At 51.0% G+C, this 248,519-nt stretch overlaps 10 protein-coding genes, 3 long non-coding RNA genes and 1 pseudogene across 33 annotated transcripts in view; 10 read left to right on the top strand and 4 right to left on the bottom strand.

The window, feature by feature from the left end:
- Window positions 1–9,136, bottom strand: part of STK35 (serine/threonine kinase 35) — a 38,509-nt gene extending 29,373 nt beyond the window's left edge. Inside the window, exon 1 of the mRNA XM_073308864.2 lies at window positions 8,550–9,136. Within this exon, the coding sequence (XP_073164965.1) occupies window positions 8,550–8,982 (433 nt within the window). The 5' untranslated portion in view covers window positions 8,983–9,136. The remainder of the gene's footprint in view (window positions 1–8,549) is intronic.
- Window positions 9,137–14,944: 5,808 nt separating this feature from the next.
- LOC144929241 (uncharacterized) lies at window positions 14,945–28,198 on the top strand. The gene is made up of 3 exons (XR_013634525.1): window positions 14,945–17,073; window positions 17,461–17,481; window positions 27,204–28,198. It is a non-coding gene; the product is annotated as an uncharacterized LOC144929241 (long non-coding RNA).
- Window positions 28,199–31,023: 2,825 nt separating this feature from the next.
- Window positions 31,024–42,946, top strand: PDYN (prodynorphin). 2 transcript variants are annotated; one of them, XM_073308944.2, is made up of 3 exons: window positions 31,024–32,238; window positions 39,683–39,830; window positions 40,711–42,946. In XM_073308944.2, exons 2-3 carry the CDS (start codon window positions 39,702–39,704, stop codon window positions 41,368–41,370), a joined length of 789 nt encoding a protein of 262 aa, XP_073165045.1. In that variant the 5' UTR covers window positions 31,024–32,238; window positions 39,683–39,701; the 3' UTR covers window positions 41,371–42,946. The 2 variants fall into 2 exon arrangements, with proteins under 2 accessions (XP_073165045.1, XP_078704445.1); XM_078848319.1 differs by lacking the exon at window positions 31,024–32,238 and having other exon boundaries at window positions 39,054–39,830.
- Window positions 42,947–44,887: 1,941 nt separating this feature from the next.
- Window positions 44,888–132,734, top strand: LOC140896845 (uncharacterized). Its single transcript, XR_012154620.2, has 3 exons — window positions 44,888–45,265; window positions 123,976–124,138; window positions 132,433–132,734. It is a non-coding gene; the product is annotated as an uncharacterized LOC140896845 (long non-coding RNA).
- Window positions 50,203–77,946, bottom strand: LOC140896843 (tyrosine-protein phosphatase non-receptor type substrate 1). Of its 4 annotated transcripts, XR_012154618.2 has the most exons (10): window positions 77,374–77,946; window positions 77,126–77,216; window positions 62,364–62,717; window positions 59,512–59,826; window positions 58,575–58,922; window positions 56,825–56,935; window positions 55,055–55,076; window positions 54,726–54,890; window positions 53,988–54,027; window positions 52,578–52,621 (listed from the first exon to the last, which is right to left on the bottom strand). XR_012154618.2 is itself a non-coding variant. In XM_073308857.2 (9 exons), the coding sequence occupies exons 2-9, from the start codon at window positions 77,205–77,207 to the stop codon at window positions 52,361–52,363; spliced, it is 1,533 nt and encodes a 510-aa protein (XP_073164958.1). In that variant the 5' UTR covers window positions 77,208–77,216; window positions 77,374–77,943; the 3' UTR covers window positions 50,203–52,360. The 4 variants fall into 4 exon arrangements, 2 of the variants coding, with proteins under 2 accessions (XP_073164958.1, XP_073164959.1); XM_073308857.2 differs by lacking the exon at window positions 54,726–54,890 and having other exon boundaries at window positions 50,203–52,621; window positions 77,374–77,943; XR_012154617.2 differs by having other exon boundaries at window positions 52,563–52,621; window positions 53,988–54,890.
- Window positions 120,644–132,172, bottom strand: LOC140896844 (tyrosine-protein phosphatase non-receptor type substrate 1). 4 transcript variants are annotated; one of them, XM_073308861.2, is made up of 6 exons: window positions 132,010–132,172; window positions 127,749–128,129; window positions 123,956–124,057; window positions 123,831–123,852; window positions 123,309–123,351; window positions 120,644–121,115 (listed from the first exon to the last, which is right to left on the bottom strand). In XM_073308861.2, the coding sequence occupies exons 1-6, from the start codon at window positions 132,080–132,082 to the stop codon at window positions 120,978–120,980; spliced, it is 759 nt and encodes a 252-aa protein (XP_073164962.1). In that variant the 5' UTR covers window positions 132,083–132,172; the 3' UTR covers window positions 120,644–120,977. The 4 variants fall into 4 exon arrangements, with proteins under 4 accessions (XP_073164962.1, XP_073164963.1, XP_078704444.1 ...); XM_073308862.2 differs by having other exon boundaries at window positions 127,755–128,129; XM_078848318.1 differs by having other exon boundaries at window positions 127,749–127,913.
- A 668-nt stretch (window positions 132,735–133,402) lies between the features above and the next one.
- Window positions 133,403–139,576, top strand: LOC140897147 (signal-regulatory protein beta-1-like; annotated as a pseudogene). The gene is made up of 5 exons (XR_013634522.1): window positions 133,403–133,478; window positions 134,748–135,002; window positions 135,291–135,604; window positions 136,213–136,812; window positions 138,383–139,576. The product of XR_013634522.1 is annotated as a signal-regulatory protein beta-1-like (transcript).
- Window positions 139,577–141,630: 2,054 nt separating this feature from the next.
- On the top strand, window positions 141,631–149,742 carry LOC140896883 (signal-regulatory protein beta-1). Of its 2 annotated transcripts, XM_073308957.2 has the most exons (6): window positions 141,631–141,800; window positions 142,648–142,992; window positions 143,878–144,192; window positions 144,782–145,129; window positions 145,798–145,905; window positions 147,277–149,742. In XM_073308957.2, exons 1-5 carry the CDS (start codon window positions 141,728–141,730, stop codon window positions 145,899–145,901), a joined length of 1,185 nt encoding a protein of 394 aa, XP_073165058.1. In that variant the 5' UTR covers window positions 141,631–141,727; the 3' UTR covers window positions 145,902–145,905; window positions 147,277–149,742. The 2 variants fall into 2 exon arrangements, with proteins under 2 accessions (XP_073165058.1, XP_073165056.2); XM_073308955.2 differs by lacking the exon at window positions 141,631–141,800 and having other exon boundaries at window positions 142,126–142,992.
- LOC140896884 (uncharacterized) lies at window positions 148,621–158,165 on the top strand. The gene is made up of 5 exons (XM_073308960.2): window positions 148,621–148,861; window positions 152,970–153,143; window positions 153,991–154,335; window positions 155,810–155,917; window positions 157,289–158,165. The coding sequence occupies exons 1-4, from the start codon at window positions 148,621–148,623 to the stop codon at window positions 155,911–155,913; spliced, it is 864 nt and encodes a 287-aa protein (XP_073165061.2). The 3' UTR covers window positions 155,914–155,917; window positions 157,289–158,165.
- Window positions 158,166–164,305: 6,140 nt separating this feature from the next.
- LOC144929225 (signal-regulatory protein beta-1-like) lies at window positions 164,306–172,323 on the top strand. Its single transcript, XM_078848282.1, has 4 exons — window positions 164,306–164,472; window positions 169,472–169,813; window positions 170,459–170,564; window positions 171,328–172,323. Exons 1-4 carry the CDS (start codon window positions 164,400–164,402, stop codon window positions 171,470–171,472), a joined length of 666 nt encoding a protein of 221 aa, XP_078704408.1. The 5' UTR covers window positions 164,306–164,399; the 3' UTR covers window positions 171,473–172,323.
- Window positions 172,324–175,191: 2,868 nt separating this feature from the next.
- NSFL1C (NSFL1 cofactor) lies at window positions 175,192–190,201 on the top strand. 2 transcript variants are annotated; one of them, XM_073308852.1, is made up of 9 exons: window positions 175,193–175,347; window positions 178,411–178,508; window positions 180,370–180,444; window positions 183,695–183,860; window positions 184,238–184,330; window positions 185,062–185,171; window positions 185,895–186,032; window positions 186,840–187,004; window positions 188,223–190,201. In XM_073308852.1, exons 1-9 carry the CDS (start codon window positions 175,246–175,248, stop codon window positions 188,383–188,385), a joined length of 1,110 nt encoding a protein of 369 aa, XP_073164953.1. In that variant the 5' UTR covers window positions 175,193–175,245; the 3' UTR covers window positions 188,386–190,201. The 2 variants fall into 2 exon arrangements, with proteins under 2 accessions (XP_073164955.1, XP_073164953.1); XM_073308854.1 differs by lacking the exon at window positions 184,238–184,330 and having other exon boundaries at window positions 175,192–175,347.
- A 7,377-nt stretch (window positions 190,202–197,578) lies between these two features.
- Window positions 197,579–220,609, top strand: LOC140896837 (sodium-dependent lysophosphatidylcholine symporter 1). Of its 10 annotated transcripts, none has more exons than XM_073308845.1 (14): window positions 197,579–197,813; window positions 202,671–202,793; window positions 203,191–203,315; window positions 204,497–204,629; window positions 205,328–205,406; window positions 206,112–206,269; window positions 206,389–206,479; window positions 207,005–207,126; window positions 208,282–208,365; window positions 208,684–208,767; window positions 212,449–212,561; window positions 213,213–213,356; window positions 213,752–213,928; window positions 215,037–216,069. In XM_073308845.1, the coding sequence occupies exons 1-14, from the start codon at window positions 197,751–197,753 to the stop codon at window positions 215,146–215,148; spliced, it is 1,608 nt and encodes a 535-aa protein (XP_073164946.1). In that variant the 5' UTR covers window positions 197,579–197,750; the 3' UTR covers window positions 215,149–216,069. The 10 variants fall into 10 exon arrangements, 8 of the variants coding, with proteins under 8 accessions (XP_073164946.1, XP_073164947.1, XP_073164944.1 ...); XR_012154613.2 differs by lacking the exons at window positions 197,579–197,813; window positions 215,037–216,069 and adding exons at window positions 218,160–218,314; window positions 219,337–219,417 and having other exon boundaries at window positions 197,971–202,793; XR_012154614.2 differs by lacking the exons at window positions 197,579–197,813; window positions 215,037–216,069 and adding exons at window positions 218,160–218,314; window positions 219,334–219,414 and having other exon boundaries at window positions 197,971–202,793.
- On the bottom strand, window positions 213,629–216,787 carry LOC140896840 (uncharacterized). The gene is made up of 2 exons (XR_012154616.1): window positions 216,712–216,787; window positions 213,629–215,739 (listed from the first exon to the last, which is right to left on the bottom strand). It is a non-coding gene; the product is annotated as an uncharacterized LOC140896840 (long non-coding RNA).
- Window positions 220,610–221,359: 750 nt separating the features above from the next.
- Window positions 221,360–237,673, top strand: FKBP1A (FKBP prolyl isomerase 1A). 2 transcript variants are annotated; one of them, XM_073308850.2, is made up of 5 exons: window positions 221,360–221,490; window positions 221,617–221,664; window positions 233,308–233,420; window positions 236,058–236,219; window positions 236,640–237,673. In XM_073308850.2, the coding sequence occupies exons 1-4, from the start codon at window positions 221,382–221,384 to the stop codon at window positions 236,184–236,186; spliced, it is 399 nt and encodes a 132-aa protein (XP_073164951.1). In that variant the 5' UTR covers window positions 221,360–221,381; the 3' UTR covers window positions 236,187–236,219; window positions 236,640–237,673. The 2 variants fall into 2 exon arrangements, with proteins under 2 accessions (XP_073164951.1, XP_073164952.2); XM_073308851.2 differs by lacking the exons at window positions 221,360–221,490; window positions 221,617–221,664 and adding an exon at window positions 228,568–228,794.
- The last annotated feature ends 10,846 nt before the right edge of the window (window positions 237,674–248,519 follow it).

The following is a 248,519-nucleotide window of genomic DNA, read 5'->3' as shown; positions in this document are numbered from 1 at the left end:
ACGCGCTATCTCAGAGTAGTTTTTAAGAGCAAAGAGAGGATTGTTGAGTTTTGAAGCACATCCTCGGCCACTGGACTTCCACAAGCCAAGCCCTCTCGTGTCCAGATAGCTGCATCCACAGTAGTAGGCCAAGTACAGTGCTAGTAACTGGGAGTGGGACACTGACCTACCAGGTCTATTCCAGGAGCAATATTTATTCACTTTTTCTATAACCCAGAAAATTATTTTAAATTTGTTAAATCACCTTTCTGTCGTCGAAATAAAGAGCCTCCAGTTAAAGATCTGACAAAGTAGTAGCTAAAATGGAATTTCCGAAAGTGAAATTAAGTGACCAAGAATAATGAAAAGTTTAGACAATAGGCATGATGAGAGCTGGGAAAAGGCTGCTCCAAGCCACCTTTCTGCTCCCCTGATCCTGGGCCAGATGGGGACCAAAATGGCCTTCAGCGTAATTTAGGAGAGTCCTTAGGATGCTTTGGATTATGCTGGTTGCAGTGAACGCGCTATCTCAGAGTAGCCCTCCCCTCTGGCATGTCCCCTTACCCACACACCAGGGAGTGAGTGGCATAGAACTGGCAATGGGAACTACCTCTCCTACATCAGGGCCAATCCTCTACTGATCCTTCAGGGCTGCTTTCAAGCAGTTTTGTGCTATTGAGTCAGTGCAAGTCAGCTGGAACCAAAACAGAGAATCTGGCCCCATAGACACAAAGGTACAACTAATGTTACACTCAGGTTGCACGTGCACATTCACACCACTGTGACAGTGAGTCTGAAGACTGCAGGTAGCTGAGTTTTGAAGAGGGTGCTGATTGTTACATGGGGGGTGGGGTGGGGTATTAGCCCTCATGTGGTGAGGACCAGGTTAGGGTTTGTGTGGCAGAGCTACACAATTGGGACCATAAACTACACCGAGACTATTAATAGGAATCCTATACACACAGGATAGAACATGGCTTTTGGGTAGGAATTTGGCATTTTAAATTCTGCTAATGATCTAGCCTCCTACTCTGACTTATGCGGGAATGCTACACACAAACAGCAGAAAGAGCAGGCACCTTGCAGTAGGTGTAGTGGGAAAAGCAACATGGGACACTAGTCTCCCTTCTATTCCTGCATTTGCCTTCTTCCTCCTCTAGCCTTGATCCTCCCCTTTATTTGCACTCTATGGCTTTTTTTGGGTGATTTGTTGGCCACTCCCCTCTCCCCCCCTCAATTGTTGGGGTCCTTCCCTGATTTTTGTCTCTGAAGGGTGCATGGAAGGACTGAGTTCTAGTTAGTTTTCCTCAGCAGGTTTTGAACTTTGCATAGAGAAAATTACTGGGAACAGTCTTCTTCTGTCTCTAGGTTTTTACACACAGAGCAGGCAGCAGAGGGAGACTAAGAGAAAAGACAATTGATAGACAAGTTCTGATGTAAGAGTGTTGACAAAGTCCCACTGAATTCAGTGACATTGCACTCCATTCTAGGTGGTGTAGGATGGATAAGGTACACTAACCCCTCCATTACCGCAGTGACATTTCCCTGAAACACCTTTTGGAACCTCAACATTTCAAAGTGACTTCATTCAGTCAAATCACTGAGCAAATTTAACAGCTAATCGAACTGGTGTCCCTTTCTCCATTGTTGCAATTAGATGTAATCTTAAAAGACACTCATTAGCTCACGATACCAGCTGTTAAGAGTCACATGGCAAACAGAAGATATGGCCAGCACACTGCACTGAAGAGAGATGGCCACAGACACTGTGTGAGCTGGTGGTATTTGCACTGCTGTGTTGTAACTAGGGTGCAGGCTGTATATCATGGACACCGTAGAAGTGTCTAGAGAACTACAGCACGGAGGCCAGGCAGCTGCGCAGCCAGTTTGTAGCATCTTAGCCGACATGCTAGCGAGCACTGCCCTATCTAGGTTCAGTCACTCTCTAATAAGAGAGTTATGTACATTGACACCATTGGCTAGAACAGCCGACAGGGCACGTGGTCAAACATGAGCCCTGAACATGTGTATGTATGAAGGCTGTGGCTTTGCACATTGCCGACATGCGTACTTCCCTCTCAATGGTCCTTCAATTGAGACTAATGGAACTCCAAGCCCGGTGCTCAGCTTCAGCTGTATTTTGCTTTAACCGGAGATGCCGAATAATGAATTTCAGATCATAAATGACATTCACTCTGCTAAAGAATTTGAACCCTACAGTCTAGTGGTCTGTTACTTGAGACTCATCCAAAATGAGACGCACGAGTTAATCCCCACATCCTGAACCTCCGCACGTTGGCACAACATCTGTGCATGCCTGTAAATAGCCCAGCTGAGGTCATGCAGAATGGCACAGCAGGGATTCTAAGTGCTGGGCTCAGAGGCCAGAACACTGTTGGTGGCGGGGAACAAGAGGGGCACAATCAAGCTTGGGTGACTGGGGAAGGGGAAACTGAGATACAGTAGCTTTTGGTGAGGTCTCCCCCCACCTGTTTACCTACTTCAAAGCACCTGTCAGTACAATATCATTGTAGAAGTTACAATAGCTTTGGAGGTAACTGAGCTGCAAGCTATTGAAGTTTTTTGGGGGTGAACCAATGCGTTTTGGAGCCTACAGGGGTCTTCACCTAGCAAATAGCAGAACTCACAGGTCTGTGATGACAGGATAGGTATGAGGACGATGAGGGGGTGCAGTAGCTTTGAGGGAGAAATTCACCAAATGCAGGTTCATGCTGGCTTTGATTGTTGCAATGCAGTGCACGTCTCCCCCTCAGGGTAGGAAGGGGATGGGGGTCCCAGGGTGGTCTCCCCAATTTACAGCTTCCTTCAGCAGAATCTTTTACTTTCATATACAATTGGCTCCACTTGTTGCCATGAGGGAAGGTCTGAGGGAGAGGGGATGGCTTCTGCCTGAGGCAGTTTCTAGGGTAGAGGAGAACATACAGGAATCTTTCAGGGGAGAATATTGCCCAGGGGAACCTCTTTCCTCAGTTTCCAGGGAAGGACTCCACTACAGGGACTGTACAACGAGGGGCCCGAGGGGCGCCCCCACTACCTTTCTGCCAGGTCTCCAGACTCAGATAAGGTTGGCCCTGCTTATTATAAATGAGGTGGGTCTCACTGGAGGAGGAGCAGGGCCCTCAAGGGTGGTACCCATGCCTAGGGTTCTAATTATCTTTCAGAAAGTTCTTCCTGAGGAACATGCATAGTTGACTCTGCCTGTTGCTGGGTTTATGAGGAGGAATCCCTGAGAGAGCTATGGGAGCCTCCCTCCTTCCTTGGGGGTGGGGGTATATAGTGCCACACCTCTGGGTCCCACAAGTAGAACAGGTCTTCCTTACAGTTGAGTGGAAATACAGGGGTTATGGAAGGCCCCTGGTTGAAGTTGTATGGGGAAAGGGGCTGGGGGAGGAGTTGTGTGGCAGGGGTAGAGGGATCTTATACCAGATACAGGTAAAGTGGTCTCTGCTTTCTGCTGTGTGAGGGGTTTATGGAGGATCCCCCTGAGGATATATTCAAGGTAGCAGGCCGGGGGTGGGGGGCTGGGGAGATAGCTTGATGCTGTATGGGTGGTATTATGAAGGGTTCGGGGGGGGGGAGGGCTGGGGGGAGGGGAAGGGGTGTACAAGGGTTCCAGGATTGTGTACAGGTCCTGTGGGTGGGTCCCAGTAACTTTCAGGGAGGTCTCCACCAGGCTCAAGTAGAGCTAGCTCTGCTTGTTGCAAAGGGGGTGATTCGGGGTCACTGTGTGGGGTGTATATGAGCTCCCAGGGCTTTAGGAGATGCAGATGTTGCTGTGGGGGTGTATGGAGATCTGATAGGGCTGTGGGGGCATACAAAGTTTCAGGACTATAAGGTCACCGTGTGGGGTTGGTGTGGGGGCCCTGGTATCTTTTAGGGAGATCTCCACCAGGCATAGGTACAGCAGGCAGTGGCTGTTGCTGAGAGGGATACTGTACAGAGGGGTCGCAGTCCCAGGGCTGAGGGGTCTCTGGGGAGCCAGGTATCTTTCGGGGAGGTCTCCCCCAGGCGTAGGCAGAGTTGGTTGTGGCGATCGCTGAGCAGGTGTTGCACAGGGTGTGTGTGTCGCTGAAGGGGGTTTGGGAGTCCCAGGGCTGGGGGGGGGGGGGGGGGGGGCTGGTACCTTTCAGGGAGGTCTCCGCCAGGCACAGGTAGAGCAGGCTGTGGCTATAGGAGGGGGTTACAGTGGGGTCGTTGAGGGGAGGTCCCGGTACCTTTCAGGGAGGTCTCCACCAGGCGCAGGTACAGCGGGCTGTGGCTATGGGGGGGGGGGGGGGGAGTTTACAGGGGGGTCGCTGAGGAGGAGTGTGTACGGGGGGGGGTCCCGGTACCTTTCAGGGAGGTCTCCCCCAGGTGCAGGTACAGCGGGCTGTGGTTATGGGGGGGGGGGGGGATTTACAGGGGGGGTGTCGCTGAGCGGGGGTGTTTACGGGGGGGGGTCCCGGTACCTTTCAGGGAGGTCTCCCCCAGGCGCAGGTACAGCGGGCTGTGGCTATGGGGGGGGGGTTTACAGGGGGGTCGCTGAGGGGGGGTCCCAGGGCGGGGGGGGGGTCCCGGTACCTTTCAGGGAGGTCTCCACCAGGCGCAGGTACAGCGGGCTGTGGCTATGGGAGGGGGTTACAGGGGGGTCACTGAGGGGGGGGGTCCCAGGGCGGGGGGGGTCCCGGTACCTTTCAGGGAGGTCTCCCCCAGGCGCAGGTACAGTGGGCTGTGGCTATGGGAGGGGGTTACAGGGGGGTCGTTGAGGGGGGGGTCCCGGTACCTTTCAGGGAGGTCTCCCCCAGACGCAGGTACAGCGGGCTGTGGTTATGGGGGGGGGTTTACAGGGGGTCGCTGAGGAGGAGTGTGTACGGGGGGGGTCCCAGTACCTTTCAGGGAGGTCTCCCCCAGGCGCAGGTACAGCAGGCTGTGGCTATGGGGGTGGTTTACAGGGGGGTCGCTGAGCGGGGGTGTTTACGGGGGGGGGGGGTCCCGGTACCTTTCAGGGAGGTCTCCCCCAGGCGCAGGTACAGCGGGCTGTGGCTATGGGGGGGGTGGGGTTTACAGGGGGGTCGCTGAGCGGGGGTGTTTACGGGGGGGGGTCCCGGTACCTTTCAGGGAGGTCTCCCCCAGGCGCAGGTACAGCGGGCTGTGGCTATGGGGCGGGGTTTACAGGGGGGTCGCTGAGGGGGGGGTCCCGGTACCTTTCAGGGAGGTCTCCCCCAGGCGCAGGTACAGCGGGCTGTGGTTATGGGGGGGGTTACAGGGGGGTCGTTGAGGGGGGGTCCCAGGGCGGGGGGGGGGGTCCCGGTACCTTTCAGGGAGGTCTCCACCAGGCGCAGGTACAGCGGGCTGTGGCTATGGGGGGGGTTTACAGGGGGGTCGCTGAGGAGGAGTGTGTACGGGGGGGGGGTCCCGGTACCTTTCAGGGAGGTCTCCCCCAGGCGCAGGTACAGCTGGCTGTGGCTATGGGGGGGGGTGTTTACAGGGGGGTCGCTGAGGGGGGGGTCCCGGTACCTTTCAGGGAGGTCTCCCCCAGGCGCAGGTACAGCTGGCTGTGGCTATGGGGGGGGGTTACAGGGGGGTCGCTGAGGGGGGGTGTGTACTGGGGGGGGTCCCGGTACCTTTCAGGGAGGTCTCCCCCAGGCGCAGGTACAGCGGGCTGTGGTTATGGGGGGGGTTACAGGGGGGTCGCTGAGGGGGGGTGTGTACGGGGGGGGGTCCCGGTACCTTTCAGGGAGGTCTCCACCAGGCGCAGGTACAGCGGGCTGTGGCTATGGGGGGGGGTTTACAGGGGGGGGTCGCTGAGGGGGGTGTTTACGGGGGGGGTCCCGGTACCTTTCAGGGAGGTCTCCCCCAGGCGCAGTTACAGCGGGCTGTGGCTATGGGGGGGGTTACAGGGGGGTCGCTGAGGGGGGTCCCGGTACCTTTCAGGGAGGCCTCCCCCAGGCGCAGGTACAGCGGGCTGTGGCTATGGGGGGGATTTACAGGGGGGGGTCGCTGAGGGGGGTGTTTACGGGGGGGGGGTCCCGGTACCTTTCAGGGAGGTCTCCACCAGGCGCAGGTACAGCGGGCTGTGGCTATGGGGGGAGGTTTACAGGGGGGGGTCGCTGAGGGGGGTGTTTACGGGGGGGGGGGTCCCGGTACCTTTCAGGGAGGTCTCCACCAGGCGCAGGTACAGCGGGCTGTGGCTATGGGGGGGGGTTTACAGGGGGGGGTCGCTGAGGGGGGTTTTTACGGGGGGGGTCCCGGTACCTTTCAGGGAGGTCTCCCCCAGGCGCAGTTACAGCGGGCTGTGGCTATGGGGGGGGTTACAGGGGGGTCGTTGAGGGGGGGTCCCAGGGCGGGGGGGGGTCCCGGTACCTTTCAGGGAGGTCTCCCCCAGGCGCAGGTACAGCGGGCTGTGGCTATGGGGGGGGGTTACGGGGGGGGTCGCTGAGGGGGGTGTTTACGGGGGGGGTCCCGGTACCTTTCAGGGAGGTCTCCCCCAGGCGCAGGTACAGCGGGCTGTGGTTATGGGGGGGGGTTACAGGGGGGTTGCTGAGGGGGTGTGTGTACGGGGGGGGGGGGTCCCGGTACCTTTCAGGGAGGTCTCCCCCAGGCGCAGGTACAGCGGGCTGTGGTTATGGGGGGAGGCTACAGGGGGGTCGTTGAGGGGGGGTCCCAGGGCGGGGGGGGGGTCCCGGTACCTTTCAGGGAGGTCTCCCCCAGGCGCAGGTACAGCGGGCTGTGGCTATGGGGGGGGGGGTTACAGGGGGGTCGTTGAGGGGGGGTCCCAGGGCGGGGGGGGGTCCCAGTACCTTTCAGGGAGGTCTCCCCCAGGCGCAGGTACAGCGGGCTGTGGTTATGGGGGGAGGTTACAGGGGGGGGTCGCTGAGGGGGGGTCCCGGTACCTTTCAGGGAGGTCTCCCCCAGGCGCAGGTACAGCGGGCTGTGGCTATGGGGGGGGTTACAGGGGGGTCGCTGAGGGGGTGTGTGTACGGGGGGGGGTCCCGGTACCTTTCAGGGAGGTCTCCACCAGGCGCAGGTACAGCGGGCTGTGGCTATGGGGGGGGTTACAGGGGGGTCGTTGAGGGGGGGTCCCAGGGCGGGGGGGGGGTCCCGGTACCTTTCAGGGAGGTCTCCCCCAGGCGCAGGTACAGCGGGCTGTGGCTATGGGGGGGGGTTACAGGGGGGTCGCTGAGGGGGTGTGTGTACGGGGGGGGGGTCCCGGTACCTTTCAGGGAGGTCTCCCCCAGGCGCAGGTACAGCGGGCTGTGGCTATGGGGGGGGGTTACAGGGGGGTCGCTGAGGGGGTGTGTGTACGGGGGGGGGGGTCCCGGTACCTTTCAGGGAGGTCTCCCCCAGGCGCAGGTACAGCGGGCTGTGGCTATGGGGGGGGTTACAGGGGGGTCGCTGAGGGGGTGTGTGTACGGGGGGGGGTCCCGGTACCTTTCAGGGAGGTCTCCCCCAGGCGCAGGTACAGCGGGCTGTGGCTATGGGGGGAGGTTACAGGGGGGGGTCGCTGAGGGGGGGTCCCGGTACCTTTCAGGGAGGTCTCCACCAGGCGCAGGTACAGCGGGCTGTGGCTATGGGGGGGGTTACAGGGGGGTCGCTGAGGGGGTGTGTGTACGGGGGGGGGGTCCCGGTACCTTTCAGGGAGGTCTCCCCCAGGCGCAGGTACAGCGGGCTGTGGCTATGGGGGGAGGTTACAGGGGGGGGGTCGCTGAGGGGGGGGTCCCGGTACCTTTCAGGGAGGTCTCCACCAGGCGCAGGTACAGCGGGCTGTGGCTATGGGGGGGGTTACAGGGGGGTCGTTGAGGGGGGGTCCCAGGGCGGGGGGGGGGTCCCGGTACCTTTCAGGGAGGTCTCCCCCAGGCGCAGGTACAGCGGGCTGTGGCTATGGGGGGGGGTTACAGGGGGGTCGCTGAGGGGGTGTGTGTACGGGGGGGGGGTCCCGGTACCTTTCAGGGAGGTCTCCCCCAGGCGCAGGTACAGCGGGCTGTGGCTATGGGGGGGGTTACAGGGGGGTCGCTGAGGGGGTGTGTGTACGGGGGGGGGTCCCGGTACCTTTCAGGGAGGTCTCCCCCAGGCGCAGGTACAGCGGGCTGTGGCTATGGGGGGGGGTTACAGGGGGGTCGCTGAGGGGGTGTGTGTACGGGGGGGGGGTCCCGGTACCTTTCAGGGAGGTCTCCCCCAGGCGCAGGTACAGCGGGCTGTGGCTATGGGGGGGGTTACAGGGGGGTCGCTGAGGGGGTGTGTGTACGGGGGGGGGTCCCGGTACCTTTCAGGGAGGTCTCCCCCAGGCGCAGGTACAGCGGGCTGTGGCTATGGGGGGAGGTTACAGGGGGGGGTCGCTGAGGGGGGGTCCCGGTACCTTTCAGGGAGGTCTCCACCAGGCGCAGGTACAGCGGGCTGTGGCTATGGGGGGGGTTACAGGGGGGTCGTTGAGGGGGGGTCCCAGGGCGGGGGGGGTCCCGGTACCTTTCAGGGAGGTCTCCCCCAGGCGCAGGTACAGCGGGCTGTGGCTATGGGGGGGGGTTACAGGGGGGTCGCTGAGGGGGTGTGTGTACGGGGGGGCGTCCCGGTACCTTTCAGGGAGGTCTCCACCAGGCGCAGGTACAGCTGGCTCTGCTTGTTGCCGTGGCTCATGCGCTGGCCCAGCCCGTCGCGCTGCAGCACGCACTCCTCGAAGCGCACCACGTTGGGGTGGCGGCGCCGCAGACTGGTCAGGGCCCAGAACTCGGCCAGCGCCAGCTCCACGTTCTCGGGCGCGTCGCAGCGGATCCGCTTGACGGCCAGGCGGGCGCCGCTGCGGCCCGACACGGCCTCGTACACCACCCCGTAGGAGCCGCGCCCGATCTCCGCTACCAGGCTGTAGCGCGGCGCCCCGGCCCCGCCGCCCGCCGCCGGCTCCATGGGGCCCCTCAGCGCCGGGCCCCGCTCCCGCTCCGGCCGCCGCCTCCGCTCGGCCGCGGGCCTTTGTGTCCCTCTGCGGCCGCCGTCCGCCGCGGCCGTTTCCATGGCTGCTCCGCCGCGTGGGGCCCTGGCTGCTGCCGCCCGGGGCCCCCACTCCTCATCCCTGCGCCCGGGGCGCGGGGAGCATAGGCCGCCTCCGGGAACCGGAGCCTGCGAACGACACAAGCCCGACAGGCAGGGATTGAGACGGCGGGGGGCGTGGGACTGAGTCGGAGGACAGAAAAGCGCGCCCTGCCTGCCCCTTTAAGGGTTGAGCCAATAGCGGCTGCCGAGGAGGGTGAGGCCGAACCATTCTGGGGGGAGAGGGAGGAAAGCAAGGGGTCGCCCACCCCAAACGCCTCCAGGAAAAACAGGAGCTGCTGGTTCCACGGGCAGCTCGACAAACGCCGATTAAAAATCTTACTGGGGCATTACGATCCTTGCCAAGCGTTACCATTGGCTCAGTTCCCAAGCCATTGTCTGGGTTCCCCCCCCGTTTAGATTGGTTTGTCCCCCGGAGTGTAAACACTCCATAGCTGGCTGCCGGGAGTTGGGAGAGTCCATTATGCACCAAGGGGGAGGGGGGGAAAGGAATCACTCATTTACCTGTCTCTCTCCCTGCCCGTGCAAAGCCCGCGCGGCTGGGTCCGGGGCCGCTGCGGGGCACGGGGCGGAGCTGCTGCTGCGGCGGGGCTGACACCGGGCGGCGCAGGGGCGCTGAGAGGCTACTGATGCTGCCGCGCCTCCCCCCCGCCGGCCGCCGTGCTGGGGTCTGGGCGCTGCGCGCGGACAATGCGGTTGAGCGGTGGCGGCGGCGGCTGCTGGGCTAAGAGCTGGGCCGCAGCAGCCGCTTACGTAACGCTTATGTAACCGCGGCCGGCTCCGGGCTGGGGGAGGGGAGCCCTTCGTCCTCCCTCCCTCCCTCCCTCCAGCGCGCGGGGGCGCGGCTGGCAGGGGCTGCAGTGGCGGCACGGGGCTGTGAAGGGGGGCAGTGGTAGGATGGGGGGGGTGAACGGGGGGTGCAGTGGGGTGAATGGGGAGGGCTGGGAGAGTGCAGTGTCGGGATGGGGGGTGAATGGGGGAGGGGTGGGCAGTGGTAGGATGGGGGGGTGGACGGGGGGTGCAGTGGGGTGAATGGGGAGGGCTGGGAGAGTGCAGTGTCGGGATGGGGGGTGAATGGGGGAGGGGTGGGCAGTGGTAGGATGGGGGGGTGGACGGGGGGTGCAGTGGGGTGAATGGGGAGGGCTGGGAGAGTGCAGTGTCGGGATGGGGGGTGAATGGGGGAGGGGTGGGCAGTGGTAGGATGGGGGGGTGGACGGGGGGTGCAGTGGGGTGAATGGGGAGGGCTGGGAGAGTGCAGTGTCGGGATGGGGGGTGAATGGGGGAGGGGTGGGCAGTGGTGGGATGGGGGGTAAAGGGGAGAGCTGGGTAGTGGGGGAGGGGTAGGCAGTGGTGGGATGGGGGGAATGGGGAGGGCTGGGTAGTGGGGGCTATAAATGGGGGAGGGGTGGGCAGTGGTGGGATGGGGGGTAAAGGGGAGAGCTGGGTAGTGGGGGAGGGGTAGGCAGTGGTGGGATGGGGGAGGGGTGGACAGTGTCGGGATGGGGGTGAAGGGGAGGGGTGTTAAAGGGAGGGCTGGGTAGTGGGGGCTGTAAATGATGGAGGGGTGGGCAGTGGTGGGATGGGGGTGAAGGGGAGGGGTGTTAAAGGGAGGGCTGGGTAGTGGGGGCTGTAAATGAGGGAGGGGTGGGCAGCGGAGGGATGGGGGAATGGGGAGGGATGGGTAGTGGGGGGTGCAGCGTCGGGATGGGGGGTGATTGGGGGAGGGGTGGGCAGCAGCGGGATGGGGATGTGAAGGGGGAATTTGAGGCTGGGCAGTGACTGGGGCCCGACTGTGCAGTCACAGCAGGGGAAGCAGGGAGCTGTGCAGCTGCAGCAGGAAGGGGTGTTTTGTCTTGCGGGTGGCTATGCTGCAGCTGCACGGTGGGGGTAATAAACCGAAAGGTGGGGGCTATGCATCAGTCTGCAGGGTGTGAATTAGGCAGGTGCTGGGATGAAGCAGCATGGGGGTAGGATCTTGGGGGCTTTGCGCGGTAGCATTGGGGAAGGGTTAGTTGGGACAGGGCTGTATGCCCAGCCGTTAGCTCTGTATTGTTAGGTGAAGTGTACCAAAGAGAGAGTTTCTCTGCCCTGAATAGCTCAATGTTGAAGAGCTCCATGTGTCCGGTACAGAATGGTACAGGAAGAAACACACACACACAGTGCCACGCTCTTTGAGAGAGGAGAGGAAAGGAAAGAGCTTGATTTATATGAATTGGGAGGCTGTATCCATATTTCCATATACCATAGGGAGTTTTCTGTGGCTTTTAATCTCTGCTGGGCCTTTTTAGGGTGAAATGACAAAAACCAAACCATACTGAAAGGGAGGGAGTCCCATCGTCATTATGTATAGTATAAAATACCCAATATTTGAATTTGTTTAGCTGCACCGTCTCAAAATCTTCCTTAGTGTGCACGAGTCTAAATAGCTTTGTCTCATCAACAGCTTGCTAGTTACTGTTTTCTCGCAGCCATTAATAAATAGTTCTGGACACAACACCACTTCCAGGGATATCCCACTGAGAGCGTCTCAGTCTACGCTGGAGGGAAGCTGTTGGTTAAATGATGAACTGTGGAGGTCATATTTTGGTTTTGATTTTGTAATCCCCAAAGCCAGAGGTGATTCAGATCAGGTCCAATTTTATCTAAATCACCACAGTTCTTTGAAGAGGATGGTTAACTGGTTAAAAGATAGGAAACAAAGGATAGGAATAAATGGTCAGTTTTTAGAATGGAGAGCGGTAAATAGTGGTGTCCCCCAGGGCAGCCGCGTAGCCAGGTGGAGGGAACAGGGGGAGCGATCCAGAAAATGGCGCCACCCGCTGTGACGCTTTTACTCACCCGGCAGCGCTCTGGCGGTGGGCCCTCGCTCGCTCCGGGTGTCTTCGGCGACACTGAAGGTCCCGCCGCCAAGGTGCTGCCGAAGACCCGGAGCGAGTGAAGGTTCCGCCGCCGAGGTGCCGCCGAAGACCCGGAGCGAGTGAAGGTCCCGCCGCCGAGGTGCTGCCAAAGACCCGGAGCGCCGCCGGGGGAGTAAAAGCGCCGCAGTGGGTGGGCGCCGTTTTTTTTGATCTCTCCCCCTGTTCCCTCAAGGGGAAAATTTAAAAGGCGCCAAGACATTGACAAGGCGCCACTTATGCTCAGCGGGGGAGCGGCTGCTGCCTGGCTCCCCCCTAGCTACGCCACTGCCCCAGGGGTCTGTACTGGGCCCAGTCCTATTTAACATATTCATAAATGATCTGGAAAAGGGTGAACAGTGAGGTGGCAAAATTTGCAGATGATACAAAACTACTCAAGATAGTTAAGTCCCAGGCAGACTGTGAAGAGCTACAAAGGATCCCTCAAAACTGGGTGACCGGGCAACAAAATGGCAGATTAAATTCAATGTTGATAAATGCAATGTAATGCACATTGGAAAACATAAACTCAACTATACATATAAAATGATGGGGTCTAAATTAGCTGTTATCCCTCAAGAAAGAGATCTTGGAGTCATTGTGGATAGTTCTCTGAAAACATCCACTCAGTGTGCAGTGGCAGTCAAAAAAGCAGACAGAATGTTGGGATCATCAAGAAAGGGATAGATAATAAGACAGAAAATATCATATTGCCTCTCTATAAATCCATGGTACGCCCACATCTTGAATATTCCGTGCAGATGTGGTCGCCCCATCTCAAAAAAGATAAATTGGAATTGGAAAAGTTTCAGAAAGGGGCAATAAAAATTATTTGAAGTATAGAACAGCTTCCGTATGAGGAGAAATTAATAAGGCTGGGACTTTTCAGCTTGGAAAAGAGGCGACTAAGGGGGATATGACAGAGGTCCATAAAATCATGAATAGTATAGAGAAAGTAAATAAGGAAGTGTTACTTACTCCTTCTCATAATACAAGAACAAGGGGCCACCAAATGAAATTAATAGGTAGCAGGTTTAAAACAAACACAAGAAAGTATTTTTTCACGCAGTGCATTGTCAACCTCTGGAACGCCTTGACAGAGGCTGTCATGAAGGCCAATCCTATAACGGGGTTCAAAAGGGAGCTAGACAGATTCATGGAGAATAGGTCCATCAATGGCTATTAGCCAGGATGGGCAGGAATGGTATCCCTAGCCTCTGTTTGCCAGAAGCTGGGATTGGGTGACAGGGCATGGATCACTGGATGATAACCTGTCCATTCCCTTTGGGGCACCCGCCATTGGCCACTGTCAGAAGACAGGATACTAGGCTTGGTAGACCTTTGGTCTGACTCAGTATGGCCGCTCTTATGGTGGCAGAGTTTGACTGAAAAAAATCAGTTTTGGTCCATCTCTATTATTTGTATTTATGCAATGCCGTAAATGCACGTGGTGCTTTATCAAACAGTGAAAGACTGAGGCTGCACTCTGTTAGGACACACAGGATTTGGAGGCATAACTCACACTCATTCCAATGGGAACTGTGTCTAAACTCCTAGGTGGCTTTGAAAATCTCACCTTGGGTCCATGACTTGAAATGCTTGTGGTTTAAAGGTAAGAACAGGAGGAGAGGAGAGACCCAGACGCTTAAGAAGTTAAGGATGATAGCAGTGCAGATGAGTGATGTACGGATTTTAAGGTTTACATAGTCGTTCATTCCTTGACAAGTGTTTTTCACCCACACCAGGAATTAGCCTCTGAGACTGGTATCATCAAACATTTCCTAAAGCCTACAGACATTGGGCCAAATCCTGCTGTAGCTCCACTGAAGTATATGGGGGACTTTAAAGTCTGCAGCAGTTTTTGGCTGTTAGATGTATTCTGGAGCATAGATATTGTAGCACTGGACTGACTTTTTGGACCCGCTAATTTTTACTACTATATAGTCTGTTTCTAGAGGCTGAGAGAAAAAATGTCCTGGCCATCAGATAAACTTCTGAATATGTTTGCTACGCAATACATTGCTGCAGCAGTTCCCAGCACCCAACAAATGCAGTTTGCAAAGGCCTGCATTGTCCCAGTGAATCCTGATTGTAGTTTAGTGACACTTGATCAGCCATTTGAATGTGTGTTGCTGCGAAGTCTGTCCCATAACTAACTTCATCCAATCACTTACTAGTTTCAAATGCCATAGTTTCATCTGACAAAGTTAAACAAATCCCTGTTCCCCATGCCCAGCTTGTCTGGGATTTAATAACCGTGTTTTCAAACAGAAAATTCCTTGCGAATGTCACTGGTCATGAACGTGAAGCTGTAATTCTGTCCAGTGTTATTTTGCTCAGCTTTGGGACAGCTCATTCTGGTGCTTTGGGTTTCCAGGCTTGCGATAAAGAGAGATTTGTAGCTGGAGCTTCTTAAAGCAAAATAAACGTTTTGAGATGGCTGCTCCTTGCCAGCAATACAGGATTTAAAGCAGCACCCATCCCTATTACACCTCGCATCACAGGGCATGGCCTGGGGTCAGTGATCTGCCTGAATCAGTCGAGTTCATGATATTAAGCAGTGAAACCCAAGAGTTAATTGGTTTGGCACCTCTGTTGAGCGATAGCTCGGCAGTAAATAAATCCAGTACTTAATACACTTGGAGGTACTGCAGAGGCTCAAGAGCTCTGATAGCTATTTGGGTTATATTAAAAAAACAAACCCAAAGACAATTACTAAAGACTCCAAGAAACAGCTGTGAGTCTCCATCTGTAATTACTTCCAAGTCTGTATTCTGCCTTGTAAAGCTCTCCTTGATACAAAGAAAATTGACAGGTTTCAGAGTAGCAGCCGTGTTAGTCTGTATTTGCAAAAAGCAAAGGAGTACTTGTGGCACCTTAGAGACTAACAAATTTATTTGAGCATAAGCTTTCGTGAGTTACAGCTCACTTCATCGGATGCATTCTCCACTGAATGCATCCGATGAAGTGAGCTGTAGCTCACGAAAGCTCATGCTCAAATATATTTGTTAGTCTCTAAGGTGCCACAAGTACTCCTTTTCTTTTTTTAAAGAAAATTGAGACTCTCCCAGTGACTCATCAGTGCATGGGGGTTTGGGTATGCTGTACTCGTTAACCCTCCACTCCCAGTTACTGGCCATGAGATTATGGCCAATTTCCCTAATTTCAGTCCCTCTAAATCACTTTTTTTTTAAAGAAAATTGAGTCTCTCCCAGTGACTCATCAGTGCATGAGGGTTTGGGTATGCTGTACTCGTTAACCCTCCACTCCCAGTTACTGGCTATGAGATTATGGCCAATTTCCCTAATTTCAGTCCCTCTAAATCACTTTTAGCCTGGGGCGATAGTGACAAAGCTGGAATCTGTCCTGGCACCATTGTTACTAGTGGGTGGGACTGAATTTGACTGGGACTGAAGTAGTCATTAAACTGCACTTCCTTAATGCCTGTCTTGTGCGGGTCTCAGAGTGCTTGACAAGTATTCATGCAACTTGTCTACACCACAGGGGTGCAGGTAAGTATTAAGGGCCCAGTCCTGTAACCACTGCACTTCGCATAGTGCTTCCTACTGTGAATAATCTCATTGAAGTCAGTACAGCTGCTCACGTGACTAAGGGCTTCAGGATCTGCGTAACCAGAAAAACAAAGGGCAAGACTTTAAAAAATGTAGGTGTGCAGAACGCACCCTTCAAGGCCCATTTGAGGTCCCTCTATTTCCATTGTGGGAGGTGAAAGGCAACAGGATCAGGCTCTAACTTGGCGTCTTTGCAATGCAGTGTTGCTTCCCCACTCCCGACCAACCTAAGTATAATGAGGTCGTTGGGGGGAAATCAAACAATTATTTTTTCATAAAGTGTTGCAAGCAGATATTTTCAGTTTATTTTTGGACCATTACGTAACCGCAACTATAACCCTTTCCAGGATTTTTTGTATGTGTAAGATTGGCGGTTTTGGTACCAAAACATACAGCTTGGCATAACGTTTGATATGATTCTTTGGGACTGAAATTTATGAATTAAATAAACTGTGGGGTTTGCCCCCAAATTCACAGCATCTAAAGTGACCACTAGGCTGATGTTTAGCTCCCAAGTGATCACAGTTGAGTGGGAAACCTGGAGTTCCATAGGCGGCTTTTGCAGAACTGGGTTGACATTGTGAGGCTGGAAAAAATGTGAAATATATTGGGGCTGATCCAAAGCTCATCAGTCAAATTCTCTGGGTGTCTTTCCATTGACTTCAATGGGCTTCAGTGGGTCAAGCGCATTTCTGAGAGTCCAGATTCCATTGTGAGTATCCCAGCACCCACAGTAGCTATCTCTGTGAAGTGTATCTCTAGCCACCTGCTGTGCAACCTCCCCCTGGGAGATTCAGGCCATGTCTTCCAGAAAAGCTTGTGCCAATTACCCTCTGGGGAAGGTGGGAGATCTGCAGATCATGGCACACACTCCCTCTCTAAGGCAAAGCACTTACTGTCAAAATTCAGTGCAAGATCCACTCCACCCATTCACTTCCTGGGATACTGGCGGCCCTGCCAAACCCAGAGCACATCACTTAGAGCAGCCAGCATGCCAACCAGCTGTTGGGAAACGGTGGTTTTGTGTTCAGATGGGCAAGTAAAATTAACCCTTGGTTCATTCCCAAGCTGGTCTGTGGGCCATAGGTGGTTGATGGAGGCATGGGAGGGCTTACAGGGTCCCCTGGTGCTGCCTCCCCTAGTTTCCAGCTGCTTTTATAGATGTCCATTTCTTGGTGTAAAGATGGCTAAAAATGTACAAGTGCTCTGAAAGGGAGGGAGAGGCTGAAAGAGGACAGTGTAGATGGGTGCTGGGGCAGGGGCCATTCCAAGTGGAGCATTCCTGCCAGAGGGTGTCAGTTGAGCCTTTAAAGCAGGGCAGAGATGGCAGCACATTTCAAGAGAGAGTCAAAAGCGGAGCAGACCCTGAGGGTTCCAGTCACGGGGGGCGAGGAGAAGTAGCGGTGTTTGGCAAGGGGAAAGGCAGAAGTGAGGGACAGCAGAACAAACTCCTCGCGAAGGAAGTCTCCTAAGAGTGGGATTTCCTTTTGCGCTTCCACAGAGTGTCCAAGGTGACCTAGAGGGGTTTATACCCATGCTCCGTACGCAGCTGATGCAAGCAGCATGGAACACAATCCTCCTCCTTCCAGGTACACACGTGGACCACAGAAACATACATTTACCAGGTCGGCAGATTGCCAAAGAGGGAGGTGTGTCCTGTGCTCCTTTTGTCAGAGCTCCCCTTCTGTTTTTACGCAAAGCCCGCCCACAGGCAGCCACTTAACCTAGGATGCTTTAATAATAAGTACTTATAATTATTGCTGGTATGTTGTCCTTCTCTCTTATTTTCTGTTCCTGTGTTGCTTTCTATGAAGCCTGCTAGCATGTTGTCCCTTAGATTCCTTCCTGCAAGTTTACAAATCCTACCACAAAAAAAGCTTCTTATTAAATAAGAAAAGAGAAATGCTTCTTTCTCTGCTTTTTTCATTCCTCTTTCTTTTTTCTCCCCTGATGACACTGAAAATGGGCACATAAAGCTGGAGATGATGACCTTAAAAGTGAGTTTTAGCATTATTATTTTGTTGACACGTCTCTTTTTTTAGTTGTTGAAATGATCCCCTCCTGAATAGGATCTGGGGCAAGGATGCTCTGTCTGCAGCAGCATTAGAGAGCTCCCCTACAAATGGTGTGAGGCCCTCGCTGTGTGGTGCAAAACAATACTGGTGATCAGTACATTGGGAAAACCAGGTGCCCTTGGAAGATGGTACCTTTGTGAGTGTTGTGTTGTCTGATGGATTTCCGTTTGTGCAAGGCGAAGTACAGAATGGCCAGAGATGGTGGGGACTGGGATGGGGGATTTGTTTCTTAGCCTTTCTGACGGGAACTTGAGAAGATGTGGGAAGATGCATTTGATCTTCACACGCTGCTCAAGGTTGAAAAGTCACTGCCTTAGACTCTTCAGTCCTCCTCTTGCTGCTGGACTGAGTTTAATTTGCCCGCACAATTCATCCAAATGCATCTAATTACCCACTTGCATGCACAGTTACCTGATTTGTATGCACAATCTTAGTAATTGTGTGTTTAGATTAAGCATACAATTCCATGTATATTTTGCATGCCCAGCTTTTTTTTTCCTTTATAAGATCTAGCCAGTAATGTCCATATAGAGCAGGTAGGACCTCTGTTTTTACATTGTCATCCAAAAGACACTTACACTGTAAACTGCATCATTCTCAGTTTATCTACTACACCTTGGAAGGACAAAGGTTTGTGTAGATCCAGCCAAGATTTGAATCTGTGGTTTCAGGGAATCTGGTACCTAACTCACTAAGAAATCCCACCGCTAAGTAGTGAAGCCTTAAAAGCAAAAATTATTCTATTATCATATTATGGGCCTAATCCTGCCTCATGGTGAATCCTTGTGTCAGCAAAACTCCCGCTGGCTTCAGTGACACCTTGTCTATGTTAGAGAAGTTTGCTATGCTAAGAGATTCGCTTTTACAATGCCCACCTGCTGAAGTGAAGAAACAGATTGACAGAGCCAGAAGAATACCCAGAAGTTACCTACTCCAGGACAGGCCCAACAAAGAAAGTAACAGAGCGCCACTAGCCGTCACCTTCAGCCCCCAACTAAAACCTCTCCAACGCATCATCAAGGATCTACAACCTATCCTGAAGGACAATCCCCCACTCTCACAGGTCTTGGGAGACAGGCCAGTCCTTGCTTACAGACAGACCCCCAACCTGAAGCAAATACTCACCAGCAACCACACAACAAAGACTAACCCAGGAACCTATCCTTGCAACAAAATCCGTTGCCAACTCTGTCCACATATCTAATCAAGGAACACCATCATAGGACCTAATCATATCAGCCATACCATAAGAGGCTCATTCACCTGCACATCTACCAATGTGATACGTGCCATCATGTGCCAACAATGCCCCTCTGCCATGTACATTGGACAATCTCTACACAAAAGAATAAATGGACACAAATCAGACATCAAGAATTATAACATTCAAAAACCAGTCGGAGAACACTTCAACCTCCCTGGTCATTCAATTTCAGACCTAAAAGTCGCAATTCTCCAATAAAAAAACTTCAAAAACAGACTCCAACGAGAAACTGCAGAATTGGAATTAATTTGCAAACTGGACACCATTAAATTAGGCTTGAATAAAGACTGGGAGTAGATGGGTCATTACACAAAGTAAAAACTATTTCCCCGTGCTAATTTTTCCCCCTACTGTTACTCACACCTTCTTGTCAACTGTTTGAAATGGGCCATCCTAATTATCACTACAAAAGTTTTTTTTCTCCTGCTGATAACAGCCCACCTTAATTAGTAGGTCTCATTACACTTGGTAAGGCAACACCCATTTTTCATGTTCTCTGTGTACATATATCTTCCCGCTGTATTTTCCACTGCATGCATCTGATGAAGTGGGTTTTAGCCACGAAAGCTTGTGCCCAAATACATTTGTAAGTCTCTAAGGTGCCACAAGTACTCCTTGGGTTTTTTTGCTGCTACAGACTAACACGGCTACCACTCTGAAAACTGTCACCTTGCCTTTCTTCGAACAGCCAGCTTCCCAAGGAATTGCCCTCTCTCTCACATGGCTGTGATGCTGGGGGTGAATTCTGCACTGTCAAACATTTTGCTTCTCACTCAATGTGGCTGAGCAGAAATGATGTTATGTTTTGAAGGCCCGCATGATCGTTACCCAACTCCCCCTTCAAAAAATACCAGGACAGGCTCCAGATGCTGCTGTGACACAAGAGCAGGGTTCAGTGGCTGTGACCATTACGGCAGACTATGATAGCTTTTTTAGAAGGGGCTTGGGAAGGAATAGCAAAGGGGAGCTGACGGGCCGGCAGAGAACCTGTGGACCACACTTAAAGTTTTTTTGTGTTTCATTATAACCCACTTCTTCACTCAAGTCTCCACATATGGGAAGGTGGAGGTTAAACAAAGAGACCTTTAATTCCTCTTTAAGTGGAGGTGTTAATAGGGGAAACATGCTACCTTAGATCTCTTGATACGTGCCTGCAGGCTCAGTTTGCCTTGGCTGTTGCTGAGGAGGGGGCTTTGCAGAGCTAGTCGTGTGTCTTTGCACCAGTGCAGCCTTGTAACAGATGATGGATGCCTGCCCCTCCTGCCAACAGGAGGGCAGTTTATCAGGGCCAGGGATGCTAATTACAAGGTTGGAAGGGCTTGGTGGTGCAGTGGGCAGCTTCTTCACTAGTTAATATTGTATGAAGGAGTGGGCTGATGGATGGAGATTGCAGTTTGGTGTCAGATCACTTGGCACATGCTGTGATGGAAGATCTGATTAAGCGCAGACTCAGCTGAAGTTACAAAGTGAGAGTAGGTGGCTGCCGAGATCATCTTTTTTAAACTCAATTCACTTCTAAATAGAGTCACTTTGTCTCCTCCTTCTGAATGATAGGGGCCATTAACATAACTAACAGCCCAGCCCTTGTGGAGTAGAGTTCTGCGTTCAGGGCAGCAGAGGCCAGCATGTTGGTTTGAAGAGGCTCACAATATTCTCAGTGACATGTCAGGCATAATGGAAGTTGTGTGATTCCTTTGTTTATTCGGGCTCATCGTTTCATAATGGCATCACGTAGCTGCTAGTGTTTGATTGCACAGGCAAATTACGTACTTTTGAGTGCAGAAGAACTATGTATGCAAATGGCTAATTAGTACAAGTAGACACGCTCATTGTCTTTGAACATTTATGGTGGGTTTTCTGAAGAATTGGGTCGTGGGTTTTTTTTTTAACCTAGACACAGGAACCAGTTGAGGATGCACTTTGAATTTACAGCTGACTGGGCTGTTTTCATGTGATGTTCACAGTGTCACTACTAGGGTGACCAGACAGCAAGTGTGAAAAATCAGGACAGGGGTGCGGGGTAATAGGTGCCTATATAAGAAAAAGCCCCCAAAATCGGGATTGTCCCAATAAAATCGGGACATCCGGTCACCCTTGTCACCACCCTGCACCATCCCCTCGTCCCTCTCCTTAAGGAACGCTGCCATTTCCCTACCTAGGTGAGGCTCTGTGGATAGCCTATGGGACTACAAAGCAGGGAATTGCTTCTACTACTGCTGAGATGCTGAAGACCCTCAGGTCTTATTGCCTATGCCGTGTGGAGGGCATTTGATATATTGTAAGATTAGGCCCTTATTCAGTATCCCCAGCTGTAAAAGGAGATGATACTCTTACCTCACAGTGTTGCACCTACATACGCAATGATGAGCTGGTAGTCTTGAAGATACACACTTCACATCTCCCCGTGGCCCTTGAAACATAAAGGGTGTTCCTCTTGGGGAAGTACCATACCCATTAAGAAGAGGTAAGGATCAGGTGCCTGTGACAAGGAGAAATTTAGGAGAAATCTAACACATTTCCGCCAGCCTTTCATGGCTCTTCCAGCATTTGCTTTGGTTTTCCAATAAGATTATTCAAGACCTTTTGAGCAAACACTTGTCAAGGCTGGTCTAGGTTTACCTGGTCCCGTCTCCGTGCAGGGGGCTGGCCTAGATGACCTCTTGAGGTCCCTTCCAGCCCTACAGTTCTACGATTCTATGGCTAGAGTTGCCACTGGCAGAAAGGGGTGATGTTGCTGGCAGTGCCTGGGCAGGGGCTGGAAGTGGTTTGGCCTGGAGGATGAGCTAGCCCAGTGGTCTCTGCGAAGCAGGGTAAAGGCATGCAGATGTAGTGGTGTGGGGAAGCTTATGTTTCCACTACAGCTGCTCTGTGGATAAGCAGTGGGCTTTGTGCCAAATTCATCCTGTTCCACTGAAGACAGTGGACTTGCACCAGGGTTTAATTTGGCCCTTCTCTAGGGCCATCAGTCTGGCACCTTTCCCAGCACCAACTTCAAGTGGAAAGGAGACCCAGGCTGCTATTCTCCCCAAGAACATTAAAAGCACAGTGGCTTGTTTTAGTGGGGTGCATCCTTGCAGAGTTGTGTGCAGTTGTGATAACTAAGGAACTGGTCACTTTTGAGCCTCTTGTGAGGCATTCACTTCCTTTATTAGCGAAAGCCGCTCATTTGCTCCCACATCACTTCATCTCAGGCAGCAGCATCTGAGTTCCGCTGAATGGCGTTCTTAATGACGGCACCAAGCAAGGTGTCACGAAGAGCCTCAATTCCCAAGGCTGAAATGAATCAGAATATATTCACAGTTAGATGCAGATACAGCAGCGTGTATAAGAGCTTCATGGTGTCGTCAGGGCAGGAGGCTGACAGCTTGACTCATCCCAGGGGTCTAACCCCTTTGTTTGTGCCATTGTTTCTTTAGGAATCCTACATCTTGCGCACGTAGAGGAATAACCCACGTGATCGGAGACAGGCTATTTTAGCAGTTGCTTCTAAATCTTTCAGCTCCACCTACGAAAGCTGCCCAGTTTTCTGGCTGGATTCCTCACTGTGGTCTGAACCAACTCCCATCAAAGTAAACGGGAGTCTTTCTACTGACTTCAGTGGGCTCTGGATTAGGTTCTTGGGTGGCAAGAGAGATGCAGCGCATTCCTTCAGTTGGTTAGCTACCAAAAGAAGAGATGGCTGTATATGTCAGAAAGAACTTGGGCCCAGATCCTCAAACATATTTAGGTGCCTAGCTCCCATTGATTTCAATGAAAAATATGTACCTAAATACCTTTGAGGATCTGGGCCTGGGAGCTGGATTGATGTGGCTACAGGACAATTACCCCATGGGCAGCAAGAAGGCAAGTGGATACGAACCAGTAATCATACGTTAGCCATGACCTGGAGAGGAGAGATGCTAGTTGTCTCCATTGGTTTATTCAGTCTCTGGCTTCTCTGCAGGACAGGGTGATGCTGGTGCTGGTTTTTAGCTGTCTTTGTGATGCAGGTGTCTGTCCATCAGCACTGGATTGAGACTCCCAATCTCACTGCATGTGGGCCACCAAACAGCTGTCAAATGATGACAAATTCCAGTCACTGCCAATGACCTAGAAAAGCTCCATGTCCCTCTATCATCCCCTGAGCTACCTGTTCTCCCAGGAACTAAACATGTATGTTGTGCTGATGCTTAGCTCAATACTCGCCAGGTGGGAGTTATGTATCTTGTCACGGGATGAGCCCCATCCAGTGATGAGCAATGGCCATGGGCAGTATGTTGAGAAGGGACCCTGACACATGGTCATTGCAGCCCTCTAACAATCTCCTCACCCCCTTGGGACAATAATACACTGTGTGCATAGCCTTACGTCACACCTGTGCTGCAATGCTCACAAATGCCAGTGGGTAGGCAGTTGGTGTTGGGTAGTACCAAATGCATTAATTGCCCTTCATTCCCTTTCTTGGGTTTTCTCCACCTGTTGCCTCTCATCGTGTGCTGATATTGCAAGCTCTCTGGGGGCGGGGACTGTCTTTATTCTGCCAGGTACAATGAGTGCTGAACCCTGGTTGTGGCCATTAAATATTACCACAATAAAAACAGATGGGACAGTAATTCATCTGAAGATCTCAAAGCACATTGCAACTGTCAGTGCAGCTGACACCAGGCCTGTGAGGTAGTAGTCTGGCCCTTTCCCATCCCACTGCCCCAATCTGGTGGTCGTGAGGGTAAGATTTGTGCACCCCGTGACTCACTGCCATCGCGGATGTGGTGAATTAAGAGGTGCCTACCCGTAGAGCATTGGGAATCACTGGCATCTGAATCCAAGGGAGTAAGGTTCTCTTTGAAGTGAGTTGGCCTCACACCCAGATGTTTCACGCCATTGGATTTTATTCTGGTTTGTAAACAACAAACAATCATTTCCAAATGGCCAATGCAGTGAGGCTTCCGGGCTGGGTGGAATCCTGCAACCTTCCGTTCATAACAACAAGGGATGCTGCTGCAAATGGATATTTGGTCCAGGTCCCTGTACTAAGAAGACTGCCAAGGACTTCCCTTTGTACCCTATCCATTACCTCTGTCCCCCTCTTCCTCCACTTGCTGACTAAATCCTGCTTCACACCTAGCGTAGCCCTAATAGGGCAGCAGGTTGCATCTGCTCAGGGAGAATGAGGGGTGTACAAGCTACTTAGCACAGGCCCTTTTCTGGGAAAATTGTAGACTGTAATAGGGTTGAAACCAACAGAGTTCTTTAGAAATTGCTTTTAAAACCAGAGTGCTCTCTCATTCTTGCTCACCAATGCAACAGAATTTCACTGCAGCCACGTAGCGATTAATAGAGAATTTATATCGAATGCCCTCAAACCTCAGTAGGAAAGTTCTCCTTTTCTATTCAATCCCATAAGCCCAGGCCAGTGGGACTTCTGAAGAGTTGTGGTTGCCTGCTGGTAACTTGTAGCTCCTACAATGATCAGATAAGCAGACTTTAATTAACAGTTGTAGCAGTAGTGATTAACCAGGGATTTCTTTGTCTATAAAGCTTCTATTCAGATTGTGTAACTTTGTGGCTTTGGGAACATTATGGCTGGGAGGCTCACAGTCCAAGCTCAGCATGACCCAAGGGATGCTGATGGTCCCTGCAGTGGGGAAGGTGGAGGTACCACTGAAGATGCTTGATGTCTCCATTCTCCCAGGGCCATTAGAAAAACCTCAGCATGCAGCTCCCCCTGCTGGCTCAATCCCCATTCTACAATGCAATGATTTTCTTCTCTAACCCTAACACCCCGGGTTGGCTGAGGGGTTCACAGAATACTAAGAACTGCCCTGACCCTGTAGTCACTGTACGTTTATAGGCCTGGAATGTTCTGAACCAGCAGAGTCCAAAAAGCTAGAATTAGTGTTGGGGTGGAGGCTTCGTGGCGGCTTATAAAGTAAGAGCCTTTCACTGTGCTAGCTTGTTTCATTTTTCTTGCTATTGTTCTGGCCCAGTTAGTCACCGTATATAATTGTAAAAAGGCAGCTTTGGCTGCTGGGATCTCGGGTGACAAAACGGCCCAATATCTCCAGACCCTCACTGCTCCCCCTCACCCACCGCCTTCCTGCCAGATGGAGAAGTTTCATTCTTCCAATAGAAGAGTGTTGCCTGCTTTCTCCTGAAAGGAGCCTCAAGAAGCAGGGCAGCTGGCCTGCTGAGAAACGAGCTAGTTGGACAGTAGCTGCTGGAATCTGGGACTGGCTGGTGGGAGGTGAACAGTGGGAATGATGGACAGACAGCATTGTAGGAGCTGTATGAATTCTTTTCTCATGTTTAGGACTGAAGCACTTGGTTGCTAGCAGGCCTCTCTGCCATTGTCTGACCCAAGACATTATCCCCATCTGATCCCCACTGTCAGAAGCTCTGGCTCTTCTCTGGTATGTGAGAATGGCATTGCGCCCACTTGAATATTGATCCAGAGGTGGTCTTTATGTGCTCCCCGTGGTACAGGCCTTATTTCTCTTCTGTCATATGATTGTCTGCCCCTGGTGTAGGATGGGAGGTAGCTGGCCACAGGACTGATGCCAGTCAATGGGTACCCACATGCTGGGTGGCTGTCACTCTCCTTTCCTACACCTCTGCGCAGTGTGCCTGGTCTCTGCCAGTCCCCTGGAGAAAATCCTCAGTCTCCTTCCAAACCTGGATGTGGGCTTCTCCTACTGACCCCTGGGTGATTTCTTTAACCTCCCCTTCCCTGCCCTCTGCCCACTCCTGTTCCTTCCCAGCTCCAGGCTCTCTGCTCTCCTCAGGATCATTTTGCTGTCCATGGTGCTTAAAGATTGAGTGGAAGTAGGGAGTGAATCCTTGACCTGCTGCACTGCAGGTCTAAGTTGTGAAGCTACGTACAAAGGCCAGGGGCTTTGGTGACATGAAAGAGGAAGGAGCTTGGTGCATGGCCTTCCTGAGCCAATATTTAAAGATCTTCTGAAGGGCTGTTTATTTCCATGACCCCTGGGTCTCATGCATGTTGAGCGGAGCTCACTGGTCATAACCAACTTTGCCCTTCTATCTATCTGCTGAGACTGCCAATAAAGCACCTATTTAGGGCCAGTTGACTTTTTAGGATTTTTTTTTATGATGTAGGAACAAGACTGAGACCAATAAAACTCATTTCCCATTCAGCACCCACATGTGGTCAGATGGTGGTAACTCTCGGTCACGTTCAGTGTGGACTGGAAGAAAACTGGCACTCCAGAGATGTCGTATCTCCATGACCAAGCCTGTGAGCCATCCAGTCTCCAAGGGCTGCAGCTTTATGTACCTATTGTGGTTCCATCAGGACTGTCCAACAGCCTTTGGGAAATAGCTGGTCTCTCAAAGACACCACGGTCTATGATCCAGCGAGCAGCAGCGCCGCTTCGCTTGCCTGCAAATTGCAGCAGTACCCCCATTCTGATGGCCACTTCCAGGAATTGCTTCCCAGTTGGGCATGGTGGTGGCTATTGCACGGGGACTTGCAGCTAGGCGTGGCTCCTGGGCAGTGAGTTACCTGCTCCGGTCTGGGAGCCCGTGCTGGTTCTGGGGTTTTCATCTGCCTGGGGAAATGTCCATTCCCAACAGCCTGTGGTCATGCACACAACAAACCCATGAGATGCAGTAGCGGGAGAGGCCCAGAGCAGGCTAGAAGCACCTCGCTGAATGTAACAGTTTTCTATCTAGATGCCATTCATACTTTGTCTAGGGGACAGCCCCATAAATACCAATGCACTGTGATCTACCTTGGTAGACCTGAGAAGCTGGTAGTCGGATTTTGCTGGATTTTAAGTGAACTCATTACAATGTGACACCATGTTCTTCCCAGACTTGCTCCCTCTACTGTTTCCCAGTAGGTATTGCACCTGCTCACTCCTCTGCTAGACGGGTGCTGCCACAGATGCAACACGCTTCTTCCAGTATAAAGCAGCAGCCCCTTAATGCTCTGCTGCTCCTAGCATTTTGCAGTCCTCGGTGTCCACCTCCTCCGGCTTGTCTGGTGGAGTTGGTGCTGGTTGGAGCATGTTGTCTGAACGGTTACGTGGTGTTCCCGGGAGATTTACCGAAGGTGACGCTTACTTTTCCGGGAGGATCATCCTGGCCATCAAAAGGAGGGACTCAGGACGAAGCTGATTTCATTCAAGAAAATGTGGAAAGTTCTGCAAGCTGCTACAAAAATTCAGCGGTTTTCAAGCAGCTGCCCGTTGGCCCTGGTGAAGAGGGGCTAGAACTGTAAAGAGAAGAGCTGTGTGACATTAGCTGAAATTAACTCCCACTTATTTTTCCACTAGCCTGAGACTCATGCTAATCCCTCCTCCCTCCTAACCAGCTTTTAACTACTCTAGTTAAGAAAACTTAACTTTTCTATTACTGCACATTTGTCTCTTTTACCCAGGTGCTTAATTACCATTGTCCCAGCGAAATGTCAGCATGAGTCAGAGACAGTCTCCCATTAGGAAGAGACAGATGAATATTAATTATACTTACTGGTGAGTGGGTTTTCTTTTTTGTCATTTCCCTGACTGCGCTGAGGACCCTGTAGCTACATGTTCCCTGGCCTGAGCAGCTGAGCTGGCGCCAGATGGTCAGTGAACTGACAGAGTTAGTGGAAGTCAGGCTGTGGGAGATGGAAGGGAACCCAGCAACGTGAGGCAAGAGGACTCTCAACACTAGCTACAGCAGAGGCTGAAGATGAGAGAGAGAGAATGTGTAACAGAAATTGAGAGTAATAATACATTCCATCTGCTCTAGGAACAGAAGCAATTTAACTTTTCCCTCTAGCCAAAGGAAACAAACTCTTATTAAGAAATCTTATTACCAAGTACTTTAATCTTTGGGTGAATAACCCAAGCCTGGTGCTTGGTCTCCCAAAGCACGTTTGTCTATGGTGCAATTGAACTTGTTCAAAGCAAAGCAGCTGCGAGGACTTTCAGGTGCCCTTTGGGGGCTGAATTCCCTCTGACGTCCAGGACGCTCTCTGTGAATTCTGAGCTACACCATCAGTCACAGCACTGGAGTCTCTAAAGATAAGCGGGGTTAATGGGGAGCAGGCAGCTCTTCTCTCCCTCTCATCCTTGTTTGTGAATTGCACACAGCATGCGTGCATTCCATATGGCGTACGTTCGGGGACAGATTTTGGTGTTTTTTTTTAAAACCCTGGCTTCTAGTTTTCCACTTGCAGTTGTGTGGGCACAACAGATGTCAGATCAATGTTTGATTAAGTGGTGCGTTACCGTCAGGTAATGATGTCTCTGACAGCCATTTCAGCTCTCACAATAGCTGGTGCAGCATGGAAGGCTGAAGTAGGTTCCGTTTCCAATCAGGCCTTACAGTTCTGCATTTCACATCCCTGGCTGTACAGGCACTGTTATGGGAATGTGGCTGATGGCATCTGGAGATGATCAGACACTAACATGACATCTAATGGGTCCATATAATTACAGGTTAAAAAAAGAGAGGCCAGGTTTTAAACATCTGGGGTCTTAACCTGGGAGAATTAGTTGCTAGAAATGGAGAATGCTTTCCAGTATTAAGCATTATGCCGACATAGAGCCTTATCCAAAGCCCATTGAGGTTAATGGGAGACTTTGGCTTACCCTCAGTGGCCTTTGAATCATACCCATTGTGCTTAACAGCCAGGGTTAAATCTCTCTGAGGATAACTATGATCTTAACCAGCCAGACCAGGGGTGTTTGTGGTTTGCAGCTGCTTTTTACTACACCGGAGTCTGAGTCCGTCTGTGCAAAGCCAAGCAGAAGAACGGGATGAGGTAACATGGTGGCTCCAGCTCCTTGGTAGCATGCCCTCCCATGACAAGTCTCTTCTTTATTAATGCCAGTACACGTTAGTCAGTCAGAGGTGAGCAGCAAGCTGGAATCTCTACTCCTTCAGGTAAGTTGGGGAGCTTCTCTTTCAAACTCCGTGGCCAGAGCTGTCAAACGGAGAGCGGTTGTTGTCTTTCCAGTGGGTAAATGAAACCTTGTCATCGGTCCCTGAGGACCGGTTTTGGAAAGGCACAATGCTTTGTAATAACTCTTTGCAGAGCACTGATGTGAGGGCACCAGTCTTCTGTGACTGGAAGCATCTTATGGAAAGGCAGAAATTGCTGCTGCCCCTCTATTTCCACTCTTGGTCTGGTGAGCAAAGGTCCTGAACACAAAAGTCCTGTCTCAAAGTGCAGCGTCCCGTGGCCTTCCTCTTTCTCATGCCGCCTTTAGAATAACAATAGTCACATTGAATTCTCTTGGCATTCAGTGGCTAGTAACATAGGGTGAAATTTACCCCTGTGCAAAGCGTCAGCAGAAGATCCCATGCTCCAACTCAAGCAGAACTTAGGTGCCACATGGGCCTTGTGCTGATCCTCTGGACAGGAGTAATTTTCACCCCCATGTGATTACACTGGTGTTCCATGTAACCTGCTCTGAATTGGGGCTGGATTTTCAGAGGGCCTGCAAGCCGTGCATCTGCAAAATTAGCATGACCAAAGATCCCATGTAAACAACAGTTGGGTTATTGTGCACCTAACCTAATCTGTGCACAAATACCCATCTTTATGAGCAAATATGGAGTTTGCGTATGCAGTTAGGTATAAAATCACCTTAGTTTTGTGCACGTCCAGGAAGAAGCTCTTTGAAAGGATTGGCATTTAAAGTCTTTTTTATTAAAAGCTGAATGATTCTCATATCTCATGGGCAACTTTCCATCCCTACCATGTGGCCTCCTGAGGCTTTTGTAGAGAACTAAGATTTACCTGCTAATTCAATCCAACTCTTTATTCACAGGAAGGAACTTCAAGTATCCAGCAAGCCAATTTTCAAGCTAAAGGGAAGGGAGGGTTGCTGGGAAACATCCCTCTGGAGAGAGGGATGGTAAAAATAGTATGTTCTTCAGATCCCGGATTATCACTAATATTTGAAAGGCATCACATGCAGTAACCATGTCAGAGCCTCTCTCATTTTTAAGGCATAAACTTTACTGGGGGGTGGTGGGAGGAGCTTTTTCTGTTTGTGCCCAGGCATCCATGCTGATACAAAGGAGATGCAGATTCGTAACCTCTGGAGCATTACCCCAGCTGGGTGTCTCCTGCTCTCTGGTTTCTTTCATCTGAGACTTACTGGGAAGAAAGAGAGGAAAAGATGGTGAGTAAATTTCTGGGAGTTTTTTCACACTTGTCTGAAAGAGGAAGAGGTAAAGGAAGACCCCCCAGGCACATTGATAAGCACTATAACCTCTGCTCAGCCTGTTTTTGTGGCTACATTTTCTGCTTGGGATGAAGCATGGCAATAAGGAGATCTAATCATAAAGAAATGCCCCTTGTAGCTTCTTTCACCTAATGCTTTTACATGATGAATGATCCCTCTCAGATAAATTGAATCCCCATTTTACAGATGGGAAAACTGAAGCACAGAGGGTTCAGGTGACAGGCCCAGATTTTCCACAATGTGCTTTAGTCCATGCCCAATTTTTCTCAAGCTTAACCCCCGATGCATGTGTGCAATTCAAGGCTTGTACACTCAAATCTTAGCTTGTGCACCTGCATCGAGGGTTGGCAGATGTTTAAAAATGCCCTGATGCCAGTCTGGGCCCGAGTGAATCAGAATCAGGGCTGGGAATAGAATCTGGACACACTTCTGTCTCTCCCATGTCCGGCTGCCCCCCGCCCCCATCCTCTACGTTAATGGTATTCCCATCCCTTTGTCTGTTTCCCAAGGTAATTATCAATAGCTCAATGTGCAGGGAAAGAGGAGGTGGAGTGTGTGGCAGGGGGAAGTACAGCCTACCCGGGCTGTGAATAAAACCCTGCATTTCAATAGCAAGCGCAGGTGGAAGCTTTCGAACAAGTGAAGAGGCTTGTTCCGTATACAGCGCCGGAAGGTCAAGGTAAGGGACCACTGACTATACAAAACAGAGGGAGGAGAGAATTGAAGCAATTGAGGAGAGCCCCTGTGGCTGCTGAGTCCCTTTGCCTTCAGACACACTAGTCCCCGGCTGGCTACTTTCCGGCTCTTTTTTGAGAAGAAGCAGCTGGAGAACATCGGTGTCTTGGCATAATCGCCAGGAGAGGTAAATTCTGGAGAGGGCCTGTGAGGCCTCCTGGCCTTGTGACAGATGTCTCAGCAGCATGAGGGTGGCTGGGTGGTGGTAGTGGGGGGAGTGAGAGTGGGGACATGGGGGTGGGCAGGAATCTGAACACTAAAGGCCCTGTGTCCCAGGGTTTAATATTTGGAAATACACATCCAGTTCGTTGGGCCAGGCCTTTCCCCGGAGTCCAGGAGACTGTGAGTTCTCTCTCTGTCTTTTCCATTGCTCTGGGAGCTTGACTCCATCTCAAAGGCGTTACCGAGCTGATGAAGGCTTTCTGACTGTTGGAAAACAGGTGAGGGCAGGTGGCAGCTTCACTCGTTTTGATTCTTTACGGGTGATGGTTGAATTTAGTGCTGGTGAGAGATCGACAGGCCTGGAGTTCTGGCAGTTCAGTTCCCAGGGTACATTCAGTCCTGGGCCTCTTTGCCAGCTACTGTGTGTTCATAGTGAGTTTCATCTATTCTCTGGGAGCTGGTTGAGACCCACCAATCTCATCTCACACAGGCTGCCAGGTAGCCAGCAGGTGGGTGACTTTAAGGTGATTACCAGTCTAGGCTGGATTTGAATCAGCTACCAGAGGTGAGAAGCACCTCGCTCCATTGCCAGCCTAAGAGCGTAGTCTGTCCATTTGTGTTGCAGCTAGAGACTTTCATGGGTAAGTTCCAGGCTGCTTGGGAAGGGCTCGTCTCTGGGTCTGGTGTGTCCTCTGTCTTATCGCGACACAGCCGGCAATCCCACAGCCCAGCAGTGTCACTAGGAGAGCCACTTGGCAGGGCAGGCGCCCAGCAGGCTGGAGTGGGTTAGACTTGGAGATTTGCAAATGTAAATGACATTCAGTAGCCTGTGTGTGTGTGTTTACCCTCCTCCTTCATACTCCCTTTTGCACACTCTTGCTTTGAGCAGATGCGGGCCTGGGGATCATTGGAGGCCCAACTTAGGGCGGTGGAGAGGAGTCTGTGACTGATTATTCACAGCTTCAGTCTCCACCTATTGGCTCTGCAGAGCCTATGCTGAGCTGGGGCTCAGTGACAGGAGGAGGCTCCGTGTCAATAAAAAGAGGGGATAGAAAGAGTAGGGCTGTAATTCCAAAGGGAAACAAGCAGAGCTCTGCAGTCCTCGGTGCTGTCTGGGGGCTACAAAGCCAAAAGCTACAGCTGCAAAAAGGGAGCAGTTTCCTCCACCCCCCTTCACTGATGACCAGATTAACCTAAAGCTGAGGAAAGGAGATGGACAGAATCTGCTGAGACTCTCAACTTTCCAAGGGAGCCTGCAGCTACCAGAATCAACTTTCCACCCAAACTCTGCCCCAGGCGGGGAGCTCTCCAGGGACTGGGAGGAACACACAGGTAAGACACCAGCTGTGTGTGTGTGTGTATGTGTGTGTGTGTCCCAGTCGGTCTGTGCAGGTGTGTGTGTGACGCTCATCCCTGAATCCAACACTTTTTGGAGTTTAATTCTTTGCTTTCAGGTTTGCTTTTCCTTTCCTTGCATTTCAACTTCTAATAATGATTCACAGGCTGCAGCTTAGATAGTGACTCTATGATTAAAAAGGGACTTGATTTGGTTTCTCATGCCAAGTACCTCTTATCAATTGCTAAATTATTTAAAGACACGCAGATGAGCTACTTGGCCCCAGATATTTTTTTTATCCCTATAGCTGTGTGTTACCTACCCAGTCTATCTGTGTAAATGTCTTTCCTGTGATTCATTTCAGTTCAGGTACCACATCGTTCTATCTTTCAAGAAGGGAGAGAATTACTTACGCTGAAACAAATCATATTTCAAAATAAACTAGAAAATGCACATGGAGGTTAAGGACAACACCTATTTCCTTTTTTTTTTTTTTTTTTTATAAATTCCCCTAAAAAAGGACTAGTATTCTACAGCAATAGTATCAAACTCTGAAGCAGCGGTACTGGAAATTGCAAAGGAATGGATCATTACTGTAGAATTTTGCAGCGTTTTTGTTTTAAGGGTTGGCGTTTTGTTTTTGTTTTATGTGGTAAAAGCAACATGCACAAAAGACATTTTTCAGGTAAGTTTTAAGGACAAAATGGGTGTAAATGAGAGGGGAGGGGAAATGATGTTAGAAATGTTGAATGTCCTAAAAGCCATCCAGAATGATAGATCTTTTAGAGAGGAAAAACTGGTGTAACCGGGCTGAATAAAGAAGAGTTGAGGTAAGTGTACTCTGTCTGTGTTGTATACAGTGCCAGGTATGTTAACATTATATTGGCAATAATAATTATTAATAAAAATAATTATCTTCATATCTTTCACACCTTTCATCTGAGGACCTTGCAGCCCTTCTTAAACACTAATTATGCTGCATCACACCGCTTATCAAGCCAGTAGGTGTGTATATATAGAAAATTTGATTCTGAAATGACCGCCTACAGGAACAGTCTTCACTTCCCATTTTTCATTCTGTTCATTAGTTAAATACTCTGTACATTTGTTGCTTTATTTATAATGTGGCACACGATGTTCTCAGAAATGGCTGAAGGGATTTTGCATGAACTTAAAAAAAAAATCCACTTTTGATCAGAGACCAAGCAGGGAAGAATTCAGCCCCAAAGGTGCATATTTAACTTAATTATAGGCAGCTGCAAGCAGGAGGTTAAGTTGTATTACATCTATTAAAATTCCATTAATGCAAGGATCTATCTCTCCAGGATGTGTGTAACATGGTGTGTACTGGTGGGTGTGTTTGAGTATATACCCACATTATAGTCTGGGTATTGCGTACTTATATAAAATATGGTATATATTTATAACTCTGATTTTCCTCCTCCTTTCTTTACCTCTTCCCTTCCTTGTGTTTCCTCCTTGGCTTTTATCCTTCGTTGTTTCTCTCCCTCCTTTTCTTCTGTTCTATTTTTATTGGTCACTTCTTCGTTTCTGAGCAGAGCGCAGCTAAGCTCTGTGTGGAGTACTTCTTACAGTGCTGAGTGAGTTATGTTCATGGGAGAGGTCTCTGGCTGCCTGATGACTGGTGACCGTAGCCTGCAGTTTGCCCAGAGGAGTTACAGATGCATGGGGTGTCATGAAATCCCCTGTCCTCTGGCTGTGGAGGGTGTAGGGATTATGCTTGGTGGATTATGCCTGATCCAATAACTTAACTATCAGGCAAATGCTCGGATTTCATAGTCTGTTAATCACTTCTGGAATTTGTCACATCAGGTTTGAAACGCCTGTGTGATAAATATTATCAGATGTGTAAGGTGGTGCCCGGCTTCTCCAAATGGCACAGAGGGCTCCTTTTCTGATCTCCTCTCTGAAATCCAATACCAGATAGCCAGGGATTTAATTCACTGCTCTTGCATTTTACAAGGCATTTTAAATCATCTTGGTAGAAATCAATACATAGGAGCTGACGTTATGGAATGCCGTAGCAAACGTAGGAACAAATCGGTACCAGTGCCCCCGTGCCAGACATTTGTTTCAGTTATAGAGATCAATGACGTTTTCAGCGCTGGATCAGACAGAGAAAAGCTATTAATGCAGAAAACTCTGGATCGATAGTGAACAGGGAAAAGACGAGTCTCCAGGGTGTAGCTACACCTGGTTTAAGCAGGTGAAGTGCCACTGAAGTCAAAAGGTATCTGGAAACACCAGGTGTGAATTTGACCCTTCTGACTTGACTTACCTGGTAAAGGGAGGAGACAGAATTGAGTCCCATTAATCCAAGCAGAATGAAGGACGTGGGGCTAGCTAGGCTAAATCGGGATTTGGATAAAGCAGGGGGACTCTTCACTAGAATGGCTGTATGTGTGGGGCCAGTCTGAGACTGGGAGTTGTTCAGATCAGAGGCTCGCCCGCACGCCCCAGCGAGAGGCTGTGCCACGCCCCTGTTGAATGCAAACCTGATTGAAGGCCCCACACTGCTTACAGAATGCGCTGCGTGGTGCTGGGCTTCTGGGCAAGAAAAAAGTCCGTCATCCTGCTTCAAGCAGCACTTTCACAAGCCCCAAATATGTGCCTCCCTCCCCTCGTCCCCAGGCCTTGCCTTGGGCACGGGGATTTTCATAGCTAGAAAATAAGGCATGTTGCTGTCTTCTTTCCTTGTGCTGTTGGAAACCTTCCTCAGGCTTTTGCGTGATGCCAAGCGTCTGGTCCCACTAGGCACCCAGGATAGAAGCTGAGGGGCCTTGTGTTACTAACGGCCCTGGGGTGAGGAGCTGAACATATTGCTGTTATTGACAAGTGGCATATTTGTCTTTTTTTCCATCTTCCTTTTAACTGTTTCCATACCAGGCCCTCCTCTTTGTTGCTTCCCTTCCCTTCTTCGCTTTCCATGCAGAGCCAAGACCTTCAGCATTTCAGTCTTTCAGACCGGGAGCACTTTAAATTGGGCTGTTAAAAATCGGTTTTGTTTTCATGCTATATTGAGCTTTCTCTTCCTGTTGTATTACAGTTTTGCACCAAGACTGGCATTCGCTGAGTTTTCTCTGACCAGTTCTATTTGCATGACTAGCAGAGATGCTAATAAAGCAATACTGTATCTCATATTCCTGTTTCTAATGACACATCATGAGAGGTTAACGGGGAGGGAGAGTGACTTAGTGGTTTGAGTAGGAGGCTGGGGATAGGGACTGCTGGGTTCCTTTCTGTTGATTTGCTGTATGACCTTAAGCAAATCACTTACCCCATTTGCCTTTTATTACCCACCTTTAAAACTGTGATGACACCTATCACAGTCATGGTGTGAGGTTTCCTGGGTTTTCAAGTGCTTTGAGATCCACAAATGAAAGGCACTACATTAGTGCAAAGTATTATCATTATTCATCCATTCATTTACTGAGTGTCTTGATAACAGCTTTGAGCCTGGTGAATTTGATGTTCTATTAATGGAGATAGTTCAGCATACGATAATACAGATAACTCAAATTACATTAAAGCATAGCCTGCATTAATAATCAGAACATTAACATATTTCTTCATTAGTGCCAATTATGGTACATTAACAGATACTGACTGAAAATGCAAAAGACTGCAGTACACATCAGTAATCCCAAATGGACTGCTTCTGGGTTATGCCATTGTCCTGGAGGCAAAAGGGACCAAGAAGGTAACAGGACACTTATCACATGCTCACAATAAAGCAAGAGCACAACGGGTGGCTAATTTTCTGCTTATGCATGTGTTGGAGACAACTAAACTTCTTACACGTGGTACAATGGGCAAGATTTTCCAAAGTGCCTACATCTCATTGAAAGTCAATGGAACGTAGGCTCCTAATTCACAATGATACTTCTGAAATTGTACTGAACATAAACAAATAATGACCTAGGGATACCAGGAATGAAGGTTTGGGAGTTGACAGTCGAGATGTTCTGGGTATCTTGGGCTCATGTGACCTGCTGTACTTCTAAGCTCTGAAAAAGATGGCTTAGTCCAGGATGTTCAGGTGCCATGCAGTGGAGGGGCGCGGGGGCAGTGGCCAGCGCATGTAATCTCATGGCAAGTGTGAGGGTTGGCCTGTGTTGCAGGCAATGTGGGTTAAATGGCATATTTCTGTGTAAGGCTGCGTTCTTGCACTATCTCTGCTTCACGGCTGGTTGGAAAATAAAAGCACCTCTTACCTTATTTTCCTCCTTGTTGAGGGGTGTAGGGAGCAGGTACCTTCACTCCACGGGCCAACGACATTTTGCTTCATCTTAAACCACCCATTTCTCTATCAGCAGAGGAATCTTGGTGGGAACAAGGCTTCACACCAAATTCCCTGCTTCTCGGGTGCAACGCCAGTGAACGCATGGGAAGTCAATGAGTCACAGCAAGACTCACTTTGGTCCAGTCTAGGTACCACTTACTCTGTCCCTAGTGGAACAGTGGGTGTAAGTGTTTTGAATGCATGTCCTGGGAAAGGCGAGTTTGGGTATTTGGGAGGCCTGGGGTTTGTGTGTGTATGTGTGGTACAGAACACATGGGTGGATTTTGGGAAGGAAGGTGTGTGTGTATGGGGGGGGCAGAATTTTGTGAGAGAGGAAACTTGTGTGAGGACAGGGTGCGCTAGCAGGCAGTTAGGGAATCTTTCTAGGGTGTCTCTGGGGTGGAAATCTCCAACTAATATGGCTGCTGCTGTTAGCCAGTTTCATGAGTCACGGCCCAGCTGCACCATCTATTCACTCATGATTGTGACTCAATTGGACGTAGATCCAAAAGGGAGAGGAGTGCTTCATGTGGCCTCATTTGATGGATGAAGAATCCAAAATGTGACATGGAGGTAGGTTAGATTCAGAGTCTAGTTTCCTGAACTCCACCCCTTCCCATCTCTTCCTTCTGAAGGATCAAGGCCCATAGGGAAGAAGACCAGAGTGTGAAGTGTTCATTGCAGCTGGGAATTGGGGAGGTGTGTATTGGAAAGGTACTGCCATCCATCACTGGATAATGCAAAGACCTTGAATTCCTTCCCTCCCCCTGCTCTCCTTTGGTGAATAGCTGCTATGGATTTCATTGCCTTTATTCTTCAAGGCCACGTGAGAGAAGCAGTGATTCACCTTCTCTAAGCCCCTCGGTAGCGCAGGGATAACAATACCGCAGAGAAATTCATGCTGCTGTTGATTAAAAAAGAATCTCTTTAAAATGATAAATAAAAGGCTTTAGAATAAATGTGTTTGAATGGCTCTCACTCATGCACCAGGAGGAACAGGTTACGGAACAGCATCTACAAGAGCGAGACGCACAGCTTCCGTGAGCTGATGAGGCTAGAAAGGTCCTGTTGATGAGAGACATGCTGTACGCAGGCACCTTTGAAACAGTCACCAAGACAGTAGGAACATTTAGAGACAGGTCAGAAACGTACACAGTCATGCCAGGGGCTCCCTTAAATACAGTAAAAGCTTTGTTATCCGGCATGGTGGGGGGGATGGGGGTGCCGGTTAATCAAATATTCCGGTTAACTAAGAGAGATACTTACCGACGGAATACCAATTTCCAAAGAATTAGAATACGATAAAATGAATGAAGTATAAAATAGCACACAGGTACTCCTCAATCCAGTAGTAGTCCTGCACTGCAGAGTGGTTGGTTTCTTGAAGCACTTAGGTGTATACAGGTAAAGTGTTCTATACGGTAGGTTATGTGATGACACTATATATCACTCTGGGCAGCGCATGGCGTACCCCCAGATCACTAAAAATACACTGAACACTAAAACTATACGCAACACAACGTGATCTTTCTTTGATGATTCAGAAGGCACTTTGGGATCTTGCAGGGTCATCATCATCAACCTCAATTATCATTGTAGAGGTAGAAGGTGCAGGAGATCGGGCTGAATCTGTAATGACCCTGACACACCCTGGAAGCTGCTTTTCTGAATAAATCCCTGATATCAGCTTGCTTACATGTCTTCTGCGTCTTTTGCATGAAAGTAGAGTGCAGAACGTGAAACTGCATAACCTCCTGGGCAGTATACTAGTCCCGGTTACTAGGCTGAAGATTTGTATTGGGAGATATCAGAAATGCCGGCTAACAGAGCTTTCCGGTTGATACCGTGCCGGATAACACAGCTTTTACTGTATGTTGGAGGCAAAGAGCCAGATCCTCAGCTTGTGTAGATCAGTGTTAGCACCATTGACTTCCAGGGAATCATGCTCATTTATATAAGCTGGAGTTCCGGGCTAAATTGTGCATTAGGCACACGTGCAAAAGTTACCAGCTGGGTGAAAGTGAAGGGTTTCTGAGACATCTAGGTGGAACATGTGTTTGTGTATGTGTGCGTGTGTGTCTCTGTGTGTTTGTCTGCACATGGGTGGCAGGGTGTGTTTATGCCTGTATGTTTCGCGCTGTAGTCGTATCTTGCAATTCTGAATCATCATTCATGCTGCACCAGAGATCAGCTAACGCCCCCTTTTTGCCATTCAGAGCAACTCTAAACGGTGGTGCTGCTCGCTGACGCACCTGCACCCTGTAAGCAACTCAGCAGTCTCTAGAGGAAATTCCTCCAGGATGCTGCTGATGCCCAGTGGCAGCCATTTCCTGTGCATGTCAGTGTGACTAATTTCAGAGTAGCAGCCGTGTTAGTCTGTATTCGCAAAAAGAAAAGGAGGACTTGTGGCACCTTAGAGACTAACCAATTTATTTGAGAATAAGCTTTCGTGAGCTAGTGAGCTGTAGCTCACGAAAGCTTATGCTCAAATAAATTTGTTATTCGCTAAGGTGCCACAAGTACTCCCTTTCTTTTTGTGTGTCTAATGTGAACGTGCTATGCTGAGCACAAGCTGCAGGGCCACAGCTAACCCCACCCTCCCACTGGCAGCCTGAGGGTGTTCTCTGGGACAGGCTGCGTGGAAGTAAAGCCTCACAGACAAGGCCCGGGACAGGGATTCAGGAGATCTGGGTTCAGATCCCAGCTCTGCTCCAGACTGCCTTTGTGACCTTGGGCAAGTCACTTAACCTCACTGAGTGAGGAACTTCAGACCTGTGCCCCATGTGCCATTGCTTTGGAATCACCTGCACGTATGTACTGTTAAGGTTAAGGGCAAGTGTGAGATCGGTGCAATGCCCTCTCTCAGGGGACTATCACCTGCCTTGGCAGGGGCATTTTTCTTTCTAACTTCTATTGGTCCAATAGGTTTTGCTGTGATCTCTGGCTCATGGGGGATGTGGGTGTGGCACTCCCAGGCCCAATACTGAGTTTTCTCCACAGTGGGCTCGCCCATGTCCAAGTGCTGTGGGTGCCCCTGGCTATGGGAGGGTAGCGCTGGGGACCCATTGCCTGGGGTTTGCATCTGATAGTGAAAGATCATTGGTCTCTTGTGGTTTTTCTCTCTCCCCTTGCCGCAGGAAGTGCCCACTGCGCAGAATGGAGTGGCAGGTTCTGGTGTTGACTCTTTGCATGGGTTTGGCTCATTCGGCCTTTGCAGATTGTGCAGCCCAGTGCTCCGTGTGTGCCGTGCAGACCCAGGATTTGGAGAAGCCCATCAGTCCCCTGGTAAGTGCTGGGTCCTACGCCTGGTGCAGTCTGGAGCAAACTCAACTTTGGAGCTCAGATCAAATGAGCTCTGTATTCAAACCGGCCCCTGTTTTAGCCCATTTCCAGGTCTGGTAACACTTGCTCTACAAAGACCCAGATTTTCCAGACTTGCGCATCTGTGTTTGCATGCCTAATTTGGGGGTGCCGTTGCCACGGCTGTGTGTGTGCAACCGCAGTAATTGTGCACAGTAATGGGCTTTTGTGCACACAGTTCTGAAATCTAGCTGAACATGAGCATTTCTTCTTGCCTTGTATGGGCCAGTGGCAGGGCTGCTGAAGTGGCTGGTCCTGCTTGCTGGGGAAAGGTTGGACTGAGAGCATGACGACCCTCAGGACTCTGCATGCTCTAGCAGAGATCAGAGAACAACAACACGGGCCCAGTTCTCCACTGCCCTGTACTTTGTACAGTTATTTACACTAGTGCAAAGTCTGTGTCAAAGCTACCAGTCTGATCTGACAGCATCTCGCACCCACTTTGCACTGGTGTCTACGATAATCCCCAGTGCTGCGCAACGCAGAATCAGGGCCATGGGGCTGGGGCTCCTTTTAATCTCTGACAACCTTTCCCTCTCTGTATCTGGCCCTGGCCCTGGATGTTAGAAGAATGGAAGCATCTGCTTCCCACTGTGGGACCAGATTATTCAGCCACCCACTGCAGCAGGGTGGGATGCAGGCCCTTAAAAGGTAGGATGTTATGGGACCCCAAGAAGTAGAGCTAGAGCCCCTTCCAGGCCTGGAAAGGGGAATCCCAAGACGTCATTCCTCCCTCTGGAGAGAGCCTTGGTGGTTGGGAACTGCCGGCGGGTGTCATGGGTTTGCTCTCATTGGTGTGTTGCAGATCTGTTCGCTGGAGTGTCACGGTTCCTTGCTGTCCAGCGTGGAGTGGGAGAGGTGCCAGACCATTCTGGCTCTCCTCGCCCCACTGATGGTGGATGTGGGGGGCCAGGGCCTGTCCCCTCTGGAGGCTGAGGCCAAGGCAGAGCCAGAGGGGAGCCCCATCCCTGGCGAGCTCCCCAGCGGCCTGGTCAAACGCTATGGTGGCTTCATGAAGAAACTGGACAAGAACAAGATTTTCTCCCTCTTGCGTGAGAACGCCCACAGCAAAGGTGGCATGGCTAAGAAGTACGGTGGCTTCTTCCGCAAGCCGGGGGAGAGGGCGGCCTCTGAGGTGGCGGAGGACTACCCGGAGTTGGAAGCCAGGGAGACAGGCGACCACGGGGAGGAGCCCGAGGAAGGAAACCTCAAGGATGAGATGAAGCGCTACGGGGGCTTCCTTCGCAAGTACCCCAAGCGGAGCTCGGAGCTGGCCCCCGAGGGGGAAGGGCAGGAGCTGGAGAACCTGCACAAGCGCTATGGGGGCTTCATGCGCAGGATCCGCCCCAAGCTCAGATGGGACAATCAGAAGCGCTACGGGGGCTTCCTGCGGCGCCAGTTCAAGGTGACGACGCGGTCGGACGAGGACCCCAACGCCTACTCGGGGGAGGTCTTGGACCTATAGAACCCCCCCGCCAGCCGAGATACTTCCAGTAGAGACTGCATCGCTCCTCCCAACCCACATCACCCTCCCGTGCTCAGCTGCGTGTCCCCGGCATCACACACCAATCCGTCCTTTGAGTGATACCCAGGTGCACCACCCTGCTGCCGCTTCCCTGAAGAGCCAGATGTTTAGAAACCAGGCAGGGATTGCAGCCGGCCACGTTTCTCCCCAGTTTCTCTCTCTCTCAGCTCTGGGACTTGGACCAGTACCAAAGCGATCGGCCCGGCTATGGGTTTAGTTCAGCTGTATGGAAAGCAGGTTACTTTAATTAAGTCTCAGACAACTGACTATTGATCCTCCTTGTGACCCGTAGCGATGAGCCCAACTCAAGCTCCCACCCTCCAGTCGGAATACCCCAAACACTGGGAAAGTTCAGCTCTGGATCCAAACTTGGTGGCTGGCCCCTTTGGTCCTTCGTGGACCAAACCAGAGCTCCAGGTCCAAAGGCCTCCCAGCTTTGGGGGAGTTTGGCTCTAGCTCCAAATTGGAACCATACAGCTTTGCGGTGGAACCCCATTTCCAAGGTCCCCAGCGCTGGCCCCAGGTGCTGCTGGGCATTTCAAATATAAATATTCTAATGGAAACAGAGGCATCTGCTACTTGCCTTCTAGTCTATCCATTCAGATGCCTCTGCTCAGAACATCCCGATTGTTCTCTAATTGAACAGTGTCTCCCAGAGGGACCTGTGTTTGTATGGGAGGGCATCTAGCCTGGAGAGCAAGGTAGGCTTGCCCTATAGAACCCTGACTTGCTTCATTATATTCCAGCTAAATCACAGCTGTGACCCTTTATAATACACATGAGAGAGGCACACTTCTAATGAAGCGATGAAATCTCAATAGTGTTGCACTTCTGAAGGCACCCGAGTCAACCGCTCGTTTGTCACCTGGGGATTTATGCACACAGTCATGAAGGGAGCAGAGTGAATGTCGGTATTGTGCTGCCAGATTTGGGGGCACAGTCTGATTCTTTGTGCCTTGGAGTGATTGTGTGCACAGAATTGCAGGTGCAAATAAGTTGGAGCACAAACCGACACTAGCTGGCCCCATTCTGTCCCTGCCCACAGGGGATCGCCCTCACACACAATGACAGAAATCAAGTAGGAGCCATTTCTGAAAGTTTGGCTCATCATGTAGTTCTCATTGCAACCATCCGTGTTCTCCCCCATCCCCCAGCGAATGCTGAATTGCAACAGGCCAACAAAAAGACCATGAGACAGAGGCAGGAAAGGGCAGGGCTTGGCACATTGTTTCCTTTTCTAACATCGACCATGGGCAAAATTGGGAAATTAAAATAGATGAAACTTACGAAAAGGAATGTAGATGAGGTTGGACTCTGCCTGAGACGCACTGTTTGGCTGAGCACAGCCCTCCATCGGCTGCCACCTGCTCCCTTGTGCTGTTCTGAGATATACAGATCGTTTCGGAGTCTGGTTACTTTTCATTATTACATTTGCAAGAAGAAATAAAGTTTGGTCTGTCTTGAGATGGGTCACGTTCACCCCCTTCCTTTTCTGTATGGTAAATAAAAAGATGTTAATGAGTCTGCGTCTGGTGATGCATCTGTCCACAGTGTGGGGGCCAGCCAGGATGGGGGCCCATCACAGTGTTCACATATATCTTTGGGGAGGAAGCACTGGAAATCAGGGATGGGCTAGGTGTACTTGGTCCTGCCTCAGCGCAGGGGCTGGACTAGATGGCCTCTCACTATAGCTCCTTCGGGAGAGCAGCGAGCACCTCACAAGAGTGAGCCCTAAATGTGCTTGATGTGCATGAAGCAAATGTGGGTGCTTTTAGATTCCCTGCTGAGTGCTCGGATTATTCAGCTGAGGGAGGGGAGCAGCAGGTGCCAGGACAAGGACACAGAAAAGAAAACGATGAATGCCCAGTACCCCTGCTTCGGCTGGGCATGAAGCACTGGCCTACAAAGGGACACAAAGCATAGAGAACCGGTGGAGTTATGACCCTCGTCCAAGATAAGGGAGGAAGAAGCCCCTGTCCAGAGAGTTCTGCTACTCCCATCTGAAAATGTGTCCCATGGTAGAAATAGAACAATTCCAGCCTCTCACCCACACATCAAGGCATAGGAAATATCCGCCGGTCCTCGCCCCCTTCACGGTCCAAATGGGTGAGAAGATATTGATCTGGGAGCTGGTAATTGTTCCTGACAGTTTTGCAAATTTGATCTGTACAGCAGCGCCCACCCTCTGTGGGTCCACCTCGCCTAGTCGCACCCACCTTCTCGGCCCACTCAGCCATTCCACTCCCTCTCTGTTGAGAACACACCTCTTCCTGGTGCTTTCTGTGCTTTGAAACACGCCATCCCCAAAACTTTCCAGCTGCAGCTCCCAGACTGCAGGTGAGCAGAGCTCTGCCCAGCAGAGACAATCCCCCAGTCTCCTGCCATTCTCCTTGGGAAGGAACGGAGTCATTGTTACAACAAAGCTGGCAATTTGCTGGAGATGTCAGGTGGGAAGGAGCTTCAGTAGACGAAGGGAGACCATGTGGACAGGGCAACAGTCTGGGAGGCAAGAGACCTGGCTTCAATTCCTGGCTCTGCCACTGTTTGAAATTCAGCCCCGTGCAGCCAGCCAGCACCCGACCTTAGGCACTGCATGCATCTCTCTAAAGTCCTTTCTCCAGGGCTGAATTTCACCTTATGTGGCCCTGAGCAAAACCCTTAACCCCCTCCCCCCCCGCCCATGTACAACAGCTCTAGACTGTTCTCAATGGTAGCAGATGACAGAACGAGGAGTAATGGTCTCAAGTTGCAGTGGGGGAGGTTTAGGTTGGATATTAGGAAAAACTTTTTCACTAAGAGGGTGGTGAAACACTGGAATGCGTTACCTAGGGAGGTGGTAGAATCTCCTTCCTTAGAGGTTTTTAAGGTCAGGCTTGACAAAGCCCTGGCTGGGATGATTTAACTGGGAATTGGTCCTGCTTCGAGCAGGGGGTTGGACTAGATGACCTTCTGGGGTCCCTTCCAAACCTGATATTCTATGATTCTATGAACAGAGGGCTAAGGAGACTGCTCCAGATACACTGAGCTATGGATGAAACGTGCAGCGTAAGTGCAAATTATTAAATATAATGAGCACGAGACAAGTAAGGGGGGATTCTTCTATTTCCCCCAGCACTAGGCAGGTCCCCGTGTCAGATGTCTGCTCCCAGCTGGTCCGCCATTCCCACAGGATGGAGGCTCAGAGAGCTTGATTCTGATTTTTCGACCGTTTGTGATTCCAGGGGAGCTAGTCCCCATTTACCCCAGCTAAGCGGGATCAGAACCAGGCCCTGCTCCTGCTGAGGAATGGCCCTTCACTGAGAAACCACCTCCTCTCCTTCCCCAGAACAACAACATAATAAAGCTGGCAAACAGTTCCCATGGCAACAGCTGCCCATGGACCATCAGCAGGTGTGACTCAGTGCTAGCAGGGGCTGCCATGACCTTCAGTGGAGCAGGAGCCATCCACCACCAACTTCATCACAAGAAGGGCTGTGGAGCAGCCAAGGACACCCCCTCTCAGCAGGAATGGCTGGTGGATGTATGTGCAAATGCCCCAATGGCTCCCAGAGGCAAAGAATAGCTGCACCCTGGAGAACCTGTCTGGGCTGTCAATTGGGACGGGTGTGCGGATGTCCTCCAGCTGGCTCATTAGGAGGGGGGAGGGGGCTATAAAGAGAAGGCAGCGGCCACCCTGCCCAGGGTGGGGCTAACAGAAAATTGGGGCCTGCTCAAACATGCAGGGGCAGAAGCAGTCAGCTGGTCTCCTTAGTGCCCATGCCCAAGAAGAGCAAGCCTGGGCTGGCTGGTGAAGACCCTGCCTTCTCCTGGAGCTCAGCAGAAGGGCTGATCACAGGTACTTTGGGCCGGGCTGAGGGAGGCTGGCAGGAAGCGCGGGGGTTCATGTTTGTGCTGAAGGATCCAGGGCAGGCTGTGTGCACGCCTGGGAACTGTCATGAGGCTTAGATGGGCATGGCTTTTGCCATGTATGACACCATTGTGTCAAGTGCCCATGTGACCTTGGTTGGATGCAGTTTGAAGCAGTCTGAGCCTTCCTGCAGCTGGGGATGAATGCTGTGTGCTGGCCCTGAGAGCTGTGGCTTTCCTGCCTCTCTTCACCCCCTGTAACTCCTTTGGCGGGGCATCCCAATTAGCCACCAAAGGGGGAGGCTGCCCACGGGTGCTAATGCTGCTGGACGCTGCTTGGGGAGGGCGCTCTGAGATGCTGCCTGTCTCTGGAGATGGTTTGCATGGCAGCCCTTTGGGGAACGTTTTTGTCTCTGCTTTGCAAACGCTGGGCTCGGGACTCTATCTGCTGGGGCCGTGCCTGGAGTCTAGTAACCACTGACCTGCAGCACCTGCAGTATGAAGGGTGGCTGCCGACTCGCAGACAGGCTGGGGTACACGCTGCAGGGCGGTGGTAGTGGGGAGCTGGTCGGTAACCTGCAGCTGTACTGATTAGCAGTAGCAATGAGAGCAATGGCTGCAGATTGGGTTGTATATTTCATGGGGGCAGAAGACTTTGGCCTGCCAGGGAATGAGTTTCTGTGACGAGCTCAGGCCCATGGGAAGGAGGGCCTTGCTCACAGGACACCCCAGTGCCACCCTCTTTCCTAGGAGCCTGGTTGATGGGGCATCACCTTGGTGGGGAAGGCCCCCTGCCTCTGTGCTCTGTGGCTGTAGCAAGTATTGTTGGCAGCTGCCAGGTAACTTATCCTGTAGCCTCCCCTTGTGGCCTGGAGATGAGCCTTTGAAGCTGCTTTGTAACATGCAAAGGAGGCAGAGGGGTGTGTGTATTTGGAAATCTAGAGCTGTGTAACAGGAGGAAAAATGAAGGTGGGTCTTGTGAGCCTTCCCCACATCCAGTGAGTGAACTGTCCTCTCCAACGGTTAATGATACACCCTCCTCCCCAGCAATTATTGCTCCTTGGGCCACCAGGGCTCTTCCTGTACAGCTGGTGTGTCAGTTTATCCGGGGACTGATTGAGGTACAGACCCTGCTCCATGGAAGTACATTACCGGCTTTCGGCATACGCTTAGGTATGGGCCAGACCTGCAAGTAGGCCGCCTATTACCCCTCATCCTCTGTCCTGATTTTTCACATTTGCTATCTGGTCACCCTACCTGCAAGTAAAAACAGCAGCACATGGTGGCACCATCTACCCAGTGAGAACAAGCTTTGATCTCTCCAACAGCTGATACCTGAGCTCCCCTTAATGGTGAGTCTGGGATAGAGAAAAATCAACAGGCTGCTAGTCCCGGGGTCAAAAGCTGAAAGGCAGGAGGGTCCTGATAGAAGCTAGAGTGAGAGGGAAAGTCTGGCAGAAACAGTTCAAGTCAAGGGGTGGTGGGGGAGGCTCAGCAGCTGCTTCTGAGCTGGGGGATTGTAAACTAGGAGCCTGGGGCTCCTAGTGCCCCACTGACCACAGGAACAGGAAATCTCCCCCTCCGTGTTCTCCGTCTTGTTTGTTTTGTGGTCTGAATGGCTGCTCGATCAGCTATTGGGAAATCGAAGGTAAGGAAGTGAGTTTGCTGCTTGGACTTCTCCTCTGCGGTCTGCTCTGGCTTCAGTCAGCCACAGCTGTACTGAAACACCTTACTGCTGCACTCCCCAGCTCCCTGGGGGGCTGTGGACCCCCCTGCACCTAGGCAGGCAGGCAGGCGTGCTCCCCAGATGGCTACCAGAATGACGCTGCCCAGGGGTCCTGCTGGGAGAGGGGCTATGGAGGACACAGCCCCGCCTTGCTCAGTGGGACTTGAAGGATCATCTGCGTGGCCAGCAGTTGTGTGCCAGGGGACCTGTTCACTGTTTTAGGCTGATGTTGGTTAATGGTGGCTCAGTTTGGGAGAATAGCAAGGAGGGAGCAGGGCTCTGTTACTGCTCAGACAGGGTTAATTCACTGATGGGGGACAAGTCGGTGCTGCAAGATGGACTGGAGGGGGCTGCCCTGCTTAGGGGCTCTTGCCACCCCCAGACCTAGCCGTGCTTATCACTGTAAATGGGCTTTACAGGGGATCCTGACTGTGCTGGAGTGCCATAGCGGGAGCAGTCATGGTGGAAGGGGCCCATCTCCGGAAGAGGGCTCCTCTTCTGAAACGCCTGTTGTTACTGACTTCCACATATCTGCATACAGGGCTAAGCCTGGGGGGAGCTCCACCAACAAAGCTGGGATTTGATAATTCACAGCCCCTGTGGCCAGACCCTACCCCTTCACTACCCCACTTCCACTCACCTGAGTCGCCCACCACGACAACTTGCTCCCGGGGGAGGGGTGGAATGGCAAGGGTGGAAGATAGAGACGTGTGGGCACACAGGTGGGTTGTAAATACACAAGGGGCCCCTGGGCAGGGTATGTAACTCCTGAAGCTTGGAAAGGATCATGGCTGGTCTGAAAACGTTTTGGGCTTCATGACAGTTGGGAATCACTGAATCATTATTTTGAGATCTCTTGTTCTTAAGAAGTATCGCAGTATTTCTCCCCCCTCCTGCTCCTAAACACAGCAGACAGCCGTGGTGGCTTGGATCATTCTTGGTGCAGGCCTTCGTGTTTTTCCATCATTATTCCCAGCACACTTTCTTCTTTCTGGAAAGCTCAGGCCCACCTCGCAGAACCATCCAATGATTACTACCCTACACTTATGCTCTTGAGCCCTTCTGTAGTCTGCTTGCTACTGCCTGCAGGACCTGGTCTCTGCAGTTCTCGCATCCCCCTCGCAAGCTGTAGGAGCCCTGAAGGACAGCTACAGACTCATGGAAATCGCTTGGAAAGTTTCCACACAGACTGTGTCTGCATCATGTTGTTTCCCTCTCAGCTGTATGGAAATGGAATCTATGGATGTCTGGTTGAATTGCTTCACAACAACTGATTAGCCTGGCACGAGAAGTGGGGAAACACACCACATGCCAGGGGCTTATGTTACCAGGTTCTACTGCTTCCTCCCTCTCCAGTTCAGTGCAATCTCCTGACAAAACCCCTCCCACATAGACCCCCCTCCTTCTCCACCTGATGCTGCTCAGGGTCCTTGCCTTGTTTTTTGATTCTTCTGCTGCAAGGGATGGACCTTTCTCACCTCCAAACAATAAGCTTTATCTCCAACAGAAGTAGGCTTCAGCTAATGGTAGTTGTAATGAGGAATGGAAAACTTGTCTTATGAAAGGAGACTCAAGGAGGTTGGCTTGTTTAGCATAACTAAAAGAAGGTTGAGGGGAGATATGATTGCTCTCTATAAATATATCAGAGGGATAAATACCAGAGAGGGAGAGGAATTATTTAAGCTCAGTACCAATGTGGACACAAGAACAAATGGATATAAACTGGCCACCAGGAAGTTTAGACTTGAAATTAGACGAAGGTTTCTAACCATCAGAGGAGTGAAGTTTTGGAATAGCCTTCCAAGGGAAGCAGTGGGGGCAAAAGATCTGTCTGGCTTTAAGATTAAACTCGATAAGTTTATGGAGGAGATGGTATGATGGGATAACATGATTTTGGTAATTAATTGATCTTTAAATATTCATGGTAAATAGGCCTAATGGCCTGTGATGGGGTGGGATCTGAGTTACTACAGAAAATTCTTTCCTGGGTATCTGGCTGGTGAATCTTGCCCATATGCTCAGGGTTCAGCTGATCGCCATATTTGGGGTCAGGAAGGAATTTTTCTTCAGGGCGGATTGGAAGAGGCCCTGGAGGTTTTTTGCCTTCCTCTGTAGCATGGGGCACGGGTCACTTGCTGGAGGATTCTCTGCTCCTTGAAATCTTTAAACCATGATTTGAGGACTTCAATAGCTCAGACATAGGTGAGAGGTTCTTCGCAGGAGTGGGTGGGTGAGATTCGGTGGCCTGCGTTGTGCAGGAGGTTGGACTAGATGATCATAATGGTCCCTTCTGACCTTAGTATCTATTAAACTAGTTTTGAGGTTCAGCAATGAGCTGCCATCAGCACAAGCTATGGAGTCTTTTACGAGTGGCCCAGCAAGTCTAACCATGGGCAGATGGCGGTGATTGCTGGCCCATGCCTGAGATCCAGACATCTAAGCCACAGAAAGCTAAACTAAGAAGGAGGAACAAAGACTTACTGAATTCAGCAGGGTGGCTTTCAAAACAGGTTTTAACTGCCTCTGTTACCATTATTTGCTGCTCTGCTGCGGACTGAGCAGGCAGCAAAGCCAGATGATGGGTAGAAAGCTTTGGGGCGGGGAGGCTGGGGGAAGAGATGTGTGGGAATAGGCGCGTGGGTCGGTGTTTAGAAAAGCACAAGACTAAACTAGCTCCTGAGTTGTAGTCCTGCGGCCAACTGGCTGTGACCGCTGAGGCGAGGTAGGCGCGCATCTAAATCCCATCGGGTACCGCAGTTGTACACGCAAATGGTCCCGCTTGCCTGCAATGCGCATGCATCTGTGCTCGGTTACCATGACGACACTTGCACCTTTGAGCGCCAGACTTGTTTAAAAACCGCACAGTGGCTTAGTTTGCCTGTCTGCGCCATGGGGATCACATTGTCCTGCCTTGCAGCGGGGCCGCGAGGCTGCACTGGGAAGCCCCTGGAGCTTCTTGGCGAGAAGATGCTTTAGACGTACAAAGCAGCTGCGCTCACCCCTGCATGTTCTTCTCCCCGACACCACCCAGCGAGTAAAACTGGGCCGTACATAGAGATGGGGAAAAGGGTCTGAGAACCTGAACGACTCAGATTTGCCTCCCCGCTCCCCCAGGGTATCTAACCCAGGAAGGGTATTCTGGCTTCCCTATGGCAGGGGGCCCTGAGCACAGCACCTGGCACCGACCCACGAGCAAGACAGAACTTTGAACTTTTTATTACAAAAATATCCTGCAAGCAAAAAAAAAAAAAAAAATGTTGCAATCTGTACAAGTGGTCATTCAGTTGATTTTGAAACATCCTGTCGAGATCTCCTGGCTTCCCCTTCCTCCTCCCCAGCTCCCTGCAGGATCAAACAGCTAGAATACAATCTAGTTTCCAACATGTCTTAGTGCTAGATTATTTCTCCCTCTTCTGCCCTCCTTCCAAGGAATGGTACCACAAGTCCCACCTCTTCTCTTTAATACTGCTGAGGAAAGGAGGGCAGGGAAAGGGCTTTCGGCCATCACAATAACCAGGCAAGGGGGCCATATTCAGGCCTGGCGTAAACAGGTATAATCCCCTGCCTGGAGTGCCAGCTGCCTAGCCCAGCTCTTCCTGACCCTGGAAATCTTGAAACCTGAATCCTAGGGATAAGGTGAAAATTGAAACGGTGCGTTATCTGCAACCTCCCATGTAGAAAATCAGGAAGACGGCTGCTTCTGAAATGCCACTTGTGGTTGCATTTCAGCTTTGTTTGTCACTTTTCTTCGCTAGGCCAGTCAGTCTGCCCGGCCGTGGGGAAGGCCGAGAAGTCAGAAATCTGCACCCCTCCCCCCCAGCGCTGATGGAGGGTTACTTGCTTACCAGACCTTCACTTGACAGGGTTGGGGATTATCACGCTGACTCTGACACTTAGTTTTGCACGTCTCATCCTAGTGATGAACACACAGCACTCCACCCATGGACGACACACAAGCATTGGCTTTTAGCTCTAAAGATGAACAGTTACATGTCAAACAGTCATGGTGACATTGTTCTCCGGGGGATGCCCTCCACCCGTGCATAAAGGCTTTCTTCTTGCTTCCAGGCACTGAGGCCGGGCGTGCTGGATGAACTGGCCAGCAGTAAGGGCTGAAAGGCAGCATAGCCCTGGAATTAGCCTGTGCTCTGGCAGTAGAGGTTGGCTAGCCTCTTCCCCCACCCCGGCTAGCACAAGCTTCTGTAGGAAGCCCATCAGTCCCAATCTCATGAGGATAAGCTCTGTGGTTGGCAATGAGGATGCTCTGTACCAGGGGAACACAGGCCTGGGAGCGGTGGTGCCTAGGAGCTCATGACTAGTGCATGACTTGTGCATGGCTCCTGGGTCAGATCAAGACTCTCCACTCTGCCCAGGGAGCTCCGCAGGCTGCGTTCCCCAGCCCAAGGTGCTCTGGGGCTGAGAAACGTCCTCACTTTGTTGATCTGATTGCAGAGCCTGGCGCTCAACCCGCAAGGGCACGAGTGGGTCACTGGTCTTAACATACTGCCCCAAGGATGGGATGATTGGGAAGGGGGAACCTCAGGTGGAAACTTAAGGAATTACTTACGACACACTTAGTTTGGCGGGAAATCTGAGCCTAAAAATGAGCAGTCTCGTTCAGACACAGGTTCTGAAGCAGGAGGAAGGAGGAGTAGTCACTCTGGATCAAAGAGTGTCTGCTCTTCACAGAGGGACTCCAACAGGCAAGCTAGCTGGCCTATGTTGCCTTGAGAACAGCAGTCCAGAGCCTGCTGCCAGACAGCTCTCTGCCACTACGTTATCTCCCAAAACAGCCTCCTCTCCTTCAGGTGGCTGATCTGCGGCAGCTTGGCTGCTTCTTCCTTGCACACAACGTACTAAATTGGCTGCAGAGAAACTCAGGTGTTCACTAGACGAGGACAGCCCTTGTCTGGAAAGGTTACAAGATGGAGTAGGCCACTGCATCAGCGAAGCACTGAAAACTGTCTGTCTGCTTGACACATGCGAAAGGAAACTCAGTGCACCAAGCGAAGGACCTCTCCAGTCTTGTGACAAATCACCAGGGGGGGGGGGGGATACAGAGATCCTGGTCCAGAAATAAAGCTGCACGGTGTGAGGGTCTTAGTTCAGTCTGGCCTCTCCGGAAGGAAGTTGGTATTAACTCAAGTGAGGACACAGCAGCATGGGGAAGCTTCCGTACGCTGTGTGAAGCATTCCAGGCCCCAGGAATGCAGCTCCCATAGCTTGGCACCCACTTCCACTGGGCTCCTGATGCCTCCATTGAGATCCAGTGTTGGAGGACCAGGGCTCCATGTCCAGCTAGGGGCCTGCCAGACTTCACCAAAACTCCAGTGAGCCCCGGACTGCTTTTAGCCCTGATCATTTCTTTTGGATTTGGACGCTGGCGTACTCCGAGATGGCTTCCTCGGGCCGGGGGGCAGGTCTCTTGGGTGCCTTGCTGAGGTGGACCATGTCCAGGTCAGCGTAGGTGAGATTGTCTTCAGCGACTGCCGGCTGGCCGGTCTGGATGCAGGCGTACTCCAACTGCGGGCTCATCTCCATGAACCGGCGCATGCTCTTCTTCTTCTGCTGCTTGTCAAAGTTCAGGTCTGCATAGGTCAGGGTGTTGGGATCAGAATCCTGAGTTGGGGGAGGGAGAAAACATGGAGTCAGTAGGGAGCTGTGTCCCCTGCAGCTGGCATACAGATGGGATATGAGCTGTTCATCCTGAGCTAAGAGTCTGGTCTAGTGATTATAGCAGAAGATTGTGGCAAGAGCTAGAATCTACTCCCAGCTCTGCTGCTGACTGACCCTGGGCAACTCACTTAGTAGCCCAGTGCCTCAGTTTCCCCATCAGTAAACTGGGAATACAACTACTTCATTCATGACTAACGTGCTCTGAGGTCCTTGGATGGACCCTGCTAGGGCAGCACAAGTATGATGTGCTACAATGTAAAGTCCTACCGCCTGAGACCTGGGGTCTGTGTTGATGAATTAGTGGTGCTGGATCCCCGAGACAGGTGTCCCCATTCCAAACCAACCCCTCAACTATGCGCATCAACTGCCAACTGGCTGGCTTGTTCAGCAGAGAACAAAGATGGAAATGGCTCTGGAGACGTATCTACCATCCCGGGCAGGATTAAGGCATGCTGGTGGGACATCTAGCCAGCAGCAGTGCAAGCTGTACTTGCTGGATAACTTGGCTCTAGAACGGTCACTCAGGCTCCTGGGGACACTCGATAATGTTTCAAGAGGGGCGGAGAAGCATGCTAGTCCACAGGGCCCGAGACTAACCAAGACACTCGCTTGCTACCTTCAGGCTTCTCCAGGCAACTGAGATGCACCATTACCATCCACTGCAAGAATTCTCCCTTAAGTCTGCTGGCGAACGATGCTCCGAGGGAAGAACCAGGGGCAATACCGAGCCAGAGTCTGCAATCCCTTGCACCCCTGTAGACCTGGAGATGCTCCACTGGGGTCAACAGAATTACTCTAGACTTGCAGCAGTGTCAGTGAGATCATGGTCTGGGCGGCTATGTCCAGAATGGATGAGGTCTTTCCAGTGTGAGGCCAGCTGCGTGCGTACGTGAGCATGTGGACGAGCTGGGGCGGGGGGACAGAGCTCAGTTCTGATCGGTAAATTACTCATAGCTGCATCACAGAATGCAAAATAACTCTAGAAATAGCTTCCCTGGCTTATTGTACAGCTGGCTCTAGTCACAATAGAGCCAGACTTGTTCTTTGGGGAGGGGTGGGGGCACCGGGGAGGAGGAGAAGAGAAATTCAGTGCGATGGAGGCAGCTTCCCTATGCAATTTAGAGAGGGAGCGTTTGTCCTGAACTGTGTGTCTCTCTCCCTCCCCCCAGCCACAGAAGTAGGCTCGCATAGCTGAGATTCTGAGCACTTAATAAACTGCCATGATTTTAGCCTGACGCTTGGTATTTTCATGGCGTCTTCCGTCGTTCTCCCCTCTCCGGTTCCCCAAAGGAAGCTAGCTGTAACATACCTGGAGAGCTGTGCTGGGGCTCTTCTTGGGCTCATGTAGCCTACAGAAAAAGCAACAGAACAGAGTCAAACACTCATATTTTAAAATGGTAGCGCTGCTGGGTGACTAAGTTTTGCAGAGGATTCTTTCAGGTTAGGATGGCCGAGGGCTGACTGACGGTTGATTTCAGGACAGAGGGGAGAACCACTGGATACCAGTGTGTGATAACGGAGAACTAACTGCACCATGAAGAGTTTATCCTCACACAACACATAGACTTAAGTAGCCAGCTGGCCATAGGATGAAGATTTGGATTTCCCCAGGCTGCCTGTGTGTGGCATGGACAATAAAGAACAAGTGAATCATAGAATATCAGGGTTGGAAGGGACCTCAGGAGGTCATCTAGTCTAACCCCCTGCTCAAAGCAGGACCAACACCAACTAAATCATCCCAGCCAGGGCTTTGTCAAGCCTGACCTTAAAAACTTGTAAGGAAAGAGATTCCACAACCTCCCTAGGTAATGCAGGTTTACAGCTGTTTAGTGGCTGGTTTACAGCTCAGTTAATGAATGTGTGGGTGTACGCTCGGCCAGGAACCTCCGTTCAGCAATGCTATGGGAGAACCATCTCCAGTGATGTCTGCTTGCTGGCTCGTAACTGTTTGTACAGAGAGCGACTTCACTGAGCAGTCTCTGGGTGGTAATTCTCGAACGGTCGTGTGCTGTAACAGGCTGAGTCATGGCTCATGAGGTACTCTTGCCTTTACAATGGCTGAGATATTCAACCCCTCCAGATCACTAGAGCCCAACGTCTCCATAGCATGGATCTCCTCTTCCATCCACTAGTGACTGAGCATCACATCAACCGCCATGTACAGGCGAAGAGCTTTCAAAGTGAAGCGTAGACCATGCTAAACCATGTTCGCCTGCATATGACATAGGAATTAAAGTTACAAATTTGGAACCTAGCTAAAACTTGACCCCAGTTCAGCCCTGGTGTCAACACTTTGACTTCATTAGCTCCTGTGGCTTTAAATTCCCTCACTGATTACCCAACAGTTCAATGAGGAAAGTGGAGATCGGTGCTTACCTTACAGAAGGGGAGCTTTTTCCTGTTTAAAAAGAGAAACACAACTTAAAAAACCTTACTGTAATAATCCCTCCTCCCCACATCATTTCACGTTACTTTATATTTTTTTTAGCTCCTTTGCACACTATTTATTTCCTTTTTTTCTAACTTTTTTGTAGAAGTTGCTAGATCAGCTTTTCCAGAAACCCAATAACAGCATCTTCCTGCAAACTCTGCTGAACATATTGCAAAGCTCCTTTCCTTTCATTGCAGGACAAATCTTTGTGGGTGGAGTCTAAACCTTTCCTATTTTAGGAGTGTCTTTTGCAAGACAGAAATTGCATCAAATACAATATTATGGGCAGCCTGGGGGTTTTCAGAATGGACCTGCTTTATGAAGTTAAACATGGCGGCATGCTAGAGGAGTGATGGGAAATGAGTCAGAAGGCTGTAAGGGTATCAGAGTTCTGAGAAGGTCTTATTGCTCTTGCTGTTTAAAATGTTATTGGATCCCTTGATGAGATTATCCTCTGGTAATTCCCCTCCCCTCCCCTCTTATTTTTGGGATGAATCTTCCAATGCCTTCCAGGCACAGTACTGGGAGCTGTGATTCCTCCAGCAATTGGCAGAAACTAGAGGGGGGATGATAGCAGTGAGATTTTTTCCCATTTAGCCTTCCATCAGACAAGAGGGATAACCCTACTGAGATCACAACCACTGCTGATGTTTCAGTGATGTATTAATGGAGTGCTGCATTGTTAGGCAAGAAGATACTGCAACAAACCAGTGCCTGAAACACCCTGAGCTTACAACAGATGTACAAACACACCTGCATCCCCACATGGGCTGATCTGGACCCTGCACAATCCCTTGTTGGACTGGCTGGTTGCAGCACCTGGAATGAGGTCTTTAGTTCATGAGCTGGCAGAGCCAGTGATGTTTGTAGGGGTGGTATTCCCTCCATGCTGGGAGTGGAACAAGTGGTGCAGATGCACTGGTCCTTGCCACAGTGCAATGCTGAAGTTATCCAAGCACCTGCTCCTAGCAGCTGTGGGGGGCTCGATGGGATAGGTGCTAGGCTCTTTGGGGTAGTGTTAGAATCTTATGTTCTAACGCATGGGGGTGAGAGTGTCTCCATCCAAAATGGTGTGGCCCCATGGACATGCTAAGCCCATTGCAAGGACACACACTGCAGCCCATCTTTCATACAGTCAATGCTTTCCTTACTTGGTGTCCATACAGCAGTGCCCTCTAGAGGGGGCGTTAAACCAAGGGTCCTTTTACTCCTCATCTGTCCAGGAGGAAGTCAAATATCCCCCGGGCATTTTTTGAGAGCACTAGGAGAGAACCCTGGTGTCCTGGCCAGGATTCTCCCTCAACTACAGCTTTTAAATTCCCATAACTGCCCTTAGAATCTACTATAGTCATTGCCCCTACATCTGTCTAGCCCGCACCTTCGTAGCGGGTTTTCGGGGTCCCTAGATGCTATATAGAACTAAAAGAGCAATGTAAAGAGAAGAATACGAAGTGTGACACATACATATGATTTCCATGATGCATAACTTAAAACTATTCCAGTGGCTGTTACCCTTAAGCTATAACTGACATTTCCCTATAACTGCGAGTGAAATTCTCTTCCCCAGGTGAACGCTAACCAGTTCCGTTCATTTCATCCCCCCCCCCCAATGCTGGTGTGTTTGTAAAGCACTGCCTGCGTGTATGGGAAGAGAGTGATCTAGCCAACGCACCCCCCACCCCCGGCAGGCACCCCTGGAAATAATTCATTTTTACCTTTGCTCTGTCGTACTCTGATGAGGTAGATGAGAGCAATTACCAATACACCCAGCACTGCACAAACCACTGCTACGGCTATGTAGATCTTTAGGTTAGGTAAGTTATTCTCTGTAACAAGAGAGAAACTCAGGGATCATAGGAGGCCAGTATCAGAATAGTCAAACAGAAAAACTCCTCGCCAAACTGAGTTAGTTAAATGCAGAACATCTGGGCTTATGCCAAGGGGAGTTAGGAGCTCAACTCATGAAAATTCAGACTCCCTTTGGCCTCTTTGAGAATCTCAACCAAAGCTCAGGTCTGAAGTTTGGTACAAAGGGGAACTTCCCCGGAGTTTGATTGTACAGACCTGGGATTCCTGCTCATAGCTGCTGTAGAGATGACAGGCCCATTCTGAAGGAGAGCGCTGTGCACCTTGAAAGCTTGCCCATTTCACCCAACAGAAGTTTGGTCCAATAAAAGAGATTCCCTCCCGCACCTTGTCTCCCTCAGACCTAGTCTGTGGTGTTTCGGGGAGGATTTGGAATCCAGTTCGCTAGGTGCTCTAAGGGGTGTGGATACAGTTACTGCAGTTGGCTGAAGTTTTTCTGGCAAACAGTGAAGTCACCAGAAAGTGTGTGCGGTTGGGTTCTTTATACCAAAAGCCTTGTGAATTCAGGCCAAATTCAGCAAATCTTTCAGCTGAAACAACTAAAACGGCTTGTTTTGGCCATTTCAAAATCCAGACTTGGCTCTTGTTTTATTTTGAAATGGTGTTTTGTTTAGATGTTTAGCTACAGTTTCGTTTAACGTAGAAAAAAGGGTGAGACGTCCAAAACAAACTTCCATTTGGGGTCAAAATAAACAGTGTTTTGAGGGGTTGTTTTTGTTTTGTTTTAAATTTTTGCCCCTGCAGCAGAAAATCCATTATTCGCTCAGCTCTAATAATAACCAGTCTCAGCCCATCTGCTGAGCATATCTAGTGAAGACCAGCAACTCCAAGTTACCGTGTTCCCATTAGACTGTTCCATAGCTACAGAAAAGGGGCGGGGGAAGCCTTTGGGTCTCCGTATAACTTCTGGCAGCACCAGACAGCAAACCCCCCCCCCCCCCCCCGAGTGGCACAGCAGGCCCTATACCTGTTCCTCTCAACCAACAGTGGGCTGGAGAGGAATATGGGAGAGACCCTTCACCCACAGACACACACCGTGTGGAGGGGTTAAGTTATGTCTTGGGATACAGAGGAAAGAGGAAGACTCAAGAGGCAAGTAGTCAGCAGTGCAGAATGTTCCTAGAGAAACCTCCAACAGGCCGAACTCTGAACGCAAGCCCCCAGGCAACACACACGGGCTGGTTCATCCTCAAACCAAACACACGGGTTCAGTCAGGCAACTGAACCCTGCTGCGTTTGCCCAGCTCCGCCGGCAGCTGTTTGCATAAGATACTAGCTGGCCACATGGAACCTCATCCTCAGCTCTGCAGGAGTGACCATGCCTGAGCCCCTCTCCAAGGGATATTCATGCCCCTGCAGGGCTGCTGAGATGATTTGCCCTGGGCACAGAGTGCGGCCAAAGTGACGTTTCCTGCCCTCAACCTTCCCCTTCTGCATCCGGGCCCCAGGAGAGCAGAGCTGAGCAATAATCCTGGAATAAAAGAGTCACTATAACACTGAGGCGCTCACTGCCGGAGATGGGCTGAAATGACCCCTGGGTTCAGCAGAACAGACCTGGCATTTCCCAGCAGTGCAGGGAGGGTTCAGCTGCACATTTACCTGCATCAGGTGAAGGAACATCTTTGCTTGGCTTAGGAGGTGGCTGGGAGATTCTCAGCATCTGGCTGGCACTGACGGGGGGCTGGGAATCGTGCACAACCCGACAGGTGAACATGGACCGATTCCTCTGTTCAGTTGCTTTGACCTCCAGGGAGCTCTGCAGCGTGTACGTCCCATCTGGATTCTCGGCCAGGGGGGAGGATTTTCCAAGGTTCGTCTCATTTCCATTCTCCAGCCAGGTGAGACTCGCGTCCTTCGGGTAAAACCCCTCCGCGTGGCAGGTGAACGTCACAGACTCGTTCAGTGCGACGGGCGCTGCTGGGTCACCCACTCGCATCCTGGGTGGAACTGAGAACACAAATATCCTGTGCTCGGCAGCTACAGAAATTCTCCTTTTCCTGCTGAGTCAGAGGGAAATTTCTTGGGCTGGACAGACTGACCTTCCCCCTGAGCCCACGTCCCACTTGCCATGTGATATTTTTTCAAGGGCAAAGAACTTTGGTTATCTCTAAGTTGCCTTCCCACGTGTGAGAGCCTTGGCCCCCTCACAGGAATAAACCCAGGGGAAGGCAAATGTTTTAAAATGAGCAGGCTGCAAAAACCCAAGTCTACCCAGTGTCCCCAATTTCCCTCCCCTTCCCCCTAGAAAAACCCCTGACAGACCCAGCTTGGGTACATTAAAATGGAGAGTGGTGTCTTACCAGGGTTTAAACAAAGTCAAACACCTTCTTCCTAACCCTGCCCTCCACTGGGCTGGAGTAGGGGATGTACCAGCCCAGGGCAAAGAGTTTCAAAGTTTTAAGGGCACAAGGCAGAGTCCAGAACTGAATCTGGATTTCAGTGACTCCCCTCTTACCCCCCACTACCCAGCCCAAAGGAACCAAAGGCTGAAGGATCCATCTCTGCCCCTCCGCAGTAGCCCCAGCTGGGCTCCTACCTCGCAGGGCCTCTCTGAGGTTGTAGGACCCACGCAAGGGAGCCGGTAAGGTGCTGTGCTCTATCTGACAGGTGAGCTGGGAGCGGACGTCTCCTCGGGTCAGGCTCAGTCCCACGGTGCTGGACATGTTGTAGGAGACGCTTTTGTGTTCGGGGAGAACCTGGGGCTGGGGGGCTGGGAGTTTGGTCCCATTTTTGAGCCAGGTCACAGTGATATCTCTGGGGGAGAATCCTCCTGACGTGCAGGTGAAAGTCACTGAGGGACCCGGCTCCGCCCTGCTGGAGGGGCCGGACACGGACGGGGCCGAGGGGCTGGCTGCAGGGAGAAGCATTTATCAGTCAGATCCCTGCGACTGAGAGCCCATCTCCCCACCCCATGGGGCCCGCTTCCCCACAGGGACAGCCTGAGATCGGGGGAGCCACAGCCCCTGTCCCTGAGCAAATGCAGGGCTGGGGTGTAGGGAGGCTAGAGTCATGGGCAGGGGTGCTGAACAATGTGTATGGTGGGGATGGCGAGAGCTATTGAACCAAACTGTAAACCGTGGATAAAATGGAAACCCCTTCAAGCCGGGGTGTGTGTGTGATATCACCCCTAGTTCCAGCACCTATGGTTATGGGTGAGAAATAGTCCCCATTTCTCCCCCCAAAAGCGGGGCTAGATACGCGCCTTAGACTGCGATCCACAAGAGCCCCACGTGAGGCAGGGAGCTACCTAAGCTCATGGGAGAGGACCAGGACAGGCATGTGTGCTAGGCCCCTGCCCTCTCGTGGTGATCGGTGCCTAAGTCCAGCTTTCAGGGGGTGCCCAGCTCCACGAATAGGAATCCCCGGCCTGGTGTCAGGCAGCTTAAGCATCCTAGGTGGTTGTGGTGTGAATAGGCAGGCGGGTAACTCCACGCACAACAGCTGGAGGTGGTGATGAGGGTGTGTGTCCCCCCTTAGCCTGGGGTTAGAGCACTCATCTGGGGTGGGGTGACCCCGGTTCAATTCCTCTCTGCCTGAGGGGGAGAGGAGTTGAACAGGGGTCTCCAGGTGAAGCTGTTCCACTCTGGATAACTAGTCCCAGACCCAGAGAGAGGGGAGGAGGCTGGAGTCTGCTGGTTTGGGCACCCAGGTTGGAGGTGAGAGCCCAGGGCCCCGTCCCCCTGCTCCAGTGACTCTCTCTATGCGCAATGGGACAGCTTCAACAGGGGACTGAGGGAGCCCCCCAGGTCCCATGGGTGCGGGTTTAGAGCACTCTCCTGAGAGGGGGGAGACCCCTGTTTAACTCCCCTAACAAAGGGGGGAATTGAACTCGGGGCACTCGCACCCAGGTGAGTGCTCGAATCAACAAGTTTAAGGGAACGGGAGCTGCCTCCACCTCCTTCTCCTCAGTTTTGAATGGGACCCAATACACTAGGTGGTCTCTGAGCACAGCGTCCAGCGGAGGGCAACAGAAATGATTCGGGGGCTGGAACACACGACTTATGAGGAGAGGCTGAGGGAACTGGGATTGTTTAGTCTGCGGAAGAGAAGAATGAGGGGGGATTTGATAGCTGCTTTCAACTACCTGAAGGGGGGTTCCAGAGAGGATGGAGCTCGGCTGTTCTCAGTGGTGGCAGATGACAGAACGAGGAGTAATGGTCTCAAGTTGCAGTGGAGGAGGTTTAGGTTGGATATTAGGAGAAACTTTTTCACTAGGAGGGTGGTGAAACACTGGAATGTGTTACCTAGGGAGGTGGTGGAATCTCCTTCCTTCGAAGTTTTTAAGGTCAGGCTTGACAAAGCCCTGGCTGGGATGAGTTAGTTGGGGATTGGTCCTGCTTTGAGCAGGGGGTTGGACTAGATGAGCTCCTGAGGTCCCTTCCAACCCTGATATTCTATGATTCTACCAGCTTGGGCCCTGCACGTGAGAGAGGCAGGTGGGTGCCCATCTCCCCCGGTTTGTGAATTGCTCTGGGGCTGAGGCAGCTGAATGGCCAAGGGAAAAACCAGAGGCCTAGGGAAGATTTACCCTGAGTTCAGACGCCTCCAGGGCGTGGGTGTTCTGTGGGTCACAGTGGACCCTACATCTGGATTGCGGTGCCTAAACCCAGCCTAAGGCCCCCCAAGTCATTTAGGTGCCTCAGCATAGGTGCTAGAACTGAAGTGGTTTCCATCATATGCAGGGTGTTTACAGTTTGGTTCAATGGCTCCCAGCACCCCCACGATACATATTGTTCCAGCCCCCCTGTGCCTCAGTACCCTTGTGAAGCTAGCCCCAAATGCCTCATTCACGTACCCGAGCTCAGGCCGGGGGACTGAGCTACAGGAGAAGGAATTAAATGAGTGGGGGAGGGCGAAGTCACCCCAGGATTGCGTCTGGCTTCAGTTCCAGTTGTGCACACAAGGAGCGAACTGGGGCTGGATGCTCCAGCCGCCCAGCTCCTGTGGGGCCTCCCCCCAGCTCTGTAGGAGGTGGGGGAAATGGTGAGTCCCAGCCTGGTACACCGGCACCGCTGGGGTGATGGCAGAATCAGCCTGCCAGTGCCGGCAGCACCTGCATTTTGGTGGGGGGAGGAGAAGGGAGGCACTAACCTGACACCTGCCTCCTCCCACCAGACCCGCCCCCCCCGGTGCTCATCGCAGTGTGAAGCCATCTTCAGAGGGTCCAGGTAGGAACAGAAATGGAGATTTTTGCCTGGTGCCCAGATTCCACCAGGCCCATCAGTCACGGGGCAAATCTCCACCAGGCCTGCTTCAGCGCCGGTCTAGGGGCGTCCCATGGGAATCCCAGCTCCCCGGGAGGGTCCGGGCGGAGCAAGGTTGGTCCCCGCCCTGGTCCCAGCCCCCGGCGGGCAGGGGCGTGTGGCTGGGAGGGGAGCTCGCCCTCACCGCTCACAGTCACGGCCGTGCCCGCGCCGGATCTGAACTCCTCATCGCCTCCCGACACCTTCTTAAACTTCACACAGCGATAGGTCCCGGCGTCCGCGGGGCGGGTGTCACTGATGCGGATGGTGAAGTCTGTGTCAGAGCCATTCACAGCCCGCGTCACCCGGGGGAATGATCCCGTGTCTGCATAAACGAGCTGCCGGTCCCCGCCCGAGCCCTTGAACCACTTCACGGGTCCTACTGGAGCGAGGCTGGTCACAGAGCAGGTCAGAGTGAGAGTCTCTCCCGCGGACACCCGCACGGCGTCCTGGGGCTGCAGCAGCTGGAACTCCTCGGCCTCCTCAGCCCCCCCGGCCCCTGTAACAAAAACAACCTTCGTAATCCGGCTCTTTTACTTGACACACCCCCTGCCCCTGGGGCCGGGACACAGCCAGTGACACTGTTACGGGGGAGGCCTTTAGAGTAATAGGCAGCACCATTCCTCCCGTGGCCAAGGGCCGAGCCCATCACTTCTCCTTTCAGCGGGAGCTTACAGGATTGTCCTGCATTACGGCAATGCCCGGAGCCATCGCTCTGGGGCTGAGCCGCTGCTGGCAGAAGACGGGTATGGTCCAGCTTAAAAATACCTGCCAGGTTTATCAGCGTTGACTGAAAATAGCTGGGCTGGGCCAAATCCACTGGCCAATGCCCCAACCAGGGGACTCTGGACCTGTTGGTATCACACAAACCGTTCCCATCTTCAGTACCCTTAGAACCCTCAGGCACCTTATACTTACCCTGGCTAGTTACACACCTTCAGATTCTGTACCCCTTTAAATTGCACACGCAATGAGGTGGAAATGTCAGTCTAGACAAACCATAATTTGTGGTTGTGCTGGATTATTGCCCTGGAGAAACTAACATTTAGTCATAAATTTTATATGCATGATTTGTCTTTGGGTATCTACAAGTGCCTTATCCCTTACCATACAAGCCCAGGTGGGGATGGCTTTATCTCTTACTACCTGTCAGGTCACGGTGGTTTCTTTTACGAGAAAATATTGTAGGAGAAACAGGGACCCCCAAAACCATGGAAGTTACAGCAGTGCTCAGCGTCACAAATTCTTCTGTATATTACAGAGAGTAATTTAATTCAAGTGATCCACCTGGGCTGAGATGTGGTGGACATTCCTGGTCTTGACCAAAGAAGGGATCTACAGCACTGAATACACCTCCAACCCAAAACCTGGCTGAGCAATTGGGCTGGGCCATCTTGAAAAGTTTCAGTGGTCCCTCGCAAGGCAAGAGGCCTGTCAGCAATAATCCCAGCCTGATATCCGTGGGGCTGGTTTGGGCTTTGTCCTAGTTGTTAGGTAGGTGTAGCTTCCATCCAATGCCCATTGCCCAGTTATTTACACTTTTCTGAAACTATTCCATTTAAAATCCTCCAGCCCCCAGTTGTACAGGTTTGAGCTCAGCACCGGAGGGTACCTTCTGTGGAGAGTAGTTATGTCACTTGAGTTACACCTGATGTAGCAGGTCTCATCCCCACACATTCTACCCAGAGGCCTGAATGGTGAAACGGTGGGAGGAGGTTCTTCCAGCCACCACTTCCCTCACCCCAGCTCCTGTTGCCCCCAGTCTCCGTACAGGGTTCCCAGGAAGAGAGGTCCTCCTGGCTCCAAACTCAGCAACAGCGGTAGCAGTGCTGGTGAGTTACTGGTAAACTCCCCCCTGCAGGACTGGGGAGGAGCAGGAGTGCGGGGCCCAGCTGGAGAGCGACGTCATCCTGCTAACCAAAGAGACAGAGCCCAAGTGATCATCAACAGAGCAGCCAAACTGACGCCATACAAAGTGCTGCCAAACGCAAACTGAAGAAAATATTTGTCTCCTAATCAGCCAGTTAGTCACCTTATGGTTTTTTTTGTAACGATATTAGGAAAATAAACTCCAGACAAGTGTGACTTTCCTGGTGACTGTTTAAAGCGATCAGTAGAAATGGCTGGGGTTACAATTAGAGGGGATGAAAGATTCACTTTTCTACTGACCTTTTTTATAAATGGGTGACTGTGTTGTTTCAGCTATATTCTCCTGCCAATCCCAACCTGGCGCTGATGCTGCAAAGAAACTAGTTTAACACAGGGGAGGTCTCTTCCTTTCAGTGGATATCGTTAAACTTCTTAATTATGTAATGAATGCCCAGGGTGGGCACCTTAGAAATGGATCTTGTAACAACAGATGCGGGTTTTACTTGTGAACCGCGTGACATTTCCTTGATGGACCTGACCGTCCTCTTCCTCCCGAGAACTCCGTTGCAGCGGCTCTTCAATGATACCGGCACAAGAGAGAGGCAACTCAGGCCCCTGATGTCTATGGTGTAATTGCTCTAATGATTCTGTGCTCTGTACGTAGCTTCTTTACTCTTAAGTTAATACAGGAGAGTATAAAATACTCCTGCTCACTGGAAACTAAGCCCGTCTCTGCAGCATGTTGGGGTTACAAAACTTTCACGGGGACCCCCTGATTAGACACTTGGTCCTGCAACCAGTTGTGGTAGCATGGAGGCCTGGGCCTGGGCCACGTACCTTTGTGGTAGTACATGGGCATGGAAGTCCCTGCTAGAGGAACTGGCAGCAGGATCAGAGCCTTTGTGAATAATAATAATCATTAGCACTTACAGCGAGCTTTACAATTCCAACGCACTGTACAAAGATGAATGTATTGATCCCTACGTTAGCCCGTGGGGCAGGTTGGTGTTACCTCTTCTCTATCAGCAAAAAGAGCCATTTAAAAAAACACCACACAAACTTAACATAAGAATGGCCATGCTGGCTCAGACCAGTGGTCCATCTAGCCCAGTATCATGTCTCTGACAGTGGCCAGTGCCAGATACTTCAGAGGGAATGAACAGAATGGGGGAATGAGTAAGTGATCCAACCCTATCATCCAATCTCAGCTTCTGGCAGTTGGAGGCTTAGGGACACCTCAAGTATGGGGTTGTATGCCTGACCATCTTGGCTAACAGCCATTGATGGTCCTATCGTCTATGAACTTATCTAATTCTTTTCTGAACCCAGTTACACTTGTGGCCTTCACAACATCCCCTGGCAACAAATTCCACAGGTTGACTGTGTGTTGTGTGAAGTACTTTCTTTTGTTTATTTTAAACCTGCTGCCTCTTAATTTCCTCAGGTGACCCTTAGTACTTGTGTTCTGTGAAGGGATGAATAACACTTTTTCTCCACACCAGGCATGATTTTATAGACCTCTATCCTATCCCCGCTCAGTCGTCTCTTTTCTAAGATGAACAGTCCCAGTCTTATTAATCTCTCCTCTATGGAAGTTGTTCCACACCCTTCATCATTTTTGTTCCCCTTCTCTGCATCTTTTCCAATTTTAACGCAAGAGACAAACTATTGTAATTAATACAAATACAAGAATAGGTCTTATTTCCTGCATTTAAATCTTTATCTTTATTTGGCTTCTATTGAATTCAAATACTGAATCTTAGAATAGCAGACCAGGGTAGCACCACTTGGCACTAAGCAGATGTGATATTTATGCCAATTATTCCCAATTAACCAGAAGTTACTACCATTCCCTGCCAATAGGCTAAGTCACTTCCCTAGGAGACATCCCAATAAAACAGCTTCCCAATTAATCAGAGTATGCTGTATTAGTTAATGCAAGTGGGCACTTCTGCACAGAATTCTCCATCTTGTGAGCCCGAGTGCTCATTTGCACTGCATATCAAGGCTGTGTGTCCACATGCATGTGCAGAAACAAGTATTTGCGCTGGTCAGCTACGTGGGAACTTTGTCTGAGGTCTCTGAAAATGTCCTGAACATTCCAGTTTACCTTCAAAAGGTAATAATAATAATGATGATGATAAAGCAGCGTCAGATGAAACTTCATTGTTACCCTGACTTGCCGTGCTCAGCTGACTGAAACGCTGTCTGGTTATCTAAAGCAAATTAAGTGTTGCAATACCCGGGCACAATGGAGCAGGCAAGGTGAGAGCTCAAGACCACCAGAAATAATGAAAAGTGCTGTAGTCAAGACCTGTAGAAGCAGCAGCAAGAGGAGCAATATAGGTAGAGATGCTCTGTAGCCCACACAGATATTTGACGGATTAATTTTGGCAACACTTGTCATCCTGGTCATGCCAATGCAGTTACTGAAACTGAATTGAACAAGATTTCTATCCATGCCATTGCTTAAGGTTACATTTTTAAACGCTGCACGGAGGGAAGTGTAATATCGTTGCAGAGCTTCTGTGGCTGTTAATGGCACTCGCAGCTAAGAGTAAATCACTGCATACTATATTATGATTGGGAGTCAATAGATGGCACTGAAACAAATGCTGTTAAGTTTAACCAAACATGTAAGTAGTTAGCTCTTGAGGAAATGCTTAGTATTCGCTGTGATGCGCTTTTTTAAAAATACCGAGCATTTCACCAGTAAGGTCTGTTCTCTTTGCCTGAATCCAATACTAGTCTTTAGTGCAGCAGCTGCACACAGGTTATATCCCCACCATAAAACTGAAGACTTGGACTCAGTATTGCCCTGTGAAGAGTTCCCTTTGCATTGCTCCATTGGTACAAAAGGGTCTTACAACTGCTGTAGAGACCAGATGATTTTCTCAGATAGCAGTTGGGATTTAGGCTCTCTCACCATGGTGGCCAATATCAAAATGCTTCAGAGGATGGTGCAAGACACCCCTACTGGACAACTATGGAATTACTTGCCATAGGGAAGTTTCTCCCTAGACCATTTTAATTAGTGGCTGGTTGATGCCCCACCACAAGAGATTTTTTTTATTGCTTATAATTTCTTATCCCCTATAATGTAACCCATTAATGTTCTCTTCATCCATATAGATTCTCAATCCTTTGACACCTGAGAAATTCTTGGCATCAATTATTTCTTGTGGCAGTGAGTTCCACAGGTTAATTGTGCATTGTGTAAAAATATCAGTTTTAAGTTTGTTGCTTTCTGGATACTGTTCCTTTCACAGGTAAGTCCTGGGTTTTGATGTGACTAAGAGCACCAGGACACTGAAATTTCCCCCAAAATAGAATGGAGCTGATACAGCATCAGCACTTTGATACTGAGACACAAGTGTGTCCAAAAGGACATTTTAAAGGTGGAAACCCCATTTCAGCAGAAGCTCAGTGGCATTTCAGAATGTGCAAACTCAGTCTAGTCTCCATTTCATCCATCCGTGAGTGGTGGCAGTCTAATAACTCTGGGCTCATACAACGTTAAATTTTACGTTGTCCCTGAGTTTCTCAGATACCCATTTACAGCAGTGTCCCTCTCTGGAGCATGTGCCTGGCATGTGAGAGAAGTTCTTTAAAGGGCAGGGAGCAGAGAGACTGGGGCATGGGCATGGGGATTTTTCTCAGTCCCTGGAAAAATCATGGAGCAGGTCCTCAAAGAATCAATCCTGAAGCACTTGCATGAGAGGAAAGTGATCAGGAACAGCCAGCATGGATTCACCAAGGGAAGGTCATGCCTGACTAATCTAATCGCCTTTTATGATGAGATTACTGGTTCTGTGGATGAAGGGAAAGCAGTGGATGTATTGTTTCTTGACTTTAGCAAAGCTTTTGACACGGTCTCCCATAGTATTCTTGTCAGCAAGTTAAGGAAGTATGGGCTGGATGAATGCACTATAAGGTGGGTAGAAAGCTGGCTAGATTGTCGGGATCAACGGGTAGTGATCAATGGCTCCATGTCTAGTTGGCAGCCGGTATCAAGTGGAGTGCCCCAAGGGTCGGTCCTGGGGCCGGTTTTATTCAATATCTTCATAAATGATCTGGAGGATGGTGTGGATTGCACTCTCAGCAAATTTGCGGATGATACTAAACTGGGAGGAGTGGTAGATACGCTGGAGGGGAGGGATAGGATACAGAAGGACCTAGACCAATTGGAAGATTGGGCCAAAAGGAATCTGATGAGGTTCAATAAGGATAAGTGCAGGGTCCTGCACTTAGGACGGAAGAACCCAATGCACAGCTACAGACTAGGGACCGAATGGCTAGGCAGCAGTTCTGCGGAAAAGGACCTAGGGGTGACAGTGGACGAGAAGCTGGATATGAGTCAGCAGTGTGCCCTTGTTGCCAAGAAGGCCAATGGCATTTTGGGATGTATAAGTAGGGGCATAGCGAGCAGATCGAGGGACGTGATCGTTCCCCTCTATTCGACATTGGTGAGGCCTCATCTGGAGTACTGTGTCCAGTTTTGGGCCCCACACTTCAAGAAGGATGTGGATAAATTGGAGAGAGTCCAGCGAAGGGCAACAAAAATGATTAGGGGACTGGAACACATGAGTTATGAGGAGAGGCTGAGGGAGCTGGGATTGTTTAGCCTGCAGAAGAGAAGAATGAGGGGGGATTTGATAGCTGCTTTCAACTACCTGAAAGGGGGTTCCAAAGAGGATGGCTCTAGACTGTTCTCAATGGTAGCAGATGACAGAACGAGGAGTAATGGTCTCAAGTTGCAGTGGGGGAGGTTTAGATTGGATATTAGGAAAAACTTTTTCACTAAGAGGGTGGTGAAACACTGGAATGCGTTACCTAGGGAGGTGGTAGAATCTCCTTCCTTAGAGGTTTTTAAGGTCAGGCTTGACAAAGCCCTGGCTGGGATGATTTAACTGGGAATTGGTCCTGCTTTGAGCAGGGGGTTGGACTAGATGACCTTCTGGGGTCCCTTCCAACCCTGATATTCTATGATTCTATGTGTGAGCAGTGAGAAGAGAACATTAATCTCCGCTGTGCACGACTGTGAAACAAGGCATTGCACTCAACTTCTAGACTCAGATGTGCCTCCACTGAGCATTGAACTATTCCTGCACCAAAGCAGCCGAGCATTCACAGACATTTGAATGTGCGAATGTGAGTGAGCCGTACTTGTACCAAGGGTCAGAGCGCCAGGTTTAAGCTGCGTGTTTGAGAATTCTCTCCAGAAGCGACTCTGTTTGGCTCAGCACAGAACGAGTGTTCCTCAAACCAATCAGCAGAACCTGGCACAAGGCTGTGAAGAGCTGACGCAGATTAGCTATGCCTACTGGCATCTTATCTCTGAATGTAACAGATACAGATCGACCATTCCTGTAACAGAGCCCACTTAGCAGCCCAGATAAGGATCTGACCACATTGGTCATAGCTAAGACTGCACTCAGTTACTTGTGTTCAAAGGAGAAGGGAAAGTTAAACTTCTGCTCTGCACCTAGCCAGTATATCTGATTGCCTAATTTTTCTGGGTGCCTCAAGCAAGGTCTGTGCAACCCAGGAAGTAAGAGATCTAAAAGCTTTCTGCAATATCGGCTCTCGCCCCCTAACCTGCTGCTGCTTCCCGAGATTTAGAGCTCCAGCAGCTTCTCCAACCCCTCCTACACTCTCCCAGGAAATAGAACCAATTGCGTGTGACTTCTGATCATCTGACCAAACACAACAGCTCAAATTTTGTCTATAGAATCCTTGCAGCAAACCAATCAATACAAAGAGTATAAAAAGATGAAATTCGTACAACCACCACATTGGAGAAAATCACAATCATTTCGGTAAGCATGAAGAGGCCAAGCTCATCAAGTCAACTGTTTACCACAAACAATTCACTCAGCTCTGTTCCACACACAAGTCTTGTTAGCTCCGGATTTAATTTTTGTAAATTACTGCAACCAACCAATAGCCTTGAAACACAAGGGACATGATAAGGAAAAAAAAAACCCCACATCTCTCCCAGCTAATTTGCGGTTGTGTTCCTCATTTGGGTCTTTATCTTACCTTTGTCAAAGAAGACCTCCTTTCCCTATGCATCTCCATAATGGGTGACATCAGCTGAGTTTCCCCTGTTGACAGTCACTAGATTTAAGTGTCACCTGTTGGTGAGTGTATGTTACAGATCCCTCTCTCTGGCCTATCCACAGAGGATATAAATCTCTAGAGAGCATTGGCTTTTAGCTCTGGAGGTCTCTGGTTCCCATTTGTGGACCTAGCTGGTGGCCGTCACATGAGTTCTTGAGGCATGGAGATAGGTTATCCTTGGTAGATGGCTCCTTGCCATGGAATTGGCACCAGAGTCATTGTGTTGGCATTAAAGGAATTGTGCCAGGGTTGTCGTCTTGACTACTCGTTTGCTGGACTCTGGGCTCAACTCTGGAAGTAATTTCCACCAGGCGGGCTGGGACAGAGGACTGGGGTGAATGGCTTGTACTGCCGCCTAATGCATACAAGGCTGGCTGATGGGTTTAGATACATACTCCGGTCCCAGAAGCCATGGCCACGAGTGCACAATTATTACATAGAAGTAATATTAAATATGGGCCTTGGCACACTGAGCACTAATTGCTTTGAAAATGGACCTAATTGACTAGCAGAGCTGTTCTCTTCCATGATCACTTGGAAATAACAGGAAAGCAGCTTCTGCTGCAAAAATAAGGGCTTCTATCGTGTTGCCAATATATTGGCTTCATCTTTGGTCATAGAACTGCTTCGTGAAAGAATTCTAGGACATTCTTGTCCATCTGCCCACTGCAATCCTCATTAGAACTGCCCAGTCCAGCAAGTCTCACTCAGGTACGACTCGCAATGTTTTCAGTGGGAGTTTGCCTTGGAGATCCTTCAGTCCTACCTAAGTTCCTGTACCGACACTCATCACTGTAACATCTCCACTTCCTGAGGATTGGACCCTAAAGGGAACGTGGTGGAGTGGAACTGAATGCTCGCTACTGCGGGTGCTTTATTTCTCCAACAAAAATGCACTGGGAAGATAATTTTCCTTTTGCATTATGCTCACAACAGCAATGTTTGATTAAATTACATCTACTAAAGAGGGAGCTGTTTCCAACATTAACGGTCTAAGAGCAAAACAAAATTCTGCTGTGTCTAGAGGAAGATCCTGGATAAAGTTTCCCAGTAGGAATGAACCTGTCAATATCAGTAGCCCTAGGCAGAGGGAGTGTATAGGCTAGTAGAATGCACAGTGTGTAATGGACGTGAGAGAGCTCTCTCCTTCCTCCTCCCTCTCACCATCTGTCGATCTCTCTATCTGAAAGGCAAGCACTGTACCCAGAGAGGAGGAAGATGGGGGAAATGTCTGCTCTGGAATTCTGGGGGGTCTGAGGAGCCTTAGGAACAGATATCAATGGGTCGGGATGTGGTTCAGCCAAGTTGTGTGTATTATGCAGGCTTTCAGAGGGACAGAATCTGATCTCAGTTACACCAATATAAATCTGGAGTAACTCCATGGACGTGAGTGGAATTACTTTGCATTTACACCAGTATAACTAGGAGAGGAACTTGGGCCATGAACTGTAACTGTTGGTCACTGTTGTTGAAACCCACTATCCATAGTCTCCAGTTAGGATGGCGTTTCCCCTCCCTGGCACCCCGCATCCTCAAGCTACTCAGCATGTATAGGAAGTGGCAGAGTTTTAGAGACTTTCTTTCGCGCTCCTGGAGCTCAAGCCCATCTGTGTTTTGAAGTGAGGATCTGCAGGCAGCTCATCCGTATCATGCACTGGCTCGTCCAACCCTATTCTTGCAACGTGTGCACATCCGAATGGCTGTCAGCTTCTAACTGAAGAGGAGTTTGTGGTTAATGAGCCTGTTCGTTGTTGTCGAGTCCATTTGGTGACCCACATTCTGCCACAGGTCGGCCAGTTGCGTTGCTGCAGCTGGTGAGGTCAGCGCACCAGATGTGGCTGTTTGTTTCAGATGGAGCTGGCACTTTGAGAAGGACCATCAGTGTAACTGTGAGACAAACAGCCAACAGCCGTGATGGTGTGAAGCTGCCATCTGGCGGCTTTGGGGTCTCCTTGTCGCCTCTGTCAACATTGCCCAGCTGTACGCTCTTTGGGAATATATTTCAAATGTTGCTTTTGCCCAGCTTGTATCAGCCCTTCTCCCCCATCCTCCCAACTCAGCCACTTCTCCATAACCTATGATCTATTGGTCCGTAGATCAGACATAAGCTACTGCTGATATTAGGATTTACTGTAATGTCTCAGAAGCATCTGCAGGATGGGCACAGCATGCCAGCGTCGGACACGAGCTGCCATGCTAGCATTTCCTAGCTTCCACTAGGCGTATTTACATCGCACAGCTTACAAGTACACAACTGTCACTGGAGTCGCCATACAAAACGGGCCTACCTCTCCGCATGCCTATTGCCATAGTGGGCTAATTAATTCCTGGTACAATTCTAGCGATGTCAGCGGAGTAACTCCAGGGAGGCATCTGGCCCAGTATGAGTTCAGAAAAGGCTTGGAATGCCGAGATCCATCAGTGGTGCGAGTCCCTTCCCCCTCATCATTATGAAAAAAGAGGAAACTGAGCTGAAAAACCCTGAATAGACATGCTGACTGCAGCATACAAGCAAGAAAATGCAAAGTTTAGGCTGAAACTCCATTCCCTGCTGCAATTCAGCGTGACAAAGTTCCTCCTCTACCTTGGTGGGTCTTGCGCTTATTGGCGGATTTGCTCGCCTTGGAGCTTCACGGTAGCCTTCAGTTTGGCTGTTTTCGTGAACCCACAGTCCAGGTCGACTCCTCCTGTGTCTGACCAGGAGTTGGGAGGTTTGGGGGGAACCCGGGCCCGCCCTCTACTCTGGGTTCCAGCCCAGGGCCCTGTGGAATACAGCTGTCTAGAGTGTCTCCTGGAACAGCTGTGCGACAGCTACAACTCCCTGGGCTACTTCCCCATGGCCTCCTCCAAACACCTTCTTTATCCTCACCACAGGACCTTCCTCCTGGTGTCTGATAATGCTTGTACTCCACAGTCCGCATTCTCACTCTCAGCTCCTAGCACCTCTTGTTCCCAGCTCCTTACACGCGCACCACAAACTGAAGTGAGCTCCTTTTTAAAACCCAGGTGCCCTGATTAGCCTGCCTTAATTGATTCTAACAGCTTCTTGATTGGCTGCAGGTGTTCTAATCAGCCTGTCTTAATTGTCTCCAGAAGGTTCCTGTTTGTTCTGGAACCTTCCCTGTTACCTTACCCAGGGAAAAGGGACCTACTTAACCTGGGGCTAATATATCTGCCTTCTATTACTCTCCTTTAGCCATCTGGCCTGACCCTGTCACATCAGTTACTGGATATTTTCTCTTCCTTAAGTATTTTCCCCACAATTAAACCCCATCATCTCTCCCCGTCCCCATTGTCTCCCCAAAGCAAAACACAAGCACTGTTATAGGTGAGCTTCTGAATCCACCAGTATTTCAATGGGTTTAAAATCAGGCAAGAATTCACCCATCGCCTTCCATGAAGGCTCCTATTACACAGCACGGAAGCACTGAGTGGGAGGGTGTTCAGAAAGTTTCTTCTAATAGTCTGTGCAATACAGCTACTGACTCAGACACTGATCATGTGACACACATACTGTACAGTGGTCAAGATCATGAGTTCCTTCTGCCGCATCACACGCATGGAAAAGACATCATTTGCACAGCCAGCTTCCATAAATGAAAGACAAGTTGTTCCTCCCAAGCGAACACGCATTCGGCAACAAATCCCTTCTCAGGCACAGCATTGAACAGTGTCTTAGAAAACCCATTTTCTTAGGAAACTGGCAACTCGTGTTTTAGGACCCAACCTGCAAGGTGCTGAGCACCCTTAACGCCTTTAAAAGTTAGAATTAAGAATGAGTTAAGGAGGGTTAAGCATGTGCTGATCCCCACAGAATTGGGGACCTTAATGCTCATCTGCTGCAATCTACTTTACCATGATGTTAAATTTCAGGGATAGTGAGATGTTGTTTTTAAAAGCACTGTACGTGTGGAAATCCTCATACCGCAGGCCCAGAACTTGTACAGTATAGAATTCATAATGGTGGGGAAGTGGCGAAGGCTAGAGTGAATTACGATGCTCCAGGCCCAGCAAGGAGGCAGATTCCTGCATGGTGTCCCGCAGCACGGGCTCAGCATCGTATATCCTTACCTTGATTTTTTGCTTGGCTTAGGAGAGCAGTAAGTTTGTTATTTGTGGTTTAAAATTTCTGGTTTGGTGAGTCATTAATTTTTCCCTTCTCCCCATTTTCAAGTCACTTGATGCAAGACGGGTTGGAATGGGTTAAAGTTTAATTGCAGGAGAGCTGCAGCTCTTGCCTAAATTCTTGCCCACAAAAATAGCTTTTCTTCAAAAGCAATCTAAAGTAATGCTGGAAGGAGCATAAGAGTGTTACTGAGCGAGGACTTCACATTCGTAAAGAAATATGCAGCTGGTTTGAATATTTGCAGTCAGTGTCATTGTCACTTGTAGGAATGAGACAATTTCAACTGGAGAAGGAGCCCAACAATAATTCACTAGGTACAATGCTTCAAATTCTCCCCAGTGGGGATACCCAGTTAAGGAAATTAACAGGTGCTTGCTATAAATGAGCATGGAATTTGCAACTCAGAAAAAGGAGAAGAAAGCCAGAGATCAATTTACACAGCGGTATAGGGAGCCCCAGACAGCGTCTGGGGGTTACAGGAAGGGTGTATTTCACACGGGTGACAGCAGCAGAAAGTGCGTGTAGTTCACCAGGGTAACGTCATCTGCTTCAGCGACCTCCCCTCCCCTGCCGCCTCCCCAGCACGGACAGAACCCCAGCACCATTTAGCTGAATCCCTTACACAGGGAGAACTTAGAGAAATGGGACCCAGAGCTGAATCAGCCCAGTTGTTCAGGAAAATCGGTGTCAAGGAGGTGGGGGGAAGTCATGGCTTTGATTTGGCAAAGCTCTAGTTCAAAGGCAGCTTTACCAGGGATCAGCCAGTGCCCCTTTTTTGTAGGAAAGAAATATTCTGGTTGTTTTGCCTTTTCCCTACCCCCTCAGAAATTTCTTTGTGGCAACCATCCCTGGAACCCGTCAGCCTTAGACAGCAGTGGTCACAGTCAGCATGGAAAGAACCCCACATACATTTTCACCTGAAAATTTTGCCCTTATGATTGGGACACAGAACCCCTCTTGGTAACGGACAGACTGGAGAGGTTCTCTCCCTCCCCCCCAGTCGATAGTCAGGGGCATGTTCTGGCTCATGGACTAGCATTAGAGGTGGTTGGACATTAGCAGGAGCTGGCTACTCCAACATCTTTCCTGTGAGGGCTTCCAATGAAACGCAGACCTTGACTTTGGTCACACCTGTGGCCTTATGTGAATTAGAGAAGGAAGGTTCACCAATTACTTAATCCAGGCAGAAATAAAATTACTGGCAGCATTTCAGCTGCAAGCGAAGCACCCTTGAAAGCAGCCGCCGCAGGGCTCATTTCCTGGTGGGAGAGGGAGGTTTACTGACACTGATAGAGGGAAGGGAGTGAAAAGAGGGACGTGCAAATGGCAGGAAGAATAAATAAATACTTTAGATGCACCACAATCGCCTCTTTCATCATCGATCTCAGAGCCTTTTGCAAGCCTTAAAGGAATCATCTGGCAGAGCCAAGAATGTGAGCCAGGAGCCCTGATTGGTGCTCAGATACCATGGGGCGAACACAGTATAAATCCCTAGATTAGGCTCTGTCTACACTAGCACTTTTGTCGGTAAAACTTTTGCCAGTCAGGGATGTGGAAAAAACCACACTCCTGACCGACGTAAATTTCACCAACAAAAGCGGACAGCACTATGTCAGCAGGAGAGCTGCTCCCACCAACAGAGCTACCGCCCCTCGTTGAAGGTGGTTTAATTAAGTTCTCTCCTGCCGGCATAGAGCGGCTACACAGGAGCCCTTACAGCGGCGCAGCTGTGCCACTGTACGGTCCGGAGTGTAGACATAACCTACACAGGGTCAAACGGAGCTTGGAGTCAGTGTGTGCAACTTCCCTTGTGATGCAGACTTCATGTTGGGCGTAATTTGGCCAGAAAACTGATGCACAGTCCGGGAAGTTATACTGATTTGGTGTTCGGTGATTGTGCAAAGCGAGTGAGATGTGCACACCATGCAGTGCAGAAAGGAGGTTAAGGAACAAGAAAAGCAACTACCCGGAGCGGGTAAGAAAACAGCTATTTTACACCTGTGCCCATTTTACAGCCTCCTACACGACCTCATGAAAATTAATCTGGAATAAGATAGGGTGTGAATTTAAAACAGATCAACTATTCCTGATTAACTCCCTGTGTGGATACTCTTCTTCTGGACTAAGAGCGTCCACACAGGGTGTTAATCAGGAATAACTTCCTGTGCTGACATGCCCTTAGTTGCCCTTCTATTACGCCGACTGTTTGTATGTAAATTACACCAATTCCGTGCACCGCCTGAATGGCAGATTTATGCAATTTTGACAAATTCACCATCTACACCCATCTGCTGATGAGCTCACATCAGCCATAGGAGTTCAGACCCCTGCTGAATTCAGCCCCTGGTGCCCCTTTTTCACCAGGGCAAGGACAAGGTGTTTACCTTGTAGCAGAATCCGTGGATTAGAGGAAATCAAACAAACCACAGCCATGAGCCAAGTTACTCAGTGGGATCCTGGGGTTCCCATAACCCCTGCGGAACGAGGGGGCCAGAGCCCAGGTTCCTACCGTCCATAGACAATCCCCCGTCCCTTTAATTCACATCTCTGGCCCCCTCCCCTGCAGTGGTGCGGCGGTAGTTAAAGGTCAATACGCATCTATATTGTGCACCAGACACTCCTGGATGGAAAGGGTTTCTATAGGGGAAGGTTGAGGGGAACCAGAGACCAGGGAAAGGAAGAGATGGGGGCGGAGGGGGGGGGGCGGCAGGATCAAGACAGGACCCAACAATGCTTGTGCCAGGAGTATCCAGCTCTGCCAGCAGCAGGTGCGAGGCAGCGTCACTTACCCGGCCGGCCCAGCAGGGCGAGGAGCAGCAGGCAGGGCAGCCAGCAGGCAGGGTAGCAGGAACGGCTGGCGACAGGCTCCATCGCGGGCGCCTGGCAGGGACAGAAAGGAGAAGAGCTGCGTGAAGAGCAGGGTCCGGGGCAGGGCAGCGGCAGAAGGAAATTACGCCGGCGCCCCAGCCCGAAGGGAGGAGGAGGAAGAAGAGGAATCGGACCGATCCCGATCCTGCCCCGGGGAGCTGCCACCCACCGGCGGCGGCCGCTTGGTGCTGCCCAGGCGGGATCCAAAATCCCCGGCGCGGTGACCCCTGCGAACCAGCCGCCTTCTTCAGTCACATGCCGCCCCGCGGCGGGGAGCAGAAAGGAGCCCGGGGTGCACCTGGCCGGCCGGCCGCAGGGGGAGCGCTCCGCCCCCGGTCGCTGCAGCGGGCAGCCGCGCGCCGTCTGCGTCCCCGGGAGAGGCAGCGCGCGGACCCGGCCGCCCGGCTCCCGCGGCTGGGCTGGCTCCGGCTCCCGCTCCCGCTCCCGCTCCAGTTCTCCGCGGTGGCGGCGGCGGCTGCTGGCGCTCGGCCCCCCCCGCCCGTTGCCTAGCAGTCAGCACTTGATGAGACGCTGCTTCCACAATGTACCAGCGCAGAGAGCCCCCCCGCAGCTTTCAGGCCAGCCCCGATTTAAGGTAGCTTGCCCGGGCGGTGCAGCGGAACCAGCCCCAGAAGGGGCCCTGCCTGGCCCCGCACAAACTTGTTTTTCTAAGGTCATTCCTGCCTGCTTGAATCAACCATACGCTGCTGGCTTAAGGTGGGCTGGGCGAGTTCCCTGCCCTCCCCCCTGGGCTCCCGGCCTCCCGGCCTCCCCAGCTCACTTCGGCTGCTGCTGGGGCGGTCCCTGCGTCGCTCATTGCCTTCGCCAATCGCTTCCCCAGCCAGGGGTGGGAGTGGAGCCAGGAGCCCGCCTTGGTCTGCACCAATCCTCTCCCAGGTGCTCCCCATGGAGCTCAGGGAAAGGCTGAGGAAGAACTGGAGGGCAGGGAAAGCAGGAAGCAGAGGGGTTGAGAGGACGGCTGCCCAGTAGTTTGAGCACTAGTCTATGACTTGGAAGACGGGGGTTCGAGTCTCTGTTCTACCACAGCCTTCCTATGTGACCAAGGGCAAGTCCCTTGTGCCTCAGTTCCCCTTCTGTGCAATCACAGAATCATAGAACTGGAAAGGACCTCCAGGTCATCTAGTCCAGTCCCCTGCACTGAAGGCAGGGCTAATTATTATCTAGACCATCCCTGACAGGTGTTTGTCCAACCTGTTCTTAAAAATCCTCAATGATGGAGATTCCACAACCCCCCTAGGCGATTTATTCCAGTGCTTAACCACCCTGATAGTTAGGAAGTTTTTCCTAACATCCAACCTAAACCGCCCTTGCTGCAATTTAAGCCCATTGCTTCTTGTCCTATCCTCAGAGGTTAAGAAGAACAATTTTTCTCCCTTCTCCTTGTGACAACCTTTTATGTACTTGAAAACTGTTATCATGTCCCCTCTCAGTCTTCTCTTCTCCAGACTAAACAAACCCAGTTTTTTTCAATCTTCCCTTATAGGTCATGTTTTCTAGACCTTGAATCATTTTTGTTGTTCTTCTCTGGACTTTCTCCAAATCTTTCCTGAAATGTGGCACCCAGAACTCGACACAATACTCCAGTTGAGGCCTAATCAGTGCGGAGTAGAGTGGAAGAATTACTTCTCGTGTCTTGCTTACCACACTGCTGCTAATACATCCCAGAATCATGTTTGGTTTTTTTATAACAGTGTTACACTGTTGACTCATATTTAGCTTGTGATTCACTATGACCCCGAGATCCCTTTCCGCAGTACTCCTTCCTAGGCAGTCATTTCCCATTTTGTATGTGTGCAACTGATTATTCCTTCCTAAGTGGAGTCCTTTGCATGTATCCTTATTGAATTTCATTCTGTTTACTTCAGACCATTTCTCCAGTTTGTCCAGATCATTTTGAATTTTAATCCTGTCCTCCAAAGCACTTGCAACCCTTCCCACCTTGGTATCATCCACAAACTTTATAAGTGTACTCTCTATGCCATTATCTAAATCATTGATGAAGATATTGAACAGAACTGGACCCAGAACCGATCCCTGCGGGACCCCAGTCATTATATCCTTCCAGCATGACTGTGAACCACCGATAACTGCTCTCTGGGAACAATTTTCCAACCAGTTTTGCACCCACCTTATAGTAGCTCCATCTAGGTTGTATTTCCCTAGTTTGTTTATGAGAAGGTCATTCGAGACAGTAGCAAAAGCCTTACTAAAGTCAAGATATACCACGTCTACGGCTTCCCCCCTATCCACAAGGCTTGTTACCCTGTCAAAGAAAACTATCAGGTTGGTTTGACAAGTCCAGGCTGACTGTTATTTATCATATTATCTTCTAGGTGTTTGCAAATTGATTGCTTACTTATTTGTTCCATTGGGGGTGACAGCCCCACCCTGCCCCGCAGGAGGGCGGTGAGGCAAAACACATTCCCAACTGTGAAGGGCTCAGAGACATTGGTAATGGGGGTAGGGTGACCAGATGTCCCGATTTTATAGGGACAGTCCTGATATTTGGGGCTTTTTCTTATATAGGCGCCTATTACCTCCCACCCCCATCCCGATTTTTCACTCCTTCTATCTGGTCTCCCTAAAGGGAAGCTCTGTGGGGCAGGGACTGTCTTGTTCCATGTCTGTACAGCACCAAGCGCAATGGGGTCCTGGCCCAGGACTGGGGCTCACAGGTGCTACCGTAATACACATTAATAATAGTAAGCACCTTAGATGGAAGGGTAGGAAGATGTGGGGGCTGGGAACAAACAGGGGAGAGAGGGGGAGAATAGAACTAGGGGAAGGGAGGAGTCTCTCTGCAACCTACTGGAGAGAGCCCCTGGGAACCCCTTGTTAAATTCTGATAGCTAACTGAAGGGAGGGGAGAGGTGGCATCCCTGCCCCCGACAGCACTGACCCCACTCTCATGCACAACCATCCATGCCAGACAAAACCCCTACTCCCCTGCCCCCCCCCCAAAACCTGGTGTCCATCTCCCCTACAAACATGCCCCAGCCACGGTACCCACTGCCCAGCCCTCCAACTCCTCAGGAGCTAACAGGAATCCTTCCAGCAAGTGCACTTAATAGGAGTTTGGTTGCCAAGTGGTACCGACTCCCTCCCTGGTATGATGATGAGGAGAGCTTTGTTCGAGAGGGGAAATGGATGAATGGATTCCCCAGCCGAGCGCCCCGCGCGACGTGCCGTTTGTCACAGGCTGACAAGGAATGCTTTCCATCAATGGAACAAAAGCCCAGGGTGGCGAGGGAGGAAAGAGGGGAAGTGGGAGGATGAGAAGATGGAGGTGATGGGAGGGTGAAAAGTGGAGGAAGAGCAGGGCAGAGAAAGAGAATGAAGGGAGAAGGCAGAGTTTGGTTTGCCCTCTCACACTGCAGCGTATTCACGGGTACGTCTACACTGCAATAAAAACTCCGTGGTGCCAAGTTGCAGCGCCCAGGTCAGCTGACTCTGGCTCATGGGGCTTGGGGCTAAGCATAGCAGTGTAGGTGCATGGGCTGGTGCCTGGCTCTAAGACCCACCCACTTTGCGGCGTGTCCGAATGTCCACACTGCAGTTTTATAGCCCAGCCCCCAAGTCAGCTGACCCAGGCCAGTCGCAGCCATGCCACAGGTGTTTGATTGCAGCGGAGCCATATTCCAAGTGATGTGCGTGTTCCTGCAAGACACCAGACCCACTACGCCGGGGACTGCAGGCATGGCATTGCCACCCTACTGCGCTTCTCCTCACACATGGAGAGACCCTCTGTAGGACACACAGGCAAGCACAGTCTCCACTACTCATTCAGACCTTGGTTTTTCTCTTGGCACCTGTGAACAAGGGGCCAGTTGTGGCCTGGGCACTTCTATCTGGAAATGAAGTTGGTCAACTCATTTAACAATGGTCAGCTGGTAACAATTTTCATTCGCTACCAACTTGGGTCAGAACAGGTGGAATGACCTACTGTGTAAGGCTGTGGCTGCCCATCAGGCTCTGAAGGATTTCACCACTGTCCCTGAGCCTACCCTACGAGCAATATGAATGCACAGCACAAAGGTCTTAGGGAATCAAAGCAGCCTTTACAGAGTGGGCTGGGGAGTGGCAGATATTTGGGGGAGTCTTTACTGCTGTTTTAGCTTCTTATCAGAAAGAAAAATCCTTGACTGGGGCCAGATAGACCAAATATTCTTATATATGCTTGCACTGCATAAGACAGTTATCCATACACAGGAGCAGGAAGAGTGCACTAGACTTCAGTCAGAGGGTGGCTGCAGACCTTGCTCTGTGACTGCTGTCTAGAACAAGAATAATTCCAGTGTTCTGGAGAACTTTGCTGTAATTCTTCCAGCAGCCTGGCTTGCAGCCTCCTTCCGCCCCCATTAACTGTAACGCTCCACCCTTGGGAGGATGAGAGAGTGCCATAGCTATTTTCTTGATTTATATTGTGCTGTAAACAAAAGGCAAAGCTACCTCAAGTGATTTGGAAATGGAACCCCCAAGCTGGGTGCATTGTCAGCCCATCTAACTTCATGTTCTTACCACTACAACCCCTCTCTGTCCTGTAGTTTGCTACACCCACGTGTTGCATCTGGTCTTAATTTAATTTGCATGCTCTTGAAAGCAGGGAATGTGTTTTCCTGTGAGCCTGTGCTGTGCCTTGCTCAGTCAAGCCTGACACCTGATTAAGGGCTTCCGGGTACTACCCTAATGTAAATAGAATCTTTGTGGTCAATATTATTCCAGTGGAAACAGTGGGTGTCCTATGTAAAAAGAAACTTGCTACCACCATTTTTACCTCCCCTGTCTGTCTGACAAGCCTGTAAGTGAGCAGCAGGGAATGGGGTTTGTGAGCACATTGGAACAATTTTGTCCCATACTCATGCTTCATCTGGGGCTTTTTGTAAGGCAAGAGGAGCTTCATCTGGGCTTAAAACAATTCCTTGCGCAGGGGTGGGCATGCAGAATCCAAATGGAAAGCAGGGTGGGCAGGGCAGAGGGTTATTAAAATCCTATAGTTGATCCTCTTATAGAAGTATAAGACATCCCCCCCCCTAGATTTCAATTCATTGGCACCCCCCAGAACTGAATTCTGGAGCAGTTGGTGCTGGGCGGACCAAAAGGAAGGGGGAAGATATATGGGTGAGATGCATACAGCTGTCTGCGGCATTTCTCCGCCCTGATGGTTATTTTTAAATGGAGCCAGAATTCCTGGAGGCCTATTTGACTTCAGCATGTCTGGGCTGTTCTCCTGCGCTGTGCTGAAGGTTCAGACAACCTGTTTTGAGGCAATTACAAAGTGGAGACAGCCCGTGTGCAAGCAGCAGCTACCGAACGGCTAGGAAGGAAAGTTACAGAGCTAAAAAAAAAAAAAAAATTACAAGGAGGAATGTGCTGAAGCAAAGCAGATGGCTGTGGCATGAGTGCTGCATGGAGCTAGGCTGGTGGTGCTCCCCTATAGAAAGCACATGGGCAGGCCAGTGGAACCAGCCGTCTGCCCCCTGCCCCTGTCCCGCCTGCCCAAGGCTGTTTGGTTTGGTGACACAAGCTCCCCATCAAAGCGAGTGGCGCTTTCTGGGGCCCGTGCACTCAGGAGGCCTTCGTGCCGTAGCAGGGGCTGAAGGTTAATAATCTGTTTGCGATGAAAGCGCCATTTCCCCTGGCTGCTGAGTGCCTGCGACGGAGCGAGAGAGCTCAGAGCCTTTCAGGAGACAGAATGCCGTAATTAGTAGTTTCCTTCGGAATTCAACACCCCCCGTTAGCAGGCAGCTTGCGACGCTATTCATCAGGGGTGGGTTAGTGCTGCCAGACGCTAAACACTATTATTGGGCAGCCAGGCTCCGCTCGGCAAGTTAGTTTTCGCTTCTTAATTTAATCTGAAACTACCACTTGATCTTGGCCACTTGAGCTTGGCCATTTTAAAGGCCATCTTTCCCTTAGTTAGCCCTGCGGGCCTTTCCTGTCTGCTGCAGCAGCCATAGAACCAGGTGGCTCGGTCACCCTTTTGGTGTTAAGTTGCTCCTAAGCAATCCAGACCAGGTGCTGGGAGAACTCTGTGCATTCAGAGCTGCTCTGACAGGTTGCAATAATAAATAACTTGCTGCTTGCAGGGGTTGCTTGGCCGGCAGAACTGAAAAAGAGGAAGCGCTGGGGTTTCAGTCTTTCAGGAGAGCTTTTCAGGAATAGGTTTGCTTTCACAGCTTCAAGGGCTGGACCTAAGAGCTCCCCATGCTTTCAACACCATTCTTGGGAAAGCATTACAAGGCCAGTGATAACAGTGCTGGATATTTGAGCCCTCTAAGTCTGTGGCTGGATCAGTCACCATGTCGGCTTCAGGCCTTAGACTTTTTTTTTCAGTGACCCCCAACAAACTGACAGTCCCGATTCTCTTTCTAAGCGGTTGGTTGGCGTTTCAGTTCATCCCCTGCGCCGCAGGAGCATGAATGAAATCTGGGAAATATCTGAGATTATTTCTGGACTCAGAATGCCTCCCTATTTTATATAAAATAGCACCTACCATCCAAGGATACCAGAGTGTTTATTCATAACGCCAAAATAAAGGCACGTGCTAGTGTCACCAATTAGGAGGGGCATCGGAAAATGCAGTTCTGTCAAAATCGAAATGGTTTGCAATCACGTTGATTTTGTCTAAATTTCATTTTGTGGGGAGAGGAATTCTGGCAATGGAAAACATCCCTTTTTGACATTTTTGAAATGAACGTTTCATCCTGTTACGTATAATATAAAAGTTGAGATTGAAACAAAGTTTCACTTTTGTTGAAACAAAATATTTTAATGCAAATTTTCCTTCGGAGAATTTTGAAACTTTGGGGTTTTGTTCTAATTCAAAACGAAGCCAATTTTCAAAACCTCAGAATCCTTCACAAAATAGAATTATCATCCCTGCAGCCAGCTCTTGTGTGTGCAGCTGTCCACTACTAGAGGGAACTACATAGATGTGTACCATGGCCCCTCTACTGCTAGTTGGGACAGGAGATTTCCCTCAAGCTTAAGTAGAAAGGGCTTGTGATTTTGTACTGGAAGATCTGAGTTCTATTCCTGCAACTGCTATCCAATTCTGGGTGGCACCATACTAACAAGGGACCTCGGGGCTGTCCACAGATTCTTGACAATACTTGAGTATTTATCCAGCACTCTTACATTTCTAAGAACTGTGCCAACATCAACACAATATCCTCCAGAAGTGAGTAAGTGGCACAGCCCCTAACCTACAGATTGGGACACATGGAAAGGTGGAGGGCAGCATTTTCAAAAGTGGGCACTGATTTTGGGTGCCCAGCGTGAGACACCTCAGGTCCGATTTTTCAGGGATGCAGAGCTCCCTTCTCTGCCATCAACTTCAGTTGGAGTTGTGCCCGCTCTGTGCCATTGAAAATCCAGGCCCAAGGTGCCGCAGGCCAGGAACTCTAAAAGCCAGTGGTGAGTTTTGAAAGCTGAAGCTATTTGAAATGCCTCCTCCCCGTTCCCCTCCCCAGTGGTGCCTGGATCAGAGCAGGACTCTTGGCTTCTGAGCACCATGTCCAGGCCAGCATAACAGTGATTTTCAGCCTTTGCTCCATCATGCCCCACTTTCTCAAAGGCACGGAGTCTGGAGCCCACCTTCCCATGCACTAGAGACAATGTTAATAACCAATCCAGATGCTGGCGTCTTTATGGCTACAGCGGCCTGTGCTCCGATGCATCTCGGGGACAGGCAGCAGCAGGTTTGTAAGCAGAGAGTTTATCCAGCTGGGGACAGACTGACCCACTAGGCAACCAGACAGTGACTTGTGAATCCCTCCTGTGGAAGGGGGACAGCATGGGCAGAACCCTGTGCCCGCTGCCTCTTCCGCATGGAGTCCCTGTCCTCCCAGCCTACAGTCCTTTGCCAGCAGGGCCCTCGGGCAGCCGACAGCAGATACCTCCACCCGCATGCCCCCCTGCAGGCTGAGCAGTAGCGGGGCAGCACAGAGCGGAAAAGGAGAGCGTCTCCCTGCATGCAGTCCCAGCAGCAGACTCTCTGTAGGGCCAGCCCGGTTCAGTCTGGGTGCATGAGAAGGGCTTGCCCTGGAGCTGGCATGAGCGCACTGGGGGATTTACCCCAGGCTGCCATGGGGATTTATCTACTACTATAACGGCAGATACTAAAGGCAGGCAGACAGGCATTTGAGGCCAGAGCCACCAGCAGCATGGCCAGGCCCCACGATTTGTGAGCCAAGCCAGTCACAGGGCTGGGTGGGCGACGGGCACTGCTATATAGATTATTGGCTCTATTGGCTACGACATTGCATCCCCCTTGGATTCCTCATGTAAGGGGGGCAAGCTTGGGTTCCTAGCATAGGCTGCCCCTCATTCATCACCAGCTTTGCTCCCCTGTTTTCTCAGCGTCAGAATAGACCGTCGAGTGTCTATTGCCTAACAGAGAAGCACAAGTGTGTTCAGAAAAGGAAAGAATTTTGTCTGGTGGGATTCAAATGTTAAAGTCTTTAAACATCGACCCCAGTCAGGTTTTCTCATCCCCTTTTCATCACGCTCCCCACCCGGCTTGGTTTCAAACGGCCAGGAGAACGCTGGCAGCTGCTCTTTCTACACCGAGAGAGCGATTTAAAATTACACACAGATGTGGAGAGGTTTTCAGTTCTTGCGCAGTGGGACCACACACTGACAATTTCTAGTTCTGTCAAAGTAGCACCGTTTTATCACTAATGGAAATATTCCATTCACTCTCTTGCTAGGGCTTTTTCCTTTAGAGATGAAAATTTTACAATCCCATTAGACAAAGCAGTTTATATTATGGTGTAACAGGGACCTTCCTTAGAGGTTAATAGCAGTCAGTCTTCAGCCATATGAGGCCATACCACCCAGCCCGTTGGGTCTTACAGCTTCATTAAGTCTCTTAAATCCCAGGTGGGAAAGTCTCTTAAAATTATAATCAGAAAAGAGGAAAGATACCACAGGCTAAGGTGCAGGAACTGAAATCGATGGGGAGTTCTCCTTTAAAATCAATGCCACAAGAAGACCTCAGTCTAGGGTCTGATCCAAAGCCAGACGAAGTCAAATCAAAGATGCTCATTGACTTCAGTGGGTTTTGGATCAGACCCATAAAGTTCCTGGACCTCCACAACACACTAGCCAGCATGCACAGGAATCCCTCCATGCTTTAACAATGAGCTCAGATTATTTTAAATCAAATTTTATACATCAGGCTCTTTTTTTTTATTCCCTGCAACCCAAACTCTCATACTCCCAGAGGAGGTTCACATTTCAATGACAGCTACAATTGCTGATCTTGTTGATAGTTGGCCGAGCTTGCAAAGCCCTTACACTCAACTCCGGGGCATTGCTCTGTCTGTATGTAAAGAGAACTTTTGAATGCTGCATCCAATCAACTCCAGCATTCAGGGGATGTTCTAGCCATCGATGGCCAGAACCCTGTTGAGTTTTGGGGAAAAGGGGAAACTGGGGGACAAACGGAGCCCTTGCCAGCTCTTTAGCAGAGCAACACCCCCGACCTCTAGCGCTTCTGCAACAGTCTGTAGATCGAAGAACTGGTTGATGGCTCTTGTTAATCAATACCCCTGCTCATCTCCGCTTATCCAATAAAAGCTGTCCCCTCACCCAGCTTGTCTCTCTAATATCCTGGGATCAACCAGGATACAACAACCCTGCAAACATCCTCTCAGTCCTTTCACATGCTGAATGACTTCTCTCCCAGTTAGAAAGAAGAAAGGGAGTAGGGGGAAGTGCACCCAGCTTGTGGAACATGAAGGGAGAATGGGGGACCCTCTGATAGGAGGAATGGGGGGCAAACAGAGGCCCTAGCAGGGAAGCGACTAGGGGGAATTGCAGGGAGTCCCTGAAGAAGAGGGGGCTGGCAGGATAGCAGACAGGGAGCTTGTGGGTGGAATGAAGGGCTGCCAGGAGCCCCGGTGTGTGCAGTGAGCTCTGCCTCCATAAACTACCGAGTGTGCTACCTTCTAATAGCCCTCATTTTCAGCACCAGACACTGCGCAGATCATCAGATCTCTGAGCCAGTCCTCAAATTAAATTACGTTTGTGTTTTCCCACAACAAAACCAGGCTGTGAGTTTATAATAGAAGCGATGCATTGCACTGCTCAGTTTCCTGCCCTAACCCGGAGAAGCCCTCTCTGACTCGAGAGGCAGGAGCCTGGGGCAGTTTTTGTTATGAGCCCTTTAAAAACTAGGTATTGCTATTGCACCACTGATATTTAGCATCTCCAGGGAGCCAAATGTAGCTTCAGCCTAGCTGGGTAGCCTGCCAAATTAATCCAAGACACCCAGTACAGAAGGAGCTTAAATTAGTTTTATCTGATGTTAGCTTGTACTAAACAATATGTTAACTTGACGATGGAAAAATACCCTTGTGCCAGTTTATAAGGAGTGATGCATAGAGCCTGCTGAGCCTCAGATGAGGGAGAACATGATTTGGGGGGGAAAAGGGAGCAGGTGTTCGTATCTGTGTGAGGTTCAGACTCATGGGTTGCCTAAAGAGACCTTCTGACAGTCACCCATTTTAACAGCCGCAGACCATGTCCTCCTGGCTTTCTCATTGCACACTTATTGAGCACAGCTGGCTTGTTTCGCTCCACTGCAATAGGTCTGTGCTCTCATGGGTGTTTCACAGTCAGAGACAAGACTAACCGCAACCAGATTCTTATGTAGCCTAGGGAAACAAAGGGTTAACAAGCGACAGGTGCTGCATTAAGAATCTATTTGCTATCCTCCTACCCTCAGCTACTCATCAAAGAAGCAAAGGCCGTTAGGGTGGCATGGGTTAAAGCTGCCTTGTGAAGCAGAACGGTTGTTTGATGGTGGCTTTCTTCTGCGGGGTTCCTTCTCATGCTTTTCTGATGGGCCTTTCCTTGGTTGTGATATGTGTCACTGCTCTCACTCTATTTAAAGATGAACGGCAAAGTCAAGAAACTTGTGTACTGTGCTCTTTACTGTGCCTTTAGGAGGGGGCCTCCAAGGAATTGTCTTTATTATGTCTTCAGCAAGGGTTTTGATCACTTGATTTGCTTCTCATAGCAGAAATCTCAGGTCCTCTGTGCTGGAGGACTCTGGCAGTCCTAGGAAGCTGTGGATGGTGACTACAGCTCGAGGCTGAAACCTGATCTGTAGCCCTACCAGTCCCAAAGTGAAGGGGGGGCAGGACCCAAACTACCGTGTCTATTTGTTTGCATCTACAGGAACAGTAAAACTGGGACACAACAATACAGCTTCTTTACAGCTCACTGTGAAGAGTCACCAGTTATTATTGAAGTCTAATTGGGGAGCAGTATTTCTAATCACACTCAACTTAATTTTAGTAACACTCGTGCTCCACTGGGAGTGTGTGCTGTTAGGCCCTTGGTCAATGACTTCTGGAGAACTACTTAAGTCTGGTTGCTTAATGTTAAAACCTGACTCCCAAAGCACTGTCTACTGCCCCAACAAACACAGCCGAAATCCACCTCTGCTATTGAGCACATGAAGGCGGCCTTTACTCTGTGTAAATAACAATTCAAACCCATTAAAAAATTATTGATTGTCTGTATTGCGGCAGTGCCCAGAGACCCCAATTAGGATCCGGCCCCATTGCCCTGGGTGTTGTGCTCCCCGAAGCTGTTACTTGGATCTGAGATGGTTCTGTGTCTCTCAGTGAGCTATGCAGTGACCCATCAGCTGCTTTCTGGCTCTGCTTTTGCTGGTGTATGGCACCTGCAGCCATGGAAAGAGAGTAATTCATCCAGGCTTCCTTAACATATTCATGCAAGTTTCCTGCTGGGGAATTCCTATTGGCCTGCGTCACAGCAGGAAAGGTGGATATATCCTGGAAGCATGTCCTATTTTGACCTGTATGGACTGGAAGTGGGACCAATGTACACTGCGTAGAGGTACCATGGGGCTCAGGGCTGTGGTCTGAAAAACTGCTCTGGAACATTCAGAGTCAGGAAGGGGCAAGAAGCTGAAGGATCTCTGGAATTACGTCTGGTTAGTTACAGCAAGGAGTTAAACATCCCGGCTGGGCTCACGCCAGCAGCATCCCATTCCAATCTCTTCCCTTGCTTCCTGGGCCCTGTGCGCCTTTCTGCTGTGCAGAGCACTGGGACACACCCCGAAACCCTCAAGCAGGGAGCAGGAAGGGGAACAGACCCTGGGCAGCCGACTCCCCAGCTGGAGTCCTTCTGCATGAACCCAGCATGGTTAAGGCTTCCAGGGCATTAGAAGGATGTGGCTGGCGAAGGGTGAGGATCAGAGGAGCTGCGCTTCTGTACAGCAAACTCCCTGGTAAAGTGGTGTATTTTCAGAGCCACATCCGCTTCGAACATGCACCTTCTGCCCCAATTCGGTCCACGTCTGGAGCAGGGACCAGTGACCCAACAGCCCCTGAGCTGCCCATGCTGCTAGATGGGAAGGGGACCCAGGGGTTTTCATGGAGAGGCATCATCCATTCTGACTGTGTAGGGTTGGGGTTTTGAATTCTCAAGGGCCTGGTGCCAGGGGAGGGCTCTGTGTTCTTGTCAGCATGGGGATGGTGTGGTCCTAAATGAAGACCCATATCTTATGACTTGTGCTCCAGTTTAGGGGCCAGCGTAAACATAGTGGAGCCTCGCTGGCTTCAGTGGCATCACGTCTAGCGTTCGCTGGTGAACATAAGCCAGATTCTGATCTTCGTTGCACAGGTGTAACACATTGAGGGGCTCTGGGATTACACTGGGGTAACTGTGATCAGAATCTTGAACGAGCTGGTATTCTCAGGCCTGGTTCCGTGTCACCCCATTGTATCTGCACTCAGTTCTGTGACGTTACTTCTGCCTCAGACTGCTGAGACCAGAACTGGGCCCCTAGTCCTATATGGAGAGCAGGTGTTTCCACATTAATGGCCCAGGACTTCAGGAAATGTTGGTCCCTGAGGAGTTTTTAGTGAAACATAAAATACTACACAGATCTGGCGGTAAAGCTCGTTTGTTCCCCTCTAGAAGGAACAGCTTCTGCTCATGCTCTCAGCAGCGTGCTGGAGAGTTAACTGGCTGTCTTGCAGTAAGTCTGACCTACTGTCCGTTATCTCTTCATCTAATTGTGCTGCTTGTATGCAAGCTCATCCTGGTGATCTCTGCAGGGCGTGCGTTACTATGAACACTGGCTGCAAAGCAGGGACTTCCCAGCTTCCTTTTCTGTTTCTTGTTACCAGAGACAAGAAATACATAATCCACCCTTAGCCCTGGGACACTTAGTTCTGACGCCAGCTCAGAAACTCTGAGAAGCAGCAAGTGCGGGAGGACAGGAGTGCCACGGAGGTACGAGCTGCCAAACCTTCAGAGAGTTCCCTCCCCTCCCATCTCAACTCGGGGCTCCGAAGAGCATGGACAACTAATTACCAGTCCCTAGTTCCCAGCTCCCCTCCCACACATCAGGGCCGAGGTAGTGTTCTTGGCAAGCACTAGAAAGTGAAGCCTGCCTATGCCAGCAGCAATGCGCTCCGTGCATGAACAGACAGAGACAAATATACTTGCCAGTGGTGTAAAGACCTTCACTCCTCACAAGTCCTATGACCCACAAACAGCACTTGATTGTTCCTGATGTCTAGCTAGGCTCAGCCTGTGCTCCGGGGAAGGGGCTTTGCTGACGGCTGTCACATGGGGAGCGGGGCTATTAAAATGAAAGAGGGCGAGCAGGAGGAATATACAAATCGGAACCTAAGATTGCTGTGTTTAGGGCTGAGGATTATTTCTTTCATGGTCATTGTAAAATAAGCCGTGCCTTCTTAGCTGAAAGAGAGAATGCAGCAGGAAATCGGGACTGGTTCGGGAGCGTTCATGTCTGCCAGAGGGCAAATGCAAGCTCGTAGGGCATGTTCTGTGACTCCCATCTCCCTGTGGAACAAACACACCTGCCTGTGCCATGGGACGAGGGACAGAATAGCTGCTGGGCTTCAGTTTAGCAGGCAGGTGTCCTAATCCCCAGGGGAAGGCTCCAGGCCGCAAGCTGGATGCAAATAGACCTGAGGTTCTTGGCGTAGTCTGGGCGAGGTGTGAGCTGTCACCTCCGTTCCAGGGTGTCTAGGCACCAGCAGCCCAGAGCTGCATGCCCTTCCTCCTGAGAGTAGTCCTGGTGCCTTTGATTTGGTGAGGAGGAGTAAAGAGCACGGTTGGAGCCTTTGATCTTGCTGAGCAGAGTCCTTTTAACTTTCCCTGGCTGTCTGCAGTCTCTCTGTGGCCAGCGTTATTTTATCCCGGTGTCTAGCTTAGTTTCCCAGCACTGTTGCTCGGCTGCTGTCTGCACCTGATCAGACCTAGTGTCCCAGTCCCCCAGGAGCCTTCTTTGGGGATGTTCCCAGGCCCTGTGCCCTTCTCTATCTGGGCACTATCCTTAGGGCAAAACCAGAACCTCAACCACGAGTCACCCTGCGTTTTATAAGAGGAAGGAGTCAGATCTGAGTGTCTGGAGCCAAACCTTCCCCTAGGATTTGATTCCAGGTCAAGCCTGATTTCAGACAGGGGCCTGATTTCAGGTTCCTGTTCAGAGGCAGCTAAAATCTTTCAGGAAGAGGAATTGAATAGGATTCTTTCCATCCTGGGCCAAAAGCTCCAGAATTCCTGCGCTTAGAGAATTCTCCCACGCTGGGGCCTGTCTCTTACCAGAGGAGACATGATGGGGGCTAACCCATCCTGGCCTCCGGTTCAGCCTTGACATCCCAACCTCACCCTCATCTGCATCCAGATGCTGCTTCCTGCATCTATTTATGTTCCAGGGGCTAATAAGGGAACTGGGGTCGTGCTGACGTCTGATGGATTTATTTTGCCCTTTCCAGCCGCTGCTGCTGAGCCCATCTCTGATTTGTGTTGTGTCCACTGGCGTGACCGCTGTGCTGAAAAGAGCTGCTGTTCCTCAGAAAGTAAACACGTGTGTGTGGGTTGTTTTTACGCAGCACTTCTCCTCCTCTGGGTATCCCAAAGCTCTTAAATAAGATGCTGATGGTGCAGCATCTGGGTCGGCTGACGTGGCAGTCATGACGTGCCTTGGAATAGCTCCTTTGTTCATCACACCTAGTGAATGGGAAACCCCAGCATCCAGACCCACAAAGGGCCAGGGGATCCTTAACTCCCCCCTAGGCAGAGGAGAGCAGGAGTGACCGCGGCTGGCAACTCCTAGAGTGACAGGCGATGAAAGAGAGAACCAGAAATTTTGCAAAGGGACTTTTGTGACTGGCTAAAACTTGCCCCTGATCCCCCCCCCCAAAAAGAACCCCTTTTCTTCTCCCCAGCCCAAACTGCTGCTAACTTAGACCCTTGAAAGCCTGGACCTGCAGCTGCCCAAGGGGTTTAATGGGAGTTCTCTGGGGCTCAGTGGCGATCTGAATTGGGGGTGCTATTGGCTCCTGATGCCCTGGGCCAAGTAGTACATCTTCAAGCAACTCTTTCGGAGCAGGGTCTCCCCAGGGGGCTGCTTTACCGTGGAAATCTCCCGATGCAGCGTGTCTGAGGTGAGGGAGAGATTGTCTGGATCCCGAGAGAGAAATTAACAGCACCAGTTTGAGGAAATGGGCCGATGGTAGTACGCTCCCCCCTGCAAATGTGCTCACCTCCCACTAGCCGCTCCAGTCCTTGGCCTTGCCTGAGCTGAGACGACCCAGCCTGTGACAGACTGACATGGGGACTAGGATGAAACTGCCACCTTCATTTTCACTTGTGACCAACCAAAGGATTTGAGCCCCATGTCTAGAGATGCCATGCAAGGCCACCAGCCCCCTCTCGCGCTTCGTTAGCTGAAGGAAATCGACTCTTGTGTCTAAGGCACAGGGCTGGGTTCTGTTCTCCGCTTGGCTACAGACTGCTCTGTGACCAGCCACCGAAACAGCTCTGTGCCTTCCATTTTCCCCGTCCATAATAAAATTCAACTAGCACTCGGCAGCGTCTGTGCAGTGCTTGGAGATCCTCGGAGGCAGGGTGCGGTAGAAGTTCTTCAATCCATCCATCCCCTTTTGATGCCTCCAGGGTCTGCAGTGGGTTAAATCGCTCAGCCCTAAACTGGATGATACCGTCTTGATTCTTTTCACTCCTGCAGAACTCTTCCTCGATTGCAATGTGTTATCGCGAGAGAACACCCAATGCTGAAACGGCAGATAATGCTCTTCTGCCTTCCAGGCCTAGGTGATTGTAGCTCATTGCTGGCTGGGTGGCCGGATAAGATCTCGCAGCAGTGTAGATAATTCAAAACGCTGCTGCTGAGGCATTTATCACATTAGTTTATCGCAGCCCATTGCTTCCTGCTTGCCATGGCTTTCTGCTAAAGGAGGCTGCGGGACTTTGAAGTCCTGGCTTTGAGACGTCTGTTCTCTTTGGCATTTTTTAAAAAGAGCCAGGGCCAGACAAGCCACTGGAATGGGTGGTGCGACACCCGCTGAGGATGTGGCCCTATGTCCTATATGTGTTGTGCTATGCTGCTGATTGTGTCCCAGTGCAGTGCTAAAGCACTTGGGTGGAGTGGAGGTAGGTAGGAGGTGTGATCACATCCTAGGGGACAAGGTCAACAGTGATGTGAGAGGCTGTGATAACAGTTCTAGAGGTTATTTGTGCACAACCCATATCTTACCCACGCTGCAGTGAAGATGCGAATACACAATAGTTAGGGCGGATCGCAGATGCTAAAGTGACAGCTAAGCTTGTGTGAAACATGGAAACCTTGTTTCCGCTGATTCCTTCTAGGATCTAAACAGGGATTTTCTCCTGTTGGGTCCCGCCTCCAAGTTGGGGCTGACGGGGCAGGGACAGGACCCCCCATAGGAGTGTGGCTTTAACCCCAAACGTCTCCTGCTTAGATCTTCCTGTCCTGACACCAGCCGAGGTGCTGGCCAGTTCAGGCCAAAGAGAGACTCCCCGAGGCAGAGTGGTTGGTAGGTAGCAGCTCTGCAGATGTGGGGCTCCTGTGGCTTGTGAGCAATAGCATAGAACTGTTTATTTCAGACCATGAGAGGCTGTTCATACTAAGTGATGTTCATGCCTTCAGCTGTCCGCTGTAGGGGAGGCTGCTACTGGCCTGCTGCGGGAAATCCTTGCTGGAAATGCGTGGGAGAGGGTTCCTCAAATCCGTGAATGCAGCAAAAATGCGGTGATTATTTCCGGCTCTGTGATGTTGACACACATACAAGCCCTTGGCTGATGCACTGGTCCCAAAGCCAACCATTTTCAGGGGCCTGGCACGGCCTAAGTGATATGTCACAGCTGACAAGCGAGAATGTGACACACCGTTCACTTCGCTGACATACGTGCCTCAAAATGCTGCAGCCCCTTCTCCTGGAACCCAGCCTCCTAGTGCCAGTGAGGATAACTAGGCAGAGGGTCTGTGCCCGAGGAAGTGGGGGGTTACTGGTTTCAGGGTTAGGGATCAGGGATTCATACTGCCTCTGGGCTGTGTACTGTGTAATCTAGGAAATATTGACCAGGATTAGCCATTAACTGTTGTGACCCAAGTCATTCCAGCACAAACATACACTTGCATCAGCCAGCGATAGCTCCCAGCTGGGAGGATGGTCTGTGTACATTCAAAAGAGGGCCCATTCTGTGCACCTGGCAGCTGCAACAAGGGTCCTGAACCGGCAACATGCTCTTACATCTGGCCCCCCAGCTACAGGGTTCAGCTCTTGGTTCAGTGCTGACCCTGTGTCTGAGCACTGTGGAGCACAGACCCTCGACCCCCAGAGACATCGGCCGGGCAGAGGGGCATCTGAAAGTATAGTCACTGCCCTGCAGGTGTGCAGAGATGTGGAGACAAAGATCTAGTCATGGAGGAGGAGGGGTCCTCCCTAAGCTGCGCTGTGGGGGGTTGTCTATATACACCCGCTATTTTAATGGGGAATGAGCCTTTCCTTCACCCACCATCATTCCTAAATGACTGACACGTCCCTGCCTCCTGTGTGTAGATAAACAGCACCTTACCTGTTGGCATCTGCATCTGATCTATTATTTGGCCAGACATATTTGTTTGTATTTATATGCATCAAAAACGAATGGAAAGATTAAAGAAACACCGCATGCTGGCCTAGCGAATAGAAGTTCTGCACATTCTCATCTCGTTCAACCATCAACGTTCTTCCCCACCATGCAGTTCTGTAACTAACCCTGGTTTAGGGAAGTGCCTGTTGCAGATGTTGGTTCCCCACTGAGATCAGACTTGCGGAAGAAAACTCAGGACTTGTATCGGGGTTATTAAAGTGTGTGTTGAGCGACACCAAACTGGAGGAGTTCAGCGAAATATGATTCGGTGGGGAATTTTAAACAACGGCTAACCAGTCCTTTCCCAAGAGTGAGGGACCCTGGGATAAAAAGCCCCATATAAATGCAAAATGTGATTAGTGACAGCCTTTGTGTGGCCATGCTCTCCAAAGAGACAGGAGAACGACAGCCCCTGCGGCAAAACAGAAGGTCAGTAATGTGAGAGGAAAAGAAATTCAATCATTCGAGTCTTGCCAATAAAATGCTACAGCGATCACCACAGCTACTAACCCTGTGCATAAATATCTGCCCAATTAGCTACATGTGAACTCTCTATAGCCTAAAGGATTAACAAATGAAATCATCATCATCTTAATGTGAGTGACCATCACCAAGCATAAGCAGTTAACTCCTTTAATTAGTCACTGCATGAATTCTAACCTGAACACCAGACCTTTCAAAACACTTGGCGACTGGGGAACTATCTGACTGGGAAATGATTTTACATGCCAGTGTCGCAATTCACAACCCGAGACAAACCCTCCGATCCTCAACTCTGGGAGCCAGCCTGACCCTGCTCTTCTGTGAGAACCCCCACTCCCAGGCTGTTCACACACAGCCTCTGGCACATAAGCTGCTCCCAGAGACGTGAGTGAGCACTTTTGGCTAGCCGCTGCTTGGATAGCGCAACCGAATGACACTAGCCAATATCTTCGGTCCCAGACACAACCCTAGGAACCTCCGTCTTGCAGTGTCAACTTATGCCCGCTGGACGCTGCAAGCTTATATGGGTTTGTCAATTTAACAAAGAAATTGATATATACCAGGCTTGTTATCCCAAGGGGAGTCTCTGATATGCTTCAAACCAAATGCACTGCTTCAGGTAGAATAAACAAACAAATGTATTAACTACAAAAGATGGATTTTAAGTTATTATAAGTCAAAGCACAACAAGTCAGATTTGGTCTAATGAAATAAATGCAAAACACATTCTAAGCTGATTTCAACACTTTCAGTGCCCTGACAAACTTAGATGCTTCTCACCACAGGCTGGCTGGTTGCTCTTCAGTCAGGCTCTCCCCTTCAGTTGCTTGGTGGTGGTGTTTGTAGATGGGGGTGGAAGAGAGAGGAAGAGCATGGCAAATGTCTCTCCCTTTTATCATGTTCTTTCTTCCCTATTGACTTTGCCCTCCCCCCTACAGGGTCAGGTGAGCATTACCTCATCGTAGTCCCAAACTGACCAAGGGAAGGGGGGTGACTCACTCGAGAGTCTAACAGATCCTTTGTTGCTGCCTAGGCCAGTGTCCTTTGTTCCTGTGAGGCTGGGCTGGGTTTGTCCCATTCATGCCCTGACGAGGTGTGAACTGCCCCTCTGCTCCTGGAGAGTTTTGCCTGGGCTTGTTTTACGCGATGAGGACACATTTTCAGCCTCATAACTATATACATGAAATTGCAACCTATAACATTACTATAACAACAATGCTCACTGCATCATGAGCCTTCCAAAAACACTCAACATGACAAACTTTGCATTGGATACCACACAATCATGTTATAAGGATGAACACGGGGGTGCAGGGTATTCCGTCGAGATACAGAGTGCACAGTTCCCCTTCCCTGTGTGTTAGCCCGTTATTACCTAAAGCAAGTCCATTCTCTTCCTTCCCTGCCAGCCCAAGTCTTTTTTCCTTTGTTATCCAGCTCTTTTTCACACTTCTCAGTAACAATCTGCTGTGCTCTTTTAATAAGAAGTGAGAGGGTATTTTTCAAAAAAAGCACTGTGCTTAATTCATCTGTGGAACTCACGGCCACAGTATATTATGGACACAAAGAGCTTGGTGGGGTTCAAAAAACGCTTAACCATTTATAAGTAATAAAAATATCTGCCATTATATTAGGCATGATCAAAGTGTATAAACCACCACAAGCCAAGCACTAATTGTTTCCTCCATGAGCAGTTGACAGCATAAGTGATATGGCTTAGATTTTTATTATCATTATTTGTATTATTTGTATTACCCCAGTGCCGAGAGTCACAGTCATGGATTAGGACCCCATTGTGTTAGGTGCTGTAGAAACGTTTTAGCTTGCATTTTATAGCTTATTCTGAAGCAGCTGCTACTGGCCATCATCAGAAACAGGATACTGGACTAGAAGAACCCTGGCTCAGGTCCAGAATGGCAATTCCTGTGTTCTGGATCATGTTCTGTAGGCAATGAACTAATAACACATTCATAAAATCTACTTTACATATTAGCTTCCTCATGCGCCCATGTGCACATGCAGAGCTATTCTGATCAGAAGGAAATGTTTCCTTATCGCTAAGCAGGGGATTTCCCCTTGGGACTGATAGGAAAAGTAGAATTTGCCCCATCAGTTTCTTTCTCAGTCTGCCCTGGGCATTGCCACAGTGAGGGACAAAGAGCTGAATGTGCTCTGGCTATTTGAGCCAAGAAACTATTATTAAGTCCTTACATCAAAAACTTCACTCTTTCAATCAGAGAATCTATACTTTGGTCAGTTATGCTTTACTCAGGATGAGTTTCTCACAGATTTCCTGGACTTGAGATGGAATTTCCTTCTTGAACAGTCTGTCCTCCATGTTCTTTTAGTTACTTGCCCTTTTCATCACCAGGCTAATTGCTTCTCTTCGTCCTGACATCTCTCCTCTTACAGCGCGGTTCTCTTCTCTGAGCATAGCAGCTTTCTACTCCTCATGTCTGCTCCCTGGACATATCTAGACTCTGATCTTCTGACTGCAGTGACAAAAATAAATTCCCATTGTGTCTCACTCCACAGAGACTCAGAGAGAGTTAGTGGGATTTATTGCTCCTTGTTCATAGCCCACAGGGTGGTTTGCTAAGTTCCAATTAGAAGGCCCATCAGAGATGTTTGTGCAAACCCAGTAAAGTCACTAAAGTTGCACAGGTGTAGCCTTGGCTATACTTTGACCTACAGAGCCAAGAACCTTAATGACTGCTGACAATGCCCAAAAAGGAGAAGAGAAGCCAGCTTGGCGGTCAGATCCTAGGCTGAGTCCGCAGGGCTGGCAGATAGCACAAACCCCCTTGTAAACTTGGCCCAGCCAGTCTGTAAGACGGTATAAATGTGGGAATCCCACAATGCCATTTTCACAGAGTCACTTTTCAGATTAGAGCCACTGCATGCTAAGCACCTCTCAGGAACAGCCTCTCGTCCGGGCCCTGTTCAGTGCAATGCCCGATTTCTGTCTGCCCTGTTGTAGGAACCGGTACTGCACTCCTGGGCGGGAGGATAAGACAGGAGATGCACAAGTGAGCGAAGTGATTTTGTTAGGAAGCGAAGCGCCGGGTGTGGAAGGTGCTGTAAGATGCTGTGTTCTGTTCTGCTCACCTTCGCCCTGCAAGAAGGGGGTGGTGATTATTTTTTTTGTGTTTTGCTGCCAGAGTGGGCGGGCCAGACTCATCCATGTTTCTCACTTTTTTGCTCACGAAAATGAGAAATGTTTACCGAGACTTTGCTTTGCTCTGGGGTACGTTATTTTTACACGTTGCTATAGTTACCGATACCCTTATAAAATTAAGCTTGAACCTCGTGGTAGAAATGGATCTGTCAGAAGCAATTATTTTAAAAGAGCAAGTTGTTTATTCCCCCGCCCCCCAGGTAACGCTGGGCTGTAATGTATGTCTGGGGGGTGCAATCTGAGTGTTGGAAGTGGATGCCGTGATTGTGGAAGGAGCTGGGTTGAGAGCTCGGGAGGCTGAAGTTTGCAGTTTATCCCCAGAGAAGGTAAAGCCAGGGCAGCAGCAGGGCAAGCCTCGCGTACCTGCTTCCGGCCTGAGGTGCATCATTGCTACTGTTATTTATTTGTGCTTTCGCGGTGCCAAGGGCGCCAGTCCTGGGCCAGGACCCCACTGTGCTAGGCCCTGTATAAACATAGAACAAAAAGATGGTTCCTGATCCAGGAGCTCAATCTTTGGTTGGTTAATGAGAGCACTAGCCAGGGAGCCACGCCTACCCTGGGACCGGGGGTGTTGGCACTCATCCCCTGGGCACTGGACTGGGTTAAGCCCACAAACACCTTTCCTATGGGCTCCAGAACAGGCCTGGCTTTGGGTCCCTGGTTGTCAGAGTGGTGTGAATTTGAGCCAGGCACCTAGAAGGGAAAAGTTTTCAGTCCCTCTCTTTGCATGTTTCCTGCTACATTCTTTCTCCCCTCTCCTGAGTGCGCTTGGATACTCCACTATAATACAGCATCCACGTGGCATCCAGGAGACATTTCGATTTTGCATACTGCCTTCTGTTGGTGCCAAGTGCATCTGTGTACACTCAGAGCTTAGCAAAAGCAGATTTGCTTCACTCGTTTGTGCTCTGAAATTGCTTTCAGCACTCCTCTTGGCTTCTTCCAGCAGTTTCTGTTGCTTCATTCTCTAGTTCTCTAAATATTTTTTCCTTTCTTTTGCACTTCCCATTAGAGTGTAGCTGTGACTGCCTGCTAGATGCTGCTGCCAACTTCCTGAGGCATGCAGCCAAGCAGAGGAAAGTTTTAAGGAGGCTCCATATGCATGGCATGAATAGTGGTTGGGATTGCCACACGGTGATGGCTTCCCATGCACAAAGAGCAACGGCATACTCTTTTTCTGAATGGCTTTCCTTCAAATGAAGGAAACAAGAGAAAACCAAAGGACAGTTTTTGTGGAAGAGCCCAGTGGGTGTGCATCCTTCTGTAACATGCTGCATCAAGGCCACTTCGCAAAATGATGTCTGCCCCTACAGGCTGGCAAACACCAAATCAATTTAAAGATACAGTACACCGAGAAATAAACTCAGAAGTCCTGAGGCACATATGCCAGCCAGCCAGTTCTAGGGATATCTTTCATAGGCAGCTCTTAAGTCCTGTTTCCAACAGGCACTGGAAGTGAGGCATGTCATAAAGAATATGAGATCATATAAAGACAGATATAATCTTCTCCAAATTACAGGAGAGTTTGGTTTAGACCCCCCCCCCCCCCAGCCCATTGCTAACAAACAATAGTTCTCTTTTATTTGAAAGACACCCTCAGGAGAGGAAGTTAGGGCATTAGCCTGTGTATTGGAGACTGTGTCTTTAAGGGCTGAGCTTCCTAGACAAAGAGTCTGGGACACTGTGAAGTTCTTGTTAGGCACAGCTAACTGGAACCTGACCGAGTGCTTCCCGAGTCGGGGTCTCCCTGGCAGGGCTGGGGTTGTACACTGCTCCTGCACACACTGCTGCTGATGGGGTGAGGTTGTGGCACTGAGATTTGGTGACGGGGGTTCAGCTGAGTTTATTTTTGGTTTTGGTTCATGTGGTTTCACACACTCTGGTTTCTCTCTCGTTTTGGAGATCAGACTCAAAGCCAGGTGCAGCTGGGACTGGCGAGTTTCATGTCATTTTTGAACAAACCCTCAACACTGCCTTCCCCTGCTGTACTTCTGGGTTGAGTCCTGAGTCTGTAATTGCAGCAGGCAGGTTTCGAGCAGTTTGGGGGGTTGTAATGAAAGGTTCTCACTCCTCTTGCAGGAAACTCAATCACATGCAAAGCTCCAGAAACCAAAAAGCAGAAGTCCGCAGGACTAGTTGCATCAGCAGGTCGAGAGAAGCCTCTAACATTGACAGGGGCAGAATATGGCCCTAAGCAGGAGTAACTGCAAATAGGTGCCAGCCTGGATCAGCCCCCGGGTCTATCTAGCTCAGTAGACACTGGCCAGAACCAGGTGCCTCAGAGGGAGATACAAGAACTGCACAATAGGCAGATGTGGGTTATTTCTGCCCCTCATCCTGATCCCGAATAGTTCAAGATTGGCTTAGACGCAGTGAGGTTTTTCTCCCTTCCAATAGATATTTAGCATTTACTACTCTAGCTCTGGCTATTCCCATGACCCACATCACCATCAAAGTCTTTTTTGACTCTTGCTAAGCTCTTGGTATCAATGGCATCTTGTGGCAGTGAGTTCCACAGGGTAACTGAGCATTTTGTGAAAAAGTATTTCCTTTCGTCAGCACTTAACTTTCCACCGTTCACTGTCATTGAACATCCCCTTGGCCTGGTGCTGTGAGACAGGGAGAACAGCAGCTCCTGATCTGCCTGGCCTGCACCGTTAATTATTATATTTTGCTTCCTTAGCAAATAGAACAAACTCCAGGCCAGGGGGCTGTAATTCACCGTCCTGTGTCCAAACATCACCAGATGTCTAAGGCCCAATCTAACTCAATGGGAGCCTCTCTGTTTGGGGTCAACAGGAGCTGGGTCAGGTTTCAATAGGATTAGATTCTTTCCCCCTTACTGTGTGGACTAGGACCTGATGCTCGAGGAATCCTACTGAAATCCAGTGGCGTTATTCATGGAGTCAGTTACTACTCAGCCTGCATAAGAGTGGCAAAATCTGGCTGACAGGGAGCAAGGAGCTATAATTAGATGTTACATTCAGGGAGGAAAACTGTGCCCTGTGTGCAATACAGAGCCACCAGATTTGGAAGGACGTCCAGCGTGGCTGATGGACGTGGCTTTAGCCTCCCTGTTGTGTGGCAGAGGACAGCCAGTTCGACAGATCAGCTGTGAAGCAGAGAGCACAGGTGATCAATATAGATCTGCCAGCAGCAGATCTGGTGAACTTCGGGGGTTTGATGTAGTTTGTTCTTTTCAGCTTCCTTTTTCTTTCCTGCTTCCATCTCGCAGCCAACAGAAAGGATAGACTCTCTGGGTGGGGGTGGATGTGTGTGTGTCCTAGAAACCTGTTTTCACAGCTGTCTGTGGAGACACAAATGAGAAATGAGTTGGCCGTCCTCCTTCCACTCCTTAAGGGATGTGTATCCACAGCAGCACACCTCACCATGCGATCTATCAGGGCGGGCAACCTCTGTGCCAGGGAAGTTGTGGGGCAGGCGTATTTGGAGTGCTGCAGGCTACGATTGTGGTGCGTTGACGGACAGAGAATGCCTGCACGTCCCCTGTTCACCTGGGGGGAGATTCACCCTCTCTGTAGGCGCGAACTCCATCCACTGCATCTGACCTTAGCTGCTAGTATTAGCATTAACGCTCACCTGGCCAACTGTACAGATACAGACAATTATATTCATCTTAGGCAGGGCTCTATACACCTCCCTATTTTCTAATTCTTGGACATCTTGCTCTGTCAAGGCCAGTACATTGCACACAGATTAACAAAGCGGAGATGCCAGCTTTAAAAGGGGAAGGGGCTTGTGCGGGGGACTGTTTCACTGGCTCCTCTTTGTTTGATGAGGGAAATTTAGTCAGACGTTTTAACCAAGGGCACCACAATTACTGTGTCAAACTGACTGGCCAACTTAATTAAGATCCTCTCGCTAACATGTGTTTTCACTCATGGAGGCCGTGCCTATGCAGTTGGAAAAATGTCTGCGTTGTGCTGGGGAGAATTGAATCCTTGCACTAAATCACTAACCGGGGGGAAGGGGGAGGAGAGAAATGTGTATCAGAGGCAAGAGCATGGTACCGAAACAGTTCCTATGACAACCCCAAATCTCAAACCTGTTTATCCTTTATCATAAAAACCCTACAATAAGCCACAAAAGGAGATTTAATAACTGGCATATGGAAGAGATCAATAACACCATAAAATGTGTGACCCTTTTACTTTCACTTAGCTCATTCTTCATCATGGAAATGCTGTCTTAATAAGTAAACATCCGAGATTCATTGCTGGTTTGTCCTTTGAGTTTCGACTGCCTCCCCTGAGCTTGCTGAGAAAAACACATTCCTGAGGAAGAAGACTAATGGCCTTTTAGACACAGCTTCATTTTCCACCCCATGGAAACACGCACGCGGTGGCATGTACCTCTTGCTACTTTCGAAAGCAGGGGAATGAAAATAGAACTGTGCGTGTATGAGTCGTGCCACAGGGTGCAAAGGGGTTCAAAAGTTACGTCCATTTTTGCAAGACGGTGGCATTGTACAATAGATGATCTGAGTATCTCAGAGGAGGCAAAGTATGATTCCAATATTCTATAAGGACCATGGGTCACCATGTGACAGCTGGCTGGCGGCGTGCGTAAGGCCTTTGGGGGGCCTCAGTCCACTTCCTCCTGGATGTACCCACTTTACAAAATAAGCACCCTCACAACTGGCTCCTCGCTGGCAGGCTCAGAGGAGAGGCCAAGGATTGAATGGCCCGTGTGGTCTGAACTGCCCTTTCTCCCCCCCAGGATCCAGAGCAGCAAAAGTGCCAGGGTTATGCATGCTTGATGCAAGGTTTGCGAATGGAGCATGGACGAGGGTTCCTAACTGGGCATCATCTCTCTATTACACCACGAATAACGAACCGTTGCCGGCCGTGCTGTGCCTGGCACTATGATCAGTGTGGGTTGGTGGGCCTCTTTGGGTCCGTGGCAGCAGGGCAGCATGGGGGAGCTTACACTGGTGCAGTCCTCTCCTCTGCCTGTTCAGTGCTTGCATGGAACAGCTCAGACTCCTGGCATTGGAGGCTAAAACCTTTCACAAGCTCTTCATGCTCCTCTTAAAGAAAAGCGAGAAGTACAGGTCTGGGAACACAACCCTCCCAGCTGAATGTGCGCACACAGCCTGTCCGCAAATATCAAAGGTCAGCAGCGCTGCTGACCTGGCAGCATGCAGAGTGCTGTTGAAATGTCTGCCCTTTATGCTGTAAGAGTGAATTTGGCCTGTGGTTTGGAATAGTTCAGTCCCAGGAAGGCTCTGTACGCCCCACACTCTGGAAATACATCTGTGAGGAGGAGAAAGTGACAGCCCGCGTGGCACACAGACATGCAAAAACCTTTCTGCATTGGTGTGAGATAGCCTGCGACTGATCCAGGGGCCCAAAGCTACCTTTCTGTTCTCCCCACCTGATCCTGGAGTCAGCCTGGGCCAGTTGTGCTCCTGACACAGGATAGAGCAGCCTGGGGGCTGCTCTAAACTGAGCCTGGCTGCAGTGGTCCCCAAGGGGCTGTTCTGCATCCAGATATAGTCAGAGCCTTGCAAGCACTGGTGCCACACTTCCTTTCCCAACACACGCTCCCTTGGCCAGCACAGCAGCCCCTATGCCCCCTAGGGAATCCTGTAAGTCAGAATGCTCCCAGAACCAGCTACACCAGCTCCAATGCTGCTTTCCTCCAAAAGAAAGTGTGGAGCAGCCTTCCCAGGGACAAGGATCTGGCGCAAATGCTTGAGCCAAAGTATAAAAGCCAAGCAGTGTTCCCAGACTTGTCTCCTGGTTTCTGTCTCCTGGAGCGGAGGCCAGCACAAGCCCTTGTTTCCAGGCTGCGCTGGCTTTCCTGGGGCAGGCTGTGGATGGACTCCTTTCCGTCGACGCTGGGCTTTGAGCAGGGTCAGGTCACGCATGTGTGACAGAGCCAGCTGAGCAAAGCAACCTGTTCCCCCTGTTCCCACCCTGCAAACACAGACATGTCAGGGACCCTGGGTACAGCGCGGCTAGCCCCGAACCCTGTTGACCTCTATAGCAGAACACAGCAAAGGCAGGATAGGGCTCCATGCGCCTTGGCTGTTCCTGGCTGCCTGGGGTAGCAATAAGGAGAAAGTATTTCCATTGTAACCTGCATATTTGATCAGCCGAGTCCATTTTCTGCCTGCTGGTGTGAACTTGCTTTCTGCCTTCACGTGTGCTTCCCAAGCAAATAAAAGGGAGACTAAGGTATATTTGCTCTCTTTAGTGGGGGGGATTATAGGGGGGAAAGAAACTCAACTCTCGCAGCCTACAGATCCGGCCTGCAACTAGGTGGTGTGGGCACAAAGCGATGCAGCAGTGGCATCAAATGCAGAAGACTGTCCTGCAGCAGAGGCTGCAGGGGACTTTGGAGACATTCCTGTGCGTTTGGAGAGCGGCTCGCCCAGCTGGTGCCATCTTTCTGCGAAAGGAGAGAGGCAGCGCCATTCAGCTACTGTAGGCGGCCAGCTGGGCTTATTCAGCTCTCGAGCTAGTGATTATCTCCTGCAATGTCATCTAAATACTAGTATACCATGGCTAAGTCCTCAGTATCTATCTAGTCCCCACCACCATAGTAGCTGAGCACAGTAATTCAGACAAGAGCTCTGTCATGGTGGGAGATTAGACTGCACTGAATCCCGCCCCCCCAGCACTGGGTCAGAATCCATCCTGCTCCCATTAAAGAAGGTGGGAACTTTGCCATTGACGTCAGTGGAGGCCGGCGTGACCCCATGGTTAGGGTAAGGGTTGGCATTGGCAGTGGGTTCCTCGGAGCTTTCACACAGCCCTGGGGCTGGTGACGGTAGTGTACCTTTGCAGCTTGTCCTTGGTCTGCGGTGAGGCTGGCAGTGCACTGGGGTGACAGCTGATGGGCCTGGGCTCAGATGATGCACTAGCCGTTCCTCTCCAGCACTCTGTGAGCGGCTGGTGTCTCGAGCCCGACCATGGTTCTCAGATGCAGGATAACACAATTTTTATTCAGACGGCGCCTTTCACGGGAGCCGCTTTGCTGAGAGAGAAAGATCCAGTACAGGAGACGAAAGGGGATGCTCCGTCAGCACTGGACGAGGAGACCAAAGCTGGGCCGGCCTGGGAGTGAGAACAGAGAAGTGGGGAGGTACATGCAAGGAGCAGCCTCCCAGCTGAGACAAGCTCAGCTCGGCTCCTGTGGTGGAGGTCAGAGGGAACTTCCGTTTTAGTTCACCGAGCTGCACGGCTGCCTAGGGACCACAGGAGTCCTGGTTGAAGCCTCAGCAGGAGTCTCATCTGCAGGCTGCACACACACTGAATGGGCAAACCTACTTGTTCCAGTGTCTTGGCCCTCCCAGCTGGCAGACTCGAAGGAAGCTGCAGGTGTGAAGTGGGCAGGGGTGTTGTTTCTGTGTCTTGGGCCTGTTTGGCCTTCTGTGTCGCCTGGCCCTGGACGGCTGCAGAAGCAGCACCCCTGGCCATGTGGTGGCAACGGTGTATTGGCCTGGGACAAATCGGAGCAGCCTTGGTGGGCTCCAAAAGGCCCCTCTCAGCCCGAAGGAGGGTCTCTGAGATGCAGAACAAAGGAAAGGGGCGGGGGGCAGGGGGACACCTCTGTACAGCTGAATGAAAATAGTCCAGGACATTCTCTGGAGGGGGGATACACATCAATGTGCTGTAAGGTACCAGCATTAACTGCAGCCCGCAAGATTTCAAAGAGCTCCTGAGACATGAAACTGCCTCCCTCTGAGCTGCCTTTCCCTGGAGCAGTCCAGTGACGCCGTCTGTTCATCCATCCGAGCCAGAGACTCTCCTGTCTGTGAAGTGCTGTGAACCCCAAACACATCATGTCACGGGGCAGGAGGAATCAATCCCGGCAGCTGAGCGCTGCTGTTCTTGGAGCTCACCCAGGGCTCCAGCACAAGCTATTTCTCCCGGCCATCTCTTCTTTGCCAATTTTTACCAAACTGAGTCTCTAGGTCTCTAGGGAAGTTGGCTAGATTGTCGGGCTCAACGGGGAGTGATCAATGGCTCCATGTCTAGTTGGCAGCCGGTATCAAGTGGAGTGCCCCAAGAGTCGGTCCTGGGGCCGGTTTTGTTCCATATCTTCATAAATGATCTGGAGGATGGTGTGGATTGCACCCTCAGCAAGTTTGCGGATGACACTAAACTGGGAGGAGAGGTAGATACGCTGGAGGGCAGGGATAGGATACAGAGGGCCCTAGACCAATTGGAGGATTGGGCCAAAAGAAATCTGATGAGGTTCAACAAGGACAAGGGCAGAGTCCTGCACTTAGGATGGAAGAATCCAATGCACCGCTATAGACTAGGGACCGAATGGCTCGGCAACAGTTCTGCAGAGAAGGACCTAGGGGTGACAGTGGACGAGAAGCTGGATATGAGTCAGCAGTGTGCCCTTGTTGCCAAGAAGGCCAATGGCATTTTGGGATGTATATGTAGGGGCATTTCCAGCAGATCGAGGGACGTGATCGTTCCCCTCTATTCGACATTGGTGAGGCCTCATCTGGAGTACTGTGTCCAGTTTTGGGCCCCACACTACAAGAAGGATGTGGAGAAATTGGAGAGAGTCCAGCGCAGGGCAACAAAAATGATTAGGGGTCTGGAACACATGACTTATGAGGAGAGGCTGAGGGAACTGGGATTGTTTAGTCTACGGAAGAGAGGAATGAGGGGGGATTTGATAGCTGCTTTTAACTACCTGAAAGGTGGGTCCAAAGAGGATGGATCTAGACTATTCTCAGTGATAGCAGATGACAGGACAAGGAGTAATGGTCTCAAGTTGCAGTGGGGGAGATTTAGGTTGGATATTAGGAAAAACTTTTTCACTAGGAGGGTGGTGAAACACTGGAATGCGTTACCTAGGGAGGTGGTGGAATCCCCTTCCTTAGAAGTTTTTAAGGTCAGGCTTGACAAAGCCCTGGCTGGGATGATTTAGTTGGGATTGGTCCTGCTCTGGGCAGGGGGTTGGACTAGATGACCTCCAGAGGTCCCTTCCAACTCTGATATTCTATGATTCCCTAACATCTGGAGTTTTCTTAATTGCTATGGTGACTTCAGCGGTGTCCCTCCCTGGGGTAACTAGTTCCATATGGTGGGATTCTCACTCGCTTGCCTCTGATCTTTGCCAGGCTGGACGGCGCGATACTCTTTGTAACAGTGTTAGAGGTGCCAAAGCTTTGCAGATCCATCCTTAACCCTCTCCCTTCATATCTATGGAGGCTCGGAGCCTCAGTACCTTTGAGGATCTGGGCCAAAGTGCTTTACAAGCATTCATTCATCTAGCCTCACATCAGCTCTGCGAGGCAGGCAGGTTGTATTATCCCCATTTCATAGATGGGAAAACTAAGGCACAGAGCATTTATGTGACCTGCCCAAGGTCACACACAGATTCAGTGGCATCGCTGGGAATGAAACCCAGCCGCCCTGATGCCTGCTGCTGTGCACTAATTGAGACCGCACTTCCTCCCCTTATTAATTAAATCATTCCCTGATCTGCTCTCATCCCCTGGATTGTCCTCTTTTCTGAATCATGTTCTCTGACTAATTACTTGGCATTACTGCAAGCTTTCTTTCAGCTGGGTGTGCTTCCCTTGGCTGTTTGCAAGCTGTGTTCTTTCCTTGGTGGCTTTCATCTGTGCTAGGCACAGATAATAACCTGGCACTTTTGTAACTAGCTTGGGTAGCCAACTGCCTTTCCTTGGGTACCTCAGAAGCTGTTTCCCACCTCCCGTTTGTCTCCTGGGTTCAGCTGGGTGCACTGCATGGAATTAGTGTCACCCGGGCAGGGCTGGTCTTCAATCACAGCATTTATCTGTCTGGCAAGAAACCAGCCCGAGCTTTCCGTGCTGGTTTTGAAAGGCACAGGGTCCCATCTTGTCAGGACGTACCATCTTTTGTACCAGAATACAAAAAGGGGTTTGTTCGCAGCAGCAGGAGCTGTTCTGTTTGCTTCTGACCAGTTGGTCCCCGTTTTCTGCCAGGAAGTCCAATTTATAGCGTCTAGAGACTAACTGGTTTCTCTCTGTCCAAGGCCAGTTGATTGATCCTTAGCTTGTCTTTGTCAGGAAAGCAGCGGAGGGCCTGGAAGCAGACTCTGCCCAACCCCCCGGAGTATCTGGGGCCTGGCCACTTCTTACTTCCAGGGCTATTTCTATTTTCCTTCCCTCTCCGGACTTCAGGGCTTTGCACAGAGTCTTACTGTTGCATAACTATGAGAACAGCCTCCTTCCAAAGCCTGTCTGGGCTTTTCTTTTCTTTCCTGGCTCCTCTATTGTGTTGGGATGAATAAAGAGCTCGAGTACACAGGCTTCCACCAGCCTATTTCTCCAGGTCACAAATCATGGAGATGGAAAAGCCCTGTTACAGGCCGTCACCTGAATGAGAAACTTCTCTCCCAGCATGCAGTGTCAGGGCCTCTGCAATTCTGAGGCCCGCTTTGCAGTCCTAGATCAATGACTACTATTCCTCATTATCCCTGCCATTGTAACACAGTGAGTTCAACAGAGCCCCAGTTCTCGCTGCTCCCGGGACTGCATTACACCTGTGCTTAGACCCAAAGAACGGTGTCCCAGATATGGTGCTTTGGGGCCAGATGCAAATCCAGATGGGGTCTGATTTCTGGATGTCGCTCAAGATGGTTGGGATTAAAAAAAGCCAGCTTGTGAAATTGCATCACTGTCAAACTCAGCCCTGCTCTGTGGCTGGGCTTTGGACCAGAACCCTACCTTAGATCTGATCTGGAACCAGATGCCATCTTCCTAACCCATCTCTGATAAACAGCACTGTATACATGATGCCCTGTAGGCCTACTCTGTTTTACTCTATTCAGGTTCTCCTACTCTGCCCATCACTGTGTTATCTGGCAGCTACTGTACATAATTGTGCACATGATTCCTCAGAATCCTGTAACTGTAAATGTACAGAGGGATCTTGCCTGTTTGCTGAGGGTGCTGCCACATTGGAGAGAGCCGATTGGCACTCGCCGGGCTCTCTGCCACGGGGACAGAGCTGTTCTTTCTTTGCTGCTCTCCTTCATGCAAAATAAGTCCATACTAATGAGCAAAACCTGGGCGAAACCATGGTGATCACTCTCCAGGTATTTTAGCTGCCTGCCTGGACAGTGAAAGGAAAATGAAGCTATCAGCTCCACCACACAAAGAAATGCTGACCAAGAACTGTCACCTAGGTCCAGCCAGTCTGCCCCACATCCCGGCTCTGTCAGTCCCGGCTCTCCATAATCAGGTCTCTCTCGCTCATGAGCTCATTTATATTTCGTCAGACCCAGCAGCTCATTCTGCGTCTTTGCTATTCCCTTCGTGAGATAGTCCAGGCAGGTTCCCATTCGTCCCCTGAATGTCCTAGGGTCTCCACTGTTTGCCCCTGGGGACTTAAATACCTCTGCAGTTTGAGTTGTGCACCTCACCAGTTCTCCATGGACTCACTGTCACCTCTAATTTTGGCTGCTTTCAGGGCCCAGCTCGGGACTCCCAGGCCCTGGCTGTCTGTGGTGCTGAGGGCACAAGGCTCCCACTGCAGCCCGGTAGCCACAGTTTCAGAACCTCCGTTTCTTGGTGCCCAAAGTGAGACAGTCCTCAGGGGATCCGAGCTCTCCCAGCTCTGACTGGCTCCAGCTGGAACAGTGGGAGGTCAGCCTCTCTGCAGGCCAGGGGGTCAGAAGTGTCTCACGCTGGGCACCACAAACTGCGGTACCTGAAATCAGTGGCCACTGCTGAAAACCTCCCTAGCCTTTTCCTGCTAGATAAACCCTGGACTCATCTTGGCCTGGCAGAGAAGAGCTAGTCCCTCTCCCCGCAATGGGCCTTCATTGCCTCCCTCCAGGACAACCCTGAGCACTGCAGAGTCTCTCTCTTTACTGACTTGTTCTTCGTTGCCTGATTCTTTCCAGCCTGCTCAGCCCAGGCAGGCTAATGAGACCCGTAAGGAATGGGAGGTGCTCTCCCCGCCACAGACCATCCCCCAGCTTGAAGTAGCCACAGGACTAACCGGTGCCTTGCAAAGTAACAATATACCACCCTTGATTTGTATTCTTACCTTGCGCTGATACATGCCAGGAGCTTGTTTTGTGTTTTCACTGCCAGCCACACACTAGGCGGTTGGCTTAAAGGATTTTCCCACAATAACCATCAAATCCCTCTCCTAGTCAATAAGCCGCAGAACTGTTCAGTTCCCAGGTGCACCACTCAGGGCGGCCTCCTCTACTGCTGCTTAGTGTTTGTTTACATCAAACTGGAGTTTCCCTTTCCTGGCCCAGCCAGGAATGCAAAAGCCCTGCAAAACATTGAGCCTGGTTTCATTTCCGCTTATCCCCTCTACCCTCTGTCTCTCTCTCTCTGGTTTCGGTCTCAGTATGGTGACAGGTTTCAGAGTGATAGCCGTGTTAGTCTGTATCAGCAAAAACAAGGAGGAGTCCTTGTGGCACCTTAGAGACTAACAAATTTATTTGGGCATAAGCTTTTGTGGGCTAAACCCTACTTCATCAGATGCATGGAGTGAAAAATACAATAGGCAGGTATATATATTACAGCACATGAAAAGATGGGAGTAGCCTTACCAAATGGGGGGTCAGTGCTAATGAGCCAATTCAATTAAGGTGGAAGTGGCCTATTCTCAACAATTGACAAGAAGGGGGTGAGTATCAGCAGAGAGGAAATTACTTTTTGTAGTGACCCATCCGCTCCCAGTCTTTATTCGGGCCTAATTTGATGGTGTCCAAGTTTGCAAATGAATGCCAGTTCTGCAGTTTCTCGTTGGAGTCTGTTTTCGAAGTTTTTTTGTTGAAGCCACTTTTAAGTCTGTTGTTGAGTGTCCAGGGAGATTGAAGTGTTCTCCTACTGTTCTACCAGAAGGACTCCAAGTTGTTTTTGGTCTCAATATAATTTCTCCTCTTCGAGATCCTTTTCTAAATTGTTTGCACAAAGTATGTGTTGAGCCCCTCCTCTAAGGGAAAGGACCCTACAGATGTTATCGGTTTCCTGTTCAAGGAACAGGTTTTTTAAATGAGCGAAATGAAGGAGTGTTGTCCAGGGGAACGTCTACCCTATGAAGCCTACATCAGCACAGCTCTGCTCCCTAGTGTAAACACAGCCAACAGAGGGAGTTCTTCTGTTGGGGTAGGAACACCACCTCCCTGAATGATGTTAGCTCTGTCGCCAGATGCCCTCTTCCATCGACGTGGCTGAATCTACTTTGTGGGGGTTTGTCGGCACAGCTGTCAGCCAGGCATGTCTTCTTTTTTTCCCAGACTGTGGACCGACATAGCTTCACCGACATCATTTTTAATTTTAGACCAAGCCTAGTAGTGGTTAGAATGTGAGGCATAGGTGTAGCACTCCTGGGTTCTATTCCCAGATCTGCCATTTCTGTGTCCAGGGCTACAAAAGGAAGTCTGGTTTACAGGTAAAATTTAGATCCACAGAGCTATGGCATGCAGAGGTGTGAGAAATTACACACTGCTAAGCAGCCTGACTATGCTGACCTAACCTCTGCTATAGACGTGGCTAGGTCAATGGAAGAATGCTTCTGTCAACCTCGCTACTGCTGCTTGGGAAGATGGAGTTCCTGCAGTGACAGAAAAACCCCATCAGTCACAGTAGTCTTCATCTACACTATGGGGCTACAGCAGCCTAGCTATGATGCTATAGCTAGGCCACTGTCAACCCTGTAGTGTGGACAAGAAGCCCTGAGTCACTTCACTTCTTTTGTCTTGGCTTCTGTATCAGTCCAATGGGGTAAAACGTAACAAACCCCTGAGGATGTTGTGAGACGTAATTAGTTTGTTTGCAACGTGCTTTGAGATCCTCTGTTGAAAGGAGCGATAGATGTGAAAGGGTTAGTACCAGAAGAGTTCAGATCTGGAGCTGGCTTTCAATGACTCCGAAGTTCAGGATATTTTGGATGTAAAGGTTTCTTTTGGGCCCATTATAAAGATCAGGGGCCTTCTGCAAAATGGAGACCCTGATTTGGAGTCAGACTTTGAACAAAGAGCCAGAGTTCAGGGATGTTGTGAACTAGTGTCCTGCGAAGGGCCAAGCATGCATTTTTAAGCGACTTCACCCTCAGCGCCTGATCCCTCAGCTGCCACTAATGATCATCAGTGAACTCCTTTAATACCCCCACCCTCCGCACCAAGGAGGTGTTGTGCTGGGATCTTGAATACAAAGCTTGTCATTGTCGGTCAGCCTGAAAGCCCCAGCACCCTCCGTGTTTCCTTCCCAGGCACTTGACTATCAAAACGACTTTGTGGTCATGCAAACAGATTTCACAAATGGCCTCTCCTCCTCACTGCCTAATAACCGTTGCTTTTAATAGAAACGCGCTCGACGGGTCACCGGGAGCCGTGATTAAGCCTGTTGTATGGATACGTGTCTCTTGCTGTCTCCTTTCACTTCCTCGTTTTAGAGAAAGGAATCTGGAAGCTGGCATCAACCAGAAACCTCCAAGATTATAGAGCGCAGTGCTTGGCACAAAGGGTTTTCAGCTCTGTTCAAAGCATGTGCGGTTGGACTTTTAAGTGATCTCTGTCGAATTATAGCTGGAGAGGTGCCTGCAGAGTACTGGAGTGCGTGTGTGTGTCTGGATGTTGTGTGTCAGATTGTGCGTGTCTACAGGTATCAGATTGCATTGGGGTGCTGCAGCGGGTGTGTCAGATTGGGTGTTGCACAGGCATCAGATGGCTCGCTCCCTTCCTTCACCCCATTTTATAACAGGGAAGAGACACCCTTTTTAATCAGGATTTTCCTCCTGACCTCCCAGATGTGCATATGGCTGCCGCTAGGGGAACAACTGTACTGATGTTTTCAGAGTAGCAGCCATGTTAGTCTGTCTCCGCAAAAAGAACAGGAGGACTTGTGGCAGCTTAGAGACTAACCAATTTATTTGAGCATAAGCTTTCGTGAGCTACAGCTCGCTTCATCGGATGCATGCTGTATTCGTCTGCAGAACAGACAAGCACCAGCAGACTGGAATCAAATTCAAAACTGCAATATCCTGAATGCATCGACAGCAGCAAGTTGTGGGGGGGGGGGAAGGGGAGGTCCCAATTTCCAAGCTGTTGGGATCCCCAGCTCCAGAGGAGATGCCCAACACTGAGATTTTCAACGTCTGGAAAATATTCCCTTAAGGGGCCAGTAATAAAAGCTAAAGAAAAAAGGTAGAAAATGTCCTTCTGATACACGAATTAGCTTCATCTCCCTTTGAATTCCAGGGGGCATTTCAAAGTGCCATGAGTTCTGAGGCCTGACACATACTGGAGCTCACCGATCCAGTGCACCCCAGCCGCTCTGACAGCCAGGGAGTAAGGCAGGCTCTGTAAAGGGAGAGAAATTCAAAGCAATGCCCGGTGACACAGGGAGGGGCAGAGACAGTACAGTGTGGGCTGCGGCGTGGGTCGGAGAAGAGCATTGATTCCACTGTGCAGAGGAACCTTTCCAGAGCAGTGAGCTATAACCTGGGCAGAGCAAGATAACCAGCAAAGGGGCTTTTAGGGCTGTCGTTAACAGAGCTCTCGTTATTTTCTAAGAGGAGCCTTTCAATATAACTGGATTAAGGGTCTTCATCTGGGGAAACTAAACCACGTGAATGAAATGACACCGAAGCGAGAAGCTCGCCAGCACAACACGGTGCCCCCTGATTTATTACTTTTTTTAAAAGAGTGAATTTTCCAAGAATCAATACGGGAATTGGTGTGAAAAAAATGCAATGCAAAAGAACAAAGCTGGGCGAGCCAGACAAGGAACTCCAGTGACCTGCTGCCACGTAAAGCCTGGGAGCTTCCTGCAGGACTTCTCCTGGTCAAAGAGCAACTGGATCTCAGGAAAACGCTGTGCGGCTGAGCTGTGCTCCTGAAGGATGGATGCAAAAAAGTAAGGAAAGGACCCAGCTCCCAACTGAGGCAGGGCCTGACCCAGAGGAGAGTTGTGCATCCAGACACCGATGCAGCAGGACCCGGTGAAAGTCAAGTCAGCCTCATACAGTAACATCTGCCACCAACAGGGATTGTGTGTCTTTAAACAGCGGAGGTTATTGTCTTTGGAAGGTGCTAGGTAAAACTGCCAAGGGCAGGTGTGTTCAGAGCCAGGGGAGCGTAGAGATGCAGGTAGGTTAAAAAAATTGGGAAAGGGGAGGGGCCAGCATGAGAGTCCTGTACTTCCCCTGGGGGTCCATCAATAGCAGTAGGAAAGAGAAGAAATAAGGTGAGGACGGAAAAGGACACACGGGGTGGGTATGACAAAGTTTTACATCCCAGGTGCTGTTTGCCTGGAGTTGGTGGAAGTGGTGGTGTCATCTGGGTCCCTCTCTCTGGCCCGGTCTGGTCAGGATGTCTTTAGGATTAGGATGACGAAGGGTCCCGGTCTCCCAGGAGATGGTGGGGGTGTCAGCCATTAGGGTGAAGCTCGCTCCTTCCCCTTCTTGTGTCTTTCAGTCAGCCAATGTACCAATCCATCCACCCCCCCCAAAAAAAGCCTCTTGGTTCAAGGACCCCCGAAGGGGAGCGATGGGCAGAACAGCCCGTCCTCTCGTTATTTTGGCCACAGATTAGGCCTAGTTTTTGCCACAACCATTTTGGTTCACAGATTTCCATTCCCACACTTTTCTTGCTCACCAGGCATGATCTTAACAATGTCCTTGAGTTATATCCAACGGTCTCTTTGCTTGGACTAGGTCAGTCTGTCTGTCTTGCTTTTGTGCCTTTTCCCATCAACATTTGCTATCATAGGTTACCATTATAGTGATGTTTTTGTGACCTTTCACTCACTTTTTATAGCTGAGCCGGCAATTAGGGTAAATTTGTAGGCCCAATGATCACAATGTCCCGGCCCAGCCATTGCACTATTGCTTAGGGTAAAGGTTGTATTGAATCTGACTCCATTATATAGCTGTCAATTTACAAGTGATTGTGACGTTCCCCTGATATTATCTGTAAGGTCACTCCGATCCTCGACTCTGGGAACCAGCTTTACCCTGCTCTGCTGTGAGAACCCCCACTCCCGGGCTGTTCACACACGGCCTCTGGCATGTAAGCTGCTCCCAGCGACGTGAGTGAGCACTTTCGGCCAACCGCTGCTTGGATTGTGCAACTGAATGACACTAATCAATATCTCTGGTCCCAGACACAACCCGAGGAGCCTCCATCTTGCAGTGTCCAATTATGCCCGCTGGAAGCTGCAAGCTTATATGAGTTCATCAGTTTAACAAAGAAATTGATATGTACCAGGCTTGTTATCCCAAGGGGAGTCTCTGACATGCTTCAAACCAAACACACTGCTTCAGGTAGAATAAACAAACAAATGTATTAACTATAAAGATAGATTTTAAGTGATTATAAGTCAAAGCACAACAAGTCAGATTTGGTCAAATGAAATAAAAGCAAAACACATTCTAAGCTGATTTCAACACTTTCAGTGTCCTTACAAAAGATGCTTCTCACCACAGGCTGGCTGGTTGCCCTTCAGCCAGGCTCTCCCCTTTGATCAGGACTTCCATCACTTGTAGATGGAGGTGGAAGAGAGAGGAAGAGCATGGAAAACGTCTCTCCCTTTTATCATGTTCTTTCTTCCCTCTTGGCTTAGCCCCCACCCTTCAGGGTCAGGTGAGCATTACCTCATCGTAGTCCCAAACTGACAAAGGGAAGGAGGGTGACTCACTCGAGAGTCCAACAGATCCTTTGTTGCTGCCTAGGCCAGAGTCCTTTGTTCCTGTGAGGCTGGGCTGAGTTTGTCCCATTCATGCCCTGATGAGGTGTGAACTGCCCCTCTGCTCCTGGAGAGTTTTGCCTGGGCTTGTTTTACTCGATGAGGACACATTTTCAGCCTCATAACTATATACATGAAATTACAACCTATAACATTACTATAACAACAATGCTCAGAGCCTTCCAAAGACACCGGACATGACAAACTTTGCATTGGATACCACACAATCATATTATAAGGATGAACATGGGGTGCAGGGTGTTCCCCCGAATACAGAGTGTCAGTGATTCAATTCAATTTATTTGACACTAAACCTGGATGTTCTAAGTGCCACAGGTGGTTGTATTGATGGGGCCTTCCTGCATTGTAGGAGCTGTCAGGGGGAAGTTGGGAGTTTTGGTAGCGAGTATGGGGGGCAGTAGGGCACTCAGGGTGGTGCGTGAGGCCCTGTGGGAGCCATGGAAACCTGGGTACCTTTGCTAAGATCATCAGCAATGAATTAGCACCAAGGCTCCAGGGGCTAGACTGTGCCACCTTGGGGGCATGGCCAGCTCCCAGCCCCACGCAGAGTGTATACGCGTTGTGCGGACGGCTGTAGTGTTACAGACACCATGAGCACTTGCCCCTCCTATCTGCATGGCTCCAGGAGCTGGGGGCAGTGCAAAGCCATCAGCTTGTTCCCAGGGGGTTGGATGGTGAACAAGGGAGAGGCTAATCAATATGGTCGGTTGCTTTAAAAAAAGTCAGATGAAGTTGTGAATCAGGAAATTTACTTTTGCAAGGTAAAGCAACAACCTCCTCCCCCTGTGTCTCTCCTTCCTGCACGATCCCTGTAGCCTCTGAGAGCCTGACCCCGTAGCGTACAAATGCCCCATGCTGCTGGGGGGCGATGCACAGTGCTCTGCTAAGCAGATGCTCCCTTACATGATGCTCATTGACAGCAGGCCCAATCTGGAGGGGTGCTGAGCTCTCAAAACTACCGTCGACGTTCCTGGGAGCTGCAGAGGCCCCGCACCGCTCGGGATTTGGCCTGCTGTTTGCAAAGCGCGTTGGGATTCTCTGGGAGGAAGACGCTTTATTAAACGCATGATATTACACAAGCTGAATGCTCCAGAAGGCTTTGGATGTGATTAAGAGCTACAGGCTGGAAAGGCAGCTTGAGAGGCCAAGTTACACGAGGACAGTTCTAATACAATTAAGTAGCAAAAGCGCCATAAAAAGAGGCAGACAGCCAGGGTACGGAAAGCACTTTCCCTGTTAACCACCAGAGGGAGCTCTTATATTAATTAAGTCTCTATTTGCTATTGGGGATGGAGAGTTTATTTTGCCCCTTATTAGACAGGAACCAGTAGGAGGCTGAATTTGATACAGTCTTTTTGCTGGGCTGTGAAAGGGCATTAGCGTTTCCGAGTATTGAATGGAAAGGGACGGTCTGTGAGTGAGGCCAAGGAAAGAACCTGGCTTAACACGATCTACTCATCTCGAGTCCTCGCTCCGTCTATGTGCTCTCACAGCAGTCGTCTGCAAACCCTGGATGCCGGCTGGGGCTTGGGATTTTAGTATTTGTTTTAAACAGTCTTTCTGGAAATGGATACAAAATTCAGATGCACCGAGGGTTACAAATGCTGCTGGCATGTTCCCTGAGCACTGCGCCGGATTCCGCCTCGTTTATATACAGCCAGAAAGAAAAAGGAGCTCAGCTCTGTCTTGTGCAGAGGTGCTGTAGGGTTCAGATCCGCATTTATTACTAGTCTAATCTCTGTGCTACAGAAGATGCTTGTTTGGTGCCGGGTGATCCTCTTTGGATACCCGTTCAGACACTATGCATGTAAACTCCCCCTATCATTTCCTGCCCTTCATTTGCATGCAGAGAAACTCTCAGGCCATTCTTACTCCTGACGCTAATGAGCAGAGCAGGCCGCTCGAGGGTACACTGGAATCATATCCAATCCCTTCTGTGATGAGAACACAATCTAGCACCCCCCGCAGCCCTAGCTCACAGGGCCTGACGCTCATGTCATCTACGCCGAGGTGAATCAGGAGCGATTCCACTGAAGCCAAGGGGGTGAGGGTTTCCCTGGGGTAAGTGAGAAAAGCATCAGGCCTAATGAATCTGTGTCTGTTTCAAATCGTATCCTTCATCCAAATCTGCTGTTCACTATAAAAATGAATCATGCAGGGCCAGATGGTGCCTAGCCCTTAGATGGGGGCGTGGAGGGGGTGGGCGGCGGAAGGACCCTTATCCCCACCCCCTTCCCTGGCTTATGTAAGTGTAGCGAAAATTACAGCCCTGGCGTGTGCAGGGGTTACTCCCTCCTTGTTCCCCTGGTGCAGACAATGCCAAGACTCTGCCCCATCTGTGCATGAACCAACGGAGCTATCTGGGCATGCGGGACTTCGCTGCACCCTGCAAAGAAGGCAGCCGGGACGCAGCCGCTGAGCATCTGCAAACTGCTCTGGGCCTTCACTGCAGCCAGTGGAGCTACCCTGATTTATACCAGCTCAGGATCTGGCCCCATGAGGCAGAATGCCTCCCACTGCTCCTGGCCGGGCAGTGCAGCTTCATGCCATCCCTCACTAGGGGCTGCACCAGCAAGGCCCCATCCAGCCCTTCATTATGGAATCATTTCCCTCCAGTGACTATTTCAACCCTCCTCTCCAAAGTGCCGAAAACACCGCGGGCTCCCACAGGTGCCAGGAAACCTTCAAACTGGGGGGCTGATCCCCTGAAATGGAAGGTCCTGCACAATTTAGCAGCCCCCTTCATCATCTTCAAAAGGGCCGTCCCCTGGTGCAGAGTTCCTTTAGTCATGCTGGCTGTCTAGCCTCTCGGTAGGGCAGTGTCTACAGCACCGTAGTGTAGACGCTCCCTACCGTGATGGGAGGGGTCTTTCCATCGATGAATATAATCCACCTTGCCGAGGGGGGGAGCTAGGCCGACAGAAGATGAAGCTGCGTCTACAGTGGGGCTTAGGGTGACCTAACTACGTCACACAAGGCGCGACATTTTTCACAGCCCTGAGTGATGGGGCTGGGTCAATCGAATTTTTAGGTGTAGACCAGGCCTATGATTCCTAGGTCATAAGGCTAGAAGGTTTGATTGTGGTCATCTAGTCTGACCTGTGTAACACAGGCCACAGGACTTCCCTGCATTAATTCCTGCTTGAATCAGGGCAGATCTGTTAGAAAAAAACCCATCCGGTCTTGATTTTAAAATTGCCAGTGACGGAGAATCCACCATGGCCCTTGGTAAATTGTCCCAGTGGTTAAAATGTTAAAATGTCCCTGTTAAAATGTATTAGTCTGAATTTGTCTAGCTTCCACTTCGAGCCGTTGGGTTGTGTTATACTTTTATCTGCTAGACTGAAGTGCCCTTGCTTATCGATGAGTTCCCCTTGTAGGTACGTACAGACGGTGACCAAGTTGCCCTGTGGTAGGATGGGTTCTCCCGGCCCCCTCCCCTGCCAGGATGGGGTTAAAGAGCTCCTCTGGGCCCACACCAGCCACCGCTGTGGCTTGTCAAGCCTGGAGAGGGGCAGCCCCTTGAAAGGGGGGATCCAAGCCCGGTGCAGGCTGGCACTCGGAGGAAAGCAGGGCTGGAGCTCCCAAACCCCTCTGAGAAGGAGCTGTGGGTCAGGAAAGCTGCTGAAGAGCTTCTGCTGCTGGATCCTCTGGAGAGGTAGAGGGGCCATCTCCAGTTTGCTTTGCTTCCCCGAGAGCCCAGGGTCCCCCCAGGCGCCCGAGGGGTTAGAAACCCAGCCTCCCTTCCCAAGGGCGATTTGCCTTGCGCGGGGCGAGCCCGGGCTGTTTTGTGGGCTGCAGGATTGTTTGGTTTGTCATTTTGGACCGCAGCCAGGAGCCCCCACGGATGTTGGGCAGGAAGGGGCGGTGTGGGGGCGGGGCCTGGGGGTGGAGGAACCCCTGGGAAAAAGAGAAGTCAGCCCTATGTGTGTGTCCCACCCTTTGAAGACTTCCTCCTAAGAGCAACCTCAGAAATCACAGGGGCAGTTCTTGTGCTGGCCTCCGATACCATCCGTTCAAAGGCCGCGGCTCAGATTTCACAGGGCAAATCGCCGTTGGCTCTGCTTAGAGAGAATATAATTGAAATCTTTAATTGTTTGTGAAAACAGGAACATGCCAGGTGGCTGCTGACTTTCCAGGTCATGAGTTCCCCCGATTCGGAGTCACACCCACGCTGACAGCGAAATCGAAACAAAGTGCCAGGGGGAACAAGAGACGCTGTGTCAGTTCCGGGCCCCCCCACGGGGAAGACCTTGAGTGACTCGGATGATAGAATTTTAGAACCTGCCCTCACTTCTCCTTTCTCGCTGTGCCCGGCAGAGAGCTGCAGCTTCCTTCTCCGACAGCAGCTCTTTAAGTCTTTCTCCGAGGCTGCCCAGAGCCACGCTGCCTTCTCCCTCTACGTGGCAATGGCCGGGGTTACCTTAATGGCCGCGTATTCAGAATGTTCTTCTGGGGCGCTCTGCTTGGGCTGCTGGAGCCTGGCCGGGTGCTGCAGGTCAGCGTAGAGCACGTCTGGGTCTTTGTCATCACTGGGCTAAAAAGAAAGGGTTCATGAATTGGTTCCTGGGTACAGCAGCGAGCGCTATGTACGCCCTGAGTTATGCATGAGCACGTGCACGGTATGGCATCCCTGTGTTTATAAGAACAAACTGCCCTCTTCTTATCCCTCTTAATTACTCCCTGGCCCGCTGTTGTGCAGCTTTGCACCCAAAGAGCAGAGAGGAGGAAAAGCGGAGAGATTGCAAAGTTACTGTCAGCCCAAACCGACCAGTTTCCTCCCCCTGCCCTCCAAGCAGTTTATTTCTTCAGCCCCTCTCTGCTCACAGCACATACAGCCACCAGAGCGGTCCTTGTGTGCCCTGGTTTGTGCTGGATGCTGCACCGTTCAATAAAACATCCCCACACGGCGTGCAGGCTCCCGACTTCTCTGGGTACAGTCCACGCCTGGCACCGAAGGGGTTAATGCCAGCTGGGCTGCCAGTGAGTCACACACTCAGACGCCAGGGTTTAAAAAAAGAACGCGGAGGCTCTAGAGAAACCCCAACAGGACCCTGAGCCCAGCGGCTGAAACACCACCCAAGCTGCAGTGTGCCACGGGGGAAGTAGCCACAGGCTGGAAAATCTCCCCGTGTCTGAGCAACAGCAGGGGCAGGAAGGGGTTAAACTCTGATTCCAATGCAAGCCAGGAAAATCAACGTGACCCCTTCCTGGGCCTGGTGCTGCTCCCCGCTGCAGCCCCATTACTGGTAACGTCTGGGAGTCGTCAGGATGGCCGTGGGCACGTCTGCGCAGCGGTCGGAGCTGTGATTGCAGCACGTGTAGGCATCCTGAGCTAGCTCTCATCCAAACAGCTTGTCAAGATGGCAGTGTCGTGAGGGTGGGCTGGGCTTGCCACCTGAGCATGTACCCGGGTCCCCAGGGCGGCATGCTGCCATCCGTGCCACCATGGCCACACTGCTACTGTTAGTGAGCTAGCTCGGGTTTGTCGACGTGCCGCAGTGACACCTGATTGCAGTGTAGACAGGGCCAGAGAGGCCCCTGGTGGGCATGTCCCCCAGCTAGGCATAGCGCATAAGGCTGCTGTCATGTGGCCCTACGCTCTCTCCCCTCACAGCCCCCACTTTTGGGGCATCCCAGGGGAGGGGGAGGGTGTGACAGGGTGCGAGGGGGTGTGGCTGGCATGCAGAACAGCCCCCTCGCCCCAGTTGCTCCTGTTGTGCACAGCACAGAGCCTGGCCCCATGTTACTGACTTCTCTTTCCATGGGAATTACCGTGGTCCCTTCTATCCTCTGCCTGTCTCCAGGGGGCTGCTGGGTCAGCGTGCGGGTGCTGGGGGTTGGTGGCCTGTGCCATACGGGAGGTTGGGCTGGACGATCTGGTGGCCCCTTCTGGCCTGGAACTCTGTGATCCCGGTGTTTCTAACAGCGACGATGGGGCGATGAGCCTGACTCTCCCCCGGTTACACTGGTGTCGCTGTGTTGGCCTCAGTGGAATTACTCCCGCCTTCCACCAGTGAGAGGAGACCCTGGCCAGTGCCTCTGCGTACTGCTGGGAGGTGGTGCAAGCTGGAAAGTGACAGCCCAGATGGCCTCTTGGGCCGCTCAGTGAACCCATTTGGGAGATCACAAGGGGAGCAGCCGGGCCCCTGCGCCCCAGCTGGGGTTGCTGCGTTGGGTTTTGTGCAGCCTCAGACATCCTGGGAACAGGACCAAACCCCCCCAGCCCCTATGCATCAGGCCAAAACCTTGCGGGCCTGATCCTAGGAAGCAGTGAGGAGGCCCAGTGCAGGTGGGGGTAAGTCTCCACTTAAAGCTGAGGGTGCGATTCCCGGGTCGAGGAGACACACTCATGCAAGAGTGAAGCCACGGGCATGGCCACCCTGAGACCATGCCTAGGTCTTAGACGAGTGTGTACCCAGGGAGCTAGCCTCTCCCACTGCTCCCACTGCGGCAGCTACACTCTGGTGTTAGCACCCAAGCTTGATCCGAGCCAGTGCAGGTTACATGTCTCCTCAAGCTGGGAACCACACGCCTAGCTTGAACTGTGGACGTGCCCAAGAGGGCCATAGAATCATAGAATATACGGATTGGAAGTGTCCTCAGGAGGTCATCTAGTCCAACCCCCTGCTCAAAGCAGGGCCAATCCCCAATTTTTGCCCCAGATCCCTAAATGGCCCCCTCAAGGATTGAACTCACACTCTCCCTTTGTATCAGCATCACGTCATACCTGGCTCTGAGTCCTCGTGGTATCCGGAAAGGGAGTCTGAGACCTGTGGGAAAGAGAATCCTAATTAGACACAGATAAGAGGATTTTGCCCCCCCAAGAACTGAACTGTGTAGAAGAAAAGGAGCTGAGTCCATCCCAGGGACAGAATCTGGCCCTGGAAGTTTGGCTGGGGTTCTTGGCCAGACATGAAATCGGCTTTGTATTCGGGGGTGATTTTGGAGGCGGACATTCTGTGCGCTTGCTTTTTATATTGCTTTGCTGGGCTCTTAAATACCAAGGTAACAGGTGCCAGAGAAACACCTAGTCCCAGCATAGATACAAACTACTGGAGTCCGGCTTCAGGTAGAATTCCAGTCACAATAAGCAGACACAGCAAAGTGTTATGGATAAAAAGATCTTTTACAGCACAACATGCTTTGAGGGAATTAAGCCAGGAGGCTGTTGGGTCAGACAGAGAGAGAACAGGTGAGACTGCGTTAGTTTGACTAAGAGTTGTTGAATTAACACCAGCTTTATACAGACCTGGCTGTGGAGGGGCTCCTGCCTAGATGGGCAGAGGAAAGAAACAATGAGGTCAGTTAGTCATGCTAGGACCAGCAAATAGCCCTGGAGTAAATGGAACAGGCTGGTTGAAATGTTGCACTCACCTCTCTTCTTTCTCACAAAGAAGTAAGTGGAGACAAGGACTAAAACGACAAGGAGGACACAGACTGCCCCGGCAGCAGCAGACACAGCAACCTGGTGGCGATCTGGGAAAATAAAACCTAGAGGCACAAGCTGCACTTCAGGGGTTGGCAGAGACCATTCTGCAGTGCATACATAACTGACTGGTGAGTTTGTCTGCGATGCTTCTGTAGCGCGGTCCACAGTCACCTTCCAGGACTCCCTAGGAGCCTGGGTACCAAAAAGGAATGGGAATGGCTCCTTTATGAGCATGCATTTGATCTAGGTGGTGTTACTGACACCTGGTGGGAGGATGCACACTATTGGAATGTTAAAATCAACAGTTACAACCTCTTTAGGAATGTATGAGGCCGGCGGATTGCTTGAGCTCAGGAGTTCTGGGCTGCAGTGGGCGATGCTGATTGGGTGTCCACACTAAGTTTGGCGTCGATATGGTGATCCCTGGGAAGCTTGGGATCACGAGGTTGCCCAGGAGGGGTTGGGCGGGCTGGTCGTTGGGGTTCTCCAGGATATCAGCTGTGAGACCCTGTTGGGGGGTGACTGTGTCTCTTTGGGACTGGATCCAGGCCCTGCTCCTGTAACGGCCGAGGGTTTGAATTTGAATCCAGGGAACCAATCGGCTGAGATGGAAATGGTCAGTGTAGCTACTCTGAAACCTCTTTAGGAAAGACAGAATGGGCAAAAGGGGAGAGGGCGTGACACTCTATATCAAAGATGGCATTACCTGTTTCACTGATAACTTAGAAGAAAATGATTTTGAATGCTTATGGATCAATGTCCTAACAGGTAAAGCATCAGATGGGGTATTAATTGGAGTCTGCTACAGACCCCCAAATTATACTAGGGAACAGGATGGGGCACTTCAATTTGAGTGACATATGCTAGGGGTCTCATACTGCCAGTATTAAAACATCCTTGGAATTTCTAAACATTATAGATGACAATTTCCTAACACAAAAAATGTTGCATCCAACACAGGGGAATCCTATATTACACCTTGTCATGATAGATAAAGAGGAACTGAACACAGAACTAAAAAACAATGGTATCTTAGGTACAAGCCGTCATGATTTGATCATATTTATGATGTGCAAACAGAACAAAGTCCAGACAAGTGATATAGATATATAAATGTTGCTTTCTAAGGGCCAGTTTCAAAAAGCTGAAAATAATTATGAGCCAAATCATGTGGGAGGAAGAATTTAATCAGAAAAAAGTGAATAATTAGGAATTGTTTAAGAACACTCTACTAGATGCCCCAAAAGCCACAATTGATAAAGAAGGCCATGTTGGTTAAAAAACCTACCTAGTTTAAAGAGGCAGTGAAGGCAGCTATTATTTATCTATATCTATATAAATAAAACAATTGGAAGAAAAGGAAAGTTGATACTAATGAATATAAATCAGAAGCTAGGAATTTTAGAAAATTGATAAGGGAAGCAAAGGGATACAAGGCAAAATCTATGACCAGCAGAGTTAAGGCAATAAGGAGTTTTTAAAATATATTAGGAACAAAAAGAATCCTAACAATGGAACTAATCCATTACTTGAAAATGGTAGAATTATCAGTAATAATGGAGAAAAGGCGGAAGTGTTCAATAAATATTTCTGTTCTATACTGGGGAAAAAACATATCATGTAGTCATGTCATATGACAACACTCTTTCCATTCCACTAGTGTCTCTGGAGGATGTTAAACAGTAGCTACTAAAGTCAGATATTTTTAAATCAGCAGGTCTGGATAACTTGGATTCAAGTGTTTTAAAAGAGCTGGCTGAGCAGCTCACTGTACCAATAATGTTGATTTTCAATAAATCTTGGAACACCCAGGAAGTTCCAGAAGACTGGAAGGAAGCTAATGTTGTGCAATATTTAAAAAAGGTCCCCAGGATGATCTAGGTAATTATAGGCCTGCTGTCTGACATTGATGCCTGGCAAGATGATGGAGCAGCTGATATGGGACTTGATTAATAAAGAATTAAAGGAGAGTAATATAATTAATGCCAATAAATGTGGGTTTATGGAAAATAAATCCTGTTAAATTAACTTAGTATCTTTTTTTGATGAGATTACAAGTTTGGTAAAGGTAATAGTGGTAATATACTTGAACTTCTGTAAGGCATTTGATGCAGGATATTTTGATTGAAAAACTAGAAAAATATAAAATTAACATGGCACACATTAAGTGGATTAAAAGATGGCTAACTGATAGGTCTCAAAATGTAACTGTAAACCAGAAGTCATCATTGAAAGAGTGTGTTTCTAGAGGGATCCTCCAGGGATCAGTTCTTGGCCCTACACTATTAAACATTTTTATTAATGACCTGAAAGAAAAAATAAAATCACCACTGATAAAGTGAACAGATGACAGAAAAATTGGGGAATGGTAAATAATGAAGAGGCCGGGCCACTGATACAGAGCGATATGGATTGCTTGGTAAGCTATGCACAAATAAACAATGTTTTTTAACATGGCTAAATGCAAATATATACATCTAGGAGCAAAGAACGAGGCCACATTCACACAACTGGGGACTCAAACCTGGGAAGCAGGGACTCTGGAAAAGATGTGGGGGTCATGGTGGCTAATCAGCTGAACATGAGCTCCCAGCACGATACAGTGGCCAAAAGGGCTAATGAGATCCTAGGATGCATAAACAGGAGACTCTCGAGTAGATGTAGAGCGGTTATTTTGTCTCTGTATTTGGGACTGGTGCAGCTGCTGCTGGAATCCTGTGTCCAGTTCTGGTGCCCACACTACAGGAAGGATGTTGATGAATTGGGGAGGGGTCAGAGAAAAGCCACGAGAATTATTTAAAGGATTAGAAAACTTGTTTTACAGTGATCGACTCCAGGAGTCCAATCTGTGTAGCTTAACAAAGAGAAGGTTAAGGGATGGCTCGATCATATTCTATAAGTACTGTACCTACATTGCAGAACACATATTTAATAATGGGCTCTTCAGTTTAGAAAGGTAGAACATGATCCAATGGCTGGAAGTTGAAGCTAAATAAGGCGTACATTTTTTAACAATGAGAGGTTTCAGAGTAGCAGCCATGTTAGTCTGTATTCGCAAAAAGAAAAGGAGGACTTGTGGCACCTTAGAGACTAACCAATTTATTTGAGCATAAGCTTTCGTGAGCTACAGCTCACTTCATCGGAAGTATTTTCCACTGAATGCATTGGAGGAAGTGAGCTGTAGCTCACGAAAGCTTATGCTCAGATAAATTGGTTAGTTTCTAAGGTGCCACAAGTCCTCCTGTTCTTTTAACAGTGAGAGTAATTAACCACTGGGAAAAGTTCCCTAGGGTTGTGAGGATTCTCCATCACTGACCATTTTTAAATCAAGACTGGGATGTTTTTCTAACAGATCCGCTCTAGGGATTATTTTGGGGCAGTTCTCTGGCCTGTGCTATACAGGAAGTCAGACTAGACACAAAGGTCCCTTCTGGCCTTGGAATCTACGTTAAAAACCCAGGCCAGGATCCAGGGGCGCTGCGTGGCGACACTGGGCAGCCCGGGCTGTGTTAGTCTGGAAGCTGGAGAACCGCAGGGGGTGCCTGCGTCCTGCAGCCTTGCTGAGATTCATCCTTATCTCTGTTACTGCTGAATCCGGTGTCTTCTCTACTGCACAAGGCATGTTACAGCTACAAGAATAGCTAACAGAATGGGCAGGAAGAGTTTGAGCTGGGTTTGTTCCCCGCCCTGGTCCCAGCCCCCGGCGGGCAGGGGCATGTGGCTGGGATGGGAGCTCACCCTCACCGCTCACAGTCACGGCCGTGCCCGCGCCGGATCTAATCTCCTCATCGCTTCCCGACCCCTTCTTATCCTCCTCTCTGGCTCCCGACACCTTCTTAAACTTCACACAGTGATAGGTCCCGGCGTCCGCAGGGCGGGTGTCACTGATGCGGATGGTGAAGTCTGTGTCAGAGCCACGAACAGCCCGCGTCACCCGGGGGAATGATCCCGCCTGTGCATAAACGAGCTGCCGGTCCCCGCCCGAGCCCTTGAACCACTTCACGGGTCCTGCTGGAGCGAGGCCGGTCACAGAGCAGGTCAGAGTGAGATTCTCTCCCGCGGACACCCACACGGGGTCCTGGGGCTGCAGCAGCTGGAACTCCTCGGCCCCCCCGGCCCCTGCAGCGCAGAGACAGTGGGAGGGTTTTAGTTAATGACAGGGATAATGCGTTGTTATTATTCCTGATATTGGGTATTATTTGCACAGTTCTCCCAGCGTGGTCGGTGAGACCTTCCTCTCCACCCACGAGGAACGGGAGACGTGGTTTCGGAAGCCCTCAGTAGATCTGGTTTCAGAGTAACAGCCGTGTTAGTCTGTATTCGCAAAAAGAAAAGGAGTACTTGTGGCACCTTAAAGACTAACCAATTTATTAGAGCATAAGCTTTCGTGAGCTACAGCTCACTTCCTCAGATGCATATCGTGGAAACTGCAGCAGGCTTTATATATACACAGAGAATATGAAACAATACCTACTCCCACCCCACTGTCCTGCTGGTAATAGCTTATCTAAAGTGATCATCAGGTGGGCCATTTCCAGCACAAATCCAGGTTTTCTCACCCTCCACCCCCCCACACAAATTCACTCTCCTGCTGGTGATAGCCCATCCAAAGTGACAACTCTTTACACAATGTGCATGACAATCAAGTTGGGCTATTTCCTGCACAAATCCAGGTTTTCTCACATCCCCCCCACCCCCATACACACACAAACTCACTCTCCTGCTGGTAATAGCTCATCCAAACTGACCACTCTTCAAGTTTAAATCCAAGTTAAACCAGAACATCTGGGGGGGGGGGTAGGAAAAAAACAAGAGGAAACAGGCTACCTTGCATAATGACTTAGCCACTCCCAGTCTCTATTTAAGCCTAAATTAATAGTATCCAATTTGCAAATGAATTCCAATTCAGCAGTTTCTCGCTGGAGTCTGGATTTGAAGTTTTTTTGTTTTAAGATAGCGACCTTCATTTCTGTGATTGCGTGACCAGAGAGATTGAAGTGTTCTCCGACTGGTTTATGAATGTTATAATTCTTGACATCTGATTTGTGTCCATTTATTCTTTTACGTAGAGACTGTCCAGTTTGACCAATGTACATGGCAGAGGGGCATTGCTGGCACATGATGGCATATATCACATTGGTGGATGTGCAGGTGAACGAGCCTCTGATAGTGTGGCTGATGTTATTAGGCCCTGTGATGGTGTCCCCTGAATAGATATTGGTCAAACTGGACAGTCTCTACGTAAAAGAATAAATGGACACAAATCAGATGTCAAGAATTATAACATTCATAAACCAGTCGGAGAACACTTCAATCTCTCTGGTCACGCAATCACAGACATGAAGGTCGCTATCTTAAAACAAAAAAACTTCAAATCCAGACTCCAGCGAGAAACTGCTGAATTGGAATTCATTTGCAAATTGGATACTATTAATTTAGGCTTAAATAGAGACTGGGAGTGGCTAAGTCATTATGCAAGGTAGCCTGTTTCCTCTTGTTTTTTTCCTACCCCCCCCCCCCAGATGTTCTGGTTTAACTTGGATTTAAACTTGAAGAGTGGTCAGTTTGGATGAGCTATTACCAGCAGGAGAGTGAGTTTGTGTGTGTATGGGGGTGGGGGGGATGTGAGAAAACCTGGATTTGTGCAGGAAATAGCCCAACGTGATTGTCATGCACATTGTGTAAAGAGTTGTCACTTTGGATGGGCTATCACCAGCAGGAGAGTGAATTTGTGTGGGGGGGTGGAGGGTGAGAAAACCTGGATTTGTGCTGGAAATGGCCCACCTGATGATCACTTTAGATAAGCTATTACCAGCAGGACAGTGGGGTGGGAGTAGGTATTGTTTCATATTCTCTGTGTATATATAAAGCCTGCTGCAGTTTCCACGATATGCATCTGAGGAAGTGAGCTGTAGCTCACGAAAACTTATGCTCTAATAAATTGGTTAGTCTCTAAGGTGCCACAAGTACTCCTTTTCTTTCAGTAGATCTGGGCACTCTGACGTCTGTTGGGTTTAACCGTTTACCTCCCTGCACTCTGCTCCAGCCTACCTAAACCCCTCACCTTGCTGAGCCCCGGGAAATCAAGATGGGGGGTTGTTCCCACCTGAACCTTTAATGTTCCTTGTGCTGTAAACAAAAACCAAGTTACAACCCCGGGGCAAATTCCCAGCCTGGGCCTCCACGCTGGCATGTCTGAAATCAGCAGGTACAGACGGGCGTTTGCCCAGGCAGATGGGTGGTTGGGCACCAAATTACCCAATTCATGTGCACAACTCCGGGACTGCATGTGCAAAGATTTGTGGGGGTGGTGGGTAGGGGGAGTGCACAATTTGCATGCCCTATCAGATGCCTTGTTGAGGCTGGCTGGATGCTTTGGCCCACAGGCCCAGACTCTGCTCTTGAACTGGCTTGTGTTGGGATTGGTAGCCCTTAGATCCAATGGGATTATGTCCCCCCAAACCCTGTGGCAACGCTGCCCAGCAGCCCCCATGCACCCTCTTCTGGAGCTTCACTCCATGGCATCGAGCCCTTATGGGCATCCGGGGAGCAGCTGCGGGGCCGAGGCAGCCTTGTCAGTGGGGTTCCCATGGAGCTGTGCTGCCAGGGGCTGGGGAGGGCTGAAGAAAGCCCGGGAGTCGGCTTGAAGCCGCTGAGCTTGGAGGCTGGTGGCCATGGTCTCCGATGGATCCTTCGAGATCCACAACGTTTGGGGTTAGTGCTGCTGGGGGCAGAACAAAGCCTGCCCTTTCCCTGCCTCATCGAAAGAATTCAGAGAGCCACCCTGGGCACATCCCACGGCTGTTAGGGCAGAGGGGCTGAGTCTGGTTCTCTCGGCGCAGAGTCTGGGGCACGTCGTGCGTTGCCATGTTCCTGGCTGGACGCTGGTGAAGACACCTGCTCCGCCGCGGCAAAACTGGCTCCTAGTGTTGCTTGTGCCGAACAGGCAAACCTGGAAACCACGTTCCGCGCAGAGAGACTCTGCAAGTTATGGCTGTGCATTTCTCTTCCCCTTTTTTTATTTATAAACTCGGGGTGGTCGCACGAAAGCAGGAACTTTGTCTCTTGAAGAGGTCATGCGTTATTGCTGGTTATTCCCCACCGGGAGCAGCTGGGCTGGGAGATCATCAGAGCTGTGATGGCAAAGGGAGAGGGGAGGGGGAAGCGGACGGGTCAGATCTCTGCTCAGACCAAGACCCTGTTCCCCTGCATTTCTCGCTGAGAGGGAATAAGCCCCCGGAGAGGCAGCAAATGCGGGAAGAGGCGGGGAGGACTCGTTTCTAAGTACAATGGTTTTCAGGAGTTTTCTGTCCAGGGTCTGCTGCTCTTTAAGAAGCTGGGTTCCAGCAGCTCTTCCAGGACTGACATCACTCGGTGCTCTGCTGTAAAACCGAGCAGGCAATATGGGAGCAGCTCTGCCGGGACTCCATGCAGCCCAGCTCTGCAGGAGGGAGGTCACAGCAGTGCAGGGCTGGGTGCAAGGAAAGTGCGCAGGACATGCGTGTGCTGCCTGATCTGTGCTGTGGGCATGTACCTGGAGCAAAACTGCAGAGGAGCTCCTGGAAAAGAGTCCAAGAACTGTGATGTTTTTGCAGAGTTGAGTCCCATTCACTGGGAAATACATGGAAAGACCTTTCACCTTGCAACACTGCATCCCAGCCTCCCCGGGAGGGTAAATGCTCTGCGGTTATTTTAAACACTTTTGTTACCCCAGTGCTCAGAGGACCCAGTCAAGACAGGCGCAGCTGAACACTGTACAAACACATGGACACGATCCCGCTCCAAAGAGCTTATAACCCGAAAAGACACGTAACGTGCAAAAGGGGAAGGGAGGGAGAGGTCAAACAGGGACTTTTTTTACACACACACACACCCATTACAAATAGTTATCTGTCTCCCCCCTGCACGGAGATCCCTAACTGGCTGATTTCTTTCTCTGCTCCTTAGCCCAGCCAAATTGTATTGCAAAGCCCCCATCGCTTGCCCGCTTTGTACTCACCTGACTTGTCCATGGAAGAGACACCCAGCAACAAGCTCAGCAGCTGAAGCCACGCCGACGTGCAGAAAGCCATTTGCAGGGCTGTAGGTTGGAGACCAGTCAGCCCTGTGGGATTAACAACAATGGTTTGAGCTCAGCCAGCTCAGCTGGCAAAGGAAAATGAGAAGTCACAACAGGAAACAGAAACAACTGGCACATGCATAATTAACACATTCAGAGCCTGCCCTGCTGCTTGAGCCATCGCTCAGGAAAAGAACTGGCTGTGCCCAAATTCACGAAGAGTTAAAACACTGGGAGGGAATGTTTATACAGTTTTAACACTAGGCATGGACCTGAAGTGGTATCTCAGATCCAAACCCCTTCAAGGCAAGGGTCTCATGTTCATCACTCCATCCATTTACTTCTTCGTTATCATTATTACAGGGTGCTAGAGGACACAACAGTGTCTGGGCCCCATTGTGCTAGGCACTGGTACTGGACAGTCCCTACCCCACAGAACCTGCTGCCTAAGAAGCCGAGACAGACAAGGGGCAGGAAAAAGAAGGTGCTGCTTTCCCCACTGCAGCACTGGAGACAGAAGCCCAGAGACAGTAAGTGATTTGCCTCAGGTCCCAGGAAGTGACTCCGTAGCAGATATGGTGAAAGAACCCAGCTCACCTGTGCCGTAACCACAAGACCTTCCTGGCTCCTGCAGTGAGTTCTGCATTGGATCCAAAACAGGAAAAGACCCGTTTCATGGCCCAGGTTTGGCTCTCCAGAGAAAAACGGATCTCATAAGATCTCCACCATCAACCCCAACCCCAACCCCAGCCTAGACCTAATCCAGATCCAACCCCACCTCCTTGGCCCATTAACACGGTTCAGGTGCTGTGAGTGGCCAAGTGACTTCCACCCACTCAGATGAGCAATGAAGGGGCCCATCAGATTAACAGCCCTGCTCAGAGAATAGCTCCAGAACAGGGGTCTCAGGGCGTAGCTGAACATGCCGTGGCTGGTAAATTCTCTGGTTTGATTTTTTTTCTGGGGGGAGGGGGGAGATTTCCTTGTTGGGGATTCCCAAAGAGCAGCACTCTGCCAAGGCCACCTCTCCCCACTTAAATACCCCAGCAGTGTTAGCATGGGTGCTTTATTTCATGGTGGTCAGAGGGCTGGACTATCTGAGGCTTCATGAGAGAACACGGGTCACCAGCCGCTTTGCTGTAAGAAGTAAAGTTAATAGTAAGGAAAAAACAGTTTAGCCTGCACAGATTCAAAACAGGAAGTGTCACTAATGCAATCCACTTCCTTCTGCATCAGGGGATGGTCTGATCCTTAACTCCGAATTCTCAATATCTCTTGAGCCAATGGGGAGCTGGCAAAGGCTGCAGTGTTGAAGGGTCTTCCCACTGCCACCATGATGGCTGTCTTGACCCAGACGTCTGGACTGTCTCGGCCATGCCTGGTGCTGCTGCTTCTCCTGGAAATCCCCAGTAAGAGACTCATGTATTGCCCATGTGGGCACAAACCGTCTAGACTGTTTTCCGGCTCCTTGCAAAAGTGATAAGTTCCAGATGCGTCAGTGGAAGATCTAAGCCCTTGTATTATTTTATACCATAAGAGGAAACTTCTTCCTGACCCCAGCTGGTGATCAGCTTGGTCCTGGCAAGCTGTTCTCTGCCTCCGTCCCATCGCAATGGAAGGGGTTCTGTGCGTGTGCAGAGATCCTGTTTGGATCCAGGAGCGGCGCTGGGACCTTATGGTCCAGCCCCATTTTCACAGATTCTTCTGTCTTACTCCATTCTTTCTGCAGCTCATGTATATTGAGAAATTGTCTTCACTGAGCTGCCTAGACCTTTGTCCTGAGAAATTACAACAGGGTCAGAATCCATGAGCATGCACTGCTCCTCCTGACCGCACAATCCCCCCTCCCCAGGTTGATCAATCAGTTTGTTTTCTAGCTGTCACCTGGCTGTACAACTGCTCTTGTGGATACTTAATATATACCCAGAAGATCATCCAGCCTAATACTGAGCCCTGGGTTCCCATCCCCTTTCCAGCCTGAGAACTGGTCATTTGTTCCTACCCTTTCATTCCCTTCTCTTCACCTGACACCTCTCACCCCAGAGTTGGCACCTGAAAAAGTCCCATGGGGGAGTTTACAATGGTCAAGTCTGTGAGAGTTTCATTTACTCAGCACTTTGCTACAGAGCTGGGCCAGCCAAGTGGGGCTGCCATGTCTGGGTGGGGCTGTCTGAGGAGCAAAGTGTCTCTCCCTTTATGGGAAGTAGGTGACACCCAAAGCAGTGCCCTCCTCGCTGGTGCAGGGGGGGGGTCGGGGGTGTTCTGTAGGGGTGTGACCAGCAGGGTGTGTGCATGGGGGGGGACGACGGGTGTGTGCTGTAGGGGTGTGACCAGCAGGGTGTGTGCATGGGGGGGACGGGTGTGTGCTGTAGGGGTGTGACCAGCAGGGTGTGTGCATGGGGGGGACGGGTGTGTTCTGTAGGGGTGTGACCAGCAGGGTGTGTGCATGGGGGGGGATGGGTGTGTGCTGTAGGGGTGAGACCAGCAGGGTGTGTGCATGGGGGGGGGGTCGGGCATGTGCTGTGGGGGGATCGGGCATGTGCTGTAGGGGTGTGACCAGCAGGGTGTGTGCGTGGGGGGGTCGGTAGTGTGCTGTAGGGGTGTGACCAGCAGGGTGTGTGCATGGGGGAGGGGTCGGGGGGGCTTGATGCTTCTCTCTTCTCTTGCACCCCCTCCAGAAGGAGCTGCTGTAGCTGCTGGCGGGGGTGGGCTGGTCTGTACAGCCCTTCGCAGCCTCCAGCCGAACAGGCTGCGACTCATTCTTAAACCCACCTCCCAGGATTGCTCCCAGCACCAAGGGGTTTTACCCTCCCCTCCCAGTGCCCTGGGCATCCCCCTGAGAGACAGGGAACGAGGACCAGGCAGGCTGGGGCAGCTGCACAAAGTTAGCACCTCCTTGGCAGAACTGACCTGCAGCCAGACACAGTCTTGGGGTGAGTCTCCCCCTCCCACCCCCCATTCCCCATAGGGCTCTGGCTGTGGGCACGGAGCTCGGATGCAGCCATGGAGTTACTGGGTTCTTCTTCCTTTGCTATGAGACTTCCCCATTCCTAGCAAGGACTCTCCTAGTTTTGTCCTGTCCCGCCTTGGCATGAGCTATGGGGCAGGGGATGTGGCTCCCCCGATCTCAGGCTGTCCCTGTGGGGAAGCGGGCCCCATGGGGCGGGGGGATGGGCTCTCAGTCGCAGAGGGATCTGACTGATAAACGCTTCTCCCTGCAGCCAGCCCCTCGGCCCCGTCCGTGTCCAGCTCCCACAGCGGGGCAGAGCTGGGTCCCCCAGTGACTTTCACCTGCAAGTCAGGAGGATTCTCCCCCAGAGATATCGCTGTGACCTGGCTCAAAAAGGGTGCCAAACTCCCAGCCCCCCAGCCCCGGGTTCTCCCCGAACACGAGAGCGTCTCCTACAACATGTCCAGCACCGTGTCCAGAGCCTGACCCCAGGAGACGCCCGCTCCCAGCTCACCTGTCAGATAGAGCACAGCACCTTACTGGCTCCTCTGCGTGGGACCTACAACCTCAGAGATGCCCTGCGAGGTAGGAGCCCAGCCGGGGCCGACCACCGGGGGCTCCGCTACTGGGGGGTGTGAGGGCAGAGACGGACCCATCGCCCTTTGGGCTGGTTTGAGAAGGGCCCTTCGCCAAGTAACCAGTCTCATAGCAGCACTTCAGCAGTGCCCAGAGCCTCCCACCTCCAGCAGTGACGGAGTCCAAATCAGGCTAAGGCATCTGCTCCACCCCAGCGTTGGGGGGCAGGGCTGGATGAAGTGGGGAGAGGCTCCCTGGCGCATTAATATCCAGATTCAGATCTGGAGTCAGCAGCTTGTGTCCATCTCTTACTCTCAGGCTCTTTTAATTTTGGAAGATTCCCCCTTGGGCTGGGATTCCTCCTGATCCTGTTCATCCCAGAAGGGAGCCGGGAGGGCTGATCATCTGAAACGTCTCTGCCATGCAGGACGGAGGGGGGTATTGCTGGGGGCATACTCCAATGAAGGAGAGAATTGAACTCCCCTGTTGGTGGGGAGTGGGATGTGGGCCACGGGGAAGGGATGTTTTTCAAGTCTTGAAATATCCCTTGGAATCAGCAGGAAAAGGAGCATTTCTGTACATCGAGATTTCCATGATGTTTTTCATTTGTTTGCCAGTTCCACCCAGGCTGCGAGTGGGCACTGACCCGCCAGTGCCCGTCGCAGTGAACGAGTCTGTGACATTCCCCTGACGTGTGGAGGGGTTTTATCTGAAGGATGTGAGTCTCACCAGGCTGGAGAACAGAAACGAGACGGGTTAGGAGAGTACTCCCCCATGACTGAGAGTCCAGACGGGACATATACACTCCAGAGCTCCCTGAAGGTGAACTCAACTGAGCAGAGGAATCCATCCGTGTTCACCTGTCGGATTGTGCACAATTCCCAGCCCCCCGTCAGGCAAGTGAGACGCTGAGGATCTCCGAGCCGCCTGCAGCACCTGGTGGAGGGTTAGATTTGTCCCAGGCAGGCAAAGGGGCAGTTCTAGGAACCCCCTTGTCTGTGTAAAGGAGAGAGGCCACTGTACAGATCCCAGTCACGCCTCAGACGCATGAGCAGAAGCTCCCCAGGGGACTCCTGGCCGCTTGCTGATCACATAGATTTCTACTGCAGGTCACTGTCTGTTTTCCAGCTGCGCCTTCTGGATCGGGCTCTTCCTGGAGAAGGTGCTGACTGCCGCCTTCCTCCTCTTCCTCTTCCTGAGAGGAAGCGGGTCACGTAGTAAGTAAACACTTCCTTCCTGGGATTTACCTTGGGGAAGAGCTGCCAGGGCAATGGAGCGAGTGGGAAAACTCAAGGCTGCATCCCCGGAGCAGAGTAGGAAGAGTTGACACCATGCAGGGACGTCAGCACTGGGGGACACCGGGTGTCTGCAGGATGCTAATCGGATACAACCCCTTGCCCCTCTGGGTTAGCAGCTCGATTCTGGCCCAGAACAGTAGGGACCAGAGTCTAGTGCTTCTCTGATGATTCCTAGATGCCACAACATATCGCTAAGTAACCATGTCCCTGGGCCCCAGCTGCCACTCTTGTAGACAGGATCTGCAGCCAGGCCAAAGCTCGTGTTGACCTGGGAAACAAATTCCTCCCCGCACCCCGCACGTGCCCAGGTGCGGGGCCTGCTGGCCTGGGTGGAGGGACAAGGGAGCTTCATTTTTCCTTGGCTTCTCCACGTCACCCAGGTTAGAGCGCGGTGCCCCTCTGGCGTCCCCACAGACCCGAGCGTGTCTACCCTGCAGTCCGAGGGGTGACTGCTGCACCTGGGGGGCGCTCTGAGCCAGCTTTGGCCTCGCTAACTCCACTAACATAGCAGTGATGGGCGGCAGCGTTCAGCGGCTGTACTCTAGGGCCCTTGGCCAGCCAGAGTCACTGCCCCAGACAGCCAGCTGGGTAAGGGTGAGCCCTGCTGGGCCCAGACCAGGTGGGAGATTTTCTTCTGTTGCTAAGCATAAGGTCCCAAACAGGTAGCTGCTGGCAACCTTCCACCAGCGTATTAACCCTCTCCCTGCCCAGTCAACTCCTCCCTGGCATTACCAGGGGCTGATTCATTTCTCAGTGGTGTCTATGCAAGTGGCCATGCCCAATTGCTGTCTCTGGGGTGGACTCCTGCAGGACTCCTCCTTCGTTACAATGCCGTGTAGCTGATCCCACGAGGAGTCCTTGTAGCACCTTGGAGACGAACCCCTGTATTTGGGCATAAGCTTTCGTGGGCTAGAACCCACTTCATCGGATGCGTGGAGTGGAACATACAGGAGCAGGTATAAATACATGAAAAGATGGGAGTTGCCTTCCCAAGTGTGAGGTCAGTCTGCAGCTGATGTAACATGCCCTCCCTGGTGGTGGTCCCCAGGCCACCCTGCCTTATCCCCAAGACAAACCCCAGCTCGCTCCACTCGGGGCTTCCCTGTCCGGGCCAGCCCAGGTTCCAGCCCAAAGCTGGTGGCACCCTCCCGAGAAGGTACCAGGGGGACAGCTGTAGTTCTCCCCGGTCTTAGCCTTCTCAGTGCTTCCTGCCGTCCATACCCTGATCTGGGACCTGGAGGGGTCGTCCCCTGTCCTAGGGGAGGGGAGTTCAATTTCCAGCTTCTCATAATCACAGGAAATTTCAGAAGCAAAGTCTCAACGGACCTTTTTTCTCAGTTTAAACCTTCAGCTGGATGATGATTTCCCCTCCTGCCTGGGTGCGTGTGGCCGGTGCCCTGGGGAGCCTGCTTGCTGGGCTGGGTTACTGCTCAGGGAAGGTCATGGACTGGCTCTCCTCTTTCATCTCTTTGGTTCTTTCCTTTTTCAGCCCCACTTCTGTTTCCTGGTTTCCTTGCACCCTTCGCTGCCTGCCAACTTCTCCGTCTGCACCTCCCTCCATCCCCGCAGTCTGGGAAATGAGTTCATCGATGGAGCTGCAGTGACCCCCGCTGGCCAGGCCAATGGAGCCCAGGCCTCTGATGAGCTGTACCTGCCAAACTCACCCACCTACTGATGGAGCAGCCAACAGGGAATTGCTGACCTGGCTCCCTGCCCCCTTCACCCTGTCTCTCTGTGCTGTCTGCATTGACCTTCACTTCGGGGAGAAGAGCTGAAATATGGGGTACAACGCACATGATTCTGGTGGAACACACACTGTGTCTATGAGACCCAATGGCCCTGGAGCAGTCCCCCTGAGTCCTGTGGGTTCGACCCTGAGGGTCAGACTCTTGCTCCCAGGGCTGGCAGTAGCTGGGCGTTTTGAAGATGTGATGCCATGACTTGCAGGAGAGAACTGGTTGAGTGGATCTGCCCTGGCCCAGTGATGGAGCAGCCTGATCAAACCCTATTATCCTCCTGTAGGAGCCCTCTGGGCCTGATTCTGAGATGGGAGGGATGAGAAGACACGGTGGTAAATGAAAGCTGAAGTAAGGTGAAAATGAAGTGATTCGCTGCACTCCCATTTCCCCTGTTAAGCACCCGCCTTCTGCTCTGGGCAAGGTTGGATCCTGTATCTGACCCTGCTGGTCTGTGCTCTGGGACACGGAGGTGATGGGAGCAGGGAGCCCAGACCATCTGTAGAGTTGGCTTGTGCCTTTCGTGATTCTGGACTCTGGCTGGAGCCTCCTGCCTCTGCTTGGCCATGAAGAGGCAGGAGAAATTTGTGTAATAATTTCTGGCAATGCTTGAACTCACCCCTGACTGAAGAGCTGGGGTGGGGAGACGGGAAATGTCACGGAGCAATTCCCTAACATTTGTAGCTGTTTTAAAGTCCCATGTCTCAGGCGGGCCTGGGTGGCAGAAACCCCCTCCACACACTGTACAGGAGCATCTTTTACCCCACCTGAGAGAAGTGTCTGTGAGTGAATAGATAACATAGCGACTCATCTGTTCTTACCATTTGTCATTGCTTGTGTTATTTATAAAGTGGCTACACGGTTATAGTCTGTCTGGGAAACCTGTCTCTGTATCCAGAAGAGCCTGGAGACTTAAGGTCGGGGCGCACGGTTTATCTGGACACTAGGACGGTTCATGGTGTATTCACACCCTTTGTGCTGGCTGGTCCCGTTTTGAATTTCAGACTTTGCTGAGTCCCTTTGGAGTTCTCTGGCCACCCACCCTGATTGGTCCTTGTAAAACCAAGTGACACGCCCAGGGTCAGATCTCCTGGGTCGGCCTCCCAGGCTCTGAGTGTACAGTCCGCAGGGACCAGGGGCCTTGGCACAAGCAGGGGAAGCTGAGCACCACCCAGCTTGTTCATGTGCCAAACTGGGGGAACTCCATGTCCAGAGGGTGTGGCCGATAAATGGGCCTGTGCAATTTCTGGAGATAAGTTGAAGCCACCGAAAAGCCGGGCCCAAGGTGTTTACTGCCAGCAGATGCTGCCCTGGGACTGCTTTGGGTTGGGCATTGTAGTCCACCGACCCACGCGCATCTTCTCGCAGCACCAATGGCAACTCTGTCCCTACGGCCCAGGTGGGCTGACATTTTCCAGAGACCCACAACGAACAACACAACCTGCCTCCCTTTTGTGGCAGCCAGAGGCCGCTGTTGGCAGAGGGAGGCCTGGCAGTGGGGGGGCCAGTGGAGTCACCCCACCAGGGAGCTGGAGAGAGCTGCGGAGGGCCCCAGAGCTGGTGCAGCCGTACAGAGCTTTCTGGCTGATGGACCTGGCTTCTGGTGGATACAGCGAGCTCCACAGTGTCTGGGGCCAGACCCACTGCTGCTGCTATGGGGGCAAAGGCCACTCTTTCCTCTGCCCTCGACAGAAGAATTTAGAGGCAATTCCCTGGCCCCGCACAGGATTTTATGGCAGGAGGTTTTGATCTGGCCCATTGGGTCTGTTTCTCTTGGCAAGTCTCAGGTAGGCTGTGCAGAGTCTGGGGCTGGATGTGGGTTGGATGTTCATGGCTGGAGGGTGGGGAGTCAGTTTTTGAAAAATGATTAAACTAGCAGTATGGCTGCAAAACCCAAAGCTCTTGTGTCACGCCCTTCGCGATTACAATTCAGAGACCCGTCACCTTGCTGCTTGGTGCTCACTGGAATGTTTCATGGCAGACGTAATGGATCAAGCAGCTGAGAACCAGGACCTATGCAAACAGGACGCCAGAAGCACAGAGATGAAAACACAGTGGAGCAGAGGCTGATGGAGCTTTAAGACTAGAAATGGGACAAAAACAGACGCTCAAATCTTAACCCAGGCACATATTTGAAGGGGGACATGGTTTAATACCTGCCCCCATTGATTTATTAATGATCATCAGGATTATGTTTCCAGTCTAGAGCACAGCGCTGAGATCTAGGCCCCTGGTGCTAGGTGCTGTACAAACACAGTGTAAGAGGCAATTCCCCGTCCGAAATAATTGACCATCAAATTAGCCAAGTCAGACAAAGGCAATTTCAAGATGTGAGCGGAGGCCGTGAAGGACTCAGTGACTTCCCCAAGGTCACAGATAATTGAACATCTCCTGGAGCCGAGTCCAGTGCTTTTAGCCAAACCTTCTTTCTTCTCTCATCCAAACTGGATCCAAACTAACTCCCAAACCCAAACTCCAGCCTAGACCTAATTCAGATTCACCCTCTCCCTACCCAGCCCATCTCTAATTAACACATCAGGTGCCGCGAGTGACCATGTGCCGTCCCCCCACGGAGGCGTGTGTTGAAGGAGCCTCTCTGGTAGCAGTCACAGCCAGGGACTAGCTCCAGAACAGGGGCCTCCGGGCCCAGCTTTCCGATGTCTCTTTGGACAGTGTTTCTCAACGTGAAGTGGCTGGTAAATGCTCTGCTTTGGTGTTCGGGAGGGAGATTTAAAGGCTGTCAGGGAATTCCCTTCCCAAAGAGCTGCACTCTGCCAGGGCCCCTCTCTCCACCCTTCAATACCCCAGCAGCGTTAGCATGGCTGCTTAAGATCATGGCACACAAAGGGCTGGATTACATGAGGCTTCATGAGAGAACACGGGTCACCAGCCGCTTCGCTGTGAGAAGTAAAATTCATGGTGGGAAAAACCAGTTGAGTCTGCCCAGAGGTGGAAGCAGGAAATGTCACTAACGCAACCCACTTCCTTCTGCATTAGGGGAAGGGCTGATCCTGCACCTCCAACTTCTCAGTATCTCTTCGGACAACGGAGAGCTGGCAAAGGCCGTGGTGCTGACAGGTCGCCCCTCTGCGAGCAAAATGGCTCTGTCGATCCCTGTGTCTGGATTGTCTCTTCCGTGGCTGGTGCTGCTGCTTCTCCTGGAAATCCCTGGTGAGTGCAGAACACAGACACGGCCCACGCGAGCGCAAGCCGGCTTGTCTGCTTTCTTGCTGCTTGAGCAGAGGGCAATGCCAGGTGCTCTAAAGGGAGGAATAAACCCTTGTGTAGTTTATATCCCAGAGGAAACCTTCCTGACCCCAGCTTGTGATCACCTTATGCTCTGGAGTGTGAGAACCGGAAACAGTGTCTAAACTTGTTCCCAGCTCATGCCGCTGCAGGGGCTGTTCTTATTTTTATAAACGTCTGATCTTTCTGTAGAAATCTTACAGAGCAGTTAGATTCAACAATATCCTGCAGCAGTGAATTCCACAGGTTAGTCAGATGTGGGTTAAAAATATTTCTTTTTATCCCTTTAAATCGTGTTGCTTTCAGATTCCATCGGGTGCCATGTCTGTGTGGGGCCATCCAGGGGCAAAATAACCCTCCGTTCATGGGCAGTAAGTGACCCACCCAGAAGCGCCTTCTCTGTGGTTGGAGCAGCGCAGCAGCGGGGGCTCAGGGCCCTTGTCCCTGCTCGTGCCCATGAGGTTCTGTCCCTGCCCCGGCTCCCCTGCTCACGCTCAGCGAACCGCTCCCTGGTCCCTGCCTGCCCCCGGGAGCCGGGGCGGAGCTCTGGGAACGCGGCTCTGGGGGCAGCCTGCAGGGGTCGCTGTGGAGCTACACAAAGTCGCTCCCCAGGGAGCTGAAGCCCCCCCGCCCGGGCAGGGCCCGGCTCTAGACAGGGCTGGGGTCAGGATCCACCCAGCGGTGCCCGGTGCCTGGGGCTCAGCCCCCTGCTGCTGCGGGGCGGGGGCTTGTGAACCAGCCTCCCCCAGCCTGGCCTGTTCTCTCCTTCCAGGGGCCGGGGGGGCCGAGGAGTTCCAGCTGCTGCAGCCCCAGGACGCCGTGCGGGTGTCCGCGGGAGAGACTCTCACTCTGACCTGCTCTGTGACCGGCCTCGCTCCAGTAGGACCCGTGCAGTGGTTCAAGGGCTCGGGCGGGGACCGGCAGCTCGTTTATGCACAGGCGGGATCATTCCCCCGGGTGACGCGGGCTGTGAGTGTCTCTGACACAGACTTCACCATCCGCATCAGTGACACCCGCCCCGCGGACGCCGGGACCTATCGCTGTGTGAAGTTTAAGAAGGGGGCGGGAGGTGAAGAGGAGTTCAGATCCGGCGCGGGCACGGCCGTGACTGTGAGCGGTGAGGGCGAGCTCCCCTCCCAGCCACTCACCCCTGCCCGCCGGGGGCTGGGACCAGGGCGGGGACCAACCTCGCTCCGCCCGGACCCTCCCCGGGGAGCTGCGCTTCCCACCGAGACAGTGGGACCTGGGTTGGGACCTACACCTGGGTGGGGGTGGGGGGGGCTGTGGATTTTAACGAGATGGGGGGGAAGGGGGAGAAATTTCTCCTCTATCCCCAGGGATCGCTGCCCCCCAACGAAAACGAAGTGCCAGGTGCACCGGGTGTGCAGTGGGGGTGACTGGCCGGGTGGGTGCATGGGGGGGGTCTCAGGTGTTGGGTTTATTCTTCCCACTCGGCCCCTCCAGAAAGAGCAGCCGGAGCTGCTGGCGGGGCATGTGGGGGGCCCTCTGGGGAGCCGGCTGCGACTCCTCACACTTACCTACTCGGGGGACTCGCTTCCAGCACCAGGGGGTTTCTCTCCCCCACCCCCCAGTGCCCGGGGCAGCCCCAGTGGGAGACGGGGAGCGAGGACCAGGCAGGCTGGGGCAGCTGCTCAGAGTCTGTGCTTCCTTGGCAGAACCGACCTGCGGCCAGACACAGTCCTGGGGGGAATCTACTCGACCCCCCTTCCCCCATCCCCCATAGGGCTCTGGCTGTGAGCACAGAGCTCGGCTGGAGCCAGGGAGTTACTGGGATCTTCTTCTTCTTCTTCTTTTCCTATGACACTTCCCCAGCCCCAGCAAGGACTCTCCTAGTCTGTCCCCTCGACCCCCGCCTTTGCATTTACTCAATGGCTGTGCCTCCCCCGATCTCAGGCTGTCCCTGTGGGGAAGCGGGCCCCATGGGGTGGGGAGATGGGCTCTCAGTCGCAGGGATCTGACTGATAAATGCTTCTCCCTGCAGCCAGCCCCTCGGCCCCGTCCGTGTCCGGCCCCTCCAGCAGGGCGGAGCCGGGTCCCTCAGTGACTTTCACCTGCACGTCAGGAGGATTCTCCCCCAGAGATATCACTGTGACCTGGCTCAAAAATGGGACCAAACTCCCAGCCCCCCAGCCCCAGGTTCTCCCCGAACACAAAAGCGTCTCCTACAACATGTCCAGCACCGTGGGACTGAGCCTGACCCGAGGAGACGTCCGCTCCCAGCTCACCTGTCAGATAGAGCACAGCACCTTACCGGCTCCCTTGCGTGGGTCCTACAACCTCAGAGAGGCCCTGCGAGGTAGGAGCCCAGCTGGGGCTACTGCGGAGGGGCAGAGATGGATCCTTCAGCCTTTGGTTCCTTTGGGCTGGGTAGTGGGGGGTAAGAGGGGAGTCACTGAAATCCAGATTCAGTTCTGGACTCTGCCTTGTGCCCTTAAAACTTTGAAACTCTTTGCCCTGGGCTGGCACATCCCCTACTCCAGCCCAGTGGAGGGCAGGGTTAGGAAGAAGGTGTTTGACTTTGTTTAAACCCTGGTAAGACACCACTCTCCATTTTAATGTACCCAAGCTGGGTCTGTCAGGGGTTTTTCTAGGGAGAAGGGGAAGGAAATTGGGGACACTGGGTAGACTTGGGTTTTTGCAGCCTGCTCATTTTAAAACATTTGCCTTCCCCTGGGTTTATTCCTGTGAGGAGGCCAAAGCTCTCACACGTGGGAAGGCAACTTAGAGAGAACCAAAGTTCTTTGCCCTTGAAAAAATATCACATGGCAAGTGGGACGTGGGCTCAGGGGGAAGGTCAGTCTGTCCAGCCCCAGAAATTTCCCTCTGACTCAGCAGGAAAAGGAGAATTTCTGTAGCTGCCGAGCACAGGATATTTGTGTTCTCAGTTCCACCCAGGCTGCGAGTGGGTGACCCAGCAGCGCCCGTCACACTGAACGAGTCTGTGACGTTCACCTGCCACGCGGAGGGGTTTTACCCGAAGGACGCGAGTCTCACCTGGCTGGAGAATGGAAATGAGACGAACCTTGGAAAATCCTCCCCCCTGGCCGAGAATCCAGATGGGACGTACACGCTGCAGAGCTCCCTGGAGGTCAAAGCAACTGAACAGAGGAATCGGTCCATGTTCACCTGTCGGGTTGTGCACGATTCCCAGCCCCCCATCAGTGCCAGCCAGATGCTGAGAATCTCCCAGCCACCTCCTAAGCCAAGCAAAGATGGTACTTCACCTGATGCAGGTAAATGTGCAGCTGAACCCTCCCTGCACTGCAGGGAAATGCCAGGTCTGTTCTGCTGAACCCAGGGGTCATTTCAGCCCATCTCCAGCAGTGGAGCGCCTCAGTGTAACAGCGACTCTTTTATTCCAGGATTATTGCTCAGCTCTGCTCTCCTGGGGCCCGTGGGCGCCACGGGAAGGGGAAGGTTGAGAGCAGGAAATGCCACTTTGGCTGCGCTCTGTGCCGAGGGAAGATGCTCTCTGCAGCCCTGCAGGGTGTGAATGTCCTTTGGAGAGGGGCTCGAACACGGTGACTCCCGCAGAGCTGGTGATCCAAGGACTCCGGCACTGCTCAGGGATTTGAGGCTTTTAAGTAAAAGTGCAGGTGGTTCCTGAGTCCTTATTCTCCTGCTCTGCGAAGCTCGAGGTCTCCACTGTAGAGTCTGGGCCTCCCTGGGGCCAGCCAGCCGCGTTTAGATACAGCTGCCAGGCAGAGCTGGGCAAACTCTGCAGAGGCCATTTGCCAAACTGCTGTTCACAGGTAGGAACTTGCCAAGCCCCGTGGAAGGCCAGTTTCCTCGGAGCCTGGTAAAGGTGACGTGAGCCAGGGCGGGAAGGCCGGGAACCAGCAGTTCTCCTGTCTGCTGGGGGTTTCTCTCCATTGGCTGATCTGAGGCATTTCCACTGCAGGTCAGAGCCTGTTCTCCAGCCCCGCTCTCTGGATCGGGCTCTTCCTGGAGAAGATGCTGACTGCCGCCTTCCTCCTCTTCCTCTTCCTGAGAAGTAAAGAGTAACCAGGTAAATGTCGATTTTCTGTGAGTTACCCTGGGGCATTAAAAAGGAGCCAGAGGGAACTGATTGTAATGCTGCAGCCCAGGAGCAGAGCAGGAAGCGTTAATGTCTCACAGCGAGTCAGTGTCGTGGGGTTGGATGTCTCTGGGGTTGCGCATAGGATACAGATCCTCCCAGTCTGATGCCAGGCCAGATCACGAGTGGCCGGGTCGTTTTTTTCAGGGCCCCAATGCAGTTCCTAGAGCCCAAAGGGGCCCATCACCAGGTGGCCATCTCCCTGGGCACTAACTGCTGCTCTAACCGGGCATCAGAGACCCCAAGGATTGTGTACAAGTGCAAAATGAATTGCTCTGCCCCATAGAGTGGATCCTTCTGGCTCAGGGTGAGCTCCATGGGGAACTGGCAGGGCTGGCCAGGCTTTCCATCACTGTCTGCGCCCCTGTCACATAGAAGCCCTTTTGCTCCTCTCCTGTTCACATGAAGCTTCCTCTCCACACGCTCCCTCCGTTTGGTAAATCCTTCCCGGGTTCCGCTGGGGCAGGTTCCCTGGGGGACACAGTCCAGGGCCCCTGGTGAGCTCCGGAATCCCTGCCCCAAACAGCCAGGCGGGTCGAGGGAGCTTTGCAGGGGCCAGGAACACACAGGGGATCAGTTCCCTTTTATCTCATGTTAGGCACATTGTCCTAGCCATGTCGCTGCTGGAAATCCTGCCCCAAGGTATTCACCCCCAAGAACAACAGTCCCACTCCAGCCGAGGGCCCGGCATTCCCAGATCCCTGACTCTCTCCTGCGCCGGGCCTGTACAGAGGGTCCCAGTGACCCATTCGTGCCTATGGACCAGATTCCTTAGTTCCAGAGCCCTGTGACTGCTGTTAACCAGCCTCCCCTGGCATTGCCGCCCAGGTCCCCGTATCTGTGCCCCCAAGAGACAAACCCCCAGCTAGTTCCATCCTGCAAAGCCTGATCCTCAGCCCAAAGCTGGTGACACCATCCCTCAGGGAACACAACAGTTATACCTTGAATCCTCCTCAGCATCACTCTCCTCTGGGCTTCCTAATACTCCTGATCCGGTCCTGATCCCTGACCAGGAGGGTCCCTCCCCTTTCTAGGGAGGGGAGAATTCAGGTACCAGCTTGTCACAGTCACTGGAAATTCAGGAGAGTCAGAGCCCTGAGTAAATCTCCCCTCAGTTAAACATACAGCGTGAGATGACTGCTCCCCGACACCCCGCCCCCAGCTCAGGGCGTGATGGGGCTGACATGGAGCGTACTAGAGCAGTTTGTCCCTGGGCGGCTCCTCCCTGGGCTGGGTTAATGCTATGGCAAGGGTCATTGACTGACTCTCCTCATTCACCTGTTGGATTCTTTCCTTCTGCAGCCCCTGGTCTATTTCCCAGATTTCTCGCACTGTCGCCACCTGCCAGCTTCTCTGTCAGCAGCCTCTGTCCCCCAGTCCAGGAAAGGAGTCCCTATATGGTGGAGCTGCAGTGACCCCTGCTGGCCAATCTGATTGAGCCAAGGCCCCTGACGGGACATACCCACCGCTCACTCATGCCTACTGATTGCGAATCCTGACTGGGCTCCCTGCTCCTTCTCGCACACTGGTTCTCAAACTTGGGATCGCGACCCAGTTGTGTGGGGGGTCGCGAGCCCAGACCCTGGCGTGGGGCTGCAAGCCATGAGCTGCGACCCCTGCACCAGGCTGCGAGCCCTGACCCCAACAGCGGCGCGTGGCTGCGAGCTCCGACTCCCACCCCAATGTGGGGCTGCGAGCCCTAACCCCAAACCTGGCCAGGAGCGGGGCTGCAAGCTATGAGTCTCGACCCCTGTGCCGGGCTGCAACCACGACACCCGACCCTGACACTGGCGCGGGGCTGTGAGTCCCAACCCCCGTCTGGGGCTGCAGAGCTGCGAGCCCCAACCCCAACCCTGGCCAGGAGTGGGGATCTGAGCTCTGGCCAGGTGCAGGGCTTTGGGGCTGTGAGACCTGACCCCGACCCCCGTGCACGGCTGCGAGCCCGAACCCCGGCCAGGCGTGGGGCTGTGAGCCCTGAGCTGGGGCATCCAGGACGCTGTGAGCCCCGACCCCTGTACAGGGGTTGTCAGGCGGAGCCCGGCCATGCTGAGGGTTATCAGCCAGGAGCTCCGCCAGGCACGAGGTGGTTCACCACCAGCCCTGCTTCACACAGGGCTGTGAGCCCGGCCAGGCGCTTGTGAGCCCCCGTCACCGCCATGTGCGGACCTCAGAGCCCCAAGCTCCTCCAGCCCAGCTCCACTCCACCTCCAGCCCTGCTCCACCCCCCAAAAAAGGGCGCCAAATAGAAGTTTGCCCAGGGCTCCATTTTTCCTATGGCTGGTCCTGATACTGAGACAACATTAGAGGGCTTGACTCTTTCGCAGCTGAACAGGTACTTTATGAATTAACAGTCGGACACACAAGCGCAAACCTTCTCCTGAAAAGAATGGCCACCTGTCCTGCTAAAACCGCTACAAAACGACTGTATCTCGTCTTACATTAAAATGGGTTTTCCAATATCCTCACCTCCGGTATTGAAAAACCGCAATGCCTCATTTGCTGTGAAATCTTCTCTGCTGAATCAGTGAAACCGTGCAAACCGCAGCGACATCTGGAAACTAGACCTCCCGAGGCGAAAAATCGAAACGCGGAGAAGACGCAACGAAGGCGGCCGGGCTTGATTCTGATGGAAGTTTCCGAGAGCAAATGTCCTCAACGGTGGAGGCCTCTTACGTTGTGTCCCTACGAACTGCCCGTACCAAAGCGCCGTGTACTGGAGGCGTGGAGCTTATTCTGCCAGGAGGCAAAAAGATGGAGGTTGGCAAAGATATTGCCAAAAACCGGAATATGCTCTCCATGTCTCATGACACTGTGAAGCGCAGAATATGTGAGACGTCTGAAGATATCAAGAAACAAGTTGTGCCTGAAATTAAACATTCTGCTTTCAGTATGTTCAGCCTGTAGCTTGATGAAACCGCTGACGTTACTCGCTGCGCACAACTGGTCGCATCCGTACGGTGTGTTAACGCCGGGGATGTGAAGGATGAATTCTTCATCTGTGAACAACTTGGAACAACCACAATGGTGCAGGCCATTTTCAGTAAGGCGAACGCCTTGTTGGAAAGCAGAGACACTGAGTGGAAGAATCTTTGTGGTATCTGTCGGGACGGTGCTCCAGCCAGGATGGGTGCGTGGTCTGGCTTTCAGCAGAAGGTAAAGTGCGTCTCACCTAATGGGATTGTCACTCACTGTGGAATCCATCGTCCAGTCCCAGCTGCAAAGACATTGCCAATAGGCCTTAATGCTGTCGTGGATGTTGTTCAACGAGCAGTAAACTACATTAAAGCTCATGCTCTGAGTAGCCATCTCTTTCGAGAGCTCTGCCAGGAAACGGGAAGTGAAGATGAAGTTCTGCTTTTCCACACTCCAGTCCGATGGCTCCCTAGGGGACGCACATTAAAGCGCGTTTTTATACTTGGTGAAGAGATGGCAGAGCTTTTCCTGCGAAAAGAGAAACAAGAGCTGAACAAAACGTTCAGGGACAAGAAATGGCTTCTCTGCTTGGCATACCTAGTTGATATCTTTGGTAGCCTTAATGATCTCAATCTGTCGCTTCAGGGAGAACGTTCAACATTAATAGACCTGACTAATAAAAACAGAGCCTTCCAGATGAAGTTGGATCTGTGGTGCAGGAAGCTGGACCCAGACAGATGTGAAGGACGACATCAGATGCACCCTTTCTAAAACAACACCAAGAATAAAACTTCCTGTGTCAAATAAACAGCATCATCCATCTCACTGGTTTTTGGCTGCTTCAGGTCATTAATTGCTGTCTATTATTAAAATAAAATTCTACTTAAAAATAACTTTTCTGCTTATATTTAATTCAATAAAAATGTATTTTAGGCTTAATTTAAAAGCAGTGAGAAAAGGTAAATTCATGTTAAGCAATAGGGTTTAAATTTAGTATTTTACATAGTGTTAAGTATAAAAAATGTGTCTTTAATTTCTGGGGGGGAGGGGTCGCGCTCAGAGGCTTGGTATTTGAAAGGGGTCACCAGTACAAAAACTTTGAGAAGCACTGTTTTAGCCCAACCCTCTGTGCTGTCTGCTCTTACCTTCACTACAGAGAGCAAAACTAGTATATGCGGAATATGGGGGTGTAATGCCTGGAGCAGCCCCCCTGAGTCCTGTGGGTTCGACCCTGAGGGTCAGGCTCTTGCTCCCGGGGCTGGCAGGAGCTGGGCGTTTTGAAGATGTGACGCCATGACTTGCAGGAGAGAACTGGTCGAACCTGGCCCAGTGATGGAGCAGCCTGATCAAACCCTATTATCCTCCTGCAGGAGGTCTCTGGGCCTGACTCTGAGATGGGAGGGATGAGAAGACACGGTGGTAAATGGAAACCGAAGTAAAGTGAAAATGAAGCGATTCGCTGCACCCCCATTCCTCCTGTTAAGCACCCGCCTTCTGCTCTGGGCAAGGTTGGATCCTGTAGCTGACCCTGCTGGTCTGTGCTCTGGGACACGGAAGTGATGGGAGCAGGGAGCCCAGACCATCTGTAGAGTTGGCTTGTGCCTTTCTGTGATTCTGGACTCCGGCTGGAACCTCCTGCCTCTGCTTGGCGGTGAAGAGGCAGGAGAAATTTGTGTAATAATTTCTGGCAATGCTTGAACTCACCCCTGACTGAAGAGCTGGGATGGGGAGACGGGAAATGTCACGGAGCAATTCCCTAACATTTGTAGCTGTTTTAAAGTCCCATGTCTCAGGCGGGCCTGGGCGGCAGAGACCCCCTCCACACACTGTACAGGAGCATCTTTTACCCCATCTGAGAGAAGTGTCTGTGAGTGAATAGATAACATAGCGACTCATCTGTTCTTACCATTTGTCATTGCTTGTGTTATTTATAAAGTGGCTACACGGTTATAGTCTGTCTGGGAAACCTGTCTCTGTATCCAGAAGAGCCTGGAGACTTAAGGTCGGGGCGCACGGTTTATCTGGACACTAGGACGGTTCATGGTGTATTCACACCCTTTGTGCTGGCTGGTCCCGTTTTGAATTTCAGACTTTGCTGAGTCCCTTTGGAGTTCTCTGGCCACCCACCCTGATTGGTCCCTGTAAAACCAAGTGACACGCCCAGGGTCAGATCTCCTGGGTCGGCCTCCCAGGCTCTGAGTGTACAGTCCGCAGGGACCAGGGGCCTTGGCACAAGCAGGGGAAGCTGAGCACCACCCAGCTTGTTCATGTGCCAAACTGGGGGAACTCCATGTCCAGAGGGTGTGGCCGATAAATGGGCCTGTGCAATTTCTGGAGATAAGTTGAAGCCACCGAAAAGCCGGGCCCAAGGTGTTTACTGCCAGCAGATGCTGCCCTGGGACTGCTTTGGGTTGGGCATTGTAGTCCACCGACCCACGCGCATCTTCTCGCAGCACCAATGGCAACTCTGTCCCTACGGCCCAGGTGGGCTGACATTTTCCAGAGACCCACAACGAACAACACAACCTGCCTCCCTTTTGTGGCAGCCAGGGGCCGCTGTTGGCAGAGGGAGGCCTGGCAGTGGGGGGGCCAGTGGAGTCACCCCACCAGGGAGCTGGAGAGAGCTGCGGAGGGCCCCAGAGCTGGTGCAGCCGTACAGAGCTTTCTGGCTGATGGACCTGGCTTCTGGTGGATACAGCGAGCTCCACAGTGTCTGGGGCCAGACCCACTGCTGCTGCTATGGGGGCAAAGGCCACTCTTTCCTCTGCCCTCGACAGAAGAATTTAGAGGCAATTCCCTGGCCCCGCACAGGATTTTATGGCAGGAGGTTTTGATCTGGCCCATTGGGTCTGTTTCTCTTGGCAAGTCTCAGGTAGGCTGTGCAGAGTCTGGGGCTGGATGTGGGTTGGATGTTCATGGCTGGAGGGTGGGGAGTCAGTTTTTGAAAAATGATTAAACTAGCAGTATGGCTGTAAAACCCAAAGCTCTTGTGTCACGCCCTTCGCGATTACACTTCAGAGACCTGTCACCTCGCTGCTTGGTGCTCACTGGAATGTTTCATGGCAGACGTAATGGATCAAGCAGCTGAGAACCAGGACCTATGCAAACAGGACGCCAGAAGCACAGAGATGAAAACACAGTGGAGCAGAGGCTGATGGAGCTTTAAGACTAGAAATGGGACAAAAACAGACGCTCAAATCTTAACCCACGCATATATTTGAAGGGGGACATGGTTTAATACCTGCCCCCATTGATTTATTAATGATCATCAGGATTATGTTTCCAGTCTAGAGCACAGCGCTGAGATCTAGGCCCCTGGTGCTAGGTGCTGTACAAACACAGTGTAAGAGGCAATTCCCCGTCCGAAATAATTGACCATCAAATTAGCCAAGTCAGACAAAGGCAATTTCAAGATGTGAGCGGAGGCCGTGAAGGACTCAGTGACTTCCCCAAGGTCACAGATAATTGAACATCTCCTGGAGCCGAGTCCAGTGCTTTTAGCCAAACCTTCTTTCTTCTCTCATCCAAACCGGATCCAAACTAACTCCCAAACCCAACCTCCAGCCTAGACCTAATTCAGATTCACCCTCTCCCTACCCAGCCCATCTCTAATTAACACATCAGGTGCCGCGAGTGACCATGTGCCGTCCCCCCACGGAGGCGTGTGTTGAAGGAGCCTCTCTGGTAGCAGTCACAGCCAGGGACTAGCTCCAGAACAGGGGCCTCCGAGCCCAGCTTTCCGATGTCTCTTTGGACAGTGTTTCTCAACGTGAAGTGGCTGGTAAATGCTCTGCTTTGGTGTTCGGGAGGGAGATTTAAAGGCTGTCAGGGAATTCCCTTCCCAAAGAGCTGCACTCTGCCAGGGCCCCTCTCTCCACCCTTCAATACCCCAGCAGCGTTAGCATGGCTGCTTAAGATCATGGCACACAAAGGGCTGGATTACATGAGGCTTCATGAGAGAACACGGGTCACCAGCCGCTTCGCTGTGAGAAGTAAAATTCATGGTGGGAAAAACCAGTTGAGTCTGCCCAGAGGTGGGAGGAGGAAATGTCACTAACGCAACCCACTTCCTTCTGCATTAGGGGAAGGGCTGATCCTGCACCTCCAACTTCTCAGTATCTCTTCGGACAACGGAGAGCTGGCAAAGGCCGTGGTGCTGACAGGTCGCCCCTCTGCGAGCAAAATGGCTCTGTCGATCCCTGTGTCTGGATTGTCTCTTCCGTGGCTGGTGCTGCTGCTTCTCCTGGAAATCCCTGGTGAGTGCAGAACACAGACACGGCCCACGCGAGCGCAAGCCGGCTTGTCTGCTTTCTTGCTGCTTGAGCAGAGGGCAATGCCAGGTGCTCTAAAGGGAGGAATAAACCCTTGTGTAGTTTATATCCCAGAGGAAACCTTCCTGACCCCAGCTTGTGATCACCTTATGCTCTGGAGTGTGAGAACCGGAAACAGTGTCTAAACTTGTTCCCAGCTCATGCCGCTGCAGGGGCTGTTCTTATTTTTATAAACGTCTGATCTTTCTGTAGAAATCTTACAGAGCAGTTAGATTCAACAATATCCTGCAGCAGTGAATTCCACAGGTTAGTCAGATGTGGGTTAAAAATATTTCTTTTTATCCCTTTAAATCGTGTTGCTTTCAGATTCCATCGGGTGCCATGTCTGTGTGGGGCCATCCAGGGGCAAAATAACCCTCCGTTCATGGGCAGTAAGTGACCCACCCAGAAGCGCCTTCTCTGTGGCTGGAGCAGCGCAGCAGCGGGGGCTCAGGGCCCTTGTCCCTGCTCGTGCCCATGAGGTTCTGTCCCTGCCCCGGCTCCCCTGCTCACGCTCAGCGAACCGCTCCCTGGTCCCTGCCTGCCCCCGGGAGCCGGGGCGGAGCTCTGGGAACGCGGCTCTGGGGGCAGCCTGCAGGGGTCGCTGTGGAGCTACACAAAGTCGCTCCCCAGGGAGCTGAAGCCCCCCCGCCCGGGCAGGGCCCGGCTCTAGGCAGGGCTGGGGTCAGGATCCACCCAGCGGTGCCCGGTGCCTGGGGCTCAGCCCCCTGCTGCTGCGGGGCGGGGGCTTGTGAACCAGCCTCCCCCAGCCTGGCCTGTTCTCTCCTTCCAGGGGCCGGGGGGGCCGAGGAGTTCCAGCTGCTGCAGCCCCAGGACGCCGTGCGGGTGTCCGCGGGAGAGACTCTCACTCTGACCTGCTCTGTGACCGGCCTCGCTCCAGTAGGACCCGTGCAGTGGTTCAAGGGCTCGGGCGGGGACCGGCAGCTCGTTTATGCACAGGCGGGATCATTCCCCCGGGTGACGCGGGCTGTGAGTGTCTCTGACACAGACTTCACCATCCGCATCAGTGACACCCGCCCCGCGGACGCCGGGACCTATCGCTGTGTGAAGTTTAAGAAGGGGGCGGGAGGTGAAGAGGAGTTCAGATCCGGCGCGGGCACGGCCGTGACTGTGAGCGGTGAGGGCGAGCTCCCATCCCAGCCACTCACCCCTGCCCGCCGGGGGCTGGGACCAGGGCGGGGACCAACCTCGCTCCGCCCGGACCCTCCCCGGGGAGCTGCGCTTCCCACCGAGACAGTGGGACCTGGGTTGGGACCTACACCTGGGTGGGGGTGGGGGGGGCTGTGGATTTTAACGAGATGGGGGGGAAGGGGGAGAAATTTCTCCTCTATCCCCAGGGATCGCTGCCCCCCAACGAAAACGAAGTGCCAGGTGCACCGGGTGTGCAGTGGGGGTGACTGGCCGGGTGGGTGCATGGGGGGGGTCTCAGGTGTTGGGTTTATTCTTCCCACTCGGCCCCTCCAGAAAGAGCAGCCGGAGCTGCTGGCGGGGCATGTGGGGGGCCCTCTGGGGAGCCGGCTGCGACTCCTCACACTCACCTACTCGGGGGACTCGCTTCCAGCACCAGGGGGTTTCTCTCCCCCACCCCCCCCAGTGCCCGGGGCAGCCCCAGTGGGAGACGGGGAGCGAGGACCAGGCAGGCTGGGGCAGCTGCTCAGAGTCTGTGCTTCCTTGGCAGAACCGACCTGCGGCCAGACACAGTCCTGGGGGGAATCTACTCGACCCCCCTTCCCCCATTCCCCATAGGGCTCTGGCTGTGAGCACAGAGCTCGGCTGGAGCCAGGGAGTTACTGGGATCTTCTTCTTCTTCTTTTCCTATGACACTTCCCCAGCCCCAGCAAGGACTCTCCTAGTCTGTCCCCTCGACCCCCCCCCCTTTGCATTTACTCAATGGCTGTGCCTCCCCCGATCTCAGGCTGTCCCTGTGGGGAAGCGGGCCCCGTGAGGCAGAGGGGATGGGCTTTCAGGCGCAGAGAGATCTGACTGATAAACGCTTCTCCCTGCAGCCAGGCCCTCGGCCCCGTCAGTGTCCGGCCCCCCCAGCAGGGCGGAGCCGGGTCCCTCTGTGACTTTCACCTGCACGTCAGGAGGATTCTCCTCCAGAGATATCACTGTGATCAATGCCACTTTGGCTGCGCTCTGTGCCGAGGGAAGATGCTCTCTGCAGCCCTGCAGGGTCTGAATGTCCCTTGGAAAGGGGTTCGAACACGGTGACTCCCGCAGAGCTGGGGATCCAAGGACTCCAGCACTGCTCAGGGGTTTGAGGCTTTTAAGTAAAAGTGCAGGTGGTTCCTGAGTCCTTATTCTCCTGCTCTGCGAAGCTCGAGGTCTCCACTGTAGAGTCTGGGCCTCCCTGGGGCCAGCCAGCCACGTGTGGATACAGCTGCCAGGCAGAGCTGGGCAAACTCTGCAGAGGCCATTTGCCAAACTGCTGTTCACAGGTAGGAACTTGCCAAGCCCCATGGAAGGCCAGTTTCCTCGGAGCCTGGTAAAGGTGCACGTGAGCCAGGGCGGGATGGCCGGGAACCAGCAGTTCTCTTGACTGCTGGGGGTTTCTCTCCATTGGCTGATCTGAGGCATTTCCACTGCAGGTCAGATCCTGTTCTCCAGCTCCGCTCTCTGGATCGGGCTCTTCCTGGAGAAGATGCTGACTGCCGCCTTCCTCCTCTTCCTCTTCCTGAGAAGTAAAGAGTAACCAGGTAAATGTCGATTTTCTGTGAGTTACCCCGGGGCATTAAAAAGGAGCCAGAGGGAACCAATTGTAATGCTGCAGCCCAGGAGTAGAGCAGGAAGCGTTAATGTCTCACAGGGAGTCAGTGTCGTGGGGTTGGATGTCTCTGGGGTTGCGCATAGGATACAGACCCTCCCAGTCTGATGCCAGGCCAGATCACGAGTGGCCGGGTGGTTTTTTCAGGGCCCCAGTGCAGTTCCTAGAGCCCAAAGGGGCCCATCACCAGGTGGCCATCTCCCTGGGCACTAACTGCTGCTCTAACCGGGCATCAGAGACCCCCAGGATTGTGTACAAGTGGGAAATGAATTGCTCTGCCCCATAGAGTGGGTCCTTCTGGCTCAGCGTGAGCTCCATGGCGAACTGGCAGGGCTGGCCAGGCTTTCCATCACTGTCTGTGCACCCGTCACATAGAAGCCCCTTTGCTTCTCTCCTGTTCACATGAAGCTTCCTCTCCACACGCTCCCTCCGTTTGGTAAATCCCTCCCGGGTTCCGCTGGGGCAGGTTCCCTGGGGGACACAGTCCAGGGCCCCTGGTGAGCTCCGGAATCCCTGCCCCAAACAGCCAGGCGGGTCGAGGGAGCTTTGCAGGGGCCAGGGACACGCAGGGGATCAGTTCCCTTTTATCTCATGTTAGGCACATTGTCCTAGCCATGTCGCTGCTGGAAATCCTGCCCCAAGGTATTCACCCCCAAGAACAACAGTCCCACTCCAGCCGAGGGCCCGGCATTCCCAGATCCCTGACTCTCTCCTGCGCCGGGCCTGTACAGAGGGTCCCAGCGACCCATTCGTGGCTGTGGACCAGATTCCTTAGTTCCAGAGCCCTGTGACTGCTGTTAACCAGCCTCCCCTGGCATTGCCGCCCAGGTCCCCGTATCTGTGCCCCCAAGAGACAAACCCCCAGCTAGTTCCATCCTGCAAAGCCTGATCCTCAGCCCAAAGCTGGTGACACCATCCCTCAGGGAACACAAGAGTTATACCTTGAATCCTCCTCAGCATCGCTCTCCTCTGGGCTTCCTAATACTCCTGATCCGGTCCTGATCCCTGACCAGGAGGGTCCCTCCCCTTTCTAGGGAGGGGAGATTTCAGGTACCAACTTGTCACAGTCACTGGAAATTCAGGAGAGTCAGAGCCCTGAGTAAATCTCCCCTCGGTTAAACGTACAGCGTGAGATGACTGCTCCCCGACACCCCGCCCCCAGCTCAGGGCGTGATGGGGCTGACATGGAGCGTACTAGAGCAGTTTGTCCCTGGGCGGGCTCCTCCCTGGGCTGGGTTAATGCTATGGCAAGGGTCATTGACTGACTCTCCTCATTCACCTGTTGGATTCTTTCCTTTTGCAGCCCCTGGTCTATTTCCCAGATTTCTCGCACTGTCGCCACCTGCCAACTTCTCTGTCAGCAGCCTCTGTCCCCGCAGTCCAGGAAAGGAGTCCCTATATGGTGGAGCTGCAGTGACCCCTGCTGGCCAATCTGATTGAGTCCAGGCCCCTGACGGGACATACTCACTGCTCACTCATGCCTACTGATTGCGAATCCTGACTGGGCTCCCTGCTCCTTCTCGCCCACTGGTTCTCAAACTTGGGATCGCGACCCAGTTGTGTGGGGGCTCGCGAGCCCAGACCCTGGCGTGGAGCTGCGAGCCATGAGCCCTGACCCCTGCGCCAGGCTGCGAGCCCTGACCCCAACAGCGGCACGTGGCTGTGAGCCCCGACCCCCACCCCAATGTGGGGCTGCGAGCCCTGACCCCGAACCTGGCCAGGAGCGGGGCTGCAAGCTATGAGTCTCGACCCCTGTGCTGGGCTGCAACCATGACACCCAACCTTGACACCGGCGCGGGGCTGTGAGTCCCAACCCCCGTATGGGGCTGCAGAGCTGCAAGCCCCAACCCCAACCCTGCTAGCCAGGAGGGGACCCCGAATACAGATTATACAAAGGTTATATACTTTTTAGCAAAGCATGTTGCCCTCGTGCATCGGAAACCTTAGCCAATAAACAAACCCTTTTCTTATCTACCACCTATCCCTGCTTGGTGCATTCCTCGGGCTAAACCAGTATGTTAATTACACAGCATGGTCCTAAAGCCATGCATCAGTAACTTTTATTATCAGGATGGGAGGCCTCACATCAAAGGCCAGGAGATAGGGAGTTAGGGACTGACAAAAAAACATATACTGGGAGTCAAGGCAGGCTGGAGACAAGGAGGAGGATTTTCACAAGAATACAGTATCTAAGGAACACGCCTCCTGGTGCATGATGTGCTTGCTTTTAGACAATGGTGGGCCCCAAACCAAAATGGAGTCACATGTGCTAACTTTTCCTTAACAGCCTGCAGCTTTTGGGGGACGTGGTTCAGACCTGGGTCTGTGTTTGTAGCAGGCTAGCATGTCTGGTACCCTGCAGAGGAGCCACTGGAAAAGAATCAGTGATTCTTGTCTATGGGTCCAGCCCTCTGCCCTATTAAATACAGCATTAACCTCAGAGCCCAGCTTCCTCTCTAGAGTAAATTCAGAACTATATGCATTGAGTATTAGTATTGCCATGCTGCTCAGAGGCCTGAGTCTGGACCAGCACAGCTGGATGCAGCTGCTGTGCAAATATATGGCCCTTGCCCCAAAGAGCCTGCAGTCCAACGATGGGATTTTTTAAAGGGCTCAGAATTGGCCCAGCCCTGCTCCTGTTACAGTCAATGGTAAAACTCCAAAAAATTGGTGGAATCCTGACAAGCAACAATTTGCAAACATCCCCCTTTGCATCCTTCGGCCAGCAATGTTGGCACAGATGCTTTATCTCATGGAACTTGAAGGGATGGACTCCATGAAGCCTTGCAAGAGAACACGGGGCACCAGCCGCTTTGCTGTGAGACGCCGAATATATAACGGGGAAAACCAGTTTAGTCTGCACAGATCTGGAAGGAGGACACGTAGCTAACACGCTCCACTTCCTTCTGCATTAGAGGAACTGCCTCTGAGCTCCAAGCTCCTCAGTACCTCTGTGAAGAGATAACAACAGCAACTGTGCAGAACGGTCTCCCTTTACCATCAGCCCAAGTGTCTGGATTGTTTATTTTGTGCCTGGTGCTGATGCTTCTCTTGGAAATTCCTGATGCGTGTAGAACATATAAATCGCCCACATTGGCACAAACCAGCTAGTCTGCTCTCTTGCTGTCCACAATTCCAGATGGGAATTAATGGGAATTAATGGGAGTGCAGAATTCAAGGGGAAAGAAACTACTGAGTGATACAACTGCAATGTATAATTGTCTTGTTGCTTCTTCCTAAAGCTTTATTCTCTAGTCACTGGTTTTTAGCAGTGTGCACCGACCAGACACCTTCACTGAGCTGCCCGCGAAGTTGCTGAGATCACTGTCCTGAGAAGTTCTAGTTACTTTTTGTGGCATTTCCCTCAATCTCCCGCTCCGCCAACCCCCTGAATCTTGATTAACCTAAAAAATGTCACATTGCTCCCTTGCTCCAATCCCTCTTCCAGATCACTCCAAACTATACTGAGCAGCTCCGTCCTAGTGCTGATCCCTTGTTTTCCCGCTACTTCTCTCTTAGCATGCAGAGCACAGAACATATATTCCTAATTTTCTTTTCCTGTCTCTTCACCTGATCCATGACAGCCCTTTACTCCTCACTCTGCAGTTGTTGCCTTGAAATGCTCTTACATGGGGACTTATCAGGAAATATCTGAGAGCCTGATTATGTTCTGTGCACTGGGTATGTTCCTAAGGAAAGCAGCCAGGTTAAACAGAGCTGGGGAGTTGCCCTGGCTACATGGATGTTATCTAAGGAGCAAAGTCCCCCTCCATTTATTGGAAGTAGGTGACACACAAAGAAAGTCCCTGGTCACCAGAGGTCACTGTAATTTGCATTGAGCTAGTGATTTATTTCCTGTGTCCATTTTATTACCCACTGCATCCTCCTGGAGTCAGTGCCATTGGCCTGATGCAGTCTGTGATGGAAGCTTCATCTGCCCTAGCTTTTGAGGCCACTGAAATCAGAGTAAAGACACTCACTGACGGCAGTGGGTTTGGGATCGGGCTCCTACCCCATTACAGGTCCCAGCGGCCAGAAGTTCCAGGTGCTGCAGCCCCAGGGCCCAGCAAACGGAAAACATGAAGTATGGAGCGTGCAATGCAGATTATTTCATGTGAATTATACCAGGTTGCTGTTTGACCCGATGGCCCAGGGTACGTTCCCTGACGATGTGGGTTTGATCCCAAAGCTCAGACTCTTGCTCCCCTGGGGCGGTAGGAGCAGGGAGCCTTGCAAATGTGACCCTTTAGCTGACAGGAATAGAAACTGTCTGAGCTGTTACTACAGCCTCTGTAACTGGCCCAGCCCTGGAGCAGCCTTGAGAGGTTTCCTAAGGGAGCTTTGGGTATGCTGCTGGCCATTGGGCCTGGCTGCGGGAAGTGGGGGATAAGAGGAAAGTCCGTGAGGGGGGGTCTCAAGAACGGGGGGGGGTCTCAAGCAGGTGAATGTGATGCATTCCTCATGGTGATGTCCTGCCTCTCTGCTTTGGGCAGAGTCTGCCGGGGTGAGTGTATGCTCTGATCCCTAAGCAGTGTCACAGGGGAGCAGGGAGCGCAGAGGGCCCCCTTCTGTGATAGTCGTTTACACCAGGCCAGCTGGGCATGCAGCGTGGGGAGGTGCTGCTCGGCTGCTTAGGGAGGGAGTTGCTCTCACTGCGCACTGTTCTATGGTAGGTCTACACGGCACACGCCTTTCGACAGTGTGCGGAGCTCACACACCGCACGCCCCCCTTTGATGGGTATGAAGTGCTGTGTAGATGGTGAGACATTGGTTAGGCAAGTACAGTAAAGTCATCCCTGCACCCTGTGGGTATGTACCCGGATCACAGAATCATAGAATATCAGGGTTGGAAGGGACCTCAGGAGGTCATCTAGTCCAACCCCCTGCTCAAAAGCAGGACCCATACCCAATTAAATCATCCCAGCCAGGGCTTTGTCAAGCCTGACCTTAAAAACATCTAAGGAAGGAGATTCCACCACCTCCCTAGGTAACGCATTCCAGTGTTTCACCACCCTCCTAGTGAAAAAGTTTTTCCTAATATCCAACCTGAACCTCCCCCACTGCAACTTGAGACCATTACTCCTTGTCCTGTCCTCTTCCACCACTGAGAATAGTCTAGATCCATCCTCTCTGGAACCACCTCTCAGGTAGTTGAAAGCAGCTATCAAATCCCCCCTCATTCTTCTCTTCCGCAGACTAAACATCCCCAGTTCCCTCAGCCTCTCCTCATAAGTCATGTGTTCCAGACCCCTAATCATTTTTGTTGCCCTTCACTGGACTCTCTCCAATTTATCCACATCCTTCTTGTAGTGTGGGGCCCAAAACTGGACACAGTACTCCAGATGAGGCCTCACCAATGTCGAATAGAGGGGGACGATCACGTCCCTCGATCTGCTGGAAATGCCCCTACTTATACATCCCAAAATGCCATTGGCCTTCTTGGCAACAAGGGCACACTGCTGGCTCATATCCAGCTTCTCGTCCACTGTCACCCCTAGGTCCTTTTCCGCAGAACTGCTGCCTAGCCATTCGGTCCCTAGTCTGTAGCTGTGCATTGGGTTCTTCCGTCCTAAGTGCAGGACTCTGCACTTATCCTTATTGAACCTCATCAGATTTCTTTTGGCCCAATCCTCCAATTTGTCTAGGTCCCTCTGTATCCTATCCCTGCCCTCCAGTGTATCTACCACTCCTCCCAGTTTAGTATCATCCGCAAATTTGCTGAGAGTGCAATCCACACCATCCTCCAGATCATTTATGAAGATATTGAACAAAACCGGCCCCAGGACCGACCCCTGGGGCACTCCACTTGACACCGGCTGCCAACTAGACATGGAGCCATTGATCAATACCCTTTGAGCCCGACAATCTAGCCAACTTTCTACCCACCTTATGGTGCATTCATCCAGCCCATACTTCCTTAACTTGCTGACAAGAATACTGTGGGAGACCGGGTCAAAAGCTTTGCTAAAGTCAAGAAACAATACATCCACTGCTTTCCCTTCATCCACAGAACCAGTAATCTCATCATAGAAGGCGATTAGATTAGTCAGGCATGACCTTCCCTTGGTGAATCCATGCTGACTGTTCCTGATCACTTTCCTCTCATGTAAGTGCTTCAGGATTGATTCTTTGAGGACCTGCTCCATGATTTTTCCGGGGACTGAAGTGAGGCTGACTGGCCTGTAGTTCCCAGGATCCTCCTTCTTCCCTTTTTTAAAGATTGGCACTACATTAGCCTTTTTCCAGTCATCCGGGACTTCCCCCGTTCGCCACGAGTTTTCAAAGATAATGGCCAATGGCTCTGCAATCACAGCCACCAGTTCCTTTAGCACTCTCGGATGCAACTCATCTGGCCCCATGGACTTGTGCACGTCCAGCTTTTCTAAATAGTCCCTAACCACCTCTTTCTCCACAGAGGGCTGGCCACCTCCTCCCCATGTTGTGATGCCCAGCACAGCAGTCTGGGAGCTGACCTTGTTCGTGAAGACAGAGGCAAAAAAATCGTTGAGTACATTAGCTTTTTCCACATCCTCCGTCACTAGGTTGCCTCCCTCATTCATTAAGGGGCCCACACTTTCCTTGGCTTTCTTCTTGTTGCCAACATACCTGAAGAAACCCTTCTTGTTATGGCTTTCTTCTTGTTGCCAACATACCTGAAGAAACCCTTCTTGTTACTCTTGACATCTCTCGCTAGCTGCAGCTCCAGGTGCGATTTGGCCCTCCTAATTTCATTCCTACATGCCCGAGCAATATTTTTATACTCTTCCCTGGTCATATGTCCAACCTTCCACTTCTTGTAAGCTTCTTTTTTATGCTTAAGATCCGCTAGGATTTCACCGTTAAGCCAAGCTGGTCGCCTGCCATATTTACTATTCTTTCGACACATCAGGATGGTTTGTCCCTGTATCCTCAACAGGGATTCCTTGAAATACAGCCAGCTCTCCTGGACTACTTTCCCCTTCATGTTAGTCCCCCAGGGAATCCTACCCATCCGTTCCCTGAGGGAGTCGAAGTCTGGATATGTACCTTGCAGGGCTCTCTGCTCACCCAACCAGCACCTCCCTGCATAAGTGCCGATTCCATGGGTGCTCCAGGGCTGGAGCACCCACAGGGAAAAAATGGGGGGTGTTGAGCACTCACCAGCACCCCCCCAGATCAGCGCCAGTCCCTCCCCCCAGCGCCTCCCGCCTGCTGGTAGCTCTGCTGATCAGTGTCTCTCCCTCCCCCCAGCGCCTCCCGCCGGCCATGGATCAGCTGTTCCACGGTGTGCAGGAGGTGCTGGGCGGCGGGGAGGGGGGAGCGAGGGCAGGGTACGCTTGAGGAAGGGGGCGGAATGGGGCACAAAGAGTTGGGGCGAGGCAGGAACAGGCAAGGGCGTGAAGAGGCAGGGTGGGATGGGGTGGGGCGTTGGGGAAGGGATGGAGTGTGGGTGGGGTCTGGGGCAGAGCGGGAGATGGGGGTCAAGCACCCCCCAGCACAGTAAAAAGTCAACGCCCCTGCCTCCCTGTCTACTTTGCTATTTTCAGCAGTGAAGTTTCCCGCTGCCTCCCTGCTCCCGAAGCCTCTCCCTGCGGCAGGGGGCTCCCGGAGCCTGTCCCCATGCAGGGTTAGCTACGGGATTAGATGGGCAATGCTGGGAAGTTCCGTCAGTGCCCAGAGCAATTTGGCCTGTCTATGCCAGTGATGGCTGTAGGCAGGCAAATCCCCATGCAGGCCTAGCGTGCAAAGAGCGGTCTGTGGGGCTCTAGGTCTGAGCTCAGACAAAGGGAACTGGGCAGTCACAACAGGAAATCAAGGGAAAAAGAACGCAGATAGTTAACCCTCTCAGTGCCTGCCCTACTGGTAACATCATTCAAGACGGAGCTGGTTGGGCACAAATAAAGTGGGATCTCAAACATAACGTCTCGTGTGTTCGTGCACGCTGACAATTAGAGATGGGCCAAAACGGCTACTTTGAATCCAAAGGCTTTATTTTATTTTATTTTTCTTGGGAATGGGGGTTTCAGGCTGGAAGCTCCGGATCCAAACTTACAGTTTCAATTCCATGTCTGAGCCAGACTGGAAAAGGCCCATTTGATGGATCAGGTTTTCATCTGGGAGAGGGGCTCATGTCATGAGACCTCTGCAGTTTTGGCCCCATTGGACCATTATATCGAGAAGGGCAAAGGACTGGAGAAAGTGAAGCTTCATGAAAGAACATGGGACAGCAGCCGCTTTGCCGTGAGAAGCAAAGTATGTTAATAGTTAAGTCTGAACAAATCTTGTGGCTGGAGCCATCACTAACGCAATCTACTTCCTTCTGCGGTAGGAGATGGTCTGAGCTGGAGCCAAAGCTTCTCGGTAGCTCTACGGACAACGGAGAACCAGAGCTGGCAAAGGCAGCGAGGCTGAAAGGTTTTCCCTCTGCCAGCACAATGGCTACATCAACCCAAGTGTCTGGATTGTCTCTTCCATACCTGCTGCTGATTCTTCTCCTGGAAATCCCTGGTGAGTGTAGAACAGCAGGTTTCCGCCTGTGGTCTCTGGACCCCTGTAGGTTCACAGACTATGTCTAAGGCTTCCAAAGGATCTGCAGGTCTGCACCTCCAGCCAAAATTTTTTTGCCCGGGGGGCGGGGGGTCCGCAAATGAAAAAAGGTTGAAAACCACAAATGTAGAAGATACCCAGCAACGGGCACTAACCATCTCGCCTAACGTTTGTTGTCCTTCTATGGATCTTTTCTGTTTCTCCTTTTCCACAGTGGTATCACAGCATTCCCTGAGTTATTGTCTGATCCCTTCTTAACGGAGTCTGAGTTCCTCTCTCTTTCCTGACTGCTGCTGCACAGAGAGCAATGTCTTCCTTTGGCTAGCCACAGTGCTGCAGACAGTTTGTTTTCCTCTTAGCCCTTCAAATTAGCTCGGAACCCACCAGCATGGAGTTTTTAAACGGTTCCTCCGGTTTACGGTTTGAGATGACTAACGCTGTGTTGCCGTAGGAACCCTAGGTACGTCCTGGGGCAGCTTGCCTGTCCTGCTGCCACTGCAGCCATGGCCACACTGCTATTTTTAGTGCACTCGCTCAATCAGAGCTAGTGGAGGCATGTCTCCTGAGGCTGGAAATCCAACCCTCCAGCTCCAGTGTAGACAGACCCTTAGCCTGTCCGCTCTTCGGCGCAATGACCATCATTTTGCTCCGTGTTCATGCAGCACCTCGTGCAATGGGGTCCTGGTCTGTGGCTGGGACTCCAGCGTGCTCCCCCAGTGCAGACACACAATGAGTAAGTAGTGATCAGCGCTGAGTTTGATCAGCTGGTGTTGGGCACAGTGCCTTCATTCAGCTCACCACATTCCTCCATAGCCTTGATTAATCTGACCAATGGCAAGGATGCCATGTGGCTATTCAGCTGCCCTTCGAAAACCAGCTGGCACAGCCCCTGTCCTAGCCCTGAGCCCTGGGTGCCCAGCATTTACCTTCTTTCCACGCTAAGCTGTGGCCATTTGCTCTTTGCTTCCAGCTAGTGCCCTAACCCAGGGAAACACTTCATCCCTTAACCTGGAGCTGCCAAGCATTCCTCTTCTGATGGGGGGATGGTCAGAAAGGTTAGGAATTCCCTTTGCCACCCTTTGCTAACTCCTTAAAGAACACTAATGGGTAACTGGGGAATCTGACCTGTCGGGCTAGAACGGTAAAGGGCACAAAGTCTCAGTGTTGCCAACTATTATGATTTTATCGCGAGTCTCGAAATATTGGGTGTGTTTCTTAGCGTTCCAGCTGCTGGAATCAGCAAACTCCTCCCAGCTTTGCTTTTATTTTATTTTTTATATTTTTATTTTGTATTTTTTTATTGTTTTTAATTTTTAATTTTTTTAAAAAAATATTTTATTTTATTTTTAACCTAAGTTTCTCACCCTCCTTGTGGAGAGAAGCTGGAGAATGTGAGGTGAATGTGCCCTACAGGCTGATAACCCAGAAAAGAAATTAAAAAACCCAATATCTATTTTAATCTCCTGATCTTTAAGCCAATCTTGTGATTTTGGGGACCTGACTTGTGATTTTTTTTTAATATTTGGGGGCTGGCAATCCTGCTGTCTCGCCATTGATTAGATGTGTAGGAGACACACCAGGAAGGCCCTCGTCACAGGAAGATCCCTCCCTGTATTTCCACAGTGAGCTAGGGATGTCTTTATTTTAATTTCAAATCCCCAATGAAGAGCCTGACTCTGTGTGAGTGAGTCTGGGAGGGTTGGCTTCATCTCAGCCCTGCAAACCCTGCTCTTCTAGGAGACATTGTGACACTATGCCCCATATTCTTCATAGAGATATGCTTATGATATGATTATAACAGATCTAAGATGTATTTTCGGTGAGATGGGTCATGTGAGGTATCATGGGAAAGGTTCTGATTTACTGAATATGATTATCCTATTTGTTTACATGTATCATTTCTGTATCTGAAGTTAGGAATATTGACTATGAGTGTTTACACCTCGGGAACGCCCACCAGACAGAATGCAATCAGTCTAGATGGCTGGCTGTGAGGAAGAGCCATTAGAGAGAACAATAGGTCTCAGAAGATGTTTATCACTCACAGAGAAGTCTTCCTGGGGATGCAGCAAACTAACTCTGAGTTATGGCTGCAGGGTCATGTGATCAAGTCACCTGATACTGACTCCATGATAATATGAGTATTTTTCCACTGACCGGGGGTGGGAATCACATTGGAAGACAAAGGATTCCTGCCATATGTAAAACCTATTTAAGGCAGGGGAGTGTCATAATCATGGTTTGTTCTTCACTAGTTCCCTGCCCAAGATGACTGCTGCAAACAGCTAAGAAACAAAGCCTGAGGGGGAGAGGGGAGAAGAGCTGAGCCCAGGCTAGTAGGTGGACTAGTCTGTGAATGAAATATCTGAAGTTTTAAGCTGTGGGCAAGGACAGATGGCCTTCAAGAATCTCTGCAATCTGTCTAAAACAACATTTAGGGTGAGAAATTGCTTCTTGTAACCAGTTTCTTTAGTATCTTAAGATTAGCTTGAGTGTTTTATTTGCTTGGTAATCTGCTCTGATCTGTTTGCTATCCCTTATAATCACTTAAAATCTATCATTTGTAGTTAATAAACTTTTTTTTGTTTTCTCTAAAACCAGTTTGTGGAATTCATAACTGGGGGGTAAAAAGCTGTGCATATGTTCCTCCACATTGAGGGAGGGGGCAAATTTCATGAGCTTACACTGTATAATTTTTTGTGCAGCGCAAGACAATACAATTTTGGATTTATCCTCTAGAAGTGGGTGTGCACCTGAGTATCTGGGTAGCTCCTTAGCTTTCCACCTACATTATTTACGCTGCATACTCAGCACCAAATGGCAAGATAACGTCAGCAACGTAGAGGTTCTTCAAAGGGCAAATTTACCAAGTGTGACAGCTCTGCTCAAGCAAAGATGACTGCACTGGCTGGGCCATCTGAGTAGGTGGGAAGACGGACGCATACCCAAGGACATGCTATATGGGGATCTATCAGAGGGAATAAGAACAACAGGTCATCCCAAGCTTCACTATAAAAAGACCGTCATAAATATAAAGGGAAGGGTAACCACCTTTCTGTATATAGAACTATAAAATCCCTCCTGACCAGAGGCAAAACCCTTTCACCTGTAAAGGGTTAAGAAGCTAAGATAACCTTGCTGGCACTTGACCAAAATGACCAATGAGGAGACAAGATACTTTCAAAGCTGGAGGGGGGGAAAACAAAGGGTCTGTCTGTCTGTGTGATGCTTTTGCTGGGAACAGATCAGGAATGCTCTTCAGAACTCCTTAAATTAGTAAGTAATCTATCTAGAAATGCATTAGATATCCTTTTGTCTAATGGCTGGTGAAATAGCTGTGCTGAATGGAATGTATATTCCTGTTTTTGTGTCTTTTTGTAACTTAAGGTTTTGCCTAGAGGGATTCTCTATGTTTTGAATCTGATTACCCTGTAAGGTATTTACCATCCTGATTTTACAGAGGTGATTCTTTTACTTTTTCTTTAATTAAAATTCTTCTTTTAAGAACTTGATTGCTTTTTCATTGTTCTTAAGATCCAAGGGTTTGGGTCTGTGTTCACCTATGCAAATTGGTGAGGATTTTTATCAAGCCTTCCCCAGGAAAGGGGGTATAGGGCTTGGGGGGATATTTTGGGGGGAAGACATCTCTAAGTGGGCTCTTTCCCTGTTCTTTGTTTAACACGCTTGGTGGTGGCAGCATAGGGTTCAAGGTCAAGGCAAAGTTTGTACCCTGAGGAAGTTTTTAACCTAAGCTAGTAAGAATAAGCTTAGGGGGTCTTTCATGCAAGTCCTCACATCTGTACCCTAGAGTTCAGAGTGGGGAAGGAACCTTGACAGAGACATGCAAGCGAGATATGAAAGAATTTGGAATTGATCCTGACCAATGGGAAGTCTTGGTAAGTGATCGTAGCAAGTGGAGCCATCGTCTCCATCAGGGTATCAAAGTCCATGACAGGAGCTGGCCCCCCAAAGCTTGAAGAGAAAAGAGCCAGTAGGAAGCAAGCAGCTTCCAACCAAGACACAGATATTTGCAACGACTGTCAAAGATCATGCAAATCTCGGATTGGACTATTCAGTCCCATGAGACATTGCAAACCATCTACACCCTAGGCTGCAATTCCCACTGTCTCTCAGATGACAGAATGCCAACATCAGGCCTTAGCTGAAGCATGCCCATGCAGGGGCCAGGCAGAAAGCCTGTTTGCAGGTTACAACAGCTGGGTGTTTCCCACCTGTATGTGTGCTGGTGAAAGCGTGAGACTGGGAGTGGGTCTGCAGCTTGTCACAGCAATACAATTAAAGAGAGCCCAGAGTTGGCAGGGGTCCATCTCTCTCCTCCCTCTTAGTCCCCAGACACAGTTCGCCGGAAAATAACAGCCCAGAGTCCAGGCCGCAGGCAATGCTATGGGTTTACTGGGGCTAAACAAGCAAGCATATTCTGAAGCCCTTCACACCAGTCGGGCTATCTCTATATGCCGCTAGTGATTTAGGCTTCCTGTTATAATGGGCTCAGGCAGGCTGGGTCCGGGTTGTCTGGCACACTATGGGGTGGGTTTACTACTATTTACACACGTTACAATTGATGGCTGTTTTTCATTTTGCTGTTGTAGTATTGTTTAGTCGGTACCCCATTTACTTCACATTTTTCTAACACCTAGGCTGGTGGGTCAGGTGGGCTCAGTGGTACCCCAGTTCCAAGTGGCATCCTGGGGCGGTGGGGAGGTAACATCACAGACGTCTCCCCTGAACATGAGCTGTAGCATCCTCTCCATCTCCCTCAGTAATTCTCTCACCTGTGTGGGGCTCCCAGCTCCAGGTGGACGTGAGAACAAGTCTCTCAAACAACAGGGCTCAGACTCAGGAATCCAGCAGAGTAGCATTGATCCCTGATACTCAGTTCAGACTGTCCAGATAAAATGTCTGTCTCTCCTCTCTCCGCCTGGCCTGTTGTCTGTGTTAGGTGCCGGGGCCCGGAAGTTCCAGCTGCTGCAGCCCCAGGAGCCCGTGCGGGTGTCCGCGGGAGAGACTCTCACTCTGACCTGCTCTGTGACCGGCCTCGCTCCAGCAGGACCCGTGAAGTGGTTCAAGGGCTCGGGCGGGGACTGGCAGCTCGTTTATGCACAGGCGGGATCATTCCCCTGGGTGACGCGGGCTGTGAGTGGCTCTGACACAGACTTCACCATCCGCATCAGTGACACCCGCCCCGCGGACGCCGGGACCTATCGCTGTGTGAAGTTTAAGAAGGTGTTGGGAACCGCTGAGGAGTTCAGATCCGGCGCGGGCACGGCCGTGTCTGTGAGCGGTGAGTGTGAGTTCCCATCCCAGCCACACGTCCCTCCCCACGAGGGGCTGGTACCAGGGAGGGGAACAAACCCAGCTCAGCCCAGACACTCACCAGGGAGTTCACTGAACCGGTGTTAAAGTAGGGCCAGGGGAAGATTTATGCCTCTTCAGAGGGGGCCGCAGTACAGGAAGGACCGGGGGAATTTCTGCTCTAACTCTGGATTTGCTCTGGAGATTCCCCCTTCCTGCCTCCCCCACACCTAGCTGAGCAGCAAATGCTTGTGTACGTGTGTGTGAGAGAGAAGCCATGCAGAGCAGGGTGGGGACCCTTTTTGCTATTTTTCCTCCCTTCTCATGTTTCCCCACGGGGGAGAGGTACGGGAATGAACTGTTAATTTCTCTCTGCAAATCTCTCCAGCAAAACATGGATCCGTGAGGGTCTCAGCATCCCCTGCTGGGCTAGGTCAAGGTTCAGCTTGATCTGAGCCTGGTGCAGGGGCATGGCAGCATGTGCGGGATGGCTAAGAACCAGCAGTTCTGTCTGTGCTGTGCCTCGGTGGAGATGCCGGGTGGGTCACACTCTGGGCAGGTCACGCTCACACACTTCACAGACACTCCCAGGGGGCTCCTGTCCATTTGCTGATCTGATACTTTTCTACCACAGGTAGGGGGCCGTTAGCCAGCCCCACTCTCTGGATCGGGCTCTTCCTGAAGAAGGCACTGATTGCCGCCTTCCTCCTTGTCTCCTTCCTCTCCATGATGAGCAAAGGGTACCTGTCGCTTTTCTGTAATTTGCGCTGGGCAGAGCACAGGAACTAGCATGAGCGGCATTAATGCGGCAGCCCAGGGACAAAGCCCCCTGGGGAAGGGAGCGTTATGCTCTGGATGTCTCTGGGGTCACGACTTGCTGGGAGAAGGTGATTCCTGGGAAGACGAGAGTAACTGGCTCAGGCAGGGCTGGATTATGCAGTCCAGGCTTTAGCCACATGGGCATACAAGAGCTGTGATCTGGGCTAGGCTGGAGGGTGTCTGGGCAGATGGGGGCTCCCCTTCTCCCCCCAGCAATGACAGGGCCCCCCACCCTCTTCCTGGGAGCAGTGGCAGGGCCCCTCCTCTGCTCAGGAGTGGCAGCAGGGGCCTCTTCCTCTGAGGGCCAGCAGAAGGGCTGTCCTCCCCTCATCCTCCGGAGATGCAGAAGTGGCAGCAGGGCCCTCCACCCTGTGTTTGTCCCAGCAGCCAGGGGGTATCAGTGGCAGGGGCTGGGGGACTGGGCCCACTGCACTCTTCCCCTGCTACGCAGCCAGCCCTGGGCTGCGGTGGGGTTGGCAGGGTCCCCTGGAGCAATGGGCCTTGGAGAATTAACACCTCCGCTGCCAGACTAACGATGATTTACCGTCTGGACGTTCTCCAGCACAGGGATGTGAGGCGCTCGTGACACTTTGCCCTGGGGGGCTCCTGGCTGGGCTGGGCTAATGCTCAGGGAAGGGTCATTGACTGACTCTCCTTCTTCAGTTGGATTCTTTCCTTTTGCAGCCCCAGGGCTGTTTCCTGGTTTTCTTGCACCGTCGCCACCTGCCAACGTCTCTGTCTGCGCCTCCATCCCCGCAGGCCAGGAAATGGGTCCACGGATGCACCTGCAGTGAGCCCTGCTGGTCGGACAGAGGGAGTCCAGGCCTGATGGGATGTACCCACCAAGCTCATCCACCTCCTGATGGAGCAGCTGACATGGAATTCCTGACTTGGCTTCTGGCCACTCCGCCTGTCTCTCTGCGCTGTCTGCACTGACCTTCACTTCAGGGAGCAAGCTCAAATCTGAGAAATTTAATTATTGATTTTATTCCTTTAAGATGGGGTGAAATGCAATTTACTTCTGTTTAACACATAGTGTGGCCCCGCAGCAGCGCCCCTGAGTCCTGCGGGTTTGACCCTGAGGCCCAGACTCTTGCTTCCTGGGCTGGCAGGAGCTGGATGTTTTGCAGATGTGACCCGGTGACCTGATTGGAAAGAGCTAGTCACGTGCTCTTACCGCTGGGTCTGCCCTGACCAATCACGGGAGCAGCCTGGAGAGCGGGGTTTTAAATGATATCGTTCTCCGGGAAGAGGCCATTGGGCCTGACTGTGGGGATCACAACACAGTGTGATAAATGGAAGCTCCCCCCCCCACCCCATTAATCACCCGCCTCTCGGCTCTGGGCAACCTCCGAAGAACGAACTCACTGCGCACGACTCCCTGGCCCCCTGGGCTGATGCGAGCAGGGAGCTCACAATCCATAGAGCTTTATTACGCCTTTCCTGCTATTTTCAGACTGGCTGGAGCCTCCTGCCTTTGTGAGAGGGCAGCAGGTAATTCGGTAATCACTTCCCTTTGCAAATAGACCCCATCGAAGGGGGCTGCACTTACCCGGACATGCAGAGTCCTCGGGCTGACCTACCACGGAGTCAGAGCTAATTGTCCCATGTAAAAAGGACAGGAGGACTTGTGGCACCTTAGAGACTAACAAATTTATCACGAAAGCTCATGCTCAAATAAATGGGTTAGTCTCTAAGGTGCCACAAGTCCTCCTGTCCTTTTTGCAGATACAGACTAACACGGCTGCTACTCTCAAACTTGTCCCATGTAGTCAGTCAAGGACCAAATCAAGCATTTTCTGTGGGCGTAGGTTGTGGGGACTTGGGCTGAGCATTTCCTAGTGTTTTGAGATCTGGGTTTGATGCCCACAGTCCTGAAAGCCCCTGGGAGCTGGCAGTCCTTCTCTGCAGCAGCGACCTTAACGCCCCCTGAGTGACGAGCTAATGCAATGGCTGATCAGTGTGTTGCTGTCTGTACTGCTTATAAAGCACCCCTGCTGTGCTGTGGGCCACTCAACTAACTGGTGCGGAGCTGGGGGCACCGGGCGCTGCAGAATGGGTTGCGTGGCTGGGTGGGCGGAGTTGATGGGCTGGGGCAGAGGTCAGGGTTGGAGGGCACGATATTAACTGAGGTAGGGCTGGGGGTGCAGAGCTGATGTGGGGGCTGGGGCATGGAATTAATTGTTGTCGGGATGCAGTGGCCAAAATTGTATCCCCCACTATAAACTGGCAACACAACGCGACACACACACATGGGGTGGGGTGGGGTGGGGTCAAAAACCAGAAGACAGCTCAAAAACCATTCATCTTTTTTTTTAATCTCATAATTTGAGGGGGGCTGTCTCCTGATTTTTGGGGTCTGACTCAGGTTGTTTTGAATGTTGGGCCTTAGCAAGACTGCTGCTTTGACAAGTCCCGTGGGAGTTATGGGCGGCCAGCCCTCCTCATTCCTTGTGCTCAAAACAAACACACACCCAAATGACCCCCACGCAGCTGTGGGTGAGAATCTCCTTTGCTAAGCCTGTGTTAGGTGTGTTCCTGCCCTGCTGAAGGGTTTAGCTAGACACCAGAGCTCCCACAGTCACATGGACTTGAGGGGAGAGTGTTTAAGCACTGGGAGCTTGGGAGGGCTGAAGCACTGGGTCTGGGGTCTGAGGCAGTCAGACTGTGGGGTCCCACTGCCTCAGAAGGGGATCAGCCATGGGGCCTGCACCTGAGAGACCCAGAGCTAGGATCAGGGACCAATCTCTGCCCAGAACCAGGTGCCCAGCCCAGTACCTCATGGACTCAGGGTTTGGCTCAATTTGCAGCAGACTGGTCTCCATCCACAAGAGGTGCCAGGATGGAACAACTGTGGGTAGAAAATATGGGGTTGGAGGAATGAAACCCACTTGGTCCATGCACAGAAGAGTCCCCTCTGCTCATGGGTCTCTCTTTGCTTGCCTGGAGGACCATGTCAGCTGTCTGCAGCACAGTCCCCCTGGCCACAGAGAGCATCTGCCAAAGGTTTGGAGCTCTGTGTATGGAAAGGGTTGGGGATGGGGGGCTGTGTAATCTGTACCACAGCTCCCCTCCGTACTGGAGAACCCGCTTATCAAAGCACTAATAATTCACCGCAGACACCCTGGGTAACCAAAACGGTGTCACAGCCTGATGTGGGTAGAAGGGGGATGAGGAAAAAAATCTGGTGAGAAATAAAAATCCAAATAAGGTGAAAATGAAACAACGTGCTGGTCTGGCTGTTAATAACCAGCCTCTGCTTTAAGCAGCGTCAGATCCTGGAGGTGGCCATATGGGGCTGTGCTCTGGGACATGGGGGAGATGAGAACAGGGAATTGCTGCTTTGAGCCTCGGTCTGAAGCCTCCTGCCTCTGGGGCTTAAGACGGCAGGACAGTTTTTGCATTTACTTCTGTATTAAGATAAGCTGCTCTGAAGATGCCTGAATTCACCCCCAGATGTGCCGTGAGTCCTTCACTTGCCTGCCCACCGATCCCATTGTCACAGGACGTATTGCAGAGCAGAACTGCAGTGTGACCTGCTCTTACAGCCCGTTATCTCCGGGGACCCTGCTGGTTGCATGCTGCCGGGGAGAGTGTGCAAGTCTGGGTTCTGCTGGTGGAAGTGTTTCCCCCACTGTGGGAATGGTTTTAACGACAAACCTTCATGTCTGTCTAATCTGCCTAGTCCTTTTATGGCCCCGCCACCGTGGTATCGGAGCAGCTCACAAACGACTGAGTGTTGCCCATGCCTGAGTTCCCCTCTCTTGGAGGGTCTGGGCTTCTATCTTTTTGGCACCCTGTGAGGTAGGCTGAGGTTATTATCCCCATTGTGTGGAAGGAGAACTCAGGCTCAGAGAGATCGGGACCAAAATGTTCAAAAGCAGCCCCGTGATTTTGGAGTGGCTCCGGTTTGGGGCACGCTCCTGGAGGCTTGCTCTCCAGAGAGGCCACCCTTCGCATGGCGGCTCCCAGTGGGGGACGGTGAGATGTTCAGTGTTTCTGAAAACTGGGCCCCAGAAACCAGTGGCCCAGTTCTGAAAGTTGGGCACCCAGAACCAGTGGCCGTTTTTAAAGCTCTTAGCGTAAGTGGTTTGTCCGTGGAGGCCGTGACAGGGCTGGGAACTGAGCCCACATCCCGCGAGCTCGGCGGAGCCGGGGTCCTGACGCACCCCAGGAGAGGCGCCCTAAGCCCCGGCGCCGGCTGGCCCTGGAACGGTCCGTGTCTCTCCCTCCCTTGGCCCAGCTCCTGGGGGTGTGATTGGGGGTCAGATGCAGGAGGGGGCTGAGCACCCAGCAGGGACCTTGGTGGGACGGGACCCACGTGGGAACCGGGGGCAGGCGGTTGAACTGGGGACCCCAGGGGCCCCTGCGTTTCCATCTCCCCAGGGGCCCCTGCGTTTCCATCTCCCCCCAGCAGAGGGCAGCGTGTGTCCGCCTCTGCGCCCGGCCGGAAGCCTCCCGCTGCCCGTCGCGCTGGGGGCCGGCAGGTGGCGCTGTGGGCGGCGCGCGTTTCCGCACGGAGGGCTTTGAGTGCTGCACGCCCGGCCCGCCAGGCGCGGCCTCCGGCGCGGGCCGGGGGGGATTGGCCGCTGCACCGGGAAGATGGCGGATCGGCAGGAGGCGCTGAGGGAGTTCGTGGCCGTGACCGGGACCGAGGAGGAGCGAGCCCGCTTCTTCCTGGAGTCGGCGGGCTGGGACCTGCAGGTAGCGCCGCGCCGGGCCGGGGGAGGGGCCGCCGCGGAACCGCACCGTCATCCCGGCATGGGGGGGCCCGGCCCGGCCTCCCGCCTCCCCCGGGCCCGGCTCGGGCCGACCTCCCCGGCCCCTCCGGCTCGCTCCCCCCATCCCGGCCTCCCCTCCCCGGCGCCCGCCCGCGGCCCCGCCTTCTCCGCCTTCACTGCTGGCCCGGCCCTGCTCCCCTTGCTCCCTACCCCGGCCAGCGCCCCCCGGCGCCTCCCCGGGCTCAGGCCGCTCCTCCTGCCGGGCTGGGCCGAGCCGGTGCCCGCGCGAGCAAAGGGCCCCCCAGGCCTGTTCCCCCAGGCGCTGCACGCCCTGAACTGGCCGCTGGCTCCTCCGTGCAAACCCGTCCCCCGCCCACCAGCCTGCGGAAGACTCGGTCTCCGTCACTCAGGAGCCGTCCTGGAGCTGGTCGCCTCTCTCAAGATGTGGCTGCAGTGAGTTCCCAGCTCTCCTGTAAACCCCTGCAGGCGCCTGTTGCATGCCCTTCGCATCCCTGCCCGTCGCATTTCTTTGGCACATCATTTCATCCAAAAATCTCAGAGCTCCTTACTAGCATTAATTAGGCCTCACAGAACCATTGACATAAGTATTATCCAGATAGGGAAAGGGAGGCACAGTAGTGAAGTGACTTGTCCAGCCAGGTCCACACAGCGATGGAGCCAAGAGTCTTGACTCACAATATTGTGCAGTAATGCCGCCCCCCCCCATACCTGTTATACTTTAATATGAACTGAAACTCTTTAGAGGCAGATTAAGTCATCAAGCGCAAGAACTGGGAGACAAATCACTTCCATTTTGTAATTTTGAAATTTACAAATATCTGTGTAACTAGTTGAGGCAATCTCCTATTCAGGTAAATAATATTTATCACTGAGTTTTGTTAGCTTGAGGCATAAGATTTTATAGAAGTGTGATTAACCCAAACAGGCTGTGTGGTCATAGAATATCAGGGTTGGAAGGGACCTCAGGAGGTCATCTAGTCCAACCCCCTGCTCAAAGCAGGACCAATCCCCAACTAAATCATCCCAGCCAGGGCTTTGTCAAGCCTGACCTTAAAAACTTCTAAGGAAGGAGATTCCACGACCTTCCTAGGTAACGCATTCCAGTGTTTCACCACCCTCCAAGTGAAAAAGTTTTTCCTAATATCCAACCTAAACTTCCCCCACTGCAACTTGAGACCATTACTCCTTGTTGTATCATCTGCTACCACTGAGAACAGTCTAGAGCCATCCTCTTTGGAACCGCCCTTCAGGTAGTTGAAAGCAGCTATCAAATCCCCCCTCATTCTTCTCTTCTGCAGACTAAACATCCCCAGTTCCCTCAGCCTCTCCTCATAAGTCATGTGTTCCAGCCCCCTAATCATTTTTGTTGCCCTCCGCTGGACACTTTCCAATTTATCCACATCCTTCTTGTAGCGTGGGGCCCAAAACTGGACACAGTACTCCAGATGAGGCCTCGTCAGTGTCGAATAGAGGGGAATGATCACGTCCCTCGATCTGCTGGCAATGCCCTTACTTATACATCTCAAAATGTCATTGGCCTTCTTGGCAACAAGGGCACACTGCTGACTCATATCCAGCTTCTCGTCCACTGTAACCCCTAGGTCCTTTTCTGCAGAACTGCTGCCTAGCCATTCGGTCCCTAGCCTGTAGCGGTTCATGGGATTCTTCCATCCTAAGTGCAGGACTCTGCACTTGTCCTTGCTGAACCTCATCAGATTTCTTTTGGCCCAATCCTCCAATTTGTCTAGGTCCCTCTGTATCCTATCCCTACCCTCCAGCGTATCTACCTCTCCTCCCAGTTTAGTGTCATCTGCAAACATGCTGAGGGTGCAATCCACACCATCCTCCAGATCATTTATGAAGATATTGAACAAAACCGGCCCCAGGACCGATCCTTGGGGCACTCCGCTTGATACCGGCTGCCAACTAGACATGGAGCCATTGATCACTACCCGTTGAGCCCGACAATCTAGCCAGCTTTCTATCCATCTTATCCCTTCTATCCACAGAATCAGTTATCTTGTCATAGAAGGCAATTAGATTAGTCAGGCATGACTTGCCCTTGGTGAATCCATGCTGACTGTTCCTGATCACTTTCCTCTCTAAGTGCTTCAGAATTGATTCCTTGAGGACCTGCTCCATGATTTTTCCAGGGACTGAGGTGAGGCTGACTGGCCTGTAGTTCCCAAGATCATCCTCCTTCCCCTTATATATATTAAGAGCACTGAAAATTCTTCTGATAATCCTAATTTCAGACACCTGAAACTATTCAAAGTCTATGAAATATGCTTAATCGAGATTGTGTATGATATAGACTCCTGTATTTAGCCAGTCAGGTAGAGTGGAAGGATCTGTAAAAGTTATCCACTTGGTCAGAAGGGGTGAAAACCAGTTATTGCTAGCACAGATTCAGCCATGGTATGAACAGGACCTGAAAATTGTAAGTGAATGCATGATCACCTATTTGACCAATTGCCTTTTTCCCTGCAAACTTACCCTCTGGCCATGTCTACACTAGCACATTTAATTAAGGGCTTGTGCATGCTTGGAAATGTACTGAAATAGCTGTTCTGTAATAATTATTTGTGTATAAACCCCCATGAAGATACTCTTATTCTGGAATAAGGCTACCTTTTTCAGATTTAGCTAAATCCACTTTAGAAGTAGAGTAAGCTAAATCAGAAACAAGCAGTCTTATTCTGGAATAAGAGTATCCACACAAGGAGTTATTCCAGAAGAAATGTTTCAGTACATTTCTGAGTGTAGGCAACCCCTAACATGGCAGTAAAAAAACTGGAAGCTGCTAGATGAGCCTTATCTCTGCTTAAGACTCCTGAAGGTGGAAATTGTTTTGTAAAATTCCTTAGAGTAGATGTGGCTTAAGCTATTGGGCGTGACAAAAGTTCTAAGTAAATGCAGTATTTTAATCTTTTTAATGGATATAGTTCTGACATCTTTCTGACAGCAATGATGTACGAGATGATCGGTCGTCTTCTTAAAAGCCGCTGTAATTCTGTCCTTTCAGATTGCTCTAGCTAGTTTTTATGAGGACGGGGGTGATGAAGATATTGTAACGCTTCCTCAGCCAACTGCCAGCTCTGTGTCCAGAGGCACTGCACCCAGGTGAGGAGAAACTTTGCAAATTATATGGGTCTGCTCATTAAGCAGTTATACATGTGGGAGTGGAAGCCACCTATCGAAGTACTTACACTATGCCCATCACATTGCTGTATGACCCTTATCAGAGAAGACATCCATGAATTTTGTTCAGCTTTATTTCGTAAGTTTCATTAGCCTTTGTGAAACCCCAGCAGTGTTGTATTCCCCTACCTTGGATGTGATTGCACATCTTATGCAAAGAATTTTGTAGAATGATTTTACCTCATTGCTCAAGAAGAATGGATTATTCTATTTTAGTTTGCTTTGGGGCCAGAAGAGAACTCAGCAGATCTAAACATTCTCTGTAATACAGAATACTATAATTCTCTAGAATAGTTTGCAATTCTATACGCCGCCTATCTGAGGGTGTCAAGGCACTTTACAAGCTTGAATGAATTTGGCCTGATTTTGTCCCTGTGAAATAGGAAAATATTATCCCCATTTTACAGATGAGGGATCTGAAGCACAGAGAGTTCTCATCTGATTGGTAGTTGTCTGTGTAAAATGAATTTGATGGTCTAAGTGCAGATTCTAGTGGGTAAGTGTCCACATCACAAAAAATCGCCATTTCAGTTAGCTCCCTAGTAGGTAGCTCCGCAGAAACACAGAGGATCAACAGACATGTAACCTGAACTCCGTTCACCTTTAACAGAGGCTCCGTAAACAGGGCCGCGTTAGATACCTTGCATTTTTCGGGATTATGCCATAACTATTCTGTGGATAAATAAAGGTTCCTAAATCCAGTACATCTGCAGGGAAATGACTGAAGCTTTGTTACGTTTGTTGTGTTCGTGACCCCTTATCAAGCATTGTGCGTACACTCACCTGGTATTTGTCGATGTAATGGGGAGAGGATGAGATACTTGGAGACTGATTCACCATTCTTACACCAATGTGACTCGATGGTCTAGTGGAGTGATGAATCAGGTCCGTAGGGTTGGAAGGGACCCAGATTAACCCACTGTATAAATGCAGAAATTCTTCTACTCCAGCTTTCTTCAATCCAGGTTCCTTTTTTTTGTCTTGTACAGAAACCTTTCAGATCTTTCTTTATATATCATAAAGACACAAAAGGCACAAAACTGTTTGTTTCTAGTGATCTCTTAGATATGTTTAGACTATTCTAAGAGTGTATGTTGTTTTTAATTGAAGTCAGGGAGGGAGCTAAGTGTTGGGCAGTGGTTCCCAAACTTGTTCCGCTACTTGTGCAGGGAAAGCCCCTGGTGGGCCGGGCTGGTTTGTTTACCTGCCGCGTCCGCAGGTTCGGCCAGTCGCGGCTCCCAGTGGCCGCAGTTCTTTGCTCCAGGCCAATGGGAGCTGCTGGAAGCAGGGGCCAGTACGTCCCTCAGCCCGCGCTGCTTCCAGCAGCTCCCATTGGCCTAGAGCAGCGAACCATGGCCACTGGGAGCCGTGATCGGCCGAACCTGTGGACACAGCAGGTAAACAGCCCGGCCTGTCAGGGGCTTTCCCTGCATAAGCGGCGGAACAAGTTTGGGAACCACCGGTGTAGGATATTAGGATAGTCTTCCTTATTTTGACAACAGTCCCCAAGAGGGAAAGAGCAGATGGACTTTGCTGAATGGTTAATGAGGACAGCAATAGTACCTGTCCCCTCTGAGCTGCCATTTGATCAGTATATAGAGGGTGTTTAATTAGTGCAAGAACTGAAGTTCAGTGGAAATAAATTCTGTTTAACCCAGATGCATAGTAGAGGACAGAAGCACAACATAACAGCCACTTTCCTGCTTTATAGTTCACGTTACATGTCTGATATCTATCTATCTCTTTGGGGAATGTGTGCGCTTATTTGGTTATCTTTTTACAGTGACCACCGGGTGACATCATTCAGAGACCTTGTTCATGCTCAAGAAGATGATGATGAAGAGGAAGAGGGACAACGGTCAGTCTCCGGTTAAATATATAAACCACATGGTCTTTTATCTTGTGGGAGAGTATGGAACTATACAGAACCTTCTTTAAATCTGTGTTTTAATCGCTACTGACGAGTCTCCGGTTTTCATGCTCACTGAGTCTTATTCTGAAAGGCTAGTCAATGAAAATGATGTCTGCAAGGACAGGCTTAGCACTGTTTGTAGAAATTCTCTGTACTGGTTTGAGAGTTGTGAGATGTTAAATTCAGTGGTGATCAGTACAGTTCTGAATGCATGTCCTTCTCCCCATTGTTGAGAGAAGTTAATCCCAGGGCTTGCAAAATGAGTGTTTGCATTTTTGCTAGAGCAGTGAGCCCCAGCACTCCCATGTCTTTGTTTGTGATGCTGCTGTATGGGAATGCAGTTGCAGTTCCCCTTTTCATCTGGGTTTTTCCCTTCTTTTGAGCATCATTTAGGAAATGTTAGTGGGAAATTTCCTGCAGTGACAGCTATAATGACAGCTAGCGAGGAGAGCTTTAAACTAGATTCAAAAGGGGCAGGTGATAAAAGCCCACAGGTAGGTACAAAAAAAAGTGATGTTAACAGAGGACTAAATATGGGGCGGGGGTCATTGGAGCTACATGAGGGGTAGCAATGGGGGAAGCTGCTCAATAGCTTAGCTGTCCGTATACAGAAATGCAAGGAATATGGGGAGTAAACCGGAAGAACGTGAAGTATTCCATAAACTAAATTATGACTTAATTGGCATCACAGAGACTTGGTGGTATAGTGGGGTTATGGCTTGTTCAGGAAGGATAGGCCAGGGAGAAGGTGTTGCATTGTACCTCAATATGTACTCTTGTTCTGAGGTCCAGAAGGAGGTGAGAGTCAAACCAGTTGAAAGTCTCTGGATGAAGATAAAAGGAGGGGAAAAAATGGGTGATGTCATGGTCTACTGTAGACTAACAAATCAGGAGGAAGAAGTGGATCAGGCATTTTGAGAACAAATAACAGAAATATGCAAAACACAAGTAGTAATGGGGGACTGTAACTACCCAGTCACTTGGTGGAAAAATAATACAGCAAAACCCAAAATATCCAATAAGTTCTTGGAATGTATTAGAGGACAATTTTTTGTTTCAGAAAGTAGAGGAAGTAATCGATGGGACAGCCATATTAGATTTGATTCTGGCTAGCAAGGAGGAATTAGTTGAAAATCTGAAGGTTCGGAGCAATTTGGGTGAAAATGATCATGAAATGATAGATTTCATGATTTTAAGGAATGGAAGGAGTGAAAGTGAAAGTAACAATGGACTTAAAAAAGCAGACAGTAACAAACTCAGAACTGGTAGGTAAGGTCCCAAAAGGAGTTCAGGAAAGATGGCAGTTTTTCAAAGAGACAGTATTAGGGGCTCAATAGCAAACCATCCTGATGCGAGAGGAAGAATAGTAAGGGTATGTCTACTGTAAAGAAACACTTGCTGCACCAAGTCTCAGAGTTCAGGTCAACTGACGCAGGCTCACAGGGCTTGGGCTGTAGAGCTAAAAATAGCAGTGTATATGTTCTGCCTTGGGGTGGAGCCTGGACTCTGAAACCCATATGTCACCCACATGACGTTCTGGTAAGCAAATTAGGAAATGTGGTCTAGATTGAATTATTATAAGATGGGTAAACAGCTAGTTAAGACTGTACTCAAAAGGGTAGTTATCAGTGGTTCACTGCCAAACTGGGAGGGCATATCTAGTGGGGTCTGCAGGGTCAGTCCTGGGTCTGATATTGGTCAGTATTTTCATTAATGACTTGCTTATAAAATTTGTAGATGGCACCAAGCTGGGGAAGGGATTGCTAGCACTTTGGAGGACGTGATTAGAATTCAAAATGACCTTGACAAACTGGAGAATTGGTCTGAGATCAACAAGATTCAATTTAATAGACAAGTGCAAAATACTGCACTTAGTTAGAGAAAATCAAATGAACAACTACAAAATGGGAGATAACTGGCTAGGAAGTAGTGCTGCTAAAAGGAATCTGGGGGTTGTAGTAAATCACAAATTGAATGAGTCAAAAATATGAGTCTGCAGTTGCTAAAAAGGTTAATATTCTGGGGTGTACTAACAGGAATGTTAAAAAGACACGAGGTAATTGTCCCCCTATACACAGCACTGGGGAGGCCTCAGCTGGAGTACTGTGTCCATTTCTGGGCGCTGCACTTTAGGAAAGATGTGGACAAATTGAGGAGAATCCAAAGGAGAGCAACAAAAGGGATGAAAGGTTTCGAACACCTGACCTATGAAGAAAGGTTAAAAAACTGGGCGTGTTTAGTCTTGAGAAAAGAAGATTGAAGGGCACTTGATAAGTTTTCCAATATGTTAAGGACTGTCATAAAGAGGACACTGATGAGTTGTTCTCCATGTCCACTGAAGGTAGGACAAGAAGTAATCCACTTAATCTGCAGCAAGGGAGATTTAGGTGAGATATTAGGGAAAAAATTCTAACTATAAGGATAGTTAAGCACTGGAATAGGCTTCCAAGGGAGGTTGTGGAATCCCTGTCATTGCAGGACTTTAAGAGCGAGTTAGACAAACACCCTGTCAAAGATGGTCTCAGTTTATTTGACTGTGCCTCAGCGCAGGGTGCTGGACTGGATGATCTCTCAAGGGCTCTTCCAGCCCTATGTGTCTCAGATTCTATAAGTAGTTTATAGGTGACATGCAAAGCAAATTGAATGGAGCCATCACTGTGAGGTGGCCAAGTATATAAACAATCTTACTGATGGGTAGATTAAGGCACAGATCAGTTCAGTGCCTTAACTTGGTGGTGTACCTGGCAGTAGAATTCAGGAGTGCAGATAACCAGTCCCATTAGTCTAGGTTCTCTCCTTTCCCTCTTTCCCTCCCCCCATTTGTTAAATTTGTGAGCTTTAAGGCTAGGAGATTACTTGATTGTCACTAGTTAATACACAGCTTTTCAAACTCTGTTACAGAAGAAGCTGCTGAGTCTGGCAGAGACCTCATTTCATGGTTTTCTGTTCACATCAGTTACAGTGATTGGCCAGAGTAGATGAACACTTCCCAGTAAACTGTATGACTATAGAAGAGAAAGTGAGAATAACCAACTGTGCAAGAGCAAAAACTCTTTGTGTGGGCAGCCACATCCTGGACCTGAAACTCAGTCTGCTCCTGTAACCTCTTGGGGCTTCTCAGGTCCACGTCCTGGAAAATCATTTGTCCAAGTAACTAACCCCAAGTCCCTAGATGATGATTGTTTGTTCTGTTCAGGTTCTATGCTGGGGGCTCGGAAAGAAGTGGGCAGCAGATCGTTGGCCCGCCAAGGAAGAAAAGCCCCAATGAGCTGGTGGAGGATCTGTTCAAAGGAGCTAAGGAGCATGGAGCGGTGGCTGTCGATCGGCCAGCTAAGAGCCCCGGCGAGAGCAGCAGACCAAAAGTGAGGAATGCTGGGGTCTTCTTTCCTTTCCTTATTTAAATCTGTTTTTAATGGAGGTGATCTCCCTCCACCAGCTCAGTGACAGCTGTTCTATATTGGTGAGTGCTGGGATTCTCTTGTAAGGACAGCTACCCCTCCATTAGCGCTGATCTAGCATATGTGCCATAATGGCAAGAAAAGCTAATTCAGGGGGTCAGATGATTCATTGGCTAACAAGTTGGCCACTGCAGCTTTGAGATGTGTTACATAGCTTATAACCATATTGCTGGTACAGTGAAGCCCATGTTTACTCATGGCAATATTCTCGTGAAGGAGAAGCAAGCATTGTCTGGGTGCATATCATTCTGTAATCTCTTCTGCGTGCCTCTCTCTTGTAGCCATTTGCAGGGGGAGGGTACCGCCTTGGAGCTGCTCCAGAGGAGGAGTCGGCCTATGTGTCAGGAGAGAGGAGGCAGCATTCTGGTCAGGATGTGAGTAGCTCTCACCCTTCAACTTTGCAAAGATCTTCCTTAGTGGATTATTTTATTTAGCTACAAAGCATCTGTTTTCCCTCTTGATGAGCCCAGAGAAGGAAATGGACATAGAAGGCTGAGGTGCAGTAAGCCTAGCTTTGGTAAATTCTTAGACTGGAGAGTGCTCTTTCCTCCACTTGTAGATTTAATGAATAATCAAGCGTTCTGTAGGCAGTGTTCTGCTGAAGTGTTACTTAAAAGCCTGGAAGCTCCTCATAAGCTCAAGGACCTTTTCTCAACATTTCTAGCTGTGAAATTAATGCTCCTGAAAGGTGGCATATAGAAAGCACTGGAGAATGAAATTCCCTGTATCCCCAGAGGAGGCGCAGTAGCAGTGCAGACTTCTCTCCTCTACCTGACCAGTGTGTTCCACTGTGAGCTTGGAGAGGCCACCTCTGGGGTGGGTGTGTGGCTCAGTCTACCTGTCCCATGCACTCTTTGGCTTTTTATCCAGACCTGCCAAAAAGAGGGTGATCTGTGATGGTGGCTTTGTATTGGGGAGTGACACCACCAAGCAGCCAGCCAACAGTTTTTCTTTCTTTTGTCTGTGTTGGCTTAGGGAAGTCCCCACAGGGGCACAACCCTCTATCTGAAATTATCCCGCTGGGCAGGCTTTTCACTGCCAGTCGTTGCTATGTTTTATCAAGACACTGGCAAGGAGCTAACTTTTCTGCTTGGGGTGGTTGCAGGTACATATCGTATTGAAGCTGTGGAAGAGTGGATTCAGCCTAGACAATGGGGAGCTGAGGAGCTACCAAGACCCATCCAATGCCCAGTTTCTGGAGTCTATCCGCAGAGGGTATGCAGCATGAGGCTTGGGGGGACCTCTGATGGGATGTGTCTGAGAAGGAAGCGCCTGTACGCTAAAATATAGGAATGTAGGAAATCCAGGGTGCTGGGAATCAGAGCTTAGTATAAATAGCTCATTTAATCTGAAGCATTTTCATTAGTTTCTTAACGTGGTAGCAATGGGGTGGGTAAAATACAGTGGTTGCCTTTACATCAGGTATTTAGCTGTTGAAGCAGCCCCATCCCATGAAGGGATAGGAGACTTTGAGGATTAGAAGTGAGGGAACAGTCTCTTCCATATGTGGGATGCAGACTCCTGAGGATTACAAAAGGCAGGTTATCCTAAACACAGACTAGTGCGAGAAAACTTTCATGTGTGTTATGCCCTGGGAAGATGAGTCCTCCTCAAATCCTGCTTAGCTGATGAGATGATGACTAAAGGATGCTTTGATTCCTGGGGACAGGAGGGAAGGTTTCTAATAGCCTGTGATGGGACTGGCATTTGTGGTGACAGTTCCCTGGGCAGCATAAATAGGAAGCAAGCATTATCTGGGTGCATGTTCTGTAATCTCTTCTGCATGCCTGTCTCTCTTGTAGCCATTGGCAAGGGGAGGGCACCATTTTGAAGCTGCTCCAGAAGAGGAGCCCACCTGTGTGTCAAGACACAACAGAAGGTAGTTTTCAGCTCTTTATCTATGGATTTTATTACAATGCACATTCTTCTTGCTTCCAGGGAAGTCCCAGCCGAGCTCCGCAGGTTAGCACGCGGTGGACAAGTGAACTTGGATATGGAGGACCACCGTGACGAGGATTTTGTGAAATCCAAAGGTGCCTTCAGGGCTTTCACTGGAGAGGGGCAGAAACTGGGCAGGTGAGAAGACAGCAATACTGATTTGGTATCTGCTGCCATAGGCCATCTGAGCTCACACGGTTTCTTTCTTTAACAAAATAGCAGTTGATTTGGCTGTTTGTTAGGGTGACGGAATAGCTGACATTTTATAAGCATTTAATGTTGCAGGTGTTTTTAACAAATACAAAGGACTGGCTTTAACTCCTTGCTGTTAGTTCCCTATTGCAAACCCCTGTGAATCAATTGCAAAACGGCATTGATGGCAGATATAAAGTGTGTTGCAGAGGTCTGAGCACGTGTCTCTGAGCCAGGAACATGAGTTTGATTCCTGGCTCTGCCTCTGATTCTGTGGCCTACGTCAAATCACTTAACCTTTGTTTCCTTGTATGTAAAAAGAGGATAACATATCTGCCCTGCAGAGCGGCGGTACGGTGGTGATTAATCATTTTAATGTTTGTAAATGCTAAATATTGTGTGTGATATGCACCCTCATTAGCAGTTAGTCAAGAGATCAATCCGAAGCGAGGAGATGGGGAGGTAGTAGGGACCATGATTAGATGTCTGGAAGTGTGGGAATGTCTAAGTCAGGTTGAGTGGGGGTTGGATTGGAAGACATTGGAGGTTGTATAATCTGTTGGCTCTGAGAGGTTGGTTTGGAGATTAGATAAGTGTCTGAGGGCCCCTGATGTGTCACCAGTTGGTTCCTGAGTTCCTGTTCTCAGTGCTAATATGTTTGCATCTGTGCCTCTTTTTAAGTGGGAATCCTGATTCCTGGGCCTGGAAAGAGGTGGTTTATAAAACCTGTCCTCTATGTTTTCCTCCTCTTAGCACTGCCCCCCAGGTGATGGGCACCAGCTCTCCAGCACAGCAGGCAGAGAACGAAGCCAAAGCCAGTTCTTCTATCACCATTGATGAATCAGAGCCCACCACCAACATCCAAATCCGGCTCGCTGATGGCGGGCGATTGGTCCAGAAATTTAACCACAGCCACAGGTACAAGGGCAACGGGAAACACAGGTTACTAACTGGGAAGGCCCGAGTGACACTGTGAACTGTACACAGCTGGAGCAGATGTTAAAATCCTGGCTAGCCAGCTAAAGGGAGCTCTGGGGATCCTTCTGTATAGGTGAATAGGAGCAGAATTATTGCGGGGTTTGGTGATTGTTAAATATTAGTAGGATAGGATTTGTTTTCCTAACAGTGACAGCTGTTGAACTGGTGATCTCTCATTTGAACACTTCAGTATTCTCAGTGTAACTGTCTGTAGTGCCAACTAAATTATCCCAAGGTCTTTGGACATCTTCAGATAATTAAGGAACTTAGCTCAGTTGACTTCTTCTGAAAACTTGTTTGCTTAGCCACTCTCTTCACTGCAGATAGCTTGAGAGAGGAGGTTCCCTTTAAAACAGGTTCAGCGGGAGGAGCAAAATTAATTCCATGGAGTCCATTGCTCAGTAGGACTTAAGCATGTGACTTCTGTGCTGGAGTCCTGCTCAGCCAACCATTCTTGGAGAACACAGCTGGTCACCCGTACTTTTCTCCAGTTCTTATAGGAGAACTGAACCACATCTCTGCTCAAGCAGGGGAATCTGGAAGACAAATCTCTTTTCCAGGCCCCCTTGTTATCCACGATGGTATCATGCCCCCTAAGGGATCAGATAATCTGGGATCTGCCTCACTTATGCGGAATGCTGCTCTCCTGCCCATCCAGCAGTTTATAAATTACATTGCACCTTTCATCCTGAAGGGATACCAAAGCATTTTACAAACTATACATGCAGGAATCTCTTGATCCACCGACGTGTCCAGACACCATGGTGATCTGCAGGTATTAAAAACTTACTAGTATAGCCACCAATCACTGCATGTGTTTAAGGCAGGAAGTTACAAAGACTATCTAGTTGTGATCACAGCTTATGCTCAAAGGCTTTAGCCTCACTTGTAATAGGTGGAAAGCAGTTTCATGTGTTATTTCAGGGAACTCGTGTGTCTGTATAGATATGCAACAGAAAATGAAAAGTCATCTTTAAAAGTAGCTTAAATGTGAAATCTGCTTTATGTGGCTTTTGCCGTTTGCTGGTAGTGTTGATGCTGTGACATTGCAGGCTCTTACACCTTCGGGAAAAGGTGTAAGGTTAGTCTGTTTCCCACACATTTGTGCAGTAAATGAAATAACAGGGTCACCATTGTGTGTTTGATCCCCTTGGACAGCATCCGTGACATCCGGCTCTTCATAGTAGATGCCCGGCCAGCGATGGCTGCTACCAGCTTTGTCCTCATGACCACCTTCCCGAATAAAGAGCTGTCTGACGAGGACCAAACCCTGAAGGAAGCCAACCTGCTCAACGCTGTCATCGTCCAGCGATTAATATAATAGAACCCATCTCTCTTCACGCGTCTACCTGCTGTGCGCATGTGTCGTTTCGTCCTGTATGCGCACCTGTGCCACACAGCACAGTGTAACATCTACCTGTAGCTCTGGGTTCTTAGATCTTGGTTGGACTTTTTTCTCATTAGTTGCATTTCCCATGTTTTTGTGATGATCAGTGGACTTTAAAATAAATAAACAAAACAAACCCATTTTGAAAGGGGCTGCAGCCTATTGTGCCAGAAATTCTCCCACTGGAGTTGTCAAAGGTGCTTTATGGATCACGTTACTGACTGCAGAGTGGGAGGGAAGTCTGGTGAAAGGGAGCTCAAAGGAAGTAGTTTCCGTCCATGCTGGGGAAGAACGACTCATAGCAACCCATTACTCTTCGCTCCTCCCAGGCCTTATGCAAAACGCTTCCTTTGTTTCAGTGTGTTAAATAAAAACCATCCCATAAATGGGTGATCTGATTGCCAGGCTGACACTGACATTGGTGTAACACCAGCACTAGCCGATAGATCCTTGGGAAGCCACGGTTCTCTTGTACTGTATGTGGGTTAAAGCTTGGATTTGCATGCAGAGGCGTAAGGTTAATGCTTTTCTCATCCTTTTTCAGAAGTAAAGTTCAAGTTCTGATTTCCCCCTGCCCCCGCTACAAAGTTCTGACATTCCTCACAGGAGAGCCCTGCGGAGGACTGGGGTCCTGCAGGACCCATCACCATACTAGCGGGAACGGGATTAAAAAACAGCCCTGTGTAGGGCTCTACCTCACAGCACCCAGCCTGGTCTCTTGTTTTCTCCCCTCTCTCCACTAAGCAAGACTGGCTGCAGTTTTGCCTTGCTGCGTGCTGGGCTGCTTCATGGCTTTGGGAAGTACAGCCTGCTCCTTGGTTTCCGCCCCAAGAGGGCAGGATGCTGGATCTGCTGTGGAAGTGAATGGAAGTGAAAAGTGATAAAAATGAATACACTTTAACTTAATGGAAAGTAGAGATTTTTGGCAAGGAATTTTAAAAATGAATTGTTGAGATACTGGGAATGGCCAGGGTGTAATTTAAGGCTGTGGGGAAGAGATTAACCCTTAAATTTACTTTCTCACATTTGTTGAGGACCAGTTTAGCTATACACCTTTGTCTGTTTTATTGTTTGCATTTTGGGCTCAGGTCTCTTCTTTTATTAAGAATCTCGTGAGTAAATTCGGTGCTCCTAGAAATGAGGGACTAATGGGATTAGCTTGAGCCAGGTGTAGCTCATGCAGGTTTGCCAGCTAGTGCACCTCATGTCCCAGTGCATCTCACGCCTGACTCCGTGTTCTGGACTTATCCCGTGCAGAGCCTGCAGCTGTGCTGAACCATCAGCTTTGTGACGCCAGCTAATTCGATGCTACACTGAGACCAGTAGTCTCGCTGTGATGCAAGTACCTGAATTGTGACCCCGTGAGTTGTTAGAACATGTGTCCCATTATCCAGGCTTAGTCATGCTGGAGCGTAGAGCTCGAGCACTGTAACCCTACCTCCCCCGATGCTTCACGGTTTCCTGTTCCCCAGTTTTGGTACTTGCAATGAGCAGAGAACAAACACTAGGCACGCCTACGCGGGGGAGGGGTCAGCAGATTCCACAAGTTCAGCATGGGAAACTCGCTTAGCTAGGTGCGTCAAGCACAACAGAGGAGTGAGTAGCGGACCTTAGCAAGGGCATTTGGACAGCACTTACTCTACCGGGGGTTGAATGAATTAGCATTTTTCATGATTAAATGGATACATAATGTACGTAACGGCAAACGTTGTAAATTATTGTGAAAGTGACCATTAAAAAAATAGGAAAATGTCTTCTGACCCTTTCTAACATGATGCATGAAATTGTCCATGTTGTTGAGGAACAGCTGGCATCTGCTTTTGCGCTTTGGGGGTGTGTTGCTAGCAGGTTTGCTCTGTGCAGAACAATCTTCAGCTAATTTGGCATTAACATCTTGGCAGTATTTGCTGTTCCACTGACGGTGAGCCACTCTGAGTTATGGAGTTGGGGTTTTGCACCGATTGTTTAATGCCGGAAGCGGTGATGTGCCATATTTCAGGATAAGGCGTCTGCGTGATCAGCACTAAAAGGAGCTTGAAGGTGGATTTTTCGCCACAGCCAGAGTACAGCCATAGCTGCCTCATGCCAGGACATTTGTTTCAAAGCGATTTGTCAGAGGAGAACTTGGATCTCACAATTGTCTGTCCCAAATGAGCCTGGCTTCTTGTGATGTAATGCCACCAAATGGCGGGCTCACCTCATCTTGCCCTTTAGGGAGAGGGCATACGTAATTAGCCACGTGCCGCAGAGGGTGCAGCTTCCTGAGCGGAGCTAGAGGAGTTTAGTAAAGGAAGAGGCTGGGAAGATAAATCTTCCGTTTCCCCTCTAACTGGTGGTGGTTTTCCAAGAAAACTGAAGCAGGAGGCTCTCTGTCATTTTTGTCTCTGGCTGGGTGTGCCATAATGCATGCAGGGTTATTAAATACATGTCAGCAAGTCAGCATGATTCAGATTAGATTGCTTCAGACTAGGGCTGTGATTAGTCTGGTTCTCCTGGACAACTGAAATAGATTTGTAGCCTGGTTTCTACGAGAACCTTTGAAATCCCATGTGCTGTGATGGTTTCATTATTTGGGGCAGATGGGTGGGAGGGGAAGGGAGAGGGGGTTTGATTTCAGACCATGTTCCCTGAGCAGCTTTTCCATTATGAAGACTGTATTACCTCTCCAAAGCAGAGGGTTTTACTGCTGCCAAGCATCTCTGTCTTTGAACTGCCCACGAGCTTTCAGCTCTTAATAGCCGAGGAGCTTTGCAAGACTTAACTCTCTATCACACACATTTGTGAAGCCTAGTTTAATGTACTCACTCCCCTGTCACCTTGCTCTGCTAATTCTCCTTCCCTTCTTCTCTCAGGCTTTCCTATTAATGTGTAGTCCTCATCTTGTGGTAGCTTTGGTTATATCTGCAGCATCTCACACTGTGGGGCTATGTAGAGTTTGCCTGAGCAGAGAAGTGCAAATATTGTTAGCCTGGCTATAGATCTTCTAGAACTACTACTGTTGACATGGCAGAGCTTGTAGAGTTGCCTGGCTATCCCGTACGTGGCATCTGCCTGATTGAAGCTGGTCGTCTTCAATAGACAAAGGAAAATTAGTGAGGCTTGCTGGAGACAGAAAAGTTCAAAATACACCAGAGGGGATGAAAGTAGAAGGTGAAACTGGGCTGGAGAGTGCACAATGGTTCTCACAAGTGGGATGGCGAGTTGCCTTTTTTAACCTATTGTTGCAGGCCTTGTATGCTTCACTCTGAGCTACTCCCTGCAGGGGAGGGAGGGAATTCTCACCTCTGCAACTCCTACTGCTGGGAGGTCCGTTCATTAACAGAGTCAGCTTTCTGAGGGCAAAAGTGCCTTTTTGCTGCACTCCTGGGTAGATTCAGTGGGCTGAGATTGTTCATGTTCTGCCATGTTTCTGTGTGGGAAGCTAATCTGTGCCACATTTGATAAAACCAACGGAGAGTCAGACTCATGCTGCTATCTCATTTCCTTTTTAAAATGCCTTTTCCTTTTCAGTGCCTGAGAGACTTGATTTTTATTTATTTAGTATTAAAGCAGCCAATTTCCTCTCCCTCCTCCCAAGCAGAGTTCTGCCTGCATTTCTCATGGTTTATAATAGACTCTGGCAAAAACTCACTTTCTCATGTTAGAATTTACACCTCTTGATTTCTGCCTAGTTTTTTTGTGTATGTTTATGTGAGACCCCTTCATAGGTCTGCTGAGCTTTATTTGTAAGGAGTAAACACAGCTCTGTGTGTGTGTGTGTGTGTGAGTGAGTGTGTGTGTGTGAGAGAGAGAGTACTGCTCAGAGTTTAATAACTCAGAGTGTTCTGTTTGTGGTTGGCAGTCTTAGCTGTAGAAGTGTTCCCACTCCCCTGACAAGCATTCTCACTGCAGTGGCAGTCTCCTCCAAGAGGTGAGAAATCACAGGACTTTCTCTTGTGCTCCTCCTCCATATCTGGTTCATTGTTATTCCTCTCCCTTTCTAATAACTGCACATTTTTCACATACTTCTGCTGCATACTTCCCTCCCCCCTTCTCTGAGCAGGTTCTGCTCCTCCCCTGTGTTCAGGAAGCTTGTGCTTCCCCTTTGCGGTGCTGGATGCTGCCCCACCTCTGTTGTTTCCAAGTGAGGGTCTCCTTGATCACTGCCCCAGTGTGACATGCTCTAAGGTTACCTTTCAGTGGGCATATTTTCTGTTTTGTTTAACATGGATGGACCTGTAATCTCTTTTTAAGGATTTGATTTTAAAGTAGCAGGTCAGCATTGTTACCTTTGGCTGTAATCAGCCATATTTAGTTTCGGATTGTGAAACTCTCCTGCTCGCTAGGAAGTGACTGATCATAACACACCCATGTCCAAGAACTAGAAACTGGCCTTCATGCTGCTGCCCTTATTCTTGTATGGCATTACATGTTTAAATAGAACCTCTAAAAAAACAAAGCCTGCTCCCAGGACGCTCTTTTGAAGCTGTCTATTGCTGGTGACCTTTTGGCTTTTATAAGATAGAGCCACTTTACAAGCTTCACCTCCCTTACCTAATTGCTATTGAATTCACACCACCTTTGGAGTTAAGGTGCTGTAGAAAACCAGCTCGGGATGTGCATGCACATACTAAGTCACACTAGGACACACAAGGCCTGATCCAAAGTCCATCGAAGTCAGTGGAAAGTGTCCTGTTAACTTCAGTGGGTTTTGGATCGGGCCCTTTAAACAAGCGCAGGCATGTTTATAGACGTCTGCAGCTGCATGTGTGTTCACAGGCCTGTTGCTCATTTGAAGGAATACAGTGCTCCCCTCCTGTCCCTAAATGTATCTGCTTTGTTTCTAGTGGTGCATGTGAAATGCCTGAAAATCAAGCTCCCAAATCTTAAACATCTTAAACTACAAAGTAATTTTAAAACAAAGTAATGTATCCTTTATTTTCTAGCAAAGACCAGAGTTCAGAACTCTGGGTTTCCCTTCTTCTGTCTGGGCTGACATTTATGTAAGCAGGGTCTGAATGAGCTCTCCCCTAATGTCTAGTGATGCGCTGGGGGAAGAAGGTTTCAGGAACAGACCATATTTGCGTGAACACTCCTCCTCTACCTAGATGCAGAGCATGATGGAGCTACTTTGCCAAAGTGATCAATTTTGGCTGGTAGTAGGTTACAAATCACTTCAGTATTGAGTGCAAAGGTAATGAAATGTTATCCTTATTGTATGAGCAAAGGGCAGCAGAATTGTACTTAGCTTGCCCGATTGAGGGGCTCACCCCAAACTGATCCTCACTAAGCAAGGGGCAGGCATGCCAAATCCCAATGAAAGGGGGAGAGGGTGGGGCCAAGTGTTCCTGCATGGTGGTGTGAGCTGTGCCTAGGTACCATTTGATCCTCTCCTATCCACTGTGTAAAGACAGAGCTGACTGGATTCCACTGAGCGTCCCTGTTTTCAGCTCTAGTGATCACTGACCCAACCAGTGACAGCCGGGTGCTGAGCCTGAGACCTGGTGCCGGACAGGTTCCCGGTTCCCCACTACCTGCTGAAATCACTGCGAGCTGCAATTGCTGAGAGCTGGGGCAAGTGCTGGAACCTCAGAGCGTGATGTCACAGGGGAGAGGCAGCCTGGATGTAATGGTGGCTGCACCAGCTGAGGTGTTGCTTGATGCCTCACCCCCCCTGAACTCTGGGTCTTCGCTGACCAAGGACAGCAACTGTGAGCGCGGTGCAGTGGAGGGAGAGGGCAGTGGCCCGTCCAAGGAACATCTGTTGGACTTTCAGGCCGCAAGGTGAGAAACAGAGGCAAAGGACACCGCCCAGTGAACTCTGGGGTGGTGGTTGCTCTTAGTGATGTTTGAGAGTTATGGTTGTGGTGTTTTCCCAATGAATACTCCGGTCCTTTTCCCTTTTTATTAAGTATTGCTTCTTAGAGGCACCGGGGGGGTGGTTCACTTTCGCAGGTTACTGAGTGAGGGCTCAAGCTGGTTCTGTTTTGTATTGTTAAGAGGAACCCCTAGATACTGAACCCAGCCCTTCTTCCTACCAACTCTGCTTGGCAGAACGGTTACATTTATAAGCAACTCAAGTCATGTAAGGAGGGACTTAAATGATTGAGGAGGCCATTTAGGGATCTGGGGCAAAAATTGGGGATTGGTCCTGCTTTGAGCAGGGGGTTGGACTAGATGACCTCCTGAGGTCCCTTCCAACCCTGATATTCTATGATTCTATGATGATTCTGGGCAAAACTATGGTAGTCAATAGGAGCTCTTGCATGAGTAAAGGCTGCAGGATCGGGCCCTTTTCAAGATCTGCTGTCGAGACACAGGTTTCTGTATGTCTGAATGGAGATCCGAGTGACTGAAAAGCTTTTCAACTTCTTCTGACTGGAATCAGATTTTCAGCGCTCTGCAGGTACAGACGTGTGTGTTTGTTTTGCTTGCTGTTGCAGCAACCATACAAACACCCTGGTAGCTGTCCAATTGAATGTACTTGTGCAGTTGCAATAATTATGCATGTAAATTAGACCTGGAATAGCACATGTACAATTGTGAAGAGCTGGGCCTTTGTATTTACACCTCTGGGTGAAGGAGCAGGGATTTCAAACTGTTATTTTTACACTGGTTTAAGCCCTTCAGTTTACATGAGGAAGGAAAAAAAAACCCTGAAGTTAACTGGCTTATGCTAAGGGTTGAGCTGTGATTCTTGTTCTCACTCAGGTAAATAATGCATATGTCAAAGCTTATGGCAGTAAATAATTTATATAAAAGATATATTTACAGGGACTGAAAAGCATTAAATCATTCTTGGAGCTGGTGGAATGTGCTTTCTATAATCCTTGACACCAGCTGCCCAGAGCCTGACACGTACAGCTCCTGCAATTTCATTCCCCTTTCTCCTCACCCGCAGCCATGACCACTAACACATTCATCACACGAACTCCGTTAAGGATTCTGCTGCAGCTCTGTGAAGATATTTGCTTCTGCCTATCTTTGGTGGGGCAGGGAGAAATCTCCTTCTTGGGGCTGGAGGATGTAATTTATCCAAAGGCTGTCACTGGGTTCGCTGCAAAGAAATTCCAGTTCCTGGGCTCAATCCATTTCGAGTGGCAGGATTCCTCCGCAGTAACCAGCCCCTCTACTTCGCTGCAACCTGAGAGAAGCTGCTTAATTAGCTCTGTTTGGAACTCCTTCAATAGCACATTCCTGAGCCACGAGCTGCCTTGAAACTTGTTCAAGGGCTACTTCTCTCCAGGGCCAAAACACACTGGCTGGATTCATGGTAATTTCTTTCTGCTTCTTCTGAAGCTGGAGGGTCTGGTCTGATCTGAGTGAATACACAATGACAAAGATAGCAGCAGTTGTGCAGATTCCTTCCTCCCCGTCCCCAAAAGTTTCTGTAATCAATTGAGACCAAAACCCAGGCAAACGGGATCCCTGCAGCCTTTCTCTTGCTGCAGTAAGTTCTCCCTTGAACCCTCACCCTTGAATGTTCACAGAGACAGCCCCATGCTCTGGGTGTCCCTACGCCTCTGACTGCCAGCTGCTGGGATTGGACAACGGGATGGATCACTCATTAATTCCCTCTGAAGCACCTGGCACTGGCCTGTTGGAAGACAGGCTACTGGGCTAGCTGGACCACTGATCTGACCCAGTCTGGCCGTTCTTACACTGTGTGTGTCAAGAGCTGGTTTGGGCAGCTTCTGGGCCTTAGCGCCGGCATCGTTAGTTGCCCGCAGTCCTGAGAGCTCCCAGTAGCCCAGGGTATGAAGGTGTAATGGCAGAAGGTGGTTGGTGTCATTTCTTAAAATTGCTCACCCTGGCACAGCCCATCAAGCCTGAGCGGGTTGCAAATACAATCTCCTGTGTCTGCATTACCTCTAGTTCCCTCTGGCCTAGGCTTGATACGTGGGGCTGTCTTGCATACGGCATGAGTGGGGATACAATGAAAGGCCTTAGCAGGACCTAAATGGAGTAATGGAAAAGCTTTCCTCTGCTGAAGGGAATAGTGTGGAATTAGGCAGGCAGTGATGGATATCGCTGTGCTGCAGGCTTAATAGCATCTGCGCAAACTCCATGTTGATCATGTGTTCGGAAAAGGCAGCCTGCTGCACCCAGAAACCCCACAAGGGTCATGGGGGACAAGCACTGAGGGCCAGACCTCCAATGGCTGTTCTGCGCCTCTCCAGCTCGTGCAGGGGTGGGGGAAGGAAGGTTATGGGTTGCAGGCAGGTGCACAATGATACGTTTGAAAAATCTGGCCCCTCGTGGATTTTTGTTTGGGATTCAGTCTTTCCCTCCCTGCTGCTAGGTACAATAAAGCAGATTGCGTGTAGCAGGATCCGTGTTTCCTTCGGTACGCTGGTGGGAGACGGAGTGGGCTGTTCCTGCTTCGGCAGGGTACCCTATGAGTAATGCTTGTGATCCAGGACTTGAGTAAAATGGTGATGAAAAGATGCGCTACTGCGTCAGTCACTGCACTGTTGTTCGGGGATCTCAAGATTTTGTAAATGACCCTAAGCTGGAGCGGACGGGAAAGGGTAGATGACCATCCCTCACCTCAACCCCCGCGGCGCCAGAATGCTTCAAAGGGGCTTGGGGGGTTTCCTGTCCCCCAGGGTGGGCTGAGCTCACCTCCTCGCTCCAGCTGAAGCCCCTGGGGTCCCAGCACCACTCGGACTTGGCCCAGCCGCCATGATGCTGAGAGTCTGCGTAGGCCAAAAGTGAGCCGCTGCAACCCCAGGAGCCAGATCACGACTCCACTCCCGCAACTTTGGTCTGGCCGGGGGGCAAACCTGAGCAGCGCCTCACCTGGCCTGGAGAGCCACGTCCAGCCACCCCCGCTGCGCAGGAGCGACCCCTGTGGGGTGAGTGCTGGGCAGGACCCAACCCCCTCCCCGGGCGCAGGACCACCCCAGGGCCCCCAGACTATTTACTGGGCCCTGACTTTACAAATGAGTCCTGAGCCCTCAGAGGTTGAGAACCGCTGAGCTCCAGCACCCCCAGCCACCCGCGTCTCAGGGCAGCTCCAGGACTGGCTTGGGTCCGTGCGAACCCTCTTTCTCTCCCTGCGAAGCGGACACAGGGCAGCTCGGGACCTAACCAAACGTGTCCCCCTGCGCTTCACTAGGCTCCGCCCCGAGGTTTGGTTGGTCAGCTACGGATCTGGCTCTGCCCGCGGCGGTGAGGCCGCTCAGCCCCTGGGTCGTGTTACACCCCTGGGGGCCGGTGCGCTTCTCGGGGCTGGTTTCCCCCGCCTGGGAGCTCGGCTCGCAGTAGGGTTGATCCTTGTTCCCTGCGCCGGGAAGGGAGGCCGCGTGTTTGTGAACATGCTGCCAGAGAGCCCGGGGAGTGCGGGAGACCGGCCCGCAGCGAGTTCGAGACACAGCGAGGTAAGAACAGCGGGCTGCGGGTCGGCCCCTCTCTCAGACCGATGCAATCTAGCTGGGGCAGGCAGCCAGGGGGTATTTTTAGGGCTTCAGTAGTTTTTATGACTAAGGGAGGCGTTTATGTTCGGTTGCTGATGGCACTCAAATGACCTAAGTGCACGGAGATGTGGGGACCTTCCGATATCCCGAGACGTGGTGGTGGGGGGGTGTTAATATCTTTTATTGGCTCAACTTCTGTTGGTGAGAGACACGCTTTTGACCTGCCCCCAGCAGCCCTTCTGCAGGGCTGGGAAAGGTGCTCCCAGCAAACTGCAAGCTGGAGCAGAGGGTTTAGCATAAGTAGTTAGCACCTGTTGTAAGACAACACTCAAGGAAGAGTGACCTGTCAACACCTCTGCAGTCTGCTGGGGGCCCTGAAAAGAGGGGGAGGGATTTTAAAAATGGAGCTGCAATGGAAACTGTTATTTAAACAACTAAGCATTCCCCTGCAATGCATGCAAGCCAACCATGGTAGCCGGAAAGTGAAACTGTCTATCAACAAAAGGGAATCCCACTTCACTAGATCTTTGCTGCAAGCTCTGAAAATTGGCCAGCCAGACACATCCATAAATTTCTTTGCACCGAGCTGAATGATGGACTCTCTCATCTGCCTGTCTCCCTTCCCCTAAAATGTTCCCCTGCACCTTGTCCCCAATCTATAAAACCCAGTGGACTCTGGACTTTATTCTGTCCCTGGATCAGCAGCGGTGATGCTATGTGAAATTCGCACTTATGTGTTATTATCGTGAAGCCTCAGTGGAAAAAGAAGAGCAAAACGGAGTGTTATCTGAACAGATCAGTGATTCACTGGCACTTTCGGGCTAGATTCTGAGCGTGGTTAAGCCAGTGGAAATTTGGTGTTTTTGCAGACGTACACCAGGGTACATGAGAGGAGAACGAAGCCATTAGTGTCCGTAACTAGATTCATGTCCACAAAGTACCAAAGCAGCTGATCCCAACAGCATGCAGTCAAGGCAGAAGCCTACCTAACAATAGTCCCACCTGGGTACACAGGGGACAAGGACTGAAAATATACTGGCTGGGAAGAGCAGGAATGGAAGTTGCATTAGTGTCTCAGACTCCTAGCAGAGTTGGGCATCTCACCCACTAAAATGCTGATACAGAAAAGTCCCTCTAGCAGGAACGTGCCCAGATGCTGCACAGGCCACGGATTCAAGCCCAAGGTGCACACATGGCTCTTTGCTCCCTGCTAGGCTGGAGCGTGGCAGGCGGGCTGGGGTCACATACTCAGGCCTGGAAGGAAGAAAGAGGAGAGCCTCACGTCACAGACACCAATTCCTCTGCCTGCTTCAGATTGTGGAGTCCTCGGCCCAAGTGGCAGCTGCAGTGGCAGGGATCATGGTTGGGGTAAAGCTGAGGCTCTGGCAGGGCTGGCTTTACCATGAGGCGAACTGAGGCCGCTGCCTCAGGTTCCAGACCGGGGGCTGGGGGCACTAGGACCTAGAGCGTAGAAGATGGTGTCTGCCGCTGGTGCGTCTGGATTCTCTCTGCTGGAGATGCACAGAGAGGGTGGAGCGGTGGGCTGGAGGGAGGAGGGCACAAGAGACAGAACAGGCAGGCAGGAGAAAAGGGGAGAGGGAATAACAGAAAGCAGCAGGAGCTGCAGGGAGAGAGAGGAGGAGGAGCCTCTTATGTACCTCTCTAGCACCCCCAGGAGCCTGGCCTGTTAACCCCAGCCTCTCCAGGAGCTTTCTGTTTCCTGCTGCTTCGCTGAACCCACTTGAGGAGAACAGGCCGTCAGCTGGAGTAGTAGGAGCCAGTTAGGCCCTTAAGACACTGATGTCTCCCCTCGCTCAGGCCCTGCTACCAGCCTGCTTATTTGTCCCCTTCAATTGAGTGTTGAGAGACTCTAGCTGGCACAGAACAGCAGCCATGCGTGAACGAAGAAAACGCCCGTCTGGGGCAGCACTCAGAAAAAGAAAGCAAGCAACGGAAGCGTTTCTATCTAAGCAGGAAGGAGCTCTCCTGAGATACACAGACACAAATGTTCAGGGTGAGCCTTCCGGCCCCAGGGAGGACGTGAGTGGTGCGGAGATGCCTGATCTTCCAGTCAGTCAGAGGGCAGGTGACCTGGCAGCTACTGCAGTATCCGTATCTCCATCTCCAATGGATGTAGCCATGCACAGTCCTGAAGAAAAGTGTAGATCAGAGGAGAGTGTGGTGGAGGCGCAAGAAACAGCTGCTGCTGAGTTTAGTTCCTTAAGTCCAGATGATCCAGGACTGTGGACCCACTTGAGCAGTAGCCTGAGGGACTTCCTTGTACTGCATGGGCCACAGCAAGTGAAAAACTTCATGTTCCCCAAAGACCATGAAAACAGAAGCTTCCATCCAACACATTACTGGCGTGAAATCCTCAACGGTGACAAAGTGGAGAGGCCATGGCTTATGTACTCAGAAACCCAGAATGCTGCATACTGTTTTTATTGCAAACTCTTCCAGAATAATGTCGCAGCCACATTGGGTTCTACAGGAACAAAGGACTGGAAAAATCTGGCGAGAAGGCAGCAAGTCACCAGAGAGCATTCCACAGGTAGAAAGAGCTTGAGATGAGACTAAGGTTTAAAGGCCACCATAAGACGATCAGCATCAAGAGAAGATTGCATCAGCGTCTGTTTACTGGCAAAATGTTCTGAAAAGGCTCACTGCATTGTGAGAATGCTTGCTACCCAAAACTTAGCCCTGCTTGGCACTTCAGATCAGCTGTACGTGCCAAACAATGGAAACTTCCTTAAAATTGTGGAGCTGATGGCTGAGTTTGATGCTGTTCTCCAGGATCATCTAAGAAGAGTCACCACCCAAGAAATGTACACATACCACTACCATGGAAAAACAATTCAAAATGAGATCATACAGTTACTGGCAATAAAAGTCAAACAGAAGATTGTGGCAGATCTGAAGTCAGTAAGATATTACTCTGTTATTCTGGACGGCACACCTGACATCAGCCATATGGAACAAATAACTTTAATGGTGCATTTTGTAACAACAACAGAACCTAGTGACAATGTCCCTGCAATGGTGACGGTCAGAGCATTTTCTAGAATTTATTGACATTGATGATACTACAGGAGCTGGTGTGACAAATGTGCTTCTTAAAAAGCTGGAAGAGACAGGAATTGCGATCGCTGACATGAGAGGACAGAACAGAGGAGAGCAGACACAGATCCGAGAGTTAAAACCTCGAGTTTTTTTTGTCCCATCCAATTCTTATTCATTGAACTTGGTGGTCAGTGATGCAGCATCAGCTTCCAGTGAAGCTGCTGAATTTTTTAATCTAATTCAAAGCATCTCTGGATTTTTCTCTGCATCAACTCATCGATGGCAAATTTTGAAGCAACATCTGGGAACATCCTCTCTGACACTGAAACCACTGAGTGCCACATGATGGGAAAGTCGAGTGGAGGTGATAAAGCCTACCAAACACCAAATTGGGAAGATAGATGATGCCATAGTTGCCATTATGGAGGACAGGGCTATGACAGGAACTGTTCATGGGAGAACAGTGGCAGAGGGAAATGGAATCACCAGAAACATACATAACTTCAAATTTCTGTGTGGCTTAGTGTTGTGGCCTGACATACTGTTGAAATAAATGTTGTAAGCAAGAGACTCCAAGGTGTTGACCTTGATATATTTGGAGCAATGGAACAACTGGACAAAGCAAAGTCATACCTACAGTCTTACCGGTCAGATGAGGGATTTCAAAACATTCTGAAGCGTGCACAGAAGTTGGCAGAGGAACTTCACACTGAAGCTATTTTCCCACCCATTCAAGAACACAAGAGTCACCGAAGGAGAAATTTTGATTACGAGGCACAGGATAATCCCATAAGAGACCCTAAATAACAATTCAAAGTTGAATTCTTTAACCAGGTGCTAGATTGTGCAATACAGTCAGTTGAAGAACATTTCATGCAGCTCAAGGAACACAGCAGTATATTTGGGATGTTGTATGATATTCCAAATCTCCTCACGATACCTGAAGAAGACCTACACCAGCAGCAATGCAGGGCACTAGAGACAGTGTTGACACATGATGACATGCGCGATATTGATGCGATTGATTTAGGTGATGAACTGAAAGCCCTTTCAAGTTACATTTCAGCAGGATCAATTCCAAAAGCTGTTCTGGAATATATGTGCACAAATAAGATGGCCACCCTCTTTCCAAATGCTTTTGTTGCTCTGTGCATACTTCTAACACTTCCTGTAACAGTTGCCAGTGGAGGACGCAGCTTCTCCAAGCTGAAGTTAATAAAAACACATCTACACTCCACAATGACCCAGGAGAGGCTGGTCGGCCTTGCAACCATCTCAACAGAGCATGAGCTAGCCCAGACTGTGGATCTTCAGGAAGCAGTTCAAATCTTTGCAAGCAAGAAGCCACGGAAAGCACCACTTTGATTATTCAAACAGATACAAATGCCAGTGTTTACTACACAGACAAGAAACGTTAACATTTGCTGTTCAGGCGTTTGAAAGTGAAGTGTTCCTTAAAATTTTTGAACAAGGCATTTGAAGTGGTTAGTTCTCCTTTATTGGGGTAGGCAGCAGAGCAGGACTATGAGTGGAGTAGAACAGGAGGAAGGTAGAATTGAGACCTTTCAAAGTTTTGGCCCAAGCGAGGGGGCATCATTTGAGCTCCTCATCTCAGGTGTCAAAATGTTGTGGGCCGGCTCTGGGCGGGGTTGGGAGGATATCCAGGGATGGGAAGAGCAAAGGCAGAGAGCAGGGTCGCGAACATCTTGGGCACATGTGTCAGTTTGCAGTGAGCGGGGCTCATTTGTGTCTTGGTTCCAGACGCAGCCGGCACCACTGTTGTTCTGCAGGAAGCTCTGTTACGCCATAGGGGGTGCTCCATACCAGCTGACAGGAAATGCCCTCGGGTTCTTCCTCCAGATCTTCCTACTGGACGTTGTGCAAGTGAGCAGCCGCTTTCTCGCTGGATGGTGGGGCTCAGAAGCAGAGAGGCTCCGTACAGGAGTGTGGATGTGGGGGGCAGTCTAGGTGAAAGTGGGTCTTGCAGCTTATTCTTGAGAAGACCTTGATAGTGCTGGATGGTGTTCTTGGAAAGACCTTGATGGTGCCCCACAGCGTCAAGTGCTACAATTTCATCAGGAGCCTTAGATCCAAAGAGCTGCAGGAGGAGGAGGGGGGGGAGGGGAGGTTTCCATGTCATTCCAGTTCCCAGAATGATAGCCTGGAATTCTGCCCAGAGCTGGCTGCTCCAGGGCTGAGTCATTCTGACTCTTTCCGCCTTTGGCTGGGATCTTTGTTCACTTTCATGCTGTGGCCTGATCCAACTGTTTGTCTCTCCCAGTTGGAACCGTTCCATTCCTCTCTGATCCTTTTCCTTGGGCGAGCCTGGGATGCAGTTACTGACCCCGCTGTCGGCTTCCTGGTCAGCAAGAGCCCCAGAAGGAAGCTTGGCAAGCTGATCCCCTGGTGAGCATTGGGGGCTGAGGCTGAGTGGGCGTTGATTTGGCTTTGGAGGTCAGGCGCAGCCTCTTTGGGGACTGGGACCAAAAGCCTCTGGCTGTGCGCTTACAATGGGCAGTTTGATTCTTGTTAGTGCTCCCCCTTTTCAGTCACCTTCTAACAATTGCAGTTCCTGCAAGATTCACTAAATATTCAAAGTGACTGGAGGGTTGATACCCAGTGGCTCTCACCTGTGTTACATGGAGCCCTCCAGACAATCCGCTAAGCTGTGGGCAGGGGAGAAGCTCTCCCATGAAGTGAGCAGCACAATACACATGTAGCGGATCGCTGCTCTAATATTTAGACCCTGGACCCTGTCCCCATGGATCCCACTGCTGGATCAGGGCCTTGAATATTCGAGCAGGGGCTGAGATAAGTGGATCTGGGGCCAGCACAGTTCTGCTGCTGCCCATCTGTTTTTTTCCTTGCGTTGAGCAAAACTACCCTCCCCTGCTCACCCTGATCCTGGAGAGGGGTGCCAACTTTCTAATTGCACAAAACCGAACACCCCTGCCCTGTCCCCACTCGCTCCATCCCCCCTTCATCTCTTGCTTGCTCTCCCCCACCCTCACTCACTTTCACCGGGCTGGGACAGGGGGTTGTGGTGCGGGGACGGCTCCAGCTGGGGGTGCAGGCTCCGGGCTGGGGCAGGGTGTTGGGGTGAGGACCCCGGATGGCCCCTAGGTGCATGGGCAGCCAGGGAGGCTTGATGCACTGCCCTAGTGTCTGGAGGTGCCACCCCTGCAACTCCCATTGGCTGAGAACCGTGACCAATAGGAACTGCGGAGCTGGCACTAGGGGCAGAGGCAGTGTGCGGAGCCTCCCTGGCCACCCATGCGCCATGGGGCCACAAGGTGGCTGCCTCTGGGAGCCTTGCAGAGCCAGGGCAGGCAGGGAGCCTGCCTTAGCCCCGCTGCACCACCAACTGGACTTTTAACAGCCCGGTCGGTGGTGCCAACCAGAGCAGCCAGGGTCCCTTTTCTACTGGGCATTCTGGTTGAAAAGCAGACGCCTGGCAACCCTAATCCTGCAGGGGATGAGCTGTGGCATGGCGAGCAGGAAAGGAGGCCAGTGCATGAGGCGGTAATAAACCTGACTCTCACTTTGCTTCGGTGCTTGTGTCGAATCATCTCCGCTTGCCCCTGCAGGATTGTCTGCTCCACGCCGTTCGGGGTGGTCTTCTACTGCATGGTCTGGTCCACCCCCTCCGACGCCATGCCGGTCTCCCTCAAGTTCCTTTGGTACCTGGCCATGTACTGCTTCTTCCAGACGAGCATGAGTGTAAGGACTGCAACATCTGTGGCTAAGTGTTTTAGGAGCTGTCTTCACCTTGCTGCCGAGAACAGGCTAGGCAGGCTGTGGGTCCCATTCTAAGCTGGACCTTCCTGCTTCTAAATGCAAACGTCCCCTACCTGGAACTGAAACAAGGCCGGATGTGTTTGTTTCCCATGTCACGGATGAGGGATGCCATTCTGAAGCACGCCGTGTGTGCGCGAGGTCATTCCAGCGGGGGTGGGGTGACACGTTCACGTTCTGTGGGGCGTGACCTTGCATGCACCGTGCATGCCAGGTCACACGAGCAGGGGCTGGGTCACCCAGGAACGCCAGGGGCCTGCCGCTGCCTGCAAGCACCAGAATCTCTGGTATGCTGGGGGTGCCTGAGTGGCCCCTCTAGAAGAGGAACGCAACCTGTAGGGGAGCTCAAAGCTGCTCTGGCTCCAGACTTTCCCAGCAGGGGGCGCTGTAGGGCACAGTATCTGGTTGGTTATATAGTGACGTCGTGAAACAGGGCAGCAGTTTTCGTTTTCACGGCTGCTGTCTGTAGTGGCAGCTCCTCCAAGGGGCTCACCTCACCAGAGGTGTTCCCGGGAGGGGAGGGCGGTGTCTGCCCCCAGAGAGTGGGATGTGAGAGACAGGGGATCCCAGTATAGAGGAGAAGCGGCTGAGTTGTTTGGTATCTGAGCTGTTTTTCTCCCCAGTGCTATCATGTGCCGTATTCCTCCCTGACCATGTTCCTGGGAGGGAATCCGCGAGACCGGGACTCGGCCACTGCCTACAGTAAGTGTCTCTGCCCGGATGCAGGGTTTCCTTCACAGTCCCAGGCCTGTGTGAGTTCTCTCCAGTGCCTCACTCCATGCCAGAGGGGGTGTTGTCTCTGAATCTGGGTTTGTAATAGGGTCACACCGGACGTGAATTTGACCTGATACATTATAAAATATCAAAAAAACTCCCATACTTGGCATCCACATATTATTGCAGCTAAACAATAACTGGACTGCAGCGTTAACCAGGGACACTCTGACGGCTTGGATCTCAATCTCAGGGCACGTGGCATCCCTAGAAATTCTTCTTTTGTTAAATCAGCCCATCCACAGTGCAGGCAATATCACATGGCACGGGGTATGGTTATACTGAACTCACACAGGCCTTGGGCTGGTTGCTGAAAAGACTCTCTGTGTAGAAGCATTTATTAGACAAACAACTCCCATGGGGAACCAGGACTAGACTCTGGCCCCTCAGTTCCAAAAATTTAGGCCTCTACCACTCGAGTGAAGGGGGAAATTTTAGAGCAGGCAGAAATAGTAGATCTCTTATCCGCTTTGTGAGCAGCCACCAGAGGGGAGTCTCACCCTTTCAGGCACACAAAGCCAATACGTTACTTTGCAAGGCACATGCTGGCCTCCCTTTCCCTAGGGGATCTGCTCTGAGGCTCAGGCCACAAGACTGTCTGACCCCTCTCCCATTTGTCCTGGCTCTTGGCAGGAATGGGGGTGGAGGTGTTCAGCACGCTGGTCGGCTCGGGTATCCAGGGGCAGATAGTCGGCGGGTACCACGCCAGCATGATGAAAAGCTGCAGCATGCCCAATGGGACTCTGTACAACAGCACCTCCCCGGGGCTCACTGACACCTTGGAGAACACGGTAAGCACCTGGCGGTCTGCTCCCTGCCCCTCTGCAGAGCTCTGGGTGGGAGAGCGCTGTCTGCGCTCCCTGCAACTAGTGCCTAGGTTGTGACAGCTGCATCGGCTCTTGTCTTCCAGCGCAGGGCGTACATGATCGCCTCCGGGGTCCTGGGCTCGCTCTACTGCATGGCCTGCCTGATTCTCTTCCTTGGAGTGAAGGAGCAGCCCGGTTAGGTCACTTCTCTGGCTCCTCTTGCGATGGTTTGGAGGGTGCCCTGTGGCCGTGGCTCTGGGGGATGGGTGCAAGTCCTGCGGGGGAGGGAGCTGGGAATCTGCTGGCTGGGCGGGCTGTCAGGGGACACGGTGCCTGGCCTGCGGATGTGAAGGAGGCGCGTCGAGGGACATGGTGCATGCTTCAGTCTCAAGACTTTCGCCAGCCTGTGACGTGGGAGTTGGTGGCCTGTTGCTTTCCAGCCTCCTGCACCATCCAGTTCACGTCAGCTCTGAGGAGGCCACTCCCCTCGGCTGGGAGGGCAGAAGGAAAAATGGGGCCTCGGTAGGGCAAGGCCGGTCAGAGCCCCGGTCAGGCTGGGAGGCCGGGCCAAGCATGGCGAAGGCCTCATCAGTCGCTAGGCGTGAGGCGGCCTGGGATAGTGTTTGCGGCTCTCGGCTTCAACGCGTACAGTAATCACCACCGTCCCTGGGGGGTAGGGCTGGGGGTGACTCTGCTGCATTTCCCTTCTCATCCCTGCAGGGCCCCTCAGTCCCTTGGGAAAGACCCAGCTGCCCTTCTTTCACAGCCTGCGAATAATCCTGGGACACCAGCCCTATGTCCAGCTGCTCTGTGGCTTCCTCTTCATGTCCCTGGCCTTCCAGGTACCATCACACCCACGGCTGGCATGGAGAGTGGGGTGACTGCAGTGTGGGCAGTGGCTGGGCTCTTTCAGAAAGCCCTGGGGCAAAAGTATCTGAACAATGAGGAGACGCAGGTCCCCGAGGTGTAGAGGGATGGTGTGGAGCGGCGGCTTGAAACACACAAGCTGTGTGGGAGAAGAGGCAAGGAGGGACCTGCACAGACTCCAGGGGCTTTCTCCACCAGGCTGTGCCCAGCCCATGTTTAGGAGCCCACCAGACCGAGCCCCTGGCTCTACCTTTCCCATCCATGCCCACCAATACAATCCCCCTTCATGCCATGCTAATAAAAGTGAGATTGTGGCAGCTGGGTGCAGCAGCCCCTGCTGTGGGACTGTTGTGATAAGACCACCGAGGGGGTGAGTAGGCCAGGAGAGATCCTGTGCAGAGCCTTTAACTCTAGGGTGCAGGTTCAAATCCATCTCAGGTCTGCAGTGATTGGAAGTTGTTCCTGCTATACAGTGTTAGGTGGCCTCTTGATCATCATGAGTCCCGTGTTCTCAGTCAGATTCCCCAGGGATGAGTGTCGGTTTCCCAGAAACCACCTCACCTACCTCTAACCGGCAGCCTCGGCAGAGAGACCAAGGAGTGAATGGGCAAAGAGAATGAATGCCCCCTTATTGTGAGGGGGGGTCTACCCAGGGCACATTGGCAGGCGGTATGGGGGCATTTGCCCCATTGATGCCCATGATGTGCCTACTCCATGAACAAAGAGAGAATTTGTGTTTCCAGGGCGGCTGATCAGACTCTTTTCACCAGCACTGAACTCACAGGCGCTTTTATGGCTTTAAAATTGAAATAAAATGAAACAGCCCCCGAGAGGCAGGTGGGAGATGGAGGCCTGGTGAGACAAAGTGCAGGCGTGGGAAGCCAGCTAGTGACTCACTGGCTGAGTGCCGCATTAGACAGGTGGGTTCTGTGGTCCCTGGAAAAATGGATGGGGAGTCAGAAGCGTGTGTGTGAGAGATTAGGGGGCGGATGGAATAGGCATCTCCAGCCAGATGGTGAGGAGCAGCAAAGACCCATCTGACCTCCCAGCTTGCTGCACTGCAGGCTCCTTTGGGGCTGGACAGCGGGCCCAGGAGCTAAGCGCTGAGTGTCTGTATGTTCCCTTCCCAGATCGCTCAGGGGATCTTTGCCTTTTTCTGCACACACGCTGCTGGGCTGGCTGGGAGGTTCCAGCACTTGATGCTCATCATGCTGGTACGTCTACACAGTGGAACCGGTCTCCCCTCACAGCCCCCCTCTCCAAGGCCAGTGGTGCCCCCAGTGTACTCACAGGAGGGGTCAACCCCCCACCTATCCAGGGCCCCTCCCTGCTCTTTCATCTAGCATGACAGAGGTTGACACAGTGTGGGCAGCGCAGGGAGAGGGGATAATGGTGCCCAAGGCTGGTCTGATGGATTTCAGTATCTTTGCTGCCCGTGTCCCCCATGCCATAACATGAATGTCTCCGGGGGAATGCTCCGAGGGTCCTGGAAGGCCTTGCTGAATCTCTCCCTGTGGCTCTGTCTCCCCCAGGTCGTGGCTTCCCTCTCCATTCCCTTCTGGCAGTGGTTTCTGGTGCATTTTGGGAAAAAACCAGCTGTGTTCGTGGGCCTACCAGTGAGTTTCCGTTCTCCTCTGGCTTTAAATAGATATTTAAACTGAAATTCCTACAGCACTTCTGCCCTGCACCCTGCACCGCCTCCTTCTGGAAGAGGCTGGGACTGGGAACCCCCGCCCCCGGTCAGCCCTCCTACCCTGCTCCCTACAACTCCTGCTGCTGGGAGAGGCTGGACTCGAGTAACCGAAAGCCCCGCCCCACCTGTGCTATCCCTGCACCAGTCCTTGCGGTGACTCCTGCAGCAGGTGGCCCCCACCGGAGTAGCAACGAGCACATCCATAGGCAGTTTCCTGCCCCATTCCCTAGAGAGTGTCCCTGAACAGAGCTGGCATTGGCGCCTCTGTGAGCCCCTCCTCTTTAGCACCCCCCCCCCCCGCTGTGGAACACGTGCCCGTGGGGAAGGCAGTGCAGACACGAACGGAAACTGACCCAGCACCCTTACATGACACTTCCCAGCAAACACACCGGTGCAGCCACCTCCAGACCACAGAGGGCTCGCTGACAGCTGGTGTTAGGGGGCTTATTACTTCAGCCACTTACTTCCCTGGTCCTTCTCGCATGAACAGAGAGCAACAATACCCGAAGTCCAAAGGTGCAAACAATTCAGTGTTTATTGGGGTGAACTTCCAGCAAGCATGATTCCAGTTTCCTTCCTTAGTGTCCCCCTTCCCAGCTCTGACACCACAGAGCCTTACCTGTGGCCCTGTTCCCATTCCTGCCCTTAGCAAAACATGATTCCAATTTCCCCACCTCCATTCCCTATTCCCATTTCCTCCCTTACTCACTCACTTCCTGATTGACTGCAGACTATAATAAAACTTGAGTTCTGCTTAGCTATACCGTAACCAATCATTTTACTGAAATTTAACTAACCAATCCTAACATATTGTAACATGATTATTTAACCAATTATATCTCACCACCTTAATTAGTTTACACCCAGAAGTTAATTATACAGCAGACAGAAACAATCACAGAACCAGACAGAGATTATACAGACAAACAATGGGGAAATGGGGACTACAGTGATAGAACAACACAGAAATGAGGATTTCACATCCCAGCTATTGATAAGTGAGTTCTTGCCAGACAGGATGCTATCAGACTAAGTTTCCTTTTACATCTTCTAGGCACTTCCCCTTCTCTGGAGGCGATAGGCATCATCAGGACAGGATTGTATTCCTAACAGCCCAATAGCACCTTCATTCAGTGTGACTAGTTTGGGATGTGAGGAGGTGACCGGTCGCTTCCCAGCTGATGGCTGCCTCTGCTGCTTAGCCAAAGGTCTTAGCCTAAGCACAGGGCCTCAGACTGTTGCAGTGAGAGAAGGGCCTTACACCGGCAGACAGTCATTTTGATTCTTTCTTTTATAGCTCTAGAACTAGCCAAGTGATAAGAATACACCTACATTCTTAGAGTACAGGCCTTTACCAACAGGCCTGAATATCTATACCCTAACAGCTGGCATCACCACCGCCCCCAAGGGCTGGCTGAAGATGTGTCACTGGGCTGAAACGCCCCCTGTGCTAATCAGACAGGCGCAGCTCGGGGCAGGGAGGGCAGAGAACGTGCAGGAGGTAGATGCGCAGCGTGCTCTGCTGCGATCTCTGCCACGCACGCTCAGCAGTGCCAACTGCTCAGTGCCACCTGGCTGCTTTGTGTCACACCGATCGGCCACGGCCTGGGCAGTGACCAGTATAGAGACTGCAGCATATGCAGCCAATTCCCTTCCCCTCTCCCATACTGCCCTGGAGTCTCACATGACTGTTTGTTGGGTGTCCTTAATACCCAGGGAGAATAAGAAGTGTTGATTAATGCTTTTCATGCCCCTAGAGCAGTGGTGGGCAACCTGCGGCCTGTGGGCCAATCCGCTGGTGGGCCGCGAGACAGTTTGTTTACACCGACCATCTGCAGGTACGGCCGCCCACAGCTCCCATAGGCCGGGAATGGTGAACCGCGGCCACAGGGAGCTGCGGGCGGCCATGCTTGCAGGCGTTCAGTGTAAACAAACTGTCTCATGGCCCACCAGCGGATTACTCCCTTGGGCCACGTGCAGCCCACTGGCTGCCCACCACTGCCCTAGAGCCTTCCACCCCTCAGGTTAATTAACTTGGCCTCCTGATAGCTCATGCAATGGGGACAGATAAGGCACAGGGAGGTTAAGGAATGGACGCGGGGCTGTCCAGGGAGTTTTTGCAGTGATGTCAGGGTTTACTGATGACATCCCAAGGGTCTGTGTTCACACCTGCGGTCAGCGTCAATGGGAGCTGGGGTGCTCAGCACCATGGACAGTCCCTTAGGGCTGTATCCATTCGACATTGGTGAGGCCTCATCTGGAGTACTGTGTCCAGTTTTGGGCCCCACACTTCAAGAAGGATGTGGATAAATTGGAGAGAGTCCAGCGAAGGGCAACAAAAATGATTAGGGGACTGGAACACATGAGTTATGAGGAGAGGCTGAGGGAGCTGGGATTGTTTAGCCTGCAGAAGAGAAGAATGAGGGGGGATTTGATAGCTGCTTTCAACTACCTGAAAGGGGGTTCCAAAGAGGATGGCTCTAGACTGTTCTCAATGGTAGCAGATGACAGAACGAGGAGTAATGGTCTCAAGTTGCAGTGGGGGAGGTTTAGATTGGATATTAGGAAAAACTTTTTCACTAAGAGGGTGGTGAAACACTGGAATGCGTTACCTAGGGAGGTGGTAGAATCTCCTTCCTTAGAGGTTTTTAAGGTCAGGCTTGACAAAGCCCTGGCTGGGATGATTTAACTGGGAATTGGTCCTGCTTTGAGCAGGGGGTTGGACTAGATGACCTTCTGGGGTCCCTTCCAACCCTGATATTCTATGATTCTATCCACTGTGCTGAGCCCTGCTCAAAACCTGGCTCCCGTTGTGGGTGCTCACCACTAGGGGCCACGTTTACAAAGGGATTCAGGTACCTGAAGATGCAGATAGGCACCTAATGAGATTTTATAAAAGCACCTAGGCAGGTTATGTGCCTAACTCCCATTGACAGTCATGGCTGTCAGGTGCCTAACTCCCACTGACAGCCATGGGAGTCAGGCGCCAACCTGCTTAGGTGCTTTTGTAAAATCCCACTGGGGTGCCTATCTTCATCTTTAAGCACCTAAATCCTTTTGTAAATCTGGATCTAGGTGACTCACCCAAGGTCACATAGTAAGAATGGCAGAGCTAGAACCCAGGAATCCAGACTCCCAGTTCAACCACTGCACCACACTCCCTTCTACACTGGAATCGTATTTGAGTTCTGCTCCTGTGGGGGTTCCTATGGCACTCAGGTTTTCTAGTCATTAATGCAGCATTATGTTATCATCTGTCGAGCTCCGTCCATGCTCTCAGGGCTGCACAGAACACAGGAAGGAGAGATGCAGTCTCTGCCTCAAGGAGCTTCCACTGAGAATTAGACCATAGAGGGGGCACTGAAATATCAGAAATAGTCTAATGTCCAAGCAATGATGCAGAGTTGCTACTGAACTTGCATGTCTCTATGATGCAGGCAGCTCTGATGGAAGAAGTAAGGTTTAGTCCATGGTAGGTATTTGTGAGCAGAGGAGGGGTTTGCGTGGAGAGAGCGGGGAGCATGGTCTTGGGGTCCTGGGGAGTGAGGGCCACACGCATGCAGAAGAAAAGGAGCATAAGCCCCTCTCTCTCTCTCTGCTGCAGTTAATTATCCCTGCCCTCATCGTTATCACCCTAGTGAGCCACAACTTCCTGGTCTTCGTCTTCATGGTGGTATTAGCGGGATGCAGCCTGGCTGTCCTCTACTTGTTACCCTGGTGAGTGGAGCGGTTCTCCAAGCCACGGCTTGGGCTGCTGATTCCTGGACTGTTAAAGGGCTAGGTCACTAGGAGGAACAAACTGAATGGGGGGAAGGAGAGTTTGTTGGGAAGCATGGTTGATAAAGGCCTAGATGTGGGTGCATTCATCTGCGTGGCCAAATAAGAGAGCAAAGGGGGATGGGCACCTTTGTCGTGACTGTGAGTGGCATTAGACAGGGAGGTTTGTGTGTCACTGAGTGATTGTACAGCACTGGCATTGCATCAGTCTGCAAACAATGTAAACTCCGAGTTAGCTGCAAGCATGTGGCTCTGCTTTTATTATGCAAAACACTTAACTTCTGTCTTGTACTGCCCCCTGCAAAATAGCATCGAAGGCCCAATGTCCAGACTCATGCTAATATGTGCATACATTTGCACACCTAATTTGCACATGCAAGTGGAGCAATTGGTCAGCTTAGGCACATAAGTGCACATGCAGTCTTGAAAACCTGGGTCCTACTGTGTTTTTTCCCCAAACCACAGTCCAAAGCTTTGGCCAGTGCTGGAGGGCTGCAGTGTCAGAAGCCCAGCAATGACTAACAGGAGAGAATCAGGGCAGGCAGTAGCGTTGGGTTTGACTAGCACCTTTACCGGGCTGTTCATCCCCAGGTCCATGCTACCGGACGCAGTGGATGATTTCAGGCTGAAGAATCCGAACTGTCTAAACCTGGAAGCTTTTTTCTACTCGTTCTATGTTTTCTTCAACAAGTTTGCAGGAGGACTCTCCTTGGGGATATCAACAATGAGCCTACAGTAGGCCTCAAACTCTACTTTCTATTTATCACTGGGTTCATGGTTACCCTGTGGGAGAGGCTGGAACAGGAACAGCTGGGAGCTCCCAATGGTCAGTGTTCTATACCATTCCCCACAGCCCCTCCTGCTGGAGGTGGCTGGAACCAGACTAGCTGGGAGTGCCCCATGGCCAGCTCTCCTGTGCCATTCCCTACAGCACTTCCTGCTCAGCAAACCTGTGAGTGAAGTCGCTGTTTGCTCCTTTCCAATTCTCTGCCATGACTTGCTGGGACTGTGGTGTGTGTAAACTTTTCCATTGCCAGCACTCTGCCCAGGGGCTCCGGTTTCTAGGGGAAACAAAGGCCAGTGTTTCCATGGCAGAAAGCTGGTGCTTTTTTCATTGTGCTTCTCTTCAGTTTTGCAGGTTACAGAGCCAGTGACTGCACACACAACCCCTCTGTCATCCTCACGCTGCGGATACTCATGGCCCCTGTCCCAATAACCCTGCTGCTCATTGCCATGGCCATATTCTCCTTCTACCCCATCGACGAGGAGAGGAGAAAACAGATGAGGGTGGAGATGGAGGCAGCTGGGTAAGTGCAGTGCCCTCTGAGGAGCGTTTACGTCTTCTTTGGTTCAAGCATCCACACTAGAACTGCCTAATACACCTAGCACAGGTCTCCATCATGACTTGGAGGGATTCCCCAGCATGGGTATATTATAGCCACCTTGCAGTGGAATTCAACTCAGATCTCAATCCACACTCAATGGCAACCAGCCAGCAAATACTTCTACACCTTTTCCCAGATAGGAGAGGCTGGGACTGGAAGAGCTGGGAAGTCCCCTATAGACTCCACTCCCTGTAGAGATTCCTGCCTTGCAGCCGGGATTACTGTCTTTATTAAGGCCAGGTTGACGCTACCGATTACTTCAGTATAATTTACGTTGCTCATGGGGTTTGAATAAGCCACCCCCCGAACGACATTAGTTACACTGACCTAAGTGCTGGTGTGGACAGGACTATATCAGTGGGAGAGCTTCTCCTACTGACAGAACTACCGCCTCACCTGGAGGCAGATTTATTATGACAACGGGAGAGCTCTCTCCTGTCAGCACAGAGCATCTTCACCAGACAAACTACAGTGGTGCAGCTGTGCCGATGTAGTGCTTCTAGTGTCGACTAGCCCTTAGACTTTTATTCAGCACAGTGGGGTTTTTAAAGTTCTTTATACAATGCAATTCCACCAGTTCCAGGGGTCTGCTGCAGGGCGTCAGCTTGGGGCCTCCTAATGCTTCAGAAGAAGGCTGAATTGGGAAGCTTCAGGAGGTATAACATGGCTGGCCAGCAGTGATGGCTCCATCAGATGTCTTCTCTCCACCCTGTACATTGAGATGGGGATGACTAGAACAACAGCCCCCCATTTGCTAGCAGGCAGTGCTACCTCAGGAACAATTGGAGATATGGGTCCTGAAATGTGTCTCTGAGCCAGAGTGATTGTCCCCCCGCTCCCTTTTGTTCCCATGCCTAGATATTTGGGGAGAAAAGGAGAATTTGCCAGGAAATAAACCCCCATTTGTAGCCAGGGCACTCCATGTTGATGCAGTGGGACTAGATCTGGGACTAAGCATCGCATCCTCCCTCTCTCTTTTTAATGTGGATTTTAAGTTGGATTTCATATTAATTTCTATTCTTTTTAACAGTCATTGGGTAAAGAATAAAACCCAGGATAAACTAAACCTTGTGCCAATCTCGGGAAATTCACTTGGAAAGAATCCAGTATTGCTACATGTCCATGAGGATACATCAGTGTAATTTAAAGGCTCAGCTGCCTGTTGTTGCCGATTTTCCCCATCTCAAAGGACACAGCTCTGCGAGACCAGCCCTGCAGTGCTTCTGCAGGGAGGCCAGCAGAGTTGGTGGGACCCACAGCACTGCATTCTGCATGGCTTAGCTTTTGCTTTTCTGGCTGCTCTGGGACTCTCAAAACAGGACCAAAGGGTGGGGGAGATAGTTTCTCTTTGGAAGATCACGATCATTAGTACTGAGAGCTAAGTTTTAGGGAAAATACAATATTTTTAGGAAGGGTATTGTATGCATAATATATTTCTAGGTCATCAGACTGGCAAGATGAAGTCTCCTAGACTGTACTAACCCACCCATCTCATTAGGAACAAAGGAATTGTCACACCAGAACAGACAGGTGGTCCAGCTCATCCAGGATCCTACCTCTGATAGCGGAATGGTCAATGCTGGCTGCTTCAGAGGAAGGTGTGAAACACCTCCTTAATGATCCTGACTGAGTAATACTGTACCTGTGAGGAGATGGGGGAGGACTGGTCCTTTTGACCCCATGTGGTGATCAGTTCCTGCTTTGCAGCTCGAAGATTTACTTCTGTCAGGTTCCTAGGTAAAAGTAGGCAGGACTAGTGGCAAGAGCTTGGAATCCCAGAACTGAAGCCAGGGATCAGAGCCAGTACCAGAATCAAGCCGAGGGTCTAGCCAGAGTCAGAAATCAGTCCAGGGTCAATACCAGGTATCAGGGTCTGTGTTGGGTTTCCAGGGGTTGATTAGGAGTCAGAATCCGAGTCAGAGCAAGGTCAGTGCCAGGAGTTCAGAAGTATGGTAGCTAGCTAGGAATCCACGTTGTTGCCTGGACACTTCCTGGTATACCCCATGGGCATCTCTATGGTCAAAGAGCCAACCAGGGATCGCAAAAAGAAAAGGAGTACTTGTGGCACCTTAGAGACTAACAAATTTATTTGAGCATAATGCTCAAATAAATTTGTTAGTCTCTAAGGTGCCACAAGTACTCCTTTTCTTTTTGCGAATACAGACTAACACGGCTGCTACTCTGGAATCAATCAGGGATCGCTAGACCACTGTCAGTCAGGTCATCTGAGATGGAATTTCCTCTGCAGGTTGTAGGTCACAGAGAGTGGCCCAGGAGACAGTGTAGGGATGGTGGTTACCTTGTAGCCCAGCAGGCCTGGGATTACAACCTCCCCCATGCAGAGCAGCTGACTCACTGTTCTCCAACCAGAATGCCAAGCCAAAGAGAACTGCTGAATTCAGCCACTTGGAACTCTGGGTTGGATACAGCGTAGTGATTTGAGATGGGCTGGGGAGTCACTGAGCTAGTTGCTCTGACACGCTGTAACAGCAGCACTGTGCCTCATGGGTACCAGGTCTGAGGTATTACTGCCAGTTATTGACAGGGCTGAAGGAACATGGTAGATGTAGGCTGTGAGGCTTGGAAGGGGTAAGGAAATGTGGTTCACTGCCTGTTGTCAATGGCTAAACACCTGCCTTCATTATCTACCACAGAGATAATGGTACATTATCTGCCTTCATTATCTACTGCAATATTTTGATCACCTGCTGGCATGATGCTGTTCCTGGAGAGTGGCCAGTAGGATGATCCTAGTTCACCTTGTTTCCCAGAGGGCTGGTCCCCTGTATTTTTAAAGACAGAATCTATTATTCTATGGAAAGATGCCAAAGTTCAAGTGTAGAAATTTAAAAGAGAAGCACATGCCCAAAAGGAGAAGTATGCACGCCACACAACCTCTAGTATCACTATTTAAAAAACCAACCATGGTTCCCTGCCTTGGGTTCATTAGCAGGCAGTTCAGCTAGTTAGCAATCAGATGAAAGGGGTCGCAGGAATAGACTAAGCTACCTGCGATCTTGCTTTCTTAGCAGTTTATTACAAGGTCTGCCCTGTGCCTGCCATCCACAGGAGTGTCAAATTCACTCAATGGAAAGGGCTGAATTGCACTTTTAATGATAGTTTCTAGAACAGTTCTAAACTCAGCATCTTGTACAACCTTCAGCACACCACAGATCTCCCACTGCACAAAGATCAAGGTTTGGGTCTGGCCCTTCTGTCGTGACTAAACTTTCAGTAAGTAAAATTTAATTGCATTTGGCACCACGCATTAGCTTGTTATTTTTCAGGCCAGTGCTATTTCTGCCTTTTCTTTAAACCAGTGGCTCTCAACCCACAGGCGGCCCAATCAGCACACAGCTGCGGCCCATGTGACATCCTCAGGGCCATACAGGTAGTATTTATATATATATATATATATATAGTGTGTGTGGATGCAGCCCCATAACACACAGAGAGCTGCATATGAGGCCCCCAATGGCGAATAGGTTAAGAACCACTGCTTTAAACATTTGAGCTTGCAGCTACCCAATCTGCATACATAATGGCAGTTTTTGTGCAAATTAGCCCCCAGTTTTGCACTTACTTCATTTGAAAATCTGGTCCTTAAAGTGGCATCATGAGGCTTAAGAGTTAACCACACTTTCCGATGAATAGGGAAGATCCCACCTCAGAGCTATAACAGGATGTCTGCAGATAGCCTGGCAGGAAAGCAACATTATATCAGTTACACACAGATCACATTTACTTTGTCACGAGGGCCAGAAATGTAACTCAGGAAGGCCTGGTCTGGGTGTTTTGAACCTAGTGGGCTATGGGCCGTTGCTTCCCATTCAACATTGTTGTCTATGTATTTTGATGGTCTTTGTGTGCCAAGAAATGAAACATGATTCGTTCTCAAGCTACAAGTCATATGGTTGGCAAGAACTGTGTTAAGATGCATTTGCAATTGCTATATCACACCATCCGGGCTGGGAAGGATGTGTAGTGTGCTGCACCAACCTTCCAGGTGGATTTGTATTTGTAAATTGGTGTTTTCTGATGTCAGTATTTTTCAACTGTTTTTTTAATTATAAACTCAAAGGCAGATTTTTAAAAGTATTAAATCAGTGCAAACATTAATGTTTTCTCCCCTTGGCGTTTCTTGCTTTGCAAGCAGGAGAAGGCCTTGGTTCACAGCTCTCCCTACGGATCAGCCAGCTTGGTGGGGCACGGTGGGGAATCACTCAAGGAGAATCAGCTTGTTTCGCAGGTTGTAAAGTTTCACCATGAACTGAGATACTAGAAGCTGATACCTCATTCTGTTTCCTGGTGAGTGCAGACTGCACCGTGGTGTCACCAAGGCTGACCACTGAGATCTTCCAGCTCATCTCTCAGTCTCAAGCTGCCCTTGCTATGCCCCCTTCCCCGTTAAGAAAGTTACGTTAAAAAGATCCTGGTAATCCTGTGGGCATTGCAGGTGTACAGTCCACTGTTCAGTAAGGAGTAAGATGAGAACACCAAGCTCAAGGGGGATCTGAATCTGGGTCATCAGAGGTGACCAACTAACCCACCATGCCTTCCACAACAGTTAACGGGGAACAATGGACCTAATTTGGCTCTTTATTTTCCTTCTGAGCTTTATAGCTTGAACCAGTATTTTCTAACATAGCTTTGTGGTGGAATGTACATGCCTTCACATGCAGTCTGACAGGGAAGGGATTAAGGCAGGGCTGGAAGGTGACTGGGCATACTTGAAAATGGCTACAGCTATAAAGAGACTTGTCTCTCAGCTTTACATTGTGTAAAGAGTTGTCACTTTGGATGGGCTATCACCAGCAGGAGAGTGAATTTGTGTGCGGGGGTGGAGGGTGAGAAAACCTGGATTTGTGCTGGAAATGGCCCAACCTGATGATCACTTTAGATAAGCTATTACCAGCAGGACAGTGGGGTGGGAGGAGGTATTGTTTCATATTCTCTGTGTGTATATAAAGTCTGCTGCAGTTTCCACGGTATGCGTCCGATGAAGTGAGCTGTAGCTCACGAAAGCTCATGCTCAAATAAATTGGTTAGTCTCTAAGGTGCCACAAGTACTCCTTTTCTTTCAGCTGGAAGGAGCTCTAGTTAGGGGTAAGATGTTTCTCCGGAGAGCACAGCAGACATGCTGACAAAGTGTTTGGCCAGATGAGCAGCTGGATCCAAGAAAATACAGGAGGCCCTTTGTTAGAGCTTCGACTGTATGTGGGGAAGGTTAACTGGGCAAAGCCATTTTTCTGGGGCTCACTGTTTGAACTGGAAGAAGCCAGTTCTGATACTTCTAGGAGCCACTAAACACCTTTGCTATGTCCCAGCAGGGTAGATGGGACATGGAGAGCTCCTGAGAAAAGTGACTGAGCAGTCTGCTGTGACACCAGAGTCGTGCTGAGAGCTCCAAGAGGCGCCTGAGGCAGCATGGGGTAATCACTGGCTGGAGTTGTTGATAAGCTTTCAGCTTCACTTCTGCCAGTACACTGTGGTGGAAACTGGGTGTGAGCAGATGCCATTTTACTTTTCTAAGGATAATATTTCTGTGGTACATTGGTGGCACCAGTCTTCACCAGAGAACTTATTAACACACTACTGATGATGCTATTACATGAGATATAATCTCGCCTACTACTAGTGATCACTTCTTGTTTAATAGATCATTTCTACCTTGGGGGCTTAGGGCTATATTGAGAGGGGCAACTGACTGGGCAAAATATATGTAAATTTTTAATTGCTGTCTAAAGGGTTTGTGAGAGTTAGCACCACTACAGCTCCACCAGGGAGAAAGGATCCTCCTGTGATTAAACAGCAGGAGATCTGGACCATCGCTATTCTGCAGGTCATTTATGTGACCTCTCTGTGGCATGGTTTCACCATCTGACAACAAAGATGGTAACACTTCCTACCTTATAGGGAAGCTGGGCAGTTAAAATGGCTAAAGTGTGCAAGGTGCTCATATATCTGAGTGATGAGTGTCATGAAAATACTTATAAATAAACAGAGCTGTGTCTTCCCTTCCTGCATCCTCACTCCCATTTACCAATGTGGGGAAGGTGAACACTACAGACTTCCAGAGCAGATCGCTGCTGTCCCCTTAGACAGAGATAATAATCAGCAGTGAGATGCGAGCGCTCCTTCCTAGTTCCATCTTGGATTTGGGCTTACCACCTTCCCTCTGCTGGCACTAGTCTGGTGGAAGTAGGGGAGACATCAGTCTGGCAAATAATAGAATGGGTGTGTGTGAATTGAAATGAAATATTTCTACAGTTAAGAGCAAAGCAAACCAGGAATGCTGGAGTTAGAATATCTTTTTTTCTAAAAGATTTGAGCAATGAAGTGCAATTAAAATCGTGTGTCCCAGCCTCTTATCAATTATGCCATGCATCTCCACTTGTCTTGCATTTTAATGCCACCTGCTGACAGCGTTTGCTTTTTGAATGCTCTTCCCTGTCTGTGAAGCGAAAGTCAAATTCTTCCGCTTCAAATGAGGAAATAAGACTTCTAAATAGAAATAATCCAAAGCCACCAATGCAAAGCCACTCCTGGGTGTCGAAGAGATTTTTGGATAAAACAAAAAGCAAAGGAGGACTTGTGGCACCTTAGAGACTAACCCATTTATTTGAGCATGAGCTTTCGTGAGCTACAGCTCACTTCATCGGATGCATTCAGTGGAAAATACTTCCGATGAAGTGAGCTGTAGCTCACGAAAGCTCATGCTCAAATAAATGGGTTAGTCTCTAAGGTGCCACAAGTCCTCCTGTTCTTTCTGCGGATACAGACGAACAGGGCTGCTGCATGAAACGGGGGAAAGCGCCCTTGAATGCAGCGTTCAAAGCCTGAGGGCTCGTCTCCAGGTACAGAGCTACAGCCCTGACGCAGCGGCTGCGCCCTGTAGCGCTTTAGTGACGCTGCCCCCGACCAGCCCTGGGAGGCGAGCTCATGGGGCTCGATGGACAGTCTTACCCGCCTGCACTCCGCAGCGAGCCCGGCCTGGGGCGATCGGGGCGCGGGGCGCTACCTCGAGCTTCCCAAGCCCCAGCTCCTGGAGTCATGTGACTGCAGCGCCCCCGCTTCTCGCCTAGGGTCTCTTTCCTCCTCCCCTGAAGGGGGGGGAAGCGCGCTGGGACACGTGCCCGGCGCGGGAGAGGCTCCGCTCAGGGGGCGCCCGGTTCCCATGGCAACGATCCCGGCGCGCCCTGTGGGGCCAAGATGGCCGCCGTGCGGCGGCCCGACACGGCTCCGCGCGCAGGGGGCTGGAGGAGGGGCACTTCGCGCAAGATGGCCGCCGCCTCCGCGCAGGGCGGGGCCTCTCTAGGCGGCGAGTTCTCTATGGCGGCGGCGTGCGGGCCGGGCCGAGCCGAGGGGGCTGCGCATGCGCACGCGGGCTCCTCCTGAGCGGAGCGCGGCGGCTGCGGGCTCGGGCGGCGGCGGCTGGGGCAGCGGGATGGGTGTGCACGTGGAGACCATCGCCCCCGGAGACGGTGAGGGGCGCCCGGGCCCGCCGCCCCCCCTCCCCAACACCGGGGATCCCCCTACCTCGCCCCATCCCCCCCCGCCCCCCCCCCGCCCGGTCCCGGCGCTCACGGTCTCTCTGTCTCTCCCCGTAGGGCGGACCTTCCCCAAGCGCGGGCAGACCTGCGTGGTGCACTACACGGGTGAGTCCCGCCGCGGGGGCCGTGCCCCGGGGGGAGGGATCGGGGGGGCCGTGCCCTGTGGGATGGAGGCTGTGCCCCGGGGGGGGGAGATCGGGGGGGTAGTGCCATGGGGGCTGGGGGTCGGGGTGGGGGGTAGTGCCATGGGGGCTGGGGGTCGGGGTGGGGGGTTGTGCCCTGGGGGGGGGCTGGGGGAGCCTGTGCCCCGTAGGCTGTGCCCCCGGGGGGGATCGGGGGGGTAGTGCCCTGGGGGATGGGGGTCGGGGCTGTGCCCTGGTGGGGGGTCTGGGGGGGCTGTGCCCTGTAGGCTGTGCCCTGTAGGCTGTGCCCTGGTGGGGGGGCTGGGGGGGCTGTGCCCTGTAGACTGTGCCCTGAGGGGACGGGTCTGGGGGAGGCCGTGCCCTGTAGGCTGTGCCCTGGGTGGGGTTTCTGTGGGAGTCTGTGCCCTGTGGGATGGAGGCTGTGCCCCGGGGGGGGGGAGATCGGGGGGGTAGTGCCATGGGGGCTGGGGGTCGGGGTGGGGGGTTGTGCCCTGGTGGGGGGTCTGGGGGAGCCTGTGCCCCGTAGGCTGTGCCCCAGGGGGGGATCGGGGGGGTAGTGCCCTGTGGGATGGGGGCTGGAGGTCGGGGGGGGGCTGTGCCCTGGTGGGGGGTCTGGGGGAGGCCGTGCCCTGTAGGCTGTGCCCTGGGGGGGGGTTTCTGTGGGAGTCTGTGCCCTGTGGGATGGGGGCTGTGCCCGGTAGGCCATGCCCTGGGGGAGGGGGTCGGGGGGGGTAGTGCCCTGTAGGCTGTGCCCTGGGAGGCTGGGGGGGCTGTTCTGGGGGGGGTGATCTATAGGCTGTGCCCCGTGGGGGGTCGTGCCGTACAGGCTGTGCCCTGTGGGGTAGGGACTCAGCTCTGCATTGTGGGGTGGAGGGGCTCCAAGCATTTGATGGAGCTGGGGGGGGCACTAGGGTGTGTGGCTTGTGGGGGAGGGGCTATGGGATGGGCCTTTGTCCCCCCCCCCAAAGTAAGGGGGGCGGGAAGGGACATGGAGGTCACTATTGTGGATAGGCGGGGGGGGGGCAGTTCGTTGCTCAGCTCTCGCAACTGGCTTATGCGAGGCAAGGAAGAGACCTGGCACAGAAGCCTTTCCTTGGGTACGTGCCCCCCTAAGTGCTGAGACCAACCCACAAGAGCTGAGAGCAGACGTCCACCCTCGCCCCCCCCCCCCCCCGACTGGGATATATGTTTAAGGGGTAACTGTTCACTGCAGCACGTGAATGAGCATCTGCTTTGTAGCCCTGTGTTCGGGCCGTCCCTGGCAGGCTGTGTAACTTGAAAGCTCTTTCGCACGCAATATTCTGCTAGGGATCTTCTCACTTGGTTCTTTGCTGTGTCTGTTCTCTAGAGACAAGCGCATTTAGCTGCTCCATGCTTGGGTGTAGGTCAAATAGGAGGCACTTTGGTGAAATTTCTGGGTGTTCTGCTGTTTGGTTGGGTCTGTGGTCTGGCAGGAGGCCTTGCGAGCAACTTGCCTCATCCTCTTTCCCTTCTACCCTTCTCAGTCCAGAAGTCTGTTCCCTTTGGTGGTGGAAAAGAGATAAGCATGTGGGATGGTGGTGTGGAGTCCAAATGCTGTGTGCTGTGGGTCCATCTATATTACAAGTGTCAGGAACCTGATTGTAATAGGATTCCAACTTCAGTGTAGGCAGGACTATAATGCGGTCAGTGTCTTGGTGCTGTCCAAAGATTCAGCCACAGAAGAAGGGAAAGGTCATGGAACAGTGTTTTAACTGGGTCCCAAGACACAATTGTATTAGTGTAGAATATAAGTGCCCTGAAGTGGTTGGCACAAGAAGTCAGAGGTAGTTCTCTGTTTTGGAGAATCCTTTCTGTGAAGGTGCTGTTCATTCTGTGCTCTGCTCAAGTTATTATCTCTCTCCCCATAAATTCTTGACTAAACCTAGCTGTAAGTCTTCCTGACAAGCAATTAAAAAAATTAAAACTGTATAGAAGGGTTGGGCCTGCTGCTCTTTGGCTCAGAAATATCTGAGCCAACTAACCTTTCTCCACATCCGCACGCCCTGTAGTGACGAATGTTCTTGTTCCTGTCCAATCCTCATTCTTTGCCTGTTACCTTTTAACACTCTCCATGATGTAACATTGTGCCTCTGCTGGGACAAGCAAATAGCCTATTTTACCCTCTTTGGAGATATCTTTGCCCTCCTGGTTGGAAGCTGGATTGGCTGTGATGTAAAGTGGCACACCAGCTCAGTCAACCTGCAGCTCTCAATTCTAGGATCAGCTCTGTAGCTGTAAAGAGGGGCAGTGGGAGATGCCAGCTGTCATTTGGTGAGCGATGGATGTTTTATGACTTGGTTGCCTGTCTCTGTTCTGGCACACCATGTGTAGGACTCCCAGCTCATGGCCATTCATAGTGGTCATTTCAAGGTCTTTCTAAGGTACATATTGCTATAGCTTAGCCTATTAGCACTGTCTTCAGTAACTTGGTCACTTTTAAGATAAATAATCCCAGATAGTTCTCCCCTGTCTCCAATGCTCCAAACTCTGCTCTTCCTCCTGTCCTGAGGAAGGAGGGGAGGTAGCAGTCTCCTGGGGCTGCCGCTGTTTGAAGAAGAGCCACTGTTGGGATGGGGTGAGGAACGCCTGGTTCCATCTCCCTCCCCCAAGCTGTGGAGCCTTGCCCCTTACAGCTCAGCCCCATGGTGGTGATAGGGGGAGGGGAAGGTTCCAGGGTACGGTGAGGCTAGATCTCTGTGCTTGCTCCTGCAGGGCTGATGGCTCACAACCAGACCATCTGCTTCTCCTTCCTTCCCCACTAACCTTTTAATTAGGGGAGGGATGGGGGAGAGGAAATGGGGTTGCCGCTTTGCTGGCAGCCCCATTTCCTCTGCCAATGCAAGAACAAAGGGACGGCTGGCAGGCGGTCAAGTGGCTCTCGGTGGGCCAGCTTTGCTGCGTGCCAGCCCTCCGAACTCACCAGCAGCATCTCCTCTCCCATCCCTATTGCTAGCCTTTACTGGCTTTGAGGCAGCACAGATTCTTAACTCCTCCCCACAGATCCATTCAGGGGGAGTTGTCAAGTGTTTCCTTCCCATCCCATCCCCGCTACAGATCTCAGGCTACTTTCGAAGCAGCAGCCTGTCTTCAGTGCTACCTCCCACCCCCGCTTATATTCTAATGGCTCTTGGCCCTAGAGATGGGCTGGTGAGTGAGTGAGTGTTGGGGCTGAGGGTTTGCTCTGAATTTTGTGGTTCCTTTTAGGTTGCATCCCCCAACTTCCTTGAGAGAACGGCAGCTCAGCAGTGAGAGACCCTGGGACCATGCCAGCAAAACTCTCCAATCTGCCTAGTGGCTGTTGGCTCTAATACCCCCCCCCCCCCCGGTACATGTGAGAGTTGGGCATGTAAAGAGCAGGATGAGTCAAGGTCTGTTGTGCAGATTGGAGAGGGGATTTATGTCCTAAATAAATGTTTCAGGCATGCACAGCTCAACTCCCCTGTCCCGCTGGCTATTTAGTAACATCCTGGAATCTAGAACAGCATAAATGAGAGCACTGATTTGGAGTGCATTGTATGCTATTCCCAAAAGGTATCTTAAAGGCACAGATATGGGATTAATCCCCAAATCACAATTGTCTGCGGTGCAAACAGCTTCTACTCTTCTCAATGAAGGAACTTCTGGTCCCACGGCTGCATACTTTAAATGTAGCTTTCTGTAATGGCTCACAATTGCTATATGGTAATGCAGGTCTTATTTAATTCAGCTTCATTAAGTTATAGTTTTGGAGTCATTTGATTAGAAAGTTATTTTTTATCAAATATTATCTACTTCTGAAGCCATTATTTCAACATAATTAAATGGGGATCTTTGAGAATGGTCTTTTTAATAGTATCAATGTACCTATTATGTTGAAGTTTCAAAGCTAGAGAAGCTCAGGATCTCTTGCATGGATGTGATTAGCAAGAGCAAAGCAGCTTAGCTTAGCTGGGTGCAGGTAAACCACAGCGCTCCTGTTTCTCTGTCCTATTTGGTTTCATTTTAACACATTTAGTTCTCGAACGCGGTAACTTAGGTAAAAAGCACGTATTGCATTTGCCAGCAGTCTGTGGAGGAGTCTCTCTAGGCTGCCGCTTGGTAAGTATGTGTTCAGGATGTTTCTCTACCAGTTTTTTAGCAATAGAATGTGTGTACTGCATGTGTGGGTGGGGTGGTAGAGGGCTCTGATCCCCAGGGTGGCTGACCCAGCACCTCCAAAAGTGTTTCATTTTATAAAATCAGTCAAACTGAGCGTTCATGAAAGATTTACATCCTGGTAGCCTAGTATCTCTAATCCGCAGAGTCGGTATTTGTGGGCCAGAGCGGCCGTGTTCCCCTGAGCTTCCCTACTGTGGTACCTTGACCCTCTTCCGCAGGGACCACCTCTAGCCAAAAGAGGACGTTCTTGGCTGAGTGCCCATTTTGGCTTTCACCATAGACACCCATCCACCAGGAAGTAGACTTGGAGCCAACTCAAATATGTAATTGATCAAAATCAGCCACTCTATTGTGGGGTAATCAGTATTGTGCCTGTCCTTAAAAATGGGGCAGGGTGATCCTGGCAATTAGACCAACCTTGAAGCTAGGAAAGCATGCTAGACCAACAGTACTGTGTGTGTAATGGGAAGTTGTCTCTCCAACCTGTGAGGATTCTTTGAGGGGTTAGTAATGCAGTGGCTAAGGAGCTCTGCTGGATAGAACACATTTGGGTTTTCAAAAAAGCCTTTGATAAAGTTTGTTACAAAAGGCTATTAAGGAAACTAAGTCGAGGGTAAAGTTCTCTCATGTATTAGAAACTGGTTAAGAGAAAATAGTGGGATTGAATAGCCACTTCTGAACGGGGAAGTAGGTTAATTGTGAGGAGTCCAAAGGATCCATGCTAGGGCTGGTTACTAATGATCTGGAGTTGGGGGAAGAGTAGGATGGCAAAGCGTACCGAGGCTGCAGTTATTTAGTTCAGTTGAGGCTCGAGGGGATATTGAAGAGCCACAGAAAGAGCTAATGTAGGTGGGAGATTGGGTAACGTGATGGGAGCATTTACATGGGGCTACTCATTGTGGTGTCTGCACTCCAGTCTTCTGGCTGGCAGTGGTAGGCGGAGGAAGTTCCTGCTTGCTGAGGGTCAGCTGGGTGAGGGCTAGAAGGTGAAGTTCAGTGGCGGCAAATGCAGGATGTGGGACACTGGAAGGAAGAGTGCAGGGGGAAGGGAGATGTAGGTGTCACTGTGGCCAGCTCAGTGAAAACACTTGCTGCACAGTGGCACTGAGAAAGAGGCAATCGGGTGTGAGGAAAGGACGGCACTGAGGAGAGGACAGTATCCCCAGGCTGTTGTGGAAGTTGGTGGTAGCCTCGCCTGGAATACCACGATCAGTTTGGATCATCCCCATCTCTACAGCACGTGGCAGAAATTAGAAAAGGTCAAGGGAAGGGCAGTGAATGTGGAAAAGGTTCTGTAGGAAGAGTCTAGAAACATGAGCACTGGTTAACTTAGAGAGGAGGTTAATCAAATAGTGTCTCTTAATTAATAGCACCCCACTGACTTCCTTAGGAGTTTGTTTGAATTGGTTTGAAGGTTAGAATCTGTCCATGTAGGCTGTAAAGTGTTTGGGGCAGCGCCTGGCACAGTGGGTCGCTGATCCGTGATTGGGACCCCGAGGTGCTGCCATAAATACAAAGCATGACTGTTGCCTGTAGTTAGGAAGAGATTTCCCTCATAGGCATGTTATTACATAACTGTTGATTGTGGGGTTTAAACACCTTCCTTTAGCATCTGGCATTGGTCACTGGCAGGATGCTGGACTCTCTGACCTCAGGTATGGCTGCTGTTATATACAGGCTACTCTGTTGGTCACTGCTGAGCCAGATTTATTTTAGCTGACCTAGAGTTGGAAGGTTTCCTGCCCCTTTACCAGTCATCAGGAAATGCAGCTGGCCTGGCCGAGGTGTGTGTCTTAGGGTTTTAGGATGATTCTGTTCATACCTCCCACAATAAACCATGCTAGTGCAGGAAGGTTCTTTGTTTTCCAGGCCATTTCTCGCAGCCTCTTCTCCATTGAGGGCTCCGTCTACCTGCTTTTCCGTTTAGGAGATGGAGGGGCCTGAAGCTGCTGGTTCATCCAGGGGGCAGGCGGATTTCAGGCCATCCCTCTTCCAGCACTACTGACCAAGAGGGCAGGGTGCTGTGCAGGGGAGCTGTAGCTGACTTGCAGATTGAATCTTGGGCCTCCTGAGCAAAGCGTAGCAGGGAACTGCCAAGTGTGTGCTGTCTGCTGTTCTTGAAGCGGAGCCAAGTGCTGTTCAAAGCGGGCTGTGCTCTGGGATCTCTGGTGCTGGAGGTAGATTGCTTTCTGGATTAGATGCCCCACAGTACTAGTACAATGCCTTCTCTTTCGCACTGCACCGCAAACATAACCCGGTCGGCGAACCTTAAACTTCCTGTTGGCTTGGTTTTGCTGTCAGCAATTTGTGCCATTATCTCAGAGATCAGGCCTCCAAAGAGGAATTGGTATGAGACTCCACATCCTTAATCTATAAATCCTTAACGACATGGGAACTGCCTGCCTGAGTGAATGCCTCTTGCCCTGGGCCAGGCAGCCACACTTGGTCCATGGAGGTGCCTGGGCTGGAGCTGCCGGCAGGTCTGTTCTCTGTGGGGGTCTCTCACCTTTGGAGCTCACTACACCCTCCTCTCTGACATAGCCCAAAGCTGTTGAATTGCAGGGCATTCTGCAGGGCTCATCTCTTTTTGAGGGGGAGGGGCTCTTGAAGAAGGGAACCTTGCATGAGAGGCGATGCTAAGGGAGGGTGGGACACTCATCCTCCTGTCTCCCTTGCAGCTGATTTTGGTCTGTGGTTGTTTCTAAAGGTGTGTAGACCTCAGCTAGCAACATGGTTTGCAGTAACATGCCAGATGCAGCACATTATCCTCTTGCTCAAGGGGCCGAATGAGAAACATCAAGTCCAAAGCTAGAAAAACCCACTACAGGAGCAGACACAAAAGGCACAGGAAGCCGAGCTCTGCCCGCTGGGGTTGGGAGGCAACATCCCAGTGGGCAGCCTGGCTCTCTCCCACCCTGGCCATCTCAGCTGCTGGTGAGCAAAGGAGGGGGCTGGGGTTTCCACCATGGTGCTTTCCTGTTTGTGGGCTCCATTTCAGCCTCTGATTAGTTGGTGTCTTGATGCTTTGCCTCTAGCCACTGGAAGGGAAGGGTCTCTGGTCCCAGAGCATCTGAAGAAAAGGAGTAGCTGTCTTTGCTAGTCTACCCCTCTCTTTCTGGATGGTCCTCCGCTCTGCATAACTCCAGGACCTGCTAGAGCTTTCCCAATCAGCTGCAGTGTGGAAGTGACTTGATTTTTGACAGTTTCACAGCTGCCCAGAGGCTTCCAAAGAGCGTCTGTGAAACTGACTAGCATCCTGTTCATTTCCCTCTGCCCCATGCCACAAATGTGAGCAGAGGCACTGGAGCCATGCATTTGCAGACTCAGGAAAATGCTTCATCGGGTCATATTTGGAAAGTTAAGCTCTTCAGGGCTGGGGCCACATTTCCCTGGGCACTGCCTGTTACAGCGATGCCCTGAACCTGACTGGGGCCTCTTACATAGTTTAAATTCTGCAGGAAATTGGATGCCTTGGTGTCCCCCCCTACCCCACACATTGGCCAGGACAGGCAGGACAGGAAGCTGTTCACTGGTGCATGGACTCCGAGTGCTGGCCTGGCCGTGGTGCATTGTACCTGAATGTACGGGGGGGGCAAGGTTAGGGAATAGTTTCTCCCTTTACTTGGCTACAATTTTCAGTTGGCTTGTGGGAGCGTCTGCTGATCTGCTCCCTAGCACTAACATCGTACCCAGGCCATGTGATGCTCAGCTCTGTACCGAGGTCACAGGTGTAGGGGAGAGGAAATCAGTGACCTTAGTGCCATCCCTCGCGCTATAGGGAATGCACGCCACCAGGGCCGGGTGCTAAAATGAGGCTGCAGGGGAAAGGAAACGAATAGCGTGAGGGGCTCCTGCACTACACCCATCATTAATAGAATGATGATAATTGGGGGAGGAAAGAGGACCTGGGGGTGGGAGTGTTAATCAGTGAGAGGGAAAGTTCCCTCCCTCTCCTCTTCGCTGTTGCTTCAGTCGGTTTCAGCACCTCCCTGTCAAGCATTGTGTTCTGCTCCAGGGAAGGAAGTCCTGGAAGAGAACACCATGGTGGTGGGAGAGGGGAAGATAGTGAAGCACTGTCCAGCCTGACCTTGTAAAACTACCGGTCTTCTGCTCCCTGCGTTGGAGCGGCACCCAATGTGTGGCTCAGAGGATTGTGGGATTTGGGCGAGTCGCAGCAGCCAGTGGCTGGTTTGTCGATCCCAGGTGGAGAAGGCTGAGAACTGAGAGGGATTGTGTCCCTGATAAAAGCAAGCAGTAACTACTAGCTTGTTGTTCCCTGGGCTAGGACAGTGTTTGGCTTGGCAGGGCTATGCTGGTGCTGACTCGCTGAGCCAGGGACCTCAGAGTTGAATTCTTTGGTGCAGTGGAGCTGCTTTTCAGGCATTGGGCACATTAGCAATATTTGAAAGCTTATTCCTGTAAACGAACAAAAGTCCAGTAAACACATGCCTGCCTGGAGGTAGGCTGGAGCGTTAGTGGGTGACCCGAATGGAGCTGGACAGCACCATGTGATAACTCTGCTTATTGCAGTTAGTTCTCCTCTGACATCCAGCGAGATACTGAGCTCCTCAGCCTGGCAGCATTCAGTGCCGGCTCTCTGTACTCGCAGACAATCCCCGTTATCGGCAGGCTCGCCTACGCTCTCCACGGGGGAGCGCCATTGCGGATCCTGCGGTGCTGCAAGCTAGAACGGGGGCCGGGCGCTCAGTGCTTTGGTTTTTTCACTATTGTAAGGCAATGGTAATTACAGCACTTTGGGAGGTACTCTGGGAATGTTCTGTAATGGATTTACAATAATGGTCTCCACACAGCAATGCGCTCCAGCCTGTTGTTAAATCTGCACCACGCAGTGCGGTGCTGGCCGTCTCACATGGGTTATAAAGCGTGTGGATGGCTGTAGGGCAGATTTCACTTTGTGTACCTGGCTTTGGAATTATTTTGCCTTTCAAATGTGATCTGCTGGCGCCGAGTCTTTAGTCTCGGAAAGGCAGGCTGTGCTGGCTGAGCATTGCTGGTGAGCGGTGAGGGTTTTAGTATCTATACCCCTCAGGAATGCTGGTTGGATAGCAGCAAGGGCTGACTGAGGAGCAGGGATCCCACCCGGTGAGTGTGGTGTTAGCCGTTCTGTTGCATTGTTGTTTTGACACAGCCAGTCAGTGACAGCTGATTTGAGCGATTGCACATAGATCAATCCATGAATGATTTTTATCAAGGAGCAGCTCATCTAGTCAGCGTTGTTTAGGACGATTTCCTGGGCTGCTTGCATCTCCCTTCACTGGTGTATTCACACATGCGAGGAACTTCAGTGGTTACTGCTCCCCCAGCACGAGGATGTGTCTGTCCCCTTTATTGCTCCTCTAGAATCGGATCTACTCAGACCCATATCCTTGGCCCTCCCACCCACTTCCTGTTTGGTTATGGCCCTAGACACTCTGGCTGCTGTGATAACACAGCCTGAAGTAAGATGTAACTTGTTGTTCTCCCCATGCACACAGTGCATTTTGTCCTCTTGCCCGCGGGCAGTGACTCACGGTCTGCCCTGATTAGGGGAAATCTCTCTGGACCGTTCCCTGCTGGACGAGACAACAGATTTATTTTTCCAAGAGTAAAACGGCTTCCACTGGGGCAAACAGATGCTTGTTTTTGAAGAACTGGGGAAAAGAGAAGTGTGGGTAATGTAGTTAATCATTATACTCCTGGTAGCTCGTCAGCCTGTTTGCAGTAGCTAACTAGCCTGTTCCAGTCTGGTGCCTCTGGGTGTTGATTTCACAGTGACCTGCTGTTAGCCGGATCTAGGGCTTCTGTAGGAAGGAGACCCATCCCTGGGCTAAAACGCCTCAGGTATCCATTGTAGCAAACTGCTAGTGTGACCCTTTAGTTCTGCTTACAGACCCGCTCCATTGCCCTGCTTCAGGTTAGTGAAATTGTGTGCACCTTGAGCCCATGGTTCTGTGGCTGTTCTAGGAAGCCCCATGGCTTGGATTTCTTGTGTTGGTGGGTTCCCAGCTCAGTTCCCCTTGGAACTGGCTAGACTGTCATCTGGTTGCCTCCGGCCACGTGTGGAGGGTTAGAGGAATGTGTGGGATGAGGACAAAGCCAATAAAATGCGATGCTGACTCCATGAGAACACCCGGTGGCGCAGAGATCACTTTTGATACATTGTGTTCCCCAGGCTCCTCTCGTGTGTGCATTCCCCAAAGGGCTTATCCCTGTGTTGGCTGTTTGTGTAAGAAATTTGGCCAATGGACAAGCTCTGCTGCTTGTATAAGGCAGTGAAAGCTCCCAAGTTTCCCTAAGAAGGTCACGGAAACTCCAAGGAGCAAGGGAGGGAACTGCTAGAAGGGAGGAAATTCCTCCTTTGCTTGTGTTCAGGAACTATATTTAGCCCCGAGGATGTTAACCTTGCTTTATGCAATGTACTGTCCCAATGCGCTCACTGTAGTAAGGGCTAGGTACAGGGCTCCCTTAGAAGATGTGCGTATTCTGCACCTAGCATAACATGTCCCTGATTCTGGCTGCAACTTGTGGGTTCTTCGGCGCTCAAATCCAAACTAAAACAAGCCTGGGGATCCAGGAGAAACACCTTGATGCGAGAGCCTCCGTTACAGCTTCTAGCAGCAGACCAGTGTGGGTGTGCTGTTCAGTGTTGGTTCTTTAAAAGCCCTGCCATCTCCCCCCTTGTCTGGGTGGGGCTAATAGCGCAGGAGCCAGAAATCCTGTCGTTCACTGCACAGTTTCTTTCAGCTTTGTGTGCCTGGTTGGCATGGCAATTGGTGGTTGCAGATCTGTGGGCATAAGTGAGAGGGGAGATTTCTCTGTGCTCCTACAGAATAAGTGGGGATTTTGACCTTGTGAAGAGCAAGGTGCAATCAGGCCCGCAAGAACAATGATGTGGTCTGATGTGTGACATGACCCATCAAGAAGCCCCAGGAGATGGAAGGGCTCTTCTCTCTCCCCGCTATCATTGTTGTTCCCATTTTCCTTCTGGGTTCCTGAGGCTTGCATGTGGCCTGACATGTCAGGAAGCTGTTCCTGACGCAGGAGGGAGTGATAAATTCACCTGTTTTATCTGAACGTTTCTTCTCTCCATGACTTTAGCTTCTCCCCTGGCATTGCCAGCTAGAGAAGACGTAGCATCTGGAGTTGCACTCGATTCCTTGGGTCCAGCTGCAAGTGGTGTTTGGTGGGGACGTCTTCCCTCTGGGAGCTCTGCAATCTGCGCTGTACATCCCATGGTGGCACCTGTACTTAAAAAGCCACCCCCCTGGAGGCCACTAACTGACCTCTTCTGGGAGCCCTCCCTGATGCCATGACTGCAACGTTTGGCATCGGTGTCTGGTAGCCAGGACCCTGCTGTTCCACATGGGTGTTCAGACCGCACATTGGTCTGACGGGGCGTGGGGTCTTTTTCCAGGCTGCGTGTTTGATGTATTGCTTCTCTTTTCAGGTATGCTGGAGGATGGGAAAAAGTTTGATTCCTCCCGCGACAGGAACAAGCCATTCAAGTTTGTGATGGGCAAGCAGGAGGTGATCCGCGGCTGGGAAGAAGGGGTCGCACAGGTGTGTTGCTGTATCCCTCCGTGTCTGTTGTGAGGGCTGTTTGGAGATGAGCAGCTGAGGATCAGAGACGTGGGAGAGACTCATGCTTGCAGCATGTGCTGTTCTTTTCTTTTCCCCCGATCCAGGATTTTAAGTGTGGGAGTAAATGTCACCTTCTGCCTCACCGCCTCCTGGATCTGATGAGCTCAGTGGGATTGGGCCTGCCAAGCCCTTTAGTGGGACACTAGAGTATCAGTGACTCAATAGGTGCCATCTCTCTTGCTGATTCTGCACTGAACTAATGTCCCAGCACAGTGCTGGGGGCCTCTATCTCTCCGATGAGACAGACCCAAAGTGGGGCTACCATCTCCCGTGCCATCCCTCATGCTTGGGAAGAGCTACCTTTAAACATCTGCAAAATCATTGTCCACCATCAAATGTCTCCTTAAAACTCTTCTTTGCTATGGTGCCTACAAAACCTGGACAGTGGCTGGCTGCTGGTGTGCTCAGACCACTGCCTGTCACACTGATCTAAAGTGCCTCACTGTTTTCCTTGGGGCTCCCCCTGTATGTCTGTATCCATCTGGCATCTCATTGTATGCTTAGATTGTCAGCCCTGTGGGGCTGGGCCATCTGTTGGTTCTGTTTGTACAGCACCTAGGACAGTGGGGTCCTGGTCTGTGATGAGGGCTCCTAGATGCTAGATAGTCAATAAATGTGTCCCTTGGAGCCCAAGGCCCGCTGTAGGCGTGAGAATGCAAACTGTATTGTCTTGGCCAAATTCCAGTTTGGGTTCCTGGGCTCTGCCCTGCCCCCTTTGAGACCCTGCAGTTTCAGTAGAACGTGATACTTACTTCCCATTGATCCTGACTGCAGGGCTCACGCTTCACCTTGTGTGTAGCAGTCCCTGCATAAGACAGAGCGGGCCAGTATCTTGAGGAAATAGTCTGTGAGCTCCCCTTCTCGCAGCTCCTATGAAGGGCATCTCCTATTCTGCTTCCTCTCCTGAGTGCATTGCCTTAACCGGGATCTAAAAATAGGCCGTTTAGCCGATATTCAGTGTGTGCCCTTTGCTTTCCTCTTTCAAATGCTCTTCCGACTTCCTGCACCTCCTGTTGCATTCCCTGTGTCCGTGGCCTTGGGTCTTGCTCCTGTTCCAGGGTGTGTAACTCAGATTTGCATCCATTTCACTGTCAGTCTTCTGTCTTTCTGTAATGGTCTGTGTCAGTCTGCCCTGTTCTTTTGTCATCTCCTCCACGTTTGACAGTCTCTGCACTGCTCTCCTTTCCCCGTCCAGCTGTGCCAGCACACGTAGCCCGAAGAATGATGGTATTTTCTAAAGCACCAAAGAGATTTAGGCACCAAACTCCCATTGACTTTCACTAGCAGCTGGGTGCCTAACTCACTTGGGTGCTCTGGAAAATCTCACCCAAGTACCTTCCACTGATGTGATGAGCAGGAATGTGTGCTGGGGTGGGGCTTCCAGGGCATCTGTGGCTTGGAGGTGAAACAGGAGTGCCTTTGTGGCTGTTGTCCTAACATGTCCGTGCCTAGGCAGGGGTGACAGGAGGAATCTAAGTCAAGTCAGAGGTTTTCCCCCAGTCTCATTCTTCTCTTACTTCTGGCTTTCCGCTGTGCTTTTCAGAGTGCTCGTGGGTGGAACACTGAGCTATCTCAGCTCAGAGTGGGTGGCACAGCAGGCTTCATTAGCTGCCTTTGTCCACACAGCACATGTGCGAGTCCCCGTGTCTTTGGTTGATGTCCCACGCAGCATGCCTGTAACCCAGCCCCTGATCAGAGCAGAACGGTTGTCGGCTGTAATGCTGGTTGAGTCAGGCACTTGGGTACAGGTGCATATCTCCTCCATGGTTTATGCCAACCCTCTGCAGAACTGTGGAGCCTGGCATCCAACTTGCGCTATCTGAGGCTATGGGTCTTTGACTAACCGGAGAATGGAGCATCTGCCATGATGCTGAAGTACCTTGGTCAGAAAGGTTAATGCCCATAGCTAATGTATTCCCTTCTTGCAAGAATCGTGGGTGCATTAACTCTGAATGAGGAGATTCCCATGTGCATCTGTAATCTAGTCTAAATGGAATTAGTTCCCACACAGTCACCTCCTAGATCCATCAGTAGGAGCAAGATGGAATCTGAGCGCTCACCGAAGGCAAGTGACTTCTCCTCCTCCTTTGTCTTCAGGAATAACCTGAGGAGGATTATGGGCTGCATTGCAAGGGCTAATTATTATTAATTATCTGTGTTACCCTAGTGCCCGGGAGCCGTAGTCATGAACAGGTGCTGGTCCATGCACTAGGTGATGTACAAACCCCAAACAAAAGGTAGCCTCTGCCCCATAGAGCTTGCAACCAAAGAATAAGACAAGATAACAGAGACAGACAGGAGAATACAAGGAAACAATGAGACTTCGTCAGTGTGACGGGCAGCGGTCTGAGCACATGAGCAGCCTGAGCGTGGTCATTGTTCTGTTGTCTGTTCACTGCATGACATCTCCTCTGGTGGGCAGAATGCCCGCGTGCTATCATCAGGTGCTGCCCCGTGGGTAGCTGCCCTGGCTAGAACATGCTTTGCGCTGTCGAGGTGCCTTCGCCTGGTTTGGGGTTTTGCATTCATCTGACTTTGTTCTGTCTCTTTCCACAGATGAGTGTTGGGCAGAGAGCAAAGATGATCATCTCTCCAGATTACGCCTACGGTTCTACTGGCCACCCCGGCATCATCCCCCCAAATGCCACGCTAATTTTTGATGTGGAGCTTATGAAATTGGAATGACAGGAGGCCCCTTCCTCAACTCCCTGTTTTTGGGTAGGTGAAGGCCAGGAACTGCCTGGTGACACAAGTGGGAAAAGCCACTTGAGCGGCATGTTCTACAGCTGATTCTGCGTATCTCCGAGGAGGGGAAGTAGCATCAGACAGAAGTGTGTGGGGAGGAGGGGAAGGTGTTGCCTGTAACAGGGTTTAAGGAAAGTAGACTCCGCCGGCTTGTGGGTAGGGATTTGGGTGGCTTGGCGTATTCCGAGGTTTTGTGCTGCAGGTGTCGGAGGCAGTTGCAAAAGCTGAACATACATCAGCATGCGCCAGCTCTGGTAATAACCGGGCTGTGATGGTTTTGTCTTCAAGTCCCCTCACATACCCCAGTTGCTCCCTCCAGGGGTCTTGGGACTCAGAGTTGGGCTCCCCCCGCAGCCTACTTTGATGCATTGGCTCCTCTTCTCTCTCCAACAGGTTTGGCACATGGAGGAATCCAGAATCTCAGCTTCAAGAAAAATGCACATGACTCTGTATGGAGCTTTTCCTGATATTCCACTACACTCATTGTATAACCCTATACCCTGATTGAATGTGTCTGATCACTCAGCTTTGCTTCTGACTCCTCCTTGCATTGTGGTTTTATGTCTTTTAAACTATACGCCGTAAACCTCACCTTTTTGGGGGTCAAACTCCTAATTTTATTTTTGTTCTGGGTGTAGATTCAGTTGTGTATGATCAAGCATTTACCAGGAAGTACACTGATGGGTTAACCTTAGATAGGAATTGTTTGAACAAAGAAACCTGTTAATTTTTTGGATGCAAATATCGATTGTGTATTAAAAAAACAAATTGCGGCTGCTCCAAAAGCCATAGCTATCGAGGAGCTATCGAGGGCTGATTGACTCTGGAAAGCAGAGTAGTTCTAGGCTAATGTATTTGTTCCCTTGGCTGAAACTGGGCCCCTGGGAGCGACTAGCTTCCCCCTTCCCGTCTGCCTTGTGGAAGGACCGTTTCAACGCGGTATTCTTACTCCAGGGTGGCTGGGGCTGCCCTTACAGCTGCCCCCATCGCTACCTGTTGACTTTTCCATCTCTTGGTTATTTTCCCTTGGATTTCAAGGACCTTTTTATCTTTAGCCATCAAAGCTCCGCAACTACCTAAATTCAAGAACTTGAATTGAACTCTTTAAATTGAAGGTGCTGTTTATGGGGGAGGGAGGAGATACAAAAAGAAACCAGCCCACAAGAGAAAACCCAAACCCCAGTCGCCGACATTATGACTTAGACCTGAGTGTTCTCTACCAAAACTTGATGCTGGTCATCACAGCTTGCAGCAGTCTCCCGTATGATGCACAGCTCCTGCTCCACTGATGTCATTCCCACTCGCCTGCCTCTGCCCTGTGTAGTGATTTTTGGTAAGAGAAATCGCCACCATCACGTCGTCCTCCACCACATTAAAGTATCCCGTTTTATTATTGCAATAAAATGCTTTATGCTGGCTTTTCTCAACTCCTGTGTCGGAGGTTTTTTGCTCGCCTCTCTGCTACTTAGCCCGGCTGGCTGACAGCGTGCTGACACGGAAGCTGCAGGGAGGAGGCAGCAGATCTGTGCGGACACACAACTACCTTGGTTGTCTGAGGAATGCAAAGACTTGTACAGGTGTGCCAGCTCTCTCCAGAGCAAGGCATTTGACTTCGGTATCTCGGCCCTTTAGGCTCAGAGAGGCTGAGAACTTGCCTTCAGGCTCTTAGACTCCTTGAGCGTGTCAGTGACAGGGCGGCCTGCCTAAGTTCACATAATTGCATTACCGTAAAGCTATTAAAAGTATCACCTTGCAGGCGTTAGCAGGGCGAATTGCCTTCACCTAAGCACCAGCCCCGCTCCAGGTAGGGAGCGTTCTAATGCCCTGGCTGCAATGGTTTATCCCTCAGTATCAGCGCAGCTCAGTGCATTGGGCCCAGGGTTAGCGTTCCAGTTCTCAGCCCCTGGATGTGGGATGGGGAGCGAGCCCTGTTTCTGCATGGAGGGGAAGGTTGTAGTACAGCCTTCAGCAGAGAGCACAGGACTCCCGAGGCCTTTCTGATTCCTAGCTGATTAGTGAGAACAGCAGATGCTCTCCAAAGCAGCCACAAGCTCAGCCTGAAGCTGGGAAAGCAGAGAGCTGCTGGTGACTCTGCCCAGGTGCTAGGAATTGGGTCCTGAGTAGGGAAGGAGATTGGCAACCCCAGCTGTGGAGAAGTTTCTGTTCGATTGTCACAAAGGCAAAATGTTTGACACCCCAAAGACCTTCTAGTTCCCCGCCTCTGTCATCTCTCTAACAAGTGCCATGTCTCTTTCCTTTCTCTCTGACCCTCACCCCCCTTTCCCTTCTCGTCGCCCTCCTCTGTGTCCTGCTTGCCTGCACGCTCTTCCTAATCCTTGATTACTTTTCTCTGTGCTGGACAGTGAATCCGGCCAGATTGTGTCACTTTTACTAAAAGCGCCAAGTGAGAGCAGCAGGAAATTGAAATTGCTTCTTGTCCAAATAAAATAAGAAAGTCAGAATGGAGGGTGAGTGGGGGGCCGGGAGCAGAGACACTGCTGTACCCGTCCAGAGGGCTTATTCTGCGAGGGGGGTACATAAGAAGAGGAGACCATAAGGGGGTACATTTGTGGACATCAGAGACCAACGCCAGTTTGTGGGAAGGAGATCAAGGTTATGCCTTGGACTCGGGTTTAGTGGCTGTTCGGTAGCAGAAGTTGTGCAGCACTCTTTTCTCCCTGCAAGTAGATTTGCCTAATCAAAAGCCATCTCTCGAGCCTCTGTATGACAGCTGTGCTTGTGTTCACGTATTGCTGAGTTCACTTAGCTCCTGGTCCATGGTGGTGGCTTTATTTTATTTTATTTTTTTTTGTCCAAGGCATGAGAGAAATTTTAAGTCTTGAATTTGTTGAGGGGGAGATGATTGCTAGTGAGCTATAGATGGTCTAGTCTTCAGCACCCGTATGCAGAACAAAACAGCCCATAAACAAAACCCTGGGGAGGAAAATCTGTGTGTGGGCCAGGTAGCTTTGATCCAAAATGAGATTTGTTTACCTAAGAACGGCCATATTGGCTCAGACCAATGGTCCATTTAGCCCAGTATCCTGTGTCTGACTGGTCAGTGCCAGATGCTTCAGAGGGAATGAACAGAATAGGGCAATCATTGAGTGATGTATGGCAGGAGAGAGATCACTAGATCATTACCTGTTAGGTTCACTCCCTCTGGGGCACCTGGCATTGGCCACTGTTGGTAGACAGGATACTGGGCTGGATGGACCTTTGGTCTGACCCAGTATGGCCGTTCTTATGATCTAAGTCCAGCTTCTGGCAGTTGGAGATTTAGGGACATCCACACCATGAAGTTACATCACTGATTATCTTGCTTTGGGGGGGAAATCTGAAAATTCAGTTTTAGTTTGAAACAAACCAACTGGTTTTGGTTTGGGGATTTTTCAGTTGTTACTGGAAAAAATCCAGCCATTATCCAAAAGACTGTACCCTATTCTGCAATCTGATCAGCCGCAGCCCCAGGCTCCTTGTGACTAGATCCGGGCCACACTCCTGGCTCCTCGTGAAATTGCCAAAGACCTCTGATATTTATCTGTTTCAGTAACGTACTGATTGCTTAAAGCAGGCAAAGCACGTGATCCAGAGTTGATTTTTTTGATAGAAGCAGAAGCTTCCATCTTGAGGGTAACTCATCCAGCAAAGGACAGAATAGTCGTAATTCCTAAAATGCTTCATTTAATGAATACATTTTTTTCCTGGCTTTAAATATGAAACCATTCCTGCTTTCTGCCCAGGTTCTCTGAGAATGCCTGTCGTGCTCCGGTGCAAGTTCAGGGCAAGATCCTTAGAAGAGCTGAATTAGAGGTGCCACATCAGGCTTTATGCTGCACTGTTCTCCATCCCAGAGCTAGGACAAGAGGAGGAGGATGCTGAGGATTGGCATGAGTAGGCTGAGCCTCCTGGGGCCTTAATGTTCAGGTCCTCCAAAGATCTGCTTGCCAGAGCAGGAAGGGGAGACCTGTGGGTGCTCATGTAAATGAGCAGGAAGTCTATCTTGTAAGCTGGGGCTGTGCATAGACGCACTCTGTAGTTCACATCTAAATAGAATTGTGCATGTAAAGGCCCTTTATTTTCACTCAGAAAGCGATGGTCCTATGTTGCAGAGTTGACTGAGCTGAGCTAAATCTGCTTTTCCCCTTCCCCAAACCCCCGCCTGGGTGCTCTTTGGGTTTGTTACTGGAGAGCTGGCTGGCTCTGGGCCGGGAGTGCTATCATTTGTGGACATCAAAGATAGCAACAGCTCAGCTTATCAGATTCTTCTGGTGAAAGAAACTAGCAGTTGACCCCTTCTCAAGCTCTATCAAAGGGGGAAATGGGCAGACAACTTCTAAAGAGCTTTGCCCCGAGAGAGGGAATGGAGATCTAGAGCAGCAAGCATAAAGCCGCTTGGGCAGCAGCCAGATTTGATCCCTCACACAGGGAGTCCTTCATTGCCCTGTGACTGCGGCAGGGCAGCGAGTGAAGGTGGTGCTTAGGGACCTGGCCCCAGGAGCCATTGATTAGCTGCACTATGAGCGCGGATCTCACGCTGCCTTGTGAAGGCGGCTCACCGGGGGCGTGGCCCAGCGGAGGAGATTGGCGGGTGGAGAAGTTGGGTGACTTGCTCAAGGCCACGTGAGGAAGCAGTGGCACAGCTGAGCACACTGAATCAAGCTTTCCTGAATCCCAGCGTCCTTGCCCATCCACCAATTATCCCACGCCTGAGTCCCTGCGTCAGACTGTCGTTCTGTCACTAGTTAGAGTGCCAGTGATTCAGAACTTGGGGGGGGGGGTCCACACTTTATAACAGCGTCTGAGTCACCACCTCGCCTCTCAGCTCCTAACAGCGATAATGATCCTGTGAGCCCTGCTGCCCTCGCCTGGAAAGGCTCTGGCCTGTCACTGACACCTGTCGCCGCCCCCCCCAACGGCATGACCTGAGCTGGGGGTAGAGGAAATTGAGTGGGGTTTTCTAAAGCGTCGGTGGCCAGCTCCATCTTCCTCTGAGCCGGGTTAGCCTGAGCCTGCGGCAACGAACGCCTCAGCGTGGCTCCAGCACCCCTCGGCTGCCCAGCACGGATTGGCCGTAGCCCTGAAACTTCTCCCCAGGCTCCTATCCAGGCTCAGCGGCCGGGTGCATCCCGGTGCTGCTGTCGGATCCCAGAACGGCAGTGCCTTTGTCCTCCAGGTGCCTGGGTGCAAACGCTGCCGGCTGCTGCTCAGCGCTCCTTGCAGAGGGAGCGACTCTAGCTGGGGGCTGGAGGCACATAGTAAAAAACAGGCTGCAGGTTTCTTGGCTTTAATTATTAACCAGCACCTGGCAGTGCTGCGTTCTGCAGATCGGGCTGAGCGAAGGCCGCAGGTCCGTGCGGGCTGAGCGAAGGCCGCGGGTCCGTGGGGGCTGAGTGAAGGCCATCTGGCTGTAGAGGTGGAGTCTGGTTTCTGGCTTTTTGGGGGTTTATTCTGAGACCAACTATGGCTCATTTTTAGCAGTAAAAGGAGTTTTGAGGTATTTTCCCGTAGATTGCATCAAGTCCTGGCATCCTGCCCTCAGTGAGGCACCCATGGGCACCCCAAGCCCCACACATGGCCAGTTCTGGATAGCTCCTCGCTGTGCGTCCCCAGCCCAGCTTGTGTATGTGCGAAGTAAGGGATGAGTTTTCGGTCCGTGCCAGAGCCCACAGAGGAATCCACCTCCTGCTTTTCAGTCTATGTTTCCCCTTCCCTCCCTCCCTCCCTCTTTGGCCTGCCCCCCCTTTTATATAACGAATGCATGAGTCACTGGGTGGTGAATCTATCTAAATGGCACGTGTGTGACCTTTTGGTGCTGCTCTCATGTTCTGCCTCCATTTATCATGGCTGTGAAAATACAGTAATCTGCGTCCTTGTTTTCTATGGGGTTCGTAAGTGACCCCTCTGGCGCGCAGCCCCCATTCCTGTGCTACTTAGCAACAGTTGCCATACAGGCCAAGTGTAGCAACGTTAAGCAAGCGCTGGCCGGGCCATGTCTCTCAGCCCATTGACCCTCGGATGGTTCATTTACACCCCCGAAGCCCAGGTGCCGGATGAGGGGCTTGAACAGGGAGCTGATGTCATGAGCAGAGCGGGGCAACGTCACCGCAGCTGGAAAGAACGGGTGTCCTATGTGGCTGTTCCCCTCGGGGGGCTGTGCTCAAAGGGAGAGTGTGGGGGTGATTTGGGGTGTGGGAGGAAAGGCTGATGCACTAGGGATATACGCAGTTCCCTTCAGTGATTGTTGTCTCCCCCGCATCCTGGTGTATCCCCAACACTGGGAGGTATGCATGGAGCGAATTTGGCCCTGGGCCTGGGGGTAAGTGAAGGAGCTCGGAGGCCAGAAGCTGCCCCCCTGCTGTTCTTCCCTGTGTGGCTCAGACAGCAGCTGCCAATCTCTCCACGCTGCCCCCGCATCTCGGCTGTGGGAAAAGCCAGGCGCTCGATGCACCCCGGGTGGGTTGGACAGCAGTCCCGGCTCCCACCCAGCCACCTCTCCACAGAGCTTGTTCCTCCAGGCGTGAGGGGCTCTGTGTTCCCGTTCCAGAGTGCAGGGCCCTAGCATTAGCAGGAGGAGAGCATCTATTTCTCTGCAACACCCACAAACAGCCCAGGTCGGATGACTCCTCCAGCCCATCCCAGGGCCTCTGGCATGTCACGTCCATGGCTAGTGCACTGGGGCGTGGACCGTTCGTGGGCCCCATCCTGCTGCTGGAGAAGCCAACAGGATTTTTTCTGTTGGCGTCAGTACGATCAGGCTTGGGCTCTGTGTCTGTGTGCAGGGCTGAGCACAGGGGCAGTGCTTAACAAGCAATCCTCCTAATTCTCTTGGGGGTACGAGTCCATCCCGGAAGGTGAGAGGAAGAGGCACCTGCAGAGTCTGGCCAGTTATCCCAAGCAATGTCCTCACTGGAGGGTGGAAGCCGAGAGCGGGAAACTCAGTGTGCTCAAGGCCTCTTATTCTACTCTTGCTAAAGTAGGTCAGGGCACTCAGCTGCCAGGAGAGAGATGAACAATGGCCAGCTGTCTGAACTCCATTGTTGTGGCTTTTTCCGGGGCTGGGCCTCTCTGAACAGACAGGGCCGGGTCCTGGCGACAGGATGCAGCCTGCAGGGACTGTGTGTGTTCCCATTTCTCTCAGCAGGGTTTGTGGAGGGAGCCCTGGCTGCATTCTGGCATGTGGCATGTAGATTCCCACATGCAACGTGACAGGCAGCAGCAAGGACCTGACCGAGGGACTCCTTCAAAGTAGGGATGGTTTTTAAAACCTGCTTTCTTTAGCGTGAAATAGATATCTGTGTCCTGCCTGGCACTTCTTGCTCTTCTTCTCACTTAGTTATTGTTCCATGCCGCCGGGGTCACCTGGACACTGTCTGGTTAAAACGAATATATAATGGATACAAAAAATTCATTATGTTACAAACAGAACCTCTGATTAGTGAGATGCTGACATCAGATGCATTTGTCACTCCATGTACGTGGAGTGTTTACTTTTTGCTAAGTTTGGACAATAAATAAAAAGTGAGTCTATATTTTTTTTAAAAGCCCAGTAAGGGAAAAAGCCTGAAATGCATGGGATTGTCTTTATTACTACAGGTATTGTAATGCTGATAGATTACTGTCTGCTAGAGAGGCAGTGAGGGCTAGTGGATGGAGCAAGAGTCAAGGACTCAGGGTGGGTTCTAGTCCCAGCTCTGGTAGTGGCCTGCCAGATGACCTTGGACAAACCATGTCACCCCTCTGTGCCTCAGTTTCCCCATCTGTGAAGCAAGGATGATACTGACCAACTTTGTAAAGTGCTTTGAGATCCATGGATTAAAAATTCTGTATGGCCCTGATCCTGTGAAGTCTTTGCAAGATCATGGTCGGTAAGAGCTGGGTATTATTACTGTTACCCTGCTGAGTATTTCTACTGGGGTCTGCATGGGTACAATGCTCATCTTGTGGGATCAAGTTACTGCCAGCTCAAAATGCTCAAAAATCCTGGGCCAAGCCCCCTAAAGTAATGAGCTTTTTAAAACGAAGAACGGTGGCTTTTGTGGAGTTTTGCCTGCTGGTTTTTGAGCCTTTAGGGGTCGCCTTTTCAAGCTTTTCTCTGCAGAAACAAGAGCTAGAACAGTCTTACTTTTTAAAAACTAAAATGAAAGCTGAGAGTCGCCCAGGACTCTCACTGAGGCGCTGGGATTTAAGAGAAATACCAAGTCTTGTTCGACTCTATGGGGAGGGGGTGACGCTGTGGACTGGTAGTGTCACTGACTCCAGCGTGGCTACCCAGAGTGCATAAAGCTGTGTGTCCCTTGATGTCTTTGCAGAGTCGGGCCAGGGCCTAAGTGAGCTGCAGAGGTGGAGTGACCAGACATCCCAATATTAGGGACTTTGTCTCAGAGAGGCAACTATGCCCCTCCTTCCCCCTGAAAAAAGACATGCCTCTATTTTTCACACTTGCAATCTGGTCACCCTCTGTGGAGGCACGGCTAGTGAAAACCCTTGTGCAAACTGGCTGGTGTGTGAACAGCCTGCACTTTTCAAAGCCTCAGCACTCAGTCAAATCAAATTCAGTTACACCGCAGCTCTCAAAGGCCTTTCTCCTCAAGAGCAGCTATTTCCTAGCCCTGTTTTAGCTTCTTACACACACTAGTTTTAGCTGTAAAGTTATCAGAACAACTTTGTATGTTTTGGGGGGGTTCTTTGGTCATAGGAGAAGTTCATTCCCCCCCCCCACCCCCCACCTTCTTCTCCAAAATGGCTCAACTGTTTCTTTCTTTCTGTTTTTTACCGGACCCCAAACCCGGGCAACTTCAGTCCAAAAGGTGCGAGTTGGGGAACGTTAAGATCAACCCAGAAGAGGCAGTTGCAACCTTAACTGCGGCAGTCCCTGCCCTCTGGCTAGCACAGCTGCACTGTCAAAGCCCTGTGCCGATATTAACGAATGCATGAAAGTAGCCTCTTCCCTGTAGCCCCGTTTAGCATTGCCAAGAATCTCAGAATGAAAGACAGAAACTCCTGGGTGAGGTTCTTCGGCCTGTGTTATGCCTGAAATCAAATGAGATCATCATGATAGTCTCTTCTGCTCTTAAAATCTATGAAACAGAAAAATGTTCAAACACTTATTTAATTGACAGAAATCAATGCACCTGCATGAGCAGGAGAGCCGCTGTCGCATGCTCTGAGCAGGAGACAGTCCCATCGCAGGCTGGAATGATGCCACCTCAACAAATGCCCCCAGCGCCGTGGCGACTGACAATACACTGGGCCAATGAGACACACGATACGGCACAGACGTGCGCTCCTTGGTTGTGCTGTAATCCACAGGGTGGGTCACTGTTGCCTAGCAGCTGTTCAGAGGCAGCTGGTATGAAGTAACCTTTCCCTGGGTGTTGCCTCGCCAAGTGGTGCTGTGGTTTCTAGTCAGGTTCACTTTCTGGCTCTCATGCCGCAGCAAGAGGCTGCAATGTTTCGGCTGCAGAGGAATGATGCAACCTGGACGGTTTCCCTTTCACTTACCTCAAGCAGGGCAGGTGGGCGTCTGCAGCGCATCCCCTTGAGTGTATCACTGCAGAAGCTGAGCCTCTCTGGAGTTTTACAAACCGAGCCGGGGGCTCAGCTACTGACCTGTAGCTAGCCTCTCCCCGTGGCAGGAAGCAGGGCGTGCGCCCGATGTAGTTTCAGGAGGCTGTGACATAATCGACCTGCTGCCTGGCAGTGCTCTAGGCCTTGTGCGCTGTGGGACTGGCAGGGCTGGAGATTCAGGAGCAAGCTTTGAGCCTGGCAGAGCTGGATTTGAATGTGTCGGGGCAGCAGTAGCCATGTGGCAGGCACAGCTGCTTCCAGCAGTATCAATTTCAGTGTCAGTTTTAATTTGAGCAATTAGGGGCTCAGGACCCATTGAGAGCCCTAAAAAACCTCCCCTTCTCTTCCACTGGCGACAGGTTGAGTCCCTGCATCCCGGGGGTCCTGCTTTGTTAAGGTCTTTTCCTCATTGTGCCAGGGTATCCCCTTTCCCCTGTGTGGCTTTTGGATATTTTTAATCCCCAGCAGTTTAGCCTTTGCTACAACACTGTCATAGCGAGCCGCATTGGCACAGGGCCAGGGGAATTCCTGCAGCATTTCCTTGTGGCTTCAGCCCTGCAGTTTGGGGGTTGGCGACACGCTGACCTTGCACCGGTTTTGCTCAAGGTGTGATGATGAGAAACCTGTGCAGGTCTGTGTGCGGACACGCGTATCTGGGCCAGCTAGGCCACGCTAAGCCAAGTTTAAACAGCGATAAAATTCTCCACACTTTTGAATGAATGAATCTGTCTGGGTTTCTCTCACTGCCAGCCTTGAAAACTGCCCTGGCATCTGGAAATCAAGCTGGGCCCTTTCTGGCCCAGCCAGAAGACCCTCAGGGGAACCCTGACTAAGAGCGCTGTGGGTGGAGGAACACAGCCTCACCGGCCCTCCCGTCACCCTGCAGCTAGCTACGGGTTACTCTCACAGAGGCCCAGGTTACAGCATGGGTGTTATGGAAAAAGCTTATCAGGGCTTCAGGGGCAGTGACGCTCTTCCGGGGCACTCCTTCCCGCGGCTGCTGCTAAGAATAGCCTGCTCCCCATTTGTCCTCCCCTGGCTGAGGTCCCCTCCTGCAGTGATGGCCCAGAGCCGGCAGGGCAGCATTCCTTTGGAGAACTGACTCCCGGTGTCTAATACACACAGAGGGCGTCAGGGTGACTTTGCACACAAGGGGTGGTCTTGCCAAACAACAAACAGGTCCCCGCACCTGTGTTATTGCCCCCGATTTTGTGCACAACATCAGAGCAGCAGAGAAAATATGGGGGCAGTTATGGCCTGACAGTTGACCCTCGCTCCCTGACCCTTTCTGATTTATGCTGCGGTTTGCCCTATGCAAAAAATACTTATCAGCCTCTTTCCCCACTTTGTTCAAACTGAACACACCCTTTGTAACCAAGGAGGAAACTGATCACAAGGGGGAAGCTCATTTAAATTCTGCTCAGACCAAATTTGCATTTAACCTGAGCATGAACCTTGTGTTCCCTTTCTATCGTTGAAATTCAGTGTGCGCCCAACACCCCTAGATGCCATAGAAATCCACAGCCCACCTGCCCTTTCACATCAGAGGGACCCGGATGACCCATCGCAGTGAATATTTGTGAGGACTTCTAGGCGACAAGCACCATTACAAGACAGTCTCACTAGCTACTGATGTTTCTTCTGGGTTCAAAGGCCTTGTGCAATGACTACATTGGCTGTTGCGCAGGCTGCTGTAGCGAAGGCATGTGATCACTCCCCCAGTGGTGTCATGCGCACGTGCCCATGTCCAGAGACAGAGGAGTGGCTAGCAGATAAGCACAGGCCTGAGCATCAGGAATCCTGGGTTCTGTTCCTGACTCTGCCACTGACTCGTGCAGCCTGCAGTAACTCAGTTTTCCCATCTGTAGAATGGGCTGCCTGCAGTGGGGGTGGTGAGGCTTAATTAACATTTGTGAGGTGCCACTTAATAAAGGGAGTTGGGTACAGCTGTATCCAATACCAGACTGGGGGCAGTTCTAATGCAAAGAGGGGAGAGCAACAAAAAACACCCCATTGCATTCTTGCATACACCCCCAATTGAACAAAACTACCCTGTCAGAGAATGAGTGTGCAATGGGGCGGTCAAACAGTTAAACCATTAGCTGTGCAATAGAAAATTAGGGTAACAGATCACTCCCCAATCACACCCAAAGGTACCAGCTCTAGGCATTGTGCTGGAGCACAGTGCTGCAAGAATAGCACCTGGAGACTGTGCCCATCAAAGGAAAAGCAAACATGGTAGGAGACACCCTGGCCAGAAAAGAGAGCCCAGACCTGCACCCATAGGCTAGCCACTGGCTAACCTACTGCATCAATGGCAGGGCAGAGGGGGGTCCCCTGAGCTTTGCAAACAACTCTGACCTCAGACTTGACAAACCCACTACACCAAACACATGTCTGACAGGCTATTTAGCCAAAAAGAGTCACATGGAGCTACAGAAAGCTCAGAACATGTCAAGCGTCACAATCATTACAAGATGTACGTATGGGTAATATTTAAGGAGTAATGTATTTATATTGAAAGTGTGCTTTATAGACTGGGGGCTAGAAATTCGACCCAGGGGATAATGTGTTTCAGTGATGGCTCATTCGGGTAGAGTGGTGTTGTCACCTCGTCCTTTTTAGCTGGTGATGTAATGCATGGCTCAATTGTGTAGCCTTGTGCAATACAAGGATGTTCAATGGAAAAAAACACCAGATGCA

The sequence above is a fragment of the Lepidochelys kempii genome, chromosome 13, assembly GCF_965140285.1.
Source record: "Lepidochelys kempii isolate rLepKem1 chromosome 13, rLepKem1.hap1, whole genome shotgun sequence".
Classification (NCBI taxonomy): Eukaryota; Metazoa; Chordata; order Testudines; family Cheloniidae; genus Lepidochelys; species Lepidochelys kempii.
The sequence above is the reverse complement of the archived record's forward strand: the minus strand, read 5'-3'. Positions and strand labels throughout refer to the sequence as shown.

Coding starts and splice junctions, on each gene's coding strand:
- FKBP1A (XM_073308850.2), top strand. CDS start 221,382: ATGCGCACGCGGGCTCCTCCTGAGCGGAGCGCGGCGGCTGCGGGCTCG. Junction 221,491..221,616: donor GACCATCGCCCCCGGAGACG/GTGAGGGGCGCC, acceptor CTCTCCCCGTAG/GGCGGACCTTCCCCAAGCGC. Junction 221,665..233,307: donor CTGCGTGGTGCACTACACGG/GTGAGTCCCGCC, acceptor TTCTCTTTTCAG/GTATGCTGGAGGATGGGAAA.
- NSFL1C (XM_073308852.1), top strand. CDS start 175,246: ATGGCGGATCGGCAGGAGGCGCTGAGGGAGTTCGTGGCCGTGACCGGG. Junction 184,331..185,061: donor GGCAGCATTCTGGTCAGGAT/GTGAGTAGCTCT, acceptor GGGTGGTTGCAG/GTACATATCGTATTGAAGCT. Junction 187,005..188,222: donor AAATTTAACCACAGCCACAG/GTACAAGGGCAA, acceptor CCCCTTGGACAG/CATCCGTGACATCCGGCTCT.
- PDYN (XM_073308944.2), top strand. CDS start 39,702: ATGGAGTGGCAGGTTCTGGTGTTGACTCTTTGCATGGGTTTGGCTCAT. Junction 39,831..40,710: donor AGAAGCCCATCAGTCCCCTG/GTAAGTGCTGGG, acceptor GGTGTGTTGCAG/ATCTGTTCGCTGGAGTGTCA.
- LOC140896884 (XM_073308960.2), top strand. CDS start 148,621: ATGTCCTCAACGGTGGAGGCCTCTTACGTTGTGTCCCTACGAACTGCC. Junction 148,862..152,969: donor AATTAAACATTCTGCTTTCA/GTATGTTCAGCC, acceptor CTTCTGCATTAG/GGGAAGGGCTGATCCTGCAC. Junction 154,336..155,809: donor CACGGCCGTGACTGTGAGCG/GTGAGGGCGAGC, acceptor TTTCCACTGCAG/GTCAGATCCTGTTCTCCAGC.
- LOC140896837 (XM_073308840.2), top strand. CDS start 202,434: ATGAGTGGAGTAGAACAGGAGGAAGGTAGAATTGAGACCTTTCAAAGT. Junction 206,270..206,388: donor CTGACACCTTGGAGAACACG/GTAAGCACCTGG, acceptor CTTGTCTTCCAG/CGCAGGGCGTACATGATCGC. Junction 208,366..208,683: donor ACTTGATGCTCATCATGCTG/GTACGTCTACAC, acceptor TGTCTCCCCCAG/GTCGTGGCTTCCCTCTCCAT.
- LOC140896844 (XM_073308861.2), bottom strand. CDS start 132,082: ATGGCTTTCTGCACGTCGGCGTGGCTTCAGCTGCTGAGCTTGTTGCTG. Junction 123,352..123,830: donor AGGAGCCCCTCCACAGCCAG/GTCTGTATAAAG, acceptor TCTTTCCCACAG/GTCTCAGACTCCCTTTCCGG. Junction 121,116..123,308: donor CCACGAGGACTCAGAGCCAG/GTATGACGTGAT, acceptor CTTTCTTTTTAG/CCCAGTGATGACAAAGACCC.
- LOC144929225 (XM_078848282.1), top strand. CDS start 164,400: ATGGCTACATCAACCCAAGTGTCTGGATTGTCTCTTCCATACCTGCTG. Junction 164,473..169,471: donor TCTTCTCCTGGAAATCCCTG/GTGAGTGTAGAA, acceptor TGTCTGTGTTAG/GTGCCGGGGCCCGGAAGTTC. Junction 169,814..170,458: donor CACGGCCGTGTCTGTGAGCG/GTGAGTGTGAGT, acceptor TTTCTACCACAG/GTAGGGGGCCGTTAGCCAGC.
- LOC140896843 (XM_073308857.2), bottom strand. CDS start 77,207: ATGGAGCCTGTCGCCAGCCGTTCCTGCTACCCTGCCTGCTGGCTGCCC. Junction 62,718..77,125: donor CGCCCTGCTGGGCCGGCCGG/GTAAGTGACGCT, acceptor TTTTTGTTACAG/GGGCCGGGGGGGCTGAGGAG. Junction 56,936..58,574: donor TGTTCCTTCACCTGATGCAG/GTAAATGTGCAG, acceptor CTCTTGTTACAG/AGAATAACTTACCTAACCTA.
- LOC140896883 (XM_073308955.2), top strand. CDS start 142,332: ATGAGGTTCTGTCCCTGCCCCGGCTCCCCTGCTCACGCTCAGCGAACC. Junction 144,193..144,781: donor CCTCAGAGAGGCCCTGCGAG/GTAGGAGCCCAG, acceptor TTGTGTTCTCAG/TTCCACCCAGGCTGCGAGTG. Junction 145,130..145,797: donor TGGTACTTCACCTGATGCAG/GTAAATGTGCAG, acceptor TTTCCACTGCAG/GTCAGAGCCTGTTCTCCAGC.